The following is a 279,072-nucleotide window of genomic DNA, read 5'->3' as shown; positions in this document are numbered from 1 at the left end:
TCCCTGGCCCGGCTCCCCGCAGAGCCTGCGCACGTAGGGCGACCGCGGGGCCGGCCGTGGCAGGAACCGCAGCAGCGGCCCACAAAGCGAAGGCGGTCCTGGGTTGTATAAGCCAGCGTTTCCCAACCTTAGGAACTTGAAGATGCGTGGACTTCAACTCCCAGAATTCCCCAGCCAGCAGAGCTGGCTGGGGAATTCTGGGAGTTGAAGTCCAGGCATCTTCAAGTTCCTAAGGTTGGGAAACGCTGGTATAAGCAGAGGCACGGAGTCGAGCATTCGCACCGCTTTACGAAGAAGCCCTAGTGAGGCCGCCACGCCTGGGACACTGCAGCCAGTTTGGGTCACCCTACCGCAAAAGAAGATGTTGAGAGTCTGGAAAAAGTTCAGAGAAGAGCAACCGGACCGGATTACCTACGGGAGCACCTACTGCCAGCGTCAACACCCCTCCGTCCTGTGCGCTCCCACAGAGAGGGCCTCCTCAGGGTGCCACCGGTCAGAGAATGCCGGCTGGTGGCCCCCAGGGGGAGAGCCTTCTCAGTGGGTGCGCCAACCCTCTGGAACTGCCTGCCAACCGAAATCCAGATGGCCCCCGACCTTCGCACCTTCCGGCGCGACTTAAAAACCTACCTGTTCCAGCAGTCCGGCCTGGCCTGACAACTCTTGGGGTTTCATTTGTTTTTTGCTATTGTTTAACTGTATACCTACCTTGCTCTGTACACCGCCCCGAGTCCCTCGGGAGAAGGGCGGTATATAAAAACAAACAAATAAATAAATAAACTAAGAGGATCCAAGGCCTGGAGACCAAAACGTACGAAGAAGGGCTGCGGGACTTGGGTCTGGCCGGACTAAAGAAAAGAAGAAATAGGGGAGACAGGATAGCAGCGATCCAGTATCTGAGGGGCTTCCACAAGGAAGAGGAGGGGGTCACATTGTTCACCAGAGCACCTGAGGGCAGGATGAGAAACAATGTTTGGAAACTCATCAAGGAGAGAAGCAACCTGGAATTAAGGAGAAACTTCCTGACAGGGAGGACGATCAACCAGTGGAACAGCTGGCCACCAGAAATCATGGGCGCTCCATCACTGGAGGTTTTTAAGAAGAGACTAGTCACTTGTCGAAGATGGTATAGGTTCTCCTGCTTCATGCGCTGGCTGGGGAATTCTGGAAGTTGAAGTCCACAAGTCTTAGAGTTGCCACGTTTGGAGAGCCCTGTCTTAAGGAGATTCTTCCCTCATCCCCTCAGGCACAATGTCCTGAAGTCACATCCTAAAGCGGGCCTGTTCTCCGAGGCTGGCCTTGGGGGAAAATTAGGAGATTGGCTGGGAGGATAGGATACTTTTTGCTAACTGGTGGAGACGGTTGAAGAGGAGAAACACCATCCCTGGGAAGGCTTGTTGGCCCTCCAAAGGTAGCTCAAAGTAGGAAATGCTTCAGAGTTTTTTGCACAGCCTGATATTTCTCCTCTCTTTTTCAAAAAAATATTTTTCTGCATGTTAGGCTCCAAATTACAAAGTTAGGGGCCAGTGGGCCTTTCAGTGAGGAGGAGTTGCCCCAACTTAGTTACGCATCACTTAGTTGGCTCTTAGTGATGGTGACAGGCAAAAGCTTTTCACGATGACTTGCCTGTGTGTAACTCTTCCAAGAACAATACTGTAATCTCTTGGATCCCACCCATTCACCATAACTTTAATCCCTCCTGTTTTTTTCTAGTCCATCACCCAAAATATGTGAGTTTCTGTTTGTTGATCTTTTGTTGCTTGTTATGTCAGCTAAGCCACCAGTCTTTATTTGGTCTACAACTGATTGATGGACCTTTGTAGTAGTTCATGGTAGTCTCCAGATGACTTAATGGGTTAGTCTTCCTTCTCTTTGTCATTGTCAGACTTTCAGAATTGCAGATTACCTCTAAAAAGAACACTCCTCTAAATAGTCTAGTCTTTGTTCTTATGCTTTATATATTATTTAAGCTATCGTGGACTCCTATTTAGTCTCCTGTTTACTTCTCCAACATCCTGGCTCTCTTTAATTAAGTTGGAACCCCAGACAAGAAAATTACCTCTCATTTACACTCCCCGGTTGCTTGACACTGAGAGGGTGGTCCATACCCTATCGTGATTTTGCTGTATTCAACGAAACAAAGGTACGCATGGTAATAATGTGTAATACCAAGTAAAACAAATGGATGCAGACAACACCTTGTTTACCAAGCGCTTATGAATTTTAAATATAGAAAACTAATAAAATATTATTAAAAAACCCCAGAAAGATAAGCCGTCTCAAATGTTCTTCTCTCCATTATTCATTTTGTGATACTGATCTGATCTCCCTTCCTTTTGCTTGCCTGCTCATTTGACATTTTTCGCTGTAATGTTTTAAAGCAAATATTTGTGTGATACATTTGTGCAAGTGACTCTATTGGCACATTTTAGACGGTTAGATGTTTTCCAGTCTCTGAGCATATGGACCCATCCAAATTTATGGATATATTACCATTAGCGCTTTCACTCCTCCTCCTCCTCCTCCTCCTCCCGGGGTTTTAAACAATGGGCATTTCATTTGGGATTGAAGCTTTCCCATTGACCGGCTGGTTTTTCTTTTTTTGCAAAAGTTCTTATTTGCACGAACGTGTTTGTTTTTACCCTTTCCATGAAGGATTGTGTATATTAAAAGCTTCAGGGTAGTTTGTCATTTTCTTTAATCTCAAGATCAGTTGTCTTTAATGGTCTTTAATCTTCCTCATATGGCTGGACATTTTTATGGAGTTCTCTGATCTACTTAAAACGGGTCTTCAAACTTGGCCCTTTTATGACTTGTGGACTTCAACTCCCAGAATTCCTCAGCGAGGTTCCTTTCTTTCATGCGTTTATCATATTTATGTAGCTACCCGTGTCAAAGTAGCTCTGAATGGCATACGGGCACGCCTTTGGTTTCTCGTCCTTCGTGCTAGAAATCTGTGTTCCGTCAAATGCCCTTTTCGCCCAGGGCTTTTCATTGCTTTTTCCTTCTTCCTATCTGGGGTCACAGCGAGCCTCTTGAGATCCCGGGACTTTGAGAGAAGCATAACTCGTCTCACTGCTTTGGAATGTTGTTGCAACATGCTTGAGGTCACGCTGCTTTCCCTCTCCCCCTTAAGCTGGTTTCTTATCAAGGTAAAGTCCCTTTACGTCCCAATTAGTCAAGCCAGGCTGAACCTTTTTGCGACAGGCAACTGCTGACACACCTGGTGCTTTGACTCACGATGTGACATGTGATTATTTCACTACAGGGAGTTCCTTCTACAGTGTTTTTACCTCCATTATCGTCTCCTTTTCCTTAGCTGAAGAATTCCCAGGCGTGTGGCCATCTTGGATACCCTGAGCGGAAAATAGTTGTGAACAAAAGAACCTTCCAGAGCCCGTCATACCGAGAGGAAACAATGGCCGTCCGGAGCACACGGTGCTGGGCCTGTGTTCCAGCAGTGCTGTTTTTGGTCCTGGTGGAAGCATCCCAGAGCCAAATCTGTTCCTCGGAGAAGATGGAAAACATCACGGTCGATATCCCTGCGGCCTTTTCCAAAGGCATCAGGGGGACGGATCCGATCTATGCCCCGTCTCCGGAAGCCTGTGTGGAGACTTGCTGCTTGGACAGAATAACAGGTAAGGGCCACAGATTTCGGGCAGAGTAATGTGCTACGGTTAGAAGGAAGCCTCCTGGGTGCGTTATGGACTGTTGTGTATAACGGGGTTTATTTACAAATAACTGGCCTCGTCTGCACATTGCAGTAACGATGCTCGTTCCGTTTGGTTGCACGGAGAGCCTGCGCTTGCTACATGCAGGCCGGGATGAATGGCTTGTCCTTCTCTTGCTTGCGGGTGTTCAAGAAGAAAATGTTCAGTTGTGCTCCCAGAGCACAAATTGTCCAGAACCCCAGAGCTACGTAGCAATGTCACCCCTGTCTCTCTGCTTTAGCGTCTTAGGGGGGGCTTGCCCACCTCCCCTTCCTTGGGGCTGGAGAGTCATCCAGTAGATCCGAAAAAACTGCCAGGAGGGCATAGCTCCATGTGGAAGCCAATCCCCCCTCAGGCTTTTTTTCTCACAGGTTGGATTCCAGTTCCCGGGATGAATGCATTTCTGGACTCCCACCTTGGTAGCCCCAGTTGGGGAGAGCGTAAATCTGGCCGAAAAAAAAACCTTTGGAAAACCAGTTTCAGTTGATGCAATGTGCCTCTTCTCGTCAATGTGTCTGGTACGGCTGCATTTTTGCCGCTGATCCAGACTGGCCTCTGCTCTGCCCATTTGCTCTGTTACCCAGGCTTTCGCCCACGGGTGGCCTCCGCCCTCGTCCACTCTGCCTCGGTTCCCTTTTCCTTCGCAAAAAGACACGGCCCTTATCCTGGGCTCTGAGCCAACCTCTGAGTTTGCGTTTCCTCCCTGGTGTAGCTCCCTCGTGATCCGAGATACAATTCTCCGCTATTCAGTCTAAATCTCCCCACTGGGAATGGGTTCTGAGGAATCCAACCCACAGGATTAAGAGGAGAATAAAAAAAAGGATGAGCCCCCCCCCCCCCGATTGGATCCTGGAAAGAAGGATGGGGTCACGTAGACTGCTCAGCGCTCGTGGGCAGAAGGGTGGAGGAACCTCTTTTGTTTTTAACACTAGGGGTTTGGTGAAAAGAAATTCTCTGTAAGAATAAAAGTTGGAACTGCATAGTCCTTGTTCAGTGACCACAGAGGGGACCAATAACTTGGAGATTAAGCAACATGGTTGTTAAATGAGACCGCGTCTATTCTTACAATCTTCTTTCACTTTTCCTTTGCTTTAGAGACCTCTGGAGGAGGTGAATGCAAAGATTGCTTATAAAGTGACCCCTTTTGTCACCCTCGTAGCTGCAACCAGTCAGTGTATAAGACTGTCACTAAACAAGGACAACCTGTATAGGCTGGCAGGAGAGAACATCCAACAAAGATGAACCCAAGGACAATTCTATCGTGCACAGGTTGAATAACTGTACCTGGGGCTTTTGAGATGGTGGTAGGCCTCTGTATACTTATTTATGGATTTAATTGTTTTTGAGAACTCCACCTAGAAAACTCACATGGAATTACTAGATGACTGTAAGACAAGTGCAAAGCTTGCTGTTAAAACACATTTTCTTTCTTTTTATCTTTTCTAGATGATAAGGTGTGCAACTACGTGATCTTTAACACCAGAATGAAAGTCGGTTCTCCAAATTGCTATCAATTTTATTTTCCTGCTCAGGAAACCTGTCCTGTGAAACAAGCGTTAGGATTGCTCACGTACAGAATAATAGAAGGTAAATGAAAATCCGCTGATCGACCAGTTAAATTAGTCATTTGTAGGAAATGTCATTATATTCTCCAAGCAGTTTTCACTGTAGCCAGCTTTAAAAGTTTTTGTAAGTGAAACTTCGCAGACGTCCCTTCAAAAAATGGAAAGTAGCAAATGTTCTTATAAAAGAAGCCGAATCCGCTTCTCTCACACGCCAGAAAAATAGTTTTTCCCAAAATCGAGCCTTTAGTGATTTCTGGTAATATCATGGGAAAATAATCAGGTTTTCTTTTTCCAGAGTTGTTATTCTATTCATTTGCTAGTTATATATCATTGTGTGGTGGAATGTAATCCCTAACGGCAGGAGGAAAAGAGTCCTTTTGCAACACTGGACTACATTCCATCACACAATGCAATGAATAAGCGACTGTTTTTAAGCCATTGGCATTCTTACCTGGGGTGAAGTTTAGTTTTTATCCACAAATACTACGTGGGGTTTCGTTTTGTTTTGGTTTTGCAAAGCAAGCCATCTACTGAAAAGCACAATGATATTGAAGAGAGTCTCTGGATAGATTCTTTTAATGGAATATAAACTACGAAGAATCTCATCTTTATCACAATTCTTCCTTAAATCGATTGATGATTGTTAAGCACGTATTAGCGCTAAGTTAAATTTGAGTGGAGCGTTCCTTTCCCCAGGGCTGACGTGCCGGGTTTTTAAGTACCAGAATCTTCCAAACGATTACAACAACAATAGTTTGGACAAATGGGTGACTCTTGAGTCTTTTGTAATCCTTGATTCATGCACCAACCGATAGAAGCATTCTGTAAAAAAGAAATATTCCATGAGATTTGTATGGCTTCAAACATTCCCAACTCACCTGCCAAAATCTACAGCCCTCTGATTTCTGGGATTAGAAATGGCTGTCCAGATAAACCCCTTTCAGACTCGTTTTCTGAGCTAGGTATGCTTTTACTTTCATACGAACAAACGGAGCGAGGCTCCGTTTCTCTGCTCTAAGAAATTCATGGGATTGATCTTGTAGTGATTTAAGGCCCATTCATGATGACTTCTTGATGCGTCTTGAGGGTTTTTGTTTTTTCTGCTGAGGCGTAGAGAATAATCTCTCTTCCGTTTCGTTTTTTTAGACAAAGAGATGCCCAAACCAGCTCCGACCTTATACAGACACCCTCATTCTTCAGTGAACGGAAGTCCGGCATCCCCACAAGCAGCTGGGTTTGGTCCTCTAAGGCCGCCGGGTAGACCGGACTCCTTGCCCAGGGCCTCTCAGAAAGAGGAACTCCTCTCGGGCCCTGCAGAGCATCCCAGGGACAAAGCGGGTGGGCCCTCCCAGCGTCCCAAGGCTGGAAGGACAAACTCTGGGGAGACCTTCGCTTCGTCTCTGCTGCGTGAAAGCAGCAGCCCTGCCAGCACCACCCAACAACCTCCTGCTGCTAAGCTGCCCTTTGCCACCCGTGACTCTTCGACCAGCAGGACTGTCGGTGCTGCAGCCCTTCACGTTTCTGCTGGCCGCATCCCTACTTCTGCACCTGACGCCGGAAAGACAGAGGCGGCCAGCCTTCAGCCCCGCAAGGGCACCCCTCCCAAGCCCTGGCTTCTTTCTGAAACCGGCCCTCCCGATTTCGGCTCGTTGTCATCCACTCCGCCCAGCCCACCGGCTTCTCTTCCCGATTCCCATCTTAGCGATGGAGAACTTAGCCTGGGAGGCTTCGGCCCTGACGGCAGCCCAGCCGGAACCGATTTCTCTCTGCTGAGTAACCAAGCCATCCTCTTTGCTGCCTTGTTTTTCGGGGTGCTGTTTTTTTTATTAGCAGTGGTGCTGATAGGGGGGAGACTCTTCAGCTCACGCCAGCCACAGCGCTACACCAGGCTGGACTACCTGATCAATGACATGTACACCCATATGTGAACACGACAAGAGGGACTTGGAGACACCCCAGTGGCCCTCCTGTGGCCTTCAGGAAAAAGAAGATGGAGTGGGTTTGGCCTAATGCAGTTCTACCCGCCCAAATCACAACGCTGCATTGATTTCGTAGTATGTTGCTGTCCCTCACGATCTCCTTCCTTGTTGATGCTGCATACACGGTAGATCTCACCTAGTGATAGCCTGTTGCTCCTTCCCAACCCAGAAAGTCTGTAGAAAGCGTAGGAGCGCAGTCCTCTTCATTTGAGGAGTGCATCCTTAATTCGCTTTTGGGCACCGTGGGGGCAAATAAGTCTCCATCGGAGCCCTTTGGTGACCGCTTCTTCCCAGAGTCAATCCAGTTCCTGTCATCCTTTCGTCTGTTACAGCCCTGGCGTGAAAAATCTGCCAAGGAGGAGAATTATTTTAGTTTTAAAAGGCAAAACATTGATTTGGTCCTGGAGTGCAGTGCCATGCTGTGTGCAAAATCATTTAGAGCAAACAAGGCATGGCAGCTGTTCCCCTCTCTCTCTCTCTCTCTCTCTCCCTCCCTCCCTCCCTCCCTCCTTGTACACAAGAGAATTAAGGTGGAGGGATCTTAGGTTTATATCTTGCCTTGTTCCGATTTTCTGACCTGTCTCTACACCACCTAACAAAACTAGTAAGTGTAACATTTGGACCTGGGGGGGGGGAACAGCTTTTTGCTCCAGAATTAGCTCTGCCTTCTGTTGTGAGCCAATTTAATTTTCTGAATGTTAAACTCGGCTACAGCGTAACCCAAAGAATGGCAAAAATCTGATCTTCTCTTCTTAATGCTGAGGTTGCTCTGTGATTGGGTGGAATCCAGTCCTAACGTCTCCTGATCTCAGCGCTTGCCCTGGAGATGCCTTCGGTCTTCAGGGCCTTGGAGAGAGAGGGGAGGAGGTTCAGCAGCTGCATCCAGGCCCCACTTCTGCAGGGTGGGCAGCCAAGGGGCCTCTTTACAGCCTGTGGGTTTCAACTCCCAGAATTCCTGGGCCAGCACTGTCCACCCCCTGCCCTGCAGTGCAATTGCTGGGAGGGTTCTGCATTGAGCTGGGATGCTGGGTTCCATTTAAAAACACAGCTGGGATAGAAAAGGACCTTTTATTCGGCTCCTGGCGTAGAGGGGGTCCAGGCGCAGGCAGTAGGGCGAAGTTGACGACAGTCTCTCACTTTTCTTGGGCCAGCCTACAAAGCTGCTAATGTGAGGCTGTCAGTTTTTAGCAATCTCATTATCCTTGATACGGAAGGAGAAATTGGCTTGCGTTAGCGCTCACCGTACAGGTAGTCCTCAGCTTACAGACATTGTTTAGCAACCCATTAAAAAAAATCACAACAGCACTGAGAAAAGTGACAACCGGTCTTTGCGTGACTGGCAGCGTCCCCATTTTTCCCCCCAGCTTTCCCAGCCATCTTCCAACAAGCAAAAAGTCGCTGGGGGAAAGCTGGACCCACTCGACGATCGTGTGATTCATTTAACCGCTATGGCAAAAAAGGTAAAAACGGGTGTGACTCACTTGACAACTGCCTTGCTTAGCCATGGAAATTCTGGCTCCAGTTGTGGCGGAAGTCGAGGATGCCTGTATCCAGCTACAAAACTCAGGAATAGCCACTAGATGGTGACAGAAGAAGAGCTCTATTTCCTTGCTGCCCCCTAGTGTTTACGCAGATTCTTGCAGCTCAGATGTAATATTTTTAACCTATTTTTTCACTTAAATTCCCCCCACTTTGGAAGTGATTCTCCTGTCAATTATTTAAGCAATAATAAAATTTGAATTGATTTTAAAAGGTTTGAAATAAATTCAAGCAGTGTTCGGGCAATCATTTCCTTTTTAATATGTTGTACTGTATTTCGTGATCAGTTTGAAACGGATCTTTTCAATGCTTTGGAGCGCTGCGTTCAGGAGGCATCATCTAACTCAAATTTTAGATACGAAGTAAGCTACTTGGAAAAGGCTACAAAGCATTTTCGGGTTCTTTTGTGCCTAAGGTGTGACTAGAACTCCTCGTCACTTGGATTTTCAGCCAACTGCATTTAGCCTAAAGGAGGGGGGCACAATGGCTCAGCAGTTAAAGATGTTGAGCTTGTCAGCTGGGGAGCTGACAGCCCAGGTTGGAGACCCAAGCGCCATGCGACGGGGTGAGCTCCCTGTTCCTTGCTCCAGCTCCTGGCCACCTAGCACAGGGGTCTTCAAACTTGGCCCTTTTATGACTTGTGGACTTCAACTCCCAGAATTCCTCAGCCAGCCATGCTGGCTGAGGAATTCTGGGAGTTGAAGTCCACAAGTCATAAAAGGGCCAAGTTTGAAGACCCCTGACCTAGCAGTTCAAAAGCATGCAAATGCGACTAGATAAATGGGCCACCGAATAAGAAGGTAGGATTCACTGGTGAAGAGCCTCATGCTGGGAAAGATTGAGGGCAAGAGAAGAAGGGGACGACAGAGAATGAGGTGGCTGGAGGGAGTCCCTGAAGCAGGAGGCCTGAGCTTAAATGGACTCCAGAAAGATGGCAGAGGTTGAATTTGCAACAGTGCCACCAATATGCTGCTTAGTTTAACACCTTTGAGAAGTACTAGTAACCAAGAATAAAAAAAAGGAATGCTGTTCCAGGAACCTGCTGGGGAGGGATTACTGGAAGGGATATTTAAAGGAAAGCACCATCCAACATGTAGAAGAGTCTTTAGTATTTGATTCCGTTTGAAAATATTTCTGAATGGCAGTCGTAAAATTCTTCAGGCTAAGTACGAAGGAGGGAGGGAGGGAATTTTTAATGTTGAAAGCCACCTTGGAGTCGCAGTGTCTGAGTTGGGTGGCCATATAAGTTTGTTTGCAACCCAGATGGTCCTGGACTTTTTTTTTTTGCCAATTGGGCCCGCCATGCTTGCTGATGTCATTGATCTATCTCGCTTTTTAGGTCTTTTTTGTGGACATTTTTGATCAGGTGGGATCCACTCTATGACTGCCTTGGTCTACCTGCCCTCAGTTCTTGCTGTGTGTCCAGCCCGTTTCCACTACAGTGGATAGACAGACCAGGGCCCTTCAAAGTTGTGGACACGCTGCCTGAGGAATTCTGGGAGTTGAAGTCCACAAGTCATAAAAGGGCCAAGTTTGAAGACCCCCGGGATAGACAATGGCTAAAATGATGATGATGATAAATTTGCCTACTAAATAAATACGATAAAATGAACGGTAGAGGGCAGCAAAGATTACAAGGAGGCGGCTATTCTGAACTTCAGTCCCTTGCAAACCGGGCCCTGGTGATTGTTGCCTTGATCCCTTCCCTCGGTCCTTTTCCCAGGGCAGAAAAAACAAGAGATGCCCGTCTGCACCTTTGCAGCTGTGCCACAGCCTGGAATATCCATCGGTTCTTGACGTTCCCGGAGGGCCTGGTCCTGCCAGGAAAGGAGGGCTTAAGGGCTACAGCACTGTGAAAAGATACCAAATAATCTAGAACAGGGGTGTCAAACTGGCCGGACGTACAAGTAGTCCTCGACGTACAGGCAGAATTGAGCCCCAAATTTCTGTTGCTAAGCGAGCCAGCTGTTAAGTGAGTTTTGCCCCGTTTTACGACCTCCGTCGCCACAGCTGTTAAGTAAACCACCGCGGTTGTTCGGTGAATCCGGCTCCCCCACTGACTTGGCTTGTCAGAAGTTCCCCAAAGAAGACCACAAGACCCCAGGACGCTGGAACCGTCATAAACGTGAGTCGGTGGTCAAGCCTCTGAATGCAAATCGCGTGGACGTGGGGATGCCACAATGGCCGTGTGAAAAATGGTCACGGGTCACTTGTTTTCAGTGCCGTTGTAACTTGGAACGGTCGCTAAACAAAGGGTTGTAAGTCAAGGGGTACCTGGATCTGTTTGGGGTGAGGGGAAAAAAAATCAAGTTGGCAGTCACAATTGCAACCAAAGCACCGCCCCTTTTTTTAACGCGCACCCTCCGTGCGGCACACGTGGGCACCTTCCGTGGGCTGGCAGGACAGCGGCAGCCGTAGCAAAAGCTGCCCCTGGATCGGTCATTGGGGGCTGGGAAGGAAACGTTTTGCTGCAAGGACTCGGGACGCCGAATGACCGGGAGCTTCAAGCTCTGCCTAAAGGGAGACCTGGCCAGGATCCGCCAGGCATCCGGAGGGAAAAAAGGAAAAATAAACACCTGGGAATGGGGGGGGGCAAGTTTACCTAGGTTTGCATTATCTCTTGAAACCCTGGAGGGAGGGGAGGTCAGGGTCCTGCGATGGGGGCCTTCTTTCCCCAGGCCTGTGTTGAAAGAGCGGAGATAACAACCGTGTGGTTGCCACACACAGGAAGATCAATGTTGTGATAAGAGAAAGCAAGGGAGGGGCTCCGAGTGATGGAAGGCCTTTGGAGAATTCCACTTTATAGGTTATATGTGAAAAGCCTCCAGTTACCATCGCAAGTGAGCCCAAAATTTCTGTTGCTAAGCAAGACAATTGTTAAGTGAGTTTTGCCCCATTTTACGACTTTTCTTGCCACGGCTGTTAAGCGAACCACTTGCGGTTTTAAGTTAGTAACGCGGTCGTTAAGTGGATCTAGGCTTCCCCTTTGACTTTGCTTCTTATTAAGGTCGCAAAAAGTGATCACGGGACGCTGGGACGCTGCCAACCGTCATAAATAGGACGTCTGGATTCTGATCCCGTGACCCTGGGGATGCTGCAATGGCCGTGTGACAAATGGTCATAAGTCATTTTTTCAGTGGTGTTGTAACTCTGAATGGTCGCTAAAGGAACTGTTGTTAAGGTGAGGATTACCTGTATACTACTAAAACACTTCCACCTCTGTGTCTGTCACCTTCAGTTGAGTGAGACAGGGCATCATAAGGCAACCATTTTTGACCCAATGTACCTCAAATGGGCTAACTTACAGAAGGGGCCAAAATCTGTGTCAGGACACACACACAGTTTCACATCCAGATGAGATGAGGAGGAGGAGGAGGAGGAGGAAGAGGCAGGCTGAATAGGAGGAGGAAATTCCCAATTCTTAATGCCAGGCCAGGCTACTACAGAAGTGAGGGAAATAAGAAGTCAAGAACCCTTCACAATTTGAATGGATCCTCTTAAAGCACACGGGAACACTTCTGCAGCTGATCTCCAGGTGCTGAGATTTGAGAAAAGGAATGAGAAAAACCAACTTCATCGTGAAAGAGCCAAGTTAGCATTCATTACAGGGGCAATTAAGAAGAAGCCAAAGAGATTTATTGCACTGTGGATGTTAACCGGTTCATTAAGGCAAGAAAGCCAGAATCCTATCTACTACATCTTATTAAAGATCCTGACAGGTAATTCCCACAGTCTCTGGGGGGGGGGGGGGGGGTTGGTTGGTTTTTTTGCCATTCTTCCTTTTCAACACAAGGTGTGTTTGTTTACGGGTCTGTGAAGGCACATACTATATAAATCTTTCCTGGGAATATGCTCCAGGCATCTCATGCAGTGGATTATAACTTTATTTAAATTTGTCCTAGCTGCCCAACTCCAACGGACTCTGTGGCATACAAAGAAAATCCATACAAGCAGATAAACATGAAACCACATAGATCCAAACTCATGATGTTTGCCACTAACAGGGCTCATTTTGAAATGCACATAAAAATGGGGCAGGACTTTGAATGACTGGTGTCAGAGCCCTTCCTGGCTTTTTTTTCCCTTTTAAATCCTTGCATGCTTCTGGTTTCTAGAAAGACAGACAGATTTTTAACTGCAGGATGTTACAAATTGCTAATTAAATGTTCCCGGTTCTTCCAAGCACTAAAATCACAATTGCTTTATTCGAGAAGTTTGCATTGGAAAACAGAGTAGCAACGCATTGTTTGAAAGGGGGAAAAAAATCTCCCAACAAGTTGAGATTAAATCGGGAGTTTCATAGAATGGTAGAGTTGGAAGATATTTTGGAGGTCTTCTCTTTCGTGTTTGCACTCTGCAAGTTCCAAGAACTTGTTTGTGCTCTGCAAACTTCTTTTGAGATTTTAAAGGCATTCCAACTTTTTTTTTTTACAACTGTTCTAAGGAGCAAAACAAAGAGCTCTGGAAACTATCTTACCAGATAACCCCTATCCAGGTTTCATCATTTCTTGTCCTGGCACTCTGAGCTACAGGAGGGCCTGGTCCTACCAGGAAAAAATGCTTAAGGGCTACAACACTTTGAAAAAGATACCAAATATCTAGAATGTGTCTTCTCAGTGGAACTCTTCAGATGCTATCTGTCTGTCTGTCTGTCTATCCATTTATCCATCATCCATCCATCCTCTTATCTATCTATCCATCCATTATCTATCCATCCATCCATCCATCCTATCCATCCCTCCCTCCCATCTCCCCTACAATGTGACCCATCTCATGTCTGGGATGTTGTAGACGGGGCCGTTTGCAGGGAGGGCCGTCAGAAAAGGCGAGATGGTGGCGCCAACCGGGCAGTCCAACCCCAGGGGCGCAGCTGTAAGGGTGCAGGCAGCGACTTTGGGGGACAGCTGGAAGGGAAGCACCCGAGGGAACCGTCTTCTAAGAGCCAGGAGAGGGGGAGGGGCGTGCTAAACGTTTCTCCAGGGACCCTCCCTCGTTTCTTGGGTTGTGAAGATGACGGGGAAGGGAAGAGAGAGAAATGTACTTTCAGACTTGCAAGTTTGTTAATGTAACCTTGCAATAATGTGGAACTAGCCCACCTGGTTGTGCTTCCCGTCTGGACTCGGTGGGCTGGCAATGGCTGTGACCATCACTTGAATTTTGAGCATCCCTCCCTGCGGAGGCCGCAGGCTGCAAAAGGAAGGCGTTTAGTCCAGCTGCCTTCCAACAATTCTGTAAATACTAAGGTGTGCCTGTGGCAATTCTGGATTATTCCCAGGTAAGGAGGAGGGGAGGTATCGCAATGTCCTCTGGAGGAATCTGCCTTGGAAAAAACGCTTGGAAACTGCGTTGTACGCAGGATGAGCAGGACAGGATGTCATTCTTATTATAGCAGGGTTGTTTTTAGGAAGCTGAGGGCTTCCGATGGCAGGTCTGGAGAACTGAACTCAACCAAACTGGCTCTCGCTTATGAGAGTTGACAATCAGGATTCCCTTTAATTGTGAAATGCATTTCCACCGTTTCTTTCCCTCGTAAAAGAAAATGAGCAGTTTCCGTCTCCCAACCTACCGTACTTCAGATTTTAAATCCCCTACAAATGCTGTTACAAAATTGCTCAGGAAACTGGGAAAATGAGGTAGGCATTGCCCACGAGACAGCTGCCAAGATCCAGCCAGCATTTGCCTTGAATGACAGAACCTCGCAGGAGGAGGCTGGTGGAATGGCTGGGGGATTCTGGGAATTAAAGTCCATAGAACAGAACAGAGCTGGAAGGGCCCCTGGAGGTTTTCTAGTCCAGCCCCCTGCTCAGGGCCACCATCTTAAAGTTGCCAAGGTTGGATACTCCTGCCGTAGAACTAGTTCTTTTTTTCTTTGCGGAGATTGGGGCAGAACGTAAGAACAGAGAACTCTTTCCAGGGTATCTCAGATGCCTTTTGAACTCTGCTGACCTTTTAAACTAGTACGTTTTTCTTCATTCCTAGATGCCAAATATTGTTCTTCTGTACCTGCAGTTTCAGGTAGTCTTTGACTTCTAAGCACAATTGGGACCAAAATTTCCACCGCTAAGCAGGGCAGCAGTTAAGGGAGTCGTGCCCATTTTACAACTTTTTTCGCCACAGTTGTTAAGCGAATCACATGGCCATGAAGAGCATCCAGCTTTGCCCACTGACTTTGCATGTGACTGCAAATGGTGATCACACGATCCTGGGACGACTCTACGACTGTCATATTGGTCGTCAAGTGCCAGAATTTTAATCAGTGGGGATTCACTGGTAACAATTGCACTGATTCACTTAACAACTGTGCCAAAAAAGGTTGTAAAATGGGGCAGGGCTCAGGGTGTCTTCTGTGACCATAAGGATGCTGCAAGAAATGTCTGTTAAGTCACTTTTTTTCAGCGCCAAGTTAACTTCGAGCAGTTGCTAAACGAATGGCTATAAGTTGAGGACTGCTTGTAGTAAAAATATTCTGAAACGTTATTTATTTTTACTTTTATTCCAGGAGAAACAGACTTTAATACGTGACAAACTCCATTCGATTCTTCCATTTTCAAAGGCACAATGCAGTATTTTGGAACCTGTCCTGCAAAATCCCGGATTCCACTAGAGATTTCAGAGCAGAAAGACATTTACAACTTGCTATGGTTTCAAAGGATTCCTAGGGCAAGCTAATGGGGTCCATCTGTGGAGTATTTTGCAAACCGAAAGAAAATAATGTTTCAGGGTTTGGTGGTTAAAACCTGATCCCCTTACAACAACAACAGCATGTTTTCTCAACTAAGACTCAAGCACTCCCAAAAGGTAGGAAAAAAGAAAGAAACTTTAAGTTCTCCAGATGTCTTGACGTTTTAAATAAATAATTGAGCTGAAGAACCCTAACCCTGCCTTACAGATAACACAGCCTAAGCTTCTAGCCAAAATTTCTCTCCTTTTCCCCCCCAAGCTAATCTATCTCGGAGTTCTGCCACCCTTACATGGTATCACGCATAATGGAAATCGGTCAGATGGGAACAATTTGGAGGGACAAAGGGGGGAGGGGGGTCCTTAGCCCTTTATCAGCTTGTACTTCCTCTGTCAAACACTCACCTTTATCAGTTGTGAAATAATGCTAAACTGTGAACGTGGCTCTAAAATCACATCATAAACTAGCCACAGCCCAGCTTAAAAAAGTCTGAGCCAACTGGATCAAACCAACCTTTATTGTAGGCATTAACCAGCATACTGAATTAACTGAATAAGCTATGATTTGGCTAAGCATGAGCTTGGCACGTGCAAACCCAGCCAGCTTGTGTAAGTAATTGAGTCATCCCAATGAAGATGCTTCTTTAGCCTGTCCCGCCCCACGTACCTTGGGTGAATGAAAGAAACTTACTTAATTGATCCTCTTTTGTGGGGTGCCCTGCCTGAACCGCACACGTTATCACCCACATCTGCACGGCACTCTTGGCTAAAATGGGATTGGCTGGTTTACGATTGTGCAAACGGGCCCTGAGTGCGCTGCCCCAAAATCCAGGGGGCAGCCTGCATTCATGGCTTATGCAGTCACGGTCTCCTGGCTTCCGGGCCAACACCTTTAACCACTACTAAGCCAAACTGATGTCCGTACACAACTGTATCTTCTAAACTGGTTAAGTCAAATCACCTCCAAAGTTCTAACAGTTTGGCTCCTCCATGGACACATCACTCACTTCTGACCCTGGGCAACTGAGCCAGCCGTCCCATGGTCACATGACCACATTTTAATGTGGGTTTGATGAAAACTGGCATTTACCTGTGGTTTCCAGCCAAACTGCGCTCGTAGCAAACCATGGGTTTGCTTAATGACCCTGGTGATTCCCTTAACGACCACAATAAAGGTCCTAAGATAGGGTTGGCCATATGATCAACTCCATTACAACCATCGCATGTCACAATAGTGAAGGGCAGTCTCCATTATGATTGTAACTCGAGGACTTGTAATAGAAAGCCAGTTGGGCCTAGTGATGAAGACATAAGGCTAAAAAACGGGGGGGGGGGGGGACCTTGAGTTCTTCTGATCTAGTCCAATCTTAAGCACAAAGCCAGCTGGGTAATTCTGAGCCAGTTACTCTCTCTCAGCCCTAAGCAGAAGGCAATGGCAAAACGCTCTGGGAAACCATGCCATGCCAGTCTCTGAAACTGGACCCAATTGAACAAAAGGGGGGAAAACTTGAAAATACGATTGGCGTTCATAAAGGTTCAATTTTCCTGCAATTAAGTTTATAAATTCAGGTGGTTTTTTTAAGCTTTTGAGTGAGCAGACCCAACAGATAGTGACTCAATACCGGGAAAAATATGCTTTAGATTTTTGTAAATACAACCACGTTGTGTTCTGTGATAATACATCAGCGCAAAAAGTGCAAAATAATTTTAGGTTTAACGAAAGGCACTGTAGCCCCGTATTACATAAAAAACTATATTGTTAATTCTGTATTTATTTTTGTCGTATTTATGTAGTGTATATCGGAGGTGGCGACCCTTTGAGAGCCGTATGCAGTGAAATTCCATTTTAATTTGTGACGATTAGTGTATATTCAAAGTGACAATAAAGTTTCTGTTCTATTCTCTGTTCTTTTCTATTCTATTCTAAACTTCCTTCCTTCAAAATTCTCTTGAGGAATACAATGTCGCTTGGAGTTTTTCCCCCGCCAAAGAGCCAACCTGGAAATAGATTTAGATTTTATTAGATTTATATACCACCCTTTCCCGAAGGACTCAGGGTGGTTTACAGGGCATTTTAAAATCAAACCAATACAAAATACAAAGTTAAAAGACAAATAAAAGATTAAATTATCCCTGAAAATAAAACCTAGTTAAAATTCTCAGCCTGGGTCAGAGAGCTCAAAGAGCCAAGTCTTCAAGTCCCGGCGGAATGAACGTAGGTCAGGGGTAGTCCTGAGCTCCACGGGCAGCTGGTTCCAAAGGGCAGGCGCCCCCACTGAGAAGGCCCTCCCCCTGGGTGTTATCCGCCGGCAATCTTTAACCGGCGGCACCCTGAGAAGACCCTCCCTGTGGGAGCACACTGGACGAAGGGAGCTTGATGCCGGCAGCAGGTGTTCCCTCAGATATCCCGGACCCTCGCCATTTAGGGCTTTATAGGTCATTACCAGCACCTTGAATCTCACCCGGAGGGCAACCGGAAGCCAATGCAGCTCACGGAGAAGAGGTGTTACATGGGAGTATCGGGAAACCCCCATCACGACTCGCACGGCTGCATTCTGCACCAGCTGGAGCCTCCGGGTGGTCCTCAAGGGCAGCCCCATGTAGAGAGCGTTGCAGTAGTCCAACTGGGAGGTCACGAGCGCATGAGTGACTGTGCGTAAGGCATCTCGGTCCAGATAGGGTCGCAACTGGCGCACCAGGCGAACCTGGGCAAAAGCCCCCCTGGCCACGGCTCCTATCTGGTCTTCAAAGTTGAGCTGTGAGTCCAGGAGGACCCCCAAGTTGCGAGCCCTATCTGCGGGGGGGGGGTAACAAATACTCTTTTCTCCCCTCTCTTCCTCCTCCTCTCTGACCCCGTGTTTTCTTTCATATTCTTCATTAGCTATGAAGGGTCAAGAGCTTATGAAGAAGTCCTAAACGCTTTTGTCTTAGAGATCCAGCCAAAGTCAGCCATGTTCGGGGCGATGACGGGATCCCCTCTGACTAGAGCAGGGGTAGGCAACCTTGGCTCTTTTATGACTCACGGACTTCAACTCCCAGAATTCCTGAGCCAGCCTGGCTCAGGAATTCTGGGAGTTGAAGTCCGTGAGTCATAAAAGAGCCAAGGTTGCCTAGCCCTGGACTAGAGGGTGATTTTTACACAAGGTCTGAACACCTGGATTTCTGCGAGGGCTGGTCGGCCCGGCTCTTCTTTGCCTGGCCCGGCTCCCTCTGGCTCAGGGAGCTGCCCCTCGACACCCTTCTCCGCGTTCACACGACTCCTAACCCGGATCTCGCTCTGGCTTCGTTCCTGGCGCGGGGGAGAGGGAGGGGCGGCGGCGGGGTCCACGGAGAGCCCCGGGAAGAGCCCCACCGGCCCAACACGCCGCCTTCAACCCTCGCTTAACCCGCCGCCCCGCGGGGCAACGCGCAGAGCCGAGTTTCCCGCCGGCCGGCGGGCTCGCTGCGGGCGCGGCGTCCCCTGGAAGACAAAGGGGGACAAAGCCGGGCCAGGTTCCTCGGGAAGAAAGGCGGCGTCGGGCGGGCAGCTCCCCGGCCGACGATGCCCCTTCGCCCGCCCGGCCGGCCGGCCGACCTCGCGGGGATGGCGGGCCTGGCCCGACGCGCCGCTCTGAGGCGATTCCCCGACCTCCTCCCCCCCCCCACGCGGGACGGTTCACCTGGCGCGAGCGGCGCCGCCTTTGTGCCTGCGCGCCTGCCCCGAAAGTAGTTCCGACCAGGCCGGGGCCCTGCGTGCGTGCGTGCGTGCGTGCGTGTGTGTGTGTGGGGGGGGCAAAGGAGTCCCTCCGGAATGCGGCAGGGGCGGCTGCTGGCGGCGGCGTGAAGGGGCCGAGCTCGCCCGCTCCGCCGTCAGAGCCTCCCTGGCCTGGCTGGGAGGGAGGCGGAGGGAGGAGGGGGCCGCGTCGCCTCCGGGGCCGGCTGCGAGGGGAAGGAGGAGGAGGAGGAGCCGCGGCGGGAGGAGGAGGAGGAGGAGTTGGGCGCCCGCCTCGGCCAGCCCGGCAGCGGTAGCAGCGCCAGGGCGGAGACGGGATGCGCCCCTGCGCCGCCCCGGGTTCCCAGCCAGCCGCGGGGGAGGCCTGAGGAGAAGGCGGAGGGGAAGCCGGCCCCGCCTGGGCTGCCGCTGGAGCGGGATGAGGCGGCGGAGGACGAGGACGGAGGGCCGGGCCCGCCTCCCCCGCCCGCGCCGGGCGCCCTCGGCCCAGTAGCCGCGGAAGAAGCATGAGCGGGCAGCCGAGGAGCCGCCGCCGCCGGCCGGCCCCCGCCTCGGCCCCTGGGTCGCCGCCGCCGCCGCCAAGCCGGTGAGGGCGGCCGAGGGAAGATGGGCGCCGTCCTGCCCGGCCTCCTGGTCTGCGGCTTGTGCGCGCTGGCGAGAGGTGAGGCCGGGCCGGAGGGAGGGAAGGAGGGAGGGAGGGCGCTTACCCCCCCCCCCGGGACCCCCTTTGCACGCGGGGAGCCCTCGGCTCGCAGCGCTTCGTTTAGCGACCGCCCCCAGTTACGTCCTCCCCGAGAAAAGCGACTTGCGGCCGTTTCCCCACCTAGCGCCATCATCATCCTCATCCTCTCCACCCCCCCTTGGGCTCGCGTTCCTCTTTACGACGGTCGCCTCGGCCCGCGAACACCTTCGGCGACCTTCTGGGAAGCCGAGGCCGTTGGCTCCCCTGCCAGGCGACTTAGGTGATTCGCTTAACGACCCAGGCGAGGAAGGTGGGGCGATGGGGCCAAAGCCACTTCCCCAAGGTCTCCCTTAAGCAGCGTTTCCCAACCTGAGGAACTTGAAGATGCGTGGACTTCAACTCCCAGAATTCCCCAGCCAGCTATGCTGGCTGGGGAATTCTGGGAGTTGAAGTCCACGCATCTTCAAGTTCCTCAGGTTGGGAAACGCTGCCCTTAAGGACAGAAACGTTGCTCTCAATGGGGGTGGCGAGTCGAGGGTTACCTGTGCGACGTTGCCCGTGGGAGTCGCAGCCTGCCGCCTTCACTTTGCAGCAGGAGAGAGAGAAAAAGAAGAAAAGGCTCCTCTGAGTCCAAGAGAAAACCGGGTTTGCTTCGAGGGGGGCCCGGTTGGTCCTCCCCCTGATCCAAAGGAGCGAAGTAGTTTGCGCGTTGCTTCATCAAAAGGGGCTCAGTTTGGCACACTGGTTGTGTTGGTTCCCAGCGGGAGGAAAATAACACACGGCTGCTTCCTCGTTTTTTTTCTGTACGGACCTGTATCGGTCTTGAAAAATTCTCCTTCCAAGAATGTTTTCTGGGTTTTTTTTTAGATGAACTTTCGGAGGTCGAACTGGATTGGAGGGAGTCCCAGAAAATCAGTAATAGTGGGAAAAATGTTTTTCTGTTCCAGGAATATTTGCCAGATAAGCTGTTTTCCTATAGAAATCATGTGCATGCTTAAATTGATGGTGGGCTATCACATATTCTACTTTAAGAGTTAGAGAGAGAGAGAGAAAAAAAAAGATGTTTGCATGAACTTTTTTCCTGCATAAAACCTACTTGTGTCGTGTTTTCTATGAATAATCAGATTAAGGAGCAGCCGGAGCAGATGTGGAAGATTCGGCATGGTCCACGACAAAATGTTTTTGATTTTTTTTTTTAAAAAAACAAAAGTCCTATGTATTTTCATATTTCTGTTAAGCTATGTAAACCTTTGCCATTTACGAGAAAAAAGGTAGTGTATAGTCCATTCTGCCTTTTATTTTCCCTATGTTGATGCCAGAAATAGAAGTTTGGGACAGTTATCAATAGCTTTCCATTTCAGATTTAATTGGAATTAATGGAGATGATGTGAAAGAAGCATTCCTTCTTGGAAAAGAAAGCAGAATTAGGTTCTTGTTCAGGATTTATTGCAAAGAACACAGCTGTCCAAAAGCAAGCTGGCATCTTGTTTGTAGACCCGATTAAAAATTAACAGCAGTCGAGGCTATTGTGCACAATCGTCCTAGTGGACAATCACTTAAATATGAGCCAGCTGTGTGCGGCAACAACCAAAAAAGCTAATACAATCTTGGTTGTATAAGCAGAGGCATAGAATCAAAATCACATGAAGTATTAGTACTGCCTTATAAAGTAAAGACCACACCTGGAATACTGCATCCAGTTTTGGTCACCACATTACAAAAAAGATGTCGAGACTTTGGAAAAAGTGCAGAGATGAGCAACTAAGATGAGTAAAGGCCTGGAGACTAAAACGGCTGCAGGACTTGGGGATGGTCAGTCTAGAGCAGGGGTAGGCAACCTTGGCTCTTTTATGACTCATGGACTTCAACTCCCAGAATTCCTGAGTCAGTATGCTGATTCAGGAATTCTGGGAGTTGAAGTCCATGAGTCATAAAAGAGCCGAGGTTGCCTACCCCTGGTCTAGAGAAAAGGAGTAGGGGTGACCTGATAGCAGTTTTCCAGTATTCTGTGTATTCTTTGTGGCCAGAGGGTCTGCCACAAAGATGGGGGGGTGTCAAACTATTTCCCAAAGCACCAGAGGGCAGGACAAGAAACAACGGATGGAAACCAATGAAGGAGAGAAGCAACCTGGAGTTAAGGAGAAACTTCCTAACAGTGAGGACAATTAACCAGTGGAACAGAAGTTGCCTTCAGAAGTTGCGGGTGCTCCATCACTGGAGGTCTTTAAGAAGAGATTGGCAGCCACTTGTGTGGAATGGGTTAGGGTTTTCCTGCCTGAGCAGGGGGTTGGATTAGAACACGGGTCCCCAACCCCCGGTCCTTTGACGGGCACCGGTCTGCAGCACGCCAGAAACTGGGCTGCACAAACGAGAAGCCCCATACGCAGGATGCAGGAAGCATGTGAAACCATGCCCCTCCAATCTGCGGAAAAACCTCTCTCCCTGGAACCGGTCCCTAGTGCCCAAAAGGTTAGGGGCTGCTGGACTAGATGACCTCCGAGGTCCCTTCCAGCTCTGTTCTGATTGAGGCCTAGAACGAACTAAATGAAGGAGTGAAAAAGTTCAGGTGGTAGAGTGGCATATCGTTTTGACCCCTCTCTGTGTTTTGAAAAATGCCAGCACATCCAAGACATGTGAAGCATCTCCTCGGATGGATCTGCTGGATTCAGATTCCACCCCCTGAAATGAATGGGACCAAAACAGCCAGAAATTATTCTAGTGAAGGTTCTACAGAAGAAATAGGTTTGAGGAATTAATGTCCTTATTTCTTCAGAGATCATTTACGGCAGAGGACCCCAATCTTGGGCCCCGGGGACCGGTTCTGTGGAGAAAGGTTTTTCCACAGGATTGGAGAGTGCGTGATTTTGTGTGCTGCCTGCATCCCGCGGGTGGGACTTTGCTGGTTTGTGCGGACCGGTTGCGGCCCAGTACCGTTCCAGGGACCGGGGGTTGGGGACCCCTGATTTAGGGTACCACCAAATGGGCACATTAAAATATCCATGAAGTGGCAAGAGAGTGCTCAAAGCCTATTATGTTTTAGTGATGAAGCCAAAAAATAAAAAAGGGTGCTGGCCTTTCTGTTTTAATACAGAACAAGGAATAAGGTGTCCCTGATTTTCCTAGGCTTCATCTTCCCTCCTGTTACATGTTTCCTGCTTCAAGCATCCCGCCTTACAACTCTCGGCTCGGAGGTGCTGTGTGCCTGTGACCTGGCAGCCAAGTTGTCCTGGTGCTTTTCTGAGAGAGTGTTAAAGCTGTGCTAAACCTTCTCCCATTTGTTGTGGCTAGGTCTAGCCTCCTTGGTGTTACTTTCCCACCGCCTCCTGCCGCCTTTTTGGCAGAAGCTGTGGAAACCCTGTAGGTGTATGATGGTGGTGATGGGACCACCCGTGGACAGCTGGCAGGACCGTCATTTGGAGGGCTTAAATCGACCTTCCGAGCCACACAAAACTAACACTTTTCTTTACACACAGCTTTAGCCTCTTTCAAAGAAGTGTTCAATTTGCATTGGCGAGAAACCTTGAAGCATCCCGGAAAGCATAGACAATGTCTCTATAGAAGACAAGGAGAGGGTGTGCCCAGCACAGCTCAAAGTGGGCAGGCCTTCCCCTTGGCTGTTACGGAAGAAGTACGCTAGATCGTGCCAATAGCAGAAACAAACTTCGTCTGCAGGGAAAATTAGGGTTTGGGACACCTAATGATGTCTTTAACCTGCCTCGGCTGTTGGTCAGACTTGAGATGAAGAAAAGGTCACGAGGATATCAAATCTGAAAAAAGGGTGGCGTGTTTGCTGTTTAGTTCTCCGCTGGCAGAGCTGTTGTGTTCCCTCGTCTTTGGTTGGAACTGGCTGTGGGCTAAGGAAGAAGGTTGTGATTGTGAAATGTTCCGTTTTGTACGCCTTTGAAAGAAGAATGGCAAAGCTTGGCCCTGTAGATCAGTCAAAATGTGGTTTTCTTCTCTAGCAGGCAACTCCTCTGATGTCATTGAGAGCGTTGGCACAGAAATCAAATAAATACAGCATATATATATATATATATATATATATATATATGTGTGTGTGTGTGTGTGTGTGTGTGTGTGTGTGTGTGTGTGAGAAATGTTAACTATTTACATTACCTTGCTAGGCCCCAAACATGGGGGCAAATCTTTATTTCCTGTTTTCAGCCTATCTTGAAGGCCATCGAACAGGCTGTAGTCACACCGGACAGTTCATATATTTGTGTAAATTACTAACAAAGAATTAAGGGAGACTGAAATGCATTTCTAACTCATTAGTTTTCATCAGTCAGCCATACCCAGGTTCGAATCTCAGAAGGGTATGGCTGACTGATGAAAACTAATGAGTTAGAAATGCATTTCAGTCTCCCTTAATTCTTTGTTAGTAATTTACACACACACACACACACACACACACATATATATATATAAATATACATACACACACACACACACACACACACACACACACACGGTTCTCAAGGATGGAGACCCATAGCCCTCTCCCCCCCAATAGGATACACATAAAGTGTCATCCTCCTGCAGTGCAATTTGCTGTCAGCAGTGTGTGTGTGAGATAAGTTGCACAAATATTTGGCTTCTTCACTGGCTTGGAGTCAAAGGGAAAAAGGGTACCGTGGTGCTGCTTGAAACAGCATGGGGAAAGGTTGGGTGCTCCGCTGGTGTCCACACGTGCTCTGAAGCACCGTTTCCCTTTCAGTCCAAAATGCTGCACAGGGGTCATTTGTATGGCCCGGTTGCTGGTTGGTGTTATTAATTCACAAGGAAGGTTACAGCAGAGGGGCTACGATACAGCCCTGTACTTCTATTAGACTGGCGAGACCTGGTTCCAGTTTTCCATTGGATAAATGTGAACCAGCTATTCCGTGTGCCATCCGTATGGGGTCTGTTCAGCCTGGGAAAGGATTCCTGATTCAAGTTTTATGTCTGCTCGGTTCCATATCTGGAGGAAATCGTGGGCCACTAAAATACTGTTTAATCACACAGCCTGATTTGGGACATATGTAAGTAAGCACATCAAATTTCAGCATGTCTCATTCAAAGCTTCATTCTTGAGCGTTCCTTGTAAATTTTGGAAGTCTTAACTCTGTCTGGGTGTGGTAGCAAAAACAGTTGGCTGAAAGACTAACAAACTCATTGTTGAGGCTTTCTGATGACATGGGCTTTCTTTGCAAAAAAGGCTGTTATCCTTTCTGAGATCTCGAGAAAAGTCACTTGTTATCCTTTGCATAAATACTTAGCACTAAATGGGGTTATTTATATGGGAGCAGGCAAATTTTGTACTTGCTGGGTAATACGTAAAATCAGGGGTGTCAAACTGCCAGCCCGCAGGCCAGTTGCATCATATGGAGGCCCCCACCCCAGCTCCAGCAATGCAGAAAAAGTCACGATAGGACGCGACACGACACGGCGAGTTTAACACCGTGACGTAAATGGAAATAGAGCCATCTTTCCCAACCTCCCCTTGCTTGAAGAGGTGTGGACTTCAACTCCTGGAATTCCCCAGCCAACATTTTTCATGGTGGTGGTTAAGTAAATCATGTGGTTGTTAAGGAAACTCTTATTGTGAAGTGAACCCATTCTTCCAAATAGACTTTTTTTTTGCTGAAAACTGGCCAAAACACTGTGAACCAACCAAGTCACAAATCATAGTTATGTGACTAAGGGATGCTGCAAAAAAGGGTCACAATCATAGTCATGTGATCATTGGACACTGCAACTGGCTATAGCTGTAGTCATAAATTACTCCAGCCATTGTTTAAAAAAATGAGTTATGATTTGGTGGGCTATGTAAATCCAGCAAATGATGTTTCTTCAATTATGGTTAACAAAATCATGGTTTAGTGCAGTGTTTTAATTCAATTGTCTTGCATTTTATGGAGAAATATCTTTTTAAATCAACTGAGATGCTCAAGTATTTCTTCCTAATAGCTCACAGCTAATACGATCAGAACGTTGATTTTCTTTATGTGTTTGTTAAAACAAGTTACATTTCTCTTTTCCATTCCTCCAGACGCTGTCTTTTCCACAAGTCAGGGGATGTACCTGCTTATGCATCTAAATGCAAATGCATAAAATTGAATTTCCCCTTATTTTCCTGGTGGTATCGCCTTCCATTTTGTTGATCTCTTTCTATTTGAAATTTAGATATAAAGGGTTTGGGACAAGGAAGGGCCTGTTTTTTTGTTTTGATCACTTTTGGGGTAGACTTCAGATTTGCAGACTTGACTGAATAAATACACGTAGAAGGGGAAAATAAGAGTAACCTGCAGCTAGAATAATACATAAATAAGTCTGATAAATAAGCTCTTTTCCTTTGGAAAGTGATAGAGACAGAACTTAAAATAGGGCAAACTATAGAAGATGCTTTGCTGATCATTTGGGATAGCACTTGTGTAACCTGGAAAGTCTTTCAGTGCTGCAATCTTGCTTATACTCAGTAGATTGCTGAGAGATCTTTCCAAGCTATTATTCTGTGTGTGTGTGTGTGTGTGTGTGTGTGTGTGTGTGTGTGTGTATGTATATTGCTGAAGTTAAAAGAAAGGATTGGTGTTGAGGATCTGGCCTTTGCAGTACTGATCTGCTGTAAAGTTTTCGGGACGACTGAATCTGACTTGTCCATAACTTGACTGCTAGAGGGAAGAATTGTGGTTCTTGGGAATATTTTGCTGGTGGCTTTTTCGATTACAAAGAAATGTCTCCTAGAAGCCTACCGGAGAAAACCAGAGAGTTAACCTAATAGCATGTTCTCAAGCAGTTCTGTTTTAGCTAGAAAGATGTGATGAAACGGCCTCCAGACCGTGAAGTGGGCGTGTGGGGTCTCTGACAAGGCTTTGAGCACTGAGCACGTACCAGCGCTCGCAAGCAGCATCTTGAATAACGGGAAGCCAGCGTCTGATAATCTTCCCGGCTGTCCTGACCACTCTGTGCATGGACCTCCTGTCCGAGGCTCTGCTACCACCAAACCAAACAGTGATGCAGTTGGTCCGACGCGGTCTGAAGACCTACCTGTTTGAGCAAGCCGGCCTGGCCTGATGGGGGATGTGCTGGGGTTTTTATTGGGGATTTTTATATTATTTTACTGTTTTTAGCTCGGGCTCTTATTTAATTCTTTTTTAATTTTTGTATTCTGTATTTTTTATGTGCCCTGTTCACCGCCCTGAGTCCTTCGGGAGAAGGGCGGTATACAAATATAATAAATAGAAATGAAATAAAATGGTTAAAGCGCTCTCAATCGTGCCTCTGTAAAAAGCGGCCAGGACGGAAGGAGAGAGAGGTCCTCCCCACATCCCACGCAGAAAGTGGGTGGGGAAACCTTGCCAGATCGAGTTTATGTTGTTTAGGTGGGAAAGAAGCACGTTTTCTTTCTTCTGAGGATGTGCAGTCTTGATCTGGTTAGCTGAGCTGCCCTTGGTCCCTTAAGGTTTTGATTGAGCTTGAAGCGTCTGCCTCTATCTCAGTTGGCATCTCCTTCCTTGCAAAGATACGACTACTTAATACAGGGGCCTTCAAACTTGGCCCTTTTATGACTTGTGGGCTTCAACTCCTAGAATTCCTCAGCTGACTGGGGAATTCTGGGAGTTGAAACCCACAAGTCATAAAAAGAGCCAAGTTTGAAGAGCCCTGACATAATCTTTACTTTCAGCCCAGGATACTAACCTCAAGACTTACAAAGAATTTCCTCATGACGACCAATCTCGGGTTTATCGCTAGAGGCGGTTCAGATTTTGTACACACATGGCATGCAGGTCTCTGAACCGTCTTTAAGATACATCTCAAAGCAGTCCTCCAAATGAATGCTCTTCATCGCTATTTTATTTAAATAGTGTTTAAAGACCCCTCATGTTTTCAGTGTATCCTTTGCATGTATATTGTTGGTTAACTGTAACGTTATTTTTGCTTGTTGATTTTTTTGGTCTTTGACAAACGAGAACGTTTACTTCGACCCTTCTGCTAGATGCTAATATTCAGTGCCAGGCATGCAACAAGGACATTTTTCCCCGAGGGTAGAAAACTTGAAAGCTTCCGAGAAGGGGAATGAATTAACAAAATATTAGCAAAGAGGATGCAGTAAAGCAAGAATAAAAGAAGGCGAGAATAAGGGTGGAGATCGAATAAAATGGAAAATGAAGCAGAGGGAAAACTGCGGTAATGATGGTTTTGTACATTAGAACAAATGAAACATTTTGGGCAGTTCTATAACCTCCCCGAAAAGCTCTGCTTCCTGTTGGTTTGATGTTTAGTTTTTAGTTTAGTTTAGTTTTTATTAAATTTTTATACTGCCCTTCTCCCAAGGGACTCAGGGCGGTGAACAGGGCATATAATAAAAGTACAAAACTACAAAAGTTAAAATAGAATTAAATTAATGCCCAAGATAAAACAATAAAATATACAAATATTTAAAACCCAAATTAACTCCCCATCAGGCCAGGCCAGCTTGTTCAAACAGGTGGGTCTTTAACCCGCGCCGGAAGGAGCTGAGATCCGGTGCCATCCGGAGCTCCACCGGCAGTTGATTCCACAAAGCCGGGGCGCCCACAGAGAAGGCCCTCCCCCTGGGGGCCACCAGCCGGCATTCTCTGACTGGAGGCACCCTGAGGAGGCCCTCTCTGTGGGGACGCACAGGGCGGAGGGGAGTTGACGCCGGCAGCAGGTGGTCCCCGAGGTATTCCGGACCCATGCCATGTAGGGACTTGAAAACCATCACTAAGACCTTGAACCTCACCCGGAAGACAACTGGTAACCAATGTAGCTCGCGGAGCAAAGGTGTAACATGGGAGTACCGGGAAACTCCCAAGACAACTCTCGCGGCCGCATTCTGTACCAGTTGGAGCCTCCGAGTGGTCTTCAAGGGAAGCCCCATGTAGAGAGCATTACAGTAGTCAAGGCGAGAGGTCACGAGCGCATGAGTGACCGTACACAGGGCATCCCGGTCCAGATAGGGCCGCAACTGGCGCACCAGGCGAACCTGGGCGAAAGCCCCCCTAGTCACAGCTGCTACATGATCTTCCAAGGTAAGTAGTGAATCTAGGAGGACTCCCAAGTTGCGAGCCCTATCCATGGGGGGCAACAGCTCACCCCCCATAGAAAGGGATGGAACATTTTGAATGTCCCGGGATGCCGGAATGTACAGCCACTCAGTCTTGTCCGGGTTGAGTTGAAGTCTGTTCCTCCCCATCCAGATCCGAACCGCCTCCAGGCAACGGGACATCACAGCGAGGGCATCACTGGGGTGGTTTGGGGTAGAAATAAAAAGTTGGGTATCATCAGCATATTGATGATACCCAACTCCAAAACCACGAATGATCTCACCCAGCGGTTTCATGTAGATGTTGAACAGGAGAGGCGAGAGAACCGACCCCTGAGGAACTCCACAAACGAGAGACCTAGGGGCCGATCTCTGCCCCCCTGCCAACACCGACTGCGAACGTCCCAGGAGATAGGAGGAGAACCACCGAAGAACTGTGCCTCCCACTCCCAATCCCCTGAGACGCCGCAGCAAGATACCATGGTCGATGGTATCGAAAGCCGCTGAGAGGTCTAATAGGACTAGGACAGAGGAACATCCCCTATCCCGAGCCCTCCAGAGATCATTCACCAGAGCGACCAATGCCGTCTCCGTGCTGTACCCGGGCCTGAAACCCGATTGGTACGGGTCCATATGTGTGTTTGGTAGTTCGGTATCGATCTTGACCTACACCAGGGGTAGGCAACCTGGGCTCTTTTGTGACTCGTGGACTTCAACTCCCAGAATTCCTGAGCCAGCATGGGGGAACTATGGCCCCCCTCATGACTCGAGGACTTCAACTCCCAGAATTCCTGAGCCAGCACGGCTCAGCTTGGAAACCTCTCCCTTTCCCCTCAGCATAGCTGACTGAGGAATTCTGGGAGTTGAAGTCCACGAGTCATAAAAGAGCCGAGGTTGCCTTACCCCTGACCTACGCAGCATAAACTAAAGCGTTCTTCAGGTGTACCGGAGTTGCTGGTGGAACTCTCTGAGCTTTATGGTTTGCTTGCCGATGTTTCATTGCCCAACTTGGTAACAGCCCCAACTGAGCCGCCCGTTTTCATCCTTGATGGAGGGAGAATTATCTCCTGGCGGGTTCTGTGATGAGAGTAGTCTTATCTGCCTGATGGTTCAGTGTTGATCCTTGCTTTATCCTGGGGGGTTAGTTGCTGGAGGGGATGCTTCTACTCTCTTTCTTCCCTTCCAAGGTTTTCTCTTTCTATTTGCTGCCATTCTTTTGACTGGTGGTTGTGTAGTTTATCTCTATATTGTTGGCTGATTGGCCTGAATGCCGAGCTTCCAGGAATTCCTTAACTGCTGCTGTTTTTTTTTTAATGGATTTAGCTCAGTCTAAGATGCGGTGGCTCAGTGGGTTAGGACGCTGAGCTTGTCGATCAGAAGGCCAGCAGTTTGGCGGGTCGAATCCCGAGTGCCGCGTAGCAGAGTGAGCGCCTGTTACGCGTCCCAGCTTCTGCCAACCTAGCAGTTCGAAAGCACGTAAAAATGCAAGTAGAAAAATAGGGACCACTACGGTGGGAAGGTAACAGCGTTCCGTGCGCCTTTGGCGTCTAGTCATGCTGGTCACATGACCACAGAGATGTCCTTGGACGAGCGCCGGCTCTTCGGCTTTGAAACGGAGATGAGCACCGGACCCTGGAGTCGGAAACGACTAGCACGCGTGTGCGGGGGAACCTTTACCTTTACTTTAAGATGCTGACAGTGTTCCAGTTGAAACAATGGCTGGGTCTGTCCTTGTGTTGTGCAATTAAAGCGTTTTCTTTGGGTCTCCTGACTTCTAGTTGGTGTTCATGGATGTGGTCTGCTAATCCTCTGCTTGTCTACTTTACGTAGACCTGGATATCTAGGAGACAGCCTGCTCCCAGTGGCTCCTGACCACCCACCTACACCAGGAAGAGCAAGATTGCTCAGGATTCTCTCTCGTAAAATATGTAATCTATGAGATTCTGGGAGGTGAGCCTTTTTGGTCGTTAGAACAGCATCAAACCCAGCTGTGTTCACAGGCCTTTGAGATTATCTTGCAGACAGTCCTCTCGTGTAAGAATGTATGTATATATGAGGCTATGATTCCTCAGCGTAGGAATAGTTTATTATTGCTGGTTATTTTAATCTTTTTGCATAGTGGTAAGTTGCTTGGAGTTGATGATTCGAATGGCATGGGCCAGTGGCTGAAGGAAATACTCCATGAAGCCATGGAAAAAATGATTGTCATTTGGGCCACAGACAAGAGATATAGGAAGCATATGTGAGATTCGTGGATGATGTATTTGAAGAACTACCTATTGTTGACTATAATTAAAGAAAAGTTGACATGCTGGGGAGAATTGATGTGGTATTCAGATTACTGTACGCTAACCCACAACAGAATCTGCTTGCTTTTGACCTAGTGTGACGCAAAGAAAGAATCATTGAATGATTCAAAGTGCAAAACCATAATTGGCTGATGGTTAAGATTAGATTCACACATCACATTTTTTTTATCCATTGAATTCTGAACAAGTCCTGATTCACACATGACATTATGGCATTAACCAACAATTGTACACTAAAATTTCTGGATGTACACACTACTTTAGGCCACAAGTAAATAAACCACTTGCTGAGAATAGCCCATTTCTTAATGTGTTCTGCGAAGGCAGATTTAGTCATTCTGAACAATAATAAGTAGAAGTATAAGGTCCACCCACATTCAGCCTCCATGGAATTGTTCTTTTTTTGAGAGATGTTTCCCTCTAAATTTGTCACATCCTGTTTTAAGATCTTTTTAAAAAATGGTTATATCTCCTACCAGAAAACTCCGTGTACATTTTGACTGAGACAAACTGTGTTACAACTGGAGCCAGAAGACCGTTAAGTGAATTAGACCTTGACACTTTGGACATCCTTGGTGTCAAGTGAACTAAATCATATTTGGGGGGTTATTTGCAGACTTCTTGTAGTGCAAGAGTGAAAGGTTTTAAGTTGCAGTATTTTTAGATGAATGTTCAGCTGGAAAGATTAAGCAATTAAACTGACGATAGAGGTGTTTTGTACGACTGGAAGCTTTGCACTGTGTTTGACTACAACGTGTTTCCCTTTCTCCAAAGCATCTCCACTGTTGCTTTATGCAAATCGGCGTGATCTACGGCTGGTGGACGCTGCGGATGTAACCGAGAACGCTACAATTGTGGTGGGTGGCTTGGAAGATGCAGCCGCGCTGGACTTTGTCTTCATCCGAGGTCTGATATACTGGAGCGACGTCAGCGAAGAGGCCATTAAGCGCACAGAATTCAACCAGTCCGGGAGTGTGCAAAACATTGTCATTTCTGGGCTCTTGTCACCTGACGGGCTAGCTTGTGATTGGCTGGGTGAAAAACTGTACTGGACGGATTCTGAAACGAACCGGATCGAAGTTTCCAATTTGGATGGATCTTTGCGAAAAGTTTTATTCTGGCAGGAACTGGATCAACCCAGAGCGATTGCATTGGATCCCCCAAGAGGGTAGGTCTGTCAGAGCAAGTTTTCCTAGCTCAGTAGAGACTTCAGAGCAAAGAGGGCAGATCCACACTGATGCTCTGCTGTGTCCCTGTTTCGAAATGTTAATTAAGCCGTAATGCAGGCTGCCTTCCCAGGAAATCCTGCTTGTACTCCAGGGGGGTTGTAGGCATGGCTGGGAAGTTGAAGGAACGTTCTGGAAGGAGGTGGTGCCAGTCCTTTTTCATTTGGGATTCAGACAAGCCTGGCTGGAGGGGGACTTTATTTTCATGAGCCATGCTTAAGAAAAGTTCTTAATTTTCCAGCATCCAAGAATAAAAAGTTGAAATGATTCAAGCTCAATGGCATTAGCGTTTTTATGCATAGATTCAAAAATCAGAATAACTGCAGCATGGTGAGCAACAATTAGACAGACTAAAGGGTGAGGGGGACATCGTGCACATGAAGAGGCAGAGCTTCCATCGCAATTGCCATCTTGATTTTTTTTTTTTTGGAGTATGCTCTGTGGACAATCCTGGTGGGATCCAAGTCAGTATAAAAATATTATAAAAGCAGGAAAGATGACAGGAATGGGATGTGTGACACCTTCTTGTTGGGAGGAAGATGGAATGTTTTGAGCAACTCTGGAATTTCCATTTTTGTTTGAGACCGTATCTGTCCCTCTCTTTTAGGAATGCTAGGTAAGAATGATAAATACATTTCCACAAGACTTCTTTTGGCCACCAGTGGCAGTGGAGAAAACGGCTGGCCGTGTCTTGTCAGTAGAGAAGGAGCTGCCTTAAAGCCTTTCAAAGAACTCAAGCATCTCAGATGCTCCTTAAAACCTTTGGCATTGGGGAAACAGGCTTAATGCACCGACACCAGCACCTCTAAAACAGGCAGAACTTTTTGGCTTCTCTCACTTGGGGGGGGCTCTTAAAATGGCCATGAAGTGGTCCACAGGTGTGTTACAAGTTTTTGTTTATCCTTGTATATGGAAAGACCTAGAAATTCGACCAAATTGTGTCAACTGCCTGTCCTCTTGAATCTACCCTGGATGTCTTTTGTCTCTGTGGAGTGTGAATTTCTTTGCCAGAATGACCAAAACATAGGTGTACTGTAAGAGTGGTGGGGGTTGCCACCCTCTTCATCTTTTAAAAAAACATACCAGATATATTATGTATACTCTGTGAAGAGGTGCCTCCGTTTTTGAGAGAGATGAACAATGCAAAATACATTGTTTTGTTTCATGGGAAGGCTGGCTGTTGTCCTCATGGGTTTTAATCATAAAACCTTGTACGACCTAGATCAGGGGTCTTCAAACGTGGCCCTTCCTGGCTGAGGAATTCTGGGAGTTGAAGTCCACAAGTCATCAAAGGACCAGGTTTGAAGATCTCTGAGCTAGATGATTCAAAGTTTTCCTTGAAAATAGCCGTTTAAGTGTTGCCAACAGCTTGTTAGTAACACTTTCTCAGCTCTCCTCAATTTTTTCTCCCTATGTTTTCACCTTCTTGTCACTTTGACACTAGCAGGTGAAATGTCAAGCTAATTAAATTCAACCATATTTTATGGATTTTCTTAAATAAATGGTGTGAGTTTTGAATGTTGAGTCGTGATAATATAGTCTGCTAACTACATATGTCAGAATTATGACCTAAACCTCTTACTTAAGAGCAGGTTCCCTGGGCGTATGTTACTCAGAGAGTAAACATAAAAAACAATGAAAAAGTCTTTCATTGAATTTCATTTCAGTTTTGCAGGAATTGATGTGGGCATTGCTGTGTTGTAAGTCAGCTTTGCTTCTGAATTAATGAACTGACCATTGTCGGAAATTTAACAATATGTGCAAACTCTGTTATTTCTGGGGGGGAAATGCCTAACTGGCACATTAAATTGCCACCTCTCAAGAAATCTGTTGAGAGGAAAATGTTAAGAGTTATCTGTTCTCCATCCCAATTTTGCATAAAATGCGAAAGAGTTGATTTTTAAGTGATAACTCACGGAAAAAAAGACATTCCAAATGGAATTCTGGTTGCCTCGCTTGAAAAAGCATGTTTTGAAAGCTAGAGAAAGAAAACAAAAGTGTTGTTTATAGTACGTTCTCCAAGCGTGATCAAAATGAACAAATAAAAATTAAGCAAAGGTTAAAATTACCCCAAAGTGTTGAAGTCAATATACCTCAGATATATTTAGAGACAATAAAAATAACTCTTTGCAGCTATAAAAAACATAACCCCATAAACTCTTTGCTGGAGTGAGTGGAATTAGCCCCGTTTTGCTTTTTTAAATCTCAGGTTCCTGTACTGGACAGACTGGGGAGAAATGCCAAAGATCGAACGAGCCGGGATGGACGGTTCAAGCCGCTCAGTTATCATCAGCGCAGATATTTATTGGCCAAATGGATTAACCTTGGATTATGAGGAACAGAAGCTGTATTGGGCAGATGCCAAGCTGAACTTCATTCACAGATCCAATCTGGATGGGACACACAGGTATGAATTAAGATGGCCGATTTAAAGGAAATCTGTCTTTCTATCTTAGACAAGTGGAAAAGGCAGTCCTCAGAGTTACAACTGTGAATTGAGCCGTGAATTACAATCTTAAACCGGAATGGGCAACTAACTTCTTTACTACCTATGGACTTCAACTTCCAGAATTCCTGAGCCAACATGGCTGGCCTAAGAATCCTGGGAATTGAAGTCCACAGGTAGTAAAGAGGCCATAGTTGCCCACTCCTGGTCTTAAGTCGTGGTCGTTAAGCGGGTCACCGTGTGGCTGTGACCAATTTAATGACCTCTTGAGGTGCTTATTAAGTGAATCCATTATACCCAGTAAACATCAGAAATTGGCAAAAAAAAATCCACCAAGGGAGGGTCCATCGTAGGTTTGAATGGTTGCTAAGCAACAGGTTGTTAAGCTAGGCTGTCCGTAATACAAGCCAATCATTGCCCATGATTTCTCTGCTTTTGTTTTATTTCATTAAATTTCAGATGTCTTGATTTAGAATTATATTTCATTTTTATCTACGGAAGAAAGATAAAAACAACTAATTTTCTAAGAATTTCCAAAGGAAGTTTCTTAATTTGGTTGATTCAAGTAAAATCAAATGAGAATGAGATTATTCTCTCAAGAATCCTCACTATTAGAATGATTGGCAAGGTATACATTACTATCTTTTTGGAAGAGTGGTTTTATCTTGCGAAATGTTTGTGTGCATAGATAAATGCGAAGAGAGAGGTGTCATTTTATACCCAGTGTTTGGTTTGAATTTTAGTATTGGGATATTCCTGCTTTTGAGAATAGCTTTTACCAACAAAAGCTGGCATTTGGAGAAAAAAAAAGTAATGAAACACTGCGTTTAATATTACTTTTATATTTTTTTTGCTTATTTTGCGTGCTGTGTGGAATCCTTTCAACTGGGGGTAAATTGTGATAGTGATTATTAAGTATGGGAAAATTACGTTTATGAAATCATTTGTTTAAAGTGCACTGAAATATAAAAACATTTACAGCTATGGCATATCTTTGAATGGGATAATTTTCAGTTGTTAGTAGTCTGAATCTACAGCTGAAGGGAAGAAGAAGTGTTTGGCTTAAAAGATGGTCCCTGGCAGAGCAGTGACATACAGCTGAGTAAGTAAGGGCTACCCATAGCATGGTCTTCTAGTTGGATGTGACCACACAGTACGTGTGTACACCATGACAGATGGCAGGCTGGGGAAGCTTTATTCTCATAATTAGGATATCCCTGTCTTTGGCCTATTTGTGGTTTTGTTCGGTTGGTTTGTGTAGCTGATCCGTTTTCTTTTTTTTTCAATGTCAGTTGCAGTCACCCAAATATACTTACTGGGTTCACTGTGGTTGTATATGTTCGTTGATTTTTTTTTAAAGTGAGCTCAGAAGAACCACTGGATGAATGTGGCCTGTGTTTTCAGAATAACAATTTAGGAAAAAAAATATTTCAGGCACTCTGGACAATAGCCCAGGGTGTTTTAGTAATGGTATTCTAATGCGTTGAGTGTCTAAATTCAGTGCCAGGAAAAGTGCTTTTTTCCTCTAGAACTAAATCTCACGTATAGACAGTCCTTTGTAGGACATGACTATATTAAAAACATTGCCCAGTCTCAATGTAAAAGACTGAATGTAAAGAATTATCTTTTAGTGTAGTTATATTAAGAGATAATTATATATTGAAGTGTCTACCTGAAGACTTTTGTGGCTCCGCTGTTGTGCATTTTTGCAACTACGTGAATCATTTTTGGCTGGTGTCTAGGCCGCCTACTATTGATCTCAACATCCCCCCCCCATTTTGACCTTATTGGCCAATGATTTTCGCAGTAAGACCCAAAAGGATGGCAAATAATGACTCTAGTCATTCAGCAGCTATACCCAAGTTGCTTCATTGAAAATGTGATCAAAGATGAATAAAAATGAAACTAATGTGGGCCCCATTGTTTCAAAAACTATTCATTTGAAATGGAAAGAATAAGAAAAAAGTATTTACAAGTCACTCTTGTGAATTTTGCTGTTTATTACATGTATAGATCGTTGTCCCTTCACTTTGCTTTGATCGTTTTGTATTCAGCAATGGCGCCTTTTATGTTTGGGACAGAGGAAAGAGCCTCTTCATCCTCTTAAGACAAAATTGTGTTGACACAAGATGATGCAGTTCCTAAACCGTCCCAAACTGTTTAAGCTCTGAAGTTTCACCAAACTTGGAATAATGTCCACAAACTATCTGTTAGGGTTAGGTCACCATAAACTCAGAGAGCAAAATGGATATCGCCAACAAATTCGGAGTGCTTGGGTATGGTTAGGAGGGCACTGACTTTTCTAGCCTGTCCTATCTATGTCTCCTGGTAAAATACATGGGAAAAGCCCGTTGGAGGAAAATTCCACTTATAACCTTATAATACAATTCTGCCTGTGTGCAATTCCAGCTTCCTAGTTCTTGCATTCTAAGTCGGTTGCACTTTCCCAAGATTGTTTTTCAGTGTGGTTGCCTCATTCATACACGGCATGTTAATTTGGATTTAATTGAGTCATTGCCTCTGTGGCCAAGTTGGTGGGACTAGTTGGACCTCATTGGGAACAGAAAGAATTGTTGCACTAGCTTAATCTGAGCCACCACCTAAGCATCCAGGTGCAAAGCTGAATGCAAAAGTTTCCCCAGCCTCTGAACCTTATAATGTTAAAATGTTAACCTTAATTTTTATATGTTAATGTAAATTTTATACATTTTATGTGTTGATTATATTCCACAGCACCCAGAGCCGCTGATTTTTCCAAGGTGCTACCACCACTACATCCGAAAGAGGTTGAAATCTGTTTCCAAAGGACACTTTCTTTCTGATTGGGATCAATTCTGCCTTATCTGAACTAAGTCTCAGTTTTTGTTGGGAGAGGCGTCAAGCGCAGGCAGAATTAGCCTTGAGTCCTTGCACAGAGATCCAGAATGTTGTTTTTGAGTTCCCGGTCTAGCTAACAAGCCTACAGTCCTTAGAGGGATCTGTTTGTTCCCAGGCTGAGGCTGGCAGTCCGGTGACATTCCCATATAACAGGCAGAATATAATAAAGCAGCAAGCTTGAATTCTACACGCGTGGCTCTGGTTGCTTGTGCCTGACAATTTGTGAACCCTAATCCAGCCCATTGCCGACCAGGCATCAACCAAAGAAAGAGAACTGTCGTCCGCATATCGATGGCATATTGGTGAACTGTCCCGTAGACTTTTATGTGCATGTTAACTGACACAAGATCTTGTTCCGTTTCTTGGGATGTAGAAAAGGACCCCTCCATCAGATGATCCCTGAGATCACTAGTGTACAAGAACTAAACCTGAGATCCTTCTTTTGCCATCCTCTGAAAACGATCTTTGAGGAAGGATCAGAAAGATTAGAAAACCATTTCCAACACCGGTTAGGGTATTTGTAGTTTTCTAAGACATAGGCCACCGGGTAGTTTGCTGCTACGTTTTCCCTAGAGCAATTACACGCAGTTCAGCGTAACACGGACAAATGGCTATTGTTTTCTTTAAGAATGTTTTTTTTGAGTTCCCCGTCCAGCTAACAATCCTACAGTGCACGGAGGGATCCTTTCTCGGTCACCCAGACCAAGAAGTCAGCAGCCTGGGAAGATTGAAACTATTTCAATTAGCTCTAATAAGAGAATTGTGGGAGTCTGATTGTGATGCGCCTCCTTCGGTCAATTAGGAACGCATCTCCTGAGCCACGATTCTCTGGACTTTAACAAAATGCTCCAGCTGTAACAATTCCTGCCTGTTTCTGGTAATGTCTCTGCAGACCTGGATCCAAGTTCTGACCTCGACATACCCAGTTCATTTAGTGACCATTCAAAGTTACAACAGCATTGAAAAAAGTGACTAATGACTCTCACATTGCATCACCCCCTTGGTCACATGACCAAACTTCAGATGCTTGGCAACTGGGGTTCATTTTCGTGACGATCACCGTGTCCCGGGTGTGTGTGTGTGTGTCACGTGATCCCCTTTTTGCGAGCTTCTGACAGGCAAACTCAAGGGGGAAGCCAGATTCACCTAACAACAGTGTTACTAACTTAACAAGTGCATTGACTCACTTAGCAGCTGTGACATGAAAGGTCGTAAAACGATGCTAAACTCACTTAACAAACATTTTACTTAGCAACATAAATTCTAGGCTCAATTGTGGTCCTAAATGGAGGACTCCCTGTAGTGACTAAGCAGGGTGCTGCTCAATTAAGGCCATCTAGATTTTGCCACACGCGAGAGGCAGTGTGATAACAAACGTTGGTGCACGAATTGCAGAATTTTGAGGAACAGCTTGAGCAGGAAAGCAGAGGGGACTTGAGAGGGTCAAGAAACAAAGAAAGGAAAGCCTTCTTTGTTCCTGAAATATTATTTGCAAATAAATCCCAGATCTTTTATTAGCTTTATAATTCCAAGATGCACGATACTATATTTTACTTATAACTCAGTTTCTGCATAGGATGCAACTGGTTGGGCAGTTGTGACTGATTTTGTGAGGTCTCCCCTGGAATACTTGCTTGCATTTAATTGTTTCAGCAAAGTAGCATTGTCTTTTAATGGTTCTTTTCATTTCCTGGCTTTGTGGAAAATTGTACAATGACTTAAAAGTTCAGACTATGGAGCGTCTGGCGTCTGTGCGTGAATGCATGGATTAATTTAATTCAGTCCACCACCCTACCCCAAGGCTTGGGAGAACAGCCAAGTCTTTGAGGCAGTAGGGCAGTAGCCACATGGGGGAAATCTCATTCCAGAGGGCAGGCAACGTGACAGAGAAGACGTGCTTCTAGGCTCTCCCAATAGGTGACATTGCTTTATGGAAGGGATCTGGAGTGACCCAACTCTGCTGGATCAAAGCAGCTTGGCTGATATTACAGGAGATAGGTGATCCCTCAGGTAACCAGGCCTTAGGCAATTTAGAACTCCATATAGGTCAATTGCCAGCATCTTGAATTGCATCCAGAAGCATATTAACAACCAGTTCAACTTGCGAAGCAGTGATATTACGTGGGCATACTAAGGCATGCTAATTATTGCCCGCACTGCTTCATTTTGGATCAGTTAAAGCTGCTCAGTGGTCTTAAAGGGAAGCCCCCATGCAGATCACATTGCGGTAGTTGAGTCTTCAAGTGACATACGATAGGAGTGACTTGCCTATCTATAGAGCTCCTGATCCAGGAAAGAATGCGACTGGTGCACCAGACAGTCGTGCAAAGGTTTTCCTGGCCACAGCTGCAACCGGCTCATTAAGCAGGAGCTGTAAGTCCAGGAATGCGCCCAGATCGAACACCGCTCTCGGACGGGGAAGTGCACCCTGGTGGTTAGAATGCAGTACTGCAGGCTAACTCTGCCCACAGTCTGGAATTCAATCCCGACGGGGCTTGAGGTTAACTCAGCCTTCCATCCTTCCAGGGTCGGTAAAATGAGGAGGCAGATTGTTGGGGGCGAGATGCTAATATTGTAACACCCAGAGAGTGCCGTAAAGCACTGTGGAGCAGAAAGTAAATCTTAAGTGCTGTTGCTATTCCATCCAAAGCCAGAGATGGGACATCAAGGGGTCTAGATGGCTGTAACATCTAGACCAGCGTTTCCCAACCTTAGGAACTTGAAGATGCGTGGACTTCAACTCCCAGAATTCCCCAGCCAGCATAGCTGGCTGGGGAATTCTGGGAGTTGAAGTCCACGCATCTTCAAGTTCCTAAGGTTGGGAAACGCTGATCTAGACAGCCGCTAGGATTGAATCGGAGACGGTTCTTCCCCACAGATAACTCGTACAGCATCCAGACCCTGAGATGGAAGCTACTTACTTATTTACTGCAATGGTGCCATCGTTCAACAGTAATGATGTGCAGCAAAGAGAAGAGAAATATCAGAACACTGACTGAAAGAGAAGTATATGAACTTAGGACCTGGGTTCGTTTTGCCAAGGTTTTCTGTTTCTCAGAGCGAACAAGGGCATTTTTCAAATAGCTGTTTGACAACACTGAATTCCAAAAGGACCGAAATGCAGGGCTTGTGTTTGCCTGCTAAAGAAAAATCAATTAATTCTCGTTTTACCTTGCAGGAACAGCTCTAATGAATTGTTAACGTACTCCTGGTGGAAATTAAATTCTCTTTATATGAAGTCTCCGGGGAAACGTTCTTCCCAATGGGATGAGTGTTTTTTACATTCTCTGTCCTGTGTGTCGGAGAACAGAATAAAATTTTAGGAGTGGCTCACCATCCAGTGCTGGACTCTTTCTGAATATTTGCACTCATGTAGTTCTGATTAGAACAAATTAGTGTTTGAGAAGAGAAAAATTAAAGCAACTTCTATTTGGAGATACAGCAATAGTAGAGGTTTATAGGTTTTAAAATAACATGTGATTTTCAAAACTCCAATACAATGTAATGCTAAACACAATTTAAATAACCAGCAAGTTTTAAAAGTATTCTATGTTCTTAACTCTAATAGAGCATTTAAGATTAACAGCTGGTTATATCAGGCATGTTTAGGATCAGTTCATGTTTTTCTGTTAGTATTAAAACACAGCTGGCTTATAAATAGAAGAATGTAGCAGGTTCTTAGTATTAAAATGTGTCTAAAATAACAATAATTTCAGGCACATTGTTGCACAGACTTAAATTCAGAACTCAGCAAGGTTTATTTGCAATTAAGCATCCATTCAATTGTGCTGTTCCTCACATGGAAGAGAGAAAGAGTTTGACTGGGTGAAAACTTTGATATTTTATTGAAATCTATTAAATCAGACATGTCAAACACAAGGCCCGGGGGCCGGATATGGCCCGCGAAGTGGTTTCATGTGGCCCGCGAAGCCATCCTGGCAACAGTGAGGGAACGGCCCCCACTGCATTGGCCCTGGCCCAGAGACCCTCCTTCTGCCAGAGACCCTCAGATCTGTCCCACTCCTGCCCAGGCCCCCATAGGCACCCTTGATGCGAACGATGTAGAGCTGGCCACGCCCACTCAGTAGGCCATACACACTCTAGCCACGCCCACCCAGTAGGCCACGCCCACCCTGGCCATACCCACCCGGCCCCCTGAGGGCAACCACAATGCTGATGCGGCCCTCAATGAAATTGAGTTTGACACCCCTGTATTAAATGATCACGATCAGAATCTCATTTCTAAATGTTGATAATTATTTTCCCTTTTAAAACACAACATCCCACACAGCGTGATTTCTTTCTAGGACTTGAGTGTGACTGTTCCAACGGCCGCCATCTTTTCTGTATGCACAGTGGTTTGTTTTGATTTCGGCTTACAGTGATTTGTTTAGCCACCTTTCAAGGTTACATTGAAAACAGTGGCTTAAGACTGGTTCTCACAGGAATATTGCAGTATCCCCGTATTCATGTGACCAAAATTCATGCACTTGGGAAGTGTCGTGTAGTTATGACGCTTGCAGTGTCTTGAGGTCATGTGATTGCAATTTGAAATCTTCTCAGCTGGCGTCTGACAAACAATGAATTGGGGGGGGGGGGAAACTGGATTTGCTTAATGACAACCTGATTCACTTAACAACTGCAGTTATATTCTATACATTCTGCCCTCTGCTCCGCTAATTTGTTTAACAACCATGGCAGACAAGACCATAAAAATGGGTGCATCTCACTTAGCAACGGCCTTGTTTAGCAATCCCCACTGCGGTTGTTAGTCAATAACTGCTTTAATGCAAACAGACTGCTGAATGGAGCTTGCTTTTGAGCAGTCTAGAAGTCTGTTTTTTTAACTCATTCCTGGAAACCCTCCCGTGGCACATGCAGGATGCTTGTGGGAATTAATTTATATGGTGGTGGGAAAAAGTTCGTCCCTAATTAGGTTCTGCAGTCTTGTGGCATTGCAAACCTACAGATGCCCTCTCTGGCCCCGAGAATTACTGCGTCTACTTGTACACCAATCCGTTTCTCCTTTGCTACTGTGCATATTACATTAAACAAAACTTTTAAGACTTAAACGTGAAACGTTCCATCTGACTCGTGAATTCTTTTGAGTTCATTCCGGGGCTAATATTCTACCTGAAAATGAATTAAAAGGAACGCATTCCAACCTCTCGGCTGTTTCAAGAGAGAAAAGACACAGGTTGCAAATTTCGCAGTTCCGTCCCATTTTCAAGAAGGTGGCCAGGGAAGGCCAGAAGAGGATCTTAAACTGCTGGCCTTGTCTAGATCCACGCAGATGGTTTATGGTGCAATACACCTTTTGCTTATTTCCAGGCAAGCGGTGATCAAAGGGTCCCTGCCGCATCCGTTTGCTCTGACGTTATTTGGCGACACGCTGTATTGGACGGATTGGACCACTCGCTCCATCCTGGCCTGCAACAAATACACCGGACAGAACCTCCGTGAAATTCACGCCAACATCTTTTCTCCCATGGACATCCACGTCTTTAGCCAGCAGCGGCAGCCCAGTGGTGAGTCCCTCGTGCTGTTCCCAGAACGGCCCAGGTGGAAATTCTCATTCGTTTTGCAGGTTTTTCAGACTGCCACACGTACCGTTTCCACCTAGGGTGTAGGCACTGCCGTCGTGCTTATACCTGACTCAGGTATAATCACTTTTAAAATGATGCATTGAAAGGCTTAAATATTGTGTGCTCAATTTACAACCATTGATTTAGTGACCATTTAAGTTACAAGATAGCTGATGCAAAGTGACCTGCAATGCATCCTTGCAATTAGGACTGTCGCAGCACAGTCGCGCAATCGCAGTTCAGGCGCTTAGCAACCAGCATGTATTTATGACGGTTGCGGTATCCTGGGGTCACGTGATCACCTTTTGCCACTTTATTTGATTGATTGATGGATTGAATTTGTTTGCTGCGCATCTCCTAGCAAACGACTCTGGGCATCCTCTGGCAAGTCGGTGGGCAAAGTCAGATTTGCTTAATGGTCTTAATTCACCAAACCACTGCAGTGATTTGGTTCACAGCTGTGGCAAAACAAAAACAAAAAAAGCTTGTAAAGCCAGGCACGATTTCCTAAACCACCTTGCTTAGCAACAGAAATACTGGTCCCAGTTGTGACGATAAGCCGAGGGCCCCCTGTATTGAAATTGAGGCAGAGAAGAGGGTTTTTTAAGCAGCCTGTAAAGAAGTAGGACCCTATAAATCTCTCCCTGCTTGTTGGAATATTTGAAAATTGTAGGTAGGACTTAAAAAGTTTACCTCTGGCCTGTCCACAAATGCACAAGAGGTTCTCTCTTTCCAAGGAGCGCTACTGACTGTTGAGTCCTTCCTGAAAGAACTTTTTTTCTCTCTCTTTCTGAAGGCATCTTCTCTCTCTGCTCCAGCCTATAATTATAGAAAGCCAGAGGGAGCAAATTTTTCCCTGGATTACGTCATGGGGTCCTCAACCATGACAAAGCTGGCTGAGGAATCCTGGGAGCTGAGGTCCACAAGTCTTAAAAGTTGTCAAGGTTGCAGACCCCTGGACTACACTGTTCTACACTGTTTAAATAGGGCTGTCCAATACGTTTTCCATGTACAATTCCACTGTTCGTAAATACCCACCCCTGCAGTTCATATACTACGTGGGATGTGGTCTGCCTTGAGCTGCTTCGGAGCGTGTTGGACACACACGTTCATTCTGTCTTTCACACTTTCCCCCTCTTGGCCTGGCAGGTTTACTGCTAATGGAGACTGTTCTGTGCTTTGTTTTTGACAGCTCCAAACCCCTGCAGGAATAATAACGGTGGCTGTTCCCATCTATGTCTGATGTCCCCCATCAAGCCCTTTTATCGGTGTGCCTGTCCCACAGGTGTGAAACTCCTGGAGAATAAGAAGACTTGCAAAGAGGGTAAGTTTCAGCTGGGCCTAAGCACTAAGGGGACGGGGTGTGTGTGTCAGAAATCTTAAGGTGATGGTTGTGAACGTATGCATCACCATACACATGCCACCAAGTATTCCAGCTGGAAGATTTAGTATTTATTTAATGCATTTATATCCCACCTTTATTGTTTCTTTTATAAAAACGGGTGGGGGGGGGGAAACAATCTTAAGATAGCAAACGCACCTAATGCACCTTTCTCTCCCTATTTTCCCCACAACAACAACAACCTTGTGAGGTGGGTTGGGCTGAGAGAGAGTGACTAGCCCAAGGTCACCTAGTGGGCTTTCATGACTAAAGCAGGACTAGAAATGAGGAATTCTGGGATTTGAAGTCCACAAAGCCTTACAGTTGCCAAGGCTGAGGACCCAAACCAGATTGGCTCCTATTAGGTGTGTGAATGCCTGTGGGAATTTTCCCTGATCGGGAATGACCGTAGGTGATGAGGTAGCCAGAATTAGTAAAAAAAAGAAAAAAAAGGAAAGAAAAAAAAGAGAAAACCCTCTCTTTTATAAGTTTGATTAAGCAGAATCTGGAAAAGGCGTTTGGTCTGCCTGCGGAATGCAACTTTTGAGGAACTGATTCATCCGGCTTTTCCCAATCAAGTTAATAAACCTCATTTTTAGATGGTTTAAAGCAAAAAGAGAGAGGAAATTGGAGAAAGTAAGCCTCAGCTGCGCAGTGCTGAATTTCAACTTCTTCCTGGCCGGGGGGGGGGGGGGGAGAAGCAATGCACGTCTGCTATCCGTCAACTCCTTCGTTGCTGTAATTGTACCAAAATCTTTTTCCCCCCCTAAACTGAGTGAAAAATGAAGGCGAAGATGTATTAGCGATAAATTCCTTGGAACAAATATTAATTTTCTGCGAGGGACTGAACATCCCCCTTTTTTAGACCGTAATGCAAACCACCCAGGCTCCCTTGGCACTCCGGCTTCTTTCCTGCAACGTGTTGGGAGTGCAGCATTCAGAAGAAGTTTGAAAGCCAGCCAATACTCTCTGGGATGGATAGCATTTATACCGCTTGGCCCTGATGGAGCAGCGCAGCAAAGGTGAAGAAATCTGGCTGGCCTGGCTAGAGTAGTTTCCATGACGACTGATTTTTCGGGGAGCCTGAGCAGGGAGAAGTCTTTTTTTGTAAGTCTCTTATCTTTAATTCACTCCTTGGAGGCCCAGTTGCCCTTTGCTTCCTGTTTCCAGCAATCCCGAAAACCTTTAGGGAAAACCTTTTAGGAAATGGCATACAATTAAATCTGTGGCAAGTGATATTTTAGGGCTGGTGGCACCGTCAGGCCACTTAAATTCTGTGGCTGCCTACTTTCAAAGCGACCTTTAAGCAGGGATAGGACGAGAAGCTCCTCTGTTTGCTACTATTTAGTGCAAAAATAACCCTGGGGTGAGCAAGAGGCAGCCGGGGCTGAGAGAGACGGGAAATTAAAAAAAAAACACAGGCTGCTGGTAAGATGATCTCTTGGTGGCTCCCAGAGTTGCCTTAGAGATATCTGTGGTGTGTAAAGCGCTCTCTGACGTTGGTCGTGCCATTCCTGTGTGGCTGTGGCTTTTTCCCCCCCTCAGCACGACACAATCTTGACTGAAGAACGAGTCAATTTGGCTTGGGAAAGAGCAGCCAGAACGACGTGCGCGTCTTTGGCATAATCTGTATTGTGATTTCCTCCTTTGCTAGAATAAATGGGAGCACGGGCAGTCTTGGACTTATGACCACCATTGAGCCCTGAATTTCTGTTGCTAAGCAAGCCAGTGGTCAAGGGAGTTTTGCCCCATTTTACGACTTTTCCTGCCACCCTTGCTAAGCCAGTCGACGCAGTTGTTAAACAGGTGACCCGGTTGCTAAGTGAATCTGGCTTCCCCGTTGATTTTGCTTGTCGGAAGGTGGCGAAAGGGGATCACGTGACCCCGGGGCGCTGCAGCCGTCATAAATATGAACCGTTCGCCAAGTGTCCGGATTCCGATCGCGTGACCCTCGGGGTGCTGCAGATAGGTCAATGAGAAAAGTGGCCATACGTTACTTTTTCCAGTGCCGCCGTAACTGTGAATGGTCACCGAATGAATGGTTGTAAGTCCAAAGACTACCTGTCATTCCAGAGACCCTCAGAAAGACGTGTAGGGTTGTCTTCTCCATTCAACAGGTTGGCCCACTTTCCTCTGGCGGTGAAATTCTGAGTTTCTGAAGCCCTTGCAGCACAGTGACAGGGAAGCTTACCCAAAGTGCCTTCTTCATCTTCAGTTTATCCTGCATTTCCAAGTAGTTCTGAAATTGTCTTGTTCACACACTGTAGTAAGTAGTGGCCGAATCCTCCTGCTGTTCAGAAGAGGGTCACAGTATGGTTTTGAGCTTGAAGAAGGCGGATTCTGGGCGATTGCAGCGGGGCAAATCCCAACAGGAAGAAGCAGAGAAGGTCCGTGGAAGCGGGTGGAAGCCTCCTGGCATCCCTCTGAAGAAGCCGGGCGTGCTTTCCTGGCCTCGCTCAGAAGCTACGCAGTCCCAGAAAACCATACATTACAGGATGCAACAAGGGCACCGTAATCAGCCGACACTTTTTGCCTCTCTCTTATTTTCTCCCACAGCTTCTAAAACGAAAGGTTTCTCTCTGCAGCCCTGGTGTGCTGATGGGGACAGATGAAAGGGAACTACGGTCCACGACCAGGGAGAAAAAGGCCTGGTTTGCAAGCCCCAAACCCCAGGCGGTGTCGGTTTTGCCCTGCGGGTTCCGTTTTGCTCGTGCGTTTTACGGCAGTGAAGATTTTTTTTTTTTAAATCCCATTTATATCCCGCCCTTCTCCGAAGACTCAGGGCGGCTTACAAGCTTAGCAGTAGCCTTCATTCTATGTATATGCCTGCTTATTAGGGCTTTCACACACACACACACCCAAGCGGCATTATTACAAAGTCAGCTTAATTGCCCCCAACAATCTGGGTCCTCATTTTACCTACCTGGGAAGGATGGAAGGCTGAGCCAACCTTGAGCCTGGTGGGACTCGAACCTGCACTAATTGCAGGCAGCTGGTGTTACTTAAGGAGGCATTAGCCCACTGCGCCACCAAGGCATGAAAGCAACTCTTAATTCCTAAAAAAGGGAACGGCGGGGTCTTCCTTTCTCTCACGTTGCCTGAGTTAGGGACGGCCGACATTTTCAGTTGAAAGCTGATGCGAACGGAAGGGGTGTGTGTGCGCGCATCTGTGAATTCCCCGTGCTGCTGTTCAGACAGATTTATTGCCTGCCTTGATGGGGATCACTGCAGGGAGGAGCACAAACTCCCGATGGTGCATCTGGGAGGAGGAAGCCGAGGGGGAGCTCCCCCTCCCCAGCGACTGCGCTTGCTTAGGAGTTGCTGATGTTCCACAACAGGCCGTCAGTTGTTCTGAGGAGGACTGCAGGACGGCTGCTTCCTTCCTCCTGGGAGGGTCGCTTCGGACTGCTGGCAGCCCAGGGCCTTAGCGGTGAGACCCCCGGCCTCTGCTCCGACAGGCAGGCTGGTGGGTCAGCTTGAGAGCGGGCTCAGCTGGAGCATCTGCCAGGCGTCCCTTCCGCTGAGAAGCTGGTCCAAGCCATCGGCTCCTCGGTGGAGCTGTTAAGGCCAGAGAGTTGAGGTGGCCGGAAGGAGGAAGGGTCCAATATAGGTCGGCCACCTGGACCGGGGGCTCAGTTGTTTGAGCTTTTGGACTCCTGCCGGAGCCCATCATCCTCGGCGAACTTCTCTCTACTGGAATGTGTCCGTTGGCTATTCCCTGCGTAGTGCGGTATTTATGTGGCTAGGTGTGGCTTCCTGTGGATTGATTGGTGTGTTGATGGCTGACTATTGGCTCTCGTTTCCTTGCGCTGCCACATCCTCGGCTCCTAAGTACCTGATAGGCTGGTGATAGATAAATCAGCTCTCTGTTGACGGACAAGGAGCCCGCTTCCCAGGCCTCAGTCGTTTCCTGGCCACCTTTGTCCCCGCTTGGCCAGCAGTTCAATTTGCCTTCATTCGCAGGAAATGCTGAGAGCTGCTTCTCCCAGCAGACCCAGCTCGCAAAGATTAATGGCTTCATTCCTTCCTTTCCTAACGTTTCCCCACTGCCCGGCAGCCCTGGACTCGTTGACTGATGGTAGGCCAGTCCTCGGTCGCGCGTGATGTCACAGAGATCTAAATACCATGAAATTCCTGTAGGTTTTCAACAAAGAGGCGGGTGAACAGAGAAGTGATTTTAATTTTAATTAGCTGGGTTTCCTCTATGCAGGAGCCACAGAGTTGCTACTGCTGGCCCGAAGGACGGATCTGAGGCGGATCTCCTTGGACACGCCGGATTTCACGGATATTGTGCTGGAGTTGGAAGACATTCGGCACGCCATCGCTATTGACTATGACCCCGTGGAAGGGTATATTTATTGGACAGATGATGAAGTGAGAGCCATCAGGCGTTCGCTCCTGGATGGGTCAGCTAGCCAGTTTGTTGTACAGGCACAAATTGCACACCCCGATGGCATTGCTGTGGATTGGGTGGCCCGAAATCTTTACTGGACAGATACGGGGACGGACCGCATCGAAGTCACGAGACTGAATGGGACTATGAGGAAGATCTTGATCTCGGAAGACCTGGAAGAGCCGAGAGCCATAGTTTTGGATCCTATGATTGGGTAAGGAACATATTTTTTTATTATAAAGGTTTTAAAAAATTAGGAACTACCATATACTCGCAGTCAAATCTACGGTTCATTTCAAGATGCTTTCCCTGATTCAGAAATAGGAATCTCCCTTTACTGGGCGTAAATAATTCCTGGTGATCTCCATTTTAGAGTGCTTAAATGAGGATTATTTGGGACCAATAGGAGCTTTTTAGCTTGTTTTAGAATAGCCCATGATTCCAAAGAGCCTGTTCATCTGCTCTCTTCCTCCAAGACGAGATTTGATTTACAACATGAAAGTATAATGAGAAATTTGGATGCTAAACTGAAAATTAGCTTGGGACATAAGGCCCCGTGTGTAAAAGCAGCTGAAATTTCTACAAGGATTTCCTGGGCTGCGCTCGATTGGTTGAAACGGTAACAAAGTAAAAAATAAAAATAAAATGCAGTCCATCTGCTTGATAGTCAGCATTGTCGCTTACACATTTTCTGAGTTGCCTGTTGTGAGATAACTGTGAACCTCTTTTAATGCTGATGTTTCCCCTCTTTCTTAAAATAACGAACTGAGGCAGTTTTAAGTTGCTTTCCATTTGCATTACTCTTTTTTTTTAAGCCCTTGGGTAATAGGCTGAAAAACATTTTAACTCTGCAACTTGAACATATCATGGATAACATTTCCTTTTATGATGCCTTTCTAATCACCCTGACACTTTTAGGAAAAGGGAGAAAGAATGACGATCTTTGGGAATTTCCCCCCCCCCCCTTCAGCAAATAGGCTGATCTAATGTTGGACAAGACCTAGCTTGGCGTAGTGGTGAAGGCATCTGGCTAGGAACCAGGAGACTGTGAGTTCTAGTCCCGCCTTGGGCACGAGACCAGCCAGCTGACCTGGGGCCAGCCACTTTCCCTCAGCCCTAGGAAGGAGGCAATGGCAGACCACTTCTGAAATACCTTGCCAAGAAAAGCGCAGAGACTTGTCCAGGCCGTTTCTGAGAATCACTCGGGATTGAACAAAAGGGGAAAAAAAATGCTGGATATATTCCACGCTCATGAAGTGCTATTTGTGAGAATTCTACAGGAGATGGTCGTGGGAGTTCAACCAGACAATTTTGCAGATACGTTTAAGTAAAAATAACGTCAATTAAAGAAAGTACAGGCCACAGTGCCAAAGTTAGCAGAGTTTAGTCTCTAGTCAATACTGGGCGTTTTTTGCAGCCGGCGTTTTATTCCATCTTACCCTTTTCCTTTTAGCTACATGTACTGGACCGACTGGGGAGAGATCCCAAAGATCGAGAGGGCCGCCTTGGATGGTTCTGACCGAGTCGTCCTGGTAAATACCTCACTCGGCTGGCCGAACGGTTTGGCGCTGGACTATATGGAAAAAACGATATACTGGGGAGATGCCAAAACGGACAAAATTGAGGTTTGTTATTTTCATCTCTCTTCCTTGGTCCAAAATCCAAAGTACGTCCTTGAGATGGGCTGTTTGGGTCGGCAGCTCAGTTCACGTTCTTGACGAGAAATGAATGGCAGGGTCAGCGACGAATAAACTGTGGCAGTTTACATCTTTACAGTTTACAATGTGAGATGACCTCCCGGGGTGATCTAATCGCCACCTGTGACGGTTGTAAGCGTGGAAAACGGTCGTAAGCCACTTCTTTCAGTGCCGCTGTCACTTCGGAGGGCCACTAAACAAGCTGTTGTAAGCCGAGGACTTCTTGTAGAACAAAGACACGAACATTTTGCAGTGTATAAAATGACACCAACTCTTAAGGCTTCCAGTTTAAAAGGCGTCTGCGCATCCATTTTTTGTTTTTCTCAAGCAGCCCTTCTCGGGTGGCAGTTTTGTAGAATTAACCAGGAAAAAAAATCCAAGTCTCTTGCAAAACCCAATATTGTATCTTGAGATTCCCCCTCTCTCCCCCCCCGGCCCCCCTCTTCTACATGCTGATGTGTTTTCCTTTTTCAAACTTGCTGATTCACACGGCTCCCGGAGGATGATGATGATGATAGTAAAGCCTCTGCAGGGACTAATGGCTATTGGCAGGGGTCTCAGCAGGAAACTTTTGTTCCCCATTTATCTGGCAGCCTGCAGCTGAGCGGGGCGGAGGAGGAGGAGGAGGAGTTCTGCTGCGGCTTCCTGCTTTATCTCAGTCCATTTTCTCCACCTATAAACGTCTGACGGGGACAATTCCTCGCTGGCTCCCTTACTTTCCCCTGTCATGCCAGGAGGGAGGTTAAAAAATGCATGATCTGCTTTGCTCGGCTGGGATTACATGTTTTATCTTCTGCCTGGAGATGAAATTGGACGGGGCATGAAATCACCAACGCGACCCGGTCTTAAAATGAGGATTCGGTTCAAAGCATCCGGCACTGATGCGGACTTACTGGGTCTTGCCTGGCAGCCCTTTTCAACAGTCTGCAGTCCTTGCGGCTGGGTCTCTGCGAGTTTTCCCATTTTGATCTCGTTCTTTCTTACTCTGTGAAGGTTAAAAGCCACCCCAACCCACACCCCTGCGGTGAGCTTTGGAGCAGCCCCCTCCCTCCTCCAAAACATGAACCATTGTTTGATCAACTTTCACGGTATGGAATATAAACCTCCTCCTCCTCCTCCTCCTCCTCCAGCTCTTAAGAGTCCAAAGCAGGAGAAGGCTCCAGATGTGCTTTTTGGGAAGTGTACTTCATTCCTTTCCTGCACGGGATTTTTTGGGGAAAAACATTATCCTAACCCTCGTGATTTGTTTCTTCTCTCCGAGGCGGCTCTGTGATGCTTTAGACTTGCTGTTGGGTTCCTCCTTCCACTTTGCGCCACTTTCTAAAGGAGAAGGGAGGCTGGAGAAATTGACCAGGTGCCAGGATTTGTGCAATGAGGGAAGAATGCAGACGAAATGGATCTCCCCAACCTGCCGCTTACTGTAATTCTATGCCGGTCGGACCATTCCAACACATCCTAATGAATTTTGATACGGCGGCGTGTGTGCCTGAGGCCCTAATTCCACACAGCCCTTTCTAAAAACATTTAAAAGTCTGTTTCCAGGCAGAATATAATGCTCATGCCCTAAATGTCCATTTGCTCTCTCTGGTCAGTCTAGTAAGATTTACTTAAAAGTAGTAATGCCTGTGACAATTGCTAAATATTAAAATTGTATAGGTCTTTAAAATATCATCTTGGAATGGGGAAAATGGATCCAAAAATAATTCCATCTATTATGGGTAAAAGGCAAACTTAACGCTCACAGTATACAACTTAGCAACCAAACTTCTGGGGGGGGGCTCTCCTCAAAGCTTTAAAAAAAGGCACAGAGGCAGAATGTCTAACTTAAAGCAATTTCTGCGATCCATTCGTGCCGATATTTCTGAAAGAAGGATCACATAGCGATCGCAAGTAAGGATGATGGCGATCCTGGCTGAACGTTGGTTACAGAGGGAAACCTTGTTTGTGATGGGGTGTGCCTGGGCCAAAAAGCTCTGTAATTAATTTCCTTTCTGATTCTTTGGTCAGGAATTCAGCATTTCATAATAACCGATCATTGCTAATTAAAGAAGAGAGATTCTCCATGGATTTTCTTTTAAAAAACGTAAGAGTGGAAAGCTCTGCAAATCTTGAGTAGCTGCTATCACTCCATTCGCTAGCTGAAGTAGAACAGAGTAAAGTGTTAATCATAATATCGTTTGAAATGTTCTTCCCTTTGGAACAGCTGTACGTGGAATATGAATTTTTGCTCAACCTCTTTTGTGTGGCAAATCCTCGGGTGTCTTGCGGAGATTCCATCTTTTTAGTCCCTCCATTTTTCGAGAACTTCCTATTCTGTTGGACCTTTCTGGCACTTTCCCCTTGGCACACAGATAAGTCCTTCAGCCCTCTGGCCTGTTACGTGCCCAGTTCAAAAACACGGATCGGATACGGTCCCGGCTCCACACAACTTCCGCAACTCTGCAAGAGTAGCTCACTTTGCAGTTCAGATCCCAATTCCAGATTCAGATCTCTTTTCTACGTGTAAATGAATTTCCCACAATCAAGAGAAGGAAAGATCTCCTTAATTCAAGAGCTGAGTGTTCTGCCTCAGAACAATGGGACTTTTTAATGGAGTTTTTTACTTAATTGAGGGAACGATCAGTCTGGGGAGAAGAATTATTCCCTTTCTTGGGCTCTCCAGATGAGGTAGAAAGAAATCAAATTCATTTCCAGAGAGATAAGGAATAGTTGCACCAACAACTTCCCTTGAGCTTCTGTACACTGGACAGACAGTGGTGTCGAGTGTGGAGATCTTGAGGCTTTGAATTCATGTGAGGCACTACTACCATTCTGAACTTGAGAAAGGCTGCTTTGATCATTTGGGAAGAAGGTTGGAACTCTGCTTCAAGCTTGTAGTGCTTCCAGAATAAGAGAAAAGCTCATTTTGCGTCCAAAACAGCGCATGTCCCCACTCTTTGTACGTAGCATGTCTAAAACTCCGTGCGGTACAGTGGATATCGGCCACATCCTGCTAGTTTTTCCTTCTTTTAGTTGTTTTTCTCTGCGTCGCTTTATCCTTAAAGCTAAACTTATTGAATATTGGAGGAAGAAGGAAGTTATCTTTCCATTTTGTTCCATTTTTGTACTTTGCTGTTCTGGTTTGTGGTATTTTCTCTTAATAAGATGGTTTTTGGTTGTAAGCCGCCCAAAGTCACCTGGGCAGTAGGTAACTCAAATAAGGAAGCCAATAAATAAGCGGAAGTGTCAGTTGTGCTGCAGGTTCATCTGTAGAGGTCGAGGTGGGTTTAAATTTTAATTTTAATTTAATTTTAATTCCATTTATATCCCGCCCTTCTCCAAAGACTCAGGGCGGCTTACAAGCTTAGCAGTAGCCTTCATTCTATGTATATGCCTGCTTATTAGGGCTTTCACACACACCCCAAGCGGCATTATTACAAAGTCAGCTTAATTGCCCCCCTAACAATCTGGGTCCTCATTTTACCTACCTGGGAAGGCTGGAAGGCTGAGTCAACCTTGAGCCTGGTGGGACTCGAACCTGCACTAATTGCAGGCAGCTGGTGTTACTTAAGGAGGCATTAGCCCACTGCTCCACCAAGTCACAATGGCAACCCGGCCATAAAAAAGGGCAGGTTTGGGGTCTTGGCTGCCATAAGGACTTCTCTGACCCCTTGCAAGGTTCCTTGGTCCCTGGGATTCCTCCTCAGTCCCTGTTAATGTTTTATGGAGCTGGACCGTGTAGGAGAAGGTGTGGGAGTAATTTCAATAAAGTCATTCCGAAGCAGCCGAAAAAAGGGGGGGGGGGGGCGGGAAAGACAGACTGGCAGGTTTTTTGTATTGGCTTTTTTAAAGCGATCCAGGCCTTCGAGAGGAGTTCGGAGCCGTAGTGCATCCGTTGCCCTGCAAATCTACATTGGCGTACTTGCTCGCTGGTATCTTCTGAAGCAGGACATCTGTGCGCCTGGAGCTCGGTCCCTGGCGTGTGATGTGGGAAGCCACATATGTTTTCTGTTGTTGTTTTTATCCTTGTAGTTAAGAGTCGTCTTGCACTGTGAAATCCATCCACACTGTGGTTTAAAACCAGCCCCAAAGGTTAAAGGCTGAAATTTAGAGCAGCTTCTTCCCTAGAGGCCTTTTGATTCCTCTCCTCTGAGAAGCAGCCTCGCCTTCTAAAGCGATCGACAACGTAGCATTGTCGTGTTCCTCTGCTGCCTCGTTTTCTCTCCTTCTCAAATACTCTTGTGAGGAGCCAGGAATTTTGCTAGACGGCACCTCTATTTAAGGAATATGAAACACAGTCTCAAGAGTCAGGAAAAGAACAAGAGCAGCTGTTACTCGTAGCCGTAGCCTCGTCTCGTTTTTTCTGTTCGTAAATCAACATTCCCTACTTGTGAATTGACTTTGTTTAAACTGAAAAAAAAGGGGGGGGTGTCTTTGTACCTGAAGGACTTGCTGTGATAGGTACTCGGTCATCTTGAATGGGTGGAACAGCTTGATCATCACTTCTGGTCTTCTCCAGAGTTACTTGGATGAAGTAGCCTGCAAACGTGCCACTTTCTTGGCCGTGGTCTTGAAATACTGGCATTTCCTTCTCATCGTCTCCTCTTCCTTTGGGATTGATGCTTTCTAGGTGAGAGACGGGTCCTTTTACAGTAACTAAAGATGGAAGCCGTTCAAGATGGCAGAACAGGTCTGCTTGTAGGGACATTCCTACGGGACATCTTCCCCTCTGCATATAGTAGGATAGTAAGACTACTTTTATCTCCCGCAGACACTCTTGTATATTTAAATAAGGAATATGGCTATAAAACCAATATATGTACATTTTAAGAAGTACAGCATATTCTGCGTGCAGTCAGAGAATCCAATAGAAAAGAGTATCTGTAGCTTGGGATTGAACCGCGGAGTCCTCAACGCTCTCCGAGCCTGGTTGATCCCTTACAGATGCTTTATTACTCAACTAGGTTACATCATTCGCGTGAGGAAGTTGGGGACTGCTCCCTGTTGTGTGTACATAGCTTGTATATAATAAATAACGTACGTGCAACTTATGTACAGTAATTACTATATTTAAACAATATGGAAGCTATATGGAAGCTATATGTAGTACTCAACTTACAACCATTTGTTTAACAGTTGTTTGAAATTATGACAGATTTAGAAAAGTGGCTTAACATCCATTCTTGAAGTTAAATTCCCTCCATCGTAGGATTGCGGTTCAGGTGCTGTGTTGTATCTAGGATGGTTACATGAGGGTGACCTGAGGAGAGAGTGTGTTTTATTAGGGGACGCCCCCCTTGCCTTTCCGGTCACTCCAACGCTCAAGCAAGGGGAAGGTGGGGGCTTCAGCCGACGGCCATAGAGAAAAGGATTTCCTGCTCCCTTCTCAGCCAGCCTCTATAAAATGTAGCAGGTCTGCACTTCCATCCAAGAGGAAACTGTGGGTGATAAATGACTGAAGAAGCCACCGAGCTGGGATGGAGGATCAGGAGGATCTGCTTGGAAGGTGCACCGTCCCCGTCACCTCGGCATCCTTGGTGTTGTGATTCAGCGTCAGCATGTGATACCGGCAGCTGAGTCTGATGATTCTGAAGAGGAGGAGGAGGGGGGCGTTGGAGAGCCTTTGGTGTCAGAGGGAGGCTCTGATGGACTGCAGGACTCTCACCCTGGCCCCTCCTGTCATGTTCCTCATCAGACTTAGCCATGTGAGCACGAGGTATTGGACGAAGATGATTCACAGCTGGATCTATTCAGGGATGCTAGGAGCAGGAGGCAATTCAGCAGAGCAGAACAGAGAAAGGCAGTGAGGCACCTCGGTGAGAGGAGGAGAAGGCAATGAGAAGCCACGCCTTGGGACTGCTGATAAAAGGGGAAGGTGTGGGAGGTGCTGGTTGCTGAAGGCAACCGTTTGAAGATCTTCTGCTAGAGTCCTGGTCTGTTATTCCTGTTTAACTCTTGTTTGAACTTTTGGTTTAACTCTTGTTTGAACTCTGTAAATAAATTTGGTTGGGTTTTTTCCAGCCTGTTGACTATAAAAAGGGGTTGTCCCTAACATTCAAACAGGGCCGGTCGTAGGCTGGAACAGAACACTTGGTTCGATGGCTCTCCGAAAGGAAGGAAGCCCAGCCACCCCCGTCCTTTTTCGGCAGCAGCGTCCCACCGAGTCTCCCGGGTATTATTATTATTATTATTATCACCTCTTTCTCCCTGGCCCAGTCCAGAAGTTCAGAAAGGAACGGCGCTTATAAAAGCACAGAACAGAGGAGCTGTTCTGCCCTGGCGGAAGTCCAAACCTGCCTTTGGGGATCACCTTTCCAGCAGCTGCTACCCCACACTCTTCTTGGGGGCAGTGGCTCTTGTACCTGGGAACAGGTTTCTTTATCCCGTTGTACAGGGGTTTTTTTTGAAGGTTTTAACCCAGTCTTTTGTAGGTCCAATAAGAAAACATGTCCAGGTCATTCTCTTGGATTGTATTTCTCTTTCCATTTTTAAAACTTCAGACAGTTTCTTTTGTACGTCCAGTAAAGTGGCCTTTTCCAAAACATCCTCTTGGCCTGTAATTTCTGCTTTCAGTCCTTTCTTTTGCTCATAGTCTTGTCAGTATTGCTAACACTGTTGATCCTGTAGCTACTGATTTCTGGCCTCATCCCTAAAAGATCTCCTTTCATAACAGCAGCAATAGCGGTCTTCCATACCGCTCCATAATGTTTCACAGCACTTCCTGGCCGTTTATAACGGTAGCGTATTGCCCCCCAACAATCTGGGTCTTCCTTTTACCAACTTCAGAAAGACAGAAGGCTGACACGACCTTCAGTCCCTTCGGAATTGAACTCCAGACTGCAGGCAGAGTTAGCCTGCAGTACTGCATTCCAGCCACTGCACCACCAGTGGTTAACCGGTGGTTGATGTTTCTGATGTCATTAGATAATCCAGATTCTGAAATCGATAAAGTAATTTATCTTTGTTATGACTTGACAATAGCCAGCATAGCCAAAACAGGTCTGTTTCCTATTTATTTTTTATAGTTAATTCCAAAAACTTACAGTTAAGAATCAGTATCCCAAATTTATCTTATGATTTGCCCTTATTTAGATCAAAATCTTATTTAGCTTTTTTCCTGTATGTTTCAAATTCTTTCGGTTGTTAAACCTTTCCTCTGAAGGTCTCCAAGAAGGTTAATGGGCAATTGTTGTTACTGTTACTGTTTTTTATTGGGCAATTGTTTAATTCTCTTTTAATTTTTGTATTTTCTATTTATATATGCCCTGTTCACCGCCCTGAGTCCTTTGGGAGAAGGGCGGTATACAAATTTAAATAATAAATAAATAAATAAATAAATAAATAAATAAATAAATAAATAAATAAATAAATAAATTTCCAAAAGTGATTAGAAAGTGAGTTTTGTGAATTTAGTGTCTTTTAAAAGGCTCCTCCGTGAGGAGGTGTGAGCAAGATGGCTGCCTTCGTCTCCCAGTACCAAAACAAGTAGAAAATGGCTGGCCTGCAGCTTCCTTCTGAGGAGCAGTCACCTGAAGCACATGTGGGCCATCTCCTTCCCTTCCCTTTATCCAGGGAGGCTCCGCAGAATCGGTCTACTCGCCAGTCAATTGTTTTTTGTCCTGGCCCTCAGCTCCACTTTCGCAGAAGCATCTTCAGTTCTCCAGACCTCCCCTGGACATACTGTATGTCCCAATTCATTTTTAAATGGGCAGATATGATACGAAAAGAAGCTTTGCATTAATCATAGGTTTGGGCTCAATTCCCAGTTATGGGAAATGATAAACCCAGATCCTCACAAGGCAAATAACCTCGAAGCTATTCTATTAGCTAATTCTGCTTCATCTCTGAAGCGATAAGGAAGATGTAGCTGTAGCAGGCAAGAGAGTAAGCCGGTGAGCTGCAACCTTGACAGCTTTTAAGACTTGTGGACTTCAGCTCCCAGAATTCCTCAGCCAGCATAGTTGGCTGAGGGATTCTGGGAGCTGAGGTCCACAAGTCTTAAAAGTTCTCAAGGTTGCAGACCCCCGCGGTAAGCAACGCTGCTCAGTGAAGAAAGAACGTCTGAATGAATGTGGGAAAAGTACCTCCCACCTTGAAGGCTGGACGAGCCTAGGAGTGAGATCCCGAGTCGGTCTTACATCTAGAGCAGGGGTGTCAAACTCAATTTCATTGAGGGCCGCATCAGCATTGCGGTTGCCCTCAGGGGGCCGGGTGGGCGTGGCCAGGGTGGGCGTGGCCTACTGGGTGGGTGTGGCTAGAGTGGGTGTGGCCTACTGGGTGGGCGTGGCCAGCTCTACATCGTTGGCATCCAGGGTGCCTATGGGGGCCTGGGCAGGAGTGGGACAGGTCTGAGGGTCTCTGGGCCAGGGCCAAGGCAGCGGGGGCCGTTCCCTCACTGTTTCCAGGATGGCTTTGCGGGCCACATGAAACCACTTCGCGGGCCGGATCTGGCCCCCGGGCCTTGTGTTTGGCATGTGTGATCTAGAGTTTCAGTATTCCCTGGATATTTCCTTTTTCTAGTCACCAGCAGCGCAGCTTATCTTGCAGAGTCTGTGAAGTTTCTGCTGTTAGCTAGTTCCCGACTGCAGAGCTAAGACATAATGACGCCTCTCATGTAAAGTCTAATATGTTCCAACTAGGTGTGATGGAATTTGTAGAAGGAAAGGTTATTAAAGGAGGCTGTTTAGCAGACATTAATGCAGAAATGCACTTGTTAAACTTTTGAGTTACAATGTGAGATTTATTGAACTGCATTGGCTGACAAGAATTGCATTGTGCAAGAATCTGAGTTTACTAATTCAAACCCATCTTGTACGTGTGTGTGTGTGTGTGTGTGTGTGTGTGTTTGTACTCGTGTAGGTCATGAAAACAGATGGAACCAGCAGAAGAGTCCTTGTGGAGGACAAGCTGCCCCACATCTTTGGATTCACCCTGCTGGGGGACTATATTTATTGGACAGACTGGCAAAGGCGAAGTATTGAGCGGGTTCACAAGCGGACAGCAGAAAGAGAGATCATAATTGACCAGCTGCCGGATCTCATGGGCCTCAAGGCGACAAACGTCCACAAGATTATGGGTGAGTGTCTTAAACATCAAACTCCTCTCCTGTAAACCAGAGAGATTATTTTTTGAACATATTCATACACTTAAGTAGGCGGCAGACGTGGAGTGTCTGGTGGGCAGGAAGAGGGCAGGGACGGATCCTGCCTAGTAATTCACAGAGTGTCTCTATAGTTATTGCAGATAATTGCTTTAGTCCGGCAAGATTCTGTCTGTAGGTGAATGGCCACAAAGAAACAACTCAGAAGGAACTCCATTCTTTGGACCTGACCGCTGTGGAGCAATGATGAAGATTTAGCAACGCTAAAAGTTTTGTTCCTGCTTTCTTAGGCACAAATCCTTGCGCAGAATCCAATGGGGGCTGCAGCCACCTCTGCTTGTACCGGCCCCAAGGATTGCGCTGCGCCTGCCCCATCGGCCTGGAGCTCCTGACGGACCTGAAGACCTGCATTGTCCCGGAAGCCTTTCTGCTCTTCTCCCGTAGGGCGGATATCAGGCGAATCTCTCTCGAGACAAACAACAATAACGTCGCTATCCCGCTAACAGGAGTCAAGGAAGCCTCGGCCCTGGATTTCGACGTGTCGGACAATCGCATATACTGGACAGACATCTCGCTGAAGGTAATGCGGTCAGCATATCTCTCGTGTCTTACTAAAATTGACTGAGGAACATTTCATCAAGTTGGGTAACCAGACCAAGTCTCGGTTCTTTTAGCAAATGGGTAACGTCCAAATTCTGGAGATGCTAAGAGATCTTCTCTTCTCTTGTTAGTGGCATCATTCCAAAGAAGAGAGAGAAAAATGCATCTGGGTTCCCTGCTACAACACACTGGGGGTCTCAGGAATAGCCATATCCTCTAGACATGGATTGCCAACTTTTAAGTTTCCTGAATTTTCCTGACCTTTGCTGACTTGTAACTTTGATGGCTGGCGAATTTTGGGAGTTGAACTCCCCACAGCTTAAAGCTGCTGAGGTTGAAAAACCCAGCTCTACAGGGCAAGACTCCTTACCTAACTGAGCACATGGCCACACACACACACACACACACACACACACGCCCCCCCCCAGATACATTGGAACTGCAGTTCACTAAGTTAATGGACACCGTAGAAGCCAGGAAGTGTGGTCCCAGGATATCTGGAAGGAGCCAGCTAAGGGAAGGCTGGACTGGGCCAAGAAGGGTATGGAGATTGCCAGCCGCGAGGGAATACCTGCTCATTGACTCTGTTGAAAAGTGTTTTCAAATGTAGACTGAAAGCGAGCCTCCAGGTTTCATCTAGAGCAGGGGTAGGCAACCTTGGCTCTTTGATGACTGGTGGACTTCAACTCCCAGAATTCCCCAGCCAGCCACGCTGAGGGGAAAGGGAGAGGTTTCCAAGCTGAGCCAGGCTGGCTCAGGAATTCTGGGAGTTGAAGTCCACGAGTCATCAAAGAGCCAAGGTTCCCTACCCCTGATCTAGATGAAATCGGGAAAGGGGCATCCCAAATCTGGGCGATCCTCTTAGAGATCAAGCTCTAGTTGACAAGGAGCATCCTTGCTTTGTCTGTGTGGACCCCTTCCCAGATATACCGATAGGTAGCATGGCCCCCTAAATTTTCGTGCACCCTCGTTTCTCTTTTTTCCTTGCAGACCATCAGTAGAGCCTTCATGAACGGAAGTGCCCTGGAACACGTGGTTGAGTTTGGACTGGATTATCCGGAAGGCATGGCTGTGGATTGGTTAGGGAAGAATCTCTACTGGGCAGATACGGGGACGAACCGTATTGAAGTGTCCAAGTTGGATGGTCAACATCGCCAGGTCCTAGTCTGGAAGGATCTTGACAGCCCTCGGGCGTTGGCCCTGGATCCCGCTGAAGGGTGCGCTGCTTGCTTAATTCTTCATATTCAGAAGCTAAGCTGAATTTTTAATCTGTTTTGTGAACTCTGAGAAATCAGCCCTGAAAAGTCTATAGGATATTGTAAGATAGTTTGTGCAATTGGGGCAGAAATGTATCTTTAAATCAAAACAAAGATTTTAAAAAAACTGAGGATACAGTAATGCACTCAGTTTTAAAATTGGGTTATTCCATTTACTTGTGCTATTTTTCGTTGCTCTTTTATTATTTAAATTTGCATAGAAGTCCCCTGAATTGGCCAGCCAATGCAATTGTGCCAAATTAGTTTAAAATTCAATTCAAAGTTTGACACAAATGAGCAGATACAGTGATAATCTTGTACAAAAGTCCCCTATGGTAAAAAAAAAAAATTAAGTCCTTTCCATAGTAAAGATTGCATAGCAACGGTGCAAATTGCTATTTAGAATTTTATCTGTCTGGAATGTAAAAATATTGTACCAAATACCAATATATTTGTTTCAGACAAAATGATGAAAAAGAAAATGGGTGGCAATTATTTAACAAAAATACTGTGGTCTCAGTCTGCACCTTCCCCTTTGCAAACATCAAGGCAGGGAGCTAGCGTAGCATTAAAGTGTTATCTTCTAAATAAACGTACTTAGTATATTTTTATCTTTAAAAGAAATAAACCTTTATTTTAATGAAATTTTATTTAGTTTTAAAAGACACTTATTCTTGCTCAGAATAATCACTTTAAATTTTATCACTCGGATATTTTCTACTCCTGATTGTTTGTGCATCTTTAGGAAATAAACATGGAATATTCCGTGTGTCTTTAGGTTCATGTACTGGACCGAATGGGGTGGGAAGCCCAAAATCGACAGAGCAGCCATGGATGGCAGTGAACGTAGCACTTTAGTGCCGAATGTGGGACGAGCAAACGGTCTGACCATCGACTACGTTAAAAGGAGGTTGTATTGGACTGACTTGGACACCAATTTGATCGAATCTTCAAATATGCTGGGTGAGTTTTGCTTGGCCGTAGACATCAACTAACGGTCTTCATTACGCCAGGATCATGTAGGCTTGTGAGGTGCTTTCAACAGAAACAGAAGTACTAATAAAATAATGCATAATAATGCAGAGTTTAAATTCATACATCGTTGTTACCCAAACATTAACTGTCTGTTTGAAGTAACAATTGAGTTTATAGACACTTCATGTAGTAATATTAAAAGTGAGGAGAAAGAAATAAAAGGGACAATACCTAGAAAGTGATATTGTAGAGAGGACAGCTCGGGAAAGTTTGAAAATCCTCTTCCCCAGCGTCCTCATGAACCGGGATATTTAAGGGTTTGGATAATGCTTTTGGCCTTCCAAGGTCTCTCGTATTGCCACGTTTGTCTTCCGTATGTTCAGCATCTGCACACGGGACAGTAATTCACAGCTGTGGATTACTTTTTTCCCCCGCGGTTACGATTCCGGACAGATAATGGAAATGTAGCTTAAGCCAACCTTTTTCAGGCAGGTAGCGGACTCGGAGCAGTACAAAAATTACATTAAATTAAATTTAAAGAAACCTTCGGGGCCACGATATTCCCCAAGAAGACCCTCCCCATTCTCCGGTGTCTGAATTCTTCGGAAGGAGCCCGTCCTTCTCCACTGCCCCCCCCCCCCCCCCCCCCGTTTAAGAAATTCCTTCTCCCTGCAGATACGCCCGTCCTCAGCTTCGTCTGTCTGTGGCACTAGCCAAATCAGGCATTGTTCAGATGACGGCCGAAAGACAAGCAAGGTTTAGGACTGGGAGGGGAGCCTGCGAGGAGCTCCTCAGGGCTTCGAAGCTAGAAAAGAATCCCAGAGGAAGGCCGTCCCGAACCGCTTCGGTATAGTGCCCAAAATGTGTCCTCGGACGGGTTTCCTGGTGACCCCCCCCCCCCGGTGAGAGGAGGCGGTGTTTTTCAGACACCGTCAAGACTGACCAGGTGGTCCTACCTGAGCCAAACAGTCTAATAAATCTTAAGACTTCTTTTCTGTGAAGAAGGTAAAGGGGCTTGCGTTGTTCAGGATTAGAAAAATAACATTTTTCCTATACCCATTTTCCAGCAATTGAATTCTTTACGCATTGTTCCCTTATTAGACAAACTGAAGTAGTTCAGGCCATTTTGTTTTTTATTTTACAAATTTTATAATGCCCCAAGCTATATACAGGTAGTCCTCAACTTACGACCCACAAGTGAGCCCAGAATTTATGTTGCCAAGTGAGAAATTTGTTGAGTGAGTTTTGTCCCATTTTACACCACATTTGTCAAGCGAATCACTGCGGTTGTTAAATTATCAACCTGGTCATTAAGTGAATCTGGCTTCCCCGTGGACTTTGCTTGTCAGAAGGTCGCAAAAGGGGACCCCCTGACCCCAGGGGGACGCTGCAGCCGTCATATATATGAGTCAGTTGCCAAGCGTCCGGATTTTTATCACATGACTCTGGGGATGCTGCAACAGTCGTTAAGTGAGAAATATAGTTCCTAATTCATCACTTAGCGAACTGCCGTAAGTTGAGGACTACCTGTATATATTCTCCTTTGTATGTGAGGGGTAAGCAAGTGTGTGTGTGTGTGTGTGTGAGGCAGCGCACTCACAGCAACATACATGTAGTCCTTGACATGATTATAACAGAGCCTGCCCGCTACAGTTGTAAATTGTGATGGTCCTAAAGCGGGTCACCCAAACAATGACTCAATTTCACCATCTTTTTTTTGCAGCAGTCCAGCAAACCCACTGCTAATCACAAGCCATTTTGAAGTAAACGCTGGTTTTCAGCCTAAAAAAAAAAGTCATAAATTGAGTCATGTAACCATGGTCATAAATTCAGGCCAATCCCAGGTGCCCAGAATGTGCCCAAGCCTGACTGGGGAAAGCCGTTGGAGCTCCAGAGCCATAATATTGCGGGGGGTGGGGTGGGGTGGGGGGTATTGTAACTTCAAACAGTTGCTAAACAACCAGTTGTAAGTCAAGGACTTCCAGGGTCAGTGGTCTCCTGTAGAGGGGTATCATATGTCTCTTTCTTTCTTTCTTTCTTTCTTTCTTTCTTTCTTTCTTTCTTTCTTTCTTTCTTTCTTTCTTTCTTTCTTTCTTTCTTTCTCTTCCTCCCTCCCTTCCTCCCTCCCTTCCTTCCTTCCTCCCCTTTTCCGCACCCAGGCCTTGACCGTGATGTCATCGCAGACGATTTACCGCATCCCTTCGGCCTGACTCAGTACCAGGATTACATCTACTGGACCGACTGGAGCCGGCGTAGCATCGAGCGGGCCAACAAGACGAGCGGGCAGAATCGGACCATCATCCAAAACCACCTGGACTACGTGATGGACATCCTGGTCTTCCACTCCTCCCGGCAAGCGGGCTGGAATGAGTGCGCCTCCAGCAACGGGCACTGCTCCCACCTCTGCCTGGCAGTGCCCGTGGGGGGCTTTGTCTGCGGGTGTCCCGCTCACTATTCCTTGAACCCGGACAACAGAACGTGTAGCGGTAAGCCGGAAACACGGACGGTGGCGTTCGCTTGCGTTCCTAAAGGCTGGCTCGCCATAAACCCAGAGTTTTTATTCTTCCGCTCAGATAAAATGGTTGAATTGGACCAAGGGTTTTTTAAAAAAAATTCCTAATCATAAAGTTTGCATCTTGTTCTCAAATCTGGAGGGACTAGAGAAAATGGAAAATTTTCGAGAGGCTCACCTGTAGGATTGTGGGTTTTTTTGTTTTTTCACTTATTGGAAGTGCATCGTTTGCCCAGTAATTGCTGTTTTTAACAATATGCCTGGGAGCAGTTATTAACTAGATTTGTAGACCAGATTTGGACATTTTAACCTGTGTGTCTAAAAAGTAATTTAGTAATCTAAAAAGTAATCTATTTTTAAAGATGGTGTTACAATTTCTTTATTCACCTCCTAAAGAATTTCCCTCTGAACAGCACCTTCCTTTCTCTAATCCAGGGGGCCGTGCTGGCTGGGGAATTCTGGGAGTCGAAGTCCACAAGTCTTAAAGTGACCAAGTTTGAGGACCCCTGCTCTAGTCTCTCTCTGTAGGCCAAATAGATAGATAGATAGATAGATAGATAGATAGATAGATAGATAGATAGATAGATAGATAGATAGATAGATTGATTTTATAAAGGAAGGTAGTCCTTCCATAGTTGCAGTCCTTTCATTTTCTGGGACATTTTGGAATATTTTTAGACCCACGATCTTAATCTCTTCAGCCTAACTGGGCCTTCTCTCCTGGCATTTCTCCATCAGCCCCGACAAGTTTCTTGCTGTTTAGTCAGAAGAATGCAATCAACCGTATGGTGATCGATGGGTTGAAGAGTCCAGAGATCATCCTTCCGATACACAGCCTCAGAAATGTTCGGGCAATCGACTATGATCCACTGGAAAAGCAGCTTTACTGGATCGACTCTCGCCAAAACATTATCAGAAGGTCCCAGGAGAACGGCAGTCAGGTAGCTAAACGATGGCTCTTCACTTTGGCAAAGAGAGACGAGAGGCAGAACAATTCCTGTCTCGCTGGATTTGATGTTTGAAAGGCTTTATAAACACCTTTAAGGAACATCTTAATTTTGGGTAGAGGAGGCAAATTCAGGGTTGAGTTTTTAAAGTAAAGGTAAAGGTTCCACCGCACATGCGTGCTAGTCGTTTCCGACTCCAGGGGCCGGTGCTCATCTCCGTTTCAAAGCCGAAGAGCCAGCACTTGTCTGAGGACGTCTCCGTGGTCATGTGGCCGGCATGACTAGACGCCAAAGGCGCACGGAACGCTGTTCCCTTCCCACCAGAGTGGTCCCTATTTTTCTACTTGCGTTTTTACGTGCTTTCGAACTGCTAGGTTGGCAGAAGCTGGGACGCGTAACAGGCGCTCACTCTGCTACGCGGCACTCGGGATTTGACCCGCCAAACTGCCGACCTTCTGATCGACAAGCTCAGCATCCTAACCCACTGAGCCACCGCGTCCCTTAGGGTTGAGTTTAGGTAGAGCTTAATTTTAGAGTATAAATGTTTTAAAGATACTTGAATGAAATTCATCCTACTTCGCCACAAATGCAAAATTCAAAAGATCTTCGTTTAAATGCGTCCTTCATGTCTATGGTTCTTTGGCTTCCTGAAAAGTAGACACAGAGTCAGGCCAGTTTCTGAATTTTTAAACCAGGAGCTCTGAATGGAGACATTCCTTTTCTTTTTGATATTCAGCTCATCTCTTGAATGAGTGTTTTTATTCTTTTTTACGGCCAAAAGAAGTTCCAAGAAATGGCTCAACTTTCCTTGAGATTTATTTACTTATTATTTATAAGATGTGTCCATATGGCCATCAATCCTGTGTACCGTAACTTTTGGTGGCTTATAAAAACAACAATAAAAACATCAAAGCAGTCTAGCGTAATGTTTGCATTACTAGGGATAATTTTTTTTCTTTTTTTTAATATTAAAAATATGTATCACATACAGTATTTTTATACGGTTAATTGTAGGGTTTGTCAATATGTGCTTAACGGGAAAAGTTGAATTTGATTCCTTTTTCAACATTTACGTTGCTATCTTACTATCTCTTGTTCTGTGAAGAAGAAGAAAAAATAAACTTCATTTTCCTTCACCACCACTGCTCATCGTGCAGGCTAGCTATTGGGACTGTCTAAAATATTTGGGGGGGGGGTACCTGGTTGAGAGTGGCAGGGTTACGTCATGTGTCCCACGCTAAGTAGCTCTTATGTCAAGTTTCAGCTTGTTTCTGATGGACGTCTTGAAGCCCCCTCTGTCTTGCACCTTCATTCCAGAGTTTCACCGTTGTGATGAGTCCCGTCCCCAATCAAAATCCAGATATCCAGCCATATGATCTGAGTATTGATATTTACAGCCGTTACATTTATTGGACTTGTGAAGCCACAAACGTCATCAACGTCACCCGGCTGGATGGACGGTTGATGGGCGTGGTGTTGAAAGGCGAACAGGATCGGCCCAGGGCGATCGTTGTGAATCCAGAGAAGGGGTAAGGATGGAAAAGGCTTACAGACATTCCTGTTCCAGATCCCCCTGACTTTTCTCCTGCGGCGGTTTTCTGCTCTGCCACGTCAACCCTTTCAGGTTGAATGCTGTAAAGAAAGTCTCTATCAAGATACAAATCCTGGGGTGCTGAACCTGACACTCTAAAACGGGCATTATTCAAACCACGGGTGTCAAACTATCGTGTCACGTGACGTATCGTGACGGGTTTTTTTCTGTGTGTCTGGGCGTGGCCTGTGCGTGATGCATCCAGCCCACGGGCCGCCATTTTGACACCCCTGCTCTAAACAAACGAAATGTTGTTGTATGCCTTTAATGGTTGTGCGCATTTTAGCTCAGGTGTGTAAAACATGAGGAAAAACAAGGAACAACTCAAGGAGGTGATACTTTTTTTTTTTAACTTCCGCTTTTGATTTCTAGAAACTTCCAGAAGGAACTTTAGGAAGCCGTGAGAGAAAGAAGGAAAAATGCTAAAGAAAAATTTTAAGTTTTTTTTAAAAAAAAATCCCTTTCCAGGTTTATCAGACTTCAAAAGCGGGAATTATTTTTTTTATTCCTTTTCTAAGTTGCTTAACAGTTCCGCTCACTCAGCATGCTGGCTGGGGGATTCTGGGAGTTGAAGTTCACACATCCTTTAAGTTGACAAGTTTGAAAAACACTTGATTTAAAGTATATTACACAAAATAAAACCGGGTCTGAGGAAACGTGGAATAAACAAGTTAAAATCAGTGGTGCGATAGTTGTAATAAAGCGTGGATACAATTGCAATAATAAATCAGTACAGAAATGTGAAATTGTTTTTATGACATCTAAGAGAATTTAGAGATGTCTTCATCTATAACGCTAAAGGATTGCGTAGCAAGAGTTTTGCAAACAGTGTGTGCAATGCAGATAAAATAAATGAGTAGGAGAGGCCTCTATAAATCAAGCAGCTTCTAATCTTTATAGAAGCAGAAGTATAAAATAAAATGCTGAGGGACTGTTTAGCCTCCTGCTTTTGTAGACCACTGTGTCTCTTTTCTGCTAGAAAGAGAAAGGGAACAAAATCCAGAGCAGTTGGTGGATTTTTAAGCTCCAGTTAATGAGAGTTTAAGATTATGTATGCTGCCATAATTAACAGATTAAGATATTAACTGCTTTTTAACATGCAGCTTTTCTGATTATTTTTCAAGTACAGCAATGCAATTTAAAAAAAAAAGATTGAAATCAAAGATTATCTGCATTTCAAACTTTGAACCCTAAGTAATTGATACCGTTGAAGCAGGTAGCTTTGGAAAATTGGAAGCAAGCTTCCTTTGTTTGTTTGTTTTAATTCATTTTAAATTAAAATAAAAGTGTTGAATTCCATGTAACTCCAAGCCATTTCTTTGGCCGTGGTGTGGAATTGTCTTTTTTCTCCCAGAACCTTTATTCTACCTTGAATGAGCTTCAGATTTTCTTATGGCCTCCCACCCACTACGCACCACATTGGATGGTCTCCGAATCCGCTGTTTGCCGCCCCCCCTCGTGTCTTTTCTAGCTAGGGCGCTCTCTCCTGCCTCCGCAGCAGTCCAGCGATGTGCAGCCTGCTGGTTTGGTGGGGAGGAGCAAAGGAGGGATATATCTGGACCGTCTCTCCTTCCGCAGGTACATGTACTTCACCAACCTGCAGGAGAGGTCTCCCCCCAGGATCGAAAGGGCGGCGTTGGACGGAACAGAACGAGAGCTGCTCTTTGCCAGCGGGCTGAGCAAGCCCGTGGCCCTGGCCGTGGACAGCCAGCTGGGGAAGCTGTTCTGGGCGGACTCCGACCTCCGGAGGATTGAAAGCAGCGACCTTTCTGGTAGGAGAAACGAAAGGAGCCTTTACGGTCAAAGTACAACCGTGTATACGTTGAGATTGGCTGAGCCTCCCTTCGTGCCCCCACCCCCAACTCACAGTGACGACAAACCCTCCATCTTATCACACCATTAATTGAAGGCCCTTTGCCTTCCGTTTAATCCCTAATTGATAGCCTTCTTGGTGCCTCCCCTTTCCAAATCAGACTGTGTCGCCAACTGCTTGTTGCACGAGTTGTGCTCTGACGACATTCCTTTTACGCTTTCCAGATTGAGCTAGGTTTTTACCGACCTAGTCTAAGAACCCCAAAGCACTGAGCTAGATCAGGTCATACACAGCACTCCAGCGTTGTTCTCTCCCTGTTATGGTGCAATTGCAGCTTCTCCCTAGGTGAGGTCTAATTATCTGTGTAACAACTTGTGTACTTCTCTTTGTGATACCTTGGCTCAAATTGGCGCACTCCCTGTTAGGGAGAAAATAGAAAAAAATTCACTGGTCTTCCACACAATAACCACGTGCGGGTATATACAGACATTAAAACAGTAACAGGTGTGTTGTTAAACTGACCAGAATAGTTAGAAATAATAATTATTTTTCAGGTTTTGATTTTCCTGTGTTTTATATTTTGTACCTATGTTTTATTGGTTTGGGACAACGAATAAAGAAGTCCTGCTGCATCACGGACAGTTTAGAGAAACCTCAATTTCTACTAACGTCAACTAGAGCATTAGGAACAATTCCTGGATATTTGGGGGGGGTGAGGGTGGGATTCTCCAGCTTGGACTCCGTGGAACAGAGCTCAGCCACCTTGTGAATGCAAAGCACAATCCTTCATCTTCTTCAGCCTTCTTGAATCTGCTTCTTATGCTTCCAGTGGTCATCATCCAGGAGAAGTTCAGAGAAAAAAGATGCTGGATTCTTGACTGTCATATCTTTTTTTTATTCCCATTTATATCCTGCCCTTCTCCGAAGACTCAGGGCGGCTTACAATTTAAAGCACAAATCAATGTGCTTAGCAATAGCCTTCATTCTATGCATATGCCTGCTTGTTAGGGCTTTCACACACACACCCCAAGCGGCATTATTACAAAGTCAGCTTATTGCCCCCAACAATCTGGGTCCTCATTTTACCTACCTCGGAAGGCTGGGTCAACCTTGAGCCTGGTGGGACTCGAACCTGCACTAATTGCAGGCAGCTGGTGTTACTTAAGGAGGCATTAGCCCACTGCTCCACCAAGGCTCTATTGTATATATTGTATTTCAAGGTGTAGACTTCCAGAAAAACCCTTAAGTGTGGCTGAAACTGCCCATTGCTCCAGGCTGCCCCTGGAGTAACTTGTCTTCTCTGTAATTCTTGGATTTCGTCCAGTGTCGGGGTTCTTACCATACACTTAACCACTATCTAAACCCAACTTAGCATAGGCTTGAATGTTATAGTAAACCAGTGAACGATCTCCACTGGTAGGAGGAAATCCAGGGAGAAGGCATCTGGAAGTTAGAAGTAAGTTGTACAACTGTTCTACCTTACTTTTTTCTTCCTGGCCCCAGGAAAGTTTTTCCTAATGTTGTACAAAGGCAGTTTGGGAGATTTCAAACACGGCGATGCTTAACCCACTAGGGTTGTCTATCTTGATAGAGTATGAGAAGGAAGGAGATGGGGCCTGCTTGCAGTTTTCATGCCTAGGGTAGGGAGAAAGTCTTCAGACTAGTCTCGCTTTGTACTTAAGAAAAGATGATCAGACTCTGGAAAGAGTGCAGAGAAGAGCAGCAAAGACGATCAGGGGGACGGGAGGCTAAAACATACAAGGAACAATTGCTGGAATTGGGCAGGTCTAGTTTAATGAAGAGAAGGACCAGGGGGGACATGATAGCAGCCTTCCAGTATCTCAGGGCCTGCCCCAAAGAAGAGGGAGTCAAGCTATTCACCAAAGCGCCTGAAGGCAGGACAAGGAGCAACAGATGGAAACTCATCAAGGAGAGAAGCAACCTGGAACTAAGGAGGAATTAGTTAGAACAATTAACCAGTGGAACTCCAGAGATTGTGGGTGCTCCATCACTGGAGGTTTTTATGAAAAGATTGGACAACCGTTTGTCTGAAACGGTGTAGGGTTTCCTGCTTTAGCAGGAGGTTGGGCTAGAAGACCTCCAAGGTCCCTTCCGACTCTGATACTCTGATTTTCTTCTGCTCACCAGGATGTCCCTGTTTGGAAAGAGGGAGAACTGCCTATATTTTAGTGGATTCAAGCAGCTCCTATCTTCTGTGAGCAGAACACTGCATTAACTCCTCTTAAGATGAAAGGTGGCGAAACTACAGTCCTCCAAATGTTGCTACGTTTCTACTCCCGATACCTCCCTCAGTACTGCTCTTTGGAGTTCCCCATCTCTGCTTTTCTTAGAGATCGTGATTTACATTCAGTCACAGGAGCCCATTTTTACTCTTCTTTCTTTCCTGTCTGATGGAACACGTTCGCGAGTCATAATTGGGTTTCTGGAAGACTTACTCTGGGGTTAGAAAATTGCTTCCCATGGTTTGGTGGGATGAGATTTAGAGAGCTTTAGAGCTATATTGGCGGGAAAGCTGGAACCATTGATGTCCCTTTAAAAAAAACACCACCTCCCACTTTGATCAGTCAAGGAATTTGGGCTCCCCTTTTCAGCGGGATGGGTCAGAATGATAGACCAGGGCAAACGTCTTAGTTAGGAGTGGCCCCAGTGGTTCTTCAAGGGCCCCCAAATGCTACCCAGAATAGAAGATAATGCAGAATAAAATAATCCCTGGGGTTTGGAAGGAAAGGCCGTGTGGAAGGAGAGGGGTTGAGAGTAGCCAAAATGCCTTCATCAGAGGAGCAGGTGAGATACCTGGAGAAAAAAGCAGATCTTTCTTCACACCTGTTTTCATAATAGCCTGGCTAGAACACTGCAGTGTGTCTGCTTTTTCACAGCATAAAGCAGGGCTCTTCAAACTTGGCCCTTGGAAGACTTGTGGACTTCAACTCCCAGAATTCCTCAGCCAGCGTGCCTGGCTGAGGAATTCTGGGAGTTGAAGTCCACAAGTCATCCAAGGGCCAAATTTGAAGACCCCTGACAAAAAGCCTTTATATGTTTTAGTTTTTTAGATTGTAGATTTTAACTCATCTGTTTTTGGCTGCATCAGAATGATAAGCATTGCTAGAAAGATGCCCCCCCCCCCCTCTCTCTCTCTCTCTCTCTCACACACACACACACACACGCACATGATGTTATCATATCTCAAAACAGGTGTGGTTCCATTCAGTTAAATGTTAGATACATGTTAAATATGCTTATCTTTCACTTTCTGTTGAAATGCAGGCTAGTTGACTTAAATCAGCAACTTTTATTGGTTGCTGATATTGATATTGTTATTGGACTGGGTCTGAACAGTCCACTTTTAAAGTCATGAAGGTGTGCACTGCATCTCGCAGCTGGATCTCCCATCAATTTAACATCTCTTATGCAAATTATGTTGTCTTTATGTTGAAACCTCTGGCAATCGGCTCCAGAGATGTTGCATTATTAGAGTACGAGAGAAAACTTTTGTTTCCAAACATAAACTTGGAGCATTTGAAATTTGTTTACAGTTGTTGTGCATTTTATGGAGCTCGTTCGGCATTACGGCTTAGACCTCTCAAATGAAGACTTAGTCACAGCACATAAGAAGTTAAAAGCATTTTGTTTTAAGTTTCCCTTTATTCCCCCCCCCCCCATTTCAAAGGTGCAAATCGGATAGTACTAGAAGATTCGAACATCCTGCAGCCGATCGGCCTGACCGTATTTGAAAAATGGCTTTACTGGATCGATCGTCACCAACAGATGATTGAGAAAATTGACATGACTCGCCAAGAGGGACGAACAAAAGTTCAGGCTCGCATTGCTCAGCTGAGCGACATCCACGCCGTGAAAGAACTCAACATGCAGGAATACCGTAAGTGTTTCGCCACACCGGAAGAAGACCTTAAGTCTTACCTCGTGAAACAGCTTCCCTCTGTGGGTATCGGCTGGAGAACTCAGAGAGTTGAAGCTTACACATCTCATTTTTGACAAGTTTGAGAAATATTGGTCTAAAGTAGGGCTCTTCAGACTTGGCCCTTTGATGACTGGTGGACTTCGACTCCCAGAATTCCTCAGCCAGGCACGCCTGGCTGAGGAATTCTGGGAGTCGAAGTCCACAAGTTTGACGACCCCTGGTCTAAAGGCTGCTGACGCTTAGCCAGAAGACTTGCCTTCCATACACAAGGACGCCTTCGTCAGATGAGCCGATGGGACACCTGGAGAAAGCGGATGTCTCTTCCCCCGTGTTTTCACGATGGCCTGGCTAGGACCCTCCAGGATTCCTGCTTTTCCCCCAAGACAAGAGACTTCACCTATTTTAGGTTTTTAGATTGTAATTTTTAGCTCAGTTGATAAAATTGTGATTTTTTTTTTACGTTCTAAAGCCATATATCTTGGAAGTCGGGGTTGGTCCCTTCCCAAATGAAACTTCGGCATCATCAGCCTTGCAGCATCTGCTTTTGGCTGCATCAGAATGACAGACATTGCTAGAAGGATTCCCCCCCCTCTCCCCAGGAAAATGTTAGATTTGCAGCTTATTTTTTTGTTGTCTAGCTGTCTTTGGAAGGAAGGTGCGTCAGTAAGTTGGATGGCCATCTTAAGCCTGTTGGGATACTCGGCTGATCCTAGAATCTTCCCAGAAACATAATCATGCAGAGATGGCTTCGCATTTGCATTCCAAGACATTGAAAAGAAATTTTGGTGCTAAAATTTGCCCTTAATTTTTGCCTTTCTTGCTTAAATCATTTGTTCTTTTCCAAAGAATTGTTGCTACTGGAGAGGTAGCTGATCTTTGTGGAGATTTTGAGCCACCCTTGGTTTTCTAGGAGGTGGTTTGAAATCTATAGTTCTCTAATTTTTTATTTTTATTTTTATTTTTTTTAAAAAAGCGAACAGGTGTTTGAGCTGTAAAATGCCGTTTGCGAATGCTCTTCCTCTTTCAGGACAGCACCCCTGTTCCCAAGATAATGGTGGCTGTTCTCACATCTGCATCATAAAAAGCGACGGGACCACCCGCTGTTCTTGTCCCATGCATCTAGTCCTGCTTGAAGACGAGCTTTCCTGCGGAGGTAAGACTCTCTCTTTTTTTTTAAGGCATTCCTGAGTCAGGTAGAAGAAAGAGGTGCAGTGGCCCAGCGATGCTGGAGAGCTCGCCATCCGGTGGCACATTTTGGGAAGTGAGCAAGCGTGTCCTATAAGAGCAGGGGTCTTCAAACTCGGCCCTTTTATGACTCGTGGACTTCAACTCCCAGAATTCCTCAGCCAGGCATGCTGGCTGAGGAATTCTGGGAGTTGAAGTCCACGAGTCATAAAAGGGCCGAGTTTGAAGACCTCTGTATAAGAGGGTGGCAAGCCGAAGGATTAGTCTGCAGTAGCATTGTGGTCTCCTAGCTACCGTAACAATGCCATACGTTGTTAATAATAATAATTAATAATAATAATAATAATTATTATTATTATTGTTATTATTATTATTATTATTATAACTTAGGTAGAAATTAATACTTCCCTTAAGGGCAGGAGTGTTTTTTCCCCCCATTTTCTATATTTTTAATGTATTTGTTTGTGTGTGCATTCTGTATTGATGTTCAGAAATCCATGTGATCCCTATCTACATTCTGCAAATTTTAAGGCAAAGAAATGGAGGGAGGGGCAAGGCCAGGGTATTATGGCATGCAGAGTCCGGTTGAAGTTCCGTCTTCCCATCAGGTCACGGGGTGTCTTTGGGCCAAAGCCCTGCTTTCAGAGCAAGCTACTTCACCGAGTGTGTGTTGTGATGAAGTGGGCAAAGGTGCTGTGTGTATCCCAGTGAGTTCCTGGAGGAAAGGAAGAATTTAAATGGAATGATCTCGATGCCTGTTTGGTGGCTCTTATTCCTAGAATGATTTGTTTCGATTTTGTTAGTCCCAGGGAGGAGAAAAGGGCTGTTGGAATGTTTAGCCATCCATGGCTTTGGCTTCTGAGCACGTCTTTGCATTAGTGGGGTGTGGAAGCTGGCACTTTTTAAAGTGTGAAAGTAGACGTTTCTCGTGAAACAATGGAATTCCTAAGGCATACTCAGTGGAGCATAGTGACAGATTAATTACAGATTTGCACCATCCCAAATAGGTCACAATTGACTTGTGCAGGTGGTTTTGGCACTTGTTTGGATCATGGAACTACGATCTACAAAAATTCCTATAGTAATAAATTGCTTAGTCTTTAAGATGCCGGGCAATATTTTTTTCTGCAGAGGTCTGGCGCAACAGCTCCCCTGACAGCTGGAGGAAGTGTGTCTTTCCCCTTCTGTTTCAGTGTGGCAATTGCATTTGTATTGAGCCCTGGTGGCGCAGTGGTTAGAAGGCAGCATTGCAGGCTGACTCTGCCCACTGCCATTAGTTCGATCCTGGCCGGCTCAAGATTGACTCAGCCTTCCGTCCTTCCGAGGTCGGTAAAATGGGGACCCGGATTGTCGGGGGCAACAGGCTGACTCTATAAGCCGCTTAGTGAGGGCTGTCAAGCACCGAGAAGCGGTATATAAGTCTAGAGCGCTATGGCTATTGTATATGGATGTTTAGCTATTGTGGACAGAGTCCTTGCTGATGGGCAGAGAGAGTTCAGTCAAGCAAGTCCCTAATTTATGTCTTCCAGATGTGTAATTCTGCAGAGACATTTGCCGCTCTCTTCAGACGGCTTCTCCTCCTCCTCCTCCTCCTCTTCTTCTTCTTCTTCTTCTTCCTTCTTCTTCTCCTCCTCCTTCTCCTCCTCCTCCTTCTTGTTGCCTCTGAAAACAGCCTCTTCCCTCCCTCCTGTCCCCAACAGAGCCTCCGACCTGCTCCCCACAGCAGTTCACCTGTCAGACGGGGGAGATTGACTGCATCCCGCTGGCCTGGCGCTGCGACGGCTTCACGGAGTGCGAAGACGCCAGCGACGAGAAGAGCTGCCCCATGTGCTCGGAGGGCCAGTTCCAGTGCCAGAGTGGGCAGTGCGTGGACGCCAGCCTGCAGTGCAACGGGGAACCCAACTGCCAGGACAACTCGGATGAAAAGAACTGCCAAGGTACTCCTGCTCCTGAGTCCTCCACTTACGACCACGGCAGAGCCGGAAATGTCCGTTGCTAAGCAGGCCGGTGGTTAAGTCAGTTTTGCCCCCTTTACGACCTCGTGCCACAATCATTAAGTAAATCTGGCTCCCCCATTGGCTTCGATGTCGGAAGGTCGCAAAAGGGGACCGCGTGACCCCAAGACAGCGCAACCGTCGTAAGTACATGCCGGTTGCCCAGCGTCCCAATGTAGATCACGTGACCGTGGGAATGCTGCAATGGTCGTAAGTGTGAAAAATGGTCAGGTCACTTTTTTCAGTGCCGTTGTAACTTCGAACGGTCACTCAGTGGACCGTTGTGCATTGCGGACTGCCTGTAATTGCTGGGGTCAGTTATGGTTGTAAGTCAAGGACTCCTTGTAGTCGGCAATGTTGACCACCATTTTTGGCCAGCAAGTGCATTTTTTTGTTTTTTTGTTCCTTCGCAATGCAATCCTGGCATTGTTTGAAATGCTGGCCTTAGTCTAAGCCAGGCGTAGGCAACCTCGGCTCTTTTTTGACACGTGGACTTCAACTCCCAGAATTCCTGAGCCAGCCATGCTGAGGGGAAAGGGAGAGGTTTCCAAGCTGAGCCATGCTGGCTCAGGAATTCTGGGAGTTGAAGTCCACAAGTCATAAAAGAGCCCAGGTTGCCCGCCCCTGGTCTAAGCAGCGTAAGTTACTGCGAGGTACACTTTCCTCCCGAATAAGCTGCTTCCCCCTTTGAAATCCCTAGTTAATCTGTGAGTTTAGTTTGGCCAGATCATGGCTTTGGAAATGTACTTTTCGTCGTGCACTTCCCTGGGAAAATTTATCTTAAGCAGCAAGCTGTAAATTTTTAAATAAGATACAGAATAATAAAGGTGATCCACGATAGGGAACTTGCTTTTGTTTAGTCTAAAACTTTCACCGACGCTGTTAGTGGCCTGTGTTTTTATGTTGAAATATCTAACCTGCAATTTTAAATATTGTTCTCATCCCTCAATGATGGATCTGCTTTCTCTCCCCCAGTGCTTTGTTTAACTGACCAGTTCCGGTGTGCGAGTGGCCAGTGCATTGGGAAAAACAAGAAATGTGATCACAGCCTGGATTGCAATGATAATTCAGATGAACAGGGCTGCTGTAAGTACAGCCGTAAATTTTGTTTCATGTTTTTCCTCTTGGTTTTGTTCCATTTTCTTCTCTTGTCTTGTAAGATGCAGGGAGTCAGAATTACTCAGCGGGGTGGAAAAAAGAAGTAAAGAATAAGATTTACTTTGCCTGAATTGCAGGCTCAACCCAAGCCTTCACGTTCAATAACATTCTGCTGTGTCCATCCAGACAGGGCAGGTTGAGTTTGATTTGCACGGAGGTAATGAAACGTCCACAAGGAGAGAGCCAAGCTCAGAGAGGGCCGAGGAGCCCTCGGAGTGGTTTGTTCTCTGTAATTTTGCTTTAATGGGTATGCCGTGTGGAAGGCTGCTCTTGTGAGGAGATGCTCAAGCTTTACTATTCAGTTTTTGTGTCAAGTATCAATATAGCGAAAGAGGTAAGTTACTTCAGGATATTTTCCTCTTTCCGTTAATACAACTGGGCAGGTTTCAGAACACATTAGAATAGAAATAGAAATAATAGGGTTAGGGAGAATAGGATAGGATAGCACTTATATGCCGCTTCACAGTGCTTGACAGAGTCAGCCTCTTGTCCCCAACAAAACGGGCCCTCATTTTACCAACCTTGAAAGGATGGGAAGCTGACTCAACCTTGAACCCCATCAGGATTGAACTCCAGACTATGGGCAGAGTTTGCCTACAATACTGCATTCTAACCACTACACCACCACGAGTAGAATAGAATAGAATAGAATAGAATAGAATAGAATAGAATAGAATAGAATAGAATAGAATAGAATAGAATATAGAAGCAGTGGAGTGGAGTGGAGTGGAGTGGAGTGGAGTGGAGTAGAGTAGAGTAGAGTAGAGTAGAGTAGAGTAGAGTAGAGTAATCCTATCCTAATACTATACCATACTTGTATTGTACTGTTCTAATACTAAACTAATACTACCATTATATTTTACCTTATTTTCTCTCTGGTGCATAAGCTCTCAATGTACATACAAAGCAACAGAGTAACAACAATAACCATAATGATGATGCCAGTAAGAGAAGGTAGCATAGGAGAAGGATAATAGTAATACAGCCAAGTCTGATTTCTCTCCTTCCTTTAAGACACAACCGAAGAACCGGCCCCACCTGCCTCCAACACAATCGGCTCCATCATCGGTGTGATTCTCACGGTTTTTGTCGTTGGGGCTGTGTACTTTGTCTGCCAGAGGGTGCTGTGCCCACGCATGAAAGGAGACGGGGAAACAGTGGCCAACGACTACGTGGTCCATGGGCCGTCTTCTGTGCCTCTGGGTTATGTGCCTCACCCAGGCTCGCTTTCGGGATCTCTTCCAGGTCAGCTTCCATCCTCCATCTTTTCTTCCTGGAGAGGCCCCTGAACGTTTGCTGACGCGCCTCGACCAGAGTTTTTAACAGTGTTGGAAATGGTTCAGAAAACTTGGGTGACTTGTGGACTTCAACTCCCAGAATTCCTCAGCCAGGCACGTGTGGAATTCTGGGAGCTGAAGTCCACAAGTCATCCAAGGGCCAAGTTGGAAGACCCCTGCACGAAGTGTTTTGAAGTAAGAAAAGTAGACCTAGCAGCCTGGTGCACGGACACCCCAAGGAAAAAGCAAGCTGGTGCGCCAACTGGCCAAATAAATCTTAGCAGAAATAAGCCCAATGTGTGAGACGAGCTAAACTCCCGATAACTTTGTCGGATGCGTTCTTTATTAAGCCTCTCCCTGCCGAAAGAGTTGCCCTCCTCCGCCTTTCTGCTTCGCTTTGCTCCTCACTGAGCCTGGCCCTGGCCCTGCTCCAGATCCCCAGGGCCGAAATTGTTGGCCTCGTCCCCTTCCTCCTTTCCAGCCTTTGCCAAGAAATGCAAATGTGCCTGAAGAGGGATCCGTCGGAGCGGCCTCTCGGTCACTGTGATCGTGAGCAGCACTCCTGGACCCACGGTGCTCGGATACGTACCTGTTCCTCCAAGCCTTTTAACCGAATTCCCTTCTTGTTGTTTTTTTAGGAATGTCCCGTGGTAAATCTGTGATCAGCTCACTTAGCATCATGGCAGGAAGCAGCGGCCCGCCTTACGACAGAGCTCACGTCACGGGGGCCTCCTCCAGCAGCTCCTCCAGCATCAAAGGGACCTACTTCCCTCCAGTAAGAGGCTTTTTCTTTCGATCCAAATCTGGAAGATGGGTTCCCAGCACAAACTGAAGCAGTTCAGTAAAGTTGATGGAAGCGTGTGAATCGCATGGGAGAAACCGTGAGCTTCGTTTGCCTGAAAAGTTGGAATTGGCCACATTGCCCTGTCCGGCTTCCCTCTCTTGGTGGCGTTTTACGAGGAAGAGCATATTCTGATCACTTATATTCTTTCACAAACACTTTCTGCTGGTCTTTCAATCTGTTTCCTTCCTTCCTTCCTCTCCTTTCCTTCCTTCCTTCCTTCCTCCCCCTCCCTTTCGCAGACCAATAAAATACATGGACAAATTTTAAAGTACAAAAATTTTAACCTCAAGCAATTAACCGTGAACAAAGGGCACCACCCAAAGAAAGTTGTGCCAAGAAGGTCACCGCAAAGCTGAATCCCGAAATAGATCTTGTTTATGTACTCTTTCTAAAAGTTCAGATCATTGGCTTAAAATGGCAGGAGAAAGGGGAATCCTTAAGCATCCTTGTGGGAAAGGCAGCCTGATTTCTCATAGTTGTGGCATCTGTTGATCATTGTGGAAATTCCAGCCTGATTCGGGAGGTCTAGTGGAGTAATTGAATGGGATCCTGGCTAATATAAAACATTCAGTTTGTATATTGGTGGAGGGTTTTTTTGGCTTTGGGGAAATTAGCTGAGCAAAATACTCTCTCTATTGGTCAGTTTAAATTTTATTTATGAAGAATGGGTCTTCAAGAAGGAAGGGTGAGAAAATAAATATAGTGAATAGAATAAAAGTAATTATCATTTTGGGTATTCGCTTTAATGTCACTTGAAGAAAACCTACTATAGAAAGTTTATCACGGGATTTGAGAAGAAACGGCTATAACTGTTGGTTTTATTTTATTTTTTATTCTCTGTGCCGCTGTTCCCCAACTTTAGCAACTTTTAAGATGTGTGGATTTCAGCATCCGTTGTGCTGGCTGAGAACCGAAGTCCACGCATCTTGAAGATTGCTAAGGTTGAGAAACACTGCACTAAGCCCTGCTTTGATCTTAAGCAGAAAAGCAATTTATAAAGTTATTATTAAGTAAATACGTCCTTAAAGGATTCAATTCCAGTTGAAAATACCAGGGACAGAGAATGCAAATCAATCTGAAGATACTCAGAATCCAAATGGGAAAGATGGCTTGCAGTTACACCAGGGGGAAAGAAATCTAAATTTAAATATAACTAATGAAAAGAAAATATCTCTATTAAAGCAGCGCTGTGGTGTACGGAATAAACTTCATTTTGGTATTCAGTGCAGATGGCCTTCCTAGCGTGGAGAAGAATGCTTCCTTGGAACAATACAGTACAAAAGTGCATCTTTTGAACTTAACACCCCCTTTATTCTCCCTTTAAAGATTTTGAACCCTCCTCCGTCACCGGCCACAGAGGACTCTCGCTACACAATGGAGTTTGGTTATTCCTCCAACAGTCCTTCGACACACAGATCGTACAGGTAAGGCCGCGTGTCCCCAGTCTGAGCTTTGGGCTACTTGCTGGTAGGTGCAGGATACTTCCTGGCAGCGGTTTGCGTGGCCTCTGGAGAAAAGAAGGACCACCTGGGCTGGGCTTTCCGTGGAAGGCTCGATGGCTGGTTCAACTACCGTGGAAATAGGGAGCTTTTTTGGAAAGCCGGCTTGGTGGAGAACGCCCAGGGAGCCATTTTGAGAACTCATCTAAGAGTCGCCCGCCCTATAAGAGGAAGTCAGTCCCAAAAGCAGGTCCTCTTTGGTGGCCACGGATGACACAGCGCCACGTGGCTGGAGCAGACCTTCAGCTGCTTCCAGGGGTCAGTGCTGACCGCCTCTTCATGTTTTCTGCCCAGTTACAGGCCGTACAGCTACCGGCATTTTGCACCTCCCACAACCCCGTGCAGCACCGACGTTTGTGACAGCGACTACGCACCCAGCCGTCGGATGGTGACCGTGGGGGGCAAAGGCTACGCCAGCGACCTCAACTACGACTCCGAGCCCACGCCCCCGCCCCCCACCCCACGCAGCCAGTACTTGTCTGCGGAGGAAAACTGTGAAAGCTGCCCTCCTTCCCCCTTCACCGAGCGGAGTTACACCCACCACCTCTACCCACCCCCTCCTTCTCCTTGCACCGATTCCTCCTGAAGCGCCTCCGGCTGGGCTGTGTGAAGGGTGCCGCCTGCCCTCGAGGAGGAGGAGGCGGGGGCGAAATCTCCCACGTACAGTTGAAACATTTGGCCCGGGGAGGTGGCCTTTTGTAGACTGGGGCGAGGGAGGGAGCAAAGAGGTTATTTATATATTTTCCTAAAACAGAAATTGCTGCTTTGTGACATAAGAAAATTTTTAAAGTTTGTATACGATGTTTTTTTTTATTATTGTTATTATTATTATTTTTCCAAACGGAACACAAGAAGATGCCTTAAATCCGTGAAGGGACCGAGCGCGTGAGGAAGCGGAAGGACCGGGAGGTTGCTGTTCAGTGAGCCAAATATCAAAAAAAAAGACGAAGAAGGAGGAAGAGGACGTGGGTGGTGGTTGTTTTTTTGTTTTGTTTTGTTTAAAAAAAGGGGGGGGGAAGCAAGGAAGAGAATGAGAGGACGGGCACCACAAAGCAGCATTTAAAAATATCTGCAAAGAGCTGAGTAACTTAAGGGGCTTTTTTTTAATCCTGAGAGGTGAGCAGTTAAACTAACCTTGAAGACCGCTGTCCAGACAGATCTGCGCACCGAGAGCTTCGCTTTCTACAAAAATGGAGCTGCTGGAGCACTCAAGACAGTCTGAACGTTTCCTGGAATTCCCATCGCTGGAATTGTCCCCGATGTTCCACGCTGCCAGCTCTTTGTCCCTATTCTGAAGTTCCGTCGTCGTGTGGCACGTGGCTTTGGTCCGAGGCCGTGGAAATGTCTTGGCAGCGGGATCCAAAGTGGGCAAAAATGCTCGAGATCTGGAGTGGGGGCAGCCCCCCGAGTCCCAGGAAAACACACACTTGGCCACAACCTGGATCAACTTGACTGCGCCCTGTTGGCGCCTCTCCTTCCCCTTGGCTCAGCCCTGTGTGCCCTGCGCCTGCGGGGACCCCGTGCAAGGCCAGGAAGACATCCGGCTCCTTACCAAGCAGCCCCCCCGGCGTAGAGAAGGGGTCCTCGCCGCATCCGAAGCAAACTCTCAGCCGCTCAGACCCAAACTCGGCGTGCCAGCACAAGGCTTTGTGCCTAGAATAATTTCTTCCTTCCTTTCCCCCACTGAGGAGTCTGCTTGCTTGGTGCTCGCTCCTCAAGACTTGCTTCTCTCGAGATGAAAATGGATCCAGCTGAGCTAGGCCACGCACACCCCTCTCCTGAGACGAGACGCCACCTTTTGCGAGATTGGAAAAGGGGGAGTTTGGTGTGTTCTTCCCAAAAAGAGGGATTTTGCTTCTGTTGCCAATATTTCCTTCCGTTGCTAACAGGAGAGGGAGCAGACACACCCCTGGGGTCTCTTGCTTTTTTATTTGTGTAGAGTCCCAGGGTCCGAGTCCAGGCTCTCTGTGTGTGTGTGTGTGTGTGTGTGTGTGTGTGTGTGTGCGCGCGCGCGCTAGAGAGAGATGATTATGGGTGTATGCAAGAAATAATTTTTCATTTCTACCTGCCAGTACAATCGGATTATTTCTCCTTACCACGTCAGTAATGTTTTCATACCTGAGACAAGGGTTAATTACCTCTGAAAAACCTTTCCCCCAGCTTTCTGGTAGGCTTCGGTGCCCCCAAGGAGGAGCCCTATTTTTTTAATCACACAAAGAATAGAACATATAGGTGTCATATTTATAAAAAGCGGATGTTGTATTCTTAGTTTAATGTAAAGGAAAACGTGTATTCTTGCAGTACTTTCAGTGACTACATTGCACTGAATCGCCACGTACAGCTTGTATTTTAAATCATGCTATTTCTCCCCCCCCCCCTTTATCGAGCAACTTGCAAACACTTTTTTCCCAGTCTGGCTACACCCTTACCGGAAGTGCTGTTTCTCACTGGGGCGACGTCAGCCTGGCCAAAGCCTGGCTTTGCAGCCTGTGACGCCGGCCGGCTCCTTCCTGCTGCTTTGGCAGAACGATAGTCCTTAAGCCTGAACCGCTGTGAGTGGCCTTTTCTGAACCTCCTCTTTCTCAGAATATTTTCTCAGCTTCTTATGCCGCTGATGGTTGTTTTTATATATATATATATGAGGCTGCTCACTTGTCTTCATTATACGTTACCGAAAAAACTCCAATTCCAGCAGTTTCCAGCTTTCTTTTTGTAAAGCAGACAGGGAACAACTGAAGCTTTTGTTGAGGATGCTCTGAATTGCAAACTTTGGGACTGAAGAGCATGCAGAGATTTTAAACAGTCCCTGGGAGATAACATGGACCTCACTTTGTGCCGGTTGAAAACCATTGTTGCATTTTGGGACACGGGTGTTTAGGCACTTCCGTAACCATAAATACAAAGAAGTGTAATTAGGTGTCCTCCTTGCTGTATCGGCTTAGGGGTGTATTGGAAAAGCTGGTCCGGTTACCCCAGTGTGAGCCCCTGAAAAGGTTTCCCCACTTTGCTGTTCCTGCTGTGTCGTGACTCACCTGGCACTCAAGTCCTGCAAACTGTCCGGGAACTGCCAAAATAGCGGAGGAAATTTTTCTGCCAAATTCCCCCAAGGCGTTTAAAGGTGTGAAAGGTTAAAACTGGGAGACTGCCTCTCCGCAGCCCTCCTCTCGAGGTTTTGGGTCTTTTGTGCCCGCCTGGGGTGGTGGGGCCGTGACTTTCCTTCTGCCTCACAGACCTTCCGTCGCGGGGCAGGGCTCCGCTTCCCTTCCAGAACAAAACTTTTGAGATAAAAAGGCGACTAGGTCCTCTCAATCCTGATGTTTTCAGGCCCCCAAACTGCCTTCGGGAGGTTCGTGCGCTAACCAGCTTTCCGTTAGGTTTCATCCGGCGGCATTTAGACACCACATCGAAATGGACGACACCTGAAGATGTCAGGGTGCTTTTAAGTCAAATCTCTCTCTGAATTCCCTTTGCAAGTAGCCTGACTTGGAAGTGGACTTGAATAGGGTCAGTGGAATTTTCTTCTGGACAAATGTGTACAAGGAGAAAAGCCCTCTTTGTTTTTGGACAAACGTTTTGGGTGCCGGGGATGGTTTGGATGGGAACGGGAGTTCTCTTTTAGGTCGTCTTTTAAGCCTGACAGCTGCCCCTGTCTCTCTCAGGCCAGTGTTTGTTTTTCATGCTGGCTGGGGAATTCTGGGAATTGGTCTGCCCATCCTCAGGTTGCCAGAGACGATGCTTTAGTCCAAAAGATACCAGGAGCATCTGAAGTGGCGTGAATTAGGACTGGTGAGATTTAATTTCTTATTCTTGTACGTCTCTTTTAAATGTGCACCCCTCTCATTGACGAACGGAGTAAGGAACTTCGCATTGTCGGTTCAGAAATGTGCTTGGGGCAGCCATTTTTTTGTCGCCCAGGGCCCTCTGTGCCTCTTTCTCTGATAAGGCGTTTGAGCTTATAGGTAGTTCTCGACTTGTGGCTACAATTGGGACCAGCATTTTGGTTGTTAAGTGAGCTGCAGCTGATTTTGTGACATTTTTCCCACGGTTGTTGAGCAAATCATCACAGTTGAGTAAACCGTGTGGTTGCCGGGCGAACCTGGCCGCCCTTGTTGACTTTGCCTTGTGGGGAGGTGGCAGGAGTTGTTGCTCACGTGACTCTGCCTGCGTTGTCAACGCATGCCGGTTGCCAAGTGCCCAAACTTCGACCAGGGGCTGCGGCAACGGTTACAGGCACAAGGATTGATTGAAAGTCACTTTTTCAGCAGCGTCGTAACTTCCAGCAGTTGCTAAATGAACGGTTGCAAAGTTGAGGACTATCCGTGAGAGATTCTGCCCTTCTTCTGTCCTGTGCAAATGGATTGAGCTTGAATCCCTTGTTTTCGGGTGAGAAAGAGGACCCCCCCCCCCGGGCGTTAGCGGTACACCCAGGGGGCGTCTCGGAGAATTGCTAAAAATTCTAAAAACGGATTAGTTTGCTTTGGTAAAGACGTAAAGCTGGGAAAACCAGTTTTAGGAAGCTTTGCGGCTGGTTTTAAAATGTTCTTAAGATAAACCACCTCTCCCCCAGAACGCATTTTCTGCAAGAAAAACTATTTTATTTTTTTTTTAAAAAAAAACTTAAAATTATTATTTTTAATTACTTTAAATAAAAAGGACCTGTAAAAATCCATGGAAACATGCTAACAACATTGCTAGTTTTTACCTAAGGGGCTTAAATATCTGAAATCTTTTTAAAATACGAAATGAGTCATGGAAACAGCTTGACCGGTAGCTAAATCGTTATAAAGGAATGGATTTTATTTTTTTATTTTTGGATAAATGAAAAATGGAAAGTTTCAACACACGTCCCAAATGTAGGCAGCTTAGGAAGGTCGATGCCCAGTCAAATCTTATTAAGAAACACCTCACGGGGGTTGTAAAGCATGTTGTTATCCATCCAGTTTTGTACTACATGGGCCTACAAAGGAAGGTGTGTGTTTTATGTAGATATATGAGTTAAAAGGAACTGGTTAATTTGATCCCAAGGGCTGCTTTTATATTGGAAATGTAATTTCAACCAAGGCTGTCCGTAGAAACTGCCACAAAGAAATTCCCCTTTTAACTCCAGAAGGAAACAAACTGGGAAAGTTCGCAGTAGCAGAGAAGGTCAAAGAGAAGTTAAAAGGGGGAGCCCCTCCTGGCCCCCCAAAGGAAACAAGACCCGGTCTTCCTGTTCAATTGTGCTATTTTATTTTATTTTTAAGCCAATCTAGGGAAAACGGTGAATAAAGCTGAAGCAAGACTTGTCTCTCTATCAGGGTGGGGCAGCTACAGCGCTTGAACAACTTGTGGACTTCAACTCCCAGAATTCCAGAGCCAGCCACTTTGGCTCAGGAATTCTGGGAGTTGAAGTCTGTAGGTCATCGAGGGTCTGTGGTTGCCCACCTCTGCTCTTAAGTGAAGGATCCTGTGCTGCTTTTGAACCTTTGAATGTTCTTGCTTTGTTTTTGTAACTTTTAAACTTTGTAACTGTATTTTTTTTAAAAAAAATCCAAAAAATACGTTCATAAATGTCTGTATGATGGTGCTTTGCAAGGATATATGATGATGGCCAACATTTGGCCAGCCCAATTCACTCGAATCACTAATGTTTGTACTGTAAAATAAAGAATGTTTTACTTGCAAGCTGTACATAACTCTTGTACAAAGTTCCTCATCCTTTTTTTCATTTATTATTACTATAAATGGAGTTGTAATAAATAAATCAATTTTTTTAAAATAATAAACTTGGTCCGAAAGTCTATTGAGTGCATGGATGGCTTAGATCAGGGGTCTTCAAACTGGGCAACAGTAGCTGAGGAATTCTGGGAGTTGAAGTCCACAAGTCATAAAAAGGGCCAAGTTTGAAAACCCCTGGTTTAGATCTAAACTAAGTGACAATTATGCTAATAAGTGGTGATGACTGCAAAGCAGGTCACTGTGTGACCAGACCTGATTTTACAACCTTTTGTGTGGTAGCCATTAAGCGAATCCATTGCTAAGGTCTATTTGAGTGCTGAGCACCCAAAACACCTTCACACGAGTGTGATGGCCCAATGTGGGAATTTTGGGTGTTAATTTTTTTGTGAGTCTGCCCTAAATTTGAATGGCTGCTAAGCAATCTTAACTTTGCGCCCACGCAACGCACACTGGTGCTCTTTCATATTCTCCCTGGCCGCCTGCCCCGCGCCCTCCAGGCCGGCCCTCTCACCGAGAAGGCCTTTGGCTCCACCGGGCAAATAGCCGTCAGCCGATCGGTTGGCAGGCAGAAGCCCTGGGGCAGCGGGCAATTGTCAACAGGAGATCTTGGGGGCTGTGGGGGAGATGGGGGGTGTATTGGGGTGCTAGTTGCTTATCCCCCAAAGATTCCCTAACCGTAAAACAGCTCTTGGGTGGTGACAGTTACCGGACCCAGCGCAAGCAGCTCGGGACAAAGAGGTGCTGGCAATGCTAACTCCCGAGAATTGGGGGGTCAGAGGCAGCTACAAGCACGGGAGGGAAGGGGGGGCAAAGAAAGAAAAAAAATCTGATGGACAGGGAGCATAGTAGCCCCGCCCCTACTCCACAGAGCGCAGATTGGGTATGTCTAGCCTAGTGAAAAGAGGGACTAGGGGTGACAGGATAGCATATTTCAGCACTTTGAGTGGCTGCCCCAAAGAAGAGGGGGTCAAGCTCTCCTCAAAAGCACCAGAAGGATGGAAACTCATCAAGGAAAGAAGCAACCTGGAACTCAGGAGAAACCTCCTGACAGTGAGGACAATTAACCAGTGGAACTCCTTGCCTCCAGAAGCGGTGAATGCTCCAACACTGGAAGTTTTTAAGAAGAGACTGGACAGCCAATTGTCCAGGGTCCCTCCCAACTCTGTTGTTCTACTCTACTCTAAATTCTACTCTACTCTATTTTATATTTCTATTCTGTTCTGTTCTGTTCTACTCTACTCTAAATTCTACTCTCCTCTTCTAAATTATATTCTATTCTACTTTATTCTACTCTATTCTATTCTCTATTCTAAATTCTTTTCTTGGGATGTTGTACTCTGGATTATCTTTTAGGCTTGGGAAATTTTGCTCAGTAACATCATTGCAGGAGATAGAAAAGTCGGGTTTGTGTCTGACAAGGGTTAGAGATGGGTTTCTACCGTGTCAGTTATACGTGATTAATGAGGAGGACTCTGGATTGCAGTTTCAGTTATATGTGAATAATATTAAATTTTTATTACATTTTGTAATATAAAATACAAATGGAAATAAAAATAGGGAAATGAGGAAGGGTAAAAGTGTAGGGTGGGGGGGAAGAAGAAAAAAACGCTTCTAATTTTTTTTCAGCACAATGGAATAAAAATAGCAAGGCACAGCTTCACAGCAGGCGGCCTGGGCATCTGGAGAGGCCAGCAAGAAAGAAAGAAAGAAAGGAAAGAAAGAAAGAAAGAAAGAAAGAGTCATTAATTTCCATCTTGCTGCCCCAAAACCTGCATGGACGCAATCACCCCCAGGGGCCGAGTCCAGCTGAGCAGCCTTTGTCTCTATTCAGAAACGAATAAGCGACTTTGGGGTTATTTTAAGGGAGTGACAGCGTGTATTAAAGAAGACAATTTAAACAGGAAGCAGCAGCTGCTCAGAAAATGCAAACTGCAGAAAAAAAAGAGGCAGGCAGAGATACTGAAAGACTTAAGGCAGCCCACGGTGGGTTGGACTAGAAGACCTCAAATGCCCCTTCCCACTCTCATTCCGTATTCTATCTTCAGGTGGTTCCATAGTCTTATAAGAGGCGTCACAATTGGAGTCTTCATCATCTCAGATCTGATAGAAGATCTCAGGTGTGACTTTGCCTCAGGAAGATCCTAGTCATTATCAAATTAGAGATATCGTCTTGACAGGCTCATTTATCTACTAATAGCTTGTCCCGCCTTTTAAAAATGCTTCAGATTTTAAAAAAAGGTCATTCATTCATCTCTAATATGCTTACCACGTTTTAACTTGTGTTTTAAATTTTTCAAAAAGGTTTACTTCTGTGTTAACTTCTAGGTTCTAATGCCACCCCAGATCCAAGAATTAGAGACATTTATTCCCAAAGACCTCCCTGGAGTCAGCGGGTGGCATAATGGCTTGTGCTGGAAAGCTGCCAGTCCGGGTTTGGATCTGAGCGTTGCAGGGCAGGGTGAGTGCCCGTCTCTGCCTGGCTCCCCACCCACCCAGCATTTTAACGCATGCAAGCAGACAAATAGCTATTACAGCTTCAGTGGGGAAGTTACTTTCAGCACTCCAGAACGTCACGCTGGCCACGTGACGGCCGTGGAAATGTCTTTGGACAGTCCTGGCTCAACGACCTGGAAACGGAGATGAGCGCCACCCTCTGTAGTCGGCAACAAATAGCAGAGTAAAATCCTCAGGGGCTCCTGGATTTCCTTTGGGTGATCTCCAGATACCTTCCTGGCAAATAAATGGAAATGATTTTGAGCCTGTTTTTCCAACGTCCTGCTCTAAATCTTGGGATTTTGTGATGGGCTCCTGTCCATATCCTTTCGGGGGAAGAAGCTAAATGGCTTACCATTTATACAGTCATTGAATACAGTTTGACGTAACAAATCGGCGTTTCTCAAACCTGGCAACTTGGATATGTGTGGACTTTAACCAGCATGGGGAACTCCTGGCTGGTCTAAAGCAAAATATATATTTTCCTTCATAATTTATATTATATCAGCGATCTCCGACCTTTTGGGCTTTGTGGAGCGGGGGCGGTGGGGGAAAGGGAACAGTTGTGTGCAAGCCAAGGGCATGCTCGCATCTGCCACTCGCACAAGTGCACATGCTCACCTGTTCTTTCTGCAGCCCAGAGGTTGGGGGAGCCCTGTACTATGCAAATTGGAAACCCCAATTTCTTATACTAATTTTTTTCAGCAAGACTAGATAAATTTCATGATAAGCCATCTAAACTTAAATTGCAGATCGTCCTTCACATACCACCGGGACTTTCATTGCTAAGCCCAATTTTATAACCTTTTTTGGGGGGGGCATACTTATTAAGTGAATCTGGCTCCCCCCCCTTGACTTTGTTTTTTAGATGCAGCTGGGAAGGTTGCAAGTGGCAATTAGCTGATTCCAGGATGATACAACTATTGTAAATACTTGCCGATTGCCAAGCGCTGAAACTGCAGTCGTGTGATGTTGCAGTGGCCGTAACTGCAAAGACTGGTAGTAGTTTTTTAGTGCAGTTGTAACTTCAAATGGTTACTAAACTAACGGTTGAAAGTCAAGGATTACCTGTAATCATACTATCTACAGGTACTCCTCAACTTACAACCACAATTGAGCCCAAAATTTATGTTGTTAAGTGAGACATTTGTTATGTGAATTTTGCCCCATTTTACGACTGTTCTCACCACAGTTGCGAAGTGAATCACTCCAGTTGTTAATAACACAGTTGTTAAGTGAATCTGGCTTCCCCATTGAATTATTTGCCGGAAGGTCGCCAAAGGGGATCGTGTGACACCCCCCAGGACCCTGCGACCGTCATAAATACGAGTCAATTGCCCAGTGTCTGAATTTTTATCACGGGATCCTGCGCAAGGGTCGTAAGAGTGAAAAATGGTCGTAAGTCACTTTTTTCAGTGATGCTGTAACTGAACGATCAATAAATGAACGGTTGTCAAGTCAAGGACTGCCTGTGCAGAGTAACGTATTTCAAAGTTGTGCTCCTTCCAGCCTGCGATTTATTCTCCAGGGAAATGAAAACGGGCTTAAATGCTTCGCTGGGGTTGAGTTTGTGCGCTGTGCACGTGTGTGTGTCTGGCTGCATTTAAACAGCTGCATTTGATTTCAGTCCCGGGCTGATTAGAGAAGAGATCACACAATTGCAGGTGCAGCATTTCCACACTGCAGAATCAATTAATAGCATTTAAGAGGACCGGATAACGCAGAGGTCCCCAACCTTTCGGGCACCAGGGACCGGTTCTATGAAGAGAGGTTTTTCCATGGACCGGATGGGGTGTGTGGTTTTGTGTGCTGCCTGCATCCCATGGATGGGGCTTTGCTTGTTTGTGCCAAGCGGTTGCTGGCATGCCGTGGCCCATTATCGGTCCACAGATCGGGGGTTGGGAATCCCTAGGATAACATACTCAGGGCTTTTTTTCTCATAGAACGCTCAGAGCGGAGTTCTGGCACCTTTTTTGGATGGAACCTAGTAGGGTAGGCAAGGTGGGTTGTATGACATGTGTGAGTTCTGGCACCTTTTTCTTTTACAAAAAAAGCACTGAACATACTACCTGGTTATGCAAGCTCTGGATCCTTGTGTGGGACGGGAATCCTTGCAGGAGATGCCCATTATGAAAACCTGCCCGGCTCTGGGGGGAAAAAGTGGCTTTTTTAGACGTCTGTCTTGAAAGATGAGCAAAGAACCAGGATTGCTAAACTGTGCTGTGATCGTTTTTCTGAGAACATGCACATGGGGTCCTCAACAGGCTGACTCTGTAGACTGCTTAGAGAGGGCTGTAAAGCATGGTCAAGCGCTATATAAGTCTAAGTGCTGTTGCTTTTTGTAATCTTCCTAGTCGCTTTCAACAGGCCAAGTCAGCGGGGAAAGCCAACTTTGCTTAATGACTGTATGATTCATTTAAGAACTGTCTTGCTTAGCAACAGAAACGTTTTGGCTCAATTGTGGTCTCACAATTCAGGTCTCACAATCCATTTTTGCTCAAAAGGGACAACAACTCTGAGTTCAGCTGAGGTGAAGATGCACAGGGGGTCCTCCACTTACGATCACAATATTGGCCTCGATTTCTGTTGCTAATTTTATGACCTTTTTGTCACGGTTGTTAAGAGAATCACTGCATCTATTAAGTGCCGTCCCTCATGGCATCTGCTCGTGTCGGAAGTCCCACGTTGGAGGGCACACCAGACTCACAAGCCCCCAGAGCTACTTATGACCCGGTTTTAAAGTTTTGACAAATGCCCGCCCTCGGTCATGCTTCTGCCTTTGACGGGTGGGGGGGGCTTAGCAGGCCTAGCCTGCCTTTACTTTGTGGCCCAGTCCCCTGAATGCCTTTTATGGGGGCGCTTTTTTGTGTGCTGGAAACAGGTGTCTATGCTGGCAACGGGTGTTTACCCCCAGCTTCCAGCAACAAACACCCATTGAGTACAATGGATTCACTTGTCTACTGCCGCAAAAAAGGTTGTGGAATTGGGCACCATCGCACAATGACCCACTTAATGACTGGCACAACTTGCGACCATCCATTATGGTCATACATCAATGACTACCTGTATCTTCTTATAGCGGTTCTTTGGGATTTGAACTGAGGGTCCTTTCGAGAAGAATAAAGGTGACGACATCTGCCTCTCCAGATGTTTTGGGAATCCTGTTCCCCTCAACTGTTGATCTTCTGTTGGGCGAGATGTGCAGGAAAACCGATTGTTGAGCAAGAAGGCAGTTCCCATGTGCTCCTCCTAATTGTCAGGGTCACCCAAAACCAATAACACCATCTATTGCCACTTTCTAACATCCTTTCAGACCAGCCTTTCTGAAGAATACTGAGCTGGAGCAGGCTGGATTATTTGTCATCCAATCTATGGGATTTTTGAAACCAAAATTGCTTCATGATCTTAATCCCTGACACTCCGGGCTAACTCGATCCGAGGAAAAATTGGGACATAATTGGAGACTCAGAGCTGTTGCTAAAAGCTGATAACCATCAGGGTTTTTTGCAGGTGGGTAACTTATCAGGAGCTCCGTCACAGTTTGCATAATAGGACATCAGATGGAAAGTGCTGACTCTTTACACTCCCTATCTTTTTTTGTTTTGTATACATAATTTTCAGTAAATGGTGGTGGAGGTTTTTTTTGGTAAAAAAATAAATAAAAGAATTGATACAAAAGCTAGGAGTGGTGCAAAGAGCATCAGAAGACAAGACAGAGAGACCCACACATGGATTAGAGCCAGCCAGGGCTGGCTGAGGAATTCTGGGAGTTGAAGTCCACAAGTCTTAAAGTTGTAAAAGTTGAGGATCCCTGGATTAGAGAACAAATGAAAGTTTCCCATCCAGAGAGTCAAAGAAGGGAAATGGAAACGGGCTGGTCGCATAGCAAGAACTGAGGGCAGGTGGACCAAGGCGGTCGTAGAAGGGATCCCACTTGATCAAAAGGGTCCACGAAAGATGGAGTGACGACATCAGCAAGTACGGGAGGCCCAAATGGCAAAAGGAAGTTGAGGACCATGTTAGGTGGAAACATGCGGGAGAGGCCTTCATCCTGCAGTGGATAGACCATGGCTAAGATGGTGATGATGATGATGAATTTTCAGTAAATGTTTTTTTTAAAGAAAATAACTAATATAAAGTAAGAAAAAAACAAAGAGAAAGCAAAAAGTGCAAAAAAATTTTTTTAAAGAAATGTAAAACAAAAGCGATGCAAAGAACTAGGTTCCAATCTTTTTTATAGCAACTATTTGCACAATTATAAAATTACCTCCTACTCTGTGATTGCAACATCTTCTTTCTATAGTCTGTCCTGCCTAATGATCAAAACATAGATCATAACTTGATTTTTCTGTTTCACGCAGAAAGTCCTTAAAGGGTCGTAAACATAGATATTGCCTTTCTCTAATCGAGGTAGCCAATTTAGCCATCTCAGCAAATTTCATCCTCTTCACCAACCATTCCTCCACTGTGGCTTGTGCCAAATCTTTCCATCTTTGAGCATACAATACACTTGATGCAGTTATCACATACAGAACAAAGTTCCATAAACTTTTTCCAGTTCTTTGTTCATCTGTGCCAAAAAAAAACCACCTCTGTTCTCAGTTGTATAGTAACCCAAACTGTCCATCTTTGCGGACCAACCGGGGGGGGAGGGACAGGGGGAGAGGGGGGTGGTTCCACATGAGTGGTGGGCACACCTGCGCACAGCTCCATTTGTGCAAGCGGGCACAAATGGAAATTATTTACCACTGTTAGGTCCGGCAATGATTTCTTGAGGAGGATGCAGATTTTCCTGGTCAGACTTCATCCATGATCAATGTATGGATAAGGAAGCCCTTGTTGCAGATTGGCCAGATGTTAAGCTACAAGTGGCAGAGCCCAGGAGTGTGAAGAATATGGTAACTTGGCCCTGTGCTGGCACAGGGTGCCGGAAGAACTGACTGGTTCCCTGTTCCCTCAGCCCACTGCAATCTTGGCACCTGTCCTGCCTCCCCATTCTGTCTCGCCTCCGTCTCGGCTCTGCCAACCCTTTCAGGCCCGCAGGCTCTTCAAATCAGCCATCCTAATTTTAAACATGAAATCTGAGCTTGAAATTGGCCTGTTTAGCACTAGCTGGAATTGCGTCAATTCTTTTGGCAGACATGAAATCTTAAATTTCGAGCGCTATCAAATGTATTTAAATCCTACAAAAGCTACCGCATGTTTCCAAATATTGATGCCAGTGTAAAATGCAGAATATCAAATATGGGCAAATAGTTAAGGACCACTTGGGTGTCCTTAAGGTCATCGGTTTAATGGGGCACTAGGAAACATGTCCAGGTTCCTTGACCTCAGGTGGACATTCCGTGGACTCAGAAGGTGGACAGTGAGGTATTGGTTCTCTCTTGAACTCTCCTGAACATATCCACTCCTGAGGCCCGCTACTACAGGTCCTGGTCCATCACTTAACCACCACATCATACAGGCTCCATGTTTTGGGAAGGAAGCTGGTTGATCCTGGCACTTGATGGGTAGCAAGAGTAACAAAGTGAAATTTCACGTTAATAAATTTTGTAATTTCTGAACTTCAGTTAGACCTTGACTTACGACCACAACTGAGCCAAAACTTTCTGCTACTAAGTGAATTTTGGCCCATTTTGCCACCTGAATCCCTGCAGTTGTTAAGTTAGTCACGCGGTTGTTAAGTGAATCTGGCTTCCCCATTGACTTTGCTTGACAGAAGGTTGCAAAAGGGGATCCCGTGACCCCAGGGAACTGCGACCGTCATAAGTACGAGTCAGTTGCCAAGCGTCTGAATTTTGATCCTGTAACCATGGGGATGCTGCAACAGTTGTAGGTGTAAAAAACAGTCGTAAAATACTTTTTTCAGTGCCGTTGTAACACTGAACGGTCACTAAACAGATTGTTGAAAGTCAGGGACAACCTTGCTGAGGAGAAACAAGGAGAAACTCTTCCAGGAATATGGAGCATCACACCACTGGTTTGCACTGAAGAAGTCCATTAAAGAGCCTTGGTGGAGCAGTGGGCTAATGCCTCCTTAAGTAACCCCAGCTGCCTGCCATTAGTGCAGGTTCGAGTCCCACCAGGCTCAAGGTTGACTCAGCCTTCCATCCTTCCCAGGTAGGTAAAATGAGGACCCAGATTGTTGGGGGCAATTAAGCTGACTTTGTAACAATGCCGCTTGGGGTGTGTGTGTGAAAGCCCTAATAAGCAGGCATGTACATAGAATGAAGGCTACTGCTAAGCTTGTAAGCCTGAGTCTTCGGAGAAGGGCGGGATATAAATGGGATTAAAATAAAATTAAAAAAATAAATGGGAAGAGTTGCCTTTCATTTATGGCCAGAAAGAAGGGAATTGATTGCTTGTAAGATCTATTTGCCAAGCTTAGAAAAAAGAAAAGGAAAAAAAGCTAAGGAAGGGGCTGCAGCAACTGAGAAGCTGAGTCTGGAGTTTCCGAAGGCGGCAGCGGCAAGAAGGCGTGATCGGTTTTAGGAAGCTCCGCGAATCTTCCCAGGTAAGTCAGCCTGTGTTTTGGCAGAGGTGGGGTTTTTTTTTTAAAAAAACACAAATTCATTTGAGGCCCATCCCTAGAAATTCCCACCATCAAGAAAGCACCTGAAACAATAGATGCACAACTGGGATTGCATTTCAGCTGAATATCCGCCGACTTCCTGCCGAATCTTCTTTCTGGATTTCCTACTTTCTAATTATACTTTGGTCTCTGTCATGTTCTTTGCCTCTTAACTGCCCTGTGCTTGCCATCTCCCTCCATTCATCTCCATTTGTCTTTCCAAAAGCTGATCCTCTCCCCTCCCTTGATTGCCATAAGGCTGCCCCAGGGCCAGTTAACTCCTTCCCTGCGCTTGGCAACTACCATTCCACAGTAGTAGTCTCAACTTATGACCTTAACTGAGACCAGAATTTCCATTGCTAAACAATATGGTTGTTAAGTGGGTCACGCCCAATGTTATGACCTTTTTCTGCCATGGTTGTTAAGGGAATCACTGCAGTTGTTGAGTAAGCCACGCGGTTGCTAAGTGAATCCAGTTTTCTGTTGATTTCCTTTGTAGGAACCAAGTGGGACGGTCGTAAATGGCGATTACATGACACCAGGAGGCTTCAACTGTCCTACGTATGTGCCAGTTGCTGTGTGCCCAAATTCTGATCATGTGTCCATGGAGCTGCGGCAATGATTGTCAGTGGGTTGTGAGTCGTTTTTTTAAGTGTTGTTGTAACTTTGAACAGTTGCTAAATTGTTGTAAGTCGAGAACAGCCTGTATTTATTTGGTTCTTCCCACTTTCTTTTCCTCCATTCTTTACCACAAAGTTTCTCATCCTCGGCAACATTAAATTGCCTGGAGTTCGTCTCCAAGGATTCCCCAGCCAGGGCTGGTTTTCAGTCTGGATTTGAATTATGTTTATTATGGACATTTAATGGCCCGAATGTTTTATACACTGCTATAAACAGTCAGAGGTCTGTTTACAACTCAGTTTCCTACACAGTTTTAAAAATTCCCAGTTTGTTAGACTCTGACAACCATTCTCACCATGAAAGGGGTTTTATATATTTTCAAGCTTTGAGTGACCCAGGATTGCTCTTAGCCTAATCAAAGGCTATTTAAAAAAATAATGGAATAAAAAAAATTATGCTTGTAGCCTTTTAAAATGTATTTCTCTCTCACATTAAACCAGAGTTTCCCAATGCTTCCAGCTTTGCGGACTGGCAGGAGGGGAAATGGATGGTTCACGCAAGCGGCTCCATGTGCCTGAGCGGCACGCAATCAACACTCAGGTAAGCAGGGATTAACACCGGGATTAATCTCAGAGACACAATCAAGCAGTGAACAACCGCCTAATCAAGGGAGTGCCAGGGGAAAAACATCACCCCCACCAAGACAAGTTGAGAGACGGGAAACCCCGCTGCCTTCCAGCACTGAAGACGTTACCTAGCCAGGTAATGCAATGTCTGCAAGCAAACAACCAAGCTCCGAGACCACCAAGGATGCCACACTTCAACCCTCAGTTACAAGCATAGGTAATATTCTCTTGTACATTTGTGTGGAGCCTAAACGGCCATTTAATTTGGATATTTGTCCTAAGGAGTCCTAAGGGTCTCCTATGTCTAGAAATCCCATTTAAAAGGCTGCTGTACTTGCTAGTGGCCACTAAGATGCGCCATATGACAGGTTTCATCCTGCAGGTGGGACTTGTCAGGCACAGGCAGACCCCCATCTTTACATCCTGCATGTATGTTGGACTGTTGTTTTTTTTTACTAGGAATGTAACAACATGTAAGAAAAAGTATAAATCCCTCTTAACAGGTAGGTCTTGAAGCCTCTGCTGTGAGACCCAGGCAAGATTAACAGTTGTCAACTCAGAGTGTACAGGTTGTCCTTGATTTATGATCACAATTAGGTGCTAAGCAAGGTGGCTGTTAAGTGAATTGCACTTAATTTTACCTTTTTTGCTCCAGTTGTTAAGCGAATCACATGGTGGTTAAGTGAACCCAGCTTCCCCCATTGACTGCTTGTCAGGAGCTGCCTGGGAAGGTCCCCGAAGGCGATCACGTGACCCCAGCAGACTGCAGCTGCTGTCAATACACGTTTCCAAGCGCTCGAATTCTGACCAGACGACCGTGGGGGATGCTGGGACCAGATGGGGGTCCCTGTTTGGAGTGCTTGGTCCTTGGGTCAAAACTTCTTCATTCTAGCTGTGCGCCTTCTGTTATCACAAAAAATTCCCGCCCCCCCCCCCCCCCCCCGGAGATCATCTGGACCCTTGAGGACCACACCAGGCAGTTCCTTGCACAGATGTGCAGGGAAGCGATTCGTTCTTGAAGGTTTTAGTAGCCTGAAACCGTGGGACTTCCTGGTGTCCCCCCTCTAAGGACTAAGAGGGATTAAGCCAGCCAGGTGCCGCCTTATTAAGGACGTAACCCCCAGGAGCTGCCCTCCTCCGAAGACCCTCCGTGCCAGACCTGAACATTGCCCAAAGGTTTCCAAGAAAGATTGCAACATGAAGCTACTGCACTGGAATAAATTAGCAAACTGAACATTGTGGAAATTGGCCTCAACACATCCTGGGTGTGGAAGCAATTGTCTCTCCTGCACTGTTGGTTTAAGTGATTGGTGTCGCCCTGCCTATTCCCTAAGCGCAAATGCTCGGGAGGGGATGCCACCTACGCGGATTGAATCTTGCGGGTTATCTACTAGGTAGGGGCTCATAGTGACATAGTCGATTGCTTGACCTTTCCACCTCAGAGGGAATCTCCTCCTCTTCCTCCCCCCTTCTCCTCTTCCTCCTCCTCCCCCCCCTTCTCTTTCCCCTTCTCCTGGAATCTGTGAGCAACAGACTAGCTTTTCCATTACACTAGGATTCGCACCCAAATTCTGATCCCTGGTCAAGGTTCAGAGAAGAATTTATGGCCTTAAAATTGGTTCTCAGATCCCTTTTGTGGAAACATTTCTGTGATGAGATTCTAATGCTATTTTCGGCAGAATCTGGAAGCCCCAGCCTGCAAACCACGGCCATCTGCGGTGGAGGGGGCTCAAAAAGACTCAAGATGGCAATCACCACAGTGCAATCAAAGCCCCCTCCCCTTTTTCTCCCGGTCCTGCTTCAAGCATCACAGCTTGTTTGGCAATGCACTTTTCAAACTGCTCTGGGTGTGCACTGTAGCTTGTGTGCTTCTCAACATGCACATGTTCCGTTGGCTTTAGAAAAGCACCCAGCATGTTGGAGAATCAATCTGGGGGTCGACACTTTGGTATATTTTTCCCTTAAAGCAACTCTAATCCCCCTAAATGCAGAAAAGGGGCAGCGGTGAGAAAATAGCTATTTTTTACAAACCTGGTCTCCTTGTCCAAGAAGCAGAGTCACGCACTGGCTTTGAATCTCTGCAAAAGGGCCGTTTCTCTGGACCTGGTCCGCGTACTTTGTCCTGAGAAAACGCTGCTTTAATTCATCAGGATCGGAAGCACATCGTGGTGCAGCACAGTAAGCAACAGCTCTACCAGTTGGCTTCATCCTCAAAGCTCAAGGCGTGAGCCATGACTAGCCCATAGCAGAAACTGATTGATTAATCACGAGGAGATGATTACGACGGTGACGGTAATTGCTGCAAAAGAAAAATAACAATTCAGTGGAGTAATATGGATTGCATATCTAGTAGCCTAAGTAGGTCACTTGACAATTCTCTCCAAGAACGCGTCTTCTTCCTCTTTCTTCCCTCTGGCAGTTTCATCACTTCTAACCTTCCGGTGTCATCTGGAGACACTTGCGCTGCTTTCCTGTCTTTCCGTGGGTTTTCCCCCCCTGCTCCAATGCATCAGTCCAGATTAGCAAACTTACCGGTTGTCACTTCCCTTCAGTGCATCTACACCGTCTCAAAAGCCCCTCGACGTATTGCAGAAATATTACCCACCCAGAATCTTCTCAGCAAAGGCCGTCTTGTTTGCTTCAGGATCTCTTTGCTGAGCTGTTGCTTTTCTCCAACTTCTCCCGAGATGGCCTCAAGCAAGTTGGCCTTTTTCATCATTGCCAGGGCTAAAAAGTGGGACATCTGATAAGATCTTGTTTTGGTCTTATCCAGGCTTAATCATTCACACGCTTTCCCTCCCATTTCTCTTATTGGCACCTGCCTCCGTGGCGCAGATGGTGAGGCACCCGAAACTCTGACGCGAGTTCAGATGGAAGTGAAGAACAACTGAAGATCTCCTCAGCTGGAGAGGGGAGGTTAAGCCAGGATTGTTCGGAGAGCTTCAAGGGGCCCAAGGTTTGCTTCCTCGTCAAGGGTCCTGGGCAGAACCTTACGTGAATCTTCTCTGAGGACATCCGTCCAAAATGCAATGAATGGAGAAGGGAGTGTGAATGGTGAGAACCTCTTTCCTGCTCTTTCTCTGCCTTCCTTCGTGTTTCTCTCTCGCATCCTGAGCAAGCTTAGCATTCCACGGAACCAAGCAAATGGGCAGCTGAATCAGTTTGGGTTGAGGCAGCTCAGGAGAAGCCAGCTCTTAGTTGTGGAGACCTTTCCTTGTCACTTCCCTGTAGACATTCTCTGGAAATAGGGACCCCGTTTACGCTGCTTTCGTTTCTCTTACTGTGATGATCTTTGTAAGGTTAGCGGTGGCTGTAAGGGTGAATAGCCAGGCTGGCTTTTGTCCATTCATGGAGGCTAAAGAGCAACTTCCATTCAGTTTCCTCAACTGGGGATCCTTCTAATGTGAGGGGGCGTGTTGCGATGCTCTGGAGCGGTGCTGGAAGGAGGACAAGGAAATGAATGAGGCCTGATATACCAGGGTTGGCCAGATCAGGAAGATATTTCTTTGCATATGATTAATCTGCAATTAACTTATGTTAATCCTGCTCTGGAAGAGATGGCATTGTCCTTAAAGGAGGGTTAAGCAAAGGATCAATTAACCCTTTCGGGGAGGGCGGAGAACGCAGGCAGCGATACTGTGTGAACAGGGTGGGGTCACAGAATGGGGAAGGTGGAGTTTCTGCTTTGGTGGTGGAATTTTTGTCTGGAAAGTTGGCTGCGTATGTTTCTTTCTTCTTTTAAACCAGTGTTTCTGAACCTCGGCAACTTTAAGATGTCTGGACTTCAACTGATGGCGCCAATATCTACCTAAGGGCCCCAAATGGCTTGGGATTGGGGAATATCTCCTCCACATTTACTTGCTAGGATCCGAAGATCTTTCCCTTGAGTTCTGCTCCTAAGGACCTTAAGAAGGGTAGATAAAGGGGGAAATAGCTTTCCAATCCTGGCTCCGTATCTCTTCAATATAGTTCCAATCCTATGGCCTACTTGGAACCAGGGGAAGATATAATAAGAATTGTTCTTGTGGTTTAGGATACTAGAAATTTTGCTTTTTTATTACTCTGATTTTATATTTTATTTCTTGAAACTCCATTTTTTAAAATCTTATCTCGCCATTCCCTATGCTGGTTTTGATACTGGGTTTAGGCACAAGGCTGTTCTTTGAATCGGACACGGACTAGGAGAGGAAATGGAAGAATATCCTGGAAGAGGAGGACAAACCACTTTTTGTATATTCTGGTTGGTTCCATGGACAGCTACGTGTCCATGAAGTTACCAAGAATCAAGTTTTTTAAAATTATTTTTAAAAATAAAATAAAAATAATCATGAAAAGCAAAACAAATACAAAAAGAGCTAAAATGATTGCACGACAAATGATTGTGTTCTGTTTAAACAAGTCAAATCTTCACCTCACAAAAGTGGATTCAAAGGCTGAGAGAGAGAGAGCAGACAGGAAGTGCTCAATTTAAAATCGGTTGCTTAGTAACCATTCCAAATTATCAGTGATCAAAAAAAGGGACGTAAAACCCAGGTTGGAAGTTCCAATCCACCCCCCTCCCCCCAAGCCGTGTGATTGCATTTGGGGAGTGCGACAACTGGCCCACATTAATGACTGTTTGCAGTATCCCGTGGTAATATGACTATGATCTATGACTATCTTTTTGCTGGAAAATGACACTTACTTTCAATTTGCAGCAAAAAAACCCCACACCCACTGCAGACAACGAGATTCACTTAGTGACTGTAGCTGTCACTTAACAACTGTTGCAAAAAAAAGGTAATAAAATTTGGCATGGTCATGTGATGACCTGTTGAATAATAATCACAAATTACAACTTTAATTCCATGATCAGTTACGATCATGTCAAGGATCACCTGTATTTGATCCACCAGCGTTTGGTATCTGGCGTACCGGTTTCTTTCCAAGAACACTTTTTTTGCATGAATCTAAACACGATAACTCCAGAGTTCCCCAAAAGCTGAGGAATTTTAATGTTAAGGATATAGTTTAACATCTTGAAATCTTATGTCCCTTGTTTAATTGTGCCATTCAACATTAAACAGATTTTGTGTGTGTTAGCATACTATTGAACTGGTTGAATTTGCAACACAAAAAGGTCTTCAACCAACTGTATTTAAGCATCCTCTGGAGTGTCCAATAGAAGTTGAGATAAATTATTTGCTTGAACTGTTATGCTCCAATTCTTTCCCCCAGATTTCTTGTAAATTGTCTGTATTTATCTTTGTAAGATTCTTCAAATGTCAGTTAAACGGAACAGTTGGTTTAGCAGCCTCTGAAAATATTTTGGCTAATATAATATCTTCTAGAATTACAGAAGTTGTTCAGGCCTCTAAGAATGTCAGATATGTTTGAAATGAATATGTATTTTCAGCCGTTTTAGGCAAGCTGCATTCTTTTCTTAAGGGGCAAAAATCTGAAGGGCAGAATTAGCAATAAGTTAGTCTAAGGTGCTAATCTTATTTTCAATTCCTTTCTTTTTTCCCCCCTAAGAAAACAAAAGCTTCCCAATCATTTTTAAATAAGAACAGAGTCAGCAAGAGATTAGATTTACATCTTTTTCCTAGTAACGCTCAAATGCTGTCTTTAATATTGGAATTAGGACTAAATCCAGACTGTAATTGGAATGCAATACTTGCCAGGATTTCAAAGGTGAATAATAATGCTTCAATTTTATCCATAGTAGTATATTTTTGTTTTAAAAATTGCTTGTGTGTCAAGCTATTCAGTAATCACATCCAGTAGGGTTATTAAGTTTTGAACATTTTCACTGCACAAGATGCATCATAACCGAGAAGGCTAGAAGTCTGATGTTCCATAAAACGTATATTTTTGTTAGTCTAATGAATTTAAATGGAATTAATATAGACATCTATCTAAAAGTACATACTTAAAATTCATGGATATTCTCAACCATCTGTTGTTATAATTATTAATCTCTTATACAGCTTAAAACATTCATTTTTTAAAATTTGTTATTCACAAAAGTCCCATCCTTTACAGTTTCCATAGAAATCTTATTATCTACAGGCAGCATAATACTTTTATTCCAATTAATTGGAATGGGTTGTATTGCTGAAGAAGCTCCATAAAATTCAGTAAAGAGCTTTGGTAATTATTGATAAGGCCTATAATACATATTCATATATTAACAACTTGTATTCACTGGTCATCTGTCTGAATTGAATATCTCTGGATTGTCTGACAGAACAAGTGAAAAGTTCAGAAACCAAATGAAATGTAAGGAAAGTTGAATAGCCTTGACACGTCCCACGGTGAAGCTAAAAATACTGGGAAAATAATGGCATTCTTTTTTTTTGCACCTATATCTACACATACCAGGTTTCGTTTTGATAAATTGGTAAAAAGAACTTTTTATCTCATATAAGTAACATCTCATGAAACGATGGTAAATATAAAATATTGTTTTATAATGGAAAGGCTCAGGAAGCAGGAACTAAGCCAGTGTCTTAATTAAGCCGTGCAAGATAGAGAGACAAAGGTGGGGCAAAATGGGCTACGCAGGTATAAAATATGATAGCTTTATGATAAAGATCTTGGGTGGGTTTAGAAAGATACCAAGGTAAAGGAATAGCAATAAAAAGGCATTATATATGCCACATGGAACATCTGCGTTGTGTGGGCCACAATGTCTATTCAACTTAGCCGTGTCGTGTTAAGAGGTTTCAAGGGCAATCTTTTATGGATCAATTTCCTTGTGAAGAAAGAGCCAGGACCATCTCAACCTTGGTAACTGAAAGATGGGTGGCCTTCAACTCCCAGGATTCCCCACTTTGGAATAAACTGAACAAGAGGGAAGAGCTAACATTTGACACCAAGATGTTGCTAGCATTAGAACTCAGGACCTTTCATTTTTAACTATGTACAAAAGGAATAATAGAATAATTTTCCATAAATACTCATCATTAGCAAAATATTCAGGGTCTGACACAGGGCTTGATTGAAATATAAGTAAAATTGCCTAGGTTGAAGGAAAAAAAAGGGGAAATCCTTTTTAAGTTTTAAATAGTTTTGTTTATTTCTATTGTATTTATTTGTAGCCTGACTTTACTTTTTTTTTACAAATAGCTCAAGGCAGCAAACATATCCAGCACACCTTCCTCCACCTATTTTCCCCCCACGACAACCCAGGGAGGTGGGCTGGGCTGAGAGAGGGAGGGGCCGGCCCAAGGTCACCCGGCCAGCCTTCATGGCTAAGATGGGACTTTTGCTCAGGCGCTCCCCCTTTCAAGCCTGGTTCCTTCACCGCTGGACCAAACGGGCAGTTGTATGAAAATCATACGTTGTTTGATGTTGTTTATATCAGCTTCGTGTTAGAATAAATTTTCCTCCAGTGATTCCAGTAAAAGACGAGGCTGCTTCCAAGGTTTGAAGACAAAGCGATGTCCGTGCCCTCTTGAGCTCCGAAGGGCCTTTTAGAGGCTAAATCTAAAACGCTCCATTAGCGTTCTGTTATTTTACTGGATTTCCTGTATTTTAATTTAAGGAGGAAATGGATTCCACATTTGCCATTAGAAGCTAAAATATATCAAGATTATCTTAATAAGAACAGTTCAGTTTCAAATGCGTTATAAAATCTTGCTAAACCATCTACTTAAAAAAAAAACCTGGTCATTGTTATGATCATACATATGGACTTTGCTATGACCAAATGTTACGTATGACACAGAGCACAGTTTGACAAGAAATTAATTGCATCGCGTGCTTGATTATCAAAGTTTCCTCCTTTCATCTTATAGCAACATAAGAAGCCAAGCATAATGGATTGGATTGATTGATCATATGCCATCAAGTTGCTTTCGACTCCTATTGACCACATAGGTAGATTGTCTCCATGACAATCTATCCCTAACCCAGGGCACCTCCGTTGCTACTCCATCCACCTTGTTCTGGTTGTCCTCTTCTTCTTCCTTCCGTCTTTCACAGCATTAGAGCGTTCTCCAAAGCTGGAATTTCACATTGTTCGACGTGAGATAATTCTAGCCTGATCATTTGCACCTTGAGTGAAAGCTCTGTCTGGGTGGATTTGTTCAATGATCCATTGGATTATTTTCTTGGCTCTCCATGGTATTCTCAGGAGCCTTCTCCAAGATCAATATTCAAAAGCGTGAATACTCCTCCTATCCTGCTTCAAAGTCCAACGGTCGCTTCTACGCAGCCTCACAGGGCATAGCAGAGCTTGCAGGATTCTCACCTTTGTAGGTACAGACCAGGTTGCCTACCCCTAGTATAGACCTATACATATTTATTTATTTATTTATTGATGGGATTTATATCCCGCCCTATCTCCTGAAGGACTCAGGGCGGCTCACAATAAAACATATAATAAGTACATAAATCAAGATAAAATGAAAATTGAGAACATCAGTGCAATAAAAATTAGAGAATTTTAAAATGAATTAAAAATACTAAATATAAATTAATTAAAATGCCTGTCAGTCTAGGTCAGCTTGGTGGAACAGGTGTGTTTTGAGGCCGCGGCGAAAGGATTGGAGGTTTTGGGCTATCCGAAGCTCAGGGGGGAGCTGATTCCATAGGGTTGGTGCTCCCACAGAGAAGGCCCTCCCCCTGGGGGTCGCCAGCCGACATTGCCTAGCTGACGGTACCCTGAGGAGGCCTTCTCTGTGTGAGCGTACTGGACGATGGGAATTTGTTCCCGGCAGCAGATGGTCCTGCAAGTATCCCGGACCTAAGCCATGTAGGGCTTTAAAGGTAAGTACCAGCACCTTAAATCTCACCCGGAGGGCAACTGGTAGCCAATGCAGCTCACGCAGGAGGGGTGTAATATGGGAGTATCGGGAAGCTCCCATCACAACCCGTGCAGCTGCATTCTGCACCAGCTGAAGCCTCCGGGTGGTCTTCAAGGGCAGCCCCATGTAGAGAGCATTACAGTAATCAATACGGGAGGTAACGAGTGCGTGGGTGACTGTACGTAGGGCATCTCGGTCCAAAAAGGGGCGCAATTGGTATATAAGACGAATCTGGGCAAATGCCCCCCTAGCCACGGTTCCAATGTGATCTTCAAAACTGAGTCGTGAATCTAGGAGGACGCCCAGATTGCGTGCTTTATCAATGGGAGGTAACATCTCTCCTCCTATAGTCAGAGATGGAACCTCTTGGACTAAACGAGATGACGGTATGTACAGCCACTCAGTCTTGGCCGGGTTGAGTCGAAGCCTGTTTTCTCCCATCCAAATCTGTACCGCTTCCAGACAACGGGACATCACATCAAGGGCATCACTGGGTTGGTTCGGGGTGGAGATGAATAGCTGGGTATCATCAGCATATTGATGATATTTCACCCCGAAGCTACGGATGATCTCTCCCAGCGGCTTCATATAGATGTTGAACAGGAGGGGCGAGAGCACCGAACCCTGAGGCACTCCACAATTAAGAGGCCTAGGGCTTGACCTCTGCCCTCCTGCCAACACCGTCTGCGAACGGTCCGAGAGGTAGGAGGAGAACCAACGCAGAACGGTGCCTCCCACTCCCAGCCCCTCAAGACGACGCAGTAAGATACCATGGTCGATGGTATCAAAAGCCGCTGATAGATCTAATAGGACCAGGACAGAAGAATAACCTCTATCTCGGGCCCGCCAGAGATCATTCACCAGCGCGACCAATGCCGTCTCCGTGCTGTGCCCCGGTCTGAAACCCGATTGGTACGGATCTAGATATTCAGCTTCCTCCAGGTTCAAAGGGAGCTGTCGCGCCACCACACTCTCAACGACCTTCGCAAGGAAGCGAAGGTTGGAGACAGGACGGAAGTTGTTTAAAACAGCTGGGTCCAGTGCCGGTTTCTTGAGGAGGGGCCTTACCACCGCCTCTTTCAAGGCAGCAGGGAAGTACCCTTCACTCAGTGAGGCATTGATAACTGCTAGGAGCCAGCCTCGTGTAACCTCCCGAGAAGCATAGACTAGCCAGGAGGGACACGGGTCCAACAAACATGTGGCGGCACTTAGTTTCCCCATGATCTTGTCCACTTCATCCGGAGTCACAGGATCGAACTCTTCCCAGATGTACTTGGCCAACTTCATCGATTTCCTCTCGTTAGATACTGCCCAGTCAGAGTCCAGACCAGCCCGAATCTGAGCAATTTTGTCCACCAGATATTTACTAAATTCCTCAGCCCGTCCATGTAGGGGGTCCTCTCCCGTCTCTTGACTTAAAAGGGAGCGGACCACTCTAAATAGGGCGGCCGGGCGATTATCTGCGGACGCAATGAGGGTGGTGAAGTAGGCGCGCTTTGCCACCCTCATTGCCACAAGATAGGATCTAGAAAAGGATCTTAACTGTGTTCGGTCAGACTCAGACCGACTGGCTCTCCAAATGCTCTCTAGGCCCCTTCTCTGGCGCTTCATCTCCCGCAGGTCCTTGGAGAACCAAGGAGCGAGTCGGGACTTGCGCCGGGTCAGAGGCCGCAAAGGGACAACGCGGTCGAGCGCCTCCGAAGCAGCCTGTTGCCAGGCATTAACTAAGGACTCGACCGGGTTGTGGGAGAGGGAGGTGGGAATCGGTCCAAGCGCCATCTGGAATTTATCTGGGTCCATCAGGCGCCTGGGGCGGAACCACCTGGTCGGTTCCGCTTCCTGACATCGGGGGGTGACGTGACGGAGGCCCAACCGCAGGAGGTAGTGGTCTGTCCATGAAAGGGGTTGTGATGTTGGAGTAACCCCACCCAGCCCATTTAGCCACTGCCCAGAGACAAAAATTAGATCCGGCATGTTTCCTCCCTCGTGAGTTGGGTCCTGAGTAATTTGAGTAAGGTCCATGGCCGTCATGGAGGCCATGAACTCTCGGGCCACTTCTGATGCACTGCCCAGGGAAGGTAGATTAAAGTCTCCCAGTACCATAAGCTTTGGAAATTCGACCGCCAATCCTGAGATGGCGTCAGGTAGCTTGGGTAGAACCGTTGCTGTGCAGCTTGGAGAGAGGTATACCAGAAGTAGGCCCAACTGACCACCAGGACCCCACCTTAAGAGGAGGGATTCACATCCGTCTATCTGAGGGGCAGTGGCCTCCCGCGGATGGAGGGTCTCTCTGATAACGATCGCCACGCCACCTCCCCTACCCTGAGCTCGAGGTTGATGTAGCACACGGAAACCTGGAGGGGATAAATCAGTCAGAGGGACCCCTCCCTCTGGGCCCAGCCAGGTTTCCGTGATGCATGCCAGGTCTGCGCCTTCCTCCTCGATCAAGTCATGGATGAGGGGAGCTTTATTCACAACAGACCTGGCATTAAAATAGATCAGCCTGAGCTCAGGAGTCAGACCTCCCTCTTCCCCAGGGCAGCAAGCGGGAGCCAGAGGGTCAGAGCGCGCCACAGCAAGAAGATAGCGTGGGCGTGATCTCAGAATACGATATGACCCTCTGCTCCTCCATCTGCTGCCATTCCCAATTACTGTGGGGATCGGTATCCCTGTCCCATCCCCCTGGTTTACAAGACTCTCCTTGGCCCTCATATTGCCGCGACCATTGGCCAACTTAGGCTGAGACAGGTCCGGTGGGATCTTCCCCTCGATTTATACAGAGCACTCAACTGCTTTGAAACTAATCCAATTTGATACTCAATGCATTTTGACAGGAAAATTTTGCCCGGTATTCATTGTCCGTTTGATATTCAACGTGCAAGGGAGAACTTGTCGGTGTCAGCTGCCTTGCGACTCACTACATTGCTCTTTATGGGAAAAATTTGTTTGGTACTCATAGTTTTTGGTACTGAGCGCATCTCCTGGAACCCATTAATGATGCGTACCAAGGTACCACAGTATTTGCGTGTTTTCCAAGACCTTCACAGCTGCTCTACTGCAGGGTTATTTCTTGGCCTCTTCTTCCTTTCCTGTTGATGGTGGATGCTAAAAGGTAGAAGCTCCCCACAAGCGATATTTTTATTGGCAGTTCTAAGACGGGCTGCTCTATTTCCTGTCATTACTTTGGCCTTTTTAATGTTTTAGTCTAATTTTTTCACTCTGCAATGAAGAAACTATTGTGCCTGCAGTTGGTGTCTTTTCAACTTTAACTGAACCATCATCATTAATCTGATTTCTAAACTGAAAAATGGTTAAAAAAAAGAAAACAAGAATATCTTCCCATACAAAAAACTACTAATTGGAGAAAAAAAACTTAACGGTATTCACGTAGAGCAATGTATGGGTAAACGTAAAAAATTATAAAAGAGAAAGGCCTATCCTAACAGCTGTACACGGATTATGCAATCCTGTCTGGACTGAGTACCGTGGAGCAGATTCCCAGACAGGTCAGCATCAGATCTCGGCTCTGAGTTGATGGCGATCATGCTTTTCAACTCCATTGCCTCTCATCTGGTTGGAAGAAGAAAGAAGCGGGCAACCTGCGTTAGGAAATGGAGAAAGCGCTGGTGCCCCTGCAGGCTCTGTGGCTTTCGAGGGTCAAAACCCTCCACTGTGCAGCCAGATGGAGCTGTGGCCCAGGCAGAGCTTGTGTTGCGATGAGACAACCGGGATGGCTGTCATGCTAGCTGGACCGAAGGCTGCACCAGGGGGGGCTGAAGAGTTTGTGTACACTTTTGCCAACCTCAGAGTTTCTCCGTGACTCGACTGCGTCCCTCCCCGTTGTAAAAGGCCACATGGGACTTCTGGCAGGGCAGCTTTCAGATTTAGGTTAAGAGGTCATCAGGAGGTTGACATCCCATAATACCACCTCAACCTCTCACTTTCAGAGGTTTTGAAGCCATTGGGCTTGCTTAAATACCTTAGTTTCTGGACCTAAGTCCTACTCCTAAAGTTCTGTATGTTTTGGGACTTGGATATCTTCCTTCTGGAAGTTCAACCAAGTATTTCCCACCTGCTCAGGAGAGGTTGGAGGACCTTGTCAATCATGGCACTAATACTGGAGTCTGGCCCTCCACCTCACACACACACACATAGCAAGTTCTAAGCACTAAGTCAGATCACAAAATTCTTGGTCCAAAAATCTCCACCAAGTGGTTCTGCGTTAGCAGATGCTCTAAAAAAAAGAGAGAGAGAAACTTCTCCAAGTTCCTAAGGCATCTGAGCCAAGTTTTTGCCTTTCTGGATACGGCTTGAAGATTCAACAGTCGTTTGCTGGTGGGGGTCAACTCTGAGGAAAGTGGGTTGCGTGCGATAACAATCCAGAGATCTCTTTATTCCAAATAGATGGTGCCACCAGACTGGCTAGAGTTTATTTTTGTAGACCTTTTTTTTTTCCCCAATGCCTTCATCCAGGGCAACAGACAGGCCTGACTTTTCTGCCCGTATCAGAACAAATAAAATATCCTGATCATTTAGTTTCAGGCAGTCCTCGCCTTAAAACCACTCACTCGGGAAGTGTTCAAAGTTACGAAGACACCAAGTGAATGTTGGTTACAACCCTCTCGCACCCCTCGTTTTAGTCGGCAATGGGAATCCCCATCCCAATAGCCATTGTAAGTTGAGGACTACAAGTAATTGGGTTCTCCTATGACTTTGTAACCCTTTGGTAATTGTCCCCTCAGGTCGGTTTTCTTTTCATTTTTATGCTCTAAACTAAAGCAAGGGTCTTCCAACTTGGCCCTTTTATGACTTGTGGACTTCAACTCCCAGAATTCCTCAGCCAGCATGCCTGGCTGAGGAATTCTGGGAGTTGAAGTCCACAAGTCATAAAAGGGCCAAGTTGGAAGACCCCTGCTCGAAAGCCTCCTCCTTAGGTATTCAAGATGGACAGCGATTAATATTTATACGCTACTTGTATGTAAGGGTGTAGGGCTATACATAGAGTACATTTAGACGTGTGTGTGACGTACGTATGCGTACACTTCGAGAGCAAGCCACTTTCATTTTTAAAGTGTGCCATTGTGCCCAGAGGAAAAAACGACCACGAAGCTTATTTGTTATTTTATTATTTTAATCCCATTTATATCCCGCCCTATTATTAAATGAAAGTTAAAATTCTCCGAAGACTCAGGGTGGCTTACAATTTAAGTCCAATCCATCGGGCCCATTTCCTGTAGAACAGCGTTTCCCAACCTTAGGAACTTGAAGATGCCTGGACTTCAACTCCCAGAATTCCCCAGCCAGCTACGCTGGCTGGGGAATTCTGGGAGTTGAAGTCCAGGCATCTTCAAGTTCCTAAGGTTGGGAAAGGCTGCCCTAGAAGGCGACTTCGGCTCCCGGGCCCATCCCGGCCTCGGACGGAAAGGAGGAAGCTACGCGGGGCTTCGGGAGCCGTCGGGGGGGGGGCGTCTCTCTCCAGAAAAAGCCTTTATCAGGCCGGGGGGGGGACGGCGCTTTTCCGGAGGGGGGGGGCGAGAGGCGCCCTCCCTCCCTGCCCGCTGCCCCCCCCGTGGGACCCCGAAGCCCCCCCAGAGCGGGGCGACCTTCTCCCCCCTCCCCCCCGGGGTCTTCTCGAAGACTCCCCGCCCCCCCGTGCAGGCCAGGCCCGCTCCACACACACACACACACACACACACACAAAAGCGGGGAGAGGGGGGGCTGAGGGTTTGCCCAGCCCCCTGGCGCCCCTCCCCCCGCTTCCTCCCTCCCTTCCTTCCGCCCCTCCCCCCGCCGCGCTCCCTTTTCCGGCCTCCGGAGCCCTTTTCCGCCCCGCTCCCGCTTCCTGCCGGGCCTTTAAGAGGGCAGAGCCGGGCACTGGCGTCGCTTCCCAGCCCAGCAGCTCTCCGGCACCGCCGCCGCCCGCAACGCCTGCCTGCCTGCCTGCCTGCCTGCCTGTCGCCGGGCCCGGGAGCGGGGGAGGGCGGCGCCGGGCCATGCCGGGCTGAGGCGCGGGAGCGCGGGCGGCCGGTCGCCGATCCCAGGGAGCCCCCGCCCGCCCGCCTGCCTTCCTCCTCCTCCTCCTCCTCCTCTTCTCCTCCTCCTCCTCTCCTTCTTCTTCGGCCGGCCCAGGAGCCGCTGCCAGCCGGACCCGCTCGCTGCGCCCCCCCCCCGCCCCGAGATGTCGGAGGGTCCCGACCTGGTCTGCATCAAGGTAAGAGCCCCCCGGGGGGGAGGGAGGGGAGGGGGGAGGGGCTGCTCCGTCGCCCTCTTCCTCCCCTGCAAGCGGGGGGGGGGTCTTGGGCGGAGACGCGCCTCTTGCCCGGACTCGCCTTCGCGGGATCGGCGGAGCCCCCCCCCCGGTTCTGCGGGTCCTGGAGTGGAGGGAGTGCGTGCCTCTGTGTGTGTGTTGTGTGTGTTGTGTGTTGTGTGTGTTGTGTGTGTTGTGTGTGTGCAAAGAAAGCCCCCCTCCCTCCCCCCCCCGGGCTGGGCAGGAGAGCCTCCGGAGAAGTTTCCGAAGTTGCTGCGGGCGGAAGGGCCGGGTGGCGGGGGGGGGTCGCGGGGGGGTCCCCCTCGGGGAGCGAGCCCCCCCGCAGCCCCCCGTCCTTCCTCCCCCCCCCCGACGGCCGAGGGGGTCCCTGCCGCTCCGCCTTCGCACCAGCCGCGTCTCCCTCAGGCCGGGCAGGGCCCAGGCTTTCCCCCCTCAGCCGGCCGGCTCCCTTCGCGGAAACGCCTCCCAATCCAGGCTGGCCTCTGGCGGCCCGCTCCGCCGACGCGGCTGCCCGGGAGGAAGGCAGGCAGGCAGGCAGGCCGCGCTCGCTGGCTCGCTTTAATCCCGCGGCTTTCATTGAAAGGCGATTAACAAACGTGACGGGTCCACCGTGCATAGAGGAGGAAAAGGGGCACGAAAAGTGCAAAAGAAACCCCCCCTCCTAAAAGTAATAGTTGCGTGCATACATTCGCCCTATATCTTAAACTGCAGGGGTCTTCAAACTTGGCCCTTTTATGTCCTGTGGACTTCAACTCCCAGAATTCCTCAGCCAGCAGCTGGCTGAGGAATTCTGGGAGTTGAAGTCCACAGGACATAAAAGGGCCAAGTTTGAAGACCCCCTGATCTAAAGTAGTCTATTGCCATGGAGGCAGTCATAAAATCTGTCCAACATCCATAGGATTGAGGGACCTTAATGTTATTTGATTATGGGATGTTAAATGTTATTCGGTCGCTGTCCTAAACTGACGGTTGTTGGTTTAGAATTACCTTTGACTAAAATTGAATGGTGTCTGAATTAAGCTAGTTGAGGACTGTTGTTGTTGTTAGTTGCAAAGTCGTGTCCCATCACAACCCTATGGACGACATTCCTCCAGGCCTTCCTGTCCTCTGCCATCTTCTGGAGATGATTTAAGCTCACGCCTCCTGCTTCAGTGACTCCATCCAGCCACCTCATTCTCTGTCGTCCCCTTCTTCTCTTGCCCTCAACCTTTCCCAGCATTAGGCTCTTCTCCAGTGAGTCCTTCCTTCTCATTAGGTGGCCAAAGTATCTGAGTTTCACCTTCGTTGAGGACTGTAGTGGAAGACAAACTGAAGAAACCCTATAAAGGCATTTCTGAATTTTTAAACCAGCGACTCCCTGCATTTGAAAATCTTTTTTGACTTGTGTCTTACCGTTTAGTCTTCTCTAATCGTTGAGGCCCATCTACAAGCAGTGAACATTATTATTATTATTATTATTTTTTAAAAAATCCCATGATTTATGTTTTAATTTGCATTTCCCTGGAGGATAGCTTGTGTTGTTTCACGCCCAAAGAACTTGATTTCGACATGCCCGTAATTTGTTTTGCCGAAATATACTAACATGTACCTTGAGATTGCTATCCTTAAAAATATGTTAAGGAGAGGTGGTTACCAACAATTTTAGTTTTTGTCGTTCGTGAAAAAAACCAGCTCTGATAATGGGATTGCTAAAATATATTTATTTATAGTTCACCTTTATTTTTTTTATAAATAAAAAGCAAACTTGCTTAATACTCCTTCCTCTTATTTTCCTCAGAACAACAACCCTGTGAGGTGGGCTGGGCTGAGAGAGAGAGAGAGAGAGAGAGAGAGAGAGAGAGAGAGAGAGAGAGAGAGAGAGAGAGAGAGAGAGACTGGCCCAAAGTCACCCAGCTGGTTTTTCACACCTAAGGCAGGACTAGAACTCTCCATTTCCTGCTTTTTAGCCTGATGCCTTCACTACCAAACCAAACTGGCTATTTTTCAATTCAATAATTGAATTTAATTCAATATTAAGTGTAGTTGAAGGCTCCAGTTTTAAATTGTTTCTGCCTTCTTTTCCTGTGTGGTTCTGGGATCTGCAGCACAGAGTTTTACCAGAAATCCTTTATATTATGAACTATCCCATAATACCTTCTTTATACAGTTACGATTGCACAACAGTCACTCAGTGGTAGTGACTGGGGATTTCCCCCCCCCTTCCATAAATCATGGGCTGCCCATATGTAGTCAACTTAAGAGAGAGAAGTGAATGCTTCAGTTCCCTTTCAGGGGCTTAAAACCATTGTTTTGTTTACTTTGGATTGCTTTCTATGGGCAGGCCCCGTTGAAGGAAAGGAAATACTTATCAAAGCAAGGTTTTTCTAGTTGGAGAGTTGCAAGGCTGTTTTCTGCCTACTGTAGCAGAGACTTGTAATGTTTTGCTCCCCATATTGCAGCAGTGTTGAAAGGGCCCGTCCTCTGTAGTTAGAAGGCGGTATGTCCCCATTAGGTTGCAGATTAATAGGTTGTCTTCCTTTAGTTTGTGTCAGGATCGGCGTGCTTTTGCTCAGTCTGTTTTTTCACAGAATAAGAAACTTCTGCGCTGTACCCAAATTCTTTTTGTCTTTTGGAAATGATGTCGTCACTCACATTTAGTGGAAAGAGTTCCAAAGCAAAAGTAAATACATTTTAAAAATCCATGCTGCATGCTCTTCTTTGCTCAGAAGTAAAAAGTGAATGTATAAGTTGCTTACTATATCCTGGCAGCATTTAATCAAGCAATATTCCTTGCGCAACTCTGGGTTTCGCTGTCCACAAAGTTTCCACAAGACGGGTAGCTTTTGCTTTGGCAACCTCTTCCCTTGCAGTAAAGAAGCATGATCTTTTTAATATCTTTTTTCCGTGGTTTCTCCTGGGCCTTACACACGGGCCTCTGGAAAGCTTTTTAGTATTTAAAACAATATCACCATCTTTTCTCAAAAAGTCTAGGGAAAGAAGGAAAGTCTGTGTGTGGGGAGAGGGAGTTTTTTTTTAAAAAAAGAAGGCAAGCCTTTAAATGGGATTTCGAGTATAATTTGGTACCTGAAAAGTTGGGTGTCCAGCTATATCTAGTTTTGTCTACTTAGAACTATTCATTTGGTGGCCATTCAGATTTATGACATTGAAAAAGCGACTTATGACCATTTTTCACATTTATGACGGTCGCGGCGTCCTGGGGGGGGGGCGGGTCACGTGATCCCCTTTTGCGACCTTCTGACAAGCTAAGCCAACGGGGGAGCCAGATTCACTTAGCCTTGTTATTAATTTAAAGACTTGCGATGATTCACAGTTGTGTCAAAAAACTCACTTATCAGCTGTCTTGCTTAGCAAAGGAAATTGTGGGCTCATTTGCGGTGCGGACTTGGTCCTGCACTCTCCCTACCCACCCGCCCGCTCAAAGCCAGGACTGAATTCTTTTATTAAATAGGCATCACTCGGGAAAGAGGTGAAATCAATTGCTGCTCAAAGGAGCTTATCGAGCAAACAAAGGAGGAAATGAACAAAGTTTATTTCCTGCTTCAGTGCCGGCTCCAATACCAATGTTAGGATGGCCTTTTCTGAGATAAGTGAAATCCGTGTTCTGGGGGCAGGGGAGGTGGGTCCTTCGTCATAGTCCGGAAGGTGGGGCCGAGGCGGGCCAAGGTGGCAAGTGAGATGCTTTTAAATTTCCTGGCATTTCTGGCCCCAAGTCCAGTTGATTCACCCCGTTGAAAAGCCAATGGGAGTCGGCCTGCCTGGACCAGACTCTTGGATTATCCTAAACCAGTGGAGTTAATCTGATCTGTCAGCTCCTGTAATTCAGTGGGATTATGCTGAAGGTCTTCATTTCCCATTTTTGCTACTACATTCCCCGCTTCCCTGCCCCTAGGGAAAAGGGAGGCGGAGAAAAGGCGAAGTCTCAAATTTCCTGTTTTGTCTTTATCCAAGGGATATCCGAGTGCAATGTATCTCTCAACCGTGGCAACTTTAAAATATGGGGACTTCAACTCCCAGAATTCCTCAGCCAGCCATACCGGCTGGAGAATTCTGGGAGTTGAAGTGCCCCTGTCTTAAAGTTGCCAAGGTTGAGATACATTGCACTAGTGTCTCTCATCCAAAGTTATATCTTGATCTGACCTACTTCATGTTTTTGAGAAGGCCACTAGAGTGTTGTCACTAAAAAGGCACCGTTGCCTTTGAATTGAGTTCAGCTTCCTTATCAGTGGTAGGGAAGTGTTTTGCTCTTGTCTGCATGCAGTTTTTTTTCCCCTTTAGCCTCCCAATTCTAGCTTGCACACTTGGGCTTCTACCCAAGTACCTGAATAGCTTTCCAGGATCAGCAGAAGTCAGCGAGGGTCTTCTGGCCAGCTGGAGAAGATAGGAACGCCTCCTGGTCCTACCTGAACCAAACACCAGGTGTCCACAGGGTGTGGTCAGAAGTCAAAATGGTGGCCACAACGCGTGATCCAAGCTGCACCTGTTATTCACCTGTAGCTTCAGTCACCTCATTGTGGACACCCTCCTGATGGTTTTGGCCATAATTTGTGGATTCTTGTAGAAGTCTTATCTTCTGCACCTTTGGCTTTGCCTGGCCATTGTGGTCTTATTCTGACCTGGAGAGCTGGCAGAAGTCCTGTTCTTTTTTGTATCCGTTTTAAATGTTTAGGAACCTCTGCATAAAGGAAATAGATTTTCTTCCATTATTCCAGTAATATACTTTCCTATTGAAACTTAAACCTAGTTAAGCAAATAGGAGATCTCAGTTTGGTCTAGGAGTTAAGGCAGCCGGCTAGAAACTAGGAGACGGTGAATTCTAGTCCCACCTTCGGCATGAAAGCCGGCTGGGTGATTTCGGGCCAGTCCCTCCCTCCTGGCCCAGCCCACCTCACAGGGTGGTTGTGGGGAAAAACAGGACAAGGAAGCAGTATGAAGTGTGTTTGCCACCTGGAGTTAGCTGTAAAAATAATAAGGGCGGGAGGCAAATATAATAAAAATAAACATTGAATTTGGCATTCGGACTCCATTAACATTGTACTCCTGAATGCTTGTCAGAAGGATGGCTTCTCCGTAGACTTTTATTTATGGACATTTGCTTCGAGATTGTAAGTTTTATGATATAGTTACCCATGTGCTGTTTTTTCTTCCCTGTAATCAGATTTTATCTAAATAATTACTGAGTTGTATTGATCAAAATGAATATGCCACACTTCTTATTTAGTAAATGAGATCTGATTCTTAAGGGTGACTGCCACATTACTGGTCTGATTAAACATGTTTGATTGAATAAACCACAGTGAGCTACATTCACAACAGTTTAGCCAAAACCAATCCACGTTAAGGCTTACTCAGGACAGTGTGAACTCCTCCATCCCCATCTGTAGTAGTCTTGTGATCTTATGAATTGCATTCGTAGTTACAGCACGATGACCTTAATGCAGCACGATGTCAACTAACTTACACCATTTGTGCAGTGACATCACACAACGCAGGGGGGTCCCCAACCCCCGGGCCACGGCATGCCAGCAACCGGTCCACACAAACAGGCAAAGCCCCATCCGTGGGATTCAGGCAGCACACAAAGCCAGCCCCCCCTCCGATCTGCGGAAAAACCTCTCTCCACGGAAGGGGTCCCTGGTGACCGAAAGGTTGTGTGTGTGTGTGTGTGTGTGTGTGTGGCGGGGGGGGGCTCTGACAGTGCATGCAGCAGCTTCCCCTCCCCCACTTGTGTATTCGTATTTTTTGCCTAATCAAATCAAGCCTATTTTTCTTCTAAAAGCAATTATAAAACAGTGGGCCTAAGGATAACAATACATGGAATAAATGACAGAACGGAATAGTGATTTTAATTAAATGTGTTTTAAAGTTTGAAAGCTTCATTTAAAATCCAGGAAGTTCCCTTCAGTTACGAGAAGCTAATAAAAAAGTAAGTCAGTCTGACTCTAAAGAATAAGCAACATTCTGCATTTTGTCATATAACAGATGAAACTCTTCTTGGCTGAAGTGAACTGGTTTACTGGATTATTTTTTTTACTTAATAGCTTTCTGGGAAAGAATTTAATCTAGTGGCAGTACAAATCCAGTGTATTTCTATTAAATGGAAATTTTCAGTCCTGAATTAGAATAACTTTTCTTTTGCGGCAGCTTCCCTAGCGAAGCATGTTTTGCTTCAGTGTAATAAGTGCCATTTATCCATTTTAAGTGTTTCACCGCTATAGGAGAGGGGTCTCCAAACTTGGCAACTTTAACACCTATGGTATTCAACGCGCAGAATTCCCCAAGCAACATGGCTGGTTGAGGAATTCTGGGAGTTGGTCTACAAGTCTTAAAGTTGCTAAATTTGGAGAGCCTGCTGAAGGACAAAGGAGAACCTTACTACGCAGCTCTTAGTTTGATGCCTTTTACCGCCTCCCCATTTAAAAAGTTTTTCATGTTAAAACCCTAGAAGGTAGATGCAGACTGAGTTCATACATTTGGTGCTTTGGTCTAGCTCAGGCTGCTTGGGGAATCCTGGGAGATGAAGTCCACACGTCTTAAAATGGTCCAGCTTGAGAAACACTGGCCTTCTCAGCCTTGAGATTTCTGGCCATTGGGCACTTACCTAGGGTACAGACCTGTCCCCTAAAATGGCCATAGAAACCAATTTTGGTGTCCAAGTCCCTGTGACGATCCTGGAAGTATGGAAGCAATCTCTTTTTCAAGTCATGGTCTCTGGACTTCTCCAGAACCTCCGACATTACTGAAATTCACTGCTTCCTCCAGAAAACTTTGCCAGGAAGAAGTCGGATCTAGAGGTGAACTGGCTGAATCAGCTGAATTTTTTCTGCATGTCTTGGCTGGAAGAAGGACGTTGAGGACGTTCTTGGACATTCAGCATTTTGGTCATTGGCCGCCTCCCTCCCTTTCATCCTCACCAAGCATCAGCACTCTTTTCCATCTCCAGAAGAAGCACAAGAAATTTCTTTTAATTTTAATACATTTGTGTTAAAATGTGTGGGGGTTGCTATGATGGGGATAATAGGAAGAAGAAGGAGCATTAGATACGTTCACCTTGAGTTTATTAAAAAAAATAAAGGTGAGAATAAACAAACAAATATAAATATCTGTTGGTTATTGTAAGCCATCCAATGTTGGTGTTTGAGGTGGGTGGCTATGTTGGTTTATGATTGCAATAAACAGTTGAGTTGGGCAGCTACTGTATATTAACTAAATAATAGAGCGTTACTATAAGCACTTGAACAAGAACATTACTTCCACACTTCCACATCTGTATGGACAAACATTCTAGTGTTGTTATGGAGCCATCATAATTCTTATTTTGGTCCTTGGATAAAATGTGCGTTTGGACTGTTTCAATCCTGCTTGGTTGCTTATTTGTTTATTTGCCTTATATGCCCGACATCTTTGCAGCGGCATCCTGCTCTCAAAAGTCCTAATATAGGATTGTGTGTCTTGTCTGTGCACATGCATGAGACTGAATACAGGGCCATCCGTCAGGTGATGGCAAAGAAGCCTCAGAGAATTAATTGCACTGCTTCTCTTCCTTCCCCTGCTAAAAAGAACAGCTCCTCTTGATGGAAAGACACCACGGTCATTTTTTTACGGTATCAGATTGTTTATTAGCACCTACTTAACAAATGTCTCACTTAGCAACAAAAATGTTGGCCTCAGTTGTGGTTGTAAGCGGAGGACTACTGTAATTACTTGATTAATTACCCTCCTTAACATTGTTTTCAGAGAGATTTGCTGATTTCCTTTAATTGCAGGACCCTTTAGAGCAGCGGCCCCCAACCTTTTGGGCACCAGGGACCACCGCTTTCGTGGAGAGAGGTTTTTCCGTGGACTGGAGAGGGCGTGGTTTTGGGTGCTGCCTGCATCCCACGGTTGGGGCTTTGCTTGTTTGTGTGGATCGGTTGCTGGCAGGCCGCGGACCAGTACCGGTCCACAGACCAGGGATTGGGGACTCCTGCTTTAGATGACTATGCTGTATTCTCCAATCTCCATTTTGCACTGGGGTCCTTGGCTTGCCTGTTGGAAAGTAGACAGTTGAAATGGATTTCCCACTTCCGTCCTGGATAGGTCGATTGCGTAGTGGCAAGATGCCGTGATGTGTTTCTGTGAGTTAGGTGGAGAGAAGGGTGGTGCTGTAAAGCTTTTATTCTTTGATCACATGCTGGTTTGTTGGCTTCTCAGTTGAATAGTCTTCCTCTTCTTCACATGGAGGCTTCTGTTGTCCCTCTTGCCCCGTGGAGGCAACAGTGCTGCAAATCGTGGCTTACATTTGGAGAGCCAGCATTGGGAATATTTACTTGTGTTCCGGCTCGCTTCTGACGCGTCGGGAATTCTGAGAATTGAAGCCCACTTCTCTTATACAGCGCAACTGTATTTCTGCTTCTGCTTACAGTTGGGATCGTGGCTGGTGTAATGCTAAACCATACTTGGCTTATTCGGTTCCCAGTTGGGGCCTACTTAAGATTGAAAGCAAGGAGGGGGGGGAGAGTGGCAAGGAAGAAAGCCAAGTTTCTGAACCCACCATCCAGCCCAAATGCAAATTTTAGTGTTCAGCATTCCCATCACTGTAGATGCCGGTGTATAAAAACTAAAACTCATTGCCGTCAGTTGTGATTATGCTGTTGTGTGATGCCTGGAGACCGAAAAGTCTTATTTCAAGAAGGGAGTGGCCTGAATTTCTCAGTGTGAAAATGCTCAATGAAATTATGCAAAGATCTTGCTGGGAAGCATGTAAGTACCATTTCAAAAAAGTCTTTGCATCATATTTTTTCATCTGTATATTAACATTTAGTACTGCTAGCTAAAGCCCAGTATAAATATTAAATGCATAAGTCACCGAGCACTTTCTAAATTGAAAACGCAGACCCTTTTTCCCCCTCCAAGATTATTTTACTTATTGCATTTTCTTTTGTGCAGATAAGTTGGGACTGTTGATAATGACTACCTATTAATTGTCAAGCGTCCTCTATCCTGCCATGTAATAGTGTAACCCTCTCCAAGTTTACACCGCTCCAAAATCCGGCTTTTCCTAGTTGGTGACGCTCACAATGAAAGTGGTAATTGAGCCCATCTGGATGGGATCGAATTGAGGAATACCGAACATTTAGAATGGTAGCCTGAACCGAGCTGTTGAATATTTTCTTTTTCCACTTCCTGTTATGGTTCAATGCTGGAACCGATGTTTACTTGTTCGGAAAGGAAACAAGACTGCTCTGAATTGGCGGCTCCTCTGGGGGAAAAAATTGTCTTGAGCTAGTCAGTCATCTGAAGCTCGATTGATCCGATCTGCAGAGTTAAGATTGCAGAAGTCCAAATGGAAATGGTTTAAAGCTGTTGCCTTTGTCTAATTTTGGGCAGGAGGGCCGGGGTGAACCTTTGAAGTTCTCATTATTTTCAAGAATCCAAAGGAATTCACATTATAATCCAGATTCCTATCTTTCTGAGGCGTAGAGGTGACATGTAGAGTAGGTTAGCCCAGAATTAATCATGGGTGGTTAAGCAGTTCATAAAGGATGTTCTATATTACATAAGCTATACATCAAAGCTTACAATTCATAATCCTGCGGTTGGGCTCATTCATATGGACTGAGGTAGCAGAAGGCCAGGCAGGGCCAGTGGGTGGAGTCAAGAAAGTAATAAGCCTAGAAGAGTGAAGTTCCTGCAAAGGCCGTAAGAGTCCAACTCCTCTTGAATTCCGTTGACTCTTATCTAATGCCAGTTTAGTGCTGGGCCTTAGTTGACTAAATGCTTGTCTAGAGGCATAAGCAATAAATCAGCTTAACTGGAACTTGGCACGTGGTCTTGATTCTTCATGCCTGGCAAGCTAAAACCAGACAAACCACATTATGGCTCAAAATACCGAATATGGGTTGGAAGTTTACATGAAAAATTGTACAGCTTCTTTCTTTGGGATTCAGCCTCTTCCTGTTCTTGGGAAGACTTGTAATCTGAGCGATTTTGAATTTTTAAAACTAAAATAACTATATCTAGCCTATGCTTGAATTGTTGATAAATCGCAAGTTGAATCAGGCCGTCCCGGTAACACTAAAGTGTGGATTACAGCCAAGCATTTCAATCACAGGATGTTTTTTTTCTCACACTCTCTTGAATATTTTTATTTCTGCAAGGGTTTTATCAGATCAAATATGTACAGGTGCCTGGACGCCACATTTTCCCATACACACTTGAGACACACATCGAGGCCTCAATTTGAAGATTGCATCAAAAGGTGCTGAGTTTAAATTCAAACCAGGTAATTTGCTGGTTTTAAACTCAAAATATGGTGATTTCCCCCCCCCCCCAAGAAAACAGAAGCTTTGTCTATTTCCTCCCCTTTTTGCAGTGCAGTTACAATGTTTACTGATTGATGGTTGTTGTTTTTTTTAATGACTCACATCTTCATTATATTTCTTACATAATTTAACAATATAATCCCAAGACGTTTGAATGTGTAACTCATAAACGCTTTTCGTTCGGTCAGGGAGGGGCTTCGATTTTCTCTGTACTTCGAGAGATGATCAACATTGGATGATGGAAATTGCAGCTTGCAGTCAGAAGTAGATCTCAAGAAAGGGCCGGTCTCTGGTTGCTCCCCAGACCTTGGACTATGCTCCGTCCAGTAGGTGGAAGAGAAAGCGTATGCAGGTGACCCTCCCCGTCCTCTCTTAGACGAGGGAAAATTAGCTGGAGAACTTAAAAGAACACGTACTCAAAGAGGTATATACATGTCTGTGATGTCACTCTCTCAGCCACAGTGTCAGCCTTGGACATCAAGCCAGTTGGTCAATTCTTGTCGCAACCAATGGATCAACACTTGGTTGATGGGGAAATAGTGGACCCTGCAGTTGTGGGATAAAGAAATCACGGTAGAACTTTCTAGGGCACAGGTCGGCAACCTGCGGCTCCGGAGCCGCATGCGGCTCTTTGAGCCGTCTCTTGCGGCTCCCAGCCGCCCGGTGCGCGCGCACCTCTTCCAACGGGCAGTGGTGCGCGCGCACCTCTCCAAATGGAGAGTGGCACCGCCCGTTTGGAGAGGTGCACGCGCACCTCCCCGAATGGGCGGAGGTGCGCGCGCACCTCCCCAAACCTTTGGAGAGGTGCGCGCGTACCTCCGCGCGAATGGGCAGCGGTGCCGCTCTTTCAGGAAGCCCGCCGCGGCCCGTCTGTGAAGCTGCCGAAAGCGGCAGCTTAGCAGACGGGCCGCGGCAGCTTCCGCAAAGAGCGGCGCCCCTGCCCATTCCGAGAGGTGCGCGCGCACCTCTCCGAACGACCGGAGTTGCGCGCGCACCTCCCCAAACCTTTGGGGAGGTGCGCGCGTACCTCCGCGCGAACGGGCAGCGGTGCCGCTCTTTCAGGAAGCTGCCGCTTTCGGCAGCTTCCTGAAAGAGCGGCGCCGCTGCCCCTTCGCTTTCGCAGCTTCCTGAAAGAGCGGCGCTGCTGCCCCTTCGCACGGAGGTACGCGCGCACCTCCCCAAAGGTTTGGGGAGGTGCGCGCGCAACTCCGGTCGTTCGGAGAGGTGCGCGCGCACCTCTCGGAATGGGCAGGGGCGCCGCTCTTTGCGGAAGCTGCCGCGGCCCGTTTGCTAAGCTGCCGCTTTCGGCAGCTTCACAGACGGGCCGCGGCGGGCTTCCTGAAAGAGCGGCACCGCTGCCCATTCGCGCGGAGGTACGCGCGCACCTCCGTTCGTTCGGAGAGGTGCGCGCGCACCTCTCGGAATGGGCAGGGGCGCCGCTCTTTGCGGAAGCTGCCACGGCCCGTCTGCAAAGCTGCCGAAAGCGGCAGCTTTGCAGACGGGCCGTCGCCATCGGGCAACCGGGAACCGGTTCCATCTCATTTTTTTAAAAATGGCAGCCGCGTGCGTCCGCGCATGCGCAAAAAACCTTTTTGCGCATGCGCGTGCATGGACACACGCACGCGGCTCCCTCTTTTTTTAATTTGTGATGGAACCGGTTCCCAGTGGCTCTTTTTCTTTTTTAGGTTGCCGACCCCTGTTCTAGGGGGATAGTAAAACTCAGCAAAACAGAGAGATCCTATGAATGGATTATTAGTAAGATGCCTGAAGAGAGCCAAACAGCACTTCAACAGTGCACAAGCTGGGTGTTGGCAAACGAAGGGCTGGAAATTAGAGGCTGAATGGCGTTCCAGAGCCCTGTAAATCAGCTGGTTGCAGACTGGTTTGCTTCTGAGCATGGTGGCCTAAAGCCTCTTCACCTGGAACTGAGTTGGTGGCATATCCAAGACTCAGTGGTGCCATAACGGCACTTGCCAGACAAGAGCAGGCCTGGATAGCGCAGAGTTTTACTCTGTGGCATTTGCTACTTCGTGGTGTGGATCGGGGGTCTTCAAACTTGGCCCTTTTATGACTTTGGACTTCAACTCCCAGAATTCCTCAGCCAGGCACGCTGGCTGAGGAATTCTGGGGGTTGAAGTCCACAAGTCTTAAAGTGGGAAAGTTTGAGGACCCCTGTTTTAGAAGAAGATCTCTCCTTACTTGAAAGGAAACCCTTATCGTTGGGCAAGATCCTACTCACAGGCTGGTAGCATCGTATCAAGGAAGGTGTTTCACTATCTAAGGCACACTTGCTTGCTATTTCGGAATCCAACCGGTTGTTTGATGCAGCCACACAAGGTTGCTTGCTACTTGGAGTTGTGTGGGTGGTATATATATGAAATTGGAAAGCTCCGTTTTACCTGTTTAGCTCTGTAAGGTAGGTTTTTATAATGGCAGCTCCCTGAGGGAGATAAAAGCATGCAAAATGTGAACACAATAAGGAGGTGACAGCCCGGGTGGCAGATTATTCACTTCCTCCCTTCCTCTTGTTCCTCTGGAATGCCTAGATGGGTCATTCCTGAAATTAGCCGGTGGCTAATTGGAGATCTCAGCCAACCTGACTCTGTAATCTGATGGAAACTCTTCCTGGTGTTGCTAGGATATTTAAAACAAGTTTGGAAACTTGATTTAGACATCAGTTGCTTTGGCAGCCTCTTTTGAAAAGGGAATCTAGTTTAAAATAATTTTTGACTATAATGTTAATGCAGTTAATCGTGAATGTTTAACACTGAATTAAGGACCTGTTTCCTGAATAAGACTGGAATATTTTTTTTTTCATATTTGGTATCGATGTTTCAAAACTCAGCAGTTTCGGAAAATGATTTATACTAGAGTAAAATAAATTCTAAAAGTTACCTTTGTTTTCCAAAATGTGGTTTTTAAGCTAAATATCACTAAGTCCTGTATTCCCACAAAGTGTACTGTGCTAGCATTGACTCTTCCAAGCATACCCCGTGCTTTCTACTGGAAAGCATATACAATTCCGTCTGTAAAAGAACAGCTAATTAAGTTAAAGAAGTGCCTCTCAGTCCAAAATTTACTTGATTGGACCCAGAATTTAACTTGGCTTGGAAAGCATTTTTGGATTATAATTCTATATACAAGCCAGTACCACCTCCAAAATTTCAGCTTGTCTTAACATAAGAGTGTAATATTCCAGTTGTGAAATAACTGTTAAATCAGAACAGATCTTTAGTGTCTTGAATAGAGTGTGCTGTAATTTGCTGGTCTTCTGCACCATCCCCTGTCCTCCGAGGAGATCGTACCCATCTCCACCTGACACGGCTGTCCAGACCTTTTAACCATGCCCGGCAGGGCTCTCCAAAGTTGCCAGCTTTAAGACTTCTGGACTTCAACTTCCAGAATTCCTCAGGCAGCCACGCTGCCCGAGGAATTCTGGGACTTGAAGTCCACAAGTCTTAAAGCTGCCAACTTTGGGGACCTCTGAACTTCTACTGTATCACAGTGTGAAGCCTTTCTAAATGAATGCAGACTATGTGTCCTGTTTCCCATCTCACCTGGTGGTCACTTATTTACAAGAATTTTATTTTCTGAATTAGATCTAAAGGACAATTCCAGAGCCAGTTTGATCTGGTGGTTCAGGCACCAGGCTAGAGACCAGGAGAAGCTGAGTTCAAGTCCTGCCTTAGCTATGAAATCCCACAAGGTGACTTTGGGCCAGTCACTCTGTCTCAGCCCAGCCCACCCTGCAGGTTGGTTGTTGCTGTGGGGAAAATAGGAGGAAGGAGAATTAGGTATATTTGCTACTTTGAGTTTGTAAAACTAATAAAGGCAGTGTAGAAATGAAATGAAATGAAATATTCTGGCCTTTAGAATGTGGAGAAAATGTCCATCAAACCCATGCTCCGTGTTCTATTTGGGTGACTAAACTGGGTGCACCCAATGCTGAATCAGCAATCCCAGAACAGTGACTCACTTTAGAGAGGCAAGGGGCAAACTCCCATTTTTCAAAGCGGTGAAATTTTTACAAAAGTCAATATTGTTGAATTCAGGGACCCTCCCTTGCTTGAAAGGCCGTTGTAAGTTTTGGAGCATGAACTCAATAATCATATCCTAAAAGTGGGTGGAAAGAATAGCATTATTTGGAGAATTTAAGTGGAAGGGATAAAATGTGTATTTTTAAACTTCCACAAGGTTTAAGGTAGCAAATGGGCAAATTTCAGCCTTTGCGCTTCCTCTTTTGGAAAATTTGTTTCCAGGAAGCTACCGGGGCATTATCAGAACAAACAGATTGGCGTGTTGTAAAGAAAAAACTGTATAGTTAAGTTTTGCAGCCGAGTGAAGGCTCTTATTTTACTCTTTAACATGCTCCAAATACTCCAAATATTTTCTTTATAAGTTGAAATGAGCATCCTCATCCTGAAACAAAACCCCAACAGTTTTATTTTTTTAAATTGGTATCTTTTATTCTCCCCACGTGTAATACTGTGGTAATGTTAATATAAAATAACAATTGCTTTTTAGTACAAAAACTTTATTTCTTGTGCCCAAGGGTAACACGTAAAAAAAAGAATAGAGAAAGGAGAAGTTAAGTTGAGCAAAGCTTTAATTTTCAAAATGAGAAATTTCCAGGATTAAATCTCATTCTTGGGAAAAGGCAGAAACTGCTGATGGTAATGATAATCTAGGAAATTGAGACCAAACAAATGATCTTGGGAAACAAAACATCAATGCAATGAATCTCCTTGGTGTTTTTTTCCCTGTCTCCACAGCTGTTTTTTTTCCCTTCTTAAAATGTGAACATATGGAAGTGTCTAAAATTATAAGTCATCATTCTGATTTTTATTACGTTAATGGTTTTCTTACTTTTTCGGTCCACTTTTATTTTGTCCTCTTATGAAGTGAACAAAACATGAAAGTCTTTGGTGTCCTGGAATTCTACAGCCTACAGTTCCATCTGTAGTGAGAATTAAAAGCTCTTTTAAAATAAATTCGTTTAATAAATGTAATTACTTTTGAAGTAAATAGCCCTCTCACATCAAAACGCATAGACCAGACCTGATGATTTTATAGATAAATGGAGACATTCCAACTTCTTAAAGTTGCACACGAAATTCAGATCCCCGATGGGCCCCTTACAAACAAACATGGGGCGTATTTCATTTTCCTAAAGCATTTCTATTTTCCTCTGGAGGAAAAAAAAAATCCAGTGATTTGGAAATCAGACCCTTTGTCTGATTTGGGGTCTGAAGTTTTACCAAAGTAACTTCAGATGGCTCACATCACCTGGCAACATTATATAAAAAAAATCTAGGTAAGATTTATAAAATCTGCACTGCCTGTATACGGAAAGAAGTGGACCCAATCCTGGTTCATTTTTTTCTGGTTATGTAGGTAGACCTCAACTTATGAACACAGTTGAGGCTAAAATCTCTGTGGTTAGGCGAGGCAGTCGTTTAGTCAGCTGCAACTCAGGACCCTTTTTGCCACAATTGTTAAGTGAATCCTTGCGGTTGTTAAATGAGTCGTGCAGTTGTTAAGTGAATCTGGCTTCCCCATTGACTTTGCAACAATGACTGTGGGAGGATGGATGGAGAGCAACGAATGGAAGCTAATCCAGGCAAGAGCCAACCTAGAACCAAGGAGGAATTTGCTGGCACTGAGATCAATTAACCCGTGGAACTCCTTGCCTCCAGACGTTATGGGTGCTCCATCACTGGAAGCTTTTGGGAAGAGATTGGACCGTCCATTTGTCTGGAATGCTCCAGGATCTCCTGCTTGAGCTAGGTGTTGGCCTCCAAGTTCCCTTCCAACTCTGTTAGTCTCTGTTTTGAATAGACTCAGAGCTACTGCATATCAGGGGTCTTCAAACGTGGCCCTTCGATGACTTGTGGACTTCAACTCCCAGAATTCCTCAGCCAGGAATTTTGGGAGTTGAAGTCCACCAAGTCATCAAAGGGCCACGTTTGAAGACCCCCGCTTCAAATATCACCGCATTGGTGATATTACCTGGTTGGTTAACGAAAGCAACCAAGCTCAGAGATGGTCGGAAGCTGGCTGGGCAGGCTGCCAGTGGGGATTGCGTCACCCCAGGACCACCACAGGCGCCCGAATTTTGATCACATGGCTGTGCAGATGCTGCAACGGTCACATGTGTGATAAGTCGTCATAAGTCCCTTTTTTCAGCACCATTTGAATGATCACTAAACTAATGCCTGTGTGAGGGTTGTCGGTTCATTGTTCTCTGGACGCCATGTGGTTTTTACTGTAAGTGGAAATGAAAAATGTCGCTGTCCAATGGCTGTCCCATTGGAAAAAGAGAGTGGAGCCCATATGGGGAGGATTTAACTTTTTCTGGCTTAGTTGATTTTGGCGTAATGCAGTGAGAGAACCCTGCAAATGATGTGTATATAATAATTTAATAACATTACATTTGAACTAGATTTGAACGCCTTTTGGCTAAACATTGCAGCAAACAGCTATAATTATGTAAGAATGGAAGCTAACCTAATGAATGAGTGAGGTAATTCTTTATTAGGGCAAAAAGCCAACCACTTAAAATAGCCCACAAACATTAAAAAGTCCACCCAGTAAACAAAAATTCTAAAACAGTTATTAACTTAATGAAGCTGTAGGAGGAGAGCAGCGTTGGTGCAGGAGAGCTAGAAGAAGAATCAGGAGGAGTCTGGTTACCTCTTTTCTGACTAATGCATTTTATTAAAAGGCACACACTTTCATGAGTTTCAGCTCACCAAAACTTCTGCCTTTTAATAAAACTTGTTTGTCGGAAAAGGTGCAACCAGACTCTTCCTGACTTTTAACTTAATGAAGTAGTTAATAAGAATGTGAAGCGATGGAGCTGGATGCTGAGACTGGGTGAGGACTCCTAGTTTCTCGCTTTGTCCTATAGGCTGTTCTCCAAAATTTTGCTGGTGTGTAGGTCAGTGTTTTTCAATTTGGCTGCTTGAAGATGTGTGGGCTTCAGCTCCCAGAATTCTCTAGCCAGCCATTTTGGCTGGGGAATTCTGGGAGTTGAAGTTGTCAGATCTTCAAGCGCTATCGTGTGAGAAACACCGATGTAGATTCTGTTAAGATCCTATTAGGGGAGGGGAGGCAAGAAATTTGCTAAAATAAGCTTCTGATGAAATCTCACATTAATAAATCTCCAGTTAAGCGGCCTTGGGACGCAAATGCCAACTTCCTGTCAAGACATGAGCCTGAAATAGCAGACAAGGCTGTAGCATCCAAAGGACTCTGGACAGGGCAGTTACATTTACAGTAATTTTATACCATTTGTGGCAATTTACGAGATTTCCACTGTGACGTTATGAGACAAACGATGCATGCCACGATATTTCTATCCCTTTCTATCACGATGTGGATGATGGAAATGGCCCCCAGTGATGTAATTTGAGATTTAGCAGATTCTACCGCAATAGTTCTCTTAAATCAATGTTTACGTTTATAGCAAATTCCTATAATAGCCACCATATAATAGAATATGTCCAACCATTTTGACCTCATAAAAGCGAACTGTTCATAAATAAAAATGGCAATCTGTTTTCTTTGCTTAGCTACTTAATGTATCTAATAGTTGTAATTATTGCGGAAATAATATAATTATTCTATAACTTAATTTTACCTTGGTTTTTTAATTTAATAACTTCAATAATTTTATACATTTAAGTTAATTAATTGTATTTTATTAATTTAGTTTCTTGGTTGTGAATTGCCCAGCGTTATTGACCGCCAAGCGGCATCACATTGAATAAATTATTATTTAGACGAGAATGTTTGAACAAAATGTGAAGATAGAATATGAAATAGTTTTGTGTGTGTGAGGGTGTGAGGGTGTGTGTATGCATTGACTAAAGAGTAAAATTCTTATCTGGGCCAATTTCATTCATTATTAGTTATTAGTATATGAAGGAGACTTTCCTCCAGCACAATAGCTTGCACTCAGAATAATAAGTCTCTCTGATGGAATTTGGCGCTGCCAGCCTCTTTTCATACTGATGACATAAGTGCTAATTTTCAGAGAGAAATGGGGAAAAGCATTATGCCAACGTCGCTCTGCCTCCGAGACTGACGTGCTTTCATTTTCTCCCAGTAAAGATTGAACTAAAGATTTTGGCAAGCTTTCTTCTTTATTGGTTTTGTTGACGCCAAGCAATTAAGAGATAAATTGGCTTTAAACAGATTTTTCATTGTTGATGACTGAAATCTTGACTGTATTTCTGATTTTTGTATTGTTGGGTTTAATGTTGGCTTTACATTAGAATCTGTACTATTGCAAGTAGAACAAATAAACGATTAACCTATCTAAGGCATAAATCTTTTAAAACTCATTTTAGCTTCAAGTGCCCCATTTCAAGCTCAAAATGGACACTTGGGATTCAGAAATGGCTATTCTCCCCTTGCCAGAAGTGTTCCAATGTTTGAGGTCAGATAGGACATTGGGGACTCCAGAGTGCTTCTGATGAGGGTCAACAAGCATCCAGATGTTTGCCTTGACTTCCAAACAGCCCGTTTGGAGGTGGAGACGTTTCCTGACCATTACCCTTTATGATGTCCCACCTACTAAGTAGAGAATGGTGAAAGCGTCCATTTGGTGACCTTGATGTGTGAATTGAAGGCTATTTCATTTCATTCTGCCTTTTGGTCCAGTAAAAGCTTCCTAAGAGACGGGTAAAACTGACTCAGTGAATTTTATACTCAGCAAGCGACACAGAGCTTTGCATTTCAAAATCAGAATGGTTAATGGACATCTAACCAAACGCAGAAAGATGGAAGCGACATTTTGCTTTGAACCCCCAGGCAAAGCGTCTTACAAAAGATTTTAATAGGCAGTTTAGCAAAAAAGAAAGTTTGTGGTGGTTACAGGTTTGGGCTGCAACGAAATTCTTGGAGACCTTAGAGGGGTTTTATAAGATGATTTCTGAGAAAGGCTGGCCAAGCCAGGGGAAGGAGTCAAGCAGGGAATTAGTCTGGAATCTCAATGAAAGCACAAGAGGGCAGGTCAGACTCCGCCCCCAAATGCTGTTGAACCGTATCTAGTCTGAGAAGATTCCTGTGTTATAGGCATGTGCAATAAAATAATTGAGCTCTTCACGTGTGAATCTAATTGATCGTGCCTGACGGGCAGATTGTGATGTGATGGTCCATTGGCCTGCTGTCCTCAGCCTCCTTATTGCCTTCCCTTCTCCCTCTCGGCCTTTACACACATCATCATCCAAGAAACCCACAACTTTCCTTCTCCTGTTGTGGAAATGCCCCTCTTTTGATCTTTGGCTGGCATCAAACCAACGGGACTCAAAACATCTGAGGTGCTTGTGGTGCAAACCAGCCATATCCCACTCGGTTGTGCCTGGAAGGGGGTGTACAAATAATCCTCATCTCACAGCAGTTCATTTCGCGACCAAATTTAACAACGGCACCAAAAAAGTGACCTATGCCCATTTTTCACACTTACGACAGCTGCAGCATCCCCGTGGTCACATGATCAAAACTCAGGCGCTTTTGCCGTGTCCCGAGATCACGTGATCAACCTTTGCGACCTTCTGACGGGCAAAGTCAATGGGGGAAGCCAGAGTCACTTAACAACCATGTGACTGACTTAACAACTGCAGTGATTCACTTAACAACTGTGGCAAGAAAGCTCATAAAATGGGGCAAAACTCACTTAACAAATATTTCATTTAGCAACTTAAAATTGTGGTCATAAGTTGAGGACTACCTGTATTCCCTAATTCATGGCTAGGTCATATTGCTCAAAAGATATTGTGGAAGCTGTTGGTTGTTTTTAAAAAAAAATAAATTTCCAAAAGCCCCGGGGTAGAAGAGAAAAATGAATGTTATTAAATAGCAAAAGAGAAGGCTAATTCTCTTTTACTATTGTTCTTAGAAGGATCTGGAATGAAATTAAGTGGCCATGGAGCCTAAACAAACCAAAAAGGAGAGTATCTTCAACAGTGGGATAAAAAGAAAACCCCAGATGTTGGTTTTATTGTCTAATAGTCTCCTGGAAGTTCCAGGTAGTTCATTTAACAAGGGGATCTGTAAATGAACAAAAACTGTAAGAATCCTGCTATTAAACGCACTTACGATGTTCATAATCTTTGCTTGGATGGCATAGCTATAACTGATACCAGCGTTGCCTAAGCAATTGGGCATTTTTAGTTATTAAAGCAACAGATACTCCTAAGTCAGCGGTCTCCAACCTTTCTAGCTTGGCAGCCAAGCCCGGGGGGGGGGGGTGGGGGAATGAGTGGTAGGCATGCAAGTGTGTGCCCACCTCCATTTGTGGGAGCAGCGGGCACACGGGCCCTCCGCTCGCGTGAATGGAGCTTTGCGCACATGCGAGCGAAGGTTGCTTGCGCTCCTGTGCAAAGCTCCATTCACATGAGTGGAGGTTGCTAGCCCACAAAGCTCCATTCATGTAATAATAATAATAATAATAATAATAATAATAATAATAATAATAATAATAATAATAATAATAATAATAATAATAATTTAATTTCTATACCGCCCTTCTCCCGAAGGACTCAGGGCGGTGAACAGGGCAAATGTACAAAATACAAAAATACAAAAGTTAAAAGGAATTAAACATAACGCCCAAGGTAAAAAAAAATAAATACAAATATTAAGAACAATAAAAAACCCAACCCACCCCCCATCAGGCCAAGTGGCACTCTGTGCACGAATGCGGACAGCCTCCACTCGCCCACCCCGAAGCTCCATTCTTCTGAATGGAGGGGGCGGGTGTTCCCGTCGCTCCCACAAATGGAGCTACGCGTGCCCGTGGGCGCCTGCCACTCACGCTCCCCCCACTGGGCTGGCCCCTCCAAGCCAGAAAGTGGAGCTTCACGTGGCCCACTTTCAAGCAGGCTGAGGCCTGGGTTGCGGGCCTCAGCCAGGGGGGTTGGGGACCCCTGCTCTGCGTCTTTCCAAAAAGTTGCCTTGCTTTGAATAAAGCAGGGCTGTTTAGTGTTCATACCTGCATTCAGACATTCCTTTTCGGATACAACATATTCCTTGTTCGCGGTAATTGTTTGGGTGTCTGAAGAGTCCTGCACGCATCGTGCAATTTATGAAACGTGACTAATGGTGAATCCCTCAAACTTTACTTGGCAGGTGCCAAGAGAATTAAGATGTACACTTAACGTGGCGAGGGAGTGTTTCATTATTTGAAATTGAACTGTGGCTGGCTGTTTTAAATTAATGGAACATTATCCTATATTTAAGGCCACATGTCTTTTCAATTTTAGCGGTTCAGATAATGGCATTGGGCCAGACAGCTGTGAAGGAGATCTTACTCAAAGGCAGGGAAAACATACGCGTCTATGAAGCAAGAGGGCTATACTATATTTTGTTGGGACGTGTCCATCAATCCTTTTTGACATCTATTGAGATCAGCGGCATCTTCATCTTCTTTGGTTTTGCTTTTGAAAGTCTCTGTTTTTCAAAATCTTTTGAATGGCCTCTCCGAAAGCTTCAATTCTTCATTTACCAAATATATTATTAATGTCAGAGCGGGAGGGAGAGCCTTGTTGGTCTAATGTTTGCAAAAAATAATAATAATCAGGAGTCTGGTAACACCTTTTCTGAGTAACACGTTTTATTAAAAGAAGCTTTCACGAGCAACAGCCAATATCCTCTCCTAGGCGCAAAAAAGCATAACTTGCATTTTCTGGGCTTACAGCTGGCAGGCAGCTGGCAGAAAAAATAAAATAAAATGCAAAGGAACATTGTAAACATACGAAATAATTTCCAGGAATGGCAACAAAGATGGTTTGTAAGGAGAGAGAGAGAGATAGCGAGATACACGAACGTTGCTGGTGTAAACTGTCTTTAATTAGATTTTCTCCCTTTTTTATTATTTCTTCCTCTTAATTTCCTTGGCTTGCTGTGCGTCTCACTCTTTTTGTATAAAATGGCATGATGGGCACATACATATTCAAGAAAATCTCTGGAGAAAATGTCCTAATTGAAGTTTAGGTGACCTCTTTGTCTAATCAACTGTTGCCTGGGTAACCCGGGGGATTTCTGTAAAGAAACGGCAGCAGGGGGGGCTCCGTAGCCCCTTTTCAGAGAAACCCATTTGATGAAAGAGGCAGAAGGCTTTGTGATCTGTAGCCAGCTTAGTCACCGGATGCACGGAAGACGCGCTCAGTTGCAAGAGGGCAAAATAACACCGCCAGAGACGGCAGAATGCCTACCCGTGAAACTCGGGGCTTTCTCAGATGTTCTCGACAAACACCATGGATTGGTGACACATTGTAGTTGGCAACTGTACGCAACATCTGCACAACCAACCTCTTTTTAGTATTCTCCCCTTTGCCTTATCCTGATTTAAATCCTTTAGAATAGAACAGAGCTGGAGGGACCTTGGAGGTCTTCTAGTCCAGCCCCCTGCTCAAGCAGGAGAACCTACGCCATGTCAGACAGGTGAATGTCCAGCCTCTTCTTAAAAGCCTCCAGTGATGGAGCGCCCACGATTTCTGGTGGCAGGCTGTTCCACTGGTTAATTGTCCTCCCTGTCAGGAAGTAGGAATCCTGTATCATTTCAGTTACTCCATGGGTCTGATGAAGGGAATTCATTTAGTGACTGTTCAAAGTTAAACGGCACTGATCACGTTTCATACTTACGACCTTTCTAGCATCCCCGCGGTCACATGATCAAAATTCAGACGCTTGGCAACCGGTTCATACTTATGACGGCCGCGGCATCCAGGAGGTCACGCAATCCCCCTTTGCAACATTCTGACCAGCAAAGTCAACGGGGACAGCCGGATTCACTTAACAACCATGTGGCTAACTTACTAATTGCAGTGATTCGCTTAACAACTGTGGCAAAAAAAGCCATAAAATGGGACAAAACTCAGGCCTCACTTGGAAACAGAAGGTTTGCGCTCAGTTGAGGTCGTTCGGTTGAGGACTACCTGCGTGTGCCCGTTGCCGAGTGCCCAAGTTTTGATCCCGTGACGTGAGGATGCTGCAACGTTGGTAAGCGTGAAAAACGGTCATGCCGCTTTTTGCAGTCCATTGAAACTTTGAACGGTCACTAAACAAGTGGCCGTAAGTGGAGGACTGCTTGTAACGAGTGTTTGCGTTTCTTCCTCCACACGAGGGCCAGGAAGCGGTGACTTCTCCAACCACGCATCCTCCGGTCCGTGGAAAAACCTCTCTCCACGGAAGTGGTGGTCCCTGGCGCCCCAAAGGTTGGGGGCCTGGGGCCCAGAGACTCCCTGCTTCCAGACAACTTGAGCTTCCTTGGCAGATTGAGGTAGACTCGTCCTCCTTGAGTCCAAGGAGACTGTCCATGGGAATCGAGTTGTTTTTACTTCCTGGGACGCAGTGCGGTGCTCCATGTGTTTTAGCTTGTTTACAGGTGTGACGTCAAGGTTAAACATCCGTTTGCGAAGCCCTGATGAATTGCTGTTGGCGTTTGTTTCCATCAGATGCTTCATGTGTGACGGTTACAAGTCTCCGTTGGACAGTGAATTCCTCCCCCCCCCCAGTTGATGATTGACGTTGGGGTTGTGTGCTCAGCGGTTCCACAGGAAGCTTTTAATTTGAGGGACTTCCATCCTGGTTCATCTATACTTTTGCAAGAGGAGATGATGACATTTTTAGAGTACAGTTCCATAAGGTAGCACTCATAGGGATCTTCTTCATGTTAATAAACCTGACTGGAGTGTGACAGGATGGTGGAAGATAGGCTTGTTGATGGTCACAATGGTACGAAGTTACAAAACGAGAACATCGACCTTGCAAAATTGAAAACATAAGTTTGATATTTTTTTTTAAAAAAGTGATACTCGCATTTCCTGATCCTACGAAATACATGGCAGGATATCTTGAAAGTGTGAGATTGTGAAGGGTTAAATCAAAATATTGTTCTTTGAGGAATGTTTAGGAAAAGACTACAAGTCCAAAGCACTCATAGATTGAAGTGAATATCTCATTTGGAATAGAAAACTTTCGGTTTTGGATTTTTCATTTGCAATCCCTCCAGCAATGCCCATCAGACTTCAAACACTCACTTGGAATGGATGCGGGCTTCCCTGTTCTCCCTTTGTGAATAGCAGAGGGCAAGCCTCAGCAAGGATGGAAACTTCCAAACCTCCTTTGAGCAATGAAGTTGGTCGCTGTTGAGTTTAGCAGACAGGAGGCAGAATAGGTAGGAATCCAAGTTTATCTCCGGCAGTTGATTCCTTGCCTGGTTGATACTGAATTGCCTTTTATTTTAGACAGTAATTTCCTTACTGGCATTAAGAAACACTGAGACTTAATGGCTTTCTGTTGTTCTGGCGCAGTAGATGAGAATCTAAGCATCGAGGAGAGCGGCTGGAAAGCAATTCAACAGGTTCAGTTGGTGTTGCACAAGCCCAGTGAACGCTGCAGAGATTCACAGGATGAGCGAGTCTTGAGTGGATTCGAGTTGGCAAAGACCTCTGAATCGTTGCAGCTTCAATTCTTAATCTCTCTCCCTCTCCCTCCCTCTCTCTCTCTCTCTCTCTCTCTCTCTCTCTCTCTCTCTCTCTCTGTCTCTGTCTCTGTCTCTCTCTCTCTCTCTCTCACACACACACACACACACACACACCTTGGGAGGCTGCGTGAGCTTGCTCTGTTTTTCTTGGGACTGTTTGTGCTGTGGGTTAATGCACCAGCAAGATGTTGCAAGAGATTGCCTAGATCCAGTTATTCTGGTCCCCAGATTATAGTATAGTTGTATTTATTTATGGCCTTTGTATTCTTCTTTTAGAGTGGGGCGCAGAGCGTTTGTTCTCTTCTCCAGTAGGCTGAGCCGAAAGGGAAGGCCCGTGTCCAAGTCACCCAGGGAAGGAGCAGAGAGGAATCCTGCAGAAGTTGGGTTGGGTGCCGATTCGGCAGCCAAATCAGTTGAAAGCTAAAGTTTGAAATGATGCTGCCGATCGGTGTCTCCAAATCTTTAAGGAAACTAATCTTTGGCCAAGTACTTTTTTGTTGACGCAGGCCCAAATTAACAACCCAAACGAAACAGGTCACAGAGAGCAAGGAAATGCAAAGAGGGATGAGGTTGGAAATCAGTAGCAAAAAGCTGAAAGAGCAATCTCTCTCCTTTTGTTCCTCTTAAGGCAAAACTAAGTAAAAAATAAAGGAAATAAAAGAAATAATGTTGAAAAAATACAGGCAAAATCAAAATTAAATATATGGGAGTTTTACACACACAAACACACAATAGTGTGTAGTTTTTGTGCAGTTTGCAGTCTTAGCCGGTAACAGTGTGGTAGCTGTTGCCAGACACTTGGCAGGCATTTATTGCCCCCCTCAAGTGGAAGCTTCAGCTCCAGGGGTCTTCCAGAGGAGTCAACGAATGCTGGCAAAATAAATCCACATTTTACACCCCATTAGTAATAGCGGAAGAAGAAACCGCCGATCTAAGACCGGGGACTTTTTTCCAGTTCTAGCACAGATGATCCTGTAAGACGGGGTTCCGTGCAAGTCTCCAGCAAAGAAGAATTTTATCTAGCCCTCATGCAATTAAGAGGTAATCGAGCGATATAAATTCCTAGCGTAGCTTTTCCTGTTTAAAAACAGAATCACCAAGAGGAAGTAGGTGGCTAGTGGTTTTCTAGAATCTGGGGCAAAAAATCTTCCCAGTCCCACGACTGGAAATTCTTTTACTGGAATCAGCGTGGTTTGGGTAAGAATCTGCTATTCGGGGCATGTGCTTTCCCCCTAAATTATGGGATGGCTTTTAAAGCAGAGGTGGCATTTTAAAGATTGGACGACAAACTTCTTCACTGACACACCTTTGTAAGCAGCCTTGTGGTGACCTGTGCCGAAAACGTTGTGGGGAAGTGATGGCAATCCTTCTAGCGTATGATGTAGGCAACTTGACCTGATTTAAACCAGCATCTGACAACTCCAGTTTCCCAGCTTGAAGGAGTTTTCCCCAATGCATAAATTTTATAACATTGATTTATTTTAAACATCCAGTGTTGCCATTCTGAATAATGATGGGCAAAAGACCTTGAATGCATATCTAATTTATGTTTAGATTCACACCCAGGAAATACCTTCCAGATTGTAAGAGTCTTACGGGGCTGTGGCTGCCTTTTGCTTGTTAGGCCTTCTATGCAGGAGAGTGTTTGCACACCTTCTGAGTGTTAAGACGTGTTTGTGTCATGTAGTTTTAAGAAGCAACTTGGTTGACGCTGTGGATGCCTTCCTAAGGCAGAGAAGACCCCTTTTTAGTTCCTCAGAGAAGAAGCAGCTGGATGAGACCCCTTCAGAGTAACATTTCAAGTACAATTAGTCCCCAGCCTCTGTTGGACCATAACCAAAATTTCCGTTGCTGAGCAAGACGTTATTGAGTGAATTTTGCCCCGTTTTATGACTTTTCTTGCCTCAGTTGTTAAGTGAATCTCTGCAGCAGTTAAGTTAGGAACACGGTTGTTAAGTGAATCCGGCTTCCCCGTGGCCTTTGCTTGTCGGAAGGTGGCCAAAGGCGGGAGCACGTGACGCTGGGACACAGCAACCGTCCTAAGCATGCCCGTTGCCAAAGGTCCAAGCTCTGATCACGTGGCTGCGGGCCAGTCGGAAGTGTGAAAAACCATCATAAGCCACTTTTCTCAGTGCTGTTGTAACTTCGAACGGTCATAAAAGGAGGATTGCGAGTCGAGGACTGCCTGTCTCTCAGACCCAGCCTTGCTCCTTCCTTCCTCTCCTCCTGAATTTTCTAAATATAGTAGAAGGAAACAGTGGAAGATCTCCACAGGCTGGGGATCCACCCTCACGGGAGAGCCCATCCTACCTAACGTTTCCATGGAAACCGAAACAGCTGAGGATTGGATTGGGCTGTCCTTCATGCAGACCCCTCGCTTCAGTGGTCTTGATCTTCCACGCTTTGGGGTCTGGGAGGGCCTGGCAGGCCACGGCGTTAAGGTGGAGGGCCACATTTATTATAACAATAATAATAATAAAGCTGGAAGGGACCTTGGAGGTCATCTAGTCCAGCCCCGTGCTCAGGCAGGAGCCCAGCACCGTGCAGGCTGTTGCGGCGGGTTTTTCTCTGCTTGTCCAAATATGACCCACGGAGATCTGCCCCCTCCAGCTTCGTAGGTGCTTCAAGCTCTTCGGGGGGGGGGGCTGTTCATCAGAAACAGAGGACTCTCTGTTTTTGCGTAGATTGTAGTAGCCGCAGCTCGACAACTGAGTTCATTTTCACAATTCAAGAGACGCTCGGCTCCTTTTCATGATGCCCGCCGGCTAGATGTCAAATATGTACAATTTTCCATCTTCTGCAAATTCAGAATATGGCCATCATCACTTTCAGTATAAGCTAAAGTCTTAAAGCCACAATTTAAAACTGCTTTTATATCCAGAGTTCCTGCCGAGTTAGGAAAAAAAATCTATAAATTCATTTCTTTAGTCTTTATGGTGTATTTTATTTTAGTATGTTTGTGCTACGTGTATCTTATCAAAGTGTATCTTCAATATGTTCTCAAGTGTTCCAAGAGTGTTGGGGAAAAAATGGGATTAAAATGTGGATCATTGAACTGCTGTAGACCTCTCAGAAATTAGCTATGCAGCTTGTTGTGATTAGGGCATTTTCAACATGCAGATGGTGCCCAAAGAATGCCCAAATTAATTTATATGATTTTGTTTAATGGCAGCAAAATACTTAACAAAGTTTCACGAAAATATACCAACATTTTACAAATAGTGAAATGATTCTGTTTTTGTTTTTTTTTAAATTGTACTCCAGTTATCTCTTTAAATTAACTCTTGCTGCTGGTTGAATTTTGCTCCAAGTATTTTTTTTTTATTGAAAAGTTTTACAATACATTTTTTTAACAAAACAAAACCCCTCCCAACCCCCTCCCCTCTCCCCGACTTCCCAGAGCTAAATACAGGGTATAAAAATACAAACAATCATAATCTACCTTATGCAAACAACAATAAACTATTAAATCTATCGCACTTTAACTCTTATAAAATAACTACAAGCAATATAAATATCACATAAATACTTATTCAAATGCTAGATGAAACTTTTTAGTCCCATATTTATTCTGGATATAATCAATCCATTTTTTCCACTCCAGGATATATCTCTGTTGCGAATGGTCTTTCAAGTACGCTGAGATCTTTGCCATTTCCGCCAGGTTGGAAACTTTTAAAGTCCATTCCTCTATAGTCGGCAGTTCTTCCTTCTTCCAATATTGTCCTACTAAAAGTCTTGCTGCCGTAATTAAATTCAACATCAACTTAGTGTCCACAACAGTAGTGTCAGTAGTAATGCCCAGTAAAAACAATTGCGGACAAAACTTTATCCTTTTCTTAAATATCTTTTGCATGTTCCACCAGATTTTTGCTCCAAGTATTTTTCATTAGAGCTGCTAGTTTTCCACTTGGAAATTTAGATGATGTAGCAAGTGGATTACCCTGTTGCGTTAGCCATAATTTCTGTAGCATTTGTGAACCTGGCCAATTGTGGTTAAACAAACCATCACCTACTTTTCTCTACAAGAGAGTTTCTCTGCAAAGTAGATTATTTAAACTGTCCTTAAAGCCTGGCCCTTTCCACATTTGGGGGCCACGTATGGTTGTTGGGGGACGGAGCGGGGCTTGGTCTCCGAAATATTCAGTGGAATCAGAAGAAACCTCAGTTTAATTCCATTTATATGGTGCGGATCAAAAATAAATGTGAATAATACAGTCATTTATTTAATGTTTTTCTTCTATTCCTTTAGTACATTCTGATAGAGGTTTTTGGAAATCCCCGAAAGCAACAAGCTAGATATTCCTGCACGAAACAATAGTTTATCCCAGTGAGAATGATCTGCAAATAATGGGTTATATTTGTTTCAATTATAGCTAAGTTTCAATCTTGGATTGGTTGTAAAATCTGGATCAATTTAAATTGTCACTTCAGGAAGGAACATTTCTCTCTTCTGTTCCATAAACACGTCGCTCAGCCTCCCTCCCTCCCTTCCTGCCTCCCTTCCTGCCTGCCTTCCTTCCTTCCTTCCTCTCTTTCTTCCTGTTTCCCTGCCTGCCTTCCAGCTGGTAATAATTTGCTCTTTTGCCTGCGTCGTTCTATCAGAACTTAACAGCAGGCTCGTAAATTGCCCTGTCGGCTCATCCAGGAGCCCTCCAGTAACCGGGAAGCATTTGAACTGGGGAGACAGCGCCCGAAGAGAGGAAGGGAAGTTTGTGAAGGCTCCCCAAAGACTGGCTCTTTCTCTCTGGAAGGTGCCACGGATACGGTGCCCTTTGGGGTCGGGGTTGCGGAGTTCTACCTTTTCAGATGGGGTTCGTTTCACCTTCTCCTGCTTTGGCCAGCCCAAATTCACGTGGTTCTCTCTTCCCTTTTACAGCAGGAAAGGATTTCGTATACTCCGCCGGTGAGCCCAGTAGACGATTATCCTTCCTCGTCACCCCTCCATGTCCCGCTGCCTCGAGCCATCAGGATGGAGGAAGAGGCCCTCAGGCTTCCGGCCCACCTGCGTGAGTCTTTCGGGCCTTTCGAGAAGGGAGGGGGAGGAGGGCCGGGGTGGTCCAGGCCTTTTGCCCCCGAAAGCCCTGGGGGAGATGCGATGGTGGCCGGACGTGCAAAAGGCTTCATGCTGGGAGTCTCCGTTTGCACCCTGAGCTGTTCTGTGTGGTCCAGAAGGGGCTGGAGACCAGACGGGGGGGGGGCTCTTTAGAACCGGCCTGTGCTGAGGGGAGGGAAAGGCCTTCAGGGGTGTCCCAGTGCTTCAGGATGGCCTTAATGCGCTTACTGAAAGACCACAACATGTTTTCGTGACCAGCCGCACAACATTGTTCTCCCTAACACTATCACTGTGCTTTCTCTTCATAGTCTAGGCCACGGGTAGGCAACCTTGGCTCTTTTGTGACTCGTGGACTTCAACTCCCAGAATTCCTGAGCCAGCCTGGCTCAGCTTGGAAACCTCTCCCTTTCCCCTCAGCGTGGCTGGCTGAGGAATTCTGGGAGTTGAAGTCCACGAGTCATAAAAGAGCCAAGGTTGCCTACCGCTGGCCTAGGCCTAGGCCACTTTATGACTGGTGGACTTCAACTCCCAGAATTCCTCAGCCAGCCACGCTGAGGGGAAAGGGAGAGGTTTCCAAGCTGAGCCGTGCTGGCTGAGGAATTCTGGGAGTTGAAGTCCACAAGTCATAAAAGAGCCAAGGTTGCCCACCCCTGGCCTAGTAGAAACGCCTGGAGATCCTGTGCGAGCACAGCCGAAATGTTCTTTCCAAGCCATGATGACAACCGTTAGATTTTTTTTCTGTGTTTTTTTGAGGATGCCCCTGTGAATAATGTATTTGCATTCCTAACACTGCACTTACAGGGAGTCCTCAACTTACGACAGTTCATTTAGTGATGGTTCAAAGTCACAATGACACTGAAAAAAGTGACTTATGGCCATTTGTCACAAATACAACTTTTGCAGCGTTCCCCAGAACATGGGATCAAAATTCAGACGCTTGGCAACTGGATCATCTTTATGACCGTTGCCATGTCCCGGGGACACGTGATCCCCTTTTGCGACCTTCTGACAAGCAAAGTCATTGGGGAAACCAGATTCACTTAAGAACCGGGTTATTAACTTATCAACCGAAGCGATTCACTTAACAACTGTGGCCAGAAAGGTCGTAAAACGGGGCAAAACTCACTTAACAAACGTCTCGCTCAAGAGCAGAAATTTTGGGCTGAATTGTGGTCGTACGTCGAGGATCACCTGTATCGAATTCTCCTTAAATGTCTTCAGAACTCGTACTTTGAGTTGTTGGACCGTCCTCCCTTCTTGGTGCCCACACACGTAATTCAGGGGTCTGGGCTGGTAGCCCAGCGCTTGGCTTTTGGTACCCTACAAAAATAGTCACGGCCGTGTATATTTCTGATAATACGTAATAGGAGAATGTGACGGGTTAAGGGACTCGCCTTGCTTGGTTTAGAATCAGTCTAAAGCAGAGCCCCCCAACCTTTGGGGCACCAGGGACCACCGGTTGCGTGGAGAGGGGTTTTTCCGCGGACCGGAGGGTGCGTGGTTTTGCGTGCTGCCTGCGTCCCACGCATGGGGCTTTGCTTGTTTGTGTGCCACCGGTTGCTGGCAGGCTGCGGCCCGGTGCCGGTCCACGGATGGGGGGTTGGGGACCCCTGGTCTAAAGGAAGCAGTTTTCAAGTAAGGAAAGTAGTGTGTGAAATGAGAGATTTTGGCAGGGCTGACCAATGATTCTTCAACGGAAAGAAAATTAGGGCAGGCAACGCTGCGTACCAGTTAGCCTTCAACAGATTTTTACTTATTGTTTTAGCTTGGGCATTTCATTTAATTCTTTTTTAACTTTTGTATCTTTGTATCTTTATATGTTTGCCCTGTTCACCGCCCTGAGTCCAGTATACAAATAAAATTATTATTATTATTATTATTATTATTATTATTATTATTATTATTATTATTATTATTATTAATAATCAGCTTCTTTAATACGGTGCTTTTGATCATTAGGCTTCCTCGTGCTTCTCTTTTTACATGATCTCAAGATTTATTTATTTTTTTTAAAAAAAGATCAATGCCCAGTTTTTCTAATGAAATCCGAAAGCCTGTTCTCTCTGCCCCGGTCTTCCTCCCCTAATCAGCTCGACGGCCACAGTTTCTTGAGGACCTGGTCTAAGATAAAAGTTCTTCCCTGCATTAAGGGCTTCCTGGATGTATGTGTCTTTCTTGGAAACAGGCGAAAATCACTTTGTGGAGGTCTTGCTAGGAAAAACTCCTCCTGAGAAGAAGGCCGCCTACCAAATTGCCAAGGAGGGGGATGGCATGGCTGGTGTTTGAGGGGGAAATGAAGGAGAAGATGGATGGGAATCCCGTTTTGTCCTCTGATCCCAGACCAGGAAACAGTTGATGCTGTTGCTCGTGGTTCCCTTGTGCTTCTGTATAGATGGTCCTCGATTTACGATCGATCGATCATTTAACAACTATTCAGAGTGACAATAATGCTGAAAAAAGTGAGTCATGGCTGGTCCTTGCATTTGCGCTGCTCCTGCAGTCTTGTGATCGCAATTGAGGCACTTGGCGACCGGTGTGAATTGATGATGGTTGCCCCATCCTGGGGTCACGCGATCCCCATTTGCGACGATCCCGGGGATCTTCTGTCGATGAGCACAGTCAGTGGGAGAAGCTGGAGTCGCTGAAAGGCGGCAGAGATCGGCTTAAGGATCGTGGCAAAAAGGTCGGGAAATTGGGCATCACTGACTTAACAGCCATTTCACTCAGGGATGGAAAGTCTGGCGTGAATTGTGACCGTAAGCCGAGGACCATCCCTCATGTGACCATGTATGGGAAGATCTCTTCCTGGGACCTGCATTGATATCTTCCTCAGTTGTGGTTTAAGGTGGTTTAATATGATGTTGCATAATCACGTCTCAAAAAAGAAAAATCTTAGGAGGAGATTGGAGTCTCAAGGGAAAGTACAAAAAGTCAAGGTGTAACTACAGCTGGTCCTCCCTTTACAACAGTTCACTCAGCGACCATTCAAAGTTAGAACAGCACTGGAAAAAGTGACTTGTGACCATTTTTCACACTTACGACCATTGCAGCATCCCCACCACTGCGGGATTTACATTCGGAGGCTTGACAACGGACCCACATTTATGACGGTCGCAGAGTCCCAGGGAGTCACCTGATCCCCTTTGGGCGACCTGACAAGCAGAGTCAGTGGGGAGGCCAGATCCAGTTCAGGACGGGGTTAGTAATTTTAACAGCTGCAGTGATTCACTTCACAAAAGTCGTAAAATGGGGCAAAACTCACTTAACAACAGAATTTACCCCACATTTCTGCAAAAATCTGCAACTTGCACAGGGACAGCTAAAGACACCTGGGCGCGTCACACGGTTGGCCTCTGCTCCGATTCTGGACCGGGATCTCGCTGCCTCTGACTTTCTGAAGCCGCTGCCCTTTCCTCCTTCCTCTTGTCCTAGCTAGGATGGAAGGAGGCCGGGGAATCCAGCGGGCAGAGCTGAGTTTTGTGGCTTCCGATGCTTTTATCTTCCTGGCTGTCCTCGATTCGGACAATTCAGACGTTGAGCCCTTCGGTGGGCCTAGGCAGCGCAGCAGGCAGGGACCACGGAGGACGGAGGTGTTTGTTTAAGTCGTGTCAGAGGCCGTTAAGAGGTTTCCTGTTTCCCAAAAAACCAGGGACACAAGAAAGAGACAAGCAAGGAAATGCCGCCCCTCCAAGCCATGCAGATGTTTTCATTCTGGGTTAAAGCCCATTTGAGGTTTGTTATTTTAAGAGCCAAAACTCTCCAGGGACGGCCAGGGGGGGAAATGGAGATGCCAGTGGAGGAGATCACGATTCAGGATGCTGTGGCCTGGTGCCGCGTGGGGACAGCCCCGCTCCCGTTGGAGAGGTGGAGACGCTTTTCCCTGCCAAGGGCTGCTCCGCGGGGGGTGGGGGTGGGGGGTTTGAAGAGTCCCAGAGAGCCCCAAATCCGGGCCAGCCACCGCTACGAATCCCCTCTTCCAGAAACACGGATCCGTATTGAGTAACCCTCAGCCAAAGGATGGGGGGCTGTGGCCCCTCTCCCACGGTCTCCATCCAGGGGTTCCAGGATCCCAGCGTCACGTTCAGGTAGCCCTCGGCATATGGCCACAATTGAGCCCAACGTTTCTGCCGCTAAGCAGGACAGGTATTAAGTGAGTTTCGGCCCATTTTGCATCCTTTCTTTCCACGGTGGTTCAGTGAGTCCCTGCACTTGTAAAGTTGGTAACGCTTTTACTTTGCTTATCTGAAAGTCGCAAAAGCTGACCACGCGACGCCCGGACACGGCATCTGTCATGAATACCAGCCACTTGACAAGCGTGCAGATTTTGATCATCCGTGGGGAGGTTGTGACGGTCCTAAGTGTGAAAAATGGTCGTAAGTCATGTGAGTTGCAACTTGGAATAGCGACTAAACGAATGGCTGTCCGTTGACAACCACCTGTGTACCGGTTTGGCCAGCCTCCTACCTGACTCTCTTTTCACCTCTGTTGTGTTTACTCCCAGTGGCAGGGAGTCCCAGCCCTGAGGAAGAGCGGGGAGGGAGGGGGGAAGTTCTAGGAACATCCTCTCCTCCTCAAACCTGTGTGGAAACAAACTAAAGCAGAAATCTGAGTCAAGTCAGTCAGCACAGCGTGGATGGAAGGCACACACGAGCGGAAGAGACCAGAAAAATCTCGATTGTGGCAAATCTAGATGAGCCTGGAAACCTGGGTCAGAAGGACTGGTGAGAAGGAAATGTGCCTCTGAGCTACAGAACGAGTGAACCACGCGTCCCTGCGCTTCTGCGGTTGACTAGTTGCTTCGTTTCTTTCCATAACTAGTGAAAATTGGTGGTGGGGGGGGGGTCTTTCAGTACTCGAGAGAGAAAGTTCATAGTTGACTTTAAGTGAATCGATAACCGCCAAGATAAGGTATTGTGAAGGAAATCTGTAACGCACAAAGCAGTTGTACTATTAATTTGGACTCCTTTGGTTTCAATTCCCATTGGAATCTGTGCAGGCTGGTTTCGTAATGCATGTCAGTGGCTAAAACAGAGGAGTGATTCTAGTCCGTTGGATTCACACTTTGGTAGCTAGACGGGGACCTGACCGGAGGCACAAAGATGTAACTGAGCTATGCTTATTTATTGCGATGTACGTTTTTGTGGGCTTGAATGCACTTCTCTGGGCGTCAGGAGTATTAGTCTGAAATAGAAGGGTTTGTGTTTGTGCACGGATACACTCACACTTAAAAGACACAGACCTGCCTGTATAAATGGTTGTGCAGAAAGGAGAATCGTAAAGGAGGAAGTCCGTGGGAAACGAAACAAGGGTTGTCTTCTAGACCAGGGCTAGGCCACCTCGGCTCTTTCATGACTCGTGGACTTCAACTCCCAGAATTCCTGAGCCGGCCTAGCTGGGAGTTGAAGTCCACGAGTCATGAAAGAGCCAAGGTGGCCTAGCCCTGTTAGACATTGTCTGCTGATGAAATAATTGCTAATAATTGGTTGTTCCGCCTTCAGTGAAATAGGACCTTCTAATTCTTTTGTTCAAAGATGCTCAACTTGAGCTTCCCGTAAGCATCCCGAACCTGAAGGCATTTCGTCAGGGCTTGGCGAACAGGGCCACTTCTGGGCTCAGACGCGGGTTCAAGTCTTCCACCGAAGGAGCAGCCAGTTTTCCCTGCACCAGAGGCATTCGTGGCAACAACGCCTGGAAGATTGGGAGGGGAAGGCACACTTGGGATAGGATTGTGAGAATGCAGGCGTTGTCCTCCCTTGTAAGGTCCAGGCGGGGACTCTGTGGAAGGCGGGGGGGGGGGGCTCTTTAGCCTCACTTGATGCCCTTCATTCATGTGGCCATTGGGGACTAGAAGCTTAAAGGAAGATCATGTAAATTGAGAGATTTGTGAAAGGAATGTACAAAGTTATAGTGTCTTGTTCCGATAACTGTAAATACCTTTCTGGATTCATAAAGATATCCTGTTCTCCTCCCCCTCCCCTCCTCCCCCTCCCCTCCCTCCCCCCTCTCTTCTCTTTTCCTGGAAACCGACTACCCCTTTCACCATATATTTATTTATTCAGGTTTTCTGGCTTTCACTTCCTTCCTTGTGACTCAGCAGATACATCTTTTCAAAATCCCCCCTCATACCATTACTCTTTGTTCCCTCTTTTCTCCCCTCTTTAGAACAACAGGCTTTAATGTCCGGCTTCTTTGCCGATGCCCCTCCCCAACCGTAATGGTGCTTCGGATTTTATTTCTCCATTACCACCGCAGAAGGGAAATAATACCTCCATTGAAGGAGGGGGGACATATTCAGGGCCTTAATTCTGCACAAGCCAGGATCTACCCTGGGAAGCAGAATTCAGTGACCCGGAGGCCTCTTAGTTAAAAAAAACAAAAACAAATTTCTAGCCCTCGTGGTTCCAAAGGTACCTTGCAGGGAAGGTGATTTGGAAGGGACCTCGGAGGTCGTCTAGTCCAACCCCCTGCCCGGGTAGGCAACCTCGGCTCTTTTATGACTCGTGGACTTCAACTCCCAGAATTCCTAAGCCAGCACAGCTGGTGCAGGAATTCTGGGAGTAGACGTCCACGAGTCATAAAAGAGCCGAGGTTGCCATACCATTCCAGACAAATGGCTATCCGATCCTTTCTTGAAAACCTGCAGCAACGGAGCACCCACCTCTCCAGGAGATCAGCTTTTCCATTGGTTAATTGTGCTCACCGGAAATTGAAATCCTTCCTTAGTTCCAGGCTAGATCTGGGTCTCCCACCCCTTATTTCTTCTCTTGCTCTCAGCCCCTTTGGAGAATGAATAGATCCCCCCCCCCCGTGACAGCTATCATGTTTCCCTCCCTCCCCCCCCAATCCTTCTCTTCGCCAGGCGAGACATCCCCAGCTCCTTTAACCTCCCATCCCAGATTTTAGCCTCAAGACCCCTGGCCATCTTTGCTGCTCTTCTCTCTGCTCTTTTCAGCCAGCAGATTGACTCCAAGCCACTCTTAATTGTCTGTTGTGCTGAGAATCAGCTGTGGAGTTTGTGTGTTTGGAAAAAGAAGCCTACTTCCCCCCCCACACACACACACCAAAAAACCCCTGCTTCTAGATCAGGGGTAGGCAACCTCGGCTCTTTTATGACTCGTGGACTTCAACTCCCAGAATTCCTGAGTCAGCTATGCTGACTCAGGAATTCTGGGAGTTGAAGTCCACGAGTCATAAAAGAGCCGAGGTTGCCTACCCCTGTTCTAGATGATCATAGGGTTGGAAGGGTCCTTGGAGATCCTGTAGTCTAACCCCTCCGTCCAATGCAGGGACCCTATCAGGCCTTTCTTTCTGCCGCTTAATAATTCTCCTGGCCAGGAAATTCCTCCTCGTTTCAAGTCTGGCTCTCCCTCCCTTTCCTTAATTGGTAGAATGAAAAGTAGAAAGCGTCTGCCTGCGTAGACGTGTGTGTAAAATAAGTTTCTTTGTTTTGCAAACGGAAAACCATAAAGCGCCGCTGTCTGAAAACTAGAACTTGATGTATGGGTAGCCCTTGAACTTTCCACAGTTCGTTTAGAAGTTTGAAGTTACAGTGGCACTAAAAAAATAATGACTTACGACCATTATTTTTCATACTTATGACCGTTGCCACAGGCACAAAATCAAAATTCAGGCGCTTGGCAACTGACTCACATTTATGACGGTCACAGCGTCCTGGGGAGGTGTGGGTGTGTGTGTCACCGATCTATCGCCTTTTGCGACCTTCCGACAAGCAAAGTCAACGGGGAAACCAGATTCGCTTAACAAATGTGGCAAGAAAAGTCGTAAAATGAGGCAAATTTTTCACTTAGCAACATAACTTCTGGGGTCAGTTGTGCTCGTAAGTCGAGAACTACCTGCGTCGGTTAAAAAAGCAAATGGGCATTAAGGAGGTTGTGAAATTAGAGGAATGGGTGGGTAAGAGCATGGAAATTGGGATCTGCGGGAACAGAGTAGGGTGTAAAACACTAAAATTAGTTGGCAAACTAGGGAATGTTCCACCCTTTCTTAGCTCTTTAATCATGGAGGAAAGGGTAGTGAGAGTCCAATTGTTAGAGGCTTCTATATTTATTTTTAAGAAAGAGTCTGCTATATTTATACAAGTATCGTGTTCCATCAGATTGACTTCCTTGAGGGCTCAAACGGCCCAAGAGCTAACTTTATAATCAGGAGGAGGATTTCTAATCAGGACTTGCCGACTCATTTAGGAAACAAACAACATCTGTATAGCATCACAGGCAATTTCCTTATTTTTGCATCCCATGCAAGCGTGTGGAGACACACAAACACAGCTTACGATCCGAGATGATAGGCTGCCAATTGCTTGCAAACCCGGGAATCTGAATCCCAGCCTCTTCTTGCCAAGGGGCTTGAGAAAAATACTGTTCTCCACTCCATCTTTCGCTCTCTGTGAATCAGGGTTACGTTTTGTAGGCCGGCCTCTCTTCCCCGCGTCCTCTTGGAGGGCTTTTTTTTTGTGTGGAAAAAACCAAACTAGGTTCATCTGTGTGAAAGTTTATTTAAAATAAAAAGAAGGAAGAAAACTGCAGCAGGCAGCGCTTGGGAGACATGGGAAAAAAGTACGCAGGCCGTGTCATGGAAAAAGATGCCCTTAATCCTCAGCACATCTGCCCAGATGGAAGGGGTGGGACGACCCATTTTTAAGAACTGGCTCATCCTTGTTTTCCCGGATCATTTTCCCCAGTCTCCCTAGCTGCGCCTCTTTCCCAAGGCAAAATTCACGCAGAGCAGCTTTTCCAGGTTCGTCTTCAAACCTGTGAATACCACTTGGACCAAGTGGGGAGGGTGTGTGTGTGTGTGAAATGCTTCTCCTGCCTGCCGCCCCCTCCGTGCCCCAAATTCTGCCCGCAGAGGCGAGGGAGGAGGTTTGCCAGAAAGAAAGAAAAAAACACACAGCCTGTCTTCAAACAGCCTCCGCTCCGAGCCCACACATCAGAGGGAAATTTCCTTTTTGGGGAAGCTGCTCTGAAAGAATTTCCTGTGTGGGCAGGCGCAGCTTCCTGAGCTGAGGGCTTCTTGGATGGGAAGAGAATTCATAATGGAATGACAAATTAAAGACATACCGCCCAGAGCTCTTCCCAACAGCTCTTGGGGGAGCTTTCAACAGCCCCTCCCCGGAGGATGGAAATAAACGCTTCCCCGAGTCGATTCACATCCGGGACAGGAGACCTCGCTTCTCAGCTGGCCTTTGCTTTCCCACTTTTTAGCCATTGTTAAGTCTCCTTAAATATTCTCCCTTAAGAAAAGCTCTTCAGTGAGTGGGACAGTTCCCACCCCACCCCCAGCCTCCCCCCCCGAAGATTTAGAGCAGATAGTCTTCGACTTACAACTGCTCACTTAGCAACCATTCCAAGTGATGCCGTCCCTGAAAAGGGATTTAAACATTTTATTTGTATCCCAACCTTTATTATTTTTAGAGATAACTCAGGGCGGCGAACAGATCCAACACACGGATTCAAAGTTCTGACATACACACTACATACCCACCGACGCCCTGCGTGGTCACGTGAGCAAATTTTGGGTGCTCAACAACCGGCCTGCATTTACAGCCATTTGCAGCACCCGCTGGTCACGTAACCCAGCACTTTGACCATTTTTTTTTTGCTGGAAACATTTCCATTTTCTGGCAAAAAAAACAACACCCAATGGATTTGCTTAAAGACAGTTTGTACAGCACTTCTGACCATCACAACAACACACACCCGACACCCCAGTCACACGGTCATGATCTGGGTGCTTGGCATCCCGTTCACACTTACGACCGACTGCCAAGCACCCTGCAATCCTGTGATCACCCTTTGCAGTCGTCTTTGCCAGTTTCCCCAGAAAGTCAGTGGGGAAGCCTGCAGGGAATGTTGCAGGCTGCTGCTGCTGCTGCCGCCCGTCTAAAGGGCTCCCTCTGGGGACTGGGTGAAAGGTCCCTGCTGAAGGATTTCAGCTTCAGGAAAACAGCCCTGGAACTGAAATCCTTTGGCAGGGAGCTTCCCCATCCAGAGAGGAGAGGCAGGCAAAACTGAAGCAGGATTTCCAGCCTCCGAGTGGAGAAGCAGGAGAGTAGAATAAGAAGCATGAAGGCGCCTTGGGTGGATGGGGGAGTTGTTCCAGCTTGGGGGGGGGGCTGAAAATCTGGCAGCCTCCTAGGACTCGCTGGCTCAGGAATTCTGGGAGTTGAAGTCCACGAGTCATAAAAGAGCCAAGGTTGCCTACCCCTGGCCTAGCTTAAACTTGCCCAGTTGGAAAAATGCTGATGCACAGCGTCTTGGGTGAACAGTCCAAAGTGTGACCTGTAAAAGGATGATCTATGAAGAATCTACCCTACGTCTAGAAATTGGTATTTGTGTCGGCTGCTGCTGAGCCAGCTGTAAATATCTCTGCGCTTAGGTGGCTTCGGTGCCTGCAGTAGCCATCTTTGCGGCGGGATCCGTGGACATTTCAGGCCTTGCTAAGAGCAGGCGAACAATCAGAGGCGCAACGGGTGTTTGGCTTCAGGGAAATTTCCTTTCTGAGGAAATTAGTCATGCAGAAACCTGAAAGAAGACTTGAATGTGGGTAGAGGGAGTGTCCTGGTTGCACATTTCCTGGAAAAAAAAGCAGCTGTTGACATATGATTGACTAATGCTGAGTTTGGCTCTCTGAAGGCAACCCCTTTCTGTCCCCCAGGTCCAAAAGAGGGTGGGGGAGCTGTTGACTGCGGAGAGTAAGCTCTGCACACTCCCCGAGGGGGAAGTCAGAGTCAGTTCCCAGCACCCGTTCAAAATATTTTAGGTCTTACTCCAGGGGTCTCCAAGCTTGGCGTGGAAGTCCTCAAGTCTTAAAGTTGCCAAGCTTGGAGACCTCTGTCTCACACAACCTCTTTCTATTATTACCTGCGTCCACACTTACTCAGCAAGTATGAGAGATCGTAGCTCGGGGACCCTCCGGAGGACTGCCCCACAACCTTGAAAATTCATCCTTGGACTCAGGCTACTACGCGGGGGAAAATGTTTGTCAGTTTCCAGCTTCTGCGGTGGGTTTGTGAGGGGTGGAGAAGAAGAGAGCTCTGTCTGTGTGGAGTTATTTTTGTGCACAGAGTTTGTAGATGATGGCTGTGTGCAACTGTGGTGTAGGCCCTCGACCGTTTAGTGACCATTCAAAGTTACAACAGCACTGAAAAAAGTCACTTACGGCCAGCTTTTACACTTACAACAGCCACAGCATCCCCCTGGTCATGTGATCAGAATTCGGGTGCTTGGCAGCTGACTCGTATTTATGACGGCTGCACTGTCCTGGGGTCACGGGGATCGCCATCTGCAACCGTATCAGCCAGCTTCCGACAGGCAAGAGTCAAAGGGGAAGCCAGATTCATTTAATGACCACACGATTCACTTAACGACTGAATTGTTAATGGCTATGGCAAGAAAGGTCGTAAAAAGGGCCTTGCTTATTTGCTTTGGATCCGGGTCCCCAAGGTGTGGTTTTAGGATCACAGGTTTTTGGGAGCGGAAGCGGGATTGATAATGGATCTCCTGAAGTAATGCAGGCAGAGCTCTCAGGGAACATAAGGCAAAAAGACTTGGTCACCTGCTGGTCATCTGCTTGGGGGTTTTGAATTTCAAAATCGGTTTATTTCTTTGACCACATTTATGACCTGCAAAAATTGTCTCTGGAAACCAGCAAACGCAATTCTTTGTGGTTCTCTATAGCCCCAGAAAGGGACGCGGTGGCTCAGTGGGTTAGGACGCTGAGCTTGTCGATCAGAAGGTCGGCAGTTTGGCGGGTCGAATCCCGAGTGCCGCGTAACAGAGTGAGCGCCTGTTACTCGTCCCAGCTTCTGCCCACCTAGCAGTTCGAAAGCACGTAAAAATGCAAGTAGAAAAATAGGGACCGCTCCGGTGGGAAGGTAACTGCGTTCCGTTCGCCTTTGGCGTCTAGTCATGCCGGCCACATGACCACGGAGACGTCCTCGGACAAGCGCTGGCTCTTCGGCTTTGAAACGGAGATGAGCACCGGCCCCGAGAGTCGGAAATGACTAGCACGCATGTGCGGGGAAAACTTTACCTTTACCTATAGCCCCAGACCGAGGTAGGGGCTTAGCCACGGATAGATTTTTTTACCTGCCATGTGGGAAAGGGCGAGTCGGGCCTTGGAATATCTCAAAATTCCTAGCAAGAAAATCGGATTCTGTTCGTTTCCTTTTTTTCCTGGAACTTCAGTTTTGATCCATCTTCTTCCAAAGGGAAGATTAGAAACTAACCCCCTTCATCTTTTTTTTTTTAAGATGGGAGACAATTGGCATCTCTTGAGATTTTGCAGTGAAATATCACATTAAAACCTCTACCAAGATGGCCAGTTGGAAAGCAAAGCAAGAAATACCATAAGAGAGGATTAGATTTTGAGTCTCCTCCTTCACCACCAAAAGACACTAAAAACCCTAAATCTGATCGTTTAGCAGCGCCGTTATCCCAAAGGCTATGGCATTTTCACTGTGCTTGCTCTGAGAATAAATATCTTTTGCAATATTACGTATTTTCAGTGAGGAATCAGATGACGGTCAGTATGATTAACTTCCAAATAAATAAGGAGAAACACTGTGAGTGGAAGCTCTTTTGTTTATAGTTTGCAAATTCAGTTTTGCAGATGATATTCCCGATCAGGGAAATCTAAAGAGACACGTCTTACCTCACTGTGACGTTTCCTTGTACGCATCCAGATCATCCTTCCTTAGGCAAAGAAAGACAAGCTCAGTTTCAAACAGCATGCTGTTTGCATTGGTGCTAACTGCTGTTCAGAGCCCAAGATCCCTGTGTGAGCCAGCAATGTTCAGCCCTCTTGTCCTCAAAGTTGGTGAGCACCGGATGAGAAGTTCCATCAATCAGCTTAACCTTTTTACTCATCGTGAATTTAACAGTTTCCTTGTCCTGGCTTCCAGTGGTCCCCTTCTGAAGCTTGGAATGGTGACATGTTCTTTTGAGAGACATAACTTGGGGCATGGATACAACTCACAGGAAGACAGATTTCCGGATGAACTCCAAGGCCGGCTTCATACCGGTATAATATACAAAGCTTTGGTTTTCTTCTAATCATAGCTTGTTGATTAAGCCACCTAGGTTAGAACCCCAACTTGTGCTTGCAGCGTGTTTTACAAAGCCATCGTGGTTACGTTCAATTCCAGAAACCCAACCCAAATCCCATTAATTAAGGAAATTACTACTATATTGATGTGTAAAAACAGAGGGAAGAAAGAGGTGTGTAAACCAGAGAGTGTTCAAGAGTTAATTGTTTAGTCGGAAATGTTATTTGTCCCAAATCTGAGAAATAGACGAATCTTTGGAATCTGAGCCCCTTGCAAATGTCTCTTTGAAATGCAAATCTGTCTTCCTGTGAGTTTGTCAGAGCGACCACGGAGGCTCCAGATGGCAACTGTGGTGATATCTGGACCCTTGCTGTTTAGGATTTAAATAAATTTTCTGTCTGGAAAGAATTTGCATTTTATAATTAGCACTTCCTCAAATGTTTATCCTAGTGAATCCAGATTATTAGGGAGATTTAAGAAAATCATTTTCTTATCCAGCTCTAAGCCTTCACAGGAAATTAATCTGCAGTGGGAACAATGCAAATGTGATGGATGGAAAAGCAGATCTAGAGAACACGGGGAAAGAATTTCCTGTTGATAGACCTAAAGCAGAGTGGCCCATCCTTGGCAACATGAAGACTTATGGACTTCAGTTCCCAGAATTCCTCAGCCAGCATGGGTGGCTGGAGAATTCTGGGAGTTGAAGTCCACAAGACTTCAAGTTGCCAAGGTTGGACACCCTTCCTTAAAGGGACTTCATGAGACAGATGTTTTCAAACTCCTAACCATGATTTGGAGATTAAATTAGGGCTCCAAACTGGTCTACATTTCCCCTTTTCCTGTATCTACACTAATTAAAATTAATGACTTACAATCATAGCTGTGCACTGTTTGGAGAAGCAAATGGGAGTTTGTCTACGTACTGTGTTCTTTTTCTTCAGGTCCCTTGAGTAGGGGAAGGCTAAATGCTATTTTACTGTACTAAATTTGGATCAGATTAAAAAGAAAAATTTCATTCCCTGGCTCGGCTTAGGCAAACAGAGATCACTTAATGAGGTTGCCTTATGAATCAACTCTTTCTTATAAACAGCTATGAAATCAAAAAAAACCCAGCGATGGCTACCAGTTTGAGAACAGGTCACAGACTTTAGCTGACCATTTGTAGTTTGCTTGGTAAAACCTAGTTACCTTCTTTGAACTATATAGTTAATTGTGATTTTAATTACAATATGTATAGGAAGGATCCTGGGTTCTTCTCCAAGTATACCATACAAAAATGATGATAATAACTTAAATGAAATTGATATATAGAATTCCCCCATAATGTTGGCCAAAGAATTCATGAGGAAAAAAAATAAGGTTACAAACACAGTCCTAAGGTCATCCTCCGATTCTTTGTACATCAAAAATCCCTTTTATTTAAAAATAGAAAATTGGCATGCTGCAAACCAGGCGATGACACTCCGCTTTTATTTCCAGGATGACTGCTGGGTCTCACAGCTTTCTGAGACAGAACCAAGGATGCAAACATATAGCTTAGCACCGGTGCTCTGTGGTCCGCTACTGTCCCACGGCCTGTTTGCAACCGGGCCGCAGGAATGGCTGGCGAGCACAAACCCCCACACACACTTGTGCTAGCGGCCCTGTTTGCACATGCGTGGGAGCGCTAGTGCCGCCGCAGTGTCATGTGGCCCATTTGCGCATGCGTACGCACACACGCACATTTCTCTGCTCCTCCGTTTCGCTCTGGGCCGCCAACACGAAAATGCTGGGGAGCTTAGCATCTTTTCAGGGAGGGCCCCTTACAAAAGGAATCAGGGCTCATCTGACCCACCTGCCAGGTGGCCTTTGACGTGCTCCCCAGGGACATCTTGCAGCCACCTCACAAGGTGTAGGTGGCCCTTGACTTGCAACCGTTCGTTTAGTGCAGGGGCAGGCAACCTGGGCTCTTTTATGACTCGTGGACTTCAACTCCCAGAATTCCTGAGCCAGCCGGAGCATTTAATGCTGATTTTACTACTTGCTCTGAGAACTTGCCTTTGAGATCTTACAGGAGAGCAGTGGAAAATGCTTGCCTCAACTGCAAGACAGAAAGAAATTGTGCAAAAGGGGAATTTTTCCACAGAGGTGGTTGCACAACGCCGAGTGGATGAGCAGGCGGAGGAAGAATAAAATATTTTGATGCTGTTTCCTGAATCACTGCGTGCTTCTCCAGGTGTGGAGAAAGTCCAGCAGATATTTCTCTTCCTCCTCGGGGTCTTCAACAGGGAAAGGATGCATTCCCTTTTCTGGAATCGTGATGGTTTAATGATTCACACAATAATTATTCTGATGGACACAAACCGTGACATGCTAGAAGCCGCCATCTCTTACGGACCCTGCCATCTCCAAGCCAGAGTAGGGAAGGCAAAGGGGGCTCTGCTTTTTCCTGCCTTCCCCTCTGTCTGTGTGACCCACTAGAGATCTACTAGCGGCTCACGGTGGACTGGGCCTTCCCTCCTCCGAGGTCGGTGAAGGGAGGACCCAAATTGTGGGAGGGGGGGGCAAGAGGCTGACTCTTCAAACCGCTCAGAAAGGGCTGTGAAACGGTATATAAGTCTAAGCGCTGTGGCTGCTGCTACTCGCTCAGGCCAGCAAAGGGGTGGGGTGGATGGTCCAGCAGACTCGGCTGGGGATATTCCCATGACCTGCCTTCCTTCCTGCTGCCTTGGGAGGTGAGAGTCAGATACCCAGAGCAACGGTGGGGAAACAGTCACGCCCTTGATCCGGTCCAAGAGTGGTGATCACTCGTTGCCTGTTTCAATTTGTTCCCTACCTTGATCCGAAACTGCAAAACCTTGACGGAAACTGAGGTTTAATATTGTAGGGATGGTTAGCAATAGCCAAATAATAAATGGCAGACCGATTTCTATGGCTGTCCCCCATCCTTCCTTGCTCCAAGAACAAAGCCATCTTCGAGGAGAAAGCTTTGCTGAAAGATCCCTGGGTGCACGAGAATCTGCGTCTCGGAGATTTTGTGATACTTGGCCACACAGCCTCTTGCCGTCTTGCCTTCCTGCAAAGTTTTGAAGTTGTATCCACAGGAATGACAACTATTCCCTTGCAGGAACGGATGTTCAAAGAGCCTCATCAGTCCGCGGTGTGGTAGAAGTTGGGAGCCTTGCTGGTTCCTGCATAAATTAGCTCAAGCCCTGCACCTCCTGAGGAATTCTGGGAGTTGAAGTCCCCAGCCTTAAAGTTGCCAAGTTTGGAGATTCCTGCACTACGTCACCCTGACTCTCGATTCTACAAGCAGTCCTTGACTTACAACAGACAGTTCATTTAATGACCATTTGGAGTTACCACAGTCGCTTCTTTCCATGCTGCTGTAACTTTGAACGGTCATTAAATGAATGGTGGTGTGCTGAGGACTACCTACAATGTCAGATGCTCCAATCACCTCCTCCTTTGCAAGCTAGGCGTATGCACACACACACCTGCATACACGGGACATCACAGACCAGGGTCCAAATCAGGTGATCCCATTCTCTTATGTTTTCAGTTCCAAATATCTAGTCCCACTTACTCTGTTTGGGCTGTAACTATTTTCCTGTGTATGTGTTGTCATCTCCTGTATTTTTCCCCACCCTCTTTCTCCGCTAAAGTAATTTGAAGCTTTTTCAATTGATTGGGTGACTCAGATTCATTATTACTGAAGGAGGACAAAATCTAAAACTTTAGAAACGAATGTTCTAACGTAGCATTTTCTGGTTGAGAATAATAATTCAGGATATCTTCCGACTACCTTTCTAGCATGCAGCGTTTTGGAACCAAATTATCCAGTTGTGCCAGATCTTCACTTAAATACGCTCAGATTTTACTGAATCTTCCAAAAATGTTTACGAAAGTGAAAACCTGGAATTCTTGCTCTCTGTAACGGCCGTATGGGGATGAGCTGGTGGTTGCTGAGGGGGAGCCGGGTGCCCAGGAACGGTTGGATAAGGGACTGGGGATCCCCCGGCTGCTCAACGGGCAGGGAGGGGAACGTCCCTCCTCAGGCTGCAAAAGAGATTTGTACTTGTGAGACTCTGAATGCAACCTTACAATAAAGGAGAATGAGCTCATCTGTTCTTATTTCCTGTCTGGTCTACCAGGGAAACTCTACTCTTCTTCCAGACGAAGCGTTAGGAAAATAATGCTTGTTTTATTGAGCACTTGGTAGAATGGTAAGGCCTACTTGAAGCAGCATCGGAATCAGGAGAGGTTGAACTAGTGTTAGGAGAGGGCCTGCGTGCAAGGAAGAGTTGCACCAGGACCAGTAAACCCAGCTGGATCTTGGCATGACCGAGATCCTGAACAGATTTTTTATGCCCAGCTCTGGGAAACATCTTAGGCAGCTGACATGAATGTGTTTCCTGGAAGGTACAAACCCCATGATCGAAGCACTCAAAGCCGCCTCCTCCTCCTCCTCCTCGCAGTTGGTATCTTAACGATTACCATTCTTGGGAGGGATAACTCAGCCAGTATGAGAATTGTACCGCTAAACTAACTTCTCACTTACCGTGACGTCTTCTCCAAGGCTGCCCTTATGCCAAGTCTGGAGGCTGAAGCTGTTGCAGATGGCAGGAACACAACTCTGGAAAGAATTGTACTCACTGCCGGTGTGTTGTGGAGTCAGAGTCAAGGTGTGGCACTAGAAAGCCCAAAACACCCGGGAATGGGATCCGCTCCCCCAGTGTGATCGTAATCCCCTTCCAGTAGATTTCACTTGAGGTAATCAGGGCTAGGATATTTTCAGCCACGGTCTCCCATTCTCCGAAGGCAAGGCTAACATTTGTGTGCCTGAAGAAATGTTTTCCCCAAAGGCACCGTCTAAATATTTTAAATATAATAAAACAGGAGGACTTGTGGCTTTTGTGCAATTCTCCGGGAGGTTGGAAAAGTTCTCACGACAGAGAAAATGGCAGAAGGGCCGAAAGCCGCAGTTTGGCTTTTCAAGAAACTAAACTCTCTTACATGACTAGATGTCAGGGACCCAATATTTGATGAAAAGTACAGGTAGTCTTTTTTTTTGTTTTTTTTTATTGAAAAGTTTTAACATACAATTTATCTTTAACAATCCCCCCTCCCCCTCCCTCCTCCCTCCCCCCTACCTCTACCCCCTCCCCCCTCCCCCCCCCCCGACTTCCCAGAGCTAAATACAAGGTATATATATAAAAAAAACAATCATAAACAACCATATACTAACAACCATAAACTCTAAAATCCATCACTCTCTAGCTTATATAGGATAAGACAAACATTAATAATATTAAATATATATAAAGAAACTAAAATAGAAAAAGAAAAAAAGAAAGAAGACTTATTCAAATGCTACATGAAACTTCTTAACCCTATACTTGTTCTGGACAAACTCAATCCATTTTCTCCATTCCATAATATAGCGTTCTTGCGAGTGATCTTTCAAATAGGCCGAAATCTTCGCCATCTCTGCCAGGTCGGAGACCTTTAAAGTCCACTCTTCTATGGTCGGCAGTTCCTCTTTCTTCCAATACTGACCTATCAAAAGTCTTGCTGCCGTAATTAAATTTAACATCAACTTAGTGTCCACAACCGTAGCATCCGTAATTATTCCCAACAAAAAGAGTTGCGGAGAAAACTTTATCCTTTGCTTAAAAATCTTCTGCATATTCCACCAAATTTTTATCCAAAAAACCTTGATCTTTTTACAAGTCCACCATACATGAAAATATGTTGCATCTTCATCTCCACATCTCCAGCATTTTGGCTGATAGTTCGGATACATACTTGCAAGCTTTTTAGGATCTAAATGCCATCTATAAAACATTTTATAAAAGTTCTCTCTTAAGTTTTGAGCTTGTGTAAATTTTACGTTCCTCACCCAAATCTTTTCCCACGTGTCCATTGTGATAACTTCCTGGATATTTTGGGCCCATTTTACAGGTAGTCTTCAACTTAATGACCATAATTGGGACTACAATTTCTGTGGCTAAAAATTTCTGTGGTTGTTAAGTGAGTCACACCCAGTTTTACGACCTTTTTCGCCACAGTCGTTAAGTCAGTCGTTGCAGTTGTTAAGTAAATCACAAGGCTGATGACCTTACTTGTCTGAAGCCGGCTGGCAAGGGCTGACAATGGATCTCACAGGTCTGCAGGATGCTGCAACTATTGTAAATTCACCCGGGTCGCAAAGCATCCAAGTTCTGATCACGTGACACGGGGATGCAGCAGTGGTCATAAGTGCTGTAGGCCACTTTTTGCAGGGCCTGTGCAACCTTGAAGGGCCACTAAACAAATGGTTCTAAGCGAACAGCCTTAGAAGAAACGTTCAAGAGAGTAAAAATGTGCTTAGTAACAGTTTGCATGTAACTTGTTAACGCAATAGCCTAGGCCGGGCTGGGGGATGGGGGGAAACCTTGGCTCTTTTAGGGCTTGTGGACTTCAACTCCCAGAATTCCTGAGCCAACATGGCTGGCTCAGGAATTCTGGGAGTTGAAGTCCACAAGTCCTAAAAGAGCCAAGGTTCCCCACCCCTGGCCTAAAGATGTCATAGTGTAATTGGACTTTCTAGAGACACTTGTTAAGTTGTGCTGCCAGCTATGTTTGTTCGTTATTTCTTCTGTTTTTATTATTGCGATGGATGGTTGTATTGCTTTTATTCTGCTGTTTCTAACACTGTGACTCTCCGGAGAGGAATGATTAGGGCAGCATAGATACTTGGTTAGAGTAAGTTCTGTCATCGCTAGCTGCAAAGTGTAACTTAAGTGATATTTATTTCAAGTTCAAGGAATGTGCCGTGAACTCATCCAGTCTTGTAGGCATCCTTAAAAAAAATTGTGTAGTGCCGTCTGGAGCATTCTAGGAGTTGAAATCCACATTTTAAACTTGCCAAGGTTGAGAAACGCTGATCTAGGATTAGATCGCTCACACAACGGAAACCAGTTATTTACATCCCAAAGTAAACACCTTCGTTTATTAAAATTGGGTCCTTCCTCCTCAGACCGAACAGGGCAGAGGTTTTTTGAAGTCCCAGTGCCTTGGTGTCTGTCAGGTTGTCCTTTAGCAGAAATGACGGGCCAGAAAGTTAAAGGCTTCCATGGGAGGCAATGTAAAAAAGAAAAAAAGTCAAGATGTTGATTAGAAGGTACTGCAGACAGTGCTGCAGGGGTGTGTCTGTTGTGTGTTAAAATGGAAAATATTTCGTTGTGCTTGGCTGAGAATAAGAGGAAGGAGTTGACAACAAGGAACTAATTGCCGACAAAAGTCTAAGGCAGGGATCTTCAAACTTGGCCCTTTTGCGACTTCTGGACGTCAACTCCCAGAATTCCTCAGCCAGGCACTCTGGCAGAGGAATTCTGGGAGTTGAAGTCCACAAGTCATCCAAGGGCCAAGTGTGAAGACCCCTGTCCTAAGGAATGGGAAAGGAGGTGGGGGTGGGTGGGTGGAGAGTCAAGACAAGTCCTGTTGGAAAATTAAACTGCTGTAAAGATTTTAGAAGCAAAGGCAGAGGCATCTCCAACGTCGCCCCTCTCCACGAATGCTTTCTGCCTGCTGATGTCCTGCATTCAGACGGAATAAGGAAGGCAATAATTAGAGCTGGGAACAGAGCTGTAGAACTAACAAGGAAGTCGGATAAAGAAGCCGGAAAAAATAGCCAGGGGATATTTAGAGAGGACAATTGAAGGTGTTCTAGCAAGCAAACATTGAGCCGCAGAGGCAAGATGGGCTAGAAGCCAGGAGACCCTGAGTTCAAGTCCTGCCTTAGGCTTGAAAGCCGGCTGGATGACTTTGGACCTGTCACTCTCTCTCAGCCCAACCCACCTCACAGGGTTGTTGTACTGTCTGCTACAGTCATCTACTTTAAGCAGACCTCACAGCAGTGACTTCTTCTAGCTCAGGGATCTTCAAACATGGCCCTTTTATGACTTGTGGACTTCAACTCCCAGAATTCCTCAGCCAACCATGCCGACTGAGGAATTCTGGGAGTTGAAGCCTGCAAGTCATAAAGGACCAAGTTTGAAGACCCTTGTCCTACCTAGCTGAACTCAACTCCGTGGGCCTTGCAGCAGATCTTGGGCAGTCTTGTTTTCCTCTGTCGTTCTCGACTTCTAGCTCTGGCAGTAGTTCATAAAGAGATTTTTTTTTGGACTATTTTGATAGATAAGTTTATGATACGGGTCCCGTACTTTGGAGGTGGGCTCGGCAAGCGATCCAGAACGGCTCTTTCAGAGGAGAGCAGATCTTCAGGTCTCCCTTGAACTGGTTTGAACTTGGAAATCAACCGGATCCGAAAGAAAATTAAAATGAAGAAGTCCTAACTCACGTTCCGACCCTCGAACAGATTTCCGTGAGCAGCACCTGGCAGTGATTTATTGGTGGCAGGAGACCTGGAAAGACTATCCAGCAGCCCATAATCGGTGCATTGATCTAAGATGGGGAAAATGCAACTATGTTGCACCCCCCCCCCAAGAATTCAAAGTCAGTTCTGGGTTCCCCAATGCTTTGGGGCTGCAACCCTGGTGCTTAAAAGGGAAAAAAGTGTAGAATAGAGAGCCGGTCTGGTGTAGCGGTTAAGGGGCTGGCCTAGAAACCAGGAGGCTCTGAGTTCTAGTCCTGCCTTAGGCATAAAGGCCGGCTAGGTGACCTTGGGCCGAGTCCCTGTCTCAGCCTAACCTACCTCGCAGGGTTATTGCAGTGGGAGAAGTAAGAGGAGGCAGGAATATTAGGTACGTACACTGCCTTGAGTTACCTGTAAAGTAATGAGGCCGGGATAAAGATCTGACAATTAATAGAAATAAATAAAAATCTTCCTTCGGCCACTCCGCCCCGGATCTTGATTCCGTAGAATCCGGGTATCCCCGAGGGGTCAGGTTGTAGCTCATGAGCTTCCCTCAGCCATGTCTGAGTCTTCCTCCCCATTTTCAGCTCCTAGTTTTCCTCCAGCCAGGTGAGCCCTGTGTCGGACCCTCTTTCTGTGGGGAGAAGAGGGGCCAGCAGCAAAGGCCCTCCGTTCCCGTTTACGGGCGCGGTTGGTCCTTTCGGGCTGAAGAATTGCCCGCTGCCAAAACAAATGCACGGGGGAGATAAAAGCAAACAGGAATGTCTGTTGGGCCACAGGAAATTTCCTGCGCAGGAAGAGATCTTTGGAACTTCCTGGGGTGGGGGTCAGGGGGGGCTTCTTGGCAGGAGGCTCCTGACCACAGCTGCAGCCGGGTGGGTGAAGGGAAGTTGGGGCGTGCCAGGGATAGACGGAGGGCAGAGCGCTCTCAAAGTCCGTCCGGGGACGGTTCAGAAATAAGAGTTTGAAATGCAGCTTTCTCTCCCCCCCTTCCCACCCCCAAATATTCTGCCCGGACAAGCTTTCAATCAAAGTTGTGGATTTGTGGTAGACGCTGCCAGAGAAAGTGTGGCTGGATTCTTCCCCCACGGAAGAAGCTTCTTCCTGGCAGCTGGAGGACAACAGAGTTTGTTGCGCTGCGTGAAAGTTACGGGAAGTTCAGCCCCCCTCCGGCCAGAGCACCTGACCAGGTTGCTGGGAAAGGCAACCTGTGTGGATCCAGCGAGGAGGAAGGAGGCCGAAGGTTGAATAAATAAATGCATCTGCAGGGCTTCGGGCCTCCGTTGGCCCTTCACCAGCGGGCCCGAGTTCAAGGAAGTCAGGACTGAAATGGGCTTTTGCTTTAAACAGGGCTTCAGACGGCTCTGTTCCTCTTGCAAAGACTTGGAAAAATTCCCAGACTCTTAGGGAATACGGTTTTCCAGCCTTCTTCGAGTCAGCTTTCCCATTTCCTGGGAAACCTTCCTCAGAGAACAGTTTGCCAGCCTGTTGGAATCGGTGCAACAGAAACTCTTGCCGTAGGCACCCTCTTCAGATATTTCAGTATTATGGATGCAAATAAATGGGGCTGATTTTTGAAGCCCGGTAAAAGCAGCCCAATCTCTACATCCGCCTTTGACACGCACGAGAACAGCCGGATCCCATAAATGCCTTCAGCGTTCATAAACATATCTTCTTTTTTTACCACTTATAAAACGTGTGGGGAATTCACTAATCCACTAATTGTAGCTTAAAACCCATCAGCTATGTTGCTCCAGACAATCTTGATCCCAAAAGACCTTTTAAGCCATTTTTTCATTCCTGTCTGCTCTTTCTTGAACCTGCTTCTTCCGCTAGCGAGTTTTTTTTTCTGTGGGCGAGTGGATCTAGAGCAGTCTTTCTCAACCTTGGGCAACTTAAAGACACGTGGACTTCGATTCCCAGAATTCCCCAGCCAGCAGCCCTAGAGAATTGTGGGAGTTGAAGTCCACCCATCTTATAGCTGCCAAGGTTGAGAAACATATCTAGGCTGCATCAAGGAATAGCCCTGTTTCACTCTTCGGCCTGTGACTTAGTCCACAAGCCATATCAAATCCTTGATATTCACCACACATTCATTGTTGTCAGCGCTTCAGAATATCGGGAGGCGCCTTGGTTGAAAGGTTCTTGCCCTCTGATGCGCCATTTCACCAGTTGAAGGTCATGACAAAAAGAGTTTTAGTAGTATATAGATTGCTGTTGTTAACGTTTAGCTTCATTACATTTTCTTTTTTCCTTGATGTTAGATGTGTTCTTTGGAAGCTAAATTAGAAACATTTTAACATGAAAAGAGCTAATAAATGTTTTAATCCATCAATGATCCATAAGGCTGAGATTTTTTTTATTTTATTTTTTGAAATAATAAAATCTGAGATTCTGAAGAACCCACCTCGTCCATGTTCAACATTCTGAATTTTTGCTGACTTTTGACTCTAGAATATTTTATTCTTATTTTAACTGGGCATAGAGTCACAATACCACCTTATCCCTCAATGCTTGCAGGTGGGTGTAGTGGAATTTCTCTTAATACAGTCTCATTCTAAAGAGGAAGGCAGTTGAAATAATTCATTCTTACTTTGGGACTGACTTGCACAGAATTCTCCTTGAAGTGTGTCACAGCAGATAAGAAAAGGGTTGTTGTTGTTTTTTGGTATATATTGATATATTTCAGAAATGGAGTCATCTGTGGTTCTTTTGCTTCTTCTGGAGAGTTGAGAATTAATTTGTAACTGTCCGATTGTCCGAATCAGACGGTTGCAAGTGCAGGTTGGAAGGAGATATAGCCCAGAGCCAGGAATTTGCTTGCACGCTTCCCCGCTATCAAGACAGCTCACCTCCAACTTGACTTCCTTGTTCTGTTCCTGGAACTGAATAATAAATCCAGCCGCCTCACCAGAATGACCTAAATGCTATTTCAGCTTGTCACTGAGTGTTTTCGTTATACCCCGAAGCTCTTTGTTTGCCTGATAAGTGTTTCCTCCACAGGAAATTTCCTGTGACGGAAAAGGCAGGGGAAGCTTCCTGTCGAGGCCAGATGCTGGAGAGGCCAGATAATAGCAATGGTTCAAATCTCAGGTTGCAGCAGCTGCAGAGGGCCGCCCAACTTCCTTACAGCCTGTCAGCCATGAAGCCTGGAGGGCCGTTAGGGTGGAAGAAGCGTGGAACATCCTACGAGATTCTTCCCCAAGACCTGGCTCCTCTCTTTTGCACCGTGCTTCCCTGGTAGAATCAAGGACGTATGCAAGGGGAAAGTCGAAAAAAGTCAAGATGGTGGCTGTCTGCATGGGATAAATGCCCCACTCTTTAAGGCCTGGCCCTAACCTCTAGAGCAGGCATGTCATACTCGTGACATCGTGCAACGTATCGGAGCTTTTTCCTCATTGCCGGCAATGGGGTGGGCGTGGTTTCGTCGTGACGCGTCCGGCCCGTGGGCCAGCAGTTTGACACCCCTGCTCTAGAGCAACTTTAAGACTTTGCTGGCTGAGGAATTCTGGGAGTTGAAGTCCCCAAGTCTTAAAGTTGCCAAGGTTGAGGAGCCCCGCTCTGGAGAAGTCTTGGGTTTTGGTGGAGGTCACCTTCAAGGTGTCCTTCCTTGAGAACTGCCATCCTTGCCAATCCATGTTCTTCTTGCCCGTTGCTGCTGTAGGAAAAGTGTCCAGCCTGGGCATCCGTGAGGGTTGGGAACGGGGGAAGTGTGGGATATCTGGACTCATTGCACACATGGTGCAGTTGGTGCCTTGCACAATTAGGTCGGGGTGCACATAATGTGGTTGGGGCTTCTTCTGGACCCCTCAGGTGGCCTTGGCATTTGGTGATGGGGAGTTGACTGAGATGCTGAGAAGTCTCTGAAAGTAGAGGAGGGGGCTCCTTGTGACACATCAACAAAAGTCACATTTTTGTACTGTTTCTGTAGGGATTGGACTCATTAATTTAACTAATTAGAATGCTGGGCCTTGTTCCGTGACGGCAAGAATTGCGAAGCAAGTTGCAAGACTAGTTATTATTCGTTAGGATTTGGAAAAAGAACAATTCATAATCTATATCTGTCATGTACAGCAACGGTCCCCAATCTTTTTGCAAAAGGGACCGGTTTTGTGGAGGACAATTGTTCCACGGACTGGGCTGGAGGGCTAATGTGCAACCTAGGTCTCTTGTATGTGCCTCCCCTCACCCAAAAAACCACTGCAAAACACAGAGCTAGAGAAAGGATCCCGTATGGATCCCTAGCAGAAGCTTCTGATATTTTCTACAGAGCTTAATTTAGATTTTCAGTAGCCAGAGAGTGACTGGCTGGGGCCTTGAAGGGTTCCCCCCCCCCCCCGCCCCGTCATCTGAGAAGTGTGCAAGAAGCTCAGGGGGAAGGAACCGTTGTGCAGACAAGACTGGTGGGACTAAAGGAATGCAACACTTGAAAGCCACGGCCTTCGGTGCAAATCCTACCACGGTTGATTCTGGCCAACCGGGTCTTAAAACTGCTTCTTTTTCCTGCTTTTTTTTCCCAGTGCCCCCCCCCCCTTCCCAGGGATTGGCCCAAAGGTATTTCTGTGTTGCCCGGTGTGTATTGTTGTGTATTGGAGATGCCCCACCTAACAGCTTTCTTCCTGACCCCTAACTTGGCCTTGATGTTGCTAGCCAAGTTTTTTCCATTCTCCCTCTTGCAACGAAGAATGCCTTCATCGTATTTCCTTCTTCCTTGTTTTTGCTATCATTTTCATTTCCCCATTCCACTCTGCTGTTTTTTTCTCTCTCTCTCTCTCTTTTCTCTTTGGCTAAGGGCAAGAGCGGGAAGTCCCAGGTCTAAATGTCATCTTTTCAAAAGCAAGGAAGCAACCCTCTTCTCGGTCTTAGTGGGACTGGCCTACTTTTAATGGGGCAAGGTTAGTAACGCAGTTACACAAAAGTAGGTCAGAGCAAAGCCCCTTGGATCGAAATTCCTTTGGATCTAGATTTAGCGTACCTTGCTTAGATTTGCGATGTCAATACTCTTCTCCATCTCATTTGCTGAAAAGGGGAAATTGGAAAACCGGGAGTACTAAGTGAATTTTTGCAGGCAGTTGAACATTATTTCAAGATTCAGGATTGGATTTTTTTTTGGCTTCTTTACTCCCATCTTTGGGTACTGCATTAGTGCCAAGAAGTATTACCAGTTGCAAAAGCAATTTATGAAAATCCTGATATTGAAGATCACTACAATTTCTAGGTTGCAGAAATTCAGGTGAATATTAAACACCCTCCCAAATGCTGGTGTGTTTCATTGATTGCAAGTAGTCCATGACATAAGACTGTAACGATCCTGCCATTTTACAACTTTTTCTGTGGCGGTCATTAAGAAAACACCATGATTGTTATAAAGTTAACCTGTTCTATTCTACACTTCTCAATTGATTTTTCTGACAGAGACAAGGAGAGAGAACTACCGTATTTTCCGGCGTATAAGACGACTTTTTAACCCATGAAAATCTTCTCAAAAGTTGGGGGTCGTCTTATACGCCGGGTCGTCTTATATGCCGGAAAATACGGTATTGCTGAAAGAACAAGTTCAGAGCCTTCCCAGATACATGAAATTTTAAATATTTTGATCCTTGAGGATCAAAAAAGCCATAAAGGGCCTCCGTCCCAATGGCCAAATTCCTAATTGATGTTAAAAGTACATTCTCCAGCTTGAATGATGATGACCTAGTTACCGGTCACTTTTCTTAACAACCATAAGGAAGTGTTTTGCAATTTGTTTTTGTCTGGAATGTCTTTTGACTTCTCCATCTAGACTAGAACTCCAGTATTTCCTGGTCGTTTCCAATCTAAATAGTTGGATCATCTGACCTTGCTTACCTTTTCAAGAAGAGCCAATTTTGGATTTGCTTACATCTTTCTGGACTTTTCTGGGTATCGCAGCTCCAGAATGATGTTGACCAATTAGAAACGAGGCCGGGGGGGGGGGAAGTTGATAGAAGTCATGTAGGGACTTAAGACAGGCTGGAGGGACGTGGGATGTTTAGCCTGGAGGAAATAAGGTGGAGGAGAGAAATTACAGGACTTGTTCAGGTGCAACAAAAGGGTTCCACTTGAAGGTCTTCTCCAGCGCCCCGGATCCTGAAGAAAGAGGTGTAAGTTTTCTTTCTTAAACGTAAGGAGAACACTTCCTGATGACCTCAGTAAGGAGCAGTGGAACAACTACGGAGGTTGTGAGTTTTCTCTCTCTCTGGAGGTTTTTAAGTAAAGTCTGGACAGCCTTCTTCTCTTAAAGGATGGCGTAATTGTTTTTTCTGCAGAGGGGTAGACCAGGTGATCTTTGATGACTTTACAACTCCATAATTCTGGGGTCCTGTGCATTTGCCTCAGACTAGTAATGGAACTCTGCAGGAGTTAACGCAGGCCATTCTTCACATAGATAGTCCTTGACTTAGGACCATTCACTTAGTGACAGTTCAGAGTTACAGCGACAGTGGAAAAAGTGATTTACAACTGTTTTTCACATTTACAGCCGTTGCAGCCTTCCCCACAGTCAGGTGATCAAAATTTGGACGTCGGGCAAATGCCATGTAGTTACGATGGTTGTGGTGTCGATCGCCTTTTGCCACCTTCCAACAAGCAACATCAAGGGGGAAGCCAGATTCACTTAACCACCGTGTCCAGAAAGGTCATAAAATGGGGCAAAACTCACTTAGCGACTGTCTTGCTTTGCAACGGAAATTTTAGGTTCCGTTGGGGTTGTAAGCCAAGGACTGCCTGTGAAAGGCACCTGAAGTTTCTAGAGCAGACCTGGGACTGTGAGTAATATGCTCACTTGGGGAACACACACACACACACACACACACACACACACACACACAGGCTCTTTTGAGGGATCCCTGCTCATTGCACGGAAGAGAGCGCTGCGTGGTTTCCCTTTATTTAACCCTTTAGTGGAGGAGGCTATAAAGTCCCCAAACAGGCCCAATTCATTTTTCCTTCTTTCGGGAAGAAAGTTGGAAAATTCCCAGCAAGATCCCTGGCTTTTGTCAGCAGCTGGGGGGGGGGGGGGGGGAGGAAGACTCCTTCCAAGAAGCTCTGCCCAGAAGTTAGGAAGATTTATTTGCTCCCGAGGCTTTAAAAAACCCCAAAGCAATAGGCTTTTCTTAAACGAGGTCCTTTCTGAAAAAGAGAGAGAGGAACCTTAACTCGCTTCTTGTTGATTTCATTTAGTATGACATCATCCTGTACATCTTTGCAGCAGGAACATAACTCAGATTTTAGGGTGTCTAAATTTAGAGAAACGTCCAGTAAGGGGGGGGAGTCTCGGGAGCATCTGTGGGAGGGATCCAGATGTCCAGACGGCACCCAACACCTGGACCGAAGCGCCCCCCCCCAGCCCTTTTTCACACGAGCGTATCAAAAAGGAAGGGGGGGGGGTCACAGGGGCCGCCTTGGAGTTTTTGACACGCATCCCATCACCTGCAGACACCTGTCTCTCCCTCAGCAACGCTAAGCTGCGTACACAGACCGGGAAATGTAAAATTGAAAATGGGACACGGAAATGGAAATTGGGCAGTGTCCGGAGTGAATAAAGGAAGGTCCGATCCAGAGTCAGTTTGTGGGTCTGTGAGTTCAACTATAATACTGACTTTTAGTTTTTTTCTGCAAAAGGTAACATAAGCTGTTTATAACTTTGTAAATAATGTAGCCATATGTTGGAAAAACTGTAATCTTCATGATGTGTTTTCTTATTTTCACCTTAGTATTTGTAATTTATTCCCTATTTTTATATGCCTTTCATCTTTCACGGTTTATATTATGTATATTTTGTGTGTGCGCGCGCCTCGACTTACGGCCACAATTGAGCCCAAAATTTCTGTTGCTAAGTGAAACATTTGTTAAGTGAATTTTGCTCTGTTTTACGACCTTTCTGCCCTCCTTTGTTAAGTGAGTCACCGCAGTTGATAAATTAGTAACCTGGTTGTTAAATGAATCTGGCTTCCCCCCGTTGACTTTGCTTGTCAGAAGGTCGCAGAAGTGATCACGTGACCGCAGGACACGGCAACCGTCATAAGTGTGAGTCAGTTGCCAAGCGTTTGAATTTTAATCACGTGGCCATGGGGATGCCGCCACGGTTGTAAGTGTGAAAAATAGTCGTAAATCACCTTTTCCAGGGCCGTTGTAAACTTCAAACGGTCACTAAATGAACCGTTGTAAGTCAAGGATGATCTGTATATTTAAAAAAACTTCAGTTGAGAAAAGCAATTCTGAGCATCAAACCCCCCCCCCAAAAAAAACCCTTAACTAAAACATTGAAATGCAATGCATTTTTAAAAATAAGTTCCTAGCCCTCATGGTGTTGAATAAAATACAAGCCTGCCATTGTAGATCCAAATGTTTGGAAACAGCAAAGCACCAACAACCACATCCCTGTTTCTACTGGCAGGCAGTCTAGGGCAGGGGTAGGCAACCTTGGCTCTTTGATGACTTCAAGTCCCAGAATTCCTGAGCCAGCCACGCTGAGGGGAAAGGGAGAGGTTTCCAAGCTGAGCCAGGCTGGCTCAGGAATTCTGGGAGTTGAAGTCCACGAGTCGTGAAGGGGCCAAGGTTGCCTACCTCTGACCTAGGCCGCTTTATGACTTGTGGACTTCAAGTCCCAGAATTCCTGAGCCAGCCACGCTGAGGGGAAACGGAGAGGTTTCCAAGCTGAGCCAGGCTGGCTCAGGAATTCTGGGAGTTGAAGTCCACGAGTCATCAAAGAGCCCAGGTTGCCTACCCCTGGTCTAGGGCTTTCAAGGGCCCCCCAAACAGCCCCATTTTCTTTTATTCCAGCCTTCTCTTGTGAAAAGCCCCCGTGGCTCTCCTTTCTAATTCGATTTCAAAAGCTGGTGTGTTTTTGCCAAGATTGTGTGGCTCCACAAGAGTTTGTAGGCTATAATTAGCATCAAGCTGTTCCCCCTCCCCCCCATCGGTTGTGATGTGCAGGATTTTCCCCCACACGTATTTGATGTTGATGTGTGTGTGTGTTTACTTTCCCATCCAATCTTTCCTTTCTCCCACCCACTTGTTGAAATGTTTTGAAACATCTCAGCTCATTTTTCTTTCCTCCCTCCCTCCCTTTTTTTTCTTTCCTTTCTCCCTTCTGCGCTGGTTTTGTGACATTTCCCAAGGAAGGAGGAGAAATTCGGAATGGATAAATACTGTTGCAACCCAGCCTTTCCCCCTTTTAATTGTAGCCCGTGAGCTGCAGTTTTGGTCCTGTGGAAATAGAATGAAATGGGAGCGACACAATGCAGTGTGCATTTAAGGAAGGACGTCTGCAGGGGTCGTGCAAAAAAAGATGGTGGTTCTGATGCACAGGAAAAAGGGGGAAGATTTAATGGCACAGCTGTGGTTGCCATAGTGACTTTTTTTGACCACCACCCCCCTCCCCACGGATGCCTTTTCTTTACACTTCCAATCTTTGCCTGATCTGGTAGTTAGAAGAAGCTACGCAACCTCAGACTAGCCTGCATCCTCAATCTGTTCCTATCTGAGCTCTGTCAATTCAATGAGAAACTATTTTGGTTTTTTGCCTGAGGCGTAGCAGATTGAATGGGAAAGAAAGAAAGAAAGAAAGAAAGAAAGAAAGAAAGAGAAAGAAAGAAAGAAAGAAAGAAAGAAAGAAAGAAAGAAAGAAAGAAAGAAAGAAAGAAAGAAAGAAAGAAAGAAAGAAAGAAATTGAGGGACATCAATCCCCAAAATAGGGGGGCATGAGGGCAGCTTACTGTAAACTTTCAATTTTAACGGGCTCCTGTTCAGCTTTTCAGTTCATGAAAAGACTCAAAGAGGGATTGTGATGATATTGTAGTTGCTTTTGCCCAGAAAAATGGAGTCTTTCCAGGACTGCAGCAGAACCAAATTCTTCCAGAGTGTTTTATACAGTCCTTTCACCAGGTTTGCAACCAAACAGAAGAATTTGCCACTTTGGCCCAAGGATTACAATAGTTGACTGAAAAAGTGCGGAAGCGTCTTGCAAACTCCATGCTGGATGTGGCTGAGGCTCCAAGGTGCAGAGTATTCATTTGCAGCAAATTCATATGGAACATGAGAAAAGGCCAAAAGCTGTAACTTCAGGTAGTATGTGCAGACACCTTTATCGCCAATAGCGCACACATCCATTTATCTTGCGTATTTGTTAGAAGATGCTAAAAAAAGGGGGGAAAAGGCAAAGATGGTCTTGAGTTTATTCCACATCCATGTTGATCTCTTGTTTCTAAGTTGGTTGTCATTGCTGCCTTCTGCCACTTCCCAGTCTAGTCTAAACTTTGAGATTTCCTTGTGGTCTCCTCTTCAAGAGCCAATGGGTCATGACACAGCTTTGTTCCAAGATCAGTTTGGTGCTGATATCTGCTGGCTCTTTCAGGGCTACAGTTGAACGAGAAAACTCTCGTTTCGTTTTTGCATAAGACTTCACGGACCAGATCTTACTTTGAGGATGGAGTTTTGTTCATCAGAATATCCCAGAATTCTCTTAGCCCTGTTCTCCTGAGCTGTAGTTTCTCACCCCACTCATCGTCATCTCTAAGGCATTGTCCAGGTGGCGGGAAAGATTTCCTGGCTACGGAATCCATTTTGCTAGGTCTGCTCACCCTTTTATGCCTTCCTTAACACTTCAAATCTTTTGAAAAACACTTCTTTGTTTGAAACATTTTGCTGCTTATCCGAGTAGCTTCTTCAGTCTGAAGACCCATGCTGCTTTCCATTGCTTCAAACCCGAAGCTGATGCCACGTATGATTGCTCCATAATCTTGAGTAGATCCTTCATTAATACGATGTCTCAGCAGATGACTCCATTGTGAAAGACACAGTTTGTTTGTTTGTAGCATTTTTGGACTGCCCACTCCATCAAAGAGGGACTCATGGAGGTGCCTTTCTGCCACTCCAGGCCACGTCGTTCAGAACCACGTCCTTCTTGTGGACTTCAGGAACCTTCCGTTTCACCAAGGGCTCCAGTTTGGTTAAGATGCAAGATAGGATCCCGATTGGTTAGAAAGCAGCAGTCCAAAGTAACTAGATATTTCACTTGTCTTCAGGAACTCAGAAAAATTAGTTTTGTTCCGTGATGTGGTGGTTGCTGCTGCTAAGTTGTGTCCGACTCTTTGCGACCCCATGGACCATACCGTGCCAGCCTCCCCCCACTGTCTCCCAGAGTTGGCCCAAACTCAACGTTCGTTGCGTCAGCGACCCCATCAAACTAACCATCTCTTCCTCTACCGTTCCCGTCTCCTTTCGCCTCCCGTCTTTCCCAACATTGGGGTCTTCTCCATGAGTCTCTCTTCTCATTTGGTGGCCAGAATAGTTGAACTTCAGCACCAGCCTCCGACTGTCCGGAGGACAGTCGTGGTTGATTTGAGTCAGAGTTGATCCGGTTGTTGCCACGTACTAATTTGAAGGACCTCAGCAGTCCTTCAGTCGGTGGCGTCTCTCCATCTTGAAATGTACACTCATTTTAAGCCAATTTGTAACGAGCAAAGTTCAGCCTTTTGATTTATTTTCCTTCAAAGAGGAAAAAGGAAATGCATTTTTGTACCTGTCTCCTAACAGTGAGGTTTTGCAGAGAAGGAGCAAAGAGCAATCTTCTGTATTCTTAGCAATCCATCTTCCGGCGCATGTCGTCATTTCAGGTTGTTGCCCTTCGTCTTGGTGATTTTTTTTTAAAAAAAAAAACTCTCAGCGATATTGGAGAATTTCTGTCCGTATAGCCAACTTAAATTTATGGATGTCCCCATTGGATGTATTTGCGGACTCCTAATGTTAAATTTGTGTACGGATGACTGAGTACGTAGAAAAATTAATTTTATCAAAATACATATCCATCTAATTCAACCTACCTGCAAATTCCTTAGCTATTCATCTTCGGCCCACCTTCCATAATGGATACTGCAATTTGTACAAATCCTCCAAATGCAGGAGTTTGCGCAGGTCCTTTTTGTGTGTGTGTGTGAGAGAGAGAGTGTGTGCCTATTTATTCTTTCTACCCGATCCCCAAAATGTAACGGGTCTGGACATAAACGCGTTTAGCTTTGCATCTCCTGAAACGAGAGACTCGGCAGAACCGGCTGCTTGCAGGTGGAGACTCCAAAAGCACATCACGCCTGGCGGAGTTCGGCACGGCGGCCTTGCAGAGGTGGGACCTTCAGAGGAAGAAAGGGAAAGTCTAGAAAGACAGCGGCTTTGCTCTTAGTGTTGTACTTTATAATATTTTCTGGTGCTCTTAGGTAAATTTATGTTTTCAATTCCTGCTTTACTGTAAAGGACGCCGTGGTGGCAGGTTGCTCTGGGCTGCAGTGGTGTTACCCGGAAGATGGGGGTGGAGCTTCTCTTTTCTCCCTGTGGCAGATTCCGTATCCTTTCCGCCGGGCGCGCCTCCCCTTGATCCGCCGAGGGTTGCCTATGAATCCAAGACTAAGTTCATTTTCTCTTGACAGATTACGAGGCTAAGGGACGTCTTCCTGGTGGAGGGTGGCATTTGCAAAAATACAGAGCTGTGCTCCAAAGAGAGAGAGAGAGTTTGAGATTGAGTAGCAACACGGAGCAGCTTAATATCTGTAGTATCTATGTTGTGCTCAGTATCAGAAGACCGGGATAGCTCGGGTCCATGAGATCTAGCTTAAGACACAAACCTGCAGGCCTGTGCTCTTGACATGGCCATTGCTTGTAAGCCGCCCTGAGTCTTCGGAGAAGGGCGGAATATAAATGGAATTAAAATAAATAAAATAAAATAAATTAGATCCACCCATGACACCTCGCACCCGTGCATCCCGCCAGCCTCCACCCAGGGATTGTCTTGTTGCTGAGATCCTCCTCTTTGATTCCCCCGCAGGTCTGCAGCCCGTCTACTGGAGCAGAGACGACGTGGCCCATTGGCTCAAGTGGGCGGAGAAGGAATTCTCCCTCAGGCCCATCGACAGCAACACCTTTGAGATGAACGGCAAGGCTCTTTTGCTACTCACCAAAGAGGACTTCCGATACAGGTCTCCCCACTCTGGTAAGTAATTGAAAAGCTCATTCCAGAAGGAGAACCGCATTAGTGGGCAACGGTGCAAAATCTGCCAGAGGTCAGATGTGGGGGGAGAATCGACACCCGCAATATTTTTAATTCAGCTTTATTGCGTTGACCCCAGGGATGCTGCTGTGGTTCTGAGTGTAAAAAACCGTCGCGAGTCACTTTTTTCAGCACCTTTGTAACTCCCGTCAATTGGCTATAAGTCGAGGACTAGCTGTGCATCAAAGAAGCAGTTCCTTGTGGTGTCACAACACGCTTCATCCTTTTGCCGTAGGTCGCCCACAAGCAGCCCTCCTAGGAGGTTGTCTACTTTGTCCCTCCGTGGGCTTCAGACCGGCAATTTCTGACCAGACGGGTGAACCCAGGCACTCGAGCCAAGCCGTGGATCTGGGGCTGAAACATACAGGAGGTCCTTGACTTACGACGATTTCTTCGAAGTTACAGTAGCACTGGGGGAAAAACAGAGTGATAAAAAATTGACTGTTTTTCACACGGCCATTACAGCGTCGCCATGCTCAGGCGATCAAAATTTGGGCACTTGGCAACTGACTCGTATTTATGACGGTCGCAGTGTCCCGAGATCCCCTTTTTGTGACCTTCGGTGTGGAAGCTGGATTCACTTAACAGCCATATTACTGACTTAACAGCTGCCGCGATTCAGTTAACGGCTGCAGCAAGCAAGGTTGTAAAACGGGGCAAAACTCGCTTAAGAGCCGTCTCGCATAGCAACAGACATTTTAGGCTCAGTTGTCATAAGTCGAGGACCATCTGTGAATACTTTTCTGCAGCTCAAGCAGGAGGCAGAGTTTTGTGCCTTGGAAGGAAGGAACTGTGGGCTTTCCTTGCGTTTTGCCATCCTGGCAGCTGGCCAGTGTCCGAATGAATGCAGACGAAGACGTGAATAAATGTAACGGGCCTTCCTCTCTCTCACGAGTCTTTCCAAAATCCATTCTCTCTTTTTCTCTTCTTCCAGGCGATGTGTTGTATGAGCTTCTTCAGCACATCTTGAAGCAAAGGAATTCCCACATGTTGTTTTCTCCTTTCTTTCACCCTGGGAACTCTGTCCATGCTCCGCCAGACGTCATGCTGCATCAGAACCACGACGAAGGTAACGGCAGGGATCTCTCCGTTTATGAGGAGCAGAGTTGCACGAGCAGTTCAGGGTATGCTGTGGAAAGAAAGAGGGGACCGCTGGGAGGGGAAAAGCACACCAATAAAGGAGTATGTGTGCAACTCAGGGTCGAAATGAGGGGTCCTTAGGGCGCTCTGAGCTGCGTTGTTTTCTTGCAGATGTTTCCTTACCCGGCTAGTTCACATCATCAGTGTTCGGAGCATGGAATGCCTGTGTGCTTTCCTATGTAGATCACTCCTACAGCTGTGATTTATGAATCCTGAATATATTTATAACATTAGAACTGTATTTTCAAACCTAAGTTCTGCGGACTTCAACTCCCAGAATTCCCCTGGCAGCAGGTTGGCTGGGGGAATTCTGGGAGTTGAAGTCTGCACATCTTAAAAGTTGCCAGGTTCGAAAAACACCCAGTTAGAACATTAATGATTCCCAGCTGCTTGGCGGGGGTAGGGGACAGGTGGAGGAGGGCTGTCGATTCCTGAAATTTTTGGTTAACTTTTATGGGGGAAAAATTAATAAAAATTGACGAGAGTTCAGTCAAGGTTTGTGTCTGGGGCATTGGCATGCCTAAATATAAAAGGGCAGAGTCTTGTGTTGGATGAGAAACACGCGGGCCCATTGAGTTTTTAAAGAACCAGGGCCTGGCAATGTTGGGAAACCCTCAGCCAGGTAGAAAGGTAAAGGTAAAGGTTCCCCCGCACATGTGTGCTAGTCGTTTCCGACTCTAGGGGCCGGTGCTCATCTCCGTTTCAAAGCCGAAGAGCCAGCGCTTGTCCGAGGACGTCTCCGTGGTCCTGTGGCTGGCATGACTAGATGCCAAAGGCGCATGGAACGCTGTTACCTTCCCACCGGAGTGGTCCCTGTTTTTCTACTTGCATTTTTATGTGCTTTCGAAAGGTAGAAAGGGGGGGTGTCAAATGAGTCCTTGGGGAGCAGCCACAAGAGACATAGGGCTGACCCCTGCCTAAATTCCTTGAAGCCTTATCTGTCCGTTCCCAGGGGAAGGAAAACAGTCTGGGGGGATTTTTTGAATTGTAGGAAAAACAGACTAAAGCAGGGGTCTTCAAACTCGGCCCTTTGATGACTTGTGGACTTCAACTCCCAGAATTCCTCAGCCAGCCACGCTGCACTAAAGCCACTGACTTGGAGGCTTCACCAGTCGACCTGGTTTCATGCGCCTGACAGTACGGAGGCCGCGGCTTTGGTTCAAGTGGCAGGGAGTTAGGTAGCTCTGAATGCTCTCATCCTTTTTCAGGCAACCTTGCCGGTGGGGAGTTCAATCCCAAATAAACCCTGGTTTATCCTTGCGCTGGACGGGTGGCTAGAAAGGAGGGGGACTTCAGAAGCACAACTTGCCTCCTGCCCTGGATGTCTCTGCCGGCCATCTTGCCCTTGGAAGATTAGCAGAGCCCAGAAACACCGTTTGTGGCCCAGAAACACCGCTCTGTTGGCTGCTTTACACACACACACACACACATACACACGCCCCAGTCATCTGAAGGCACCATGGCCCTTCTTTCTTTTCCAGCTCCTGCCATTAAGCGGCACCTTTGCACTTTTGAGGGCCTCCTGTAGTAGAGACGAAAGGCTGAGGAAGGGCCTTTCGTTGGAATGGCGGATTTACTTGCAGCCACAGATTCTCCTAGTCAGTGAGGACGTTACAGAAGGAAAGCTGGATCAGCCGGTAGCCAAAAATTGGGAGGGGGCTGGTAGAACTTCTTTTTCCCACCCACCCCCAATTCACACATTACTAAAAGGCAGAAGCTTTTGTCTGTCGCGGCTTCCTTCGTCCTGCGTCATTTTAGCACGGTGTATCCAATGGAGGCAGCTGCCTCTCACAAAAGTTAGGCCTTTTAATATGGCTTGGAGAAAGTGTAATAGTAGTAGTAGTAAAGTAAAGTTGGAAGGGACCTTGGAGGTCATCTAGTCCAGCCCCCTGCTCAGGCAGGAAACCCTCCACCATTTCAGACAAGTGGCTGTCCAGTCTCTTCTTAAGAACTTCCTGTGTTGGAGCATTCACCGCTTCTGGAGGCAGGTGGTTCCACTGGCCAATTGTTCTAAGTGTCAGGAAGTGGCCAAGCTTATTCTGATAACTGGGCTGGGAGAGAAGCCCTGTCTACGAAATGTTCAGAGATGGACAATTCCATCTCTCCTGAGGTCTTTTGACTTGCATCCAGGTGGAGGAACTGGAAGAGCTGAGTAGAGTCCCGTGTCCCCTTTGGGCAGAACGGTTCCTTGGACTTGCTTGCTTTCATTTGGCCGCCTGTACCCGCCAGCTTGTTCCCAATGGGCAGGCAGGCAAGAGAAGGGCTCTCGTCACGCACAAGAGTTCGCCTTAAGTCCTGAGGTCGGCTGTACCAATTACTCTGCAACGCGGTATCTGCTGGCCACCGGTTTTAAGTTGAACATCCCTCCTAAACTGCTTTCCGGGTACAGTCTGTGCTCCAAGGCTAATGTCCTTCAAAAACAGGATCCTGGCATTTGAAATTTAAGAATGCAACTCACCCAACCGTTGCCGGTCGCACATCTGTGTGATCTCCTGAGCTGGACTTTCGGTCTGTGTGATCTCCTGCTTCCGGTCAGTTACTCTCCAAAGCACCAGAGGGCAGGACGAGAAACCACGGTTGGAAACAGATCAAAGAGAGAAGCAACCTGGAACTAAGGAGAAACTTCCTGGCAGTGAGGACAATTGATTTGTGCTTAAATTGTAAGCCGCCCTGAGTCTTCGGAGAAGGGCGGGATATAAATGGGATCAAAATAAATTAACCAGTGGAACAGCTTTGCCTTCAGAAGGTGCTTCATTACTGGAGGTTGGACAGCCATTTGTGTGGAATGGTAGAGGCTCTTCTGCTTGAGCAGGGGGCTGGACTAGAAGACCTCCAAGGTCCCTTCCAGCTCTATTCTGATTGAACCAACAGTTCAATCCTTCTGACCGTTTCAGAAAGAGGTGGGGCTTCTGGGAGCTGAGTTATCCTGCTCTCTTGGTTATCCTGGCTGTGGTGGATGGGCATGCAAAAAAAAAGGGGGGGTGGAGATGGAGTTTGCAAAGCACAGAATTACAACTCTGTTTTTTATTTGAGGTACGCATGGCAGTGTCAGACACAAACCTTGACTGAACTCGCGTGGATTTTTATTCTTTCCCCCCCCTTAAAAATTAACCCCCAAATTAGGATTTGGCAGCATTAATAATTAGGAATGATTAATGTTCTAACTCAGTGTTTTTCAAATTCGGCAACTTTTAGACCTGTGGACGTCAACTCCCAGAATTCCTCAGCCAGCTGGGGAATTCTGGGAGTTGACGTCCACAGGTCTGAAAGTTGCCAGGGTTTAGATCTTATTTAGATGCTAATGCAAGGTCAGAATCCAGACGCCGGTTTTTCAGCAGCCTGGATTGGCTCTGCTCCCCACAAACCGCCTCGGCCTGGTGGCACAGCCGGGCCTGAAATGCCGCCACGCTCCCTGGCTGCCTCCCCTCTCCGAGCATTCCTCCGTTGCCGCAGACCAGGGCACGGCTCGGCAGTCGGCTTTCACTTCCTTGTGCCCGTTTGGGGAAGACTGACCTAAATAGCGAAACAAAGAGAGACTTTTCTTGTTTATGACTTTGGCTGTGTGAATCATAAAGTCCACACCGGGGCCCGTTTCCTCTCCGGCTTCAGCCAGGAAACGGGTGGGTGCCGTCTTTGGACAGGAGGAGCGTCTGAGGGGGCCGGAGTCAGGCGAAGGTCAGCGTGGGGCGCTGGAGGAATCCGAGCCGGATGTGACCCCCGGGGTCTTCGGGGAAAGGACCTCCTGGGATTGCAAGGGGTGGGGGGGAAAGGGACCTGAAATGCTGCTTGGGGCTTTGTAAATCCTTCAAACAGTGCAAGCCAGGGGGAGTAAGAGGGAAAAGCAGAAAGGGGCAGGTTTAGGGAGTCACAAACGGGCTGGAAGTAATTACCGTTCCACTAAATTCAAACATTTACATGGGTGCAATAAAGGCCTGCCTAAAAGAGTTCAATTTCCCCCCCCCCACATGGGGTCTTTTCCCAGTTTTTCCACATCTCCTACTGGGGGGTGTTGTCGCCTCCTTGAGTAGGTCGTCTTGAAGCTGAACAGGCGGTATATCACCGTAACCCACAAAGCCTGGCGTTTGACAGGGTGATAAAATATATACATTTCGATTGATTCTTACTTAAGAAAGTTTTACAGAACAAAATCGCCGAAAGTAAAAAGGAAATAAAGTAAAAAGAAAGTGGGGAGAAGTAGAGAAAGCGGGGGGGGGGGGAGGGGAGAAAGATAAAAGATAAAGAAATTATTTCCAATCTTCCTTTCAGTAGCAATAAATGCATTTCAATTTTATCCTCTCCCTTTAAGATTACACTATTACTCTCCTCTCCATAATCTACCCAAAAAGAGTCCACAAAGGGTTTCCAGTCACTAACAAACATTATTATTGTCTTTTCTCTAATTAAACAAGTCAATTTTGCAAATTCCGTCACCTTCATCAACCATTCCTCCGCTGTGGGTATTTCAGAGTCTTTCCGTTTTTGTGCATAAAGTGCAATAATAAAATCCATTCCCGATACTCCATTGGGACCACAAAAGGCGTTTAGGAAAGCGTTTGCTGGAAAGCAGTGGATGAAAATGCGATCAACCCTTATATGCTAATATAGTTCATACCTGCTTCGACCTGTTTCCCTGCCTGCATTTGGATAATAGATCTTAAGGCTTCCCAAGTGCCTTGTTGACTGAGATTATAGTCAGGACTTTCCAAGTTGAAAAGATTGTATCTGCGGCTCAGGGTTGAACTGTGAACTTGGTTGCTTGCAGATGTTTCATTACCCAACTTGGTAACAGCCCCCACCCTGAGTGACTCTGGGGCTTTGCTGCCTGTTTATAGGCGGTAGCTTGCCCTGCCTTGATAGTTCCTTGATTAGAGTATTACTTTCAGCTTGACTTTTTGTCTAGTATTAATCCCTGCTTACCTGAGTGTGGGCTGCTGGAGTGGATATATTCTAGTCTTTTTGTTTCCGCCCTAGGTTTTTTATTTTATTTTATTTTATTTTTTTGGCTGGTATGTAAATGTAGTTTATCTCTAGGGGTTTGTCGATGGCTGATTCATTCAGACTTTCACATGCAGGCTGGCAGCAAGCGTGATTCTATCCCAGACTTTTTCCCACACCAGAGATCAATATTGGGATTGCTGTTACTTAAGTTAAATTTCGTTTTATTTAATTATTTCAACTCAGCCCTACAGGCTGCATGCCGGCTGCAGGGGTGGATATAGTTTTATTGGCCAATTTGATAGCTTCTGATTTCCCCCCCCCCCTTCTCTTTATTTGTTTGTTTCACAGACAACTTTATCTCAAGAGCTTCGAGACACTCAGCAGATGTGGTCCATCACAATCCACCTACCATTGAACTCTTACACCGCTCCAGATCCCCCCTCAGCGCCAATCACAGGCCTTCACCAGAGTCTGAGCAGCGGTCCTTGAAGTCCCCCCTGGAGAACACTATTCGTCGCCTCTCGCCGGCTGACCGGCTCTTGGGCACTCGGCAACACCAGGAGAACAATCACCACGAGTCTTACCCTCTCTCGGTTTCTCCGGCTGAGAGCAACCATTGCCCAACCCCCTCGGAAGTGCCTCAGAAGCCTTCCAGCCCTCGCCAGGAAAACACCAGGGTCATCCAGCTGATGCCCAGTCCAATAATGCACCCTTTGATACTGAATCCCCGGCACTCTGTTGACTTCAAGGCTTCGAGGTTGTCTGAAGATGGGCTGCACAGGGAGGTGAAGCCCATCAACTTGTCCCACCGTGAAGAGTTAGCATTCATGAACCACATCATGGTGTCCGTCTCGCCCCCTGAAGAGCACGCAATGCCAATTGGGAGAATCGCAGGTCAGTACCATGTATTCCCAATCACCGTTGTCCTTTTAGAACAGGGGTGGGGAACTGTGGCCCCTTCATGACTTGTGGACTTCAACTCCCAGAATTCCTGAGCCAACCAGGAATTCTGGGAGTTGAAGTCCACAGCTCATAAAGGAACCATAGTTCTGCTTTAGTTTAGAATAGACCACATAGCTTCCACTAACAGGCATTTGCACGCTTCTGTGCCGTGGCTAGATACTTCTGTGTCCCAGATTTCTCCTTAAAATGCAGAATGAGCCACAGGATTATGCAAGGGAATAGGGAAGGCAGGGACACGCTACCCACACCACAACTAACAGACACAGTTGGGACTCACATTGCCATTGCTAAGCAAAGTGGTTGTTAAGTGAATGTCACCCAATTTTGTAGCCATTTTTGGCGTGGTCATTTAGCGTTTCAGCGCAGTTGTTAAGTGAATGTCGTGGTCGTTAAGCGAATCTGGCTTTGACTCCTTCCCTACAACTTCCGATCCCTCTCAGAAAGAGAATATATTTATACTTCTTTTAAGAAGAAAAAATAGTTTGTTTATTTTGGCCAGCCGTAGTTTTAGAAAACTTATTTTAATAAAATTGGGAGCAAATTTTCTGACAGAATAAATAGCCTTCACCTTCTTGTTAATCTTTCTCAATCAGTTTTTTCATTCGTAACATTTCTTAAAAAAGCATTTATTTTGTGACTGATAAAAGTGCTGTGGTGTAAGAGGAATAAATCTCCCACTGTGAGTAGGGAAAGGAGAAGGAGAAACAGAGCAACTTGGAAAAATTAAGGGTTGTCATTCTCAGTAGGGTCGAATACAAGAATTGTAAGATGGATTTCAGCGTCTTCCATCCAATTTCACGTAGCTTCTAAGTTGCGCCGTTCTGCTAAAACAGGGAAAGCCTTTAATTTTATCTGCAGCCTTTAAATTAGCGCTTTGGCGACTCCTTTCTCTAAAACAACCACAATTTCCAAAGTTCAGTATGCAAATTAGAAGTAGTAATATGGTCCACGGGCATTTGCAATAGATGTGACAGGCCTAGAGTGGAAGTGAAAAACAAGCCAGCAATCTCAGACACTCATTCACACACTTTCACGACTCTTTATTACGATCATCTGGCCTGCAAACAATTCGGGGAGCAGAGAAGCTTGGGGGGGGGGAGAGCTGGCTCACAGTCCAGATGATAAAGAGAGCTGTTTGCCCAGTATAGCAAGGAAGGCTGGGTAGCGTAGACGTTGGGGCAGGGCTGGCTGGGGAATTCTGGGAGTTGAAATCTACGTGTTGAGAAACAGCCCACTAGGCTAGGGAGGGGTGGATTTAACCCAGGATGGTTTGAAGCCGCTGTGCCTGCTTTCTTGCGAACTCCCTGCCCCAAGGGAGAAGGAAGGGGTACAGGGGTATCAGCCTGTCGCTCTCAAGACCTGGGCAGCCTCCCCCTTCCGTCCACTACAACTCAGCAGGCCATCTCACCAGCGGGACCCCAACTGGACTTCAGGTTGGTGCTTCCTTTGAGCTTTACGGAAAAGCCGGGAGCCAGCTTTTTCGTGAGAAAGGACCCAGGTCAACATGGCTCAGGGCTTCCGTCAGGTGGTGGCAACCCCCATCTTGACTTGTGTCACTTGTCCCCACTGACAACCCAGCATCTGAGCCCTCCGGACCAGTTTGGCGACGACTTCTTGTGACCACTCCCAGCACCTCTCTCTGATCAGAAGAAAGATGGCAGACATGAGTGGAATTTTGAAGCAAAGCAACTGGCGGGGTGCAAAACCCCAAAGCCCACGAGAAGGTTTTTACGTCAGGAGTCACTGCAAAAATCTGAGTTCCCCTCAATTTGATTTATTTATTTTTTTAGGTGAATTCGACACAGCGAATTAGCCCGTAAGCCCTTTGGAGACTACTCGGTCAACGGTGAAAGGCCGTTAGACCTTGAGATATAAACCGGTCCCAGGGCAGATTCCGTGCAGGGTTGACTTCCTGATGAGAAGATGACTCTCAGCGCCAAAGGAGGGGGGGGGGCTTTTGAAAAAGGGCCCGGGGGGGGGGCTTCTGGAGACAGGCTTGTTCCTCCAGTTAGACCAGTTTCAGGTTAATTGTCACATTCTCCACGCAGCTTGTGAAGGGAAAGCAGCTGGGGACATGGCGTTGTGTGGCCTCCTCCTCGCTTCGGCAGAAATGGAGAAGACCTCTTCTGCCTGCAGAAATAGGCAGAGCGCGAGGCTTCCTCCGTAGCTGCACCTTCCCCTTTGCGCCTCCGCAGACGCCATTCTCAGATCTGTGACGGTGGAGATGGGGGGGGGGTCAAAAAGGTCCAGCACAGTTGAAACCCCACCGCACGTTGAAAAAAAGGGGGAAGTTCATTTGAGCATGGCTGCCACCTTGTCTTTTTCAAGACCCCCTCTCCCCCCCCCTCCCAGGTACCCCGGAAATGTGGCCCCCATCTTTACTTTCCCCATTAATTATTTTTAATTAATCAGCATGATGAGGTCAGTTCAGAAAAGAGCAAGGGAAGAGGGAAGCTCTGTCTCTAAACGAATTGGAGCGAGGAATCCATTCCGCAGCCAGCCGCCATGTTGGACTGGGGGATTCTGGGAGTTGAAGTCCGTGGGTCTTAAAGTTGGGAAACCCTGCATTTCAGAGGGTCTCTTTATTTGAATAATTGAAGGAAGTGTGGCGTATTTTTCAGTTTCATAAAACTTGCTACTCCTTGCAAGAAGGAGAAAAGCCCTTTTAATGTAATTTTAACTCCCAGTTTGCCCAACAAACGAATTAAATTAGCCTTACAAAAACAAAGTCAACTCTTAACTTTCATCGCCTTTGATTAAAATTAGACCTTGCAACGGAGAGCTCCTTCCTGCACTTACTCAGAGGCCTCCAGGAAACCGGTACCTGCTCCGGCGAACCTGGATAGGCAGGAATGGGCCGTGTGTATATTGGAGACGCTCCCTGGAAAATAGTCTCTGGTTCCAGGACAGGCCAGTTTAGAAGCTGGCTTGATTGCCAAACCTACATTGGGAGCTGCGCTTCTGCATCAGAGGATGGCTTTGGCCCTTCAGCCTTGCACAGGATCCGCAAGGCTCTCAGAAGGCTTAGATCTGATGCAGAGGAGGCTGTGGGGGTGTGCCTGTGTGTGTGCGTGTGAGAGCAGCTGGGCAAATGGAGCGACTGCTGTCCATTCATCACAATCTATTGATTTATTTGTGTCCTGCCTTTTTAGGCAGTCCTTGACTTACAACCACAATTGAGTGAAACATTTATTAAGTGAGTTTTGTCCCATTTTACGACCTTTCTTGCCACAGTTGTTAAGTTGAAACACTGCAGTTGCTAAGTTAGTAATCCGGTTGTTAAGTGAATCTGGCTTCCCCGTTGACTTTGCTTGTCAGAAGGTCGCAAAAGGTGTTCACACACAACTCCGGGACACTGCGACCGTCGTAAATATGAGTCAGTTGCCAAGCGTCTGGATTTTAATCACGTGACCATGAGGATGTCGCAATGGTCGTAAGTGTGAAAAATGGTCTAAGTCACTTTTTTCGGTGTCATTGTAACTTTGAACAAACAAACTCTTGTAAGGTTGAGGACTTACCTGTATTAGTTTTACAAATAACTCAAGGCAGCAAACGTACCCAACGCACCTTCCTCCCCCTATGTTCCACACAACAACATCCCTGTGAGGTGTGCCAGGCTGAAATAGCGGGACTGGCTCAAAGTCACCCAGCTGGCTTTCATCCCTAGGATGGGGCTTGAACTCGTGGTCTCCTGCTTTCATGCGTGGTGCCTTAACCACTTGACCAAACTGGCTATCCATTGTTTTTGGATTTAGGCCCAATCCTTAAGAAAGTTTCAGATACGCTCACCATGGCGGGTAGCACCACTGACAACGGTTGGATGGTTTCAAAGACGTCAAGGTGCAAAGGAGCCAGGTGAGCAAAATGGAGAGACCATAGTCTATGTCGTTTGCATAGTAGCAATGTCTATTGGAGTAGCAGTCTGTTGATAGATTCCTCAGGGTTTTTGCATCAGGCTGAAAAAAATAAAAATAAGCAACCACTAGATGGAGATAGAGAAAGCCCCTACTCTTTGCTGCCATCTAGTGGTCACCCAAATTTGTTCAGCCCAGATACGGCAGCTCTATTTTAATATGGCAAACCAGAGGATGGCCGATAGCCAGCAACTAAGCCAGGTGGCTGGGAAGAGAGATATTTGGGGACTGAAGCCGAGGCTTCCTTATTTGATCCTTTTCTGATCTAGGGGCCCTCAAATCCAAGTTTACACCACCAACGTGGTGCTTTGGCCTCGAAAGGCGGCAGAAACAGCCAAACCTAAAGGCACTTTTTGAAATCCAGTTTGATTTTTCCCCAAATCAAAATGTTAACTGTTGTTTCCAAGCTTCGTTGAGCCAAAGCGATTAGGGCGTTCTTGAGCCTCTAGCACTTGTGGCATGCACAGTGAAGCGGTCACGCAATCACAAACCCTGCTCACCGGGGAACTTGTATTATCCTGAGGGACCTTTGCGTTCAGAATGACAAATTGTCTCTCTTAGTTAGAGCGGATAAGTGCAGAAGCAGGTGGCAGAATTAGCTGTTGGCAAGCTTCTCCGATAGTCAAAATAGCTCTTCTCCTTTTTCCTGCTAATGAAGCGGTGGGTGGGTGGGTGGGTGGGTGTGTTCAGACTTTGAAATGGGGAAGTCAGCTAGTTCCATAGGAGAGATGCAAGGGGACACTCAGGGATGGAAGAGTGACCCCAGACTCCATTTTGTTTAATTTCCTAGGGTCCGAGCTCCTTGACCGGAACAGAGGAAGGCGGGCCGTTCGTTAACAGGGGGCTCTTCAGTTGCACAGGGGGGATAAGTAGAAGTTGGGGAAAGTCTTTGCAGGCAGTCCTCGACTTACAACCGTTCATTTAGCGGCCGTTCGAAGTTACACGATGCTGAAAAAAGTGGCTCGCGACCATTTTTCACACTTAGGACCGTTGCGGCATCCCCAGGGTCACATGATCAGAATTCAGACGCTTGGCCGCTGACTCGTGTTGACGACTGCCGCAGTGTCCCGGGGTGAAGCGACGGCATTTTGTGATCTTCCGACAAGCAAAGTCAACGGGGGGAAAGACAGATTCTCTTAGCGATCGCGTGGTTCAGTTAACTTCACAACCGCTTCACTTCGCAGTGGTAAATTTGCGCTCGGTTCTGTCATAAGTCGAGGACTAGCTGCAATCTCCACGGGGAGCCATCCTCTGATCTGCTGCTTGTTTTCTTAGCCTTGTTACGTGGCTGGCTAATAAAAGAGTTTTTGTGTTCATCATTTTTCTTCTTGCTCTTTTTCTCCCCATTGGAAAAAGGATTCCCTGCGATTCCAGGATTTGCTGCCAAGTGGGGCACCTCGGAAGGAGGCAGAGAGAGGCCACGCCCTGAACTGTATAAAAGGGGAATGTGTGGGAGGGCTGGTTTGCTGAAGGCAACCGCTTGGATTGTTCCTGCGTCTTAGCTCGTGTTTTATGGTTGGTGTCTTGTCTTGCTCTTGTTTTATGTGAATAAATTTGGCAGGCTTTATTCCAGCCTCTTGCCGTTTGTAAAGGGGTCGTCCCTGCTTTTGCTGCAGGGCCGGTAGCAGGCTGGTACAGAACAGTTTGCCCTGAAAGGACCGCGGGAGAGCAGAACTAAAGTTAATTTTCGTCTTTTATTCTCTTTTGTAAAACCCTCCGGAGAGGTTTGTGTGGAGAAGTTCTGTTTTCCGTTGAGCGTAACCGTAAGCGGGAGAGGGCGGAACTGGACCGGAATTGGCAACAGGAAAAGGGAAGGAAACACAGTTCTTGCTTCTCCGTCTGCTTTTTGTTGGGTTGGGTTTTTTGTTGTTCTTTTAACACGTAACAACACACGCAAACTGCCATTTCTCTTCACAGTGAAGGAAAAATATAAAAATAGCTTGGGAAAGAAGATTTAGGAAAAGAACAGGAAAGAAAAAGGAAGCATTCTTCCAGAGTCCCTGCATTTATTTCTACCGCTAAATAGTATGGTAGGACAGCGTTCCTCAAATCTGGCAACTTTAAGAGATACGGCCTTCAGTTCTCAGAATTCCCTAGCCAGCCTGCTGATCTGATCTAGATAATTTATTGGCCTTTTTGGAATATATATTAGGATAAAAATTCAGTCCGACTATCAAGAGTGTAATACCTCCAGAATTAATTAATTAATTAATTAAATTTTTATACCGCCCTATTCCCGAAGGACTCAGGGCGGTTTAGAGGGCAACATAAAATACAATATAAAAATAGTATAAAATTAAAATAGATTAAATTAATTAAGCCCAACAATTAAAACAATATTAAAAGCTAAAACCCCTTCAGTCCAGGCCTGATAGATCAAAAAACCAGGTTTTCAGGTCCCGGCGAAATGAACGCAGATCGGGGGCGGTCCGAAGCTGTGCTTTTAATATTTTTATGGAAATGCTGAACTGCAAGTGTTAGATACAGGCATGTGGAAAACTGCTAAATTCGTATTACGTTTATGGTGCATGACTCTGCTAATCTATACTTCCATTCTGATGCCACAACTTCTTAGAAAGAAGAGCTGGTTGAATCCTGGAATATTATGGCAGTAGCCAGTGATCACCATGTCATTAACATCTGGGTCATCAACCAAACAGTTGAAATTCAAAAGTTATATACTTGGTTATGTATAGAGACCGGGTGTGAGATGTTCTGAATGAGCAATTATTCTGGAGCCGTGACACGGTTCCATCTCTCGACAGTCGGACTGAATTTTTATCCTCTTGTATCTCCCAGTTCTCCAACCAACCTGGTCTAGACTGTAGCTAGATATAAAAGAAGGTGTCACATAGGGTCCCACTGCAGTTTTCCGTCTTCTTTGTTCATCACCCACCCATCAAACTGTCCAGATGAGAACTCTGCATGTTGTATTTGAATGCTGACTATGGCTGAGAATGGAAGGGGGGGATGGGCTCTTCAATATCCTTGGAGACTATTAGGTTGAAGAAGGCCAGTCTGGATGGACTTCAGCCTTGAAGGTGGGGAACATCTTCCGTTAGTTGGGCCTCCAAAACACGGAGGTTCTTCGTGGAAGGTCTTCCTCTCTTTGCCAGATCTTGCAGAGTGTCGCTTTGCGGCACCACAGAAGGGCACCTTCTCTGTGGGGACCCCCCCCCTCTTCTTTTTGGGAAGGACCCACCATCTGCAGTTGACTTTGCCCAACATTCCCATGTTTTGAGTTCCCTCTTAAAAAGTTGCTTTTTCTCTTGGCACGTCTCGGCTCTTGATGACTCCTGGTACCTGCCTTTGTAATGGATTGGTTTTACTCTGAAATACTGCTTTCTAATTAGTGTCAATTGCTCTGGGAACGTATGACAGTTTCTGGCATCTTTCCTGGAGGTGAGTCAGTGGTGGCCAATTAACTAATTCAATTCCGGCAGGAACTTTTGGAAGACGTTTCTGTTGCTTTCTTTCCAGACTGCAGACTCCTTTGGGATTATGTCTATCAGCTGCTCTCTGACAGCCGGTACGAAAATTTCATCCGATGGGAGGACAGAGAATCCAAAATATTTCGGATAGTGGACCCCAATGGGCTGGCCCGGCTATGGGGAAATCATAAGGTATGAGGGATCCACGAAAGAGGGGTTGTCTTGCTGAGATTGTGAATTAAATGATTGAGAAAGAATAAAAAGGATATCTCTCTCTCTCTCTCTCTCTCTCTCTCTCTCTCTCTTTTTTTTTCTTCCTTCCTTCCTTCCCTATCTTTTTTGCTGTGTGTTGTCATTGCTATTTATTGATTTTTTAAAAAACTATGAATTTATGCTGTTTGCCGGTGAGAAGTGGGACAGTTTATTATGTTTTTTGCTGGAAGGACTGGCCGTGTGCAGACGTAGTAGTAGCACTAGCGGTGGTGGTATGAACGATGCTCGGAAGTGAAGCAATTTTGGAGAGAGAGGTTTTGCTCTGGCCACAGAGGAACCCTCCATCACAAGCGCAATGCATGCTTAAAGGGGGGGGGTTCAGTCATGCAGGCACCACCCCCACCGAGACTTTTTTTCGCCTTCCTCCTCTCACTGGTACCTGGCTGTGCCTAGACAGGCCTCCTTCCCTGCCCAGCTGAGCCTTTTGAACTTCTGCACAAGAGCAGATTGTTTGTTTGTTTGTTCATTTGTTTACAAAATGTAGAAGCTGCCCGACTCCAAAGTGTCTCCGGGCAGCTTACACTGAAAATAGGAAACAATTAAAAAAAAACACTAGAAATGAAATCCCACACATCCGGACAAACACACACACTCCCTCAGATAGAAAACACAAGCGACAAAGCTGAACAAACGCCCTACCCCAAGGCCTGGCTGAACAGCCAAGTCCTTAAAGTCTGGAAGTGGAGTCATGGCAACTGGACGTCTTTTCTTTCCCCCCCGGTTTGAAACGTTTGACTGCTTGTCCAAGTGGCTTCTTCGGTCCTCCGTTCCAGAAGGTGGTCAGGGTGGGAACTAGAGAGATCCGTGGGGAAGAAGACATCCTTCGGGGGTCTCCACTGGTGTCTCGTAGGTCTGAAGGGTCTCAAAGCACATCAGCCTGGCCTGTGCGCACTGGACGGACGGGGAATCGCTGGGGTGGAGCAGGTAGATGATCTCGCAGGAGGAGGGGAGGCCACCGGACCAGAGAGGCAAGGCCCCCCCAGTCGCTCAGCGGTCAGAGAAAGGAACTGAAGAAGGACCCGGTCTAATAGGTCAAGGGGTTAAAAATGGCGGTGGGAAGCTGATACGTTTAGACTTGCGAGAGTCCGTTACCGTAGCCTTGCTATAAAGTAGAATTATTATCTGCTTGTGTTCATTGCCTGGCTTACCTGGGAGGGCTGACCCTTGGCTCTAGGCCAAGAGCTCTAGAGCAGAGCCCCCCCCAACCTTTTGGGCACCAGGGACTGCTTCCGTGGAGAGAGGTTTTCCCACGGACTGGAGGGTGTGTGGTTTTGTGTGCCAACTGCATCTCACGGATGGGGCTTTGCTTGTTTGTGCGGATCGGTTGCTGGCGTGCCGCGGCCCGGTACCGGTCCACAGACCGGGGTTGGAGACCCCTGCTCTGTAGGAGATAATCAGCACCCAGAAGCTTACCGACATCAAGTGAGTGCATAGCGCAGTGGCGTCTCCTGGGCATGCCAAGGACTTTCCAGTTCTGCCCTGTGTCCCCACATTCCGGACCAGCTGTAGTTTCCAGATCATCTTCCAGGGCAGCCCCATCGAGAGTGCATTACAGTAGTCCAACTGCTTACCTTTTTAGGATAAATGAAAGAGGGGGAGTTCTTAAGAATCGAGCCTACACAATCACGTACATTGATTTATTAGTTTCCTCCAAGTTGTAGACTGTACGATTTCTGGACTCGGGTGTTGTCTAGCATGACACAAGAGAAGACAACAAAGACGGGGGGGGGGCAGTTGAATGTGAACGGAGGTTTAGCCAACCCTTCTTTCCTTATCATTTTGGTCACTTGTTTTAATTCTTGCTTTCTTTGTCTTCAATGCAACAGAACCGAACAAATATGACCTATGAGAAAATGTCTCGTGCCCTGCGCCACTACTACAAACTAAATATTATCAGAAAGGAGCCAGGACAAAGACTTTTGTTCAGGTAATTGTGAATTTTTGTGCCTTTGTGCATTCCAAATTTTGTGAAGGCATCTTGGTTCCGTTGATCACAGAATGTTTGTTTTTAGTTAATTATGTTATTCATAATTAAATAACATGTGTGTGTGCATGTATGCGTATATATCATAAACAAGTCACCACTCAAAGAAAAAAGAAAACAACAACAAATAGACAAAAGACAAAAATGTCCAAGTTTATCTGATTGTACAAATCTTCAAAAAAGGGAACTAAGCTTTTAGTATTCATCAGGCCTGTCCAAGCATTTTTTTTTCTCCAGAGGGAAAGATAATGCAAAATTTTCTGATTGACAGAATATATCGTTTTCTCAAAAGTTGCTTGATTACTGGTCTCTAAAATCCAATCCGTTATATTATCCCATCTCTTCAGGATTCTTAGAGCACTAAAAACTTCCTTTGTTCAGAACAAGTTAAATCCCAAATAATAGGCATATAATTTAATACAGTGTGCGTGTCCTTAAAAACAAAAGTTTTCCGATAATTCCAGTATTGCTCCAAAAGCATTTGACCGTAATATAGGAGTAAAAGGGCTCTCAGACCTCTTGCAGTGCCAACACAAACTGTCATTAGTTCATCCCTTACAAAACATTCTAGATGGCTCCAGTAAACACTGAACGTTATTGCTGTTGTGAAAAAAAACAACCCACTTATATGAATAGTCAACATTCACAGATGCCGATGTATCAACATTCCACACTGTGCATTTCTCTCAGCAGGCGTAATTTTTTAAAAGAGAAGAGATAAGTGGAAAATTAAACCTAGAAAATAGTAGAGATGGAATTCTACAACCTTTAAGATAAAAAGGGTGTTTTTCTGCCTTGACTGGCCAGGGAATTCTGGGAGCTGAATCCACATACCTTAAAATTGCCAAGGTTAACAAAATATTGGTCTAGAGCAGCGTTTCCCAACCTTAGGAACTTGAAGATGCGTGGACTGGGGAATTCTGGGAGTTGAAGTCCACGCATCTTCAAGTTCCTAAGGTTGGGAAACGCTGGTCTAGAGCACTGGTGTCAAACACGCGACGTATCGTGACTTTTTTCCCAGTGCCAGCAATGGGGTGGGCGCAGTTTTGGCGTGACGCATCCATTGGTCCTCAGTTCGCAAAGTTCCAAAGTTCTCAGAAGCAGTGAAAAAACACCAATGCCAGTTTAAAAAACAAAAAAAGAATTAAGCCCTGCGGCCTCCTTTACGCGCTGTTTGTTTCTGCAGGTTCATGAAGACGCCAGATGAAATTATGAGTGGCCGCACCGACCGCTTAGAACATCTGGAATCTCAGGAACTGGACGAGCAGATCTACCAGGAAGACGAGTGCTGAGGATCCGATCCACGTCCTTCACCGTAGTCCGTGGAGGAACCGTCTCTGGAGAGGCCTTGGGATGGGGAAACGGGGCTCCGGGACTGGGCATTGATCTGGGACCGGCAGGAGCTGCAGGCACCTTCTTGGCGAGGAAAGAGACGGGCAGGGGTGGGGGGCAACAACATTTGGCCCAGAGAGGAGAGCCCGGCCCTCTCGTGCGGCTCTGAGGACCTGTCTCGCCTTGGGCTTGATTTTTGCTTTCGGTTGGTCAGTTTGGGATATATATATAAATATATATATATTATTATTTTTTTTTTCTAATTAACCTTGTCCAATTAATATTTGGGCTTTTTTTATTCCTTTTGTAGAGCAGAACGTCAGGGGGCTGCGTATTCTGAATGCTTTCCTATGGAAATTAGCACAACTGTGGGTCGGTGCAGATTCTCACGAGCGCCTCTGTAGGGGGGAAAAAATCTAGGGCCGGAGGGTAAGAGGCGTCGGAGAGAACACCTCCAGATGCCAAACTTGCTTGTAGTCGGCATCCGTCGGCACCAGGATCCAAGAACGTGGACTGCAATCCTTGGTTTGGGGCAAGAGAAATACCAAAATTCCTTCCTGGAGTCAGAGGGCAAAGAGGCTGCCGTCATCCGGGCAGAGTTGGCTCCTCCGAGGACACGGATCGGATCCGGGCACCTGGGCACTGTCAGAATGAGTAGGAGAAACTACTCCAGAAACCAGTAAAAGGCGGGAGATTTCTTCAGGATGGTCCAGCTCACGAAAGGGTTGAACAGAAACCACGCGGAAGGAAGGGGTGGAATCGTTTGCTGGATGCTTCCCGAAGGCCTTTCGGCTGCAAGGCTGAGGAGAGTGTGGACTGCGAAGCGGTTTTCAGCACTGGCTTCTCTTCTCTCCCTCTTTGGGTTGGGGCCAGCCAGCGGCCCCCGGTCTGGGAGGAGAAGATCCAGCCCTCAAAAAGAGCAGGGAGGGTTAGGGTTTCCAAAATGGTGGCTATAATTTTCCCAGGAGTGGCCTTCACAGCCCAGAGAAGTGGCATTGATTTTCTGGGCTGATCTTCGTCTCATTCCCTTTGCTTCTGCTCTGTCCACTCGCACACAAACACACACACACACACCCTGAAGATTTCTACTCATCTTCCTCATTTCTTAGGTGGATGTGAATATTGAAGACTATTTTTATTATGTTTCAGTGTTCTGGATTCTTGCAACAACGGATGAGCTTTGTAGCCTTAAGAGGAGATTTGTATGTGCCTTTTGTTGGTAGGAAGATTTCGTTCAGTAAAACTCCTCCTAGGTCGAAGTCATCCCTCTTTCTGTACCACGAGCGAAGTCAATTCCTCGTTAGGTTCAGAGATTCATACGTCACGACAAAATGCTGGCTATCTAAGAGCGCTTGTTTTTTATCACAGCCGTGTAACAGCCATGGAAATCCTACATGAAAGAAGTCGAAATTCTACTCCAGAGTAATTTAAACAGTGTCAGAAAAAGTAATGAACTGTATCGACAGCTTCTTTGGGGCAAATGAAGTATATTCGCATCTGTTTTCTTCGTGTAATGTTGTCTGCTTCTTTGAACTGAGGAGCACAGCCACGTGTCCTGAATTTCGTTTTCACTTCCCATCCCCGGAGACCTGCTTCTTGTTGTGGAAATTTCATTGCAGCCTTTTAAGCCGACCTTCTGAACTGTTAAGGGCTAGAAGCTTGCTTTTTGAAAAGAAGGGTTAGGGTTATGTTTGAGGTTCTCAAGGTGGTAAGTATGCGCAGTCCAAGACGTAGGTTAGATGACTTCTTGCCACTTTTTGCAGGAGTGTTCCTTAAAAAGAACCAGCAATAGAGGCTTCCAGGAAGGGGTGTTAAAGACGGTGAGAGTGTGGACCAGTTGCGGGGTCAAAGCCTGCAGGTAAACAGAGGAGGGGGCTTCAACTCATGCTTGCGGTAATCCTCTTGACCCATGAGCACACCCGTGGAGGCACCCTGGTTAGCAAAATCCTTTGCTTTTCATTTCTTTCCAAAGCAAAAGGAAATTCACTCTTTGTAGAGATGTATACTGTTTAAAATGCAGCCAATGAAAATTTACAAACACTCACACAACAGAAAAAGGGTGTTGTCCCTTTCCTAGCGCTGCTGCTGCTCCTTTCCCACCAAAGCTTGAAAATGACCGGCTCCATCTGTGTCAGCCACTAAGTAGCCACCGAACGTTCACCAAGAAATAGGAAGCAGTCGAGGCTAACCCAGTCCCAACGGAGCCATCGTTGCTGCCAAAAGAAAAGCTACAGTTTTGAGAAGGCAGAAATCTGAGATCTGGATCCTGTGTGGTATATATTGGGTTAGATGACGACGATGGGGATGTGTGTGTGAGCGGTGGTTTGTCCTTAACCCACACGGGCCAACCGAACTAGAGGAGGCATCTGGCCGAAGCAATTTATGAAAATACGGTATCTTGGTTGGGGGGGGGAAAGAGTCTGGATTACGATAGATATTAAAGAGTGAGATAAATTGAAACGGGAACAGCGTGTTTTCCATATTCGGGAACTGAGTCACAGTGTTTTTCCTTTGAAGCCAAAGTACACATTAGAATTAATGCATGGCTGCCCTTCAAAAGGGCAACGGTGGGTCTATTGGGTAAAAAATAAAAATAAAAAAAATAGTCTTCCTGTTTTGCATTTCCCCGTTGTGCCAGCAGCCCTCAGCTCTCTTAGCCAGGGTTATAAGGAACCAAACATCTGCTACGTCAGTGTGAGAACTTTGGGAAAGAGCCCCTCACTTGGAAATCCCCCCCCCCTTGTATAGCGAGAATTGCTGGCGGCTCAGAGTTCGGAGGAGAGAGAACTCAGAGTGAAACTCTTTGACTGTTTTCTGTTGAATTAGCTGCAGCCATATGCAAAGTCAAAAGGAAATTGTGCTGTCGCGTTGTTTTCTTTTTTAAAAAAGAAAAAAAAATCTTTTTTATTATTTTCTTAAGTAAATTATAATCTGTTGAAGAAAGCGCTTCCTATTTTCTTTGAGGTGTGGGTTTAAGGGAGTGAACTGAATGAATGTAACGAAGCAAAACAAGAATGCCTTTACTCAGGGCCAGTGAGTTGCAAATAATTTTTAAATGCTTGTAATTACATCATCTCAATAAATTTTTTTTAATATAAAAAAGCAGAGGTGGCTTTTTTCTTTAAGTATGCCTCAGGCGGAAATTCAGCGTTGGTTGGTTGGCTTCTTTTTTCTCTTCCGTTCTCCTCCTCCTCATGGACCTCTTTAACCCAATGCATTGTTTGCATCAGGGAAGTTTTTCTGCAAGGCAGAAAAAGAGGGATGTGCAAATGCAGAATAAAATATTACTTTAAAAAAGAACAATAGACTGGGCTGTGTTCAATGGATCCTCGGAGAAACGAAACCAACAGTGCTGCTTTTATATATTCTTCTGGAGAGGAAGGATTCGAAAGCCAAGGTGCCAAATCCTGCCTCACTTTATTTTTATTTTTAACCTGGGTCGCATCCCCAACAGCCGTAAAACAGGACAGAGCTTCAATGACATGGTCAAAGCACAGCCCTGGTTGTTGCAGAATCGACATGCCTGCATTGATTCAATGTTTAATTGATAGCCTTTCTATAGGGTTACAGGTAAGTTGTTGACTTGGGACCAAAAAGGAGCCTACCCAACAGGTTGTAAGTTGTGACGGTCGTAAATCGGATCACCCACACGACTAACCCAATTTTTCAGCCTTTTTTGTGATGGTGGTTAAACAAAGTGCTAAGTGACTGGTCATAAACGGAGGACTACCCGTATTTGTAAGACACCAGTCTTGGAATAAGCAGTTAGAACATTCGCTCCAATTGAACACACTACTGCAACTTTTAATCTGTTACTAGTTTTATTTTACTTCTTAAACGGTTTAATGAAGAGAAGGACGAGGGGGGACATGATAGCAGCCTTCCAGTGTCTCAGGGTTTGCCCCAAAGAAGAGGGGGTCTAGCTATTCTCCAAAGCACATGAAGCAACGGATGGAAACTAACCAAGGAGAGAAGCAACCTGGAACTAAGGAATTTCCTGACAGAACAATTTCCTCCAGAAGTTGTGGGTGCTCCAACACTGGAGGTTTTTGAGAAGAGTGGACAACCAGTTATCTGTTGCTTGAGCAGGAGGTTGGACAAGATTTCTAAGGTCCATTTCAACTCTTGTTATTCTACTATTCTGCCTAAGTAAAACTCCAGTGTTACAGCCCAAGCTTAGAGAACTCAACATTCCAACCCTGACCTACAGGTAGTCCTCACAATTGGGACCAGAAATTCCATTGCTCTCCAAGGCAGTTCTTAAGTGAGTCACACCCAATTTTATCCCCTTTGTTGCAAAAATTAAGTGAATCACCACAATTGTTAAGTGAATCCAACTTCCCCCGTTGTCTTTGTTTACCAGAAGTGGGCTAGAAAGGTTGCAAATTATGATTACATGTTGTAAATGCAGGCTGGTGGCTAAACACCCAAATTGTGATCCCACGACTATGGGGATGTTGCAAGAATCCTAAGTGTGAGGATCCGTTTTTAGTCACTTTTTTCATTAGTAACTTTGAATAGCCACTAAACAAATGGTTGCAAGTGAAGGATTATCTATATTTATGTTGTCTTCTGTTGCAAGATGCTACTGGGCTCAAAGTCAACCAGTCCACTTTCTCTGGCCAGGCCAGGTTAATCATTGAAACATTTTGTATTTTGGTACTTAACATTTTTTAATAGAGAATTCTTTCCACGATAGTTCTGCCCTGCAGAGTGCGGTTGTGCTCTGGCACTTATCTAGTGATGGCAGAAGCCAAGGGAGCACATTGGGTAGTATGGATTCTCAGACCAACTTTGAAAAGAGCGAAGACCCATGTGCACATTTTATGGTTCCCTTCTGCTCTTGAATGCTGCTTTACTGGTGCGAAATACCATAAAAAAAGAATAAGCATTTCCAGATGTCTCTCGAAATCGCTGTAAAAATGGTCCAGGAGAACTTAGGCACAGAATACAGATAATTGCTAAATGACTGGAGTTACACCTGCCCTGCTCACTACAAAGAAGACTGGAACAATTCTTTTCTTTCTTTTACAAAATAAAGCACAATGCAACCTCTTTATTCCTGACCACTTGGGGAAAAAACGCCTAAGTGCTATTGGTGCTTAGCTGTGTTTCACCATGTTGGAAAGAAGGCAACTTTCATGAGCAACAGGAAGTCTGGTGTTAAGGTGACTCCCCAAAAGGTTACAAGGCTGGGTTGTTAGCCTGAAGTCATTGATCAGTAGCCAAATCTGTTCACAGCACAAAGTCCTGTTCCATCTTGGAGCGTGGAGGAAGAAGAAGAAGAAATTGACAGACAGGTCCTTCTAACAAAGAAAGGATTGTGTAAATCCCGGCTTCCCTTAGGGATTGGATGTTCCAAGTCAACTCTTCAGAGTCGTACTTCCCAAATCTGGGTAAATTATCCAAAACTGGGAAAAAGTTAGGGTTTTTTTTCCCCTTTACTCAAAGGGGCACGAACCCATTACCCAATTATAACAGGAATATTTACACAAGGACTTTCTGATACGTGGATTTGGGGTGATGAAGAAATGAATGAAGGAATAGATTTGAAAAGCAGCGTTTTAGAGCTTCAGTGTTGTTTTGAAATTTAAGCAGATTTTTCAATAAGTGTCCGCCGACAAGCATGCAATGATCTTCAACCCACCCTGAAAGATTCTAGCCAAGATCTTATTCAGGATAAAGTTCTCCTCTCTGCTGAATGTCTCCGCTGTGTATCCATATTTGTGGGAAACGTCTTGTTTTCCCTCTAACAATATACAGTGAGTACAGACCAGGGGACTCTCTTGACGGTCACTCCTGCCCTGGCCACCTCCCAGGTGGACTATTCTTATGTGCTCTGCGTGGGGCTGCCCTTGAAGAGTATTCAGAAGTTTAGCTGGTGCAAAATGCAGCAGGATGAGCAGTTGTGTTTGTTCCTAGAAGGGCACATGAAAACACCTCTGCTTTGCAAGCTGCATTGGATGCCAGTTTGCTTCTGGGTCCAATTCGGGGTGCTGGCTTTTACCTTCCAAACCCTTCGTGGTGTGGGGCTTGAGAGATTACCTTCACCTGATCCCATTAGGTTCACCCAACTAATTGGGTCTGGCAGGAGAGGCACAGAGAGGTCCCAGATTTCATCTGGTGGGACCAAGGAGGGGAGACTTTGATGCTCTGGGCATCCGCCCTGTGGAATACTGTCCCCCACAGGTGAGGTTGGCCCCACCTTCCATATCCTTCTGGAGGACCTTCAAAACATGGTTGGGTCAGCCGGCTTGGGAATGATGCGGAAACAGCGATCTAATGAGACGGCTGCATTGCTTTTAACGTGGACCTTCTCTGCTGTCTTACCATTAATAATATTGTTTTTAATTGTACTGGCTTTAATAGTTTGATATTATGATTGCACACCACCTGAGAATCTGTCGGGTGGATAGCTCTATAAATATGATGAATAAATAAATAGGTTTCCTCAAAACCAACCCAACTGGTTTTTTACACATTAACTGAGAAGGAACATCCGCAGAAACCTTAATCCACACAATCACTGTTGTCGTCTCCTTCCTTTTCTTTCATTGCTTCATCCATATATACCGGTATCTACCCTATATTGGTCTAATTCTCCGATGAAGGGAACAGAGGCTCATCAAAGCTTTTCTCTGGTGAAAACATTTATGGTCCTGGAAACGTGTGATCAGATTCCTGCAGGTGACCTGCTGCTTATTAAAAACTGTAGCCTTCAGACATAAAGGAAGTGCAGAACATAGAATAACAGGGTTGGAAATAGGGCCGAAACATATCTCGCCTAGCTGTATCTAAAACAGGCTTTTTGCAATTTGGAGCAGAATATTTTTATTTCCATCAATGTATTTATTTTATTAATATCATTTGTCCAAGAACTTAAAACAATATGCATTTGCTTCTTCTCTCATTTCAGATGACTTTAGCATCTTAATGAAAGTTGTATCGTGCCCATCACCTAGGTCAGGGGCCTGCAACCTTGACAACTTTAAGACTTGTGGACTTCAGCTCCCAGCTATTTATCCAATCTCCTTTTAAGACGTCAACTTCTCTTAAGTAGGAGAAATGAAGCATGACTTTCACAACCACGTACTCAAAAGTCCAGCCCTGCCGCCATCTTGGCCTGTTTGACTCCTTCGCTGGACACTCCTGAAAGCAGAGGCCAACACAGGCAGCAGTTAATATGGCAGGACTCGTTTTTACAGTAAAATGATGTGGAAACCATCCCGTTCTGCTTCCTGATTACTTTTTCACATGGGCCAATGTTAAATGTACCTAACCAGGAAGCTGCAAATCACCCACATTCATGACTGATAAGGTTATTAACAGGCCTAGTGTTCTCTTTCCGCTATCATCTGGGGCAGTATTTGAAGGTGACATGAAGGAGAGAAAAAATAATTTGTTAGTTTGGAGAGAAATTAGACTAGGAACAAGTCAATCTATCAACTGCAGGCTGATAGGTCCATGGAAGCCATCCAAACAAACCTCTGGTTCCTAAGGTCATAAAATAAGACATGAAGAACACAAGGTCTGGCAGATCACTTCTTTCCTTCCTTCTTTTAGTTGCCAACGTAATTTAAACGTTATCCTGTGGCTCATGAGCATCATTTATGAGGCTCAAGAGAATGATTGCTATTATGGGAAGTCACCAGACTAGAAGCAACTTGTGCGTGAATGGGAATAGGCAGATAGGCAGGCTCCTATGTCTCATCCATGCAGGAGATGGTTTCTTAAACAGGAAATCAGTTCAAATCCCCCCCCCTCAACAGGCTTCTTTATATACAGAGATTTCTTCTCCATTAACCAGCACCTCACACCTACAGTCCCACTTCAGTGGAACATTTCCAAGTTTTCACAGGAGGCTTTTAATGTTCAAAAACCTCATCCACAAAAGGTTACTGGAATTCCAGATGTCACGGCCGTTTTCTCCTGAGGTCTGCTTCCCTCAGTGTATTTTCTTTTTTCCTCTATTGATTGGGATAGACATGAAATAGCTGTAAGTTGTATTTTGTTTGGTAAAGGTAGTGGAAGAATCCAAAAGCTCAGAATGATGGTGGCTCCCATATAAGTACCAGTATCTCAGAATCATACAGAACTGTCCATAGATTCAAGCTCCATCTTCATGGCGAATACAACCGATAAGAATGTATTTATGTTATTTTAGTGACTCTAAAAGACCTTTTATTTCATGTGAATCAGGACAGCCATTCCACAAAGAACCCCTTGTTCTGCAGACGAGTCTTCCTACAATGCTCATGGTTCATAATGGGAAGACACTCAAGTTCGGTAGTAATGAAAACATTTTAGCACTCAGTATAACTGATTTTAGAAAATGGCCCATACGAACTCAAAGTTTAATCCATTCTTTATCCTACATTCCTTTTCAAAGTTTGAGCACTAAAGGAAATCTTGACCACAAGCTGCATGAGTGGAAGGTCTCAACTGAGGGTGCAGAACCATTTTTTTCCTCTTCGTCTTGATCTACCCCATAATCCCAGAAAACTGTAAAATAAAGGCAAATGGAAGAGGAGGTAGAGCGGGGACACCAGTGAATTCTAAATAGCAAGTATAAATATCTCCTCAGCTATTTCTACCTTCTAAATTTGGGGTAGGGTGCAGTTAGAGTGCCAGGCCTCTGCCTCCTAGTGACAAATGCCAAAGTATCAGGCTGTGGACACTGGAACCAGATGTGTAAAACATCTCATAGCAAACATGGACGACAATGTGAAAACACGACAAGGGAAACATGATGGAGTTGATCTATGCCTCAGATGCTCACCATTAGATCCCTTTGAGAGTAATTCCTGACCAAGGATCTCTTATAACAGTCCTTGCCGACACAGTTAAAAATCAAGTCAACTATCTTGACTTGTTTTGACAATGACTCCAGACAGCACCTGGAACCACTTGAGGGCACAATGATTTCCATGAACCTCTTGACCGTTGATTGACTTTAAACTAGTTGTTTTCTCTTATTTTCTCCATAAAATACAGTTGTTTTAAGCTAGGAAAAATGGAAGTGAGTGAGTGAATGAATGAATGAATGAATGACTGTATTCAATATGGCAAATTCTGAAGATGTGAATAGTCATAGTGGAATAGAATAAATAGAATCGTCTGAGAAAGAGCTGAAAGGGCAATCAATCAATCAAAGGAAAACAGTGATATTCAAGCACGTCAAAGAAATATGAATGGATACACCAATGTTTTGATCATATTTGTACACAAATGTCTACACAAAAGTGAATAAATCAAATGCAGGTGGAGAAAGCTGGGCTTCTAAACATTTGGGAAACTCTTCAGCCAACTAATACATAAACTCATTGGAAAATGAAGTGAGTGTCCCTCAAATGTTTCTACTTGATCTATCTTTTGCAGATTGCAACTCAGCTGGTTTTGAGTTTAAAAAGGGTTGACATAATTGTCTTAATGATAACATTCTAGTGCTAGATGAGCAATAAGCATAAACAGGAACTATGGTTATCTCATATAACAATGTCTGATGTCAGATCGTGCACAGAACACCCTGGATGGACGAAGGTGGAGATGCCATAAAGATGTGACCTTTGGAACAGATCTCAGATAAGGATGTGACTCTCCCTGGAACCGTCTTTGAGAAGTTAACTACAGAACAAGAGAGTAAGAAATAGTTTGGACTGAAGTACGGGGTCAAGGGTCATAGATGGTCGTGCCACACAATACAGATTGTGCAAGACAGGGTCTTCCAACTGGTCATATTTGTGCATTAAACTGGCATTCATTTAACAATCATTTAAGTAATGCGTAATCACCTCCATTTTGCGAATTCCTAAAGATGCCATAGCCCAGACATGTCAAACACAAGGCCCGGGGGCCGGATCTGGCCCGTGAAGTGGTTTCATGCGGCCCCCGAAGCCATCCTGGAAACAGTGAGGGAACGGTCCCCACTGCCTTGGCCCTGGCCCAGAGACCCTCCTTCTGCCAGAGACCCCCAGATCTGTCCCACTCCTGCCCAGGCCCCCATAGGCACCCTTGATGCGAACGATGTAGAGCTGGCCACGCCCACCCAGTAGGCCACGCCCACCCGGCCCCTTGAAGGCAACCGCAATGCTGATGCGGCCCTCAATGAAATTGAGTCTGACACCCCTGCATAGCCCATGTTACCAAATACGGAGGTAATAACAGAAAATTCCACATCCCTGTTTGCACCTGATCCGACATGCCCCACACCACTTCCAAGCTGGCTTTTGTCTTGGAACCTGGTAGTGCCTCCATTTTGCCATTGCCTCATATTTCCTCCTGGTTCAGGGGTGTCCCCAAAAGAAGTGGATCCAAAAGCCAAGATGGTGGCCATAACCGTGCCATTGAAGCCCTCACAACACACACGAAAAGGGCAGGAGCTTTAGCTGCAAGGCTAAGGCTGCCGTCTTGACTTTTTTTTAATCCCTCTGCAGACCCGCCTGACCTGTTTCCTAAAGTCATCTAATATGAGCCTTGGTGGAGCAGTGGGCTAATGCCTCCTTAAGTAACACCAGCTGCCTGCAATTAGTGCAGGTTCGCATCCCACCAGGCTCAAGGGTGACTCAGCCTTCCATCCTTCCGAGGTAGGTAAAATGAGGACCCAGATTGTTGGGGGCAATAAGCTGACTTTGTAATAATGCCGCTTGGGGTGTGTGTGTGAAAGCCCTAATAAGCAGGCATATACATAGAATGAAGGCTACTGCTAAGCTTGTAAGCCGCCCTGAGTCTTCGGAAAAGGGCGGGATATAAATGGAATTAAAATAAATAAATAAATAAAAATAAATAAAAATTACTGCTCCTTTCCCACCCTCAGGTTTCATGTCCACTTCCTGGAACCTGGATCCTCTCTTCCCGGAAGGCCAACCCAGTTGCTCTCCCACCGTTGGGAAAGAGGCCTTGTTGCAAAGTCGCTGGTATGCTAGCATTTCGTGAGAGCTTCTAAATGCAGCTGTGAGACGGCACCAGAAGCATCGGAGAAAACTTTGGAGGATGCCCATCATTTTATTTAAACACCCCCCCATTTTTCCTCATATCTTTCCCCATTCGAACATTTACAGTTTGTCTCCATCCTCACACCCCTTCTTTAAAATGCAATCGAGGAAGACAATTACACCAGACCCACCTGTAGAAGTAGTGGGCATTTGTTCTAAGAGTCCTGGTAGAGCTTCCTCAATGTCCCACTTGGATAAATCCTGAACTCTCTTAAAAACCTAATAAAGGCAACATTTCCCTTGAATCAAGCTCAACTCCTTGTTACACTGCAGACACATCCCCACAATTTCGTGACCATCCCACAAAAAAGGCTCGTCAAGGCGACCTCATGAGCGATTTCTTCAACCATCTATCCTCCAGCCCTGGTGGGATTCCATCCACGTGTTCCATCTAAGTCCAACTTGGCTTAGCTTCTCTGAGATCTGCTAAGATCGGTTTCAACCAAGTTCTGCCACCTGCTGCAAGAATAAAATTTGGATTGATACATCATTATGACACGGACAATTCTGCAAGCTTCAAACCTGGTTGGAAGAGAATCGGGGGCTGCTAAATGTTTCGTCCCAAAGGGCACAGCCGCTCTTTCCTTTCTGGTCACCAACCCACAGGACAGAGGTGTGAAATGACATTCACAGCAGCTGTACTCAACTTTTCCCCCCCCCCCGACCTTCCTGCTGCCACCCCCATCTGCCTCTTGCCAGCTATTTGTGGGCATCTCATCTCCCTGGTGATTAATATAAAAAATCCATATCAAATCCAAATGGCAGGGTCTGTAAACTGCAGCTGTCCCGTGAGGGGCTGGCGGGCCAAGCTTTCCCCAAAACAGGACGTTGGTGGAAAAAACTTTGTTTCCCAGAATCAGACCAGGGTGAAATTCAGCCTTCCTCCATAAACATTTACAGAAATGAATTAAATATCATAGATAACCTAAAACTATAGCACTGACTGTGAAATTGACTTGAAACTCAAGGAAGCTACTAAGAAGCATGTTGTTACAGTATGAATAAGGGTCTCCATCAGAAATTTTTTATTGTTTTTTTTTTATTAAATTTATATACCGCCCTTTCCCGAAGGACTCAGGGCGGTTTACAGGGCATTTAAAACAACCAATACAAAAGTTAAAAACAAATTAAAAAAAGATTAAATCATCCCTAGAATTAAAAACCCCAGTTAAAAATTCTCAGCCTGGGCCGGAAAGCTCGAAGAGCCAGGTTTTCAGGTCCTGGCGAAATGTGCGGAGGTCGGGGGCAGTCCTAAGCTCCATGGGCAGCTGGTTCCAGAGGGCAGGCGCCCTTCTCCTGGGTGTTATCTGCCGACAATCTTTTATCGGCGGCACCCTGAGAAGACCCTCCCTGTGGGAGTGCACTGGACGAAGGGAGCTTGATGCCGGCAGCAGGTGTTCCCTCAGATATCCCGGACCCAAGCCATTCAGGGCTTTATAGGTCATCACCAGCACCTTGAATCTCACCCGGAGGGCAACCGGAAGCCAATGCAGCTCGCGGAGTAGAGGTGTTACATGGGAGTATCGGGAAACCCCCATCACAACTCGCGCGGCCGCATTCTGCACCAGTTGAAGCCTCCGAGTGGTTTTCAAGGGCAGCCCCATGTAGAGAGCGTTACAGTAGTCCAAACGGGAGGTCACGAGCGCATGAGTAACTGTGCGTAGGGCATCTCGGTCCAGATAGGGACGCAACTGGCGCACCAGGTGAACCTGTGCAAAAGCTGTTGATATGCACAGCCACTCAGTCTTGGCGGGATTGAGACGAAGCCTGTTTCTCCCCATCCAGACCTGAACCGCCTCCAGGCAACGGGACATCACGGCGAGGGCATCGCTGGGTTGGTTCGGGGTGGAGAAAAACAGTTGGGTATCATCAGCGTACTGATGATACCCCACCCCGAAACCACGAATGATCTCACCCAGCGGCTTCATGTAGATGTTGAACAGGAGGGGAGAGAGAACCGACCCCTGAGGAACTCCACAAGCGAGAGGCCTCGGGGTGGATCTCTGCCCTCCAGTCAACACCGATTGCGAGCGGCCCAGGAGATAAACGTAAAACGGTGCCTCCCACTCCCAACCCCCTGAGACGCCGCAGAAGGATACCATGGTCGATGGTATCGAAAGCCGCTGAGAGATCTAATAGGACTAGGACAGAGGAGCAACCCCTGTCCCGAGCCCACCAGAGATCATTCAACAGCGCGACCAATGCTGTCTCCGTGCTGTACCCGGGCCTGAAACCCGATTGGTACGGGTCGAGATAATCAGTTTCCTCCAGGAACAGAGGAAGCTGATGCACCACCACACTTTCAACAACCTTCGCCAAAAAGCGAAGGTTGGAGACTGGACGATAGTTATTTAAAACAGCTGGGTCCAGGACAGGCTTCTTGAGAAGGGGTATCACCACCGCCTCCTTCAAGGTGGCGGGGAAGACACCCTCCTTCAAAGAAGCAGTTATTACTGCCTGGAACCAGCCTCGTGTCCCCTCCCGAGCCGCATAAACCAGCCAGGAGGGGCACGGATCCAACAAACAGGTGGTGGAGCTCAGCCTCCCCATGATCCTGTCCACATCATCAGGGGAAACAGGATCGAACTCAGTCCAGATAACATGCTCAAGACCGTCCGATTCCACCACGTCAGACTCCGCCCAGTCAGAGTCCAAGCCGGCCCGGATCTGAGCGATTTTGTCCATCAGATGATGACTAAACTCGGCCCATCCCTGTAAGGGATCCTCCCTCACCTCCTGATTAAGAAGGGAGCGGGTCACCCTAAACAGGGTGGCTGGGCGATTATCTGCGGACACGATGAGGGCAGCGAAGTAATTAGCCCTCGCCGTCCTCATCGCAGCAAGATAAGACCTTATAAAGGTTCTTAGCTGCAATCGGTCAGATTCGGAACGGCTGGACCTCCAACCGCTCTCTAGACCCCGTCTCCGACGCTTCATCTCCCAGAGCTCCGCAGAAAACCATGGAGCCCAATGGGATCTGCGCCGGGTCAGAGGTCGCAAGGGTACAACACAGTCGAGTGCCTCAGTGGCCACCTTTTCCCAGGCATCCACCAAGGCATCAACTGGGCTGTGAGTGAGGGCGATAGGTACAGACCCAAGCGCCATCTGGAACCGTTCAGGGTCCATTAGGCGCCTGGGGTGGAACCATTTAGTTGGTTCCGCCGCCCAGCGGCGGGGGGGTGGCATAATGGAAGACCAGCCACAGGAGATGATGGTCGGACCATGACAGGGGAATAACGTCCGGTAAACCCCCTCCTAAATCATCCAACCACTGTCCAGATAGGAACACCAAGTCGAGAGTGTGACCCCCCACATGAGTCGGGCCTTGAATTACCTGGGTCAGGTCCATGGCCGTCATGGAAGCCATGAACTCCCGGGCTAGCTCCGATGACCCTCCCAGGGAAGGCAGGTTGAAGTCACCCAGCACTATAAGCCTGGGGAACTCCACCAACCCTGAGAGGGTGTCGAGCAGTTCGGGCAGAACTGTTGCCACACAGCTGGGTGCCAGGTATGTAAGCAACAAGCTCATCTGAACCCGAGAACCACATCTCAAGAGGAGGGACTCACTCCCGCCAATCTGGACAATGGCAGTCTCCCGCGGACATAAGGTCTCCCTGATAACCACCGCCACCCCACCGCCCCTACCCTGAGCCCGTGGCTGGTGTAGCACACGGAAACCTGGGGGGCATAACTCGATCAGAGGGATCCCTCCCTCCAAGCCCAGCCAGGTTTCCGTAATGCATGCCAGATCCGCGCGTTCCTCCTCGATCAAGTCACGAACGAGGGGAGCCTTATTAACAACGGATCTGGCATTAAAGTACACCAGCCTAAGCTCAGGGGCCTGATCACTCTCACCCCCGGGCAAAAGGGTGCTAGCCGGAGGGTCGGAGCGTGTCACCGCTCGCAAGCAGCGGGGGCGCGATCCCAGATGTCGATACGGCCCTTCGTGCACACACCTGCTGCCATTCCCTATCGTCGTGGGGATTTGAAGCCCCACCCCAACACTCGTGCAGGGGTAGGCAACACACTCGTGCAGGGGTAGGCAACCTTGGCTCTTGTAAAAGAATTCCAGAATTCCTGAGCCAGCTATGATTTGAACAATTACATCGTCTGATGCACCGTAACAGCCAGGGGTCTTCAAACTTGGCCCTTTTTCATGACTTCTGGACTTCAACTCCCAGAATTCCTCAGCCAGCATAGCTGGCTCTGGAATTTTGGGAGTTGAAGTCCATGTGTCATAAAAGAGCCAAGGTTGCCTAACCCTGCACTAGTGATTTGAACAATTCCATCATCTGATTCACTGTAACGGGCCTAAGTTCTTACTTAGATGTGGGGGAAAGATCAGTTTAGAAATGTTATTCTAGGGCAGCGTTTCTCATCCTCAACAAGTTTAAGATGTGTGGACTTCAACTCCCAGAGTTCCCTAGGAATTAAAAAATTACCAAAGTTGAGAATCTGTTTAGAGAAACTGCTGATCAGTAATGAAGGGGCCAATCTTGTTTGCACAGCTGCCACCTTGACTTATCTGACCATCACTTGCTGCTTCCCACACTTTTGTACTAGAGCTATCATATTTATTAGATTTATTATAGCCACCCCACTCCAAAACACTCTGGAATGCAAACATCCTTTATGGCCTCCAGATGGCAGCCAGGAGAGTATTCTGGACCTCTTTGCTGCCCTCAAGTGGTAGCTCCACATTCTGTAGCCCTAGGTCACCGGTCTTCAAACTTGGCCCTTTTATGACTTGTGGACTTCAACTGGGAAGCATGGCTAGCTGAGGAATTCTGGGAGTTGAAGTCCACAAGTCATAAAAGGGCCAAGTTTGAAGACTCCTGCTTTAAGGGCTCCACATTTGCAGGCTAGGCAACAGGCCGTGTCTTGATAGGCATCTCTGATAAAATCAGAGTGTTAGAAACTAACATTCCAGAAAGTGTAACAATGAGAGTGCGATTGGTCAATGGGATTGGTTAGGTGGGCTTCAGGCGGAGAAGAACAATCTCCACCCACTGCATTAAAGTTTTGGGGCCCAATTTATGTAAAATAGTAGGACAAAGCCAGGGAGGACAAGTCACAGAATTGCACTCAGATTAGATCAAGCTAGTTTATGTAAAATGGTAGTTTATGTATGTAAGTTTCATAGCGGAGGGTTATTTTTTGTCCACTAGATGTCAGGGTTGCAGCACTCAACCAACACATTTTTAGAAACAGAAGTCAAAGATTTAGGCTTATTGGCTGCTTATTGACTAAAGTCTGCATTTACAGGGGCTTTGGCTATAATAGCAGGAACTCCATGGGGTGATTTCCCCCTGAAATGGAACTTAAGCCTGAACAGTGTTTATGGATCTCTCTTTTTTTTGCAGATTAATTTCAGAAACCTGTGCCTGTCTGTCATAGTCAAGGCAGAGAACCAATGAAGAACCAAATCCTTATTCTGAAAAGGACTACGGAGAGAGACTGTGCTGCAAATCCTAAAAGAGCAGATCTCTCTTCTTTGAGAAAGAGCTGGCTTACTTCTGACCACGGTGGCTTCCCATTGCAGCTGCCAGTTTGAAGGAAACGGTGCTGATCCTGAAAACAGCGGCTATTTCTTCCTTTCTGTATAGAACTCGACGCCTCCTTCAGATGTAGCTTATTTTGTTCAGTCTCGGCTGTCTTTCACCGCAGGCTTTCCCACGGCGAGGATTCTCTAGTTGCATGTTGTAAAAAAGACTCAGCTCTTCTTTGGATGGTTGACACTGGAAGTGGGGATAGAGGACTAATGGGTAGATAGAGGTAATGGGTTCTAGGTCAGTCAAGGCGTAGAATATCTAGTTTAATGAAGAGAAGGACCAGGGGTGACATGACAACCATCTTCCAATATCTCAGGGATTGCCACGAAGAAGAAGGGTGTGTGTGTGTGTGTGTGTGTGTGTGTGAAGCTATTCTCCAAAGCACCTGAGAGCAGAACAAGAAGCAACGGATGAAAAGAGAGAAACAGGCTAGAACTAAGGAGAAATTTCCCAACAGAACAATTAATCAGTGGGACTATTTGCCTCCAGAAGTTCTGGGTGCTCCATCTGGAGGTTTTCAAGAAGAGATTGGACTACCATTAATTATCTTCCAACAATGACAATTGAAGGTATAGATTTCAGGTGTTCAACCAAGGAGCAACTGCACTCAAAGGGGAAGAGACCATGGATAGTTATGTCCCTAGAAAATATTGAGACTTTGGAGTTATGAGAGGAACAAACATAAGTTCTACTTTGCTGGAATTTGTTTTATTGACTTGTTTGTTTGATTTATATTGTCCTGGCCTAGATGTCTGTGTCTGTATATTGCAAGGGAATTTTTTGCCTCCAAAACAACGGAGGCTGGGTTCAGAGAAAGAGGGTCACCCAAGATGTCCCCCAAGGTGGTCCTTCTTACTATCTCGAGATATTGCTTAGATATCCCTCACCCATATCTTTCCAGAGGTTTTTCTAGCTAGTACGGGCGCCCTTTGATTTCAAACTAAGAGTGACTTCACCTTGGGTGCTGCTTAATCTCTGCTTGAGCTTGTTTGGGTAACCCCACCCTTTAACCTTTGACTGCCTTATGAGGAAGTGAAAGCCTTCTCTTTCATTTCAGTTCCTCACATTTACTGCTGGATGCACAGCTGACATGGGGGACACTCCATTTTTATGCACAAGCAACCATTTAGTAATTTTGTAGGAAGACCAGGAAGAGAAGGTCAGGAAGAGACTTCTTCAGGACCATTTGGGCACTAAAATCCAAAGGTATTGCTTCAAATTATTAATAATAATGAGCTAAATTTAAATGTTGGGTTTGTTTAAAGCTGGATGGGAGTTTGTTTAAAACTTCTGGCAGTATTGTTACATCGATGTTATCAAGTGAAGCAACCTCAGCCTAGCCTAGCTGAGGAAGAAAAAAAATCTTGACGTTGTTCCAGAATGATCCTGCAATACATCTTCTCGCCAGACACTCTTAGGCTGGATGTTTCTAGTCCTACTATATGTGCAAGGGAGGTGGCAAATGGGTTAAAATGTGGCTGAAAGGGCTCTGGGAAGGGATGCAGTACCTACACTTTGCCATTTTCTCTGGGAAGCCAAACGAAAAAGATGACCTCCAAGTCCCTTGTAAAGCTCTGGCACTGCCACAGCTTCTTCATCCCTTTGACTTCTCAAAGAGTTTCTGAAGAAGCTTATTGCCTTCGGTAAAGGCTGCGTTTCTGAGCCGTTTCTCCATCGATTTATCATTTTAGTTGCATATCCTGTCCCGTGGCATTTACTCAAGCTTTGGACTTGTAATGTTTTTTGAAGTTTTTGGCTTAGCTTGGAATCTTCCCAGGGAACTTGGTCTACTGGGCTGGTGTAAAATCTCTCTAAGAAGGCGGTGGGCATCCTGGCAGGAGAGCCCGGCCAGGACACATCTGGGAGAAGACAAGATGCCTCACGGTGTCCCTATTTTTTACCTTCTTAATTTACATGCCCCCCTCCCAATTTAATGGCCCGTTTAAATTTCTTTGGGGATGCTTTTATTGATCCCCTTGTCTGCAGCTATCCCCAGAAACAGCTTGCTGCTGTATCACTGGTCTATTTTTTATTTTCATGAAAAATAAAGTTCTCCTAAGCAGCTGTTTTTTTCCTAGGAAGAATTTCTTGTAGCATCACCTTTAGCTCCCCTTGTGGGAAAAGCCTTTATAAGGAGCCAGTCTGAATGCAGGCAAGGAGGAGGAGATATCCTGTGGTTAAGAAACTCCTGAGCTTCGATAAAATGTGTTTGTCAGAAAAAGGGCTCCTCGGCTCCTTCTGATTCTCGGCCACCATTATCTGAGATGCGTCTCCTTGAAACCATCTGGGGAATCCATGGGAAGGGGTCAGAAATGTCAAGATTGTGGTGGTTGCAATTATGTGATTAAAGCCCCACCTCTTTTGGTTTTTAATGTCCTACCATTTGGTGGTGCTATCTCAGCGGTTTTTGACCCTCCTTGGACTGGGGTGTTGGGTGTAAAGCAGAGTTTTGTCCAGCTACCACCTTGGCATCTCAAAATGTCCATTACATTCCTCAGCTGAGAATTAAAATGGTGGAAAAGAAGGAATGGTGTGAAAACCTTAAAGCAACTTGGGTTTTCTTCTTTTGCTGTAGAGTGGAAGGGCCCGATAGAAGCCGCAAGATGAACAATGAATACAAGAACGGGCTGGACAGTATGGAAGAAATCCCTCTGGAGGACACAGACAGAACCAGCCTGGAGTTCAGAGTGCTGATGGCCTATGCACAGCGGCGACTGTCTGCAAGCAAATATGGGCAATTACTGGAAAGAGAACCCAGAGTCCAGGAAGAAAGGAAACGGGTTGTACAAGTCAACACTCTAGCCAAGGAAGAAGAAGTCCCCTTTCCAGAAATTTCTCCAGAAGATCATAAACCACCAAACCAGAAGGACCAGAAAAAGGTGGTGAAGAAGAAGAAGAAGAAGGCCAAGAAGGCAAAGACAAGAACCAACTGGAAATGCTTCTGTATTCCTTCTTGCCTAAGGCCACAAGCAGAAGACACCAGGGGCCAAAGAGTATTCCGAAAGCAGGACTCCGTCAACGGCCATGCCATGAAGCTGGTCTCCAGAATTCAGGGTTTATCAGGAAGGCAAAGTAGGCTTATTATTCATTAGGGTTATATACAGTAAGCTGGAATAATTTTGGTAGCATAACGGTTCTTATAAATGACCTTCTGACAACTTACGGGGGGAGGCTCAGCTAATCTCAATGTACACATGTTGTACTTTGACAATAAAGGTTTATTTATTATTATTATTTCTGATAATGGTTGACCACAAGATGGCAACTGCAGGGTGTGCTTGAAGCTTTTATATGCTGTGAAAATAAGCAGAGTTTCAATCACCTCTCGTTATTTTTGATTGCATACTTTTGTACGGACGTGTACAGTAATAAATTTATTGACCGTCTGTGAGTATATCAGGTCTATATATCTACTTAATATAGCCTTTGCGAGAACAATGATACGTTTATTGCTTGATTATTCCAGTTTTTATATTTAAATGGAAAATGTGGACCTGATTTTCTTAAAAAAGTAACGTTTCCCTTCCCCTTTCTCAAACGAAGTGTGGACTTTCTGTGATAAGGAAAAAGAGAGGAACCAACGTATGGTAATGGCGGGTGGATTGCTACCAAGAAAGAACGGTTTGTTATGATTTATACCAGGGATGTCCAACTGTGGCCACTTTTAAGACCTGTGAACTTCAACTCCCAGAATTCCCCAGCTCGCCAGTGAAGGTGGTCCTTAACTTTCATTTAACAACCATTTGAAGTTGCAATGGCACTGAAAAAGGTGACTTATGACTGATCCTCATACTTACGACTAGTATAGCACCCCCTACACTCACAAGATAAAAACCACTTGCAGCATCCTGGGGTCATGTGATCACCATTTTTGACCTTTGCAGCCAACAAGCAAAGTCCAGGGGAGGAACCGGATTCCCCTGGTGACTGATTCCCTTCACAATTGCAGTGATTTGCTTAACAACTGTGGGGGAAAGGGCCATAAACCTTGGGCATGCTTAAGAAAGATACCTCATAAGTCATAAGTCAAGGACTACCTGTAGCCTTCATGGGCCGTTCTCCTTTCCCTCCAAAACTCTGTGGTGATGGAGCCAGCCTGGATTCCAAAATGGCTGCTGTTCATGTTTCTGCCATAATGACCGAAGGCATCTTCTGATTGTATGTTCTTGAATAAAGCATTCGCTGGAGGGAGATGGTTGAATGGAATTGTTCCACTCTTGTTTTGCTTTCCTAGATGACTCGGACATCCCTCGTTTGGCAGAGAGACTGGTTGAGATAGTGGATTGTTCCAGATTTCCTGATGGGAAGAAGAGCATCGTGGTAGTGGAACGGGCACTGAATCTAGAAGAAGACGGTGGCTCAGCCAGCAAGCCAATCCCACCAGCTGAGGATGATGGATTAGGTGAAGTGTTTTTCCTTCATGGGGATATTTCTTGCTACTGATTTTCTGTTCACACCCCTTGTCCACGTGGGCACTGCCGAAGATTTCCATTAGGACACAAGTTCTAGATGAGGCCCTAACTTGCTTTCTATATGCCTCATAGCAGCTCCACCCATTTCAACTCAACCATTCTCCACAATATTTTACCGAGGGCTCTTGAATGTATTCACAGGACATGCACAGGGCAAAAGATTTCCCAGGCTCCTGTTCAACTGGTGATTGAGGGACTTCTAGATCCTTGTTTCCAAACCATGGTTACTCAGCAGCACTGGCATGGAGAGGCCATCTTGCTTAGCTAAACAACAGGGCTCAAATAAAGGACTTGGAAAGGAGGGGTTAGCAAGAATACACCTCCATTGTCTTTGGGGAGCTGAACTACACCCAACTCCTCTTATAAAAAAAGGGAAATCTGTATTTAAGAGGAAGAAGAGAAGAACGCGGCTGAGGTTTTCAATTGTATAGATCAATGTTCCTCAACCACTTGAAGATGTGTAGACTTCAACTATGGGGAATTCTGGGAGTTGAAATCCACGTATGGCCAAGGTTGAGGAACATTGGTATGGATGATACAGTGACCAGGTTAGGGCTGGCGTAGCCTGGAACTGCGTAGTAAACCTGATGTTGCAAGAGGTAGAACTTCCCCCCCCCCAAACGGGAACCTTTGCCAGCTGTATAGGAACCGGCTGCTTCAGTGCCCCCTGCTGGCCAAGGAGAGCTGCTGTGAGCATCACAGCCTCTTCCAGCCATTTCTGCTTCCTGCTGCAGCAGTGGTCCTCTGGCCAGCCAACCCAAAAGCTCTCCTTCCGTTGGCCCTGCAGTCAACCTACCCCATAGGCCACTCTGAGCAAGCCTGGAGAAGCAACAGCAACAGCACTTAGACTTATCTACCACTTCACACTGCTTTACAGCCCTCTCTAAGCAGTTTAGAGAATCAGTCTGTTGCCCCCGATGACTTGGGTCCTTATTTTACAACCTCGGAAGGAGCGAGGGCTGAGTCAACTCTGAGCCTGGTGAGAATCGAACCGACGAACTGCAGTCAGAATTCGCCTGCAGTGCTGCGCTCTAACCACTGCGCCACCAGCAAGCGTGGGTCATGAAAGGATCCCCACAGAGGCCTCTTTCTCTGGAGGGGACATCTGACCTTATTTCAGATTTTTCATCTGAGAGCAGAAGCAGACCAAACCGGACAACATCCTCCTCCTTGGTTGCAGGGGACAAAATCCTTAGCGTGATGGAAAATAATCTAAGGCATCCATAAGCCGCCTGTACTTTGTTTTCCATGCGGGTGAGGCTTGTGGTTGGAACAAACCAGGGTCCTGAAAGCAGGAGGAGACTGGAGGCATTTATTTATTTATTTTATTTTAATTCCATTTATATCCCGCCCTTCTCCGAAGACTCAGGGCGGCTTTACAAGCTTAGCAGTAGCCTTCATTCTATGTATATGCCTGCTTGTTAGGGCTTTCACACACACACCCCAAGCGGCGTTATTACAAAGTCAGCTTAATTGCCCCCAACAATCTGGGTCCTCATTTTAGGCGCCTTGTCTACTGTTTATCCAGTAATCTTTTTTTTTTTCTGGAGAAAATCTACTGTATGTGGTCAAAGGAGTTGAGAACAGCTTGATGGCATCTAAGCAACCAATCATTTCTTACAACCTCATAAGTCCAAGCGCTTTGTTATTTTACTTGCTGCCTTAAGAGAAAATGAACCAGTTATTTTTATCTTTCCACCAGACAACGAACAAAAGGTTATTGATGCAATAGTTGCCTTGTTACGGAAATCAGGAGATGAACTGGAGGAGAAGGTAAGTACGTAGCCTAAGGTGGCAGGGACTCCAATGCTCTGATTTGCAAATTAATTGAGGGAGCTCTCACTTCCCTCCCTTGTTTGTCTTCATTTACAACATAGTGCCCGGATTTCAGGGCTGTCTTCTCCAAAAAACAAATAAATAAAAACTCTCCTAAAAGCCAGGCGTGACCTCCTTCCAGCAGAGGGAAAAGCCATTCCCTTGAATTCAGAGAGAGCACGGAGCAATTTGAGGCTTCATTAGATTCCCCACCGTCAAAGAGAAAACTGCTCCGAGAATGCAAAAATTGGCCATCTCTGAAATAAGTCATTATTTACAAGTTCCCCTGTCTTATGTTGAGCACGCAATTTCCCTCCCCCGCCCCCTAAAGTTCAACTCTGTGATTTTTCAATTTTCAGAGCACCTAGAAGTATTTTCACAGACTTGGATTAGAAAGGTGATTTTTAAAAAAATCACAGAGTCTGTAATCCTAGACACCCTTACCTGGGAGTAAATCTCATTAAAGTCTTTGGAAAAGCCACGAATAGAGACACATTATTTCACTGGAATAAACTCTCAAAAAAGCCACCATTATCATAAGAGGGGCATAAAACAACCTAACTTATGGGTGAGGGTGGAATAAAATACGGAGAGAGTCCTAAGTAACTCACTTTGAGCTCCCACAGACATGTAATAGGATATAAATTTGATACTATCATAGCTTCTGAGATGTTAAAGCTCAAATTGTCTTCAGTGATAAAGTCATCTAGACCAGGGATTTACAAATGTTATCAAGAGGAACCATTTGAATGACTGAGCATCTTCTTGCTTTTGGCCCTTAGTTTCTCATGCAATCTCATCAAAATGCAGAATAGAATACAGAATAACAGAGTTGGAAGGGACCTTGGAGGTCTTCTAGTCCAGCCCCCTGCTCAGGCAAGAAATCCTATAGCACTTCCGACAAATGGTTGTCCAGTCTCTTCTTTAAAAGCTCCCACTGATGTACCACCCACAACTTCAGGATGCAAGCCGTTCTACTGGCTGTCATTCTTGGGAAATTTCTCCTTACTTCTAGGTGGCTTTCTCCTTGATACGTTTCCATCCATTAATCCATTCCACCCATTTCTTGAGGAATTCTTGTTTGTCTTCATATAACACAATTTGAGAAAAGAAAACAATCTGACCTAGACGACTTGTTGAAGAATTTGGCTAGCTAAATAAATAATAAATAAAACGAATAAGCAAATAAATAAGCAACTAAATAAATTTTCTCTTTCCTCTTCCAGATGAAGAAGGATAAGACCTTATGCCAGTGTATCTGGGACATGATGCCCTCCTACGCCTTCTTCAGGAGAGTGGCAGACCAGTTCCTTGAGGAGATACCCACAGACTCCACGGTCAGTTCAGAGGATGAACTTAAGAGGATCAAACTTGCGTTGATTATGGAAGCCACCACCAGACTCACTGTGATGGACAACCACCCCATGAATCTTGTGCTAGGCTTTGGAACAAAATATCTGCAGGAAAACTTCAGCCCTTGGATCCAAAGCCAAGGGGGATTGGTAAGCGATAGTCTAAATTTGCTTTTCTCAGCTGTAGCAAAGTTTAAGATGGATGGACTTCAACTCCCAGAATTCCCCAGACAGCACGCTGTCTGGGGAAGTCTGGGAGTTGAAGTCCACCCATCTTAATAGTTTCCGGGGTTAAAAAAAATCACCTACAATTACTACCTTCTTCTTGAAAGAGCTTATGAAAACATATGCGGTTACAGGAATAAGAATGGTTTAAATGAACTTGAGCCACATGTTCTTAGAAGCTACGGTCTGTTGCCCACTTTGAGAGAGATAATTGTACAGTTTTTTGCAGTCTGTAGAGGGCATCAACTTTAAAGGAAACCAGCGTGTTCGTCAATATTATTGTTCCTGTAACTGCCTATGTTTTCATAAGCTCTTCCGGGAAGAAGGAAGTAATTGAACTGAAAAATTAAATCTTCTCAGAGAATTCCACGAATGGTATCTCTGCAAAATGACGCAACGGAGGAGGAGATTTTTAAGAGCTTTTAGGGATTGATGAGTAGGACAACTGCTGGGAATCCCAAGGATTAAATTTTGGTTAATCCATTGATTTTAACACAATATTGCAGTATTATGCCACAAGACTTTAACAGGGAAGGTAGGCATTTTGTGGTTTCACGTTTACAGTACTCAGCAGAGTTTTGGGAACTGAAGGGAACTCACACTCTTCTCAGCGCTGTCTGTATGTGCCACCGCAGCAGTTTTTTCCCCTCCCTTTCTCGAACAAAATCTATTTTCTTCTGAATAGGGATACTTTCAAAAACAGCAGATCTGTAGCAAGAATATTTATTAATTAAATTTGTATGCCCTTTGTATCTATCTATCAAGTGACTCTAGGTGAGATATATATATATATATATATATATATATATATATATATATATATATATATATATATATATATATATATATATGTATATATATATATATGAGAGTTCTGAATTTTTGCATTAGATTTTGCATAAAAACAGACAAGAAGATTGACATTTGTGGGATTTGAGAATTTGGGGCTTTTTTTTGTTCCTCCTCATTTCAATGCTTGGATCATTTGATGCTGGGGCTGATTTCTGTGTTAGTCCCGCCCACTGAACTGTAGGAATAAGCTGTAGGAATAAGCGTGTAAATTCTGTGTCCTTTAGGAAGGCCATCTTCATATTCAGCAGTCTCTAATTGAGTTCCAGAAACGTTCTGTTGATGTGTGTTCTGCACACGTGTGGCTGAACAGACGGCCCACAAACCACCAGCCATGTTGGTTCGCGTGCTCGGTAGCTCCTTTCACGCCCCAAAGGCAGGCATAACAAAGAGGGGAGTTCTCACAGACCATCCGTGACAAAGTGTTTCTCAGCTGAGAAACGCCGGTCAGTGCGTATTCAAGCTTCAGGCTCACAACTCGCAAGAAACCTGGAAACACGTATAAATCCCACCGACCCCCTTTCTCCTTTTCTTCCAGATGAAAGCCTTAGGATTACCAGACCAGGAAGAAGTTGAATGAGGAAAGGAGATCTTCTTCAAGAGCGTTGGTTAATACGGAGAAAGTGATGGGGATGTGAGAGGAAAAAGGCAAACCTAGCCACTCCCGTGATTGCCTCCAATATGGGGAGATGATTGCCTCCAATATGGGGAGTCATGGAAACTTTTGAAAGACCAGCAATGGCAGCACTGGATGTCAGGGGACGAGGGAGGGTCTGCAATGGCTGATGCTGTCTTAGTCCTGCTCAACCTGAGCAAGAGATGAAGGAGCCGTGCGTCCTTCTTACCAGAGGGATCGGAAGTCTTTGGATGGGAAGAAACCACTTATTTTGCAGCTTTGGCTTCAGGTTAAGCACGCGACTCATCCTTGCTTCTTCAGTCTGCATGAGCACTTTAGGGAAAGAGAAGTGGTTGAGCCAGGGACGTGAAGACGAACGCCGGGCTGCCATGATCTCCTTTCCCAGAAGGTGCCTGAAGGACGGTATCCCAAAAAGACAAGATGGCGGCTACATCTTGACTTTTTGTGACCTGCTTGCCTTTTCCCCTGGGGCCTTGTCAACGTTGCTGCTTTCTTTGGCTTAATGGTCTTTAGATGCTTGCTTATTTAGTTGAACAGACCTCTCGCTGCCTTTCTTGGGGAGGTTTGGTACACGTGTAAATAGAAAATGACACAATGACTTTGGCCCAAGGAGGTGTGTTTAGGGATGATAGACCCGAATTTGGATCTGAAAGTGATTAATCCTAAGAGACAAAATTAGCTTAAGTCACGACAATTGATTCAGATGTACATAACTAATAGAACAATAAAACAAGTGACACACACACACACCCTTCTTCTCTACATTTTCTTCTTTAGTTCCTCTGCTGGGTGAGCGCGGTTCTTCCCTCCTTCCTTGGTATCTTAAAAGCTGGAAAAACGAGCCTGGAATCACGGTGTTCACCTCTTCAACTTCTCTTAGAGATGAAGACGGCTTTCTTGGTTGTGAATTGAGACCACTCTCTCAGTAATGAGGTTTTTGAAGAGTCACACGCTAATGATCAACACTGTTGTTTCTCTGAGCCTCGAGTCCCCTGGCCTTGTCTAAGTACCAACAACAACAGCCATCACTTTGGGGTGTTTTGTTTTTGCACCAGGTTGTCCCAGGGACTGATGGTCTTTAGGGCCGAGAGGAACATACTGACCCAAGGTCACCCAGCTGGCTTCAGGCAAAGGGAGGACCAGAGTTTGCCTCTCCTGCTGTGAGTCCAACAGCTTGTCCACTGACTGGACCACATGGACCAAGAGGGAGGGAGCGGCCCCCAATCCCCCCAAGACTCTGTGGCTGAGGGGGAATTGGAACTCAGGTCCCTCCAGTCCCAGTCCACCACCTTCACCACTACATCCTGCTGACCTCTCACAGTTACCTTCAATCTTGTGTCGCTTATAGGAGAAACCAATCAGACTTTTAAGATTAAAAAAAGTGCAAACCGAATTCAAGGCAACAAATCTACTGAAGTTGCCTCAGCTTTCACTGAGTTAGCTCTGAAGATGCAGTCTTATTCCTCAGAGATGCAAGACCAAAAACCACACGCAAAGGAACCACTTCTGGTAGCACACGGCGATAACAGTCATTTTTATCAGAAACCATCAAAATTTTAAAAAAGCCAGAAAATGCAACGGTACTGCAGAGGCCACATCCTCAGCCCCAGTTCAATTCGCACAAGGACTAAAGCGTTTCCTCAGAAGGGGTGGAAGTGATTTCTTTTTTAGATTGGAAAATGGGGGTTTGACCAGGGGGTACATTTTGCAGTTCTGAAATTGTGGAAGAACCCTGCAAAGGCTGACTCCGTGGAGTGCGGTTCCGTGGGAAAAAGAGTAATTCGGTGGTTTGGTATTAAAGAGAAACATAGTCTGAACTATTGCAGTGCATTTGGGTATTGCTCTCCCAGCTTAATCCTAGAGATCATGCAATTTTTGCCAATAACCACATTTTTTAAAAAAAGCCTCAAGAAAAATATTGTTGAACAGCAAGTGTCGGTCAAAATCCGGGTATGTTATTGACACTTATCCACAACTGCAAAGCGTCGTGATTTCTCAGGGATTTCGCTTTTGAGAGGCCGAGGCCATCCACGCATCAGGAATCCTACGCAGATTGAAAGCAAAATGGGATGAAATGGTCCAGAAAAGAAACCTGGTAGAATTGTTGCAGAGTAACAGAGTGAGCGCCTGTTACTCGTCCCAGCTTCTGCCAACCTAGCAGTTCGAAAGCACGTAAAAATGCAAGTAGAAAAATAGGGACTACTCTGGTGGGAAGGTAATGGCGTTCCGTGCGCCTTTGGTGTCTAGTCATGCCGGCCACATGACCACGGAGACGTCCTCGGACAAGCGCTGGCTCTTAGGCTTTGAAACGGAGATGAGCACCGGCCCCTAGAGTCGGAAACGACTAGCACGCGTGTGCGGGGGAACCTTTACCTTTACCTTGGTCTTCTTAGGATACCCAACGGTCCAATTTATGGTTACTCTGATGGCTGAGGGGAGGGGGAGGCGAGGAGATTGGATTTCTATCTCTATTTTGAAGCACCTCAAAGGTGGACGAGAGAGTCACAGGTGATCCCGCACCAGTATTAAAAAAAAGTACCTCCCACGTGCCCAGAAGGCCACAGGGTCTCCTTGAAGTTCTGGCCTCCTGTTGCTCCAGAAGAAACCCAGAAGGCAGGAAATAGAAGCTAGGAAGTCCTATCACACGAACACAGCTTCTGAATATGACTTTGGTAATTGCTGGAGCACAGTTGACTGACGGCCCCAGCCAGATGTGCAGAATGCCGGGGTTATTTTGCACAGCCATTTCATGGCGTGTTGCTGCCCTCTGGTGGACACCGATTGAATGAGCAGATGTTTGGGTGGGTTGTTTTTCTGATTCCCGGGAAGAGGAATTTTGCCCACTGAACGTTGGATTTGCTCCTTCAGTTAAGACTTTCTTCTTTCCTCCATCTTCTGCCTCCCTTCTATCATTATTGCAAGAAAACCAACTTATGGGCTTTATTGGGAAACGGAGTATAAGCTTTTAGTCTCACCGGGCAGGCTGGCTTATGGGTCCTGGGTGGGGTGGGATGGAAATGGAGGCAATCTTCAGATTGGAGTACAATCTCTCTCTCTCTCTCTCTCTCTTCTCTTTCTCCTCTCTCTCTTCTCCATCTCTCTCTCTCCTCTCTCTAATCTTCTCTGTCTCTCTCTTCTTTCTCTCTTCTCTCTCTTCTTTCTCTCTTCTCTCTCTCTCTCTCTCTCTCTTCTCCATCTCTCTCTCTAAACTTCTCTGTCTCTCTCTTCTTTCTCTCTTCTCTCTCTCTCTCTCTCTTTTGAAGGAACAAGAAATAAAGCATTCTTTTAAAAAAAAGAAAAAGAAAATTAAGAATGGAAGTCTTATTTGGAATTTTCGTTGAAAGAAGAAAATATTAGGGGAAGAGGAGGAATGACATGGCAATTACCCGAGAGAAAGAAAGGCAAAAGTCATAATTTTAACCTCTTTCTTTCTTTTTTCTTTTTCCTTCCATCCTTCCTTTCTTTTCCTTCCTCCCTTAAGGCAAAGCTCCGCTTTCCACCGCGGACTGGAGGTCCCGCTGCCCGGGCGGGGGGCGGGGGGGGGGCGTGGCCGGCCGCAGCCCCTCCCTCCCTCCCAACGGGGCGGGGCAGAGCGGACGCCGCCCCTCCTGGCCCCGCCCCTCGCTTCGCTTTCGATTCCGGCTGGCCGGGCGGCTCCGCGGCGGCGGCGGCGGCGGCGGCAGGCATGGCGGACCCGGCGGTGAGCGGCTACCTGGCCAAGGTGCTGTGCTCGCGGGGCGGCCGCCTGCCGCTCTCGGAGCTGCCCGGGGAGGCGGGCCTGTCGGCGGGCCAGCTGCAGCAGGTGCTGCGGGACGCGGGGCCGGAGCGCTTCCTGGTGCAGCCGGGGGTCTCCGGGGAGCCCTCCGTGCTGGCCGTCTCGGCCGTCCGCCTCTGCGTCCGCCAGGCCTGCCCGGGCTGCCCCGGGCTCCACCTCTGCAAGCTGAACCTCCGCGGGAGATGCCGGGCCGGGTGAGAGAGGGGCGCTAGTCCTCGTGATCTCCGGCTGGCCGGGGGGGAGGGGCTGGCGGGAGAACGGGGGGGGTTGTTTCGGGTCAGGGGGGCTCCGGGGCGCGGGAGGGGGGAGGGGAGGGGAACTGGGGCGTAACCCAAAGACGGGGGGGGCAGCTGCGCTTAAGCCAGAAGGGAAACCTCTGCAGCCGGGAAGCCCCTTCCCCTTTTTCCAAAAGGAAACTCGAAGCGCCTTTCCAAACCCTCCCGTGTGAGTGGCCAGAAGGCCACAAGCCGCGTCTCGACCCCCGAGCACTTTTTGTGGCTTCGTTTAATCGCGATTTCCCCCCAACCCCCCCACCCCACCCCGTTGGAGCCCCATCAGAGGCCAGGCGAGACCCTGGGAGCCGCCCGGGACCCCCCCCCGAAACGGGCCTTGGTGCCTTATTTGAACCGTTTCGAATCCGGACCCACCCAAACCCCAGCCGGGCCCCGGAGGTTTGGGGGCCAGAAGCGGCTTTCTGCGAATTAAAATGGTGGTGGATTAAAAGGGTGCTGCCCACACAAAACCATTTGCCCCAGCCGGGGCTCGACCTTGTCTTCAAAGGGACAAGAATTGGTGTCAGCAGGTCTAAGAGTTGGGGGTAAGAGTGAACGTAGTTTTTGTTTTATTTTAAAGGCAGCTTATTTATTTATTTATATGGCTTAACGGCCAAACCCAGCAAAAAATTAGCTGAATGCCGCTTATAAGAACGGCCGACTTGATCTCCAGGTGGAGAATTGGACGATCTGGTTATTCGCCGGATCAAAACGTTGTGAAATGGTTCGGGGAAGTGGCTTGAAGATCTCCCAAGTCAGTCTCCTGGAGATCTGGTGGCTTTATTGATGCGTGAAGCTATTTGCCAGATCAAAACGTTGTGAAATGGTTCAGGGAAGTGGCTTGAAGATCTCCCAAGTCAGTTTCCTGGAGATCTGGTGGCTTTATTGATGCGTGAAGCTCTGTAGGAATCTGTTCTTAATTAGCTCCATTATAACTCAGATTTTCAATATACCAAGCATTTCCCTTCTGGGAAAGAGTAGCGTAGCTTTTCCCGTGAGGCTTAGAAGTATGTTCTAGAAGAGTCTGTCTCAACCCTGGCAACTTTAAGATGGGTGGCCTTCAACCCCCAGTCTCCCCCCTCTTTATTTCTACAAATAACTCAACGTAACGAACTTCAATTTCCTCCTATTTTCCCCACAACAACAATCCTGTGAGGTGGGTTGGGCTGAGAGAGAGGGACTGGCCCAAAGTTGTCCAGCTGGCTTTCATCTCTAAGATGGGACTTGAACTCGGGGTCCCCTGCTTCCTATCCTGGTCCCTTAACCACTAGGCCAGGGGTAGGCAACCTCGGCTCTTTTATGACTCGTGGACTTCAACTCCCAGAACTCCTGAGCCAGCCATGTTGCACTAGACCAGGGGTAGGCAACCTCGGCTCTTTTATGACTCGTGGACTTCAACTCCCAGAATTCCTGAGCCAGCTGGCTCAGGAATTCTGGGAGTTGAAGTCCATGAGTCATAAAAGAGCCGAGGTTGCCTACCCCTGCACTAGACCAAACTGACTCTTTAGACTAGACATGTCAAACTCACGATGTCACGTGACGTCGCGCAACGTATTGGGACGGTTTTGCCATTGCCGGCAATGGGGCGGGTGCGGCTTCTGCGTGACACCTCCGGCCCTTGGGCCAGCAGTTTGACAAACCCTGCTTTAGACCATAGTTTGTGTTAATCTGATTTTATATCAGTGGTGACTTTCTCAAAGTCCTGATATGGCCAGACTTTAACTCGTATCCCAATAGATAAAATACTGGAATACTGCTATCATGTTGCCCCTGTTTCTTCCTAAAGAAAAGAAGAAATAGGGGAGACATGATAGCAGTATTCCAGTATTTGAGGGGTTGCCACAAAGAAGAGGGGGGTCACGTTATTCTCCAAAGGGCCAAAGGGAAGGAGGAGAAACAGTGGTTGGAAACTGACCAAAGGGAGAAGCAACTTGGAATTAAGGAGAAACTTCCTAACAGTGAGGACAACCAACCAGTGGAACAGCTCGCCTCCAGAAATCGTGGGTGCTCCATCTCTGGAGATTTTTTTTTCCCTTGTCTGAAATGGGATAAATTCTCCTGCTCATGCAGGGAGCTGGACTAGAAGACCTCCAGGGTCCCTTCCAGATCCTATCCTGTCCTGTTCTGTTCCGTTCTGTTCTGTTCTATTCTAGATTTGCATTCTGGGATTTTTCACTAATGTGGATAATATATTTGCTTAATTCAATTTGGTTACCCTCTGCATATTACAACATTTTCTTACTAGAGGAATTTTTTTTTTAAAAAAAAGGACAGAGTACAACATCAGGCATGTCAAACTCGTGACATCGCGCAGTGTATTGCGACTTCTTCCCCATTTCTGGCAGTTCGACAAGCCTGGAGGATCAAGATACTAAAGTAGTTTCTGGGGACTAGTCAAAAACCAAACAAATTCTACTCATTTTACTTGGGGCGTTTCAAAATAGAAAATTAAAATTAAAATGCAGATTAAAAGAAGCTTCCCAACAGGCGTGAATGGTTGGTTTGAGGGTTGTTTAGCCTCTTGAGGTTTTCACTGTTTTTGTCTGCAAAGGAGAAGGAAGATTTTTGTGGAAAAAATGAGTCGAAATGTTGAGGGGCGAAGGGCACAATAATGCCAGGGATCGAGAAAGGAAACCAGCAGCATCGGAAGCAGACTTTGGGGGTACTTCCAGATTTCTCTAAGGAAGAGGGAGATGTCACAAATTCCACGGGTTGGGAGGAATTGGGGGGTCTTCTACCCCAGTGTGGGAAAACTCTCCTGCAGCACCCTGACAGGATATAAAGACTAGGAGGGATCTCTTGAGACCATCTAATCCAGGGCTCTCCAACCGTGGCAACTTTAAGATTTGTGGAATTCAACTCCCGGGGTTGAAGTCTTCAAGTTGCCAAGGTTGGGGACCTCTGATCTAGTCCCCCTTGCTTTCCAGAGCCACCCCCCTCTTCAGCCCTTCGAGGCTCCTCTTCTCTAAAACGCTGACTTCTTTTTGCTAGGAAAACGGCACAGCGTGAGCGTTGGGGGTGGGGTGGGGGGGACTGCCAAGTGGCTGGCCTTGGAGATTGTAAATATGGAGCTAGCGGCGAAAGATACAGAGGCCAGAGGGGAGCTGGCCAGAAGTTTTCTGCAGAGATTATTGCTGCACAATTTCAAGCCCTGGAAAGCAGGGCCGATTTCTGAAGACCCCCCACCCTTGAATGTGCAGGGCAGGGTCTTCAGAGGCAGGGGGCGGGCGGGGGGGCGGAAATGCATAGAACTGAAGCAAATGCAGGAAGGGCTAATAATCAAAGAGTAGTTGATTTTAGTCAGTGTTTTTCTGGACTTCAACTCCCAGAATTCCCCAGCCAGAATTCTGGGTATTGAACTGCACTCATCTTAAAGGGGCCAAGCTTAAAAACGCTGAGATGAAGGCTGGCTGATTTCTTGGAGCAGAAACTGACATTCTTTGGCCAGTTTACAGATTGAGGGAATAGAAGAAGCAGCAGAGGAGGTGGAAGGAGGGGTAGGACGAAAGGAATTGCTGAAAACTCTGGGAAAGCCAACAGTTGTGAGGCCGGCGGGTGGGTGAGCATCTAGCTTACAAAGGTCCCAGGCTTTGCTGCTCAGACTAAGTTGTGCCCTGTTTTACCTTCACAATTGGGCTCCCATAAGTCCCCTTTGTGGACTGAAGGACCACCTTAGCCCCTTTAATGGCTTAAAAATGATTACTGGCGTCCTGTGCCAGTGGGCTTGATGGCCTGGGCACCAGGGAGCCTTTTGTTTGTTTTTTTGCTGTGCAGTCTGACATCAAAGACTGTATTAGTCACCCATCTCTCCTCCGTGCCAGCTACAAACCTGGTCTTCGGTTTCGATTTCCTTGTGAGCTGCAGGAGGAACGGTGGAGCGTAACCTGATCTGATTTGGCACCGGATAAGTGCAGGCGGAGGGGGCCAATTGTGGCTGGCCTCTCCCTTCGCTAGCCTCTTCCCAGAGACTCTGGGAGGGGCTTATGGGTTACAGCGTCCCACCGCCAAGATTTGGGGCTTGCAGACCCCCAGTTAAAAGCAGGATGCAGAGACGGAAAACTTTCTGCCCCATCTGCCCGTGCCTTGGCTGAGTGGGCAAGAGGCTGAGCCCAGTGCCAGTGTCACCCTGTGGGGGGGGGGGGATGCTGAGGGTCAGGAAACACCCAAGGGACTTACTCAGGGCTGCAACCGGTAGGAGAGAATGAAAGTGGGTTAGTGGAGACTTGCAAAGTTTCACATCGAGCCGTAAACTGCTTCACGGAGCTTTGGTTTAAGAGAGTGACCGTAAATCTTCTCCTGGGGATTTCTGGGTTACGGATGGTGGGTTTTCTGCATTGTTGTGTCTGAATGCAGCCAGCTAGTTAGTGGCTGCCTCAAACCATGAGCACGAAGCCCCCAAAGGCCTTCGGAATCGGAAGGAGGTGAAGTTTAAAGGTGTGGGGTTTTTTTCCAGTCTGCTCTTGTTCCACAGTGCTGAAAATGTAACTTTTGTATTTAAATGTTGTTATAATGCAGGCAATCCTCAACTTACAACACTTCATTTAGTGACAATTTGAAGTTACAACAGCACCGGAAAAAGTGACAATGACCGATTTTCACACTTAATGAGTGTTGCAGCATCTCCATGGTCACATGATCAAAATTTAGTCACTTGGCAACTGGCTCATATTTATGATATTTGTAGTGTCACAGGGTTGTGTGATCCCCTTTTGTGACCTTCTGTCAAGCAAAGTCAGTGGGGAAGCCAGATTCACTTCACATCCGTGTTACTAACTTAACAACTGCAGTGATTCACTTAACAATGAAGAAAGATCATAAAATGGGGCAAAGTTCACTTAGCAACTTTCTTAGCAACAAAAATGTTGTGCTCGATTGTGGTCATAAGTTGACTGCCTGCATGTATGTGGAAATTAAGCACTTTTTCTCACTCTCTAATGAACCAATTCACATTTAGCTAGTAGCCCTTATTCTGTAGAGCTTGCAAAATAAGGATGATACTTGCCTGGATAATATATATATATATATATATATATATATATATATATATATATATATATATATATATATATATATATATATATATATATATATATATATTTAAAAAAACTCCCGGTTGTCTCCTCAACTTTGAATTACAGTTTAATGACACAGCGGTGATTTCAATCATGTGATTCAATGAAGTAAGTGAACAAAGTTAAAGGGAAGATAAAAGTTTGTTTTTTGGTCATGACTCTGTATGCTTAGGGTTTGAGGCAGAGTTTTCCCACACATGGATCTATTTCTCTGCAACAGTTAACTTACAGGGTTGTTGCTAAATACATGATGAATCATCACTATGTTTTAAAGCCCCAAAAGTTTTGGTGGTGTGTGTGTGTGTTTTTAGGTGTGACTGTCACTGCTCCTTATACTTCTCAAGTTTTCTTAAGACTCAGTCCTTGGTATTTTTTTCAGTGTGGGCTAGCATTTCAGAGTTGAAAGGAAAAAATAGGATTATGGGATATATAGAGTTTCTGTAAATGCAACTATAATTTTAAGAACTTTTGAGTAGTTTACTTATCTCTGTTTCTTTTATTCTCTTTTAGTGCTTGCAAGTATTCGCATGACATTTTATCAGAAACTAACCGGAAAGTTTTGAAAAATCACGAACTCTCTGGCCTTAATGAAGACGAACTGTGTGTTTTACTTTTACAGAACGACCCTTTTCTTTTACCTGATGTAAGTTGTGCCAACTTATAGCCTGGTTATTTGTTACAAAGCCACCAATCTCAGGGACCTGGGTTTTAAAATTGGTTTAGCAAGAGTAGATCTTGTTGACTTAGGTCAGACTTGGGATAATCATATCAGAGTGCTGCTTCTGATATGAAAGATAAAATCCTTGCTCAATATAAGGAGTTAGGGATGTTATACAGACACATGTTATATAGACACAACTTGTTTGAAGATTACATGTTATTTGTGGGATCTGTTTATTCAATTTCTATAGCTGCCAGTCCCAAGAGTCACCTAGAGATGGCTAACAAGTGTTAATACACAAACTTTCCTTTCAAGTCCTTATTTTTGAATGGCCAATGAATATACAGCAGGGGTCTTCAAACCTGGCCCATTTATGACTTGTGGACTTCAACTCCCAGAATTCCTCAGCCATTGTGCCTGGCTGAGGAATTCTGGGAGTTGAAGTCCACAAGTCATAAAAGGGCCAAGTTTGAAGATCCCCTGATATAAAGGATAATGCAGTGGATTCCATGTTACCCCTTAACATGTCCCCAGACTCCCAGAGATTCAGTGAAGGTCCCAAAGCTTGGTCCCACACATCTGGGGACTACATAAGTAGTTTGTACACTACTAATGCAGGCAAATGAGGAAAGATAAATTGTAGGAAATTGAAAGAAAGAGGAAAAAAAAGACAAGCCAGCCAAATCCTACAGTAGTTTTTTCCGATTTACTTTCTCACTGGAGTACCAGCTTTGCATTTCATATTAAATCATGATTTAGTATCATCTCTTATCCATTAGATCAATATTCTGTATTCTGCTGCTTCAGTTTTTCCCCCCATATAGTTTAAGCTATTCCACCCTACTTTTACATAGCTGCCAGATCTAAGTTAAGACATATGTTGAATTATGGATGTATGTACAATACATGTGGTCTTGTAACATTGTTGAAGTTGGGTGTTTTTAGGGTTAGTATTCATGTACTGGGTTGTTACTAAATTCTGAGTTGGCCTGATAATTTTAAAAAGATACATTGGAACAGTCTATCTTTAGAAGTTCTGGCTTCTCCATCTCTGGGGCTTTTCTTATGAAGAGGCTGGACAGTCTCCAGTAAGAATTGGTTTCCTGACACATTGCAGAGTGTTGGACCAGATGAACTGGTAGTCTGTTCCAGGTCTGTAATTGTAGACAGTAAGGAAGATGACATTGATACTTAGGCAAAAAGGGTCTGAAATATTTTTAAAGTTGGGAATATCCATGGAAGCAGCTTTTACAGACACCTCCCTAATTCACTGACGTATAAGGAGGGGGAGCAGGTCCAGCACAATCCTTGCCAGATTCTGCTATTGTACCTATTATTGTTCCGTCCCAGCCTACGTGAGTCCTTGTTACGCTCACAAGGAGAAACCCTCTTCCAAGAAACAGGCAGGAACCACAAGAAAAAACCAACCCCTTTTATTATTCACAGACCTGAGTCAGTGTCCAAGGCCAACAAACACAGTCCACAGAAACTCGATCCTCAACACGAACAGTTGCCCTCAGCAACCAGCACATCCCACACCTTCCCTTTTTATAATTCTGCCAAGGCGTGGCTTCCTAATGCCTTCTCCTTTGCCTTTGGAGCCGCCCCATTGCATCCCTCTGTCCTACTCGCTTCTGTTGCCGGTGTTTTCATACATCCTGGATTTTTCCCAGCTGTGCTTCATCACTGTCCAACTCAGGCTCCCAGCACAGCCATGTCTCGGCCTGAGCACGAGTAGAGGGGCCGGGCTCCTCGTCCGACTGTAAGTCTTGGAGCTTCTCAGAGCCTTCCTCTGACTCTGATGTCACTCTGGGCCCTCCTCCTCCTCTGATTCCTCAGACTCAGCTGCTGGATCCGCTGGCTGGCGAGGAATCACAACACTTATATCCAACCTCCGTACAGGTTGTCCTCAACATACAATCCAGTCACTTGGTGACCATTTGAAGTTATGACTGACCTACCTGGCTGGTATTTACATCCTGGATTTGAAATTCTGAAAGCCGTGCACTTTCGCGCAGTGATGTTGTATGCTTGGCAACCAGCTTGCATGTGACTGCATTTTACGACAGGTTTTGCCCCAAACCCCCATTTACTTTGAGGACTACCTGTAAGCAGTTTCAAGCTTCCTGTGAAGTTGATTTCATAGCCTGGTCTACCAACTGGAACTGACATCAATTCTCAGATTCTGTGAAGGAATTCTAAAACCCTTTTAAAAAGCATCAAAATTCCACAGTCTTGGTATCTTAGCAGATATGAATGCAAGTCACTTTAATTCTGGAATATGGGTCGAATTTTGCTGTGGCTTTTTTAAAAGAAGGGTATTTAAATAGATAAGGCTAAGTTAGCATCTCAAAACAGGTGCCCAGCAAGTTAATGCCTGGGATGTTTTCCTGCTTCCTGTGCAATCCCAAATATTGGCGTCTTTCTGCTTCTGTCTCTCTCCAGGTGTGCGGTGCCTATAACAAAGGGGATGGGTCCTGCATTCAGAGGGATAATTGTTCCCGGCTTCACATTTGCCGCTATTTTCTCAAAGGAGAATGCCGGTTCCCCCGTTGCAAAAGGTCTCACAACCTTCTGGACCCCCATGCTATGAGTCTGCTGACTTCCGAGGGCCTGGATCGAGACACCATTTGGAACTTCCAAACCATTTGCAGTGCCAGGATTGCTGCCTTCATAAAGGAGCTCAATTCCTGCGGTAGTGAACCTTTTACACACTCACAAGATTCTCCGTTTCTCTGTTTCAGAACCTCTCTGTTCTCATTCCCTTGTTGAAACTCCTTCCTTCATAATTTTTGTGAATTTTTTTTAAAAGGAAAATAAAAATAATACAAAAATAAAGTGTAAGAAAAATCGAGAGAAAGCTAAAAGTGCAAAAAAAATAGGGCAGAAAAAAAATGCTATCCAATCTTTGCAGCAGTTTTATGTACTATTATAAATTTGCTCCCTACCTATGTTACAACACACTTCTTTCTATAATCCATCCTGTCTCATCAACAAAACCATAGACGCCATCTCCATTCTTGTAGGACCCTCAAATGGTGCACCTGCAGCGGATAAGGAACGATTAAATACGCGTCCAAAAAATGAGAGACCTCCACCAATTAACCCAAATAATTTTGTGAAAGTTGGCCACCCTGACCAAGGTAAGCCAACTCTTTTTTTAGCATCTTTGGCTGTTCTAGGCCAGCCCTGGGTGTCAGCTGGGCCTGTCTGTAACAAAGCACACACTTCTGTATTTGGGTGGGTCTTGGGTCATGTAACGTGGGAACCCACCGCTCTGCAGGCTCAGTTCATTTGCATCTGGGTGGGAAAATACACCGTTCTGTGGTTTTTACCGAAACAGGATACCGTGCCCCTTAATTTCTCCCTTTTTATTTATAGGAGCTCCTCCTCCGAAATATCTAAGTGCCGAGAAGGGAAAAACTGATGAAATCTGTCTGTATTATGTCTGGCAGTTCTGTAAAAATAAAAGTAAGTCACAGCGAAGATGGTTGATTTGTCCTTGCGAGTTGTAATACCTTTGCAGGTTCCACCCGCCTCAGCCCTCCCGTTTTCACCTTTTTTTTTTATGCCCCTGCTTGCTTTAGAACAGGGGTGTCAAACTCAATTTCATTGAGAGCCGCATCAGCATTGCAGTTGCCCTCAGGGGGCCGGGTGGGTGTGGCCAGGGTGGGCGTGGCTAGAGTGCGTATGGCCTACTGGGTGGGCGTGGCCAGCTCTACATCGTTGGCATCCAGGGTGCCTATGGGGGCCTGGGCAGGAGTGGGACAGGTCTGAGGGTCTCTGGGCCAGGGCCAAGGCAGCGGGGGCCGTTCCCTCACTGTTTCCAGGATGGCTTCACGGGCCACATGAAACCACTTCGTGGGCCGGATCCGGCCCCCGGGCCTTGTGTTTGACATGTCTGCTTTAGAAGCAGCAGGCGGGTTGACAAGGTCCCTGGGATGTTCAGATGAAGCGAGGGATCCGCTGAGGTCATGGACCGGGGGCATGATCTGCCTTTCAGGAAAGAGATACAAAGGCTCTTTAACCTATAAAGCAGCAAAAGGCTAAGGTGGGCTTGCAAGTCCCAGGCTGAGGGTGAAGGCCACCCTGGGTTGTTTCCAGAGAGCAGCGGTTGAGCTATCAGTCATGTCTGGTTCAGTATTTTGAGTTCAATGCATGTCACCACTCAACTCCCAGAATCCCCCAGCCACAAAGTCCAGACATCTTAAAATGGCCAAGGTGGAGAAACCGCTCTGGAGTAAGAGAAAGAGGGAGCAGAGAAAGGCAAGGAAAGCTAGTGGGTTTCTTGGATCCAGAATGACTCCTGGGGGATCCCAAGATGTCTGGTGGTAGCTTCCTTGGCAGTTCTATAGAAACAGATTTTCATGGCTTTCTCCTGGAGATCTAGTCCAGCTTATGTAACAAACACCGTTTGAAAAACCAAAGATTTGCTGCTTTATTATAGGAACCTGACTGTTGCCTTTGAATTTACATCGATACTTCTTATCGTGTAGAAAATTATGAATTAGATTTTTGCTTTTATCCATCGGCTCGGAAATGTAACCCAAAATGTATTTCTCTTCCCAAAGACGGTCAGTCGGTCTCTGTACTTTTGTAGTAAGCGTATCCGTAAGCTTGCTTTATAAACATGGTTTAGATTATTTACTTTACTCATTCTCTTTGTAGATAATTGCAGTATGATCCATTATGATCTTCCTTACCGGTGGCAGATCTCCACCAGCAACGGCTGGAAGGATCTTCCCAGAAGAGAAGAAATTGAAAAGGCTTACTGTGACCCAAATATTACCAGGTAGAAGATAAAATTGCACACTTTGTGTAAAAGAAATAAATAAATCTCAGTGGAGGTTTGCTTTTCCATAATGGGATTGAAGCCTGCATGCTTCCCTCTTGAAAAGGGGGGTGGGCTAGTGCCAGGGGCCTCTGCCGGGAGGAGATATCAGAATCTCCAAGGCGGCAGCTGCAGGATTGTGGTTGAAGCCCCCCTCTCTTTTTTTTTTTTAATTGAAAAGTTTTAAAATACAATTTTCCTTTGAAAAACCCCCCTTCCCCCTCCCTCCTCCCCTCCCTACCTCCCCCCTACCTCCCCCCCTCTCCCTCCTCCCTCCCCTGCCCCCCCCTCTACTTCCCCCCCCCCCCGACTTCCCAGAGCAAAATACAAGGTATATATCTAAAAAGCAATCATAAACAATCATATACTAACAATTATAAACTCTAAAATCCATCACTCTCTAGCTTATATAGAGTAAGCCACTAAATATATATGAACTAAAATAAAAGAAAACTAACATCATTCCCATCTATGTTCTTCCACAATTCACTATTACCTAGACATATTCTCACTTACACACCACAAGCTCCTATCCCTATTAACCTCTCTAGCCAAAATAGGCTATAATAGATAATTCTTACACAAATTAACCCGCATTAACCCACAAAACTTTCTTCCTCTTCCTCTATAGTTAATTATCCATTAATTCCAAATTGAAAATTCTGTTACCATACATAACGTCCCAAAACTCTTAAAAACTCAACTACCACTTGACTATAAGTATATTGTGGAAGTTCCATAGATTTCTACTGGTCTTATTTTTTAGTCTTTTTTGAGCGTTTTAAGGCAGCACGCGTCACCCTCTGTTCTCTAAGATCATCCAAAAGAGTTGCAGCTTGATCTCCTCCTGTACCCTTCTCGTCCATCTGTCCATCTTCATCCTCTTGACATTCTCCTTCTCCAGATCCCTCTACAGCTTCCAGAAGTGTTGATGGGGTTGCTTTTAAAAAACATTGTTGTAAAAATCATGCGCTTGCTTCACAGTACCCAAACAGTACCTTTTGCCATCATACATGAAGCTCAGCCCAGCTGGGATCTCCCATCTGAACCTTATATCTCTTTGCTTGAGCTCTTGCACAAGAAATATAAAGTCCTTCCTTCTCTTTAAAATCTTTGGAGGAATTTCTTTTAGAACCAAAACTTCTTGACCAGCAATCACAACTTTAGTATCATAGGCAGCTTGTATAACTTCATCTCTAATTTCCCTTTTTACAAAATAGACCACCACATCTCTAGGCAACTTTCTCTGCTTAGCAATCCACGAATTCACACGAAACACTTTGTCCATACCTTGTTTTATTTCAGATGCTGGATGGTTCAATACCCCCTCAAGAGCCTCAGAAACCAGCTGCTTTAAATCTTCCTTAATATTCTCTTTTAGGCCTCTAATTCTAACAGCAAACTGCATCTGGTAAAATTGAGCCAAACTCTGTTCATTATCCATTTTGTCTTTTAAATCTTCAATTTCCAATACTTTTGCTTCTAATATAGCATTCTTTTGAGTCAAATCTTCCACTTGATCATCCAGCACCTCCACACATTTAGCTACTTTATGCACTGAGGACAAAATGTCTACCTTCATCTCTCTAAGTTTCTGTTCCATCCTTTCTTCCATTCTCTGCTCCAATTTCTCCAATTTCTCCTCCATCTGTGCAAATTTAACACCCATTGACTCCAAAATTAACTGGGTATGTTTTTCAAGATCCTTCGATGTCAATACATCAGGAGAATGCAACGCCTGCAGTAATGATTGTTGTTGCACCGGAGAATTTCCAGCACTCCGAAAAGTTCTAGGGGGAGGTTTAGCCGCCATCTTTTACTTACAATTGTGACGCACTTTCACTTTAAGTTTTAAGCAAAGTTCATCAAGCTTGAGAGTAAAATAAAATAATCCTCTTCATCTCTTTATCTTTCCTACTTGTACTGCTCTGCCTGCTCTTTTCCTTTCATAGTCTCTCCTTCAAGCAGGGATGGTCGCAGACGCCTGGCTCTGCTCCATGAAATCCGGAGCAGAGATGCTGGCCAGCTGGGAGCAGCCCAGGCTACGGGGGAGTTCAATCCTTCAGCCGCCCAAGCTCCAAGCTCAGGCGGCCCCGGAGAACTCTACCCCTACCTGGGGGCTCACCCCCTCCTCTTCTCCCGAGGAGGGGGCTTCAAATTTGCCCGAACAGCTGATCGGCGCTGTTTCGGGCGAAAAAACAACAGCTGAGCCGCGGGCAGCCCGGGAAGGCTGTCTCCGTCGCCGCGGAGCCACCGGAAGTCGAAGCCCCCCTCTCTTGTACTTGCATGCAGGGGGGGGGGGATAAAGCCACACCTCTCCCCCTGCAGATTTTTACAGGTACCCCAAGGACACCTGGGATTCAGTGGCTCTGCGTCTCAGCTCACAGAAATAGCTGTTTATTGCAAGAAAGATAGGTTGCCTAACGTTAGAGATATTATGGAAACAAGCGGATCTCTAGCTGAGTGTGCCAGCCAGGAGGATTTAAGAAGGCCTCGTAAGAAAATGGTGTATATCTTTGTTACTTACTGCAGGGCTGGCCATTCAAGTAGCCGTCTCATCATGTTGTTCCAGGAGTCAGCTAAGCTGGCAGGAAACACCTTGGTCTAAAAGAAGCCTTAGCCTACAGAGCAGGGGTGTCAAACTGCCGGCCCGCAGGCCGGATGCATCATAGTGAAACCGTGCCCACCCCATTGCCGGCAAAGGCAAAAAAGTCACGATACGTCGCGACACATCACGTGACGTGTGAGTTTGACACCCCTGGTATAGATGCTTCAGTTTCCCATCGTTTTTGGAATCTGGTAGATAACCATAGATGCTTAAGTTCTCCAACTCTCAAATATTAATATTTCCTTTGTAGCAAATCCTTAACTTACAACCGTTGCAGCTTCCCTGCTGTCACTTAATCGGAATTCTGGTGCTTGTCAACCAGCCTGCATTTGTGACAGTTGCAGCATCCCAGGGTCTTACGGTCGCCATGTGGCACCTTCCAAATTGCCTTCCAATTAGCAAAGTCAAAGGGGGAAGCTTTGATTCACTTAACGACCGAGGGATCCCCTGAGCTACAGCGATTTGCTTAACTAGTGTGATAGAAAAGGTCGTAAAATCAGGCGTGACACACATGGCAACCACTTTGCGTAGCAAGGGTCCCCATTGTCGAGAACTGCTTGTCTGCACTTTAAAATTGTTAGGGCAGAAAAGGCACTCGCCCTGGTCACTCTTGGAGCAAACCAATATTCCTGCGAATATATTTGCTGATTTTGACGAAGCTAATTTCCCAATAAGCAAGCAGATTTATTTTACTTTTCATGAGTCAGCTGCACTTTCCCATCGTATTTTATGATGATTAAGCGGTAAGGAAACTGATGTTCTGAACCAGCCCTCTTCTGGCCTTGTAGTAAGGCAAACCCCTATTCAGATAGAAGAGACTGGAGAGCGTCCAAGGCTAAAAGGCGTCTGCCAAGTTTTATTACTCAATTAACAAAAACACTAGAGCTTGACTCCTCAAGCGGGAGAGTTGCTTTCAGCAACCAGCCCCTCCCCAAACACTCCTTTTATTAGGAGCTCAGGGCGTGGTCTCCCTGTGCCTCCTCCCGAGGAGTCCCACAGCCTTTCTTTGTTTGTTCCTGCTCGACTGCCTCCTGCGTCGGGCGTCCTTGAACAGGGCCAGCTGTGGGTCATCATCCTCCGCACTATCGGGCTCACGCAGCTGAGAAGAGGTCCCCGGCTGAGGGCTCTGCAAAGCCTCCAAGCCATCATCAGCCGGTTTGTCTCCCTCCTCCCCCTCATCTGAGTCATCCGATACATCGGAGCCGGCTGTCGGACCCACCGGCTGGCCCTGAGTCACAACAACTGAGTGCATTTAATCTACAGAGAGGTGTGTGTGTCTCCCCCCCATCACAGTTTTTTTGTGAATGGCCCATCATTAGAATGAGGTTTTCTTTTACACACGCACGCACACACACACACACACAGAGCTTTTCAATGCTCCACCTTCCCAAATCTCAGTCTTCAAATGCATCAATTGCTTATTTTTTCAGCTCCGCGTTGTTCTCTTCTGATTGGTAATAAAAACTCTTTAGTGGCTGATAATAACAGCTGACCCTCTGAGCACGTAGGGCAGGGGGTCCTCAGCCTCGGCAACTTTTAAGACTTGTGGACGTCAACTCCCAGAATTCCTCAGCCAGCTTTGCTGGGAGTTGACGTCCACAAGTCTCAAAGTTGCCGAGGCTGAGGACCCCTGATGTAAGGAATGGGTCTGGGCTGAGAATTTTAACTGGGGTTCTATTTTCAGGGATATTTATTTATTTATTTATTTATTTATTTATTTTATTTTATTTTATTTTATTTTATTTTATTTGTATACCGCCCTTCTCCCGAAGGACTCAGGGCGGTGAACAGGGCAGTACATGTTAAAAGACAAAATACAAAAATTAAAAAAGATTAAACAAAATGCCCACAACTCTTACAATAAGTTAAAAATTTAAAAATTTAATCTTTTTAATAGTCTTTTAACTTTTGTATTTTGTATTGATGTGATTTTAAAATGCCCTGTAAACCGCCCTGAGACCTTCGGGAAAGGGCGGTATATAAATCTAATAAAATAAATAAATAAATAAATAAAATCCTCTCCACAGAGGACTGCAGGATTTAGATCTGGAGTTGGAAAAACTCCCCCAGGTCTATGGTGAAGGGATAGAAAAATGAAAGAGTTAGTGTTGGAATAACCCAAGTTAGATTTCGCTTATAGCTTCGAATTCACTAAAACCAAGCACAGAATTCCTGGAGAACCAGCCGAGAAGTGGACCAGCCAATTCTGTGCAGTTTGCCAGACACGGATCGAGTTTTAGCCTCCTGAGTGAACCCAGCCAATATGGCTTCTTCAGGGCGGGGAAGGGGAGAGAAAAACCCGGCTGATTGAGCAGAGTGGGTGAACTCAGCCAGACTCTTTCTCCTCTGCAGCTTTCCAGATCTGCAGCTGGATTTCATAACCATGACTTCTGCTGCTTCTCCCATTCGGCGCCTGTCCACTGTGTCGTCTGTCACCAAAGAGGCTAAGTTCGTCATGACAACCAAGTGGCTGTGGTACTGGCAGAATGACCTGGGCCAGTGGATCGAATATGGGAAACAGGTCAGTAAAGGACTGGGCTACTGCTAGTCCAGGGACAGGCAACCTTGACTCTTTTATGACTCGTGGACTTCAACTCCCAGAATTCCTGAGCCAGCATGGGGGAATTACGACCCGTTCATGACCTGTGGACTTCCAACTCCCAGAATTCCTGGGCTAGCATGGCTGGCTCAGGAATTCTGGGAGTTGAAGTCCACGAGTCATAAAAGAGCCGAGGTTGCCTGTCCCTGTGCTAGTCCATGGAAGGGCTCCGTTAGCTGCTTCCAGTCCTAGGAGAAATCTCAGCCCATAAAGGAGAACATTTGTAGCTGGGGGTGGACATTGGGAAGGGCTCTCCGAGCTCGGGTGTCTTTATGCAGATGTTTCATTACCCAAACTAGGATAATGCTACCTAGCTTGGGTAATGAAACCTCTGCATAAAAACAACGAAGCTCAGAGAACACCATGATGACGTTGTTATCCATTCTCAGCATCTGGGGAGGAAAAAGGGAAGCTTCCAAAGTGTATCGGACCAAGAGCAGGTGGACATTTCAGCGTTGGCTCTTAAGTAAGGCATTGGTCCACCGGGGTTCTGGGAGAAAGAAGCCCAGACAACACACAAACACCTTCCCTTAATGTACTCACCAACAGGTGAGTGTCCCTCTCTAGTTTTCAAGATTTCATAACTCATCTCTTTTCCCCAACGTTACTATTAGCTATGGTGATTCTGTGTCGGTCTTGTCTCCTTAGTTGTCGGATTGCAGACAATGTTAGGAAAGGAGAAGCAGTGATTTAGGGTTAAGGTTGGGGGTTATGGCAGACTGATAGATTTCTCCTCCCCCTCCAGAGGTTGCCATTTTCCGTGCTGCTGGCCCAGTTTCTAGGAGAGGCAAAGAACGTATTAATAACATGGTATTTTCCGACATTGCACATGGATTATTGGTTTAAGTTGGGGAGACTTCAACTCCCAGAATTCCCCATCCCACCCAGCTACCCTGGGGAATTCTGGGAGTCCGCCCCTCTTACAGTTGCCAAGTTTGAACAACACTGATGGAGAGTGAATAACAGGAGATGCTAGCGGTGAGGCTAAGACTCGCTTGCCTTGAAGAGAGGACGAGCGTAAACACATAACGGAAAAAGTGAAGCTTGCGATAGAACGGAATGGAACCCTTTTGTGAGAGGAGAGGAATGGAAAACTGCCTTCTATCCCCTCGTTTGCTGAGATTGCTTTGCCCCTCACAGAACTGTTAAAGGTCAACCCAGGACTAAATTCCCCTCCCTTTAGTTGCAAGTTGCAATTCCCACCCCAATTAGATGTCATAAATCAATTCACAAATTATTAGAAAACGTGGCCAAAATGTTATCAGCAATGACCTTGGTTCCCATGCATTTGAACTGTTTTGGCTAACTGAAAACTCTACACACTCTCTCTCTCTCTCTCTCACACACACACACACACACACCCTCCTTCTTCTAAACTAATATTGTGGCAGTGAAGATGAAATGAAAATGGCTTCAGTTCAGATTGTCGCAGCATTATTACCATGTCAGTGGATTTCTCTGGTGTTAATGCCTGTTCTAAATACTTGTAGTCCTTGACTTGTGACCATGATTGCAACCAGAATTTTGGTTGATAAGCAAATGTGACTGGACTTGATTTTACGACCATTTTTTGATTTTACGACCATTTTTACTGTGCTCATTAAGCGAACCATCTGGTTGTCAAATAAATGCAGCTTTCCCAGTTGGGAAGATCACAAATTGTGATCACATCAGCACAAGATGCAGCAGCCTTTGTGAATGTGGGCTGCTTGCCCTGCGTGGGAATTGCAATTATGCGATTTGTGGGGTGGTACAAGGGTCATAACTTCCCAGGCAGATTATAAGTTACTTTTTCCAAGGCTGTAACTTCAAACCATTATTAAAAGAACAGTCGTAAGTCGAGGACTACCTGACGTTGTGAACCCACAATATATACTTATTGTGTAAGTGTTCCGTTCAAGAAAGTGTGTGGAGAAGGGAGCAGCCGGTCCTTATCCTCTAAGAATAAGTGGCCTATAATATTTGATTTCTGTAGCAGGGGCAGTTCCAGCCTGCCAGCCTCACTTCGGATGATCTGGAGAACCTGTACCTGGCCGAGCCAGATGGAAGCATCCAGTTTGAAGCCGGCTCTCAGAAATACCTGCTGAGCTTTAAAAGTAAGGAATCCCACTTCCACGGGTCTCTTCAAAATATCCTTCAGTCTGGTTCCCCCCGAGACGATCCTGACATTAAGCGGGAACTGTCTTTGTCAGCTGGCTACGCGCAGAAGAGTTTTACAGTTGCTGCTCTGCTCTCAAATTCCCGTTGAATAAGAGAAGCGATTGAGTTTTGAGCCAGCAGCTGTAATTGGCTTAGTGCCTCCTGGGGCACCCGTGTTTTCCAACGGTTTCGTGGGCCAAGTGGGAAGAGGCAGAATGACTGCCCGTTGGGTTTTTGGTTTTTCTTTTTCCCAGAGGGAAGGGGGAGAGGAAGACTAAAATCACTCCTCTTGGGGGGAGATGAAATGGGGACCTTAATCCTCCGTAACATTTAGGGTACCCACTTCTCTCCCCGTCTTCTGCCCCTCTAAAAAGAAGAAAGTCCTGCAGGCCAAAAATGGGAGTTTGCAAGTTTCTGCAGGGCTCAGGTTGCCTCCCCCCCCCCCCCCCCCGGCTTTTGAGAAGAGGAGCGAGGAATTCAGATCTGATATGAATGAGCCTCGCCCCATCCTTTCTGCATCTTTTCTCTAGGCATAGTTGGTGACCTTGGGGTGGTTTTTTTTTCTTTTTTTAATCTAAAACCTTTCTACCTTCTTTCTGAAGATATGACCCAGAGAAATTTGAACTATCCTACCAAACGGGAGGTCCGAAGACGTCCCAAGTTTGTTTCCTCTGAAGATGTCAAGACAAAGAAAGGGTAAAGTAGGGGTGTACTGAGGAGGGGACCCATGCTTCAATTTGCTTTGTTCCTCCTTTTCCTAATTTCTTGAAAAGGGGCTATGTTTGAGGACAGGTGGAATCTTGCTACAGACTTCTTCTTTTTTTACCATTTTGGAGAGATTGAGGGTAAAGGAGCTTCCTCTCCTTGACCTACTGCCCAGTAGACTGGCTTGGCTTGTCTGCATTGAGGCTGACCAGTCTGGGCCCACAGAGATCTCCTCCCATGGAGAGGTGTGTGTGTGTGGGGGGCCCTGAATCATTCTAGACTTCAGTATCAGACGATGGCTTGCTTAAGCCCTCAAATTTTTGGACAACATAACTTCAGAGAAACAGAACTTTATTTCAGTCGTTGACTAATAAAAATATAATCAATAAAATGAACAACATAAAACTATCCCAAACAACAAGAATTACAAGCCACCGTTAGTGGGCAAAGCTTATAGGAAAATTTTGCTACGTTTAGAGAAATACATTTATCTTCATTATTTAACGGATAAATAATTTCCTGAATTATTTAAATAAAACTGCCCCAGAAATTGAGGTATAAAAGAGGGGTAATGAATTGGGGACGAATGTCCCTGTAGAAAGTGGGCCCGTGTCACAAGGGCAATATCAGGTTTCTTACGGCTTTTTGCTATATTCCCTTCCAGGCAGCTGTGGGGAGAACATTAAAATTCTGCTAAAAATATGGCTGTATTTCAGGATTGCAATACAATACAAATATGAGACTGGTTCACGCAGTCCCATATTCGGTTATTTGCAATTATGAGAGTAAGCAGCCATTTCCCTTTATCCTTCTGTATCTAACATCATTTGCTTTAATATTTCTCAGACGGCATCAACGGTTCAGCTAAGGAAGTCCTGTCTGGGACCTTCAGGGGTGGGGATACAAAGTTCCAAAAACCAGGATATAATTCTAGACAACCGTGATGACACACACAACATGATTTCATTGTGCAAGTGATGCAAATAATGTAGCCGCATCAGTTGGTGATTTGCATCATTTGCATGCATTGTGGCTGTGATGTCATCATGGCTTGCACACACATCCGTTTAATAGGGGTTTTTTTTTTTTGTTTCTGACAAAAGTTCCTGGACTCTTCATTTTGGTTAGCGTAGCTTCTATACCTGAAGCAACAGCAGAGGGCAGAAAATCACCTGTTGCTAATGGCAAAAAGACCTAAAATGGGTATAAAAAGTCTCCACACACTGTTAAAATGCCATGTTTTCCAGATGTAAAAAAAATGGACCAAGATATATTACTTCAAATTCTTTACCTTTAACATACAAGGTGTACAAATTCAACTGAAAAACAGACTGAAATTTTTTTTGGGGGGGGGAATAGGATATATATTTTTTTACATCTTAAAAACCAGGCATTTTAACAGGAGCATGAAGTCTTTTTACGTCCACCGTAAGAAAAAAGATACGGCAACCGTCTCTTGTGCCAAAGTATTTGAATCGCTTGAGGTATCTCTAAAATAAAAAAGGTTCAGGAAGGGCCCACAAACGATGTGTAGTTGGGGGAAAAACAAATAATGTAAAAAGCAGTTGAAATTTGGCATTATTACTCTATCAGTGGATTGTTCTGAAATTAAAGAACATCTGTTCCAAACAGAGGTGGTCCTTCACTTATGGCCACAAGTGGAACAGAATTTTGGTCGCTAAGTGTGAGGGTGGTGACCTTGCTGTGACCTTCAGGATGAGAAATCGCCCAGTTCCATTTTGATGGCTGATTATCATAAAAACTCTTGAGCTGCTATTCAGCGTGTGCAATATATACAGTTAAAACAAAACCCGAACTTTGTCTTGACAAGCCGTAATATAACCAGATTTACTTAGGATTGAAGAGCTGTGGTGGCGCAGTGGTTAGAATGCAGTATTATTGCAGGCTGATTCTGCCCACTGCCAGGAGTTCGATCCTCAGCCTTCCATCCTTCCGGGATTGGTAAAATGAGGACCCAGATTCTTGGGGGGCAACAGGCTGACTGTAAACCGCTTAGAGGGGGCTGTGAAATACTATGAAGCGGTGTATAAGTCGAGGTCATTGGTGGCGAACCTATGGCACAGGTGCCAGAGGCGGCACTCAGAGCCCTCCCTGTGGGCACCCGCACCATGCCTCAGAAGTGGCAACTGTCCCTCTTCAACCAGCCACCCCCCACAGGTGTCCCTCCCCACGAGCGACATTGAGGTAACCACAGCCACCTTGGCCACACCCATCCAATCTTCCATGACCACTGCAGCCACACCCACCCAGTAGGCCACACCCACCTGGCACCCAGCGATAAATAAGTGGGTTTTGGGTTGCAGTTTGGGCACTCAGTCTCTGAAAGGTTCGCCATCACTGGTCTAGGTGCCAAGTGCCATCTGGTAAGATTGTTGTCTTTGTTTACCGAAATTGGATGCCGCCCACCCCGAATTTCATTCTTCCGGTTGGGAGAGAACTCTTTGAAGCTCTTTGCAAAGCTGGAGACCTGAAGGAGAGGCAGGGAAGAGTGGAGAACTGAATGGGTAGGAAGGAAGGAGCCTCTTGCTGTAGGGGTCAGAAGGGACCCTCTTGGGGCAGGATGCTCGTCAACCAAGGGAGGAAACCATCTCCGGCCAACTACGGCACAGGCAGTCCTTGACTTACGGCTATAACCGAGCCCAAAATTTCTGTTTCTGAGTGAGACATTTGTTAGGCTGAGTTTCGCCCCATTTTACCATCTTCCTTGCCACAGTTTTTGCCTTTGCCTTTGCCTTTGCCTTTGCCACTGCAGTTGTTAAGAGAGTAACACGGTTGTTCAGTAAACCTGTCTTCTCCGTTGACTTTGCTTGTCAGATGGTCGCAAAAGGGGGATCACGTGACCCCCCCGGTACCCAGCAACTGTCATAAATATGAGCCTGTTGCCCAGCGCAGGAATTTTGATCACGTGACCACAGGGATGCTGCAACGGTCGTAAGTGTGAAAAATGGTCATAAGTCACTTCGTTCCAGTACTGTGGTAACTTTGAACACTCACTAAATGAACTGTTGTAAGCCGAGGACTATCCCCTAGGCCAGGGTTAGGCAACCTTGGCTCTTTTATGACTGGTGGACTTCAACTCCCAGAACTCCTGAGCCAGCCACGCTGAGGGGAAAGGGAAAGGTTTCCAAGCTGAGCCAGGCTGGCTGAGGAATTCTGGGAGTTAAAGTCCACCAGTCATAAAAGAGCCAAGGTTGCCTAGCACTGTTCTAGGAAAAAGGGCCAAAGTCTCCCATTATCAGCCATCTGGCCTCACTTTTAATGATGAATAGCCAGCCTGAAGACTGTTTTTTTTAAATTGTTCCACTTGCTTTTCCCAGAGTGGTGGTTCTTGTTGGAACTAGATGGAACAGATTAACCATCGTCCCTCACGATTTTTCTCTTGCTTGTACCCAGACACACAGCAACGACAACTCCTGCACCCACACCCTCTCCCGTGGTAGCTCCAGTGTATCCTCCAAACTGGGATCTTACAGCCTTACCTGCTATTGGATACAAGGTAATAGATTTCTCGATGTTGTTTTTATCTCTTCCATGTATGTTTCTTACTGCCATGTCCCCTATTTTATAGAAACTATATATTGCATCGCGCTGCAGTACTCCAGAAAGGTTTTTACTGGAATAAAATCTAACATTCTAGGTGAAGTTTTGAAAAATAGTACATAAGTGTCTGAAAAGCATATTTCCTCTTTAGGCTTGCATTAAAATATCCAGTCGTACGTTAGAATGTGTAAGTTTGAATTGTAAAATAAGTTATTTCCCTCAAGGCCTGCTACAGGGCTGATTGGTGGAAGTTCTGGGGAAGACGAGGTGCTTATTTTTAGCTTCATTCCTCCTGTGGTCTCTTGTGGTTTCCATAAAAAGCCAAAATACGAGAAGGAGAAGAGAGTACAACCTGAGGAGAAAATATGATATATTGCCATTGCTCACCGTGGGGTGCAAATGCTCCGTAGTCTTTCAAACCCCAATGGGAACCCAAATTTATAGGATTCCAAGTCTTCCAGTTTGGGAATTTAAATTAAAGAGATTGTTTTCTTTCTTTCTGGAGTCACGACAAAGAATGTCTTCAGCACCTTGTAATATTCTTGGTTTTAGCCCATTGAACTCAACAAAGGCTCTCCGGAGTTCATGAAAATTGAGAATCTCTTTCATGTGACGATGAAAAACAATAAAATTCGCAAAATAGAACGAATTCAGAACCCGTCTCTTTGGCAAGTCTACCAATGGTTTGTATTTTATTTTATTACATCATTGCTGTCAATGTCTCAAGAAGTCAGGCGTATTACCTCCATTACCCAGGGCATATCAGTCAACTCTCAAAATTAATTAGATGCATATCTTTAATTTTTATACTTCTAGAGCAGTGTTTCTGAAGCTGGGCCACTTTCAAATGGGTGAACATCAAGTCCCAGAATTCCCTAGCTAGATGCTATCTTCCGTGGGAGTTGAAGCCCACACTTCTCAAAAGTGGGCCAGCTTGAGAAACATGGCCCTATAGACAGCAACGTTTCTCAGTAAACAAAGCCTGCAATATGCGTGCTTCAGCGCTGCGCCACCAGGCCCCCCCCCAGCGCACATTCACCCAGGGAAAAGAGGAGGGCTGTGAAGAAAGAGGCAGCTGTTTTCGCTTGCTTGTGTACAGTAGCTCATTCTCTGATGGAAAGTGATTCTCGTCAGAAATGGTGTCTTGCTTCATCCTTCTTTCTATCGCCCCAGAAAACATGCCCTCTTAAGTGCCCTCTTTTCTCCGTGGCGCTGAGCCGAGAGAGCCGTCCCCTCTGGAGGAACGGAGTTGCCTTCGGCCTCCGCGGTGGTAGAGCAGCGTACATCTTTCCTTCTGTCTAGGCAAAAGGAGCAGATGAAGAAGAAGAAGGGAGGGCAGAAAATTGACGAAAGGCTCCTCTTCCATGGGACAAGCCCTTCCGTGCTGAAAGCCATCTGCACGGACAACTTTGACTGGAGAATCTGTGGCACAAACGGGACCGTTTACGGGAAAGGTAAGTCCTGGAGCAGCTGGGAACCAAAGCAGGAAGGAACGCTGTTCCCAGGAAGGAAGGTGCATTTTCTATTCCCCCACTAGGGGGCAGCGTTTGGCTGACTTTGGAGCTTAGGAAGGAGATCTGGTTGGTACTTGAACTATGAGAAATGTTAGGGCAGTGGCCTCCTTTGGAGAGTAGGGGACAAAATAAATGAAGAAAAGTTGCCAAGGAAACAACAGAGATGTCTCTAAAGCAGGAGTCTTCAAACGTGGCCCTTTTATGACGCTGGCTGAGGAATTCTGGGAGTTGAAGTCCACAAGTCATAAAAGGGCCACGTTTGAAGACCCCTGCCCTAAAGTCAGTAGGAACCACTGAAGACTTTTCCCACTGCTTTTGTCTATGCTGTGATTTGTGACCGAGATATTTTCCATCTAAGAAAGGATGAGTTGTTCTCTGAGCTTGGCTGGCGAGGCTATCCAGGACGGGTGGTGTGTTGCTGTTGTCTTCTTCCCTTGTGACTTTTGTTCCTCTGGCAACAAAGGGCAGAGGAGGGCAAGAGAAGAAGAAAACAACACACCAGCCTTCCTGGTTATTTTTATCAGCAGAGGAAATAATGGCGAAGGCAGGTCTGTCGAAAAAACAACACACACTAATCAAGTGCTCTGTTATCAAAGCAACAACCCAGCTGCCCTAAGAGGAGCTGTGTGACAACAACATTCAGAGAAGCAGAAGCACACTGCATCAACCCAGAATATCAGAAAAAAGGAAACAGGTTATCTACACAACGTCTTCTAGCGAAGCCAGGCAACTTCATCAAAAAGTGCATGACTTCTCAGCCCACCACAGCACAGTCAACACAAGTTATGTCAAATAATGTGTCAGAAATAACAAACAGACTGTTGCAATCACACAGCATCCTGGTGGCACACAAAGCAACTAAAGCCCTCCAAAACATCATAAGTAAAGAAAAAAGATCCAGTAGCCCAAAAAGAAAAAAAAACAGAAGAAATCTGCAACACAACAATGTAAGGACTATAATAGCCACTGTGTAGTATAGACAGGAAGAAGATTAACATCGCATCCCTATATTTCCAATTAGCAGTCAGAAGACACGACAAAAACTTAAATCTCGCAACACAGGGACAAATTTAGCCACAAATTCAACCTGGAAACTCCGCGTCCTCGACCGAGCGAAGTCCGAAAATGCTAGGGAATTCCTAGAAGCTTGGCGCTCAGACAAATTATCTATTAATATAGAAATAAACAAAATTTACATGCCATTCAAAAGAGGCAGTAAAAAAGCTAAGAAGGAAACAAAAGAGTAGAAGGGGGTCCCTCCAGCCACCCACATAAGGCGGGATTAACACCAGACAACCAATCAAGCATAAAACAACCTAGTTAAGGAATTATTAAGGAGATGACCACACCCCCAGTGGGCAGGCAAACTACTATGTATGAACAGGGAGCAACTCACTGGCACTGATAATGTTAGCTAGTTGGGTACTTAAAGGTGGTTACACCCGCCAGGTATCTTAGTTGGAGTCAGTGAACCACTGGAAAGCATTCTCGCTCGCCCGGTGCCATGCGTTTCCATCGGCCGTCCTGTACGGCAAGTACAAGAAGACGCCGCTGTCTGAAAGACTCTGCTCCTGCGGCTCAGGAGAGGGGGAGACCATTGGACACCTACTCCTTCGATGCTCCTCCTACAAGCCAGTCGGGAAAACCGTCTCCTGCCCATAATTGCTGAGTCTGCAGTCTGGGTCTGCAGTCTGGATATTCCCCTTCCATTTTTAAGATCCTCCCTTTTTATTTATTCGATCTGGGTCTGTTTCTTGCTGTATTACCCAATTTTACCATGGTTTTGAGATACTCCAGCACGGTTTTACTCGCTCTCAGGGGTGCCCCCCCATCCTGGGAGCGACCCGCCTTACCTTTTAATTTACCTCTTGATGACGGGTCCGACTGTTGGGACCCTGAGAGATGGCCGGGCAGAAACAGGGGCCTAAGATATAAATTTAACAAGAGGCCCCTGATTACTTTTTTAGCTAAAATTTTTGTAGCCTTAGGCAGGGGGGAGGGTTGTGGTTGGTTGGAGAGAGGGGGCACTCTGCCAACTGCTGTTCAGACCAGGCCTAGTAGAGATCGCGTTGAGAGGGAGCCGGGGTCGGTCATCTCTGGTGCTCTGGAGCGGGTCGTGGGAATGCCAATTCCCACGACGATAGGGAATGGCTGCAGGTGTAAGATCAGAGGGCCGTATCGACCTCCGGGAGGGCCTCTCCGCTATCTCCAAGCGGTGAGACGCTCCGACCCTCTGTCTTCGACCCAAGGCTCTGGGAGTGGGGATGTGCAGCCACCTGAGCTCCGACTGGTGTACCTAAATGCCAGGTCCGTTGTTAATAAGGCTCCCCTCGTCCGGGATTTAGTCGAGGGTGAGCAAGCGGACCTGGCTTGCATTACGGAAACCTGGTTGGGCCCAGAGGGTGGTATCCCCCTGGTGGATCTCTGCCCACCAGGCTTCCGGGTGCTACACCGGCCTCGGACTCAGGGTAGGGGTGGGGGAGTGGCTGTAGTTATGAGGGAGACCTTATGTCCGCAGGAGGCCACCGTTCCTCAGATAGTCGGGTGTGAATCTCTCTTATTGAGGTTTGGTCCTAGGGCGCAGTTGGGCTTGCTGCTCGCGTACCTTTCGCCTAGTCGCGTAGCAGCAGCCCTGCCTGAGCTTCTCGATATCCTCTCAGGGCTGGTGATTGAGTTTCCTAAACTAATGGTTTTGGGAGACTTCAATCTACCATCCCTGGGAGGAGTATCTGAGTTAGCTCGGGAGTTCATGGCTTCCATGACGGCCATGGACCTGACGCAGGTAATTCATGGACCAACCCATGAGGGAGGCCACACCCTTGACTTGGTTTTCTTATCTGGTAGGTGGTTAGATGATCTTGGTGGGGGCTCCCCAATTGTTATGCCCCTGTCATGGACCGACCATCATCTCCTGCGGCTGGTCTTCCGTTTTGCCACCCCCCACCGTGGGGTTGTTGAGCCAACTAGATGGTTCCGCCCCAGGCGCTTAATGGACCCTGAGAGGTTTCAGGCAGCGCTGGGGGCCCCACCTGCCTCCCCAGCTCACAGCTCGGCGGATGCCTTAGTGGAGGCCTGGGAAAGGACGGCCACGGAGGCACTTGACCGAGTTGTACCCTTGCGGCCCCTGACCCGGCGCAGATCCCAATGGGCTCCATGGTTTTCCGCGGAGCTCCGGGAGATGAAGCGTCGGAGACGGGGCCTAGAGAGCGTTTGGAGGTCCACCCGATCTGAATCCGACCGATTGCGACTAAGAACCCATATTAGGTCTTATCTCGCTGCGATGAGGGTAGCGAGATCTAATTATTTCGCTGCCCTCATCGCGTCCGCAGATAATCGCCCGGCCGCCCTGTTTAGGGTGACCCGCTCCCTCCTCAACCAGGAGGTCAGTGAGGATCCCTTGCAGGGGCGTGCCGAGGAATTTAGTCAACATCTGTCGGACAAAATCGCTCGGATTCGGACCGGTTTGGACTCCGACTGGGCAGTATCGGATGATCAGGACACGAGTGATCTTGTCGATGTCATCTGGGAGGAGTTCGATCCTGTGACTCCGGAGGAAGTGGACAGGATCATGGGGAGGCTGAGCTCCACCACATGTTTATTGGACCCGTGCCCTTCCTGGCTGGTTTATGCAGCCCGGGAGGGGACACGAAGCTGGTTCCAGGCGGTTATAGCTGCTTCTTTGAGTGAGGGCAGTTTTCCCGCCGCCTTGAAGGAGGCGGTGGTGAGACCTCTCCTCAAGAAGCCTACCTTGGATCCGGCTGTTTTGAATAACTTTCATCCGGTCTCCAACCTTCGCTTCCTTGCGAAGGTTGTTGAGAGTGTGGTGGCACATCAGCTCCCTCTGGTCCTGGATGAAGCGGATTATCTAGACCCGTACCAATCGGGCTTCAGGCCTGGGTACAGCACGGAGACGGCATTGGTCGCGCTGGTGAATGATCTCTGGAGGGCTCGGGACAGAGGATACTCCTCTGTTCTAGTCCTATTAGACCTCTCAGCGGCTTTCGATACCATCGACCATGGTATCTTGCTGCGGCGTCTCAGGGGATTGGGAGTGGGAGGCACGGTTCTTCAGTGGTTCTCCTCCTATCTCCTGGGACGTTCGCAGTCGGTGTTGACGGGGGGGCAGAGGTCGACCGCGAGGCCTCTCGCTTGTGGAGTCCCTCAGGGGTCGGTCCTCTCGCCCCTTCTGTTCAACATCTACATGAAGCCGCTGGGTGAGATCATTCGTGGTTTTGGAGTTGGGTATCATCAGTATGCTGATGATGCCCAACTTTTCATTTCGACCCCAAACCACCCCAGTGATGCCCTCGACGTGATGTCCCGGTGCCTGGAGGCGGTCCGGGTCTGGATGGGGAGGAACAGGCTTCGTCTCAACCCCGACAAGACGGAGTGGCTGTGCGTACTGGCATCCCGGGATATTCAGGATATCCCACCCCTCATTATGGGGGGTGAGTCATTACCTCCTGTAGATAGGGCTCGCAACTTGGGAGTCCTCCTAGATTCACAGCTCTCTTTAGAAGACCATATTGTAGCTGTAACTAGGGGGGCGTTCGCCCAGGTTCGCCTGGTGCGCCAGTTGCGGCCCTATCTAGACCGGGATGCCTTGCGCACGGTCACTCATGCGCTCGTGACCTCTCGTCTTGATTACTGCAACGCTCTCTACATGGGGCTACCCTTGAAGACCACTCGGAGGCTCCAGCTGGCACAGAATGCAGCCGCGAGAGTTGTGTCGGGGGTCTCCCGATACTCCCGTGTTACACCTTTGCTCCGCGAGCTGCATTGGTTGCCAGTTGTCTTCCGGGTGAGGTTCAAGGTGTTGGTAATGACCTACAAAGCCCTCCATGGCATGGGTCCAGAATACCTTGGGGAGCACCTGCAGCCGGCGTCAACTTCCCTCCGCCCAGTACGCTCCCACAGAGAGGGCCTCCTCAGGGTGCCGCCGGTCAAAGAATGCCGACTGGTGGCCCCCAGGGGGAGAGCGTTCTCTGTGGGTGCACCGGACTTATGGAACCATCTTCCAGTAGAGCTCCGGATGGCGCCCGACCTCCGCTCCTTCCGGCGCGACCTTAAAACCCATCTCTTTAAGGAAGCGGGCCTGGCCTGATGGGATGGGGTGGGTTTGTTATTATGACTTTAATTTTAAATTTGTACTATTTGTACTATGGGCATTGTTTAATCATGTTTTAATAATTTTAACTTTTGTATTTGTCTTTTACGTATTGCCCTGTTAACCGCCCTGAGTCTCTTGAGAGAAGGGCGGTATATAAATTAAATAAATAAATAAATAAATAAATAAATAAATAAATAATTGACAGCTATCCTGGTCGTTTGAGAAGTCTTTTATCTCCAGGGGCTGCTTAAGGACGCGCAGGCAGAGATCCCGGCGCAGGTGGCCAGATTCTGCGCAGCAGCATTGGGGATTCGCCAGGAACATAAATAATCCTTTTAGATCTGTTTAATTGATTTTATTACTTGTTTTTATCCAGCATTAGACTATACTCAATGTATTTTTATTGCCAGGTCAGTATGATTCAGTTTTTCTGAAGCTGGCTAGTTTTACTGTCTGTAGACCTTGGTCGCCCGTTGATTGCATCATGAACTGTAATATATTGCAGTGTCTTCTTGTGTTGGTTCTGTTTATTTTAGTTTTATTTGAAGGTTTGATTTATGCGTTGGCCTCTGGCTGTAATAATAAATTGATTGTTTAGCTAGCTGGGTAGTGAAACATCTGCAAGCAGACAGCCCAGCTCAGAAGGCACCGAGGACCCCACAGTTTAACTGGGCTGCCTCTATCCCCTTCTACAAGAAACGGTTCTTTTTACATATTATCTCCCTGTGGGAGTTGGGTAGTTCAGGGAACGGAGTTACATACCGCCTGGTCTTCCCTGCAATACAGGTAGTCCTCGACTTAGCACGGTTCATGTAGTGACCGTTCAAAAGTCTGAAAAAGGTGACTTAGAACCGATGGACAGAATAGAAGTTACAAGAATTCTAGCAAGTGGGTGATTTTCATTTTGGAACCAAAGTTTAGTGATGTACATTGGTGTGATTGGTTGCACGCCCCCAAGTCGTCGTTGGCTTTTATATTTTATTTTATTTGTTTTTATTTTGTTATTTATTAAATTTCTGTGCCACCCATCTCCCCTACAAGGTGACTCTTAGCAACCACATAGATTGATTTTCTCTGCCGTGTTTCTAACCTGGTACTTCAGCTTTTCCAATGGCTTCCCCATCACCTCTGCAACCACGTCCATGTCCTTTGCCTCTCTCCTTCCACCTTTCCCATCATTAGGGCCTTCTCCTTTGTGACCATACAGCCTGGTCATTTGTGCCTAGGTGGCTGGGTTATCATCCATTTAGGAATGAACATTGGTTGTAAGCTGAGTTGCAAAAATTATTTGTACTTGTGTTGAAGATCGGAAGTCGCTTTTTCATCCATTTTTCTCTTATTTCCTTCCTGTTTTTTCTTTTCCAACAAATTTTATTCCTTCTGTTCTTCATTTTTCTTTCTTTTTAGTTTATGTTAGATTTTACTCTTGTAATTAAATTTTTTACTGAAATTATATCACTTCTCCCCCGGAGATGAAGCTCTTCAGACAATCATCTTAGTTTGGTCTTGTGATGAAGGCCCCAGACTAGAACTTGAAAGTCTTGAGTTCTAACTGTCAGGGGTCTTAGGGACAGTCCCTCTTTCAAGACCCCATCCGCTTCAGGGGGTGCCTGTGGTGGGGCAGGAGGAGGAGGAGGAAGGAGTATTAGGTATGTTTGCAGCCTTGAGTTATTTCCAAGAATAATAAAGGCAGGATGTGAAGAAAAAAAAATGAAAATCTTGAAATCCACAACATCCGTTCTTGAGTTTTCAGTTGAAGTGTGGGATTCACTCACGCGGCCTTCTTTCGAAATTGTAAGCTCCGCAACCTCCCAGCAACTCAGTGGAAGCGATGAGTAGGGTTAAAAGTTCTCCGTCAGCGGGAACACATAGGCTAGCTAGGAGCAAAGCCCAGCCATGTACTGTGTGTGGGAAGGAAGGTTAGTTAGATTGGACCAGGCGTCTTCAAACTTGGCCCTTTTATGACTTGTGGACTTCAATTGGCTGAGGAATTCTGGGAGTTGAAGTCCACAAGTCATAAAAAGGCCAAGTTTGAAGAGCCGTGGGTTAGACTCAAGGAACTCTCCTGTCTGTGGGATGCATTTTAAATGTCTTTTTTCTCCCCTGTGCTGCCTTCAAGGAAGCTACTTTGCTAGAGATGCCAGCTATTCTGACAATTACTGCCAGGCGAAGGACGAGGAGAAGGTGATGTTCGTAGCGCAAGTCCTCGTAGGAGAATTTGCTGTGGGGCACGCGATGTACACTCGCCCTCCAGCGAAACTGACCGGCACGCTTGACACCTACGACAGCTGTGTGGATCATACAGTAAACCCATCTGTCTTTGTCATTTTTGAGAAGCATCAGGCTTATCCTGCGTATCTTATCTTTTACAGCGAAGAAAAGAAATGCATTTTATCTTAAAAAAATGGCTTTATGTTCTCATAATCTTAGCAGTTTAAATGCATATGGCCCTTCTTCTCAAATCGATCCGATTTTATGGAAGCGTTCAGATGAGTATGCAAAGTTGAATCGCTATTGTTGATGGATAGAAACCCTACTCTACTTTTATCACACAGATGTTTTAAGAATACGGAAAATTTGTAAAGATTAGGGTTTTTTAATCAATTTTTACTAATCTCGTTTCTTAGTAAACAAGTTGTTTCTCTTCAGCCTTTAGCTTTTAATATATCATGTTTATTATGGATGGGTGTTTAATCCATCAGTAAGGTTGGACAAACTATATTTATACTCTTGTCCTCCTAGACGGATGCAAATTGTTAATACTGAAGACATACAGTGAGTGATTATCAAAAGAAACTCCTGTTTGCTCTGCGTACAAGTGAAAGTTCGCGTCAGCTGTAAGATCCAGTGGTTTGAAAATACCACCTGTGGTTCTGAGTCCGTGATTAAAGTTCTTCGTTTTCTATTTCAGCTAACACAATCATGATTCCATGCACACCATCCTCCCCCTCCTGTTTTCTCTTAAATGATTTGATGTAATACTTCCTGGCTTCCAGCTTCAGCAGCTTCATATTTTCAGTTTAGCAAGCGTGTGATCCTCGCTTTTTCATTTTACGCAAGATTAGTATTACATTTCCTTGTTTTTCATATTTACGTAACAGTTATACAATTGGGAAAATGCGACGCTGGTTGTTTTTGCAGGTTGGCTTGAAAAGCATCATTGCGGGACCAGGGTTGGCATTAAACCCAGGAATAAAAGTTAACCTCGATATCAAGAAACATCTAGCTGTGTCTTATAAAGAAAATCTCTGTTGCTCTGTAAAGATAATCCTTGACTTAGGACACTTTGTTCAGTGGCTGCTCAAACTTACAGCGTTCCTGAGCAAAGAGACTTAAGAGCCAGATCTGAAGTTAAAGCTGCTGCAGTGCCACTCACCTGACCGGGATTTGGGGACTGGCAGCCCACACCCAATTACGACTATAGGGGCACTTTAACTCCCCACCACCACACACACACCGGCCTCTCTCCCCCCAAAAAAATTTATGTGCCCTTTGGCCCCCTGCTGCCCGGCACTCCAGCGCCCTAGCTGGCCCCCGCCATCTGGCACCCACCGCCAGTGCAGGGAGCCGGGCCTGGCTGCTGCGCTGGACTTTGGCTGCGGAAAGGAAAAAGCCAAAAGCCAGCCTAAACCAGATCACGCCGCACCAGGCGCTGGGCATGGGGGTTTTCCTTTCCCACGCCTGGCAGCTGGGCTTCGCTTGGGTGGGTAGTCGCTTAATGACCACAACCGGGGGAGGGGGGAGAGTCAGGATTGCTGTCATAAGTCGGTGTGGTCACATTACTTGGCAACAGAGGTTCCTGCTCCTGTTGTCATAAGTTGAGGATTGCTGTAGTGATTTTTGTACTTCTGTATTTGTACCTCCCTGCTAAAACGCTTCATGAATAAAACGTTAATTTTAGCATGCAGTCGTCTTTTTTTATGCTCCTCATCTGTAAATTGTGTACGTCTGGGCAATTTGCAGACGATACAACGGCCGTGGGCCTGATTGGAGGTGGGGAGGAGTCCGCCTAATAGACGGGAGGTTGATCAACTGGCCCTGTGGTGCAGCTGGGACAGTCTGGAGATAAGCAGGCTTAAAACTAGAGACGCGAGAATTTTAGGAGGAACTTTAAAATCACTTCTTAGACCAGGGGTAGGCAACCTCGGCTCTTTTATGACTCGTGGACTTCAACTTCCAGAATTCCTGAATCAGTTATGCTGACTCAGGAATTCTGGGAGTTGAAGTCCATGAGTCATAAAAGAGCCGAGGTTGCCTACCCCTGTCTTAGACCATATTCAACAGGGCAGTATCAGCAGCAGAGCCCTTCAAATTTGGGGCTTCTATAATCTCCAAAGACTTGAAATGGACACCTCACATTAGAACCATCATTAAGAAGGCACAATGAAGAATTTTCTTCCCGCAGAAAGTTCAGACTGTCCCAGAAGCTGCTGATACGGTTCTACAGAGGAATTGTTGAGCCCGTCCTTTGTACGTCTACAACTGTTCTGGCACAGCAACCAAATGGGGCAGGTCCAGACTCCAGCGGATAGTTAGGACCGCAACCAGCCTGCCTTCCACTGAGGAAGGACCTGTATATTGCGCAGGTCAGAAGGAGGGCTGAGAAAATGTCTGCAGACCCCTCACCTCCTGGACACGAAACGCTTTCAACTCCTCCCCTGGGGATGGCCTAGGCGTGGGGACAGTTTTTCCCCTTGTGGCATCACTGCTGGACACCTAAATTTCACAGGGCTGTCTATTATGCATGTACACGTTTTGAGATCCAGAATGTAACCTTTTTTAAAAAAAAAACAGGCAATACATTCGTACTTTCTGAATAACCAAATGTTTATTTGATAGCCCTGCAGCCCAAATTGTACCCCATTAATTTTTTAAATAGAATTTGTAAATTAGCACCAAGCAGATGCCTTCTTTATTTGGCTGCCTTTTTGTTTCTATAGAGCTGCATGGAAGCAACTAACATTCAATAAACTACAGAGGATAAGATCAAGATGGGGCAATATTAAGCAAGGGTGAATCTTCCAGATACTATTTACTAAAGAACACACAAATTCCTTGGAGTTATGCAAGGTTGGGCAACAATTTCCTTAACTTGGAAGCTGGATTTATCCCACGGCGTGAAGAGCTACTGCTTTTCGCATCAGTCGCTCAGTTAGTGGCGAGTTTGGTCTGAGTTCATCACGTTCTATAAGGAGGCACCTAAAGAACAAAGGGACAAAACTTGAAACATTTTATCTTGAACAGAAGAGCTTCTTAAAACCCGAAGCTTCCTCAGACTTCCCCAGATAAGACCTGGAAGGGCCGGGTGAAAAGAAGTGCAACTTTCTTGGCAGACCTCAAAGGTAGCTATAAAACCACACCTGGGAGGAATTTCATGAACCGTCTAGCTAGCCCAGGGTTTCTGGACCTCAGTAACTTTCAATGGGTGGACTTCAAATCCCAGAATTCCACAGCTGGAAATCCATAGAGATATGCTCCAGTTGCAACCATTTGTTTAGTGGCCATTCAAAATTACAAGGTCTTCAAGAATAGGCTGGGTAGCCATCTGTCAACTGGGCAACTACGGCCCCCTTACAACCCGTTTACCTTCATGGTGGCTCAGGAATTCTGGGAGTTGAAGTTCACTGTCTGTAAGGGAGCCTTAGTTGCCCGTCCCTGCTGTAGTGGATCCTGGCTGAACATGGGGTTGGACTAAACACTAAAGGATATCTTAAAAGTGCATTACAACTCTGATTCCATGAAGAAACTAACTGTTGCCAATTCAGCTAATCAACATCAACAGAATTCAACACAAGTATCCATCATTGGAGAATTTTTCAAAACTCATTTTAATTTTTCAGCCAAATCACCTTATCACACCTTCAAAAATAATTTAATAAATGACCGCACCTACTAGTCCTGGTTAATCAAATCAAATTCCCCATTACAGGTCAGTGATCTGGACTAAATAAAAACTACAGAGTAAACTACAAAATAGTTCATCTTAAAAAAAAAACTAAGCAGGACTGTTTGGTCCCAGCAGTCAATCCCACATCTGTGGATCACACAGAGAAATCAGAAAAACATCTTGAAATAGGGACAAGATGATAAAAGAGAACAAGGCGTCTCCAGGCAGTCGCAAGCCTCCAGCTGGAATTGAGGAAAGCTGTTAGCTTTTTTGGTAATACCAAAATGGTTTAGATTGCATTTCCGGGCAGATACAATTTAACTGCAAGTTAATTAATAGCAGGGGATGGGCTAATAATCATTCTCTAATGGGAGTCTGTAACGAACTGTAGGCATTTAAAATAAAAGCAAAAAGTTCTTGCCTTCTTTCATATAATAACAGATGTTCATGTCTCCTCCAAAGAAAATGGACTTCCTTGCTATCTGGTGGTGGCTGCAGAACTTTCCGCCACGTCAACCATTCAGAAACTGAATCCCTGATCCTCTTGCTGATTGCAACCAGGATTCACCTCTACGTTCATTGCTGTCTTTCAGCCAGGTAAAACCCAGAATCCAGCACATGTTGTACTTACCTAGCAAGTCTTTGGTTGGCTTTAGATTCAGCTTTTAAAGCAGCGTGAATCAGGAACTGGGCAAAAATATCTCTCTGGAAGAGAAGGAGATGTAGAAGAGACGTTAGTTATTCCTAGCAAGGTGACTGCAGGGTGAGCGTCTGGAACCGATTAGGTGTAAAGGCAAAGGAAGCTTGCAGCAGTTACCCAAATATAGAATTAGAAAGGAAAGGAGTGTCTGCCTTTCCAAAATTTTATTTTTAAATCAACGGCCTCTGCTCTGGGCTCTAAGGTGGAAAGTGGTGCTCAGGATGAATTATGCTTGCTGCTCAGGTTGGCAAACCCTCAGACTGCAACATCTGCAGCGGAAGGTTGGAAAAAGTCAAGATATTGGCCAGGATGAAGCTCCGCCTCTTTTTTGACATCCGTTGTATACACGAAAAAAGAGGTGGGCTTTTGATGACATGGTCTCGGCCACCCTCTGGACCTGTTTGATTTCCCCCCCCCCCATGAATACCCCCCCTACTTAGGCTAATAGAATCAAGATCACGTGAAGTATGAATACCACTTTACAATGCCTTGGTAAGGCCACACTTGGAAGACTGCACCCAAGTGTTAGGAAGATCGCAAAATGGGTGTTCCGGTCCCACCAGCCAGCTGAAGGCCTTCCATCCTGCACGCGGCATGCCCCTGGAGGTGGGGGGCCCAGGGTCGAGGAGCCCATCTGACACTTTATTCAAATGACATCTTGGGTCTTTACTAACTGAGTTTCCAAACCTAAGTTATGGACCTGTTGCGCTTCTCAGTCACTCTTGATTTGTGTATGTGTGTAGGATACAACTTCCTGAGGTCCCCCACCCCTAACAGGATAAACCAGTAAATTTCTCAACCGGGGCCACTTTGGGGTGCGTGGGACTACAACTCCCAGAATTCTTCAGCCAGCCTAATTAAAGTGGCCCAGGCTGGGATAAAGGGACAAAACACTTACGGAAACGCCAGCAAAACCTGGTTCCCTCCTCACCTGGGCGTCGCTCCCTCCTATTTTAACCACCTGATATCGAATGGGGTACAGCAGCTCTACCACCCTGTCGTAATGTCCCTGGTCAAACTCCACAAAGGCTTGGAGAAGAGGCAGCCCCAGACTGGGAACCAGGCGCAGCTCGTCATCTTCGTTGGGCGTCCTAGGAAAGAGACCCAGATGGGAAGCGACCCGTGTGAAATTGGGCCATTAACAGCCCCGAAGGAAAACATTTCTCACTGGCACTGCAAGGGCAGAGAGCCCAGAGGAAGTCCCAAGCGAAGAAGGTTTAAATCTGTCACTGTAGGCAACCCTTGACTTACAGCCATTCATTTAGCAACCGTTTGAAGTTGCCTCACTGAAAAAAGAGGCAACCAGCGGAACACCCCAAAAGTCAAATGATAAAACTTTGGACAACCAGCATGCATTTAAGATGGTTCAGGGTCACCATGATTGACATTTGTCACCTTCCCAGACAACGTCCGGCACACAAAGTCAATGGGAGAAGCTGGCTTCACTTAATGACATGATTCACTTAACAACTGCAGCAATTCGCTTAACAACCATGGCAAAAAAAGGTCATAAACTTACTCGTGACTCACTGAACGACTGCCTCGTGTTGCTGGAAGTGCATCAGAGATCCCACTGAGTTCTTTTGCCTGATGGTTGGGCAACATTCCTCAGATTTGGCAGGTTAAGACTGAATTTATATTTTTATGGGCAGCCATGCTTGATATCAACAGCACTTCAAGCTCATTAAGAAGCTGAACACAGTGAAAAGCTGCAGGCTTTTTTCTCGTCAACGGTAACAAAAAAGGTCGTAAAATGGGGCATAACTCACTTAACAAACATCTCACTTAACGACAGAAAATTTGGGCTCAATTGTGGTTCTAAGTAGAGGACAAGAAGGTTGTAAAATTGGGTGCGACTCATTTAACGGCCGCCTTGGTTAGCCACAATATTCTACTCCCCATTGTAACCTGAAGTCAAAGACGTCCCGTAGTTCTTGGAAAAGAACGGGTGACCCCCATTTGCAGACTAGTCCAGGAAACCAAAACAGCCCCCCTTCCTTCCACTGGCTTTATGAAGATGCTCCTCTTAAACAGCCCACGTTTAAGGCCACGGAGGCTGGGTCACTTACTGGACCAGGTCCCGTAAAGTGGTGAGAAGCTCACGGGAGGTTTTTTCATCCTGAGCACCCAGGGAGGCCATCAGAAAGTGGACATCGTTGAAGATCAAGGTGTGGTCCTGCGCGTGTCTCTTCGTCACCTGGTTTACGGCTTCCCACCTGTCACCCACCTGCACCCCTAGGAAGAGAGGAGGACTTTATGTCTGAGAACTGGCCAGCCTCCCCGTGAGCGAGCTTGGGGGGGCAATATAAGTGTCTGAGTCACTTATAAAGTCACTTATAAAGTCACCGCTTTGTACACTTTGCAGCCTCCGTCTGCTGGGGGCCAATTCTGGGCTCAGCAGACTCCGGGTGAAAACCGGTTCCCTCCCCCCAAGATGGACTCCGCTCTGCCCCCTCCCCACTTGGGAGCCAGGAGCTCCCCTTGCTCCTTTCTGGCAAGCAAGAACTGCCAGCCTTTGCCCCCCCCCCCAGAGAACTGTGCTCACTCCTCTTGCCCCCCCCACCCCCACCCACCCGCTGCATGTCTGAAGCTCAAGGCAGAGGTCATGCTTGCTTTGTTGTCAGACTGCCACCTTGTGATTATTTTGTGGGTTATTTTATCATTGTTTTGATTAATTTCATTAAACAAAACAGAATAGAATAAGAGCAGAATAATAGAATCGAATAACAGAACAGAATAAAACTAGAGTAGAGTAGAGTAGAGTAGAATAACAGAACAGGATAGTATAGAACAGGACTAGAATTGAACAGAACAAAACAGAACAGGAATAGAACAGAACAGGAACAGAATGGAAAGACATAGAATGGGACGGGATAGACTAGACTGGATTGGGATGGGATAGGACGAGATGGGATGGGATAAAACAGAACAGAACAGATTAGAAGAGAAGAGAGCTGGAAGGGACCTTGGAGGTCTTCTAGTCCAGCCCCCTGCTACAGCAGGACACCCTGTACCATTCCAGACAATGGCTGTCCAGCCTCTTCTTAAAAACCTCCAGTGATGGAGCGCCCAGGATTTCGGGGGCAAAGCTGTTCCACCGGTTAATTGTCCTCACTGTCAGGAAGTTTCTCCTGAATTCCAGGTTGCTTCTCTCCTTGGTCAGTTTCCAACAGAAGAGAACATAACTCAGCCTTCCTCAGCTGCTCACTCTTGTCCAATTAAACACAACTCACCAATGGGTCCCACCCAGTTGACAGTTTTCAACACACTGAGCTGAACAAATCTTTTCGTTTGACAGGGTATATAAATATGAACTTAAACCGTCAGGAAGAAGGTGAAGCAAAACGAAGGAGATCTCTTCCGGAAGACATTTAGAAAATATATGTAGTAAAACACTTTTTTTTTACCTTCTAATTCAAGCCTACGCAGCATGGAGCAGTTGTCAACCGCGTCCAGCATGGTCCCACTCAGCTGCAAGCTGGGCGCAACCTGCAAACCCCAAATCATTAAGAGTTTAGACTGGGCTATTTTTTGGGGGGGGAGGATAGCATTGCTTTGACTGTTCGATTTCCTCAACAGCTACCAAAATAAAGGTAGTTTTTTCCTCTTCCTGTATCCTTACTCCTACTTTGCGTTTCCTCTACCCCGATGATTCCTGCTTAAAAGAAAGGATTTCACAGAAGGCAGAAAGCCCTTTAAGTGAAGAGTTAGGCAGTGCACAAATTTTGTTATTTTTCCCAGGCTACTGCAACCCCAAATAACCAATAAAGTGCACACATGCACTTTAGGGAGAAGAAACATCGTGTACCCACAAGAAAATGGGCCTCGGTATATGAAGTGCACAGGAGAGCCACAAAAACCACAATTTGCTGCAGCACAGATTTTTCTTCTCTCCCACTTTTCTCAGACTAAACAAGCACCGACTCATACACAACCGACCGCAGGGTAGTGTAGGACTGTCAGAGCTGGACTGCTGAATCTGGACTGTCTCTAACTGGCAGTAGAGATACGGAGACCTCCAACTCCAGAGAGAAGTCGAACACCCCAGATTGATTTAACAACTCAACAAAAGACTAACCTCCCCCCTCCCCGCCCCAGTGGTCCCCTGTGACAAGAGATTGTGTAACCTGGTGTACACAGAAGTGTGTCTTTAACTCTGAAGAACTCTCTCGTTACGTACTCAGGAGCATGTATTATTATTTTAAAAAAGCAGCACCTATCATGTAAATCATATTGGCATGCTCAATTTGCAGATCCAGTTTTATTTTGTACAAAAATGTAATTATTTTGCAGGAAGAAAACTCCCTGCTTTGAGTGCAACCGATAAGAATAAGGTTAAAGCAAGGAATCTAGTACTTACGTGGGTGTCATAAATTGTCAAAGCGGCCTCATAATCACCCTGCACAGACAATAATATTAGCAAGGAGGAAGGGGAGGAAGGAGAGGAAGGAGTCATCAGAATTTTAATTTCTCAATATTCCAACCCCAGCAACCCGTTGTCCTACTTGCAATTACTGAGCACTGGCATCCGAGAGAAAATGGAGAATATAAAAAGCCCAACAAACAATGATTTGTAAACACCACATTTCTGGCCAAGGGAAGAAGGTTTCCTCGGTTCAGCCCCGGGTGCGAGTCTTACTCGCACTGTGGCTGCTGAAATCACTGCCACCATCAGCTTCAGGAATTAGCCACGCATGTGCAACAGCTCCCATCATCCCACTAGAAATACTAAACCAGTGCACTCAGCGCAAAACACACAAACCAGATGCCACATCTGCCCCAAGGTCAGCCAAAGCAAAACCCATGGTTGACCCTCACGGTTGTGGTGCCCCTTTGAGCTTTCTGAACTGCTGGCGAATGCCCTGATTCCATCCCAGTTGCGCATCAAAAGCAAGGTTGACTCTCACAAAAAGGGGATGATTAACATCTTGTTCTATTTCTACTACTTTGAGATGATACCAGCTCTCCCCTTCTCATATGCATTTGACCCCTTCTGAAAGGAGAGATAGTGGTGGAAAAGCCCACTTACCTTTTCAATAAAATACAACGCCCAGTGCCAATAATTGTGGCAAGCAAGCAGGTCAGAGTCCTGGAATGGAGAAAGCACAATCACCGTAAGATAGAAAGTTGTTCTGGTGGAAGCAGAAGAGAAACGCCCTCCAGAAGTACATTATCGGAAGCTATCATTAGAGAAACGCCTGGATGACCAACCCAAGGCCAAAGAGTTTGGTCTACTAGGCTGATGTTCCAGATGTGATACGCTCCCCCATCCCTCTCCTGATGTTGACAGTCCCTGTTGCAATATTCATTCTTAGAATAGTCTGCTAAGGTAGAACAGGATGTAAACTTCCATATTCCTGAAGAATAGGTTTAAGCCAGGGCTAGGCCGCCTTGGCTCTTTTATGACTCGTGGACTTCAAATCCCAGAATTCCTCAGCCAGCATAGCTGGGAGTCGAAGTGCACGAGTCATAAAAGAGCCAAGGCATCCTAGCCCTGGCTTAAGCAAGCAGCGTCTTGGCCAAGACCTGCCCCCAGAGTGGCGACAGTAACGAGATCCGAATGGAGTTTTCTCACTATCAATCCTTTGGCTGCTTCCCTGATGGATCACCAAACATCAACCATTTCATTTCCTTGCCTATTTTGGTTTACCAATCTGTCTCCTGTGAAGTATCCAGGGACAGCAAAGCTGATCACACACAAGACGCCAATAATAAGCCAAGCATCCAAAGTGCAATAAAAATCTAGGATATTGATAAAATCACTCCAAATCTGCTAGCGGTCTGCATCTACCACTGAACCTGCTCTCCAAAAGGCACTGCAGAAGATACGCATAAAAGAGAGGCGGTGCTTCAGTCTCCACCCTGACTCTTTCAACCAACCTGCAGCTACCCTATAAGGAGCCACTGTTGCCACATAATGCGACACGTGGCAAAAAGTGCCACGAACCCTTCAGGGTGAGAGGAAGCTGGTGGCCATTTTAGAAAAAAATGAATAAGTAGACGGTTACCTTCCAGTTGTCTTCCGTTTGCTTCATGAACGCCAGCCCACCCTTATAATCCGCTGTCATTTCATTCACGTGAGCCAAAGCATGGACAGACCAAGCATCCCTCGGATTGATGGCTAAAGCCTAATTGAAGAATGCAGGGGAAAGAAAATGGTGCGTTCTGAGGAAACTTCGTGTAAGACTTGGCTAGATTTTTCATGAGTGACACGGTGGAGAACCCCAAACCCAGATTCAGCTGAGCAAGGTGTAAAGGGGGGCACAGCTGGGGTTTGGGGATGAGGAAGGAAGCATTAAGGGGAGCGTGGCGAAAAAGATCACAAATCTTGAGACAGACAGAATCACAAAAGAGAAATGCGTAAGAACTCCATCTTGATTTTGTTTATTGTAAGATGGGACACAGCAGAACTCAGCCAAGCTTTCAGTCAGGCCAAGCCTTATTCTAATAAAAAGCATCGCTTAAATCCTTGCTGCGTACGTTTCTTAACCTGGGCCACCTCACGGTGCTAACGTCAATCTTGAAAGCTTTCCAGGTTTCCTCCTCTCCCATCTCTTACGTACAGAACTAAGGTGAACTCCTTTCTCACATTTCCCTCTTTCTCACGACTGTGTAACATATTGTGCAAGTCTATTGCAAAAGTCCCCTTAAACTTGTTCACGCCTTCTCCATGCCAGAGATCATCTTGACGTTCCTTTAACCTGGGCTAGCTAGTATATTAGCAGAAAGTTCCTCAGGGTTCCAGGAAGAAATGCAGCTGGAGACTTCAGAAAACCCTCTAAACTGAGGAAGAGAAGAATAAGCCAAGTCTGGGTCAGCTCAAGAGAGACCCAACTCTGCGCATGTCCTCTCTAGAGGCTCCCTTGGGCAATGCTGGGTCCTCTCCTGGAGGACTTCTGAAGGCCCCTCTTCCCCCAAGGAGAACCATTAAGTTTGGACTCAGCAACAAAACCTCAAATGAGGACAAGCAAAGCTTCCATCCCATCCTCCTTCCACCTGGTCAGTTACTAGGATGTCACTCTTTCTCCCTCTCTGTCAGTCCCGCTGGGATCATAATATCCCTCCAAATGCTCCCGTAGACTTTTTTCCCCCCTATAGAGGAGGGTGACGTGCTCCAGTTAGAGAAGAAGACACAATGCTGAGACAATCTTCTTAAAGCTGAGCATCAGTTCTGTCTCCTCTTTGCTCCTGGGAGCAAAAATCTGGGTGGCATCAACATTTTGGAAATCTCGAAGGAATCTCCTCTGTTGAGCTCTTAGGAAATTAAGATGGCCACATCTGCCACCAAGAGCCACGCTCACGCACCCACGGTAGCAAAAAATCAGAGCATGTTTGATAGTGCCGCCAACAGATTTTATTTAAAGGCTGAAGCTCTTTCTGCATCCGAGGATGGAATTCCTGGAAACTTCGGCCTTTGAATAAACTGCGTGGCTCAGAGAGATATTACCGGTCTCTTCCGATTCCCCCCCCCTCCCTCAGCTTCTCTGTCAAAAAATGAAGGGCAGGATTCTCCATTGGCACGGGTCTGCGTCTCCTTTCCATTACCTCAAAGGCCATCTTCTGAGCACGGAAATAGAAGTTGGTTTCGACCAGGCCGAAGGCGTACATGCCTTTTATGTAGCTAAAGGGAAAAGGGGAAAGTTTCACACAGAGGCTGATCAGCGTCGCTTGGATACGCCTCTTCAAAGCAACATTTCTGACTTTTGCTGAGAGGCAAAGTCCATCTGGCTCTGGGTTAGAGGTCCCTGAATTCCCAAACCAGATCAAGTTAAGCAACTGCACAATATCTTAACTTTGGGGTTTATCTTGAGGGGCCACGGTGTGTCTCCCTGCCCCCTCCGGGGGATGAATCTGGAGTCTGCTGAAGGTGAGCAGGTGGCCCCTTCAGGAAGCCCCCCGAGGTCGGGGATGGCAGGAAGGCAGAAGGACAGGTCTCTGCGTGGGTCGGACTACAAGACCTCCAAGGACCCTTCCAACTCTCTTATTCTGCATTCTACTCTTTGTGCTTTAGCAAGACGGGTGAACCTGGGCCACTGTCCGTTTAGGGCCCATGTTCTGTCTGAACGTGGGTTAATTTAACACGGTTAATATATTCATCCAGGATGAATGCTGAGTAGATGGACTTTTTTTTCTGTGTTTCATCACAAGCTTCGCCACAGTCTTCCTAATGGAATCCTGGTTCATTCCATTCTTTCCCAGACCTTCTCCCCAATTCTTTCATCTTCCATTGTGTTTGTTTAACACACACACACACACACTGTTAATGAGGGGAAGCTAGAGAACTTTGGGCTAAGGGGCATTTCTGGAAAGGGAAACCGTGTCGCACAATGCAGGCGGTGAGGTTGTGATGTCACAATGCATGCAACATCACTGGGGCTTATAACAATGTGGGAAGGGAAACAGGGGAAAAAGCAGGGAGGAAAGAAAACGGAAGAGGCTTAAACTGTGCACAGAACCCCTTCCACACTGGAGCCCTTTGTGCAACACCAGTGGAAAAATAATAGCTTGGGGAACACGTGCAGCCAGAATGGCGTTTCGGTTCTAAACCGGAATCCCACCGATTCACTTTTGCACTCTTGGATTAAGAAGTGGGAAACCTCAAAGGCCTTAATTGTTTTTTTAAGCCAAGGAACACCTTAGTTCAGAAGCAAAACTGCCTCACCTGCTAAGAGGAATATCTGGAGTCCAGTAACGATAAACCCGGGCAACGGAGTCTCTCATTTGATCCTGGGCCCCCAAATAAAAATACGCATCGTGGGCAAATTTTAAGGCCAGCATGTCGGTCGGATTGCTCTGCAGGATTTGTTCCCACGTATCACAGGCTTGGTACATCTGCCTGCAGAGGACAAAAGTTGACAAATGAGTGTCCACGCGAGGCTGTAAGTATAGGTAGTCCTCAATCTACGGCCACAATGGGGTCCAAAACTGATGTTGCTAAGTGAGAAATTTGTTAAGTGAGTTTTGCCCGATTTTACAACTTTCCTTGCCACATTTGTGAAGCGAATCACTGCAGTTGTTAAATTAATAACACGGTGGTTAAGTGGATCTAGCCTCCCCGTTGACTTCGCTCATCCGAAGGTCGCAAAAGGGGATGGCCTGTCTCTGGGACGCTGCAACCATCATTAAATGTGAGTCAGGCAAGAGACCAGAATATAAACCGACGGCAAACCCCGCTCCTTACTAGCCCTGATGATGTCACCTAGTTAGGGTAACGTCTGCAAGGAGACAGGCAGGCTCGGAGACCACCCAGGAGCCCCTCACTGCAAACCCTTTGTGGAGGAGAGAGACGGCCTGAACTCTGAACACTCCAAACAGGCTTTGCTGGAGAAAGAGCTGAGTTCAAAACGTCCAGATAAGCACGGCCCCTTAGAGCATGCGGAGAAAGTGCCCGGCCTGCACTTCCTTGGGAGACAGAAGTTTCAGTTCAAAACCACAGAGCTTAGTGCAACGGTCAAGAGATACGGTCAAGCTGTTATCGGTCAAGGGCAAAAATCAATGGAGCACAAAACCGCAAACCAGAAATCCACCCCAAAGTTGTAAAATCTGCAACGGAGGCCTCGGAGAGAAGCTACTCATTCTATGGATGTCTACAGACCGAGATTTGACCGCAAGTGCAAAATGCGATTCATCCAAAGAACAACTTACCCACGAGCGAAGAGCTCCAGGGCAGACACGTGCAGTTTCTCCCGCTCAGTCAGTGGCTGAGAGTGTGAAAGGGACACCGTGTTCTTGATGGCATCATCCAGTTTCTTGTCCAGCCGCACTGAACTCCCGGTACCAACCAGAACCAGGCCGTTGGCCATCACGTTGCCCATGACTGCAAAGGAAGGTCAGAAGGGTTTTTCAAGTCTATAGGCAGCTGAGCAGCAATCAACCAGCCAATGAATCAGCCAAGTAACAATATTTTTACAAAATTAAAAGCTTTATGCTAAGCTTAAAAAGAGCGGCTGTACTACAGGTTATATTTGCCTATTATATTGTAAATGTTTAAAAGATAAAAAGGAAGGAGGGAGGGAGGGAGGAAGAAAGGAATATGAGGGAGGAAGACAGAGAAGGAGGAAAGAAAGAAAGAAAGAAAGAAAGAAAGAAAGAAAGAAAGAAAGAAAGAAAGAAAGAAAGAAAGAAAGAAAGAAAGAAAGAGGGAGGGAGGGAGGAAAGGAAGGAAGGAAGGAAGGAAGGAAGGAAGGAAGGAAGGAAGGAAGGAAGGAAGGAAGGAAGGAAGGAAGGAAAGAAAGATGAGAGAGGGAGGGAAGGCAGGAAGGAAAGAAGGAAGAAATATGAGGGAGGGAGAGGGAGGGAAGGAGGAAAGAAAGAAAGAAAAAGGAAGATAGATAGACAGACAGACAGACAGACAGATAGATGAGGGAAGGAAGGAAGGAATACGAGGGAGGGAGGGAGGGAGGGAAGGAAGGAAGAAAAAAAGAAAGATGAGGGAGAAAAGGAAGGAAGGAAGGAAGGAAGGAAGGAAGGAAGGAAGGAAGGAAGGAAGGGAGGGAGGAAGGAAGGAAGTCAAGACAGTACGCATAGCACTCCACGTTGAATTTTCCTCCATAACAAATACCCTATGAAGTAACATTGAACAGAGAGAGAAGGGGGGGGGCTGACCCAAAGTCCTCCAGGGATGTTCCTCACGTGAGGATGGAGAAGAACCTGGGTATCCCTCCTCCTACCCCATCCCCGCCTCCAACCCTAGTATGACTAATCAACAGTCAGGAAGAAGCTGCAAACTCAAGGCAGAACCAGGTTGAAGGAAGCCGTGCTGAAGCCATGCAGGGTGCAACTCTAGGAGTGTCAACCGGAACCCATTCCCAAATAAATGGGTAAAAAATGGAAAGCTAATGGGCAACCTTTCCCATGTCAAGAAGCTACCTCTGCTGTCACACTAGAAAACTATTCCAGACCTTCGTGTTCCCTTCATGTTCCCAAGGCGCTTCTGCTGGCCCTGACTCCTGCTCCATTTTGTACTGAAGTTTTGAAATTCAGAAGAGGACATCCCGCGTTCCTTTTCTCTAGAATTCTGGGCAATTCCACATCCCGAACTCTTCTCAAATTTGCTTACCAAAGTTAGGATCCGCCACCTGCAGTTTTGAAAGGGTTCCTTCCAGGCCCCCGAGACTCTGGTCGTTTGTCCAAGTCACATACTGGAATGAAGAAGCGAATGAAGGTAAAGAAAGAAAAAGAAAGAAAGGAAAGAATGAAGGAAAAAACTGTAAAGGAAGCCTTTTGAGAAAGAGGTCCAGAATGACAACTTTCACTAAAAGGCCACTTCTTCCAAATATGGAAGCCCAACAAGATACTCTTAAGGTCCCTTTTTTGTTTCTATTCTTATTAAAAAAAATTATGAGTGGATTTTGCTTGGCTTCTGCTTTGTCAGTCATTAACCTGAAGACTAGTCTTTGGACTGCTTTCACAAAGCCTTCCAACCATGTCACAAGTATTAGGTGGAATTACATTAAATTAATTTGCTTCCAGGGTTTCCATGAAAAACGCACAAATTCAGTGTGAATTTATTCAACTTGATTTTGCTCAGCGCATGTAGGAATTTGCACCCGAACAAATTAAATGTCTTTTTTTAAAAGGGGTCTGATCTGCCCAACCTGACAGAAGAGAAGGTTTGTCTCAGAGATGTCACAAGAGATGTCTTGGGGTTTGCCAAAAAGGTCGCTACGAAGTTAGTATTTTGTGATTTCTTGCAGATTAACCAATGCATTGTGGTACCAGTTTTTCTGCAATGTGTTTTGTGACGCTTAAGAAATCTAAGCATGAAAGAAGGATCTGTGAAGCACGAGGGTCAAGGGAAATAAAACAGGTCAAACACAGTCAGTAACCAATAGCATTAAAGAGTCATTCAGGAAACAGCTATTGGCAAGAACTTGCTCTTTTTTCTGAACGGTTAATGAACACAAGCCACTGTTTAGGAATTAAACCTTTCTCTCCCTTCAGGCACTTTTGAATAAATTGTATTTTAGCCGTCGGCAACCCAAACTCATTATAATAAATCTGTTTGTTCAAGAAGGGCTGCCATCTGGCCAGCAATAGCAAGTCCTTGGTGAAAAAAAAGTTCCCCAGTTATTGCCCGGATCTGTCTGACTTGTCTTCCTTTTGTGTGTGCAGCCACTGATAAAGAGAATTCTTAGGGGGGAATTCGCATTTGCTACCCATTCACCCCTTCTCCAAAATGTCACACGTGTATATTTCTAATCTAGATAAAATTGTACCCAAGACACCAGTTTGTGCTAGGGAGGGGGAGGAGGAGAGAAGAAGCAGGCATCCTCACACACACACACACACACAAAATATCTTTCTCTACATTTATGAAGTGCTAGGAAGTTTGCAAAAACCATAACCGGAATCAGAATAACAGAAGAGTTGGGAGGGACCGTGGAGGTCATCTAGTCTCAAGCACAAGGCCCTGTACCGTTGCAGACAAGGGGCTGTCCAGTCTCTTCTTGAAAGTCTCCAGTGATGGGGCGACCGTCAACTTGCTTCTCTATACGGTATAAAACCGCTGGCCATTTCCCCTTTTCCCCCTCCCCTTGTCCTGCAATTGACCACTAGTGATAAGAATGCTTATATGGCCACCCCACCCCCACCCCGTCCCTTCAGCAACCTCTTCCTCGTTCCCACCTGATTCAACGCAGCATCGAACAGTTTAGAAGCCTCATTATTGGTGGTCGAAAGGATAAGTCCTGCATCCTGCCAGGCCTGGAAAAGATGCAGAATGGAAAACTGAAGCACAAAATTCAGAAGACACACAACGACATTTTTAAGCTCTTGTTTATGCTGCTTCTTTTTTAACAACAAAGAGGCTTAAAATCTATGCAACTCTGGGAAATGTTGTATTTTTTCATTACCTTCAATGGATTAAAATACAGTATGGGTAGTCCCCAACTCACAACCACCTCTGAGCCCAAAACGTCTGTCGCTAAGGAAGACAGTTACGTGAGATTTGCCCCAGTTTACAACTTTTCTTGCTGCCGTTGTTAAGCTAGTAACATGACTGTTAAGTGAATCTGGCTTTCCTCGCTGATGTCACCAGACGGTTGCAAAAGGGGGTCTCGAGACCCCGGGACAACGCAACTATCATAAACACACACCAAGCATCCAAATTTTGATCACCTGACCCTGGGGATGCTGCAATGGCCATTAAGTGTGAAAAAGGTCATAAGTCACTTTTTTTTAGTGCCTTTGTACCCTGAGGACTACCTGTACCAACTTTTGGATACTTACATCTGTGCTCATCATTTACTAATTATGGAAGGTTGTTCTACAGGTTGAGCAGAACTGCAATCAAAGATTCTGACACAGCCACAAAAGTGATGGATGTTCTAGCACAGCCGTCGCCAACCTTCCCAGCTTGGTGGCCCAGGCCGGGCAGGGGAGGCACTTAGGAGTGGCGGGCGCACAGCTCCGTCTGTGTGAGCGGCCGGTGGGCAGGCCCCCCACTCACATGAGTGGAGCTATGCACACAAGGGCAACTGCTCTCTGCTCGTGCAAGGGGGGTTCACGTGCACCCTTTCCTGCCACCCACATGACTGGGGCTTCGCGCATGCATGCTTGCCCATCTCTCCCACGGCCCGGTTTCGGACAGGCCATGGCACAGTAGAGGTTGGGGACCCCTGCCCTAATCATCTTTGTTGTCTTTTCTGCACTCTTTGCAGCATCTCTACATCCTTTTTATAACATGGTGGCCAAAACCGGATAGAATATTCTAAACGTGGTCTTACTAAGGCTTTGTAAAGCAGTACTAATACTTCCCATTATTTTGATTCTATCCCTTTGTTAATGCAACCTATGATTGTGTTGGCTGCCGTCACACACTGCTGGCTTATATTTAAGTGATGGTCCACTAGGACTCTGAGATCCCTCTCACAGATACTGCAATTGAGCCAGGTTTCACCCGATCTGTACCTGTACATTTGTTTTTTTCTTGTCCAAGTGTAAATCCTGACTTTTCTCTACACTGAATTTCGTTCTGTTAGACAGTGTTGAAGTTTAAGGTCCACCTGGGTCCTCAGCCTGTCTTCTGGGATGTCAGTTTAGGGTCAACTGCAAATTTGATGGCTTTTCCTTCTATCCCCTTACTGAATCGTTGATGAAGCTACTGAAGAGTACTGGGCTTAAAACAGAACCGTTGAGGTTCCCCACGGCTTCCTTTCTTCCATGGAGATGGAGTTCCACTGAGGACCACAGGTTGAGTGCAATTGATGATGGTGTCTATCCCACATTGTTTTAGCTTACCAAGAAGTGGGTTGCGGTCTACATTGTCGAATGCCTTACTGAAAGAGCTTTAATTCATAGCCAGCCCTGCAAATGCCACCGGCTTTTAGCACTGTGAGAATACGTCCTAAGACAAAATTCATCATTATTACACAACTCGGCTTTTGACATTCTTCCCTCGGGAGCTAAGACAGACATAATTGCTTTTCATAACACCACTGCTATTTCTCACTGGGGATGCCAGGCCTGTCAAAAGACACGGCAAGCAGAAGAGCGATAAATCTTTTTTTGACCTGAGCGTAACGCCTGCTCACTTCATGTTGCTTTCTTGGCCTCCCCCTTCCCTTCTTCTAGGATGGTCTTTTGATTCTCCAATTAGCACAGGTCTGGGATCTCCTGGTAATCTCCCCTCCAAGTACTTAGAGACCCCCAATCTTGCATAGCTTTATATGTTCAGAAACTCACGCCATCTTCCGCTCCATCCCCTGATCTACTGTTGCTACAATCAATAGTAGCAACCATAATTTCCATAACTAGCAAATAGTGATTGGCCTCTCCCCTCAAAGTTGTAGTGGTTTTATATATATTTTTTTTCTGAGGTTTTCGCGGGTGTTTGTATGTAGATCTTTGGTCATTCGAGTTTTTTCCCCACTAGAATTGAAGGTATAAGAGCAACATTTCGACGAAATCTCATCTACAGGCAGTAGCCACAGCAGTGGCAGCTCATATTTGTGTAAATTTTTTGGCTTGCTAACAAGCCAAAAAATTTACACACACACACACATATCCATCCCACCTTTTTTATTCTCGATAAATAACTCAACCACAACAAACCTATGGGTTGGGCTGAGGGAGGGTGACTGGCCAAAGGTCACCCAGCCGGTTTTCACCTAGAAATCCAGAAACCCTGAGTTCTAGTCCAGCCAGAGTCTGAAAACCATCTGGGAAATGGTTTCCAAACTTCAAAACATTGCCAAGAAATTTCCAAGGAGTCTCCAGGGGTCAAGACTAACTTGAAGGTGAGCGTGGGAGCGAGCTCAGGCACGCACATGCAGGAGCGCACGTGCACACACAATCACCCCCTCGAAGTATTTTCTTCACACACAGCCCTGAAAAACAAAATCTGGCCCGTGAGTAGCTACGGCTGCCTGGCGATGGCTTGCTTTCGGATCAAAGTCCGCCTCCTCACACCCCGCCGTGCCCGGATCCGAACCGAGAGCCTCGTTGACCTGCTCAGCAGCCGAGGTGGCCCACAAGTTGCCCTCCCCTCTCAGCTGACCCCGCGGCGGGCGGCCCGGGGGGCGCTGACCGGCCCGAAGCCACCCCGGAAAGCTCCGGGCTAAAAGGCTGAATCCGAACTCGGCTCCCTTGCTCGCTCGGCCCTGCTCGGCCCGGAGCCCCCCGGCCTCCCTCCGCTGAGGCGGGCAAGGAAGCCGGGCGGGACCGGAGAGGCCCCCCACGCCCCCCGGGCCGCGTCCGGCAGCTGCGGGGAGGCGTCGGCGGGAGCGGGACCCCTTCCGGCCCCGGAGACCCGCGGCGGGTTCCAGGCGGCCCCTTCGCCGGCGCCGCCCACCCCTGCAGCCGGCCGGGAGGCTCCGGGGCGCCGCAAGGGCGGGCAGCCCGGCCCAGAGCCCCAGCGGCCGCCCCGGGACCCCCCCCAGCCGGAGCCCCCGCCTCACCTTGCAGTCCCGCAGCGCCGACATGCCGCCCCGCTTGCCGTCTGCGGAGCGCTGCCCGGCAGCTCCGAGCCGGAGCCAGGAAGGGGCGGGCGGGCAGGCGCCGCCTTCGAAAGGCAGAACCGGCCCGCCCCGGCCCGCCGGGCTCCCTGGCGGCGGTGCGGGGCGAGCGGGCCCGTCGCTCCCCCCCCCGTCTCCTCGGCCGGAGCTCCAGCTCCTCCGGTCCCGCGGAGGGTCCCTTCGGAGGTGCCCGAAGCCGCAGCCCCTGTGGCTGCTCCGGAGCCCGAGCATTTGGCTGAAATGGGATAGCCTCTCCTGCTTGCGCAGGGGGTTGGACTAGAAGACCTCTAAGGTCCCTTCCGACTCTGTTAGGCTATATGATTTCTTGCCGGGCAGAAGATTGAATGTTTCAAGATTTCACTCGGGAAAGAGTGTCTTGGAATAATAGTAATAATAGTAATAACAGGAAGGAGAAAGAAAGAAAGAAAGAAAGAAAGAAAGAAAGAAAGAAAGAAAGAAAGAAAGAAAGAAAGAAAGAAAGAAAGAAAGAAAGAAAGAAAGAAAGAAGAAAGAAAGAAAGAAAGAAAGAAAGAAAGAAAGAAGAAAGAAAGAAAGAAAGAAAGAAAGAAAGAAAGAAAGAAAGAAAGAAAGAAAGAAAGAGAAAGAAAGAAGAAAGAAAGAAAGATCTTGGAGGTCTTCTAGTCTAACCTCCCCTGTTCAAGCAGAGACCCAATCCTTTCCAGACAAATGGCTGTCCAGTCTCTTCTTGAAAACCTCCAGTGACGGAGCAGCCACACCTTCTGGAGTTAAGCCGTTGTCCTCACCGTTGTTTTTCCTGAGTTCCAGGTTGCGTCTCTCCCTGACTAAGCTTCCATCCCGTTCTTCTTGGCCGTTGAGCTCTGCCAGTCCTGGGCAGCTAGTTAGGAGAGACTTAGTTGGTCTTGGCCATCCCAGAGCTCTAGACGGCAGAGTTAAGGAAAACCTCCCGAGGAAAGACAAGGATAAATTGCTCACCTTTGTACCAAGAAAATCGGACCTGTTCATAAACTCCTCTAGGAGTCAGAAATGTGACTCTTAACTTTTTAAAGGAGCCCATGTTCCTTCCGGGTGGGCTTTCCGCCATGGTCCGAGAGCCAGAAGCCTTGCAACCAGGAGTGCCTTTGGGGAGGGTCAAAAACTCAGACTGGCAGTTGCAATTGCACAAAGCACTAAACAAAGGTAAAAAAGGCATCAACAGAACGTGGCAAAACTCGGCTAGCCAGCAAGGCAAACCAACACTGTACTTTTCTTTCTACTTCCGGAGCATTAGCCTTGTGCATGAAACAGAGTAGCCTCTGTAGGCAACCAGGCATGCATGTGCACGAACACACACACACACACACACACACACACACACACACTTTGCACTACCAGCCTGCTAGCAAAATGAAGCAAATGCTACAACAGTGTGCAACCCAAACAAAACAAAAATACACAAACTGAGAGCAATCTTTGTGAGGCTCTACCATATCCTTAATTCAACGTTTCTCAACTATGGCCACTTAACACGAGTGGACTTCAACTCCCAGAATTCCCCCAGCCGGATGGGGGAATTCTGGAAGTTGAAGTCCACTCGTGTTAAAAGTGGCCGTAGTTGGGAAACACTGTCTTACTTGTTCTTTCCTCTTCGCTTTCCAGGCTCGCATCCCTTCTTCCAGTCTAAACCTACAGGACCAAGACGGGATTGCTGCAATCCCAGTGAAGTTGGAAAAGATCTGGAAAACAGGAACCCTCACATTGCGTGTAAACCAACAGTGAAAACATTGGGAAGCTGTTGGAGGCCTCAAAACAACACTCTTGTAAGGTTTTACACTTAGCCTCACAATTGCCCCAGCGTTACTCGGGAATTTAAGAGAGCCAAAAGAAACGGAGGTTTCAGCAAGCAAACACCTTTTATTTTGATCAAAACAGAGTCGGGTGGCCACCTCTCTCTTCGTGGCTGGTAGAGAGATGAAGGCCACAACCAGGAAAGATGTCTTCCGCCTTTTATACCCCTTCAGAACTAAGAGATCTGGTCTTGGTACTAGGAGCCAAAAGGTACAGAAAAATAATTCCTAGATGATGACTCCTACACAACAACAACCCAGGTTCCACCATAACTCCTTTTCCCCCTCCCCTTACCATGCTCTTTTCATGCAAGCAATCCCCTGTACCTAAAGCACGAAACATTTGCTTTTATAGAACTAATTTCCCAATATAAAGCACCTTCAAAGCTGCTTGCACATAAACAAAGATGATGACAAAGTATCACTACTAATATCAATATTACTAACATCAACCTTAAGCATAATAAAATCCCTTCACTCTCAAAAGGGATTGAATCAGATTCTCAAAAGATACGTATGCTTTGCTTTGGGTTCAGGAGACTCAAGGCGCAACCAGGACAAAATGTTTGGGCTGGTCTGCAGCCAGTTAATGAATCCAATTAAAAGATTTCTATGTCGACTGTCACCACTCTGGGTGGCTCATAACACCAATAAAACAGCCAGCCATAAAATCAATTAAAAACAAAACTGAAGGCAAGCGCTAAAAACTTGGCTATTTTATTTTCTTTCTTAATGAAGAGAAGCAGGCAGGACGCTTCAAACATTCAGGAATTGACAAGATCTTCCACAATGGCCCGGAACTCCAGTTGCTCAGGGCAACCGCTCCGCTCGGGGGTTCTAGGATCCAAACAATCCACGTGTCTGGCTTGGGCAGGACGGTGGCAAGCTGCTCTTCTTGAGAGCTCTCACCCTCCAAATGCACTGTGCAGAGCTCCTGCTTCTTCTGTTGGGGTACGTGGGTCGGTGTACTAAAACCGCACCCCCTCGTATTTGGCCTCCCCCCTTGCAGGTGACCTGCTCAAACCCCCAGCAGCGTGTCTACCAGAAGCACGACAGTGAGCGGAGCCTCTCCTGTGTTTGGGATGGACAAGTTGACCTGAAGTATTCCAGGAT

The 279,072-nt window shown here is 46.2% G+C and overlaps 6 protein-coding genes and 3 long non-coding RNA genes across 19 annotated transcripts in view; 7 read left to right on the top strand and 2 right to left on the bottom strand.

The window, feature by feature from the left end:
* The window catches only part of MANSC1 (MANSC domain containing 1), an 8,014-nt gene extending 253 nt beyond the window's left edge, over positions 1–7,761 (top strand). For 2 of the 3 annotated variants that reach the window (XM_083365647.1, XM_083365648.1), the window contains exons 2-4: positions 3,317–3,635; positions 5,154–5,294; positions 6,419–7,761. In XM_083365647.1, the coding sequence (XP_083221773.1) occupies positions 3,416–3,635; positions 5,154–5,294; positions 6,419–7,200 (1,143 nt within the window). In that variant the 5' untranslated portion in view covers positions 3,317–3,415 and the 3' untranslated portion in view covers positions 7,201–7,761. Of the gene's footprint in view, positions 1–1,623; positions 2,141–3,316; positions 3,636–5,153; positions 5,295–6,418 lie in introns of those variants that run through there. The other variant, XM_083365649.1, reaches the window with a different exon arrangement.
* A 3,686-nt stretch (positions 7,762–11,447) lies between these two features.
* On the top strand, positions 11,448–17,368 carry LOC310642639. Of its 2 annotated transcripts, XR_014492950.1 has the most exons (3): positions 11,448–11,971; positions 15,290–15,588; positions 17,263–17,368. It is a non-coding gene; the product is annotated as an uncharacterized lncRNA (long non-coding RNA). The 2 variants fall into 2 exon arrangements; XR_014492951.1 differs by having other exon boundaries at positions 15,290–17,368.
* A 2,184-nt stretch (positions 17,369–19,552) lies between these two features.
* On the top strand, positions 19,553–82,890 carry LRP6 (LDL receptor related protein 6). Its single transcript, XM_083365831.1, has 23 exons — positions 19,553–19,841; positions 31,992–32,385; positions 34,653–34,850; positions 43,098–43,294; positions 44,544–44,675; positions 48,943–49,339; positions 50,579–50,750; positions 59,661–59,877; positions 60,192–60,481; positions 61,492–61,718; positions 62,536–62,720; positions 64,892–65,218; positions 65,983–66,185; positions 67,509–67,720; positions 69,361–69,554; positions 73,284–73,493; positions 74,563–74,688; positions 76,421–76,657; positions 77,690–77,800; positions 78,887–79,117; positions 79,788–79,924; positions 81,320–81,417; positions 81,787–82,890. The coding sequence occupies exons 1-23, from the start codon at positions 19,787–19,789 to the stop codon at positions 82,076–82,078; spliced, it is 4,842 nt and encodes a 1,613-aa protein (XP_083221957.1). The 5' UTR covers positions 19,553–19,786; the 3' UTR covers positions 82,079–82,890.
* Positions 82,891–100,499: 17,609 nt separating this feature from the next.
* ETV6 (ETS variant transcription factor 6) lies at positions 100,500–202,097 on the top strand. 3 transcript variants are annotated; one of them, XM_083365883.1, is made up of 8 exons: positions 100,500–100,575; positions 142,256–142,385; positions 176,675–176,839; positions 177,831–177,965; positions 183,323–183,868; positions 191,332–191,474; positions 193,382–193,482; positions 194,726–198,156. In XM_083365883.1, exons 1-8 carry the CDS (start codon positions 100,573–100,575, stop codon positions 194,829–194,831), a joined length of 1,329 nt encoding a protein of 442 aa, XP_083222009.1. In that variant the 5' UTR covers positions 100,500–100,572; the 3' UTR covers positions 194,832–198,156. The 3 variants fall into 3 exon arrangements, with proteins under 3 accessions (XP_083222009.1, XP_083222008.1, XP_083222010.1); XM_083365882.1 differs by lacking the exon at positions 100,500–100,575 and adding an exon at positions 112,425–112,524; XM_083365884.1 differs by lacking the exons at positions 100,500–100,575; positions 191,332–191,474; positions 193,382–193,482; positions 194,726–198,156 and adding exons at positions 112,425–112,524; positions 201,788–202,097.
* Positions 202,098–202,918: 821 nt separating this feature from the next.
* LOC310642298 lies at positions 202,919–213,553 on the top strand. Its single transcript, XR_014492879.1, has 5 exons — positions 202,919–203,437; positions 204,381–204,510; positions 211,226–211,424; positions 212,472–212,620; positions 213,493–213,553. It is a non-coding gene; the product is annotated as an uncharacterized lncRNA (long non-coding RNA).
* Positions 204,376–212,123, bottom strand: LOC310642300. Its single transcript, XR_014492880.1, has 3 exons — positions 211,377–212,123; positions 205,994–206,321; positions 204,376–204,495 (listed from the first exon to the last, which is right to left on the bottom strand). It is a non-coding gene; the product is annotated as an uncharacterized lncRNA (long non-coding RNA).
* A 34-nt stretch (positions 213,554–213,587) lies between the features above and the next one.
* BCL2L14 (BCL2 like 14) lies at positions 213,588–222,162 on the top strand. Its single transcript, XM_083365919.1, has 5 exons — positions 213,588–214,486; positions 215,649–215,816; positions 217,589–217,659; positions 218,928–219,203; positions 220,666–222,162. The coding sequence occupies exons 1-5, from the start codon at positions 213,925–213,927 to the stop codon at positions 220,705–220,707; spliced, it is 1,119 nt and encodes a 372-aa protein (XP_083222045.1). The 5' UTR covers positions 213,588–213,924; the 3' UTR covers positions 220,708–222,162.
* Positions 222,163–224,372: 2,210 nt separating this feature from the next.
* Positions 224,373–257,511, top strand: LOC310642481 (protein mono-ADP-ribosyltransferase PARP12-like). Of its 6 annotated transcripts, none has more exons than XM_083366208.1 (14): positions 224,373–224,733; positions 230,394–230,526; positions 232,990–233,239; positions 233,571–233,687; positions 233,926–234,015; positions 235,213–235,336; positions 240,336–240,504; positions 242,558–242,678; positions 243,324–243,417; positions 246,262–246,378; positions 246,841–246,943; positions 247,540–247,670; positions 248,290–248,441; positions 255,731–257,511. In XM_083366208.1, exons 1-14 carry the CDS (start codon positions 224,450–224,452, stop codon positions 256,009–256,011), a joined length of 2,166 nt encoding a protein of 721 aa, XP_083222334.1. In that variant the 5' UTR covers positions 224,373–224,449; the 3' UTR covers positions 256,012–257,511. The 6 variants fall into 6 exon arrangements, with proteins under 6 accessions (XP_083222334.1, XP_083222335.1, XP_083222333.1 ...); XM_083366209.1 differs by having other exon boundaries at positions 232,990–233,242; positions 242,561–242,678; XM_083366207.1 differs by having other exon boundaries at positions 232,990–233,242.
* Positions 257,512–258,597: 1,086 nt separating this feature from the next.
* Positions 258,598–276,164, bottom strand: TTC38 (tetratricopeptide repeat domain 38). The gene is made up of 14 exons (XM_083366213.1): positions 276,098–276,164; positions 272,826–272,903; positions 271,258–271,339; positions 269,844–270,015; positions 268,861–269,034; positions 267,744–267,819; positions 266,207–266,326; positions 265,228–265,287; positions 264,559–264,597; positions 263,606–263,687; positions 262,268–262,433; positions 261,130–261,289; positions 260,130–260,203; positions 258,598–258,810 (listed from the first exon to the last, which is right to left on the bottom strand). Exons 1-14 carry the CDS (start codon positions 276,119–276,121, stop codon positions 258,717–258,719), a joined length of 1,401 nt encoding a protein of 466 aa, XP_083222339.1. The 5' UTR covers positions 276,122–276,164; the 3' UTR covers positions 258,598–258,716.
* Positions 276,165–279,072: the final 2,908 nt, after the last annotated feature.

The sequence above is a fragment of the Vipera ursinii genome (assembly GCF_947247035.1).
Source record: "Vipera ursinii genome assembly, chromosome: 6".
NCBI lineage: Eukaryota > Metazoa > Chordata > Lepidosauria > Squamata > Viperidae > Vipera > Vipera ursinii.
The sequence above is the reverse complement of the archived record's forward strand: the minus strand, read 5'-3'. Positions and strand labels throughout refer to the sequence as shown.

Coding starts and splice junctions, on each gene's coding strand:
- LRP6 (XM_083365831.1), top strand. CDS start 19,787: ATGGGCGCCGTCCTGCCCGGCCTCCTGGTCTGCGGCTTGTGCGCGCTG. Junction 60,482..61,491: donor GGACAGACATCTCGCTGAAG/GTAATGCGGTCA, acceptor TTTTCCTTGCAG/ACCATCAGTAGAGCCTTCAT. Junction 77,801..78,886: donor TTCAGATGAACAGGGCTGCT/GTAAGTACAGCC, acceptor CCTTCCTTTAAG/ACACAACCGAAGAACCGGCC.
- ETV6 (XM_083365882.1), top strand. CDS start 112,492: ATGTCGGAGGGTCCCGACCTGGTCTGCATCAAG. Junction 112,525..142,255: donor CCGACCTGGTCTGCATCAAG/GTAAGAGCCCCC, acceptor TCCCTTTTACAG/CAGGAAAGGATTTCGTATAC. Junction 193,483..194,725: donor GGACAAAGACTTTTGTTCAG/GTAATTGTGAAT, acceptor TTGTTTCTGCAG/GTTCATGAAGACGCCAGATG.
- BCL2L14 (XM_083365919.1), top strand. CDS start 213,925: ATGGTGGAAAAGAAGGAATGGTGTGAAAACCTTAAAGCAACTTGGGTT. Junction 214,487..215,648: donor GGGTTTATCAGGAAGGCAAA/GTAGGCTTATTA, acceptor TTGCTTTCCTAG/ATGACTCGGACATCCCTCGT. Junction 217,660..218,927: donor GAGATGAACTGGAGGAGAAG/GTAAGTACGTAG, acceptor TTCCTCTTCCAG/ATGAAGAAGGATAAGACCTT.
- LOC310642481 (XM_083366207.1), top strand. CDS start 224,450: ATGGCGGACCCGGCGGTGAGCGGCTACCTGGCCAAGGTGCTGTGCTCG. Junction 224,734..230,393: donor CGCGGGAGATGCCGGGCCGG/GTGAGAGAGGGG, acceptor ATTCTCTTTTAG/TGCTTGCAAGTATTCGCATG. Junction 230,527..232,989: donor ACCCTTTTCTTTTACCTGAT/GTAAGTTGTGCC, acceptor GTCTCTCTCCAG/GTGTGCGGTGCCTATAACAA.
- TTC38 (XM_083366213.1), bottom strand. CDS start 276,121: ATGTCGGCGCTGCGGGACTGCAAG. Junction 260,204..261,129: donor TAGGAGGGAGCGACGCCCAG/GTGAGGAGGGAA, acceptor CTTCTCTTCCAG/AGAGATATTTTTGCCCAGTT. Junction 258,811..260,129: donor GCCAACCAAAGACTTGCTAG/GTAAGTACAACA, acceptor TTTGTTCTTTAG/GTGCCTCCTTATAGAACGTG.